At 37.4% G+C, this 288,358-nt stretch overlaps 2 protein-coding genes across 3 annotated transcripts; one reads left to right on the forward strand and one right to left on the reverse strand.

The window, feature by feature from the left end:
• Nucleotides 1-6,065: 6,065 nt before the first annotated feature.
• DCUN1D5 (defective in cullin neddylation 1 domain containing 5) lies at nucleotides 6,066-42,644 on the reverse strand. 2 transcript variants are annotated; one of them, XM_088140622.1, is made up of 9 exons: nucleotides 42,202-42,644; nucleotides 41,256-41,323; nucleotides 35,000-35,091; nucleotides 33,094-33,164; nucleotides 29,427-29,518; nucleotides 22,531-22,639; nucleotides 22,344-22,448; nucleotides 21,742-21,844; nucleotides 6,066-16,276 (listed from the first exon to the last, which is right to left on the reverse strand). In XM_088140622.1, the coding sequence occupies exons 2-9, from the start codon at nucleotides 41,315-41,317 to the stop codon at nucleotides 16,221-16,223; spliced, it is 690 nt and encodes a 229-aa protein (XP_087996748.1). In that variant the 5' UTR covers nucleotides 41,318-41,323; nucleotides 42,202-42,644; the 3' UTR covers nucleotides 6,066-16,220. The 2 variants fall into 2 exon arrangements, with proteins under 2 accessions (XP_087996748.1, XP_087996747.1); XM_088140621.1 differs by lacking the exon at nucleotides 41,256-41,323 and having other exon boundaries at nucleotides 6,068-16,276.
• A 1,989-nt stretch (nucleotides 42,645-44,633) lies between these two features.
• On the forward strand, nucleotides 44,634-227,966 carry DYNC2H1 (dynein cytoplasmic 2 heavy chain 1). The gene is made up of 89 exons (XM_088140623.1): nucleotides 44,634-45,774; nucleotides 48,256-48,426; nucleotides 48,856-48,991; nucleotides 49,366-49,484; nucleotides 50,629-50,773; nucleotides 54,035-54,267; nucleotides 55,513-55,647; nucleotides 55,734-55,847; nucleotides 57,430-57,541; nucleotides 57,971-58,095; nucleotides 59,454-59,629; nucleotides 60,136-60,331; nucleotides 61,089-61,184; nucleotides 61,889-62,029; nucleotides 62,117-62,215; nucleotides 63,353-63,492; nucleotides 63,644-63,872; nucleotides 65,993-66,120; nucleotides 70,893-71,008; nucleotides 72,558-72,685; nucleotides 74,912-75,061; nucleotides 79,914-80,119; nucleotides 81,229-81,384; nucleotides 82,134-82,248; nucleotides 83,797-83,967; nucleotides 86,141-86,523; nucleotides 87,080-87,212; nucleotides 90,492-90,609; nucleotides 91,942-92,054; nucleotides 92,145-92,264; nucleotides 93,288-93,438; nucleotides 94,364-94,566; nucleotides 95,880-96,062; nucleotides 97,019-97,201; nucleotides 98,019-98,242; nucleotides 103,065-103,180; nucleotides 103,412-103,611; nucleotides 104,710-104,974; nucleotides 105,555-105,762; nucleotides 106,656-106,785; nucleotides 107,295-107,450; nucleotides 108,298-108,557; nucleotides 112,526-112,772; nucleotides 114,200-114,351; nucleotides 115,040-115,184; nucleotides 117,540-117,642; nucleotides 119,124-119,291; nucleotides 119,386-119,516; nucleotides 120,844-121,092; nucleotides 125,441-125,549; nucleotides 126,329-126,442; nucleotides 127,503-127,645; nucleotides 128,505-128,586; nucleotides 128,961-129,115; nucleotides 130,268-130,405; nucleotides 131,012-131,125; nucleotides 132,075-132,235; nucleotides 132,428-132,551; nucleotides 132,869-132,990; nucleotides 133,789-133,875; nucleotides 134,017-134,143; nucleotides 134,877-135,018; nucleotides 136,885-136,994; nucleotides 137,922-138,020; nucleotides 141,449-141,572; nucleotides 146,503-146,666; nucleotides 148,611-148,730; nucleotides 150,579-150,713; nucleotides 154,008-154,151; nucleotides 159,035-159,124; nucleotides 165,405-165,470; nucleotides 167,839-167,889; nucleotides 169,131-169,208; nucleotides 171,927-172,058; nucleotides 176,098-176,170; nucleotides 177,898-178,058; nucleotides 180,137-180,262; nucleotides 182,290-182,400; nucleotides 182,895-183,050; nucleotides 184,436-184,511; nucleotides 185,937-186,148; nucleotides 186,916-187,020; nucleotides 201,843-201,959; nucleotides 210,411-210,620; nucleotides 210,850-210,939; nucleotides 218,767-218,876; nucleotides 220,626-220,707; nucleotides 223,789-223,905; nucleotides 227,062-227,966. The coding sequence occupies exons 1-89, from the start codon at nucleotides 45,340-45,342 to the stop codon at nucleotides 227,218-227,220; spliced, it is 13,149 nt and encodes a 4,382-aa protein (XP_087996749.1). The 5' UTR covers nucleotides 44,634-45,339; the 3' UTR covers nucleotides 227,221-227,966.
• The last annotated feature ends 60,392 nt before the right edge of the window (nucleotides 227,967-288,358 follow it).

The raw sequence follows: 288,358 nt of genomic DNA on the forward strand, positions 1-288,358 counted from the left end.
TTTAATTATCCCAATGAAATCATCATAAAAGCCACAAGATTTTGAGTCCAACAGTTCTCTTCTTTGAGCATTATGGTTATAAGGCAAGAAAAGGAACAGGAAAAAATCCTTTTCTTTTCTTTTCTTTTCTTTTCTTTTCTTTTCTTTTCTTTTCTTTTTTCTTTTCTTTTCTTTTTGATGTTACAAGCCATCTGATACCAGTTCCATTCTTAAATTGAGTGAGCGAAAGCCTAAAGGAACACAATTCTGATGTTATATGGTACCCCATAATGTTAACGATACTGAACAGTAATCTAAGATTTCTTCTTCCCACCCAAATGCTACTTATCAGTACAGTACTTCAGTTTCAGAAAATTATAGCAACTTAAAATTTGCTGTCCCCAGTAGCATTCCCAAACCTGAACAGACATGATTCTGCAGATATCTTTGTTTAGGCTATAAAGGTCATGTTAAGAATAAAGCGTGTTGGATTTCCCAGGCCGTGTTTTCCTTTTTTCCTATCAAAAGTCACCAGCCAGTGGAAAAACATCCACTAATTACACTAATTGAAATAGGATGGCTATGGAATTTTGGGGAAGAGGTGAGTCTTGATTATCAGCCATCAGCTGATAGTTAGGCTCTTTTTGGACATGGGTTTAGCACTATTCCAGAAGAGCACTAAGCCTGTGTTCAAAAGCAGCCCAAGCAGAGCTGACAGACATGGGGAGAGTTGCTCCAGGAAGCTGCAGAAAGAAAGCCATCATTCTCTTTTCACCACTTCATCATGCAGCCCTCCTTTTCGCTTCCACCAGGCAGGGTGACATAAATGGCCCAGAGATTGGGAGCTCTGGGGTAGAATAAAGGGAGAGGCTGACCTGAAGGTACTGGATTCTCCCACTGGCCATTGCAGAATGGCCCTAAAAGACAGGGATCTGAGGGAAGGGGACATTCTTGCACAAGCCCAGAGTTGCCAGTAGATGCTGATCTGACTCCCTAATCACCTGACTGCACCACCAACAGAATGGTTGGTGAAGCACATCAGATTGTCCTCACACCCAAAAATGTGTTGATATAAGGGGGAAATCACTACTTTAACACTAGCACAGCTAAGGGCAACTTTAGGCCACCTTAGTTATGGACTTAGGATCAGATGAAAGCAGCAACATGAGGAAGGAAGAGGTAGCTATGATATTTTTCTTCCATCATTAAATGCAAGTGAGAAAAGGCTAGTAGGTAGCCTACAGGGAGACACACAGGTCTAGGATATTAAAAATTATAATTTGGTCCTAAGTTATGAATGGCTTTGGGGGGGCTTATCTGTCTGTGTCACAATATATGTGAACTTATTGGAAGAGTTGTGTAGTCTATGTAAATGAATAAGAAGGGTCATACCAACCCAGACGTATCATATTTCTAAGCAAAGCACTGCAGCTTTGATTGTATTCAGCAGGCAAGAGCTGTGCACAGCTCCATTCTCACCGCCCCAATAACTTATTTTTATTTGCCCCATTAAGTTTCCTCTCTCCCGGAAAAGCATTGTAGCCTCAAGGTTTAATTTACTTGTCCCATTGGGGCCATGAGGGTAGGATTTAAGGGCAAAAACCTAGAACTGCCCCCCCCCCCATAAGTCAAATAAGGAAGAATTGCAACAGATCAGGAATTTCATTTTGAAATGAATGAAGACATGCATTTTACTATCAAAAGGAGGGAGGGGGCAGGCACTGTAAAACCTTCAAGGCTGGAGCCTCAAATGATCTAACTTTACCACTGGTTAGCCGTCTCTGGTTTGTGGTAAGGAGAACTGGAAGAATCAGTTGCTTCCCAGCAGAGACGGCTCCTACAGATTTGACAACAGAGTCTTTGCCAAGCCAAGAAGCAGAGGCAGCTTTTTCTCATCAAACCCGGAAAGACAGCAGCCAGTCATGCAGACCAGGATGGTCAAGGAGCAAGGTCATCCTCTCAGCAGAAGTCAAATGCCAAGCCTCAACTATTTCCATTTTGCCCTGACTTGTCTTCTGTTACACCACAGTCTTTAAATAGAGTTCCTACCTGTCTCTCTACTAGTATTTATGGGTCTCTTACCACTCTTGCACTCAGGAAAGGGCAATGTTGCTTTTCCTTCATTCACCACTTCAATAGCATTTATGAAGAATGAGGTGCCCTGATGGTGCCAGGTCTTTGAAGCAGATGTCTAAGGGCCTTCACAGGAAGAACCACAAACACAACAGATTTAGCACATTTTGAAGAAATGTACATTTCCATATAAAGAGCACCCCTCAAGAATATAAAGTCCAGAGACTAATGTTATTTCATTGCGTAATCATCATCATCATCATCATCATCATCACCTTGGGTGCAATCCCAAAACATCTGGAGTACCATTTGAAGACCATCAGCATTGACACAATCACCATCAGTCAATTGCAAAAGGCAGCTTTACTTGGAACAGCCTATATCCTGCGACAATACCTTTAACACCATCAAATAACATCTGTCTATCCCAGGCTCTTGGGAAGGACTCAATAGGTGGATAAAAATGCCAAATCCAGTCTAAACATCTGGCTGACTGTGTGACCAACAATAATAATATGCATCCTGTATGCATGATGTAAATCTAGAAGATTTTTGTTTCTGTTCTTTTATTTTGCACATTTATTCTACAGTGTTTAATACTTTTTTTATTTACATGTGGTTTGATTTTGGCTTATTTTAATCAGTCTCATGAGAATTAGCAGGCTTTGTCTATAATGTAGCAGAGAGGACTAGAAGTATACTCAGTATTTCAAAATAAATTGTTTGCCCAGACCATCTGATGCTGTGCTCCTGTGGAACTGCAGCATAAGCACATCCCTAACCAACTGTGATCAACACAGGCTGTCTTCTGCTTCTCCCAGAACTGCAGCAATAAAACTCTCACCATGTTTACACTTGGCCATGCTTTCATCTTAAAAACCTGTAATCTGAATCCTTTTTCTGTCTCCTGACTTACACAGCTAAATGGCTTGATGTTGTTTATTTATGAAGAGTATGTCTATGCTGCTGCAATCCAAAAGTCTCTAGGAAAGGTGCAAGTTAAAACATTCACAGTAGAAAATAAAAACTCCTAATAAAACAGGGCAAAAGTAAAACTGTACCAGATAAGATGAAGATAAATAGGAGTAGACAAGGCAACTTTCATGTTCAGAGAAAGCTCTCTGGAACAGCTTGGTCTTCAAGAGTTTCTGAAAGACCAGCAAAGAGGAAACATACTGATCTCCACAGAGAGGCTGTTCTACAACATGGGTGTTGCAGGAAAGCAGTTCTTACTTCCCCTCCCCCCCTCCCCACAAACCTCCCAAAAGTGCTGGATTTGCAGCAGTTTTGATCTAATTGGTTGGGCCAGTATTGAATGGAACAGGTGGCCCTGAAGGTATGAAGAAGCTCAAAAGATCATGAATGGAGCCTTTGTTCCACACCATTTTTTTTTTTTTTTTTTGGTGGTCCTCCAAGCTCCCCTCTCCCACAATCACTGAAAATTGGTGGTATAATCTCTTGTTATCTTGAGACAGAAAACGCAGAAAAAAGCTAGGTTTCCATAGCGGGAATGGCTAAGCCATCACCTCCTCCAGTCAATCAATTCACCTTTTAATGACTGAACCATTTTTCTTTCTTTTCTCCAGCCACCAGACACTCCCTTCCACAGGCCCCCAAAATTCTACAATTCTCTTCTTCAAGCCATCAGGCAGTGGAAGGAAGCTGCAACTTTACATTGCAGGAGGTCCAACTTAATAATTGGGGTTATAGCTCTTGCTAAGGCATGCCTTGCTTAACCATAGCCAGTTGAAAAGCCACAACCAGCTGGGTTTATGCAACCATAAATCATGATTTATAAACTGTGATGAGTGGGATGTCACAATAAGCATAGGTGAAACCAAATCAAAGCATTACTTCTTCCACCAGCCAGGAACAAATGTGTAGTTCATTGTTTCTCAACCTTGGCCGCTTTAAGCTGTGTGGACTTCAACTCCCAGAATTCTGGGAATTGAAGTCCACACAGCTTAAAGCGGCCAAGGTTGAGAAACACTAGTGTAATTACTTGCCTCTTTCTGTCTATAGAAGTGACACTCCACAGAGGAGCAAATTTTTACAAGTCACTGTGTAAAAATTTGTCAGCTCTGCCCCACTCAGCAAGCATTTGTCTTTAATGTTGAAAGTGTGTAATCTTTCCTGTCAATTGGAAATTCCCAGCAGGAAATATTCTCTGACTCTGCAATTTTGCATTTGTTATTATTAGTTCTGCCAGACTTATGATATAATCAAATAAAACTCATGTAAAAATCTCCCCTGACTACATTTTCTTTCTGCATAGATGGTTCATCTTTCATCACTGCCCATCTCATAATTCATCATGTTTATGTTCTGAAAACATTATGCCCTCCAATGAAAACAAGGAGTGGATAAAAAAAAAAATCAAACATATATATATTTGACCAACTAATTAACTTTAACATATACTGATATAAATATACTATTAGCATTTTTTTCTAAAACTATCAGAAATTTTCAATTTACAGTGAATGATATAAACATCATTTGCTTACATTAATTATTTGTGAATGTTTGTCTCACATTTCTATTTCACTGCTGTCTTTCCATTGTCCATTTTCGACTTTAAATTCCAGAATCATTGAGCAAAGGATCTTTTGCTGTTACTGTGTAACGAAACACTGACATACTGTCCTTACTATTACCAGGGAACTAATCACAATAATATATAATGGACTCTAGTTTCTTCCCTTAAGGAGACATCCCAAGAAGAAGAAATTGCCCCCTTTTCTCTTTTATTTGAAGTGGTCCAAAGAGGCAAGATAAGGTTTTAAAGGCTTACAGAACAAGAATGATCATTTTGGCAAATTTTCAGGTTCCTGTCCCCTGATTATACTATCTGAGTTCGTGTTTAGTTTAGCTTCTCAATTTTGCTGGAGTGGTAAGATAAACGTATTGCCGCCAGCTCACTCATAACCCTCAAAATGTGGTGTTGGAGATTCCTAAAAACCCTTCCTTGCCAGGAAGGGCAACCACAAAAATTGTCGCTCTCAGGACTTTGTAAGCAGAGGAGACAAACCACAGATTTCTTCCTTCTTGGAATAGGAAGAGCAAAAGGTACACCCGGGTCATCCCAAATGTGATTGGGTGTCTGTGTCATGCTGCAGGTGGGAAAGAAGACATGGCCACAGGAAATAACTGCTTTCCCAAGCAAGAGATGTTCTCTGTTGCAATATTCTGCATTCAAACCCACTGAAATCAATTATTTGTTTTTTATAAACATGCAGGGAATGTATAGCCTTACAGGAGCAACAAGGCCATCACTTTCAGTGATACCTGTACACTGCCATGAAGTCTGTATTACACTTTTATCTGAATGCGTTAGCCAGAAATGGAGAACATGTGTCTTTCAGATGTTGTTGAATTATTGACCAAGGTTGAATTATACGGAGAGTTCTGGTTCAGAGACATTTGAAGTGTTTGCATTAATCTTCTTTTAGATATTTTAATTGCAAAAGCATCTATTGGAAACACTGTAAATCTGAGGGTGCTGTAGCTCCTCTTCCTTCTGACAGTTCAAGGAATTAGGGAGGTGTCTGTCTGAGCCACTTCTGAATGTGATCTGGATATTCTGGACTTAAAAAAATGGTTCAGGCTCTTTTGCCTAGGCAACAGCTTTTGCATACCTCCATCAAGGTTATCTTCCTTACTCTTTACAGGCCCTCAGTGATCTGGATCAGGTCCATGGTTGCCATGGTGGCCATGAACTCCCAAGCCACCTCTGACCTGTGCCCAGGGATGGCAGATTGAAATCCTTCAAGATAATAAGCCTAGGGAACTCCATTGCCAACCCAGCTACAGTATCTAGCAGAAATTCAGGTAGGGAGGCAGCTACATAGCAGGGAAGCTTCAATCCTATTTGATCCCTAGAGCCCAATTTCACTGTGTCGCACATCTGGTTATCTGCGGAGCAGCTCCCCTGAAAGCCACAAGTGTCTCCCAGATAATTGTAGCCTGCGTGTGTTCAGTCATACAATTAAGGTCTTAGGACAACCATTTTCATTGCAAAGATCAAATATATTTATCATTGTTCACAAGTGTCAGAACTGTAACAATAACTGGGCTTAAAAATCTCAAGAAACACATCCTTCTGAATTTTGATTAATCAGGTTTATTAAGAAAAAAATTATTGCATAAGAATTTTAATGAGTGCTTTTGCTTTCCTAATGGAACCTTAAATACCGGCAATTCAATATTGTTAGCTTCTTGCTGGCTTTCTCCTGTCCTTTTGCTTAAGATAGAAAGAGCTTGTCTCTTCTGAGGTGGGCCAGCCTGTACCTGGATATTGTTTACACAAGAGCTGCCAGCCTCTTTGTCAATGTGAGAACCCATACTCACAGCAAATGTCCAAGCACATGAGGCAGATGAAATGAACATACGGTAAATTACTAATAAGCACTTTATTATGAGACGTAACTACAACATTACAGATCTTGAAAGCAACACACAACACATTTTCAGAGATGTCTGTTTAGGTGTCCCTAATGCACAGACCAGGAACATGCAGCCTTCCAGATGCAAATCCTATCATCCTTGATCATGGGTCCTACTAGTTCAGGTGAATGGGAGTTGCAGAACCAAAAGTTCCCCACCTCTGTTCTAAAGGTACATCAGAGTCAGAGGACAATCCATTTCAGAAACTGTTTGCAACACTGATGTATAATTCAGTCATCATTCTCCCCCAAGAGGGCTCAAGACGTCAGTTTAATATTATTTTGGATCCTGACTGTTGTCTCAATATAGTAAGATCTATTACCCAGTAGCCATTCCACCAACCTCTTGGTTAGAAGAAATGCAAAGGTTCTTTCCCCAAAGCTCCCCCCTAGATTTTAAAGCATTACTGCCAGTATCTGTCCTAACCTGACCTTTCATTGCCAAGACATTATTATAAGTAGACATGTTTAAGCTGGTTAACAAATATTTCTACTGAAGTCATTAAAATCCCATTATGCTTTAATTTTATGAATAATGAAAAGAGAAAACTGGAAACATGATGATTCATCTATGAAATGAGCTTTAATTTTAATTTTTTTTTAATAATTGCTTTTCTGTTTCTTGGGTGTCTGTTTTTGGCAGACATCCGTTTCGCCAAACTAAATGAAAAGCCAGATTTGCAATGCTCCTGTTAGCTAAAGGCCTTCAAAATGGGAATGTATAGAAGCATTAACTAGATTAATTCATACCTTGGCATTTGCTTTTGTACCAGAGTTGAATCTGGTAACAATTGCAAAGGTCTCTTTTTTGTACAGACATGTGGAAGTATGATACTAGACAACACTGAAGAAAGTTCCACGCTTTCAGTAGCAGAATGTGGAAAACCTATCTGATCGGTCAGTGTTATTAACAAAAACAGAACATTTCCCACCAGGTTTAAAAAAGAGGGGCCATTCAGAAAGTGAGTAGAGAATTAAGATAGCAAGGTGGTGAGTTTGTTTTTGGCACACTCGTGAAGAGCAAGACAACTGCTGAACATGGGGTTTAACATTTGCCCAATTAAATCCAGAGAGTCCAGTTGGCCATTGAAACTTTGCAACAGACAACAGAAAGTTGATTCTGGAACTAGTAGGACATTAGGTGATTTTCTGCTCCTGTTGATGAGTGCAAAGTGGCAAATATTTAGCCTGGAGGACTTACAAACTGCCTGGCGCTTTGGTAGAAGTTGGACTTGGAAAGCAATCTGATCTAACCCATCTGAGAATATGACACAGCTTTAGGACTATTCATTTTTTTGGCCTGGGGCCCAAACTGTGCCTTAAATTGAGACTATCAAAACAGCTCCTTTCTGTAATTGTTAATAGTAAGAGGAAGGAGGAGAGAAGTTGGTACTGCAAATCCCAGACATGTGCCCAGAGAAGTATTCCATTTTCTTTTGGCTGATTATATGCCAAAGACGAGTGAAAGATCTGTGCTACTTTCAATCCTAACATGCGTCGATTGTGTGCCTGTACAGTGGTTTACAGCATTAAAGGAACCAATTTCTATAAATAAAGGTTTGCAGAAAATATAGTCTAATACTGTGCCAAAATCTGCCTTGCAACTTCTCAAAAATATCTATCTTGACCAGAGGGGCATTTTTTCCTACATTATTCTAGCTATGCTTGAGAATTTCAGTGTTCTTGTGTTAGGGTTTCTGAGCTTATTATAGAGGTGGTGGAAGCTGATACAGCAGATGCTGTTTTCTCTTTCCCATTTTTCCCATTATTCTAAAGCTTCCATGACTGCCCACAATTCTAGTCTGACAAGTCCGTGGGAAGAGGTTCCCCATAACGACTTCCCTTGAGATTTCATGGTGGCGTAGACCACTCACAGAATTGATGGTACAGCACCAGTTTAGATGGCTTAAACCTGCATTCTCCCTTCACCTATAGGAGCATGGGTTTAGCTCTACGCACCGGAAAGGGGGGAGTGGAAAGTGCTAAAGCTTGAGCTTGTAATGGGTAGAAGGAATAACCTTGAGGAACAGGAGGGAGAACCACAACCAAGACAATAGTCACATAAAAGCAATTGGAGTCTGGACCAGAACTATAGCCTGAGAAAACGTCTCACACAAGACCCTCCCTAGTTCTCACAAAGATAAGAGGAGGGTGGGGGGAAGTACATTCAGACTTGCAAGATTCTGTTACTATAACCTTACAATATTAGCATGCATGACTTTGGTTTCCTAGTCTGGTCTACCTCGAAGAGTTGACAGAGCTCTTGAGCAAAACTTTTTTTTTTTAACCTTTGTTCTGGTTTAATTGTTTGAACATATTATAATTCTTTATAAACTTATAATTTAATAAGTTTATATTATAAAGTTATAACTTAATACATTTATAATATTATAAACCTTTGAACAGCCCAGGCCTACTTAGGTCATGGGCTTTCATGATTGAGATATGAATGTCTCTGGAGAAGAAATCAGCCACAGACTGCTACCTACCATTAGAGCAAGGAAATTGCTTCAGGCAACTGATTTTGAGTATCATGAAAAGAGAGCATGTTTAAAGTTATTTAATGTAGATTTATTGTATTATCTGACAAGTTGGGGGAGCAGGTTGTTCAGGAAAGTTGAGGCAAGGCTATTTTTCAACTTCTTTATACCATGCAGATAATGCTGATCTTGTAATATGTATGGTACATTTTAGGTAACATTAGAGCACTGTTTTTCAAATTTGACAACTTTAAGATGTGTGGACTTCAACTCCCAGAATTCCCCAGCCAGCATGGGGAGTTGAAGTCCACAAATCTTAAAGTTGCCAAGTTTGAAAACATTGTATTAGAGCACTAGAAACTTGAAAAAAGACTATTAGTGACCTCGTGTTTGTGCTGTAGTCCTACTAATGTTCTTAAAAAAAAAAAAATCCCACATATTCTTCCTCCTTTATCTTTCAAAAAATATTCCTAGACATTTATCCTTCTTTCATCCCAAGCAGCTAAGAGAGATGTATGCCTCCTTTCCTAATACAGGAAAATGCTAGTGACTTCTCCAGCAAAATATTTTTATTGTGCACATTTTTAAAAATCAATCACAGCCACATTAGTTCATTTGGGGGGCGGGGGGAGAGGACCGACCTAAACCCATAGCAAATAATAACCTTTTTGGGATCATAGTTATTTTGATTTTGGGAAAGCTGGAGTATCATAGGTATTCTATGGTATTACTAGTGGTTAGATGGATCTGGGATTTATGTGTGAGAGATTCCTATTAGATTCATATATGGCATAGGGAAGAGGACAATTTTTCTCGAAATGTATGGCCTAATTTAGGTTTTAGCATATTTTTTACTTTACAGGATTTTTTACTTTAACTCTGACAAGGTATTAGATGACCTCTAGTGGTAACAACTTGCTATATGTCTTATAATACACGTTTTCCCAACAAGCATTTCTTTAAGCATTCAACTGTGCAAAATCCTTTGAAAAAGACGTTTCAGGATGCATGGGAGCACCTACAAAGCATCTCTTTTTAAAATGGTAAAACTGGTGACTTGCTTCCAGGCTGGGCTTCTGAAGCAGTCTCATGAGCCTGGGAAAAGACATGTCTGTCAATTTGAAAAGAGGTGCTGGGTTGGCCCACGTCCTTTACATTATGAAGCATTTCCACAACTCATGAGTAATCTGTGAGAAAGTGGCTGAAATACCTGATCTTTTCCCAGGATTCTTTAAAGTATTCAGAAAGCCAGGCTCCTTCCATAAAAGACTGTTCAGTAAAAGCTAAAACTGAAGCTCTGTTTTGGGTGAATTTTTAGTAAATTACATGCAGGCAATGTTAGATTTTGACATGTTGAAGACAGAAATTGCTGGACTTTGGCACATAAGGAAATGGGAAATGATGGATCAGGGCAGTAGTTGCTATTTAAGACATCGATACTGATCCTGAGTCAAAAGTGTCAATAAGACAAAATCTGAGAGTTGACAACCTTAACAGAAAACAGGAAATGGAAAATAGGAAAAGGAAAAAGAAAAAACAGTTAACTCAGTGACAATTTAGGAATGCCACCACCAGCTTAAAAAAAAAAAAATCATTTTGTAATACTGTATGTTCATATTACAGAATCTTTTGCTCACCTAGAACAAAGTGTTAATAGTATGTCTATGAGACATTCCTAGGAAAAGGCAGTTGTTTTAAGATGTTGCAGATGTTAGATTTGTGTTCTTGCACACGCTGGAGCACTTTTTTGGAGAATGAATGTTGCACAGTCCCAGTTAACAGTGGCCGAAAGATCAGCACATTTTTTAAAAATGGAAACTTACATATTGTTATAATCCTAATCCATATCAGAGGCATAAAGAGGGAGTAAAGAATCCAATCAGGTTATTCCAAATAAATGAATGATACTGATAGACACTAATAGATTTAAATGACAAAACCTATTTTCTAAAAAAGGATTTTTTTTAGAAATTTTAGAAATCATGGAAATCATTCTTACAGCACACTGTAGCCTAGCTTTACGGTCTGCATAAAAGTGATGTTCTTTTAAAAAATGTCTCAAACCACAGATTTTGGGGAGCTGACAAGTGAATGTTGCATCATAACCATCTAATCCAATTATCCTGTGACAAATACAAGAAAACAAAGGTTGGTATGACACATCAATGCCGGTGCTCAATGTAAAGATGTGGTTTACATGCTGACATACAACCTCAGAACAAAGGTTTCTAACAAGCACATTTTCAAGAAACATATGCGAACAACTGGCAGCTGCCAGATTTTTAAAAAAATCTCCAGAGCTGGAGTTTGAACTGAACAAACCCCTGAATTACAGATTTATAAAATACAAATATAGTTTTGTCCACAAGACGTTTTAGACAAGTTGCCATTTCTGATGCTAACAGAATTTTTGTATAAGGATATAAAATCATGTAAGTCTGATTCCAGAAAGCAAAAAGAATAACGCAGAACCTTTTAAAAAATGCTGAATAAAACAATAATTAAATTAGTTGAATCATTAAGATGTTAGAGGTGGTGCCATTGAAAAGAATTACTAAAAGAAGGAGCGATGAAAACAGTTGAGTTCAATTAATATTCTGTTAGACAGTTGAACAGCTTGTGTAAGTTCTTGGCACAGGTATTTGTAGTAGTACATTTAGAGCACAGTGGTACCTCGGGTTACGAACGCCTCTGTTAACAAACTTGTCGGGTTACGACCAGCTTTGGCCGCAAAAATTTACCTCGGTTTGCGAACTCTGCCTCGGATTACGAACCAGATCCGCGGCCATTTTCCCTCCTGTGACACGGTCTGCGGCCATTTTTCCGCCCTTGACATGTGGTCCGTGGTTATTTTCCGCCCCTGACACGTGGTCGTAGGGAGGGGGACTCTCCCTCCAAGCCGCCTCCCTGTCCTCCACGCCAGAATGGATTAACGGTAATTACATTGAACCTTATGGGGAAATTTGCTTCCAGTTGCGACCAATTCGGGGTGCGACCAGAGTCACGGAACGAATTAAGTTCGTAAACCGAGGTTCCACTGTATGTCAGAAATTATTAAGAATTTAATGGGAAGCTGCTTGGCATTATCATTAGCAACATTCTTTTGAAATTCATTTGTTAAATTAACCCATGATTAACCCAGACATACATTTGAAATTTCAGCCCCAAGAAGTACCTGATCTGCACTTAAAACTAGCTGCTTTATAAGGATTTAGCAATACTTCTCATTCTATTGCTAACAATTTTGTGCATATTTTTGGTTAATGGACATCTCAGCTTTTCTGGTTCCCAGTTTTATTGTTTTGCATAATCTGAATTAAAAACCATCAGGATTTTCCATTTTATTCAATTTCTCCACGTTAGTACATTACAGTGGTACCTCGGGTTACGAACGCCTCTGCTTACGAACTTTTCGGGTTATGACCAGTTCTGGCCGCAAAAATTTACCTTGGTTTGCGAACTCCGCCTCAAGGTACGAACCGGATCCGCGGCCATTTTCCGCCGTGACACGTGGTCTGCGGCCATTTTCCGCCCGTGCCACGTGATCCACGGCCATTTCCCGCCTGTGCCACATGGTCCGCAGCCATTTTTCCGCCCATGCCACGTGGTCCGTGGCCATTTTTCCGCCCTGCCGCGCAGTCCGCAGCCGTTTTTCCACCCTGCCGCGTGGTCCGCGGCCGTTTTTCCGCCCGTGACACGCGGCCGTTTTTCCGCCCTGCCGTGTGGTCCACGGCCGTTTTTTCCGCCCTTGATGCGTGGTCCGCGGACGCCGGAACGGATTAACGATAATTACATTGAACCTTATGGGAAAATTTGCTTCGGGTTGCGAACAAATCGGGTTGCGACCAGAGTCACGGAATGGATTAAATTCGTAACCCGAGGTACCACTGTATATACATGTACATAATTGAATCTGGAATCCTGTCTTTATGTCTGTCATTTTTAAAACTTTTCTTATTCTTTTTCAAAATTGCGTTTTGGACAGAAAACTCCTGCCAATTGGTTGTATTTTTTTTTTCTGTGACAAAGTTGCTACATCTTCCCTCTTACACCTATTTAAGAGGACCTATTTAACAGGTTCTATTACCCATTATTTAGTAACAGTAATATTTTTAGTTGCTATGCATTTATACCTACTGCAAATGTTTTTTTGTCTAACACTGCCCACCCCTCATCTGCCTTTTACTCTATATTCCACTTTAATACATTATTTGTTGTCTCTATTCCTACATTAGCTATGTTTAACTGCAATGTATACTGAACATTTCTTTCTTCTCACTAGCTTTAACAATCATACATCGTATTGCCTGATTTTCACATTATTTATTCTTTATTTCTGTTGCAATTTTAACCTTTACTTCCATAATTTTCCTTTATTCCTAATTTGCCATGTGTATTATTATGCTACATTGTTTCAACAGCTTATTTTTTAATAGATACTTTGAACCCTAGTTTTATAAACTTAATACAAAAAATGACCAGAATGTCTTAAAATATTTCACAGAGATGGGACTACAGTACAATAGGAGACAGGTATTTCTCAAAGAAACAAACAATAATATTAGAAATTTCCTGAGCTTCAAGCAATTTCATCTGCTGATTTTGAAAGAGCAGAATGGAATATATTTTCTTAACTGGTTTCCATTTTCCTGTAGAAATGAACGATAAAGTAACGTATCCATTGCATTTTAAATCATATACCACAACTTTAAAAACCAGTCACTAAACAGTTGTCCTAAATCCCTGAAATATGGTTTTATTATAAGAATAGTGATAAAACCTCAGAGAAGCTACACAGCAATCTGATATCTTTGTAATAAAAAGATGGCATAGATGAATACAACACTTTATTGATTACCTTGCTCCTATAGAACTCATAACTTGAATTTTAAAAGGATGTTCTCTACATTATTTGTGTTTTCCTGATTTGTATCTTTCAACTTGAAAACCTGAGAGAAAGATTTTATAAAGCACAGCCTGGGAAATTGGATGCTAGGAATAACTAATCATTCTTATGCATATTTTTCTCAGACATCAGTTCAGTGTACACCCAAGTGGCTATGCCCAGAATTATGCTATAGCCTCATTATGGCCGGAAGGGAGGGTAGGAGGAGGAGTAATAAATACATGGTTCACTCACAAATGTACATCTCTAGATTGAATTTCATACTTTTTATTCCCCATCTACATCAGAGAATGAAAACAAGCACTTATTTCACTTGGGGAAATAACAATATTAGTGCCAAATCTGACTGCAACTCCCATCCAAGATAATATTTGTCCATTTTGAAAAGTTTGGTTGAACATAACTCATCCGAACCATAGCTGTTCCCCAATAAGGCTTATATCAAGTATTCAGGTTGTGAATATTAAATACACCATGCAATCAATCTCTTTGCATGCCTTATCAAGGCATTTGAAACAATTTTCATCTCTGCAATACTCATCTGAACATGGGGGTTTTTTTGCTGCCCACCTGTAAAATATCTAGTGTCTAACCCTTAGAAATCCATGATTTTGGAAATCATGAAATACCTTGTATTGGTCAATTATGTCCTTTGATTAGAAATGCTACATCCTGGAAACTATGCAAACTGGAACCACCATCAACTTCAATTTAACTGACTCCACAACAATTATGTCTAAGTCTACATAGGACTTCCTAAAAAAAGGTTTGGCATCAATCATAAGTGGATCTCAACACATCCACCAAAAAGAACCTGATAAACCAGGTAAGTAGAGAGGGCTATGGAAAACATTTCCTAAATTTCTGAAGTATCATAGGATACTTATTAAGAACAGCAACTGAGTAAGATCAGTGAGTATGAGGTATTAGATATACTTCCTCCCACAACTTCAAACTGCCCTCTTCTTTTGCAGAGAGCCAAAGAACAGCAAACTCCATTATGTAAGATCATCCCTGCTAGACAGCTAAAAAAAATTCTGCAGCTAACACACGATTCCACATGCTCTCTAACATCTCCCAGCACCAGAAAGATTCTTAAGGGCTGTTAGTGACCAATAAAAAAAAAAATTAACAAAAATACCTAGAATGCACCATATAGACAAGAGACTATCTTGTCCTACCTGAATCTGATTATACTGTGCACAACGCATTTTCATTATCCTGAGACAGATACTACCATGTTTTACCTAGTATGGTAATCTCTAAGGACCATATCATATCACAGATGATCTTATGATTCTGCTGTAGAAGGTGAGATCTACATGTTTCCTGAATATTCATCCATTACCTATTACCTGTTCTCCTACATATAATTTGTTTCACAAAACAAAGTAAGTCTTGTAAACATTTATACTTGGCTAACCATATATATTTATTTGATTAGTCCTTGGATGTTAATCCGTTAGTGGTGGCTAGCTATATATCATGTGAATGTAGTGCAACTCTTCCTAATTTTAGAATGACATGCATATACCTGAAAACAGGATAATAAAAACATATATTCTCCACATTTGGAGATGGAGAGGAAGGAGAATCATAATTTGTTCTCAGCATAATGCACATCAGAAGATCTAGCTTAATTTTCCTATTCTTTAAGATTTAGACCCATATATAACAATTAAACACAAGTGATGTTTCAGGTTTTACAACTGTTTTGTCAAAGGCATCTTCCTAGTACCTCTGAGGGGGGGGGGACCCAGGTCACTATGAATGTTCTATTAGGAAAAAACAAAACAAAAGGAGGAAGTAGGATGTGCTGAGAAATTAATAAAGGCTTTATCTCCACATAAAGCTGTTAAGTTATGGCACAAATAATAGAGGTGTTTGCAAAGCACCAGCCAAGGCTTAAGGTTAATCACCCTTCCTAAAGGCATTCATTCCACAAGAACCATCATACCAAACTCATATTCTACTACAATTTTAACATATATCTGGAATTCAGTCACTCAAACTGGACATTTCTGATGCATTCTACAAATTTTTGGTTTTGAGTATAGGACTCAGTCATATTCAAGGGATATCCTTCACGTTTTAAGACTGTTACAAATCTGAATCTTTATTGTTCTGAAATGATAGAAACTTAAGACAAAAACCTCCAATTTTCAGTCTCAGAAGTGTGGTTCAATGCCCTTTTCATGTGTAACAAGGCTTCCTTTAAAAATAAAAGGAAAAAAATGACTAAAGTTCATAAGGATGTGAATGCAATCCTTGGTTTTGAATCAAGTGTTTGTAGATTGGGCATCACAAGATCCAGCATTCTCTTCAAAGCTGCTCTTGCTATGATGCTTGGCGATCCTTTTGCCATTCCACAAATTCATCAAGGAGAACAGGCCCTGGGAGGGAGAAATGGCAATTACAAACTGCAGTATTTCATAGGAATTCAGGCTTTTTGTCAGTGCTAAAGACAACATACTCAAAAATGGATGACCAATCACTTTTAATTAATTCATTAGCTTTTATGCTACTTCATTCATCTGACTCTAAGGCCTAGGAGCCATCTAAACAGACAAGAAAGCAATCTAAAACTATCACAACCTTAGGCAGGGCAGTTTTTTTTCTTAATTTGATGCTGAAAATTCAGAAATTTGACATAATTTTGTGATGTATGGGTTGGCCTAATGAACATATTGTCCTAACATGTAATTTAGACTTTTTTCCCCTCATGGCTAACACATGATCTTTGTGTTTTTGCAGAGCCAAATAATGTAGCTTAAAATATGCTGACATGTAACTATTTTAATTAGTTCTAATTTTTTTTAAAAAAAACAGCTGAAGCAGAAGGCAAAGCAGGCAAAGAGTTCTTGAAACATTGATCTATACTGTACTACTCCTGAGAGAAAAGGTGGAAGGTGGACATTAGTTGTTAGTGACAACTCTAACCAAGCTTCATTGACTGTGCCTCATGTTACTTGCCAATATATGGTACTCTGCAACTACACTGCCAGTCTATTGCTAGCAGATATTTTTTTAATACTAGGATTGGCAAAAGTGTTTAATTTTTTTTTATTTTAAGCCAGAAAAAAAGATGATAATACTTCCATCTATGGGAAAAAAATCAGAAGACAACAAGCCTTTCTTTTTTCAATATTTACTGCTATTGAATGAATCATAGTCCAGTCTATCCACCTCAGAATTAGGCCTTGTCCATGCATTTGCATTGCACCTCCCATTAGTAAATATTCAGAATTGGTGGCAACTATAGATTTTGATTGGCTAGAAAGACAAGCTAACATGTATGGGCTCCTTTGAACAGAGATTATTAAGCCTTCTGGCTTTTTCCCTCCATTTCTATGTGACAAGTAGCAGTAACCAAAAAACATTTTTAAAAATATTCTGTCAGAACCTGCATCACTCAAATGTCAATTTAAAAAGCTATAGCAGTCAATGGGTGTTTGCTTGATTTGATTCTGCCATTTGTAGAACAACCCTGCAAAAAGATTTAGCAGAAAAACAAAATGGAAGGCTGGAAAACAAAGTATATGCTAAGTCAGCTTGCAGAATGAGAACTCATCAGAACTGAGTGGAATTTAGCTCCAGGTAAATATAGACAGGATCAGTCTGTAATAAAGTTTACAAAATGAATGCCCTCTGTGCTGGAAGGCTGTTCTGCTCATTCCTCCAATAAACCCAAGGTAAGATAAAAAATAGCAAGCATTTTGATACTATATTCTTCCATTAAAGATTTAATCCACCTGAAATTTGAGAAGAAATCATTCTTTGATTTTACTATGCTTTTCCTTAGAAAAGTTAAAAGCACCCGATTACTTCTGCCCGTCCCATCAGAGAGAGAGAACAAGGGAGGCATGCCATGGGTCCCGTCAGTCAGGGAACTATACTTGGTGAGCCTGAGGAGGTGGGCCTTCTCTGCCACGGCGCCTGTCTTATGGCACATTCTCCCCCCCAAAGTGAGATCATCTCCATCCCGACTTATTTTCTGGAAGTCCCTCAAGAACTGCCTATGTCATCTGGCCTGGGGATCTCAGGGGACAGGTGAAATCTTGAGATGGCTCCTTTGCTGATATAATTCTAGTGTGTTTTATGCTTTTTTTAAAAAAAAAACTTTTTGACTGCTTTTGACATTTTTATTGTTTTTATATTTTTTTTGCTGTACCCTGTCCAGAGTCACTTCTTGTGAGATGGGCAGCCACATACATGTGATAAATAAATAAATAAAATTTCATAAATAGAGTTATATATATATAGCAACCAAAACTTACAAAAACCATTTTAGGTTATTAAGAAGGTGGTGAGATTTTAATTAGAGTGCCCTAGAAGAAATGGATTATCTAGATCCCTTTCAGTCAATGTTCAGGCTTGGGCATAGAATGGAAGCTGCACTGATTGCTCTGAGGAATGATTTTTGTCAGGATTTGGATAGGAGAATGAGAGGCTGTACTTGACCTCTCAGTGGTGCTCAATACCATCAACCATGGTACCTTTTTCAACTTTCTGCAAGGGTTGGAAGGTCAAGGGCACTGATTTACAATGGTTCTACTCCTTCCTAAGTAGATGTGCTAACTGGGGGGAGGGGTCAGTTCTCAGGTTCCCTAGGATTCAGCTCTCTCTTCCTTCTTCATGAAGATCTGCATGAAAATGCTAAGAGAGATCACCTATGATACTCAGAGTACACTATGATACTCAGTTGCACATCTCTACACTAGACAGGACTACAGCTACCAAGGAAATCTTGATGCCATGTCTGGAGGCTCTGGGGGCCTGGATGGAGGGAAACAGGGTGAATTTGAACTCCACCAAGGTGGAGCTATTTGACCAGAAACGATCTGGTTCTCTATCTGCTCCAGTTTTAACTTTGGATGGGGCAACACTTCCCCTGAAGGAGCAAGCCCATTACTTGGAAGTCCTCCTAGACTTACGTCCACTACTGGATTCTCAAATGAAGGCCATGGCCAGGTGGGTGGGGGGGTCTTTGCCCAGGTATGGTAAGTGCACCAGTTATGGCTCTATCTGGAATGGGAGGACCTGGCAATAGTAACTCATGCCTTTTTCATCACTAGACAACAGCAATACACTTTACATGGAATTGCCTTTGAAGACCGTTAGGAAAATGTAGTTGGCACAAAATGAAGCAGCTTTTGTGCTGGTAGGTGATACCCACTACTGAGATATTGTTTTTTGGGAGGTGCATAGGATTTCAGTAGGTTTGGGGAAGAATTAGAAGTGCTGCTTTAATTTACAAAAGCCCTACGTAGCTTAGTTCCCAGATATCTTCAGGACCATCTCTTTTAGGTAGAACCAGTCTAGTCAGTGTGCTTGTCTGTGGGGATGCTTGCTGTTCCCGACACATATGGGTTAAAAGAAGAGAAGGCCTGGTAACACTATTTCTCAGTGATGCCCTCACCCTGTAGAACAGCCAACTCTGAGGCCTGGCTGGCATCTACCCTGACATCTTTCCAGAAGACTGACAAAACATGGCCTTTTAATTATAACTTACTGCCATATAGACTAGGTTTGTTGTCATGGTTATCATTACTATTATTTTTTATTCCACTAATACAATTGCTTCTTGTTTTATTGATTGGATTTTATTGTGGTTTTGATCTATTTGTACTGTAAACTGTTGAGTTGATTCAATTCAGAAGCATAGAAATATAATAAAAAATAACAGTGCATACACGCATGCACACATGCAGCCACTAAAGACCAAGATATGTGCAAAGTAAAGCACATGTTGTCTATATTTAAAGATTTTTATCATCTGGATAGAAGGCCACAAGGACCTGGAAACATAATATAAACATACTTGAAAAGGCAACTGCAAATCTGGTATAAAAACAGGCCTATCCTTTCTTAACATAAGAAATAACAGCCCAAAATATCAAACCACAGTATTACTTAGGCATGAAGCCCAAGCATGCAATGTCCCATAATAAAACAACATTTAATACACCAACTTAGCATAGTTACTCAATATAGTGTTGGGAATGCCACTGTTTTTTTGACTAATTCATATAGACATGAAAAATCAATTAAACCAGACTTTAAAAGTTCTGTGTATCCTGAAGGCACTACAGAAATGAGTATGTTCAATAACTAAATGTACACAGCTCCAAAAGCAGATTAAAATGAGATGTAACTCAGATTAAATTTACTCTTAAGGCACACTGCAGCACTATATTCTCATATTCTGGAAAACTAAATAAGTTTAAGAATGTCTTTCCCCATAAGTAAAAAATACACCCCTAGACCAAAACATGCTGATCAGCATGTACAAAACATTTTTTTGTACAAAAACAGCATTAATTGGCTTTGAGTGCTGTTATTCTTACATAAGAGCCCAATTTTGTACCCCTCTAGAGAATCTAAATAACATCCAAGTATAATACTGTATGGGTCTGTTAAAATGTTGACTTGTTCCAAGCTCAAAAACAACCATTCTAACTATTCCAAGCATGAAATAAAACTTGGATCTTTGGGGAGGCATCATTTGTATTCTGACTGTTCTGAGTACTGTAATTGGGCTGTTGTTTTGGGGCTTGTGACAGGGCTGCCATATATATATCATACTTTTCCCATAATTTATTGACTTATATTGGACCTGTTGATGAGGGAAGGAAGTGTTGAACGTTGAGAGGACAGAAACAGTAAATCACCCAGCCAAAAAAAAGAAGGTTGATTACAACTGCATCTCTTACCAGTCTGCCTAATAAGTTACTTTTTTGTTGTTGTTGTTTTTGGTGGGTTCCTTCTGTGTTGTGCTATGCTTCATTTTGCATGCAGGTAATGCAATGGTCTATGTGTCAGTGTATTAGTTTCTGTGAAACACAAATGTCACCAATGCTGCTGAGATGACTACATTACTAGTAAAATGTTGGATTGGTTGACTTCATAAAACGTGTGTGCAAGTGCACCTTGTGCACGCTTGTTTTCACGTTCCCATATTGTTATTAATTAAATGTGATTCATTTAATTTAAGCACCAGCAACCATCCCAATTTTTTCTGCAGCCTGCAATCACCCCAAGTGCCAGCAAAAATACCAGGAAAGAACAATCCAGTGGCTTTGCAGAATTGTTCTGGCAAGATGTATTGGTAAAAAACAAACACAAAACCAAACAAACCCCGTAGTGCTCATAGCACTGATCAAGACAATGGCTTCTTTCAAAAAATGAAAATGTTAAGAAAAACTTGTAGGCGACGTATGCTAACTGAAAGAATCATTAAAATATTCAGCTGGGCTTCTTATCCTGTAATCTGTTGGCTAAGTGATTCAGTGAACTTATTTAAGGAAAATTAACCTCTACTGGTTTTTTCTGTTGGGTGGTACTGGTTCTGATAATAGTGTCTAATCTAAACAGTTTTTTCAGTAGGCAAGAACGAAGTTACATTCTCATAGATTATTTTTAAGTTTTCAGAAATTTTAAAAATCATCCTTTTGGCCAAATTTTTTGCAGAGGGCAGCATTCAGCATGGAGTATCAACACTTGTGCGGCCCTGGGGTGAAAAACAAGAGAGCAGCAATTGATCCTGAGTTCCCATTCTTTATTATGGGAAAAACACATTTTAGAGTTGTGTTCTAATGGTACACTGAACAGTCAAGCTGCTACAACTTTTGTTTCCACAAACACAGCTATAGCAAAGTCTTTTGATGGAACATTACAAGCAGGGTTGTTTTGTTCTAAGATTGAAATAAAACATATCCTATGTCACACATACCTCTATAATTACACCCAAACCTCCTACTCATGCTTTTTGTTTGCATATGAATGTTACTGGTTCAATCTCTTTAACATTGTGATGAAAACTGAAACCCTCCCAAAATAATGAATATGGAATACTCACATGCCCCATCTTCATCATAGTTGCTAAGATCTGCATGGACAGTTCTACTGAACTCTAACACATTGTACCACTGATCTTTGTTAATTACTCTGTATTTTGACTGCTACAGAAAAATAAGAGATGATGTCAACATTTGATATACTGTACCATATATGAAAAAAATTATACATTTTTTCAGAAAGATAAAAGAATTTATAGCAGACCAAGAAATGTTTGAAGGGGAAATAGGTTTTCATGTGGATTTAAACAACCCAACTTGACTGTTAGTGTAATAACTTGGTTTTAGTAAGGAACATCAGTGCATACATAGCAGTCTTCAACTTAGTAGTATCCAGATGCTGTAGATTTCAATACCTTAAATTCCCAACCATTATTGCCTTTGTCTTGAAAGAGACACTTGGCAGAGTATAATGTACTAAAAAATATGTAGATTTATTCTGAAATACAAAAGTGTGTATTGGAAATCTGAATACATAAAAATTAAAAAAGCATACAAAAGTACAGAGCACAATTAGTATGTGTTAGACCCTTCTGTGGCCTTATTTAGAAGGTAGATTAAAACATCCAACATAGTTTGATTTTTCTTTCTATTGCATCCCTACCTCCAAGTACTGGTAAAATACTGAAAACAGCGGCCATGTCCTTCCAAGAAGAAGAGCTAACATAGATTTAGCTGTGTCAATATCAAGACTTCTCTGATCTTTATCCTATAGAGGTTCAAAAAAGCATAATTCAGAAAATGTATAAAAGCTCCATTAAATCATTTGTTTTCATAGAAGATGCACTTACCCTTGCAAAGTCAAATGCATATCTGTAGATATTCTTAAATGTTGAAATGTCATTCAGTTGGGATCGCAAAAAATCAAATTTACTTTGCAGTTTTTCTGTACAGTCACATCTTAAATAAAAGATAAATAGTTACATGTCAAATATGTTGGGAAGGGAAATGTGTGTGTGTGTGTGATTGCATACACAAAATTTTAGACTCCAAGGATCTCAAACCCTTGACTCTCCAAGTAATTTTCTGCTGCCTACAACAATGTTTAATTAAGGTGAAAAGCAGGGAATGGGAGAACATTAGATCTCTCTCATTTTTTCTTTCTTTCTCTCACACACACAACTTTTTTTCTCCATCATCACTAGTCCCTTGCCAGTGGACAACTGGTCTTCTTTTGGTTTTTTAGTCTTGAAAGCACAAATTACATCTATTGTCATTGGCTGCTCCTGCAGCATCAACGGGCAGCTATTCAACTGGCGTGTCATTCTCATTCTGCAGTAATAAACAGCAGGAGCTAAATTATCTGGATGTATGAGTGAGCGCCAATCCCTCAGCCATTCCTAAATGATTGAGAAACCATTCACTTATGATGTCTCTTATGCTACCAGTGTCATCCTAGGAAATGTAACACAGAGCCAGCAGGACTTGGGAAGGCCATTCCTTCCTTGGAATACAGTTTACTCCTTCTTTAAGCTTTCCATTGGTATCTTCCAGGAAGAGCTAGGTGTTTTTTTTCCCCCAGGAAGAACAGGTAAAAATATATCTTTTAATATCAGTGCATGCAGCTGACCTGGTTTGGGGTATGGGGCATGTTTCTCTCTAGGTAGAAAGTAAGGAAATCCCTCTGAAATACAAGACTCCTCTTCCAAACAATCTTCCTTAAAACTGGTGATGAAAAATCATGATGGAAGTGCAAAAAGACATAGCAAAATTTATTTATGTTTAAGATATATTCTTAATTTGCCTAATCTTATATTTGTTTTACATTAAATCGGAAGGTCTCCATCATTAGTACATTGGAACATACTGTTGCTAAATTTGAGCACTTCTCAAAAGACAAAATGAAAATGAATGGAGTGAAACCCTTATTTAATTATGATCTGGATTTTATGTAATAGATGTGTGGCTAACTTGGAACAGGGCTAAGGTTTTTTTTTTAATTTAATAAATTTATGTTTAATGGTACCCTGTGGTACTCTTCATTTTCTACATTTTTTATTCAATAGACCCTTTGTATTAGTGAACGAAAAGGCTTCAGCATTGAGGCTATCAGGCTATGAACTAACTCTCATGTGGAACCCATTACTATTTGAGTTTGAGACCCCTGCTTTCTGCCTTTTATATTAATTTAATCAAATACAGAAAATGTTACATTTTCCTATATAAGTAATCATTCTCCTGTTTCATTAAAAATTGCAATTTAATGGCAGCTTTTGGAGGAGCTCTGAAGGCTACATCCAAGACTTGGGGGAGGGGGGAATACATAATTTTAGATTGCTAATATTAACGTTGTTTCAAAAGTTCAGATGCTTGCATTGTATAAATGGACACCCTGAGAACAACGCTGGGAAGCTGGATTCTTTCTCTATTGAGAAGAATACCATAACAATTACAAGAGCTGCATGATCCAGTATCTAGCCAGAAATGACTAATGGATGCCAGCCCTGTAGCCTTCAGTACCATAAGTTAACACCAACAATGAAAGATCAATCTTGTCTCAACTAGATATGAATATCTATTCATAGCTCATCACTTTGTTCTACAATTTTAAAGCCCATTTTTTTCTCTATTCTTCTATTCCTGTCTCTTCTTTCCTTTTAGCTTTCAAGCCTAAACATATAACCTGTCTCTTGTTTTATGACTGATTTTGTGCGTGCACTTCTCTGGAAAGCATAATATAAACAGACACTGTCACTCAAATTCTGGTTGCTACATGGATAGTATCTTTGAGCCTCATTTCTGATAGCTAAAAAGCTTTTGTGCAAGTTCATATTCTTGTTTAAGAGTACGAGTTGATTTTTTAAGTTCTAGCTGGCTTCTTAATACCACAGAGTATAATATTTGACTTACAAAGAGCCAATTATAGGGAAATATATTCATGTTATGAAAAGGGGGAACCTCTGCACTGCCTGTCAAAATAAGGCATACATACATGTACAACTAGAAATTTTTTATGTATATTAGAAATGGAGGATCAGAATTATATGGATAATTCTACTCATATACTAATAACACTACATTTGTATTTCTTTTGAAAAGATTAGATAACCTGAAGTTTCAATTGTCATTTACTTATGTATTTATCAGATTTAGAATTATAAACTGCCTCACTCCAGGGGTTCTAGCACTTTAATCTGGAAGAAGGATAAAGTGGCAGGGTCATCTTGGACAAGAACTGAATGACCTCCTATTTCTAAAGTGAGAGAATAGACAGCTTGCAAGATAATGCTACCAGTGCTAACTGCTTGCACTGGGGCAAAACAAAGAAAGCTAAGAACAAGAATATGTTGACTGAATAGAGGTCACTTCTCAATGGCACTTTGGGACTCTTGCTGAATGAAGCAAATGTGTTCCAACCTGCAACATAGCTGAAAAAGACAGAGAAACCGGTTTCTGGCTTCCAACAGTGAAAACGAGGCTGGTATATAATTGTATTTCCCACTCTGTGAATCTGATCCTTGAGGTCCTATCCACTCAGAACAGACTAGGCATTTCATGGTAAGACAACCACCTATCAACAGGATCTCTGTCCTATCTAGATTCTGTTATTTGACTCTCATCTACCTCATTACTGTTCCTAAACAATTATTTCATTTATTTATCTATCATACACCCACTGGAATAATTTTATTTTTAAAAACTTCTGGAAGGCCTTTGGATTTGGGCCGGATTTTTTTCTGGGAGGAAGGTATTCCATATAGTAGGCACTGGTACTGAAAAGCAGTATCAACTGGCCTCCACCCCCATCTTCCTGCCTCTGTACCTCACAGAAATTAGTGACTACCAACAGTTTTTCCAGGGATTTACAATACAGATGTTTTAAGTTGCTAAGCAGAAACGAAGCACTATTCTTGTAAGGGAATCATCAAGGATATTATGGAAAAATGTATTTAAAGACAGATTCTAAAATATTGGAGGCTGGAACCTGAAGGATCCAGCTTCAAGAGAAGTGAGGCAGCAATTATGAACCAATTTTGTAAGTAGTACTTTTGACTTGGGAAAACATCTGGAAAATGCAACTTCTTCAGAGTTGAGTGTCACATGATTTTTGAATGGTATGTTGGAGCTCACAGTCCCAAAAGCTGTGGTTTTCAGTTACGCCAGGAAGAAATTAAATGTTATTTCACTTAACATTAAATTTAAAGTAAATATAGATGATACCATCTAGTTTTCTGTTTGGTGCTTTTCCTTGTCAATTTAAAATTACAATTTGGTAACAACAACTTTAAGAAATCTCTATGGCCAGGACTTCCAGGTGAGGAAAAATGACAAACTAGATGCCTCTGAAAGAGTGGAGATGTCACTGCAATGACAACTGACAGTAAGCTCTGTCCAGTGGAACCCCTCCGGATAAGGAGAGGATGAGAGATTGCCCATGTGTGCTCTGGATGGCTGCTCCTCATGAGCAAACCACAGGATAGCAGTCATCCTGCAGGTCTGAGCGCTGGGAGACGAAGGAAGGCATCAAGCTCTCAACCATGGCGGAGCCTTTAAGGACACTGGGTTCGACCACCTCACTTTCTAATCACCTTTGGATTTACAATTATTTTACAGTTTAAAGAGGTCTTCCAAACACTAGTTTGAAAAACTATCTGGTGACTAAAACTTCCTCCCAAAATAGAAGAAAAGCTAACTAGCAGTTTAAAGAACTTAAATGTAAAACAAATGGCAAAAAGCTAAATAAAAATGTAATCTTATGTTGTATTTTAATGAATGTTTATCTTGTTGTAAACTGCCCAGAGTCATTTCACGAGATGGGTGGTGACAAATTTGATAGATAAATAAATAAATAAATAAAATCTGAGAACGTTACAAACAGATTAAGGGACCAGATGAATTTGGAATATTAGGACATTTGCTAAGATTTTTGAAAAATTTAGTAAATAAAATAATATTTCTGTGGCAACATTAATTGCTTAATCTATCAAGAGAAGGATCATTGGTCGAAAGTTGAAAACAAAGCAACAAAGAAACCTGAGACTTCATGAATATAGATATGGGCCACTAGAGGGGACTAAAGTTCCAGGCAGAAAAAAGAAAAGTGAAATTTGCAAAATGACAGATAAAGGTATAACACTTCAGACATTTCAAAGGGTTTTTGAAGAAGGGGAGAGAAACGTATAACTAAACTGACAGCAATAATCTCTGCACTGTAAATGTATCTTTTGAAGAATGTCAATCTCTTCATTTCTCTTCTTTTTCTTTTTTGCAATTTGTATTTCTTTTCTTTCTATTCTTTTCTTTTTTTCCTGATTTCAGTTTGTATTATCTTTTAGTATTGTAAAACTCTTTAATAAAAAGTGTTTTTTTTTAATGAAATCTTGATGGCCACATGTGGTCCTGGGGCCTATAGTTGTTCACTTTAAAAAAAGCAAACTACACATATGAAGGCTATATAAGAAGTCTACTTTGGATGTCTGTTTTCATACTGTTAAATGGATTTATTAATTTTGATATCTACTATTAATATAGTTCTATCCTCTACTATTAATATAGTTCTATCTATACATCAACATGAAGTTTTGTATTCCATAGTTATCTTCCCCACTCTCGTCACTTTCCAGATGTCTGGACTTCAAAATCCCAAATTCTTAACTGCTAAAAATTCTGGGCGTTGCAGTCCATGCATTGGGAAGACAGCCTGTTGGAAGTCTGCCTTTGGAGATGGCCTGAGGTTTATTTATATATTTATTTATGCATTTATATGACTAACTCAAACTGTATGACTCTGAGTGGGGTACAAAGAGGCAAAAAAGAAAACCATAATTAATGAATATAAAATAACATTGCTCATTAAAACATACTAAGCAATAAAATGGTGAACATACTGAAAACCTCTGCAATTCACCCATTGGGCACTCAGGTCAACCTGAACTCAGAACCCAGTGGAAAAGCCAGGTCATAAATGCCTTCCTAAAGGTGTATATGCCTGGGGGAAGACATTCCAAAGAAGCCAGCACATAGAAGGGGCAAACCTTCTAGGTCCCATAAAATGGCATTCACTGAAGAGATCAAAATGTACCTTCCCTGATGGAACATGTGGGATGGGCGGATGCCTTTGGGTGCAGGCAGTCCCACAGACAACCCAGTCCTATGCCATGTAGGGCTTTACAGGTTATAACCAGGACCTTGCATTGTACCTGGAAGGTTACTGGGAGCCAGTGTAGCTTGTGGAGTAGAGGTATTACATGGGCATAACAAGAGACCCTCATAACTGCTGATGCCACCACATTCTGGACCAACGGAAGCTTTCAAATAGTCTTCAAGGGCAGCCCCATGTTGAGCACATTGCAATAATCTGATCAGGAGGTGGTTAAGGTGTGAATGATTGTGAGCAGGGCTCTTGAATTCAGGAATGAATGCAACTGCTGCACAAGATAAGCTGTGTGAAGTTCCCCCATCTCACAGCCACAGCAGCCACCTACTCTACCAGCAGGAACTGTGAGTCTAGGAGGGCCTCCAGATTGTGCACAGCACCTGAACAAGGAAGTACAACCCTGCCCAGGTTCAGAAAAGAAATCTCTTCAGTTCTAGGATCCATGGGACCCCAAACCCACAGCCATTTAGTCTTGGAAGGGTTGAGCCAAAGCCTTTTCTTCCCCATCTAGACTCTTAGAGCCTTCAGACACTGGGACAGAACCCTGAGAGTTTCACTTGGACAGTCAGGGGCAGAGATGTATAATTCAGTATTATTAGCATCAGTTTAAAAGGAGAGGGGAGAGAGTGGAGGCTTGAGGCACCTCCCAAAGTAGGGTCTCAGAACTAGACTGCTCTCCCACTACAATACTGAAGAACTGAGCTTAGAGGAAGGAGAAACTCTGTAAAACAATGCCCTCCACATCCAACCCCTTAAACTGGCCTATAAGGGTACCATGGTCAATGGTATCAGCCACAGAGAGATCAAGGAGGGCTAAGATGGATGCACTACCCCCATCCCGTAGCTGCCAAAGGTCATCAACAAGCATGACCAAAGCTGTTTCAGTACTATATCCTGGCTTGAAACCTAACTGGAAGGGATTCAGATAATCTGTTTCCTCTAGACCCTCTGGAGCTGCAGACCAACCACTTTCTTAACAACCTTACCCCCAAAAGGAAAAAAAAATGTCTAGTTTTTAAAATTAGAAATATTACTCAAATCTAATTAGATGACAAGTAGGTCTAAATTATGCAGTTATATGCGAACTGCCTTTTTTTAAAAAACAAACCTTTTTAATGGAAAGACAGTGACAGAAAGGCTAATCATTTACACAAAACACATTTGAACTTGTGGGATTATGACATTCAGTAGAAGTAAATCAATTCTGACGCACAGGGAAACACCTGACAGGGCTGTGCAGATTCGAACACAAAATGTGCTTTGGAGTACACAAAGATGCTCACGTAGCCTCTGTCTATAAGTCTTTAAATAAATTGTATGCTTTCCTGAGATAATATAATTTTCTGCCTTTAGAAGTTGCGCAAAGGTGCAACTTGAGCACCTCCGCACATTCTGAAGCACCTTTCTGTGCTCAAATCTGAAGCACTGCACAGCTCAAGCACACGAGCCATCACAAACTAGTATCTTCAGATTAATTTGAAGAAGCCAACTTATAGGCAAAGCTAATCATATTTTCAGCATTTTGCTAAATGAAAATGTGTATCCAAATGTTTAGACATATCAAAGAGGACTTAAAATAGAAGCTCTTACTGTAATGAGGTCATCCCTTTTAGCCATTCTTCTTTTGTAAAAAATCCCATGCTTTCAGCCTCCAATTTCCAGGCTAAAACTAGCATAATAATCTGCAAAGGAATAAAAGAATGAATGTGGACTCAGAGAGAGAGAGAAAAAATCAAATTTACAAGAAACTATTTTTTTTAAAGAATGCTTAGCTGCAAAGGTAGCTCATCAGTCCAAATCTCTGCTCTTTTCAGATGTGTGGGGACTGCAACTCTCAGGATTTGCAACCACAGCTGACACTAAATTTCCATTCTTATAACCCTGCCCAGGTGTTTATTTAATTCAATTTGTATCTCACCTGACTCCCAATGACTCTGGGCGGTTCACAAAAAACATGAAAAACTACCAAAAAAATAATAATACAGAAATAAAAATAGAAGCAAAGGTGGCAAAGCCAGGCAGCAACAAATACACACTCATCCTTGAAGGGGACTGCACCCATCCTAGCCAAAGGCCTGGGCAAGAGCCAGGGCTTCAAGGCCTTCCAAGATGCAAGAAGATGACAGCCTCTTCTGAAGCCTCTATGTGAAACTCTACCAAAACCTTTCCTGCTCTGTCCTCCGTAGCATTAGAATTTTCTCCCTATTTACTTGTTGCAGCAAAGCCATCACTGCAGGAAGCGTCTGATCCTCCCTACCTTTCAAAAGCCTTCTTTGTAGTATTCAAATTTCTTTAGAACACCCCACCCGCAGAGAGGCGCCAGGCACCCCCGCTTGTGGAGCCATCGAAACAATCCATCAAATAAAATCAATCAGGAAATCGATGCTGATGGGTATTAGGCTTTGGGTGCCCACCATTTTTTATTCCTGATGGTGTATTACATATAATTATTTTTATCCGGAGCCTGGAGAACTATTAAAGATCTTTTCCTGCAATCTAAGGAAAGCCTCCACTTACCATGCAAAGTTAAAGCGACGAACTGCTTATTGCCTCTGAAACTAAAGGTGCAAATGACCGAACACCCGCAAGAGGAGAGACATGGTTCTGAAAGCTTTATAAACAGGATAGGTTTTACAACAGGACTTAATAACAGAGCTGTGCATTGTTTTGGATCTGAAGGCAAAAAGGTGCTTTGGAACACGCAGGGGCACTTACGTAGTTGCAACTCCTTAAAATACCTGCGTTTTTCCTAGGGCCATGTGGCTGCTCGCTGCAGCGGGATCCCAAGAAAAGGGATGCCTGATTTAAGAGGTTGCAGACAGGTGTTTCGTGCAAGTCCCCAAGCAATTTTTTTTTTTTTGCCTTTGAATACAAAATACTGCACAGTCCTACTTGGTAACACTGTGGGTGTGTGTACAGGATATGCATTACACAAGCTCCTTTGGCTGTCTCAAATCCAAAGGTGCAGAACTGTCGTCATATTGTTTTGGGAATTATGCAGCAATACATGACGCTGCCTCCTTAGCTTCAGGACTAAGGGAAAGTCTGGGATTGTTGGATCATGTCATCACTGTATTACCCGGTGAAATTGAGGTGCTGTACAATGGCCTTTCCAACAGGAAATGGAGTGCTTCCTTGGAGGGACCAGGAACTTTGTAGCCTCAACTTTAAGTTTGGCTGTCAAGGATACTGCTAAATGTGAGGTGTCTGGTTCTATCATAAATGTAATAGTGCACTGCTATTTCTGTACTGATGGTTTCCTTTGCACTGGTTACTGTGAACCACTGTAAGTATAATACTGTGGGGCAAAAAAGTATTTAGTCAGCCACCAATTGTGCAAGTTCTCCCACTTAAAAAGATGAGAGAGGCCTGCAATTTCCATCATAGGTATACCTCAACTATGAGAGACAAAATGGGGGGGAAAATCCAGAAAATCATAATGTCTGATTTTTAAAGAATTTATTTGCAAATCGTGGTGGAAAATAAGTATTTGGTCACCTACAAACAAGCAAGATGTCTGGCTCTCACAGACCTGTAACTACTTCTTTAAGAGGCTCCTCTGTCCTCCACTCGTTACCTGTAGTAATGGCACCTGTTTGACCTTGTTATCAGTATAAAAGACACCTGTCCACAACCTCAAACAGTCACACTCCAAACTCCACCATGGTCAAGACCAAAGAGCTGTTGAAGGACACCAGAAACAAAATTGTAGACCTGCACCAGGCTGGGAAGACTGAATCTGCAATAGGCAAGCAGCTTGGTGTGAAGAAATCAACTGTGGGAGCAATAATTAGAAAATGGAAGACATACAAGACCACTGATAATCTCCCTTGATCTGGGGCTCCATGCAAGATCTCACCCCGTGGGGTCAAAATGATCACAAGAACGGTGAGCAAAAATCCCAGAACCACATGGGGGGACCTAGTGAATGACCTGCAGAGAGCTGGGACCAAAGTAACAAAGGCTACCATCAGTAACACACTATGCCGCCAGGGACTCAAATCCTGCAGTGCCGGATGTGTCCCCCCGGTTAAGCCAGTACATGTCCGGGCCCGTCTGAAGTTTGCTAGAGAGCATTTGGATGATCCAGAAGAGGATTGGGAGAATGTCATATGGTCAGATGAAACCAAAGTAGAACGTTTTGGTCTAAACTCAACTTGTCGTGTTTGGAGGAGAGAGAATGCTGAGTTGCATCCAAAGAACACCATACCTACTGTGAAGCATGGAGGTGGAAACATCATGCTTTGGGGCTGTTTTTCTGCAAAGGGACCAGGATGACTGATCCGTGTAAAGGAAAGAATGAATGGGGCCATGTATCGTGAGATTTTGAGGGAACACCTCCTTCCATCAGCAAGGGCATTGAAGATGAAATGTGGCTGGGTCTTTCAGCATGACAATGATCCCAAACACACCGCCCGGGCAACAAAGGAGTGGCTTCGTAAGAAGCATTTCAAGGTCCTGGAGTGGCCTAGCCAGTCTCCAGATCTCAACCCCATGGAAAACCTTTGGAGGGAGTTGAAAGTCCGTGTTGCCCAGCGACAGTCCCAAAACATCACTGCTCTAGAGGAGATCTGCATGGAGGAATGGGCCAAAATACCAGCAACAGTGTGTGAAAACCTTGTGAAGACTTACAGAAAACGTTTGACCTCTGTCATTGCCAACAAAGGATATATAACAAAGTATTGAGATGAACTTTTGATATTGACCAAATACTTATTTTCCACCATGATTTGCAAATAAATTCTTTAAAAATCAGACAATGCGATTTTCTGGATTTTTTTCCCCATTTTGTCTCTCATAGTTGAGGTATACCTATGATGAAAATTACAGGCCCCTCTCATCTTTTTAAGTGGGAGAACTTGCACAATTGGTGGCTGACTAAATACTTTTTTGCCCCACTGTATGTATGGGAGAATGTGTGAGGAGGAGGAGGAGGTGGTTAAGCCTTCTTATGCATTCCAACGTCTCTGCTTATTTTTGACTTTGGAAGAAAATAAAAAAAGATAGGGTACTGTATAGGAAATACAGCAGGGAAGTTTCAGCCCTTTAATTCTAAGATCTCCCCATGCCCAAATGTCTTAAGAAATTACAGGATTCCCAATTGTACAACTGAAATATTTTTTAAAAGGATTTGTTAAATTTCATACTTTGCTCATTTGTGAGAGTAAAATTAAGGAGCAGGAAAACACAACGTAACCAAAGAATGGACAACACTTGAAGGTTTGATATTCGCCATTTTGTCGGTAGTAAAGCTTACATTTTCAGGTTCAACACCAATGTCCTCACAGAATTTCTCCATTCCTTCAGGTCCTACAACTTCATCATCACCTTCAAAGAAAAAAAAAAAAAGGCAAATCAAAGGCATACCATATAAATTTGTAGCTGCCTCATTCAAGAGACTAGTACAGCCATAGCTAGAGGAGGCTGAGATAAGAGCAGAGGGAAGCAGCAGACTCTGCACTCATGAGTCACTTATAGTTTCCTGATCGCATCATATTTCAGATGTTCCACAGCCTTAGATCAGTTTCTGCCGTCCTATGTATAGTTCCAGCTTTGAATGATTAATTTGCATTACCAAAGAACACATTCATATATATGTATGTGAGTCTGAAGTGGAATCTGAATTTGCCCATCTCTGTATACCAGGAGACATATTGTGTTTATACAATCACAAGCGAAGACAGACAAATATTATTTTATATTGTTATAGCAGTATACCTGTTTATGTAACAAGTATTCATTCATTTGCAAACAAAAACATATTTTCAAAAAATCTGCAATTCCTAGTGAAATTGAATATATCCTGATCTGTGCTCTTCGTCAACAAATTCAGGCTCCTGTACCTTTAAATTTTCTAACATAAACAATCAACTTTTTCCTGCTATGAATTTGTGTTCCTGCTGTCCCATGCAATTCTGAAAAGTATTTTTGCTGTGGTCATGCTTTAGCTTATAATTTTAGAGCTGAATGATTCTATATTGTAGTTTTAATCTTGAAAACAAATATAAGTACAGAGCACTTGCTTCACCTCATTTATATGAAATATATAAGTGGAATAAACAAATCATAAGGAAAAACACTGGATTTATTTATATAGTTTGTTATGCAGATAGAATTAATGCTGAATATTTCAATATCATGAGTACATTGATCTAGCTCATTTTTTTTCAGTATTCTATAACAACTTTGTTTCCTGCTTAATACAAGTAATCTAATGACCTAGCACAAGTATCCAAATAGCAAATTTTGCAGCTTCCATTTGTATTGTCAGCATAAGGGAGACAAGACTAATCAATGAAATATTGCTCTGTATTTATCAGGGGGCAGTAGTCAGTCCACTGTTTATGCCACTCCAGAGACAGCTGACTGCTTCCTCAACTGGTGGTTAAGGTTCTAGGGCCCGGGAGACTCAAACATCCTGAAGTCGGCAGCACCTAAATCTAATAAATAAATAAATACACAGCATTGGAACCTTAATGGGTTTAATTTTGACCATTCACTATTTCTCATCCCAACCTGCTTTTCTGGGAGGAGGGAATGCTTTGTATGCTATGGATCCATTTTTATATAAAAATAAAAATAGATGAGTAAAGGAAAACATAAAAAAGGAAGAAATGGACTTTTGACTTGATAAAAATATATCAAAGTATTCCTCTGTTTCAGCTGGTAGGCATACTTGGACCAATCAGGGTGGTCCTGTGCACTAAACTATAGTTTGCTTAAATGTGGCTTGCTGAATAAGCAACAATTGGTGTGTATCATATATTTTGTTAAGCCATAAATCTTAAGTTTGCAAATTTCTATGGGTAGGTTTACACCATTCACCTACCCCAAACCAAACAAATTACATTAGATATATTTTCAAACAGATGTGGTATGTTCAACAAACTAGGTTAAAAAAAATTGCAGCATAGCTCAATATGGGAGACAGGGACCTTCACATCTAAGACACTCCTGTGTGTGTTCCCCCTTCCCCCAGTAGTGTCTGTTCACACTTTTTATTTTAAAGTACACTCTGCTAACTGCAGTCTCCACATTAAATATTTAAATATTTTTAAACAAATGGTTAGTTTCACATTAAAGAGGAAACATGCAAAGCACAGTTCTAGTATTACTAAGTAATTGTAACAAAAAATTGAATTAAGTATGCATCAGTTTCATACCTGCATATTCATAAAACCAAGCCAGGCACTTCTTGCTTGAAAAATGCTCCTCACCGCTTATAACTTTATTAGAAGCTTGTGACCTGCAATAACTTAAATACATGTTTAAAAAGATGTTGGCAAACTTGCTATCACTTTTTTTTGAAAAATATTCCTAATTATGGCTTATTAAAAGATAATACTTAAATTTGCACTGCTTTAGTTTACTACTTTTTACATATTTTCTAGAGAGCAAACGATCCTTTAAAAGAAAGGACAGTCAAAAGTGATGACATCAGCATCTTTTGCTTTCCTTTTTTGGATATTCTCACAACCCATTCTACAGGTTAAAGAATCAAAAAGCCATGCAACAGACCAAGATTTATTTTATTCTGTCACTGAGTTTTTAAATCACTGTTTCGGTAGACTTAAAACATCTTGGCATTGTAATGTGCATTTGTAATTCAGAAATTAAGCCCCCTCACAGAGCACTTAACAAAAGTTTCAATAACTTTTGCAAGAGCACACGTAGAACAAGCAGATTCCACTTGGAGCAGATGATCCCAAAGGTAACAATGGCCCAAGACAAGCCACATAGGCTTTTATAGATATCTACCAGCCACCTGAACTGGGCCAAGAAACCTATCAGCAATGCAGCTCCTGCAAGACAAACCTATTTTGCTAAATGGGGTGAAGCTGTAGATAAGCAGCTGCATTCTGTGACAGAGCTGCAGCTTCTGGGTCATTCCTGTGCAGAGTGAGTTGCAATAGTTTAACCAAGAGATGATAAGGATGTGAATCACAGTCTTAGCACCTCCAGACCAGGCAAGGATGCAACTGGAATACCAAACAAAGCTTCTGAAAGATGTTCAGGTCACAGTCTCTATCTGCTGCTCCAACAGGAACCATGAGTCCAAGATAACCTCAGATTACATACCTGCTACTTTAGGGAAAATCAACCTGCTATAGAAGAACACATGGAAGTGTTCATGGAACCAACAGCTCTGTCTTGCTGCAATTCACTCTAAACCTGCCACCTCATCCAGTCCCTCACAGTCTCCAGGATAGAGATCTAAAGCTGGATGTCATCAGCATATTGATGAAACCTAACTGCAAACTGATGAATAAGCTCTCCAGTGGCTCGGTTTAGACAAAATGGGGCTGAGCCTTCAGGCAGCCCCCACTGGAAGCCAAGGGCTTGGACTCTCCTTCATCAATACTGATTGGAACCACACACTCAGGAATGAGTAAAACCACTATAGAACAGTGGCTTTGATCCCCAAACCACACAGGTGACCCAGAATTATACCAAGATTGATGGTACTGAATGCACTGAGAGATCTAACAGGTTATCTATAAGAGTAGCTGATGCAGTTTCCCTCCCATCCCCAGGCTTGAACCCCCAACTGGAAGGGTTCCAGATAATCCATTTCATCTAGGAACCTGTGTAGTTAAGTCCAACCACCTCCTCAACAAACCTTATTAAAAAGGATAGGTTGGAGATCTGTCAGTAATTATCTAGGACAGCCAAGGTGAGTAATGGCTTCTCGAGAGGGTGTACCACCACCTTCTTCAAGGCTGGTATCATCTCCTTCCTCAAGAACACATTCACCTCATCCTGTATCAATACTTCAATTCCTTTTCTGGCCATGCGGATCAGGCAGGAGGGGCATGAATCTAATTTACAGGCAGCAGAGCTCATCTCACAGAGGAACTAGTCTACTTCCTCAGGAGTCAGAGGCTTGAAGAAATCCCAAATGACCTTGCAAGATGTAAGGCCTGACATCTCATGAGATTTGGCCATAATAAAATGTTTTGCATAATTATTCCATTCCTTGTATAACTATAAAAGTAAATCCTACCAAATTCAAGAGGCCCTACTTGTTAATAAGCAATCTTAAAATTTCAATTTTAGAACATATTCCTTATTGTAGGTGATAGATGAGTCATATTTTTAAAGGCCATGTGATAATGAAACATGTGCCTGTCTAGTGAAAGTAAAGTTTTATTATAGCTATATTTTATAAATATATTTTTTAAATATTTTTTAAATATATAAATATATTTTATAAATATATATTTTATAAAGTTTTTACTTATTTTAGTACAATAATTTAGTGACAAATTCGATAAATAAATAACCAAAAGCCTATTTTAGATGACATTCAAGGTTCATACGCAGTAGAGTTAAAAAGATAGTGTAAGCCAAAATTGTACTGTACTGAACTGTTGCAGCTGGGAAACGTCCAAACAGCTGATCTATTATATGTTCTGGGCCTCAGAAGGATTCAGACAAATTGGAATTGATTCAGAGAAGAGCAACAAAGACAATTGCTAAGAAACTATGTGCTAAGTCCTATGAGGAGAGACTGAGAAAAATGGGCATGTTTACCTCTCAGAAAAATGAGGGGGTGATGCAATTTGTTCTTTATTGTCACAGAATGCAATACCACAATAAGGATCTTAAGTAATAGGAAGCAGATTCCAGTTAAGAAAAACATCCTACAGTAAGAGAAGTGGAGTGAATTGACTAGTGAAGTTTCATTAGATGTGTTCAACCTGAGGGTGGACTGGAGAAATCTTATCTATCTGTCAGAACTCTTTAATTTGTATTCCTACACAAAGTAGGGATTGAATGCAATCTTCCAAATGGCACTTAACAACAATAAAGGCAAGCAATTAGAAAGATAATTGAATGTATTAATTCACTCCATTTTATCTGCCCTTGAGTGATTCAGTATTTACTACACTTGTAATACAGAAGAGCTGAGGGCAAGTGTTATTACTATTGAAAAAGCCTGGAAATGCTCACATATGCATATATACTGTAGTCTTCACAGTATGTTAAGTAAGTTACTTACAAAATGGCTGCTATGATGAATGACAAAACACCTCATTTATTAGAAAGCAAACTGGGAAATGTTGCTTCCTGCCATCTCTTCTGTTTCTCCAGGATGTTCTTTACTATCTTATGTTTTGGGGCACATTTCCAACAAATGCACTGAGCACCACTTTCATTTCTTAAAGAACATCTAGATACCTGAAATAACCTGTGCTACTGTTTCTCTTTATGCAGTTGCCTCCTATAATGAATTTTAGGCAGTAAGGTGCAGGAAGCTAATTTCTTCTACTTTAAAGCACCACTTACACAAATTGTGCTATTATAAATAACATCAATGCTACAGATACCCATCTATCTCACTTTTGTTTTGGTTCCATTCCATCCCGTTTTGGAGAAATCTATCTAACAGTAAGCTAAAATGAAGTGCAACTGATTCTGGAGAAAGTCATAGTTGCATCTGCAATCTCAGGTGTTACTATTTCAAGGCATCCTTTTCCATCAGATCTTGATCTGAAAGATCTGTCACACTATTACATATAGTGTTCTATATTACATACAGGTTCTATTACGCTGGTTCAATAGCTAATATTATCTATAGTACATATATACACTTTTATTACAGGTAGTCCTCGCTTAACGACCACAATTGGGACCAGAATTTAGGTTGCTAAATGATGTGGTCGCTAAGCGAATTATCATGTGACCGCTTCGCTTAGCAACCACAATTCTGGCAGTCCTGGTTGCCATCGTTAAGTGAATGCCCCGGTCATTAGGCAAGGCAACTTCCTGCCGGCTTTCTACAATCAAGTCAGCGGGGAAGCTGGCAGGAAGTTGTAAGCCCCAGATGCTGCTGGGTGGGGGAGGGAGCAAGGGGGTGTATGGGGGTGTGTGGGAGGGTCTGTGAGGGTACGCAGGGGTGCGGTGTGCATCGGGTACGTGAGGGCCTCAGAACTGCTTGCATTTTCAGCCCCAGAGTTAAGAGGCTTCTGAAGCCTCTCTGCTCTGGGGCTAAAAATCCTGCTTGTAATTGCCAAGTGCCCCGCGATCATGTGATTGCCATTTTCAATCTTCCCTTCTGGCTTCCCCAGAAAGTCAATGGGGAAGCCGGCAGGGAAGGTCACAAGCTGCTGCTGCCTGCCAAGAAGACTTCCTCTCAACTCTGGGGGCTGGCTGAAAAAGCTCAGTGCCAAAATCCTGCTTGGATTTCGGCATGGAGCTTTTTCAGCCAGTCTCCAGGGATGAGAGGGAGTGCTGCGAGGAATGGAAACAAAGCTGCTTTCAGCTCTTTTCCCTTTCTTCGCAGCATGAAGCCAGCCCCATAGGGCTCAGCAGTTAGGCCGGGAGCAGTGGGAGCAAGAAGACAGTGGCGAAGGTCAGCTGGAGTGACAGAGTGCAGGGCGGCAGGTGACCAAAACAACAGAGATGGGGGGGAGATAGGCAGGTGGGGGGAGTTGAAGTGCCCCTCCAATCGTAAGTGTGGTTGGGCTGCCAAGCGCCCAAATTCTGATCACGACTGTGGGGGCACTGCAACGGTCATAATTTCGTGTACAGGTTGTAAGTCCATCTTTTCAGCACTGTCATAATTTTGAACGGTCACTGAACGAATGGTTATTAAGCGAGGACTACCTGAACTGATTGCAGCAAGTTTTAACTGTACAATTCTAGAGCAATGGTCTACATAACAGTTTAGTTGGTATTTGTGATGGAATGGAATTATGAAGGCCAGGCTCAGGGAGAGAAACATTTTCTTAGCTCACCACAGGAGTGTGGGAGATACAAGAGGATGAGACTGGCACCTCCCTGAGGAATTCGCAATGTTGTGGCTGGCTGGCTTGGGAGCTGGGGTTTCAGTCTGGGAAGATTCTTGCTAGAGGTTGTAGCTAATAAACATAGCTGAACTGAATTTGCATTGTCTCTTGGAGTTCCTTGGGCTAGGCCTGACAGTATTCAGGAAACAGAGGTAAAACATGTTTGAGATTATAACAGCATAATTCTATGCATGCATACTTAGAAGCCTGCCATGCCAAATTCCACAGTATTTGAACTCCTAAATAAATAGCAGCTTTAGGAGGACAGAGAGAGAGAGAATGTTGCAAATACCTTGCCTTTTTTGTAACAGATTTAAAAAGTGTGGTTAGACTTGGGCCATTGTTCTGGTTCTGAACAGAATTCAAGTTTTACATTATCAATTTTGTATACTGGAAAACATTTTTGCAAATATATGCAATAAATTATATTCTTTTTTAAAAGATTAAATACTGTAAAACAATAATCAACAACACTGACTCATTGCCACACAATATACAAGCATAGAGACTACCAAAGGTACATTAATGTATTCCTTTCTAGTATAAACCTTAAGCTGTTATATCAAAGCCTACACTTTAGCTATCTTATTTTATAATTTGTATCTGACTGACAAACTGAGGTGTTAAAAGACGAAAAGACTGTAAGAGCCTATCCAGATTTGATGGAAAGTAATCTTAAGAGCACTTTCCTTACAGCTTGACTTTTACTGGAAAAATAACAGGTACATAATAACTTGGGTAGGTATACATGTTGACTACAGTGAAAGTCAAATAAGAAGATCATGAGAAGTAGATTTACTTGGTAGACTGAGAGTTCCCACTCTTGGGTATAAAACAAAATTTAATTGGAGATGAAATTTATAGTATCCAAATAAGAATGTACAGTATAACTGATGTAGGAAGATGGCCCTCACAGGAGGATTGAACACATGCATCATGAACACAAAGGTTACTGCTCAGGAAATATGGAAAGATACTCCTCCAATTCACCTTCTTTAGTGCAGCTGGATAATTTGATACTATGGACAGGTAACATATTAGCCAAATTCAATCCTCAGCATTATTTAGTAAGGTGGGAAAGATCCCTGCCTAGAATTATGCAATTGATGTAGTTACTAGTTTTGTAATTCACCCTGATCTGCAGACACTAGGCAGCATACAACAGAGTAAAACCCCCAAAAAGGCACATAAGATTAATAAACCCTCCCCAAGATGGATGCCACTAAGCAACTGACTAGGGTTAAAAACCCAGTGAAATATAATTGCTTTAACAGTGTTATGCAGGGGAGGGTGCTTCATGAACTTGGGGGGTGGCAAAGAATTCCAAAGCACTGGGGTGCTTTGTGCCCAATATTAAATTATCCTCCCTGAAAGGTCTGTACTCATCAAGACAGAAAATTTCCAGTCAAGAGACAGTGAATTCTGTCTAGACTTTATTTATTCAGTTTTTGTCCAACCAGCTAGCAAAAATTAAAATACAATGTACACAATTTTAAATACACACACACACACACGTACGTATGTGTGTGTATGTATGTGTGTGTGTGTGTGTATATATACGTACGTATGTATGTATAAAAAAGCTAAAGCTAAAATTACACTAGTGTTTCCCAACTAGGCTCCTTACAGACATGTTGGGCTGCAACTCCCAGCATCACAAGCCAGCATGTTATATTTCATTCTGTCCATGGGCACCTGGAGGGAGGGTAAGCGGGGGAGGGGCAAATAACACATGCATCATGATGTCAGCAAGCAAATTACAGAATTGGCTCAGATGTCATTTCATCCTTTGTATAATGATATCATAACACATGTGCTGTTATTTTGACACCATTATTATTTTAAATGCCACAGTAGGGTCTGGTTGGGGGAGGCGCCTTTACTATTCTCCAGTACAAATCCTTCAAGGATTTTGAAATCACTGCAGAACAAGCGCACTGGAGCTGATGGAGGCCTCTTGAAAGATTACACAGTCATTGCGCAGAGCAGCTTTCCCCTCCGTGGTGCTCACAAGATGTGCAGGATTCCAGCTCCCAAACAACGCAGCCAGCAAGGTTGTGGTCCTGCTAATAGGGGAGCCTAGTCCAACACACCTGGAAGGCAGCAGGTAGGAGAAAGTTGCTACAGAATCATGAGGGTACCTACTAGCCCTTCAGGCAGGAGCAGTAAAAAGAAAAAAAAAATCTCCCTAAGAAATGTGCAGTTTTGGCCAAAGAAGCATGAAAAGCAGTAAGAGACTAGGAGGAAAATGAAAGACTGGATAACAGGCAGCGATTATTTAAAGGTAGACTGGGGGGGGGGCGGGGGCAGTGCCTGATGGCAACACCTGACATCTCCATCCTTCCATCCGTGTGTCAGAAGAGGTGACGCGTAATTGCGGGGGTGGGGTGGGGTGGGACGGAAGGACCCCCTCCTCAAATCGGAGGGGCCCCTTCGGGGATCCAAATGGAAAAGAATGGCGCTCGTCGCCGGCTCGCCCAGGGGCTCAAGCCGCGTCACCCACGAGGGAAACCCCCCGACTGACCCGCTCGGGAGCTCCCAGGGCTAGGCCTGCCCCGCCGCAGATCCGATACCTGCTGATTTTACATTTCTTGAGGCCCGATTCGTCGCCCGCCTGCCCCGAAGATTTGCGCTTCTTTTTCACGGGCATCTCCTCGATTCACCGCACAGCGCACCGAGCAGAAGACGAGGGGAGCCAGGCCCTCCAGCGTGCCCCCCTCTCCCGGGTGATGAGAGCGCCCGCCGCCGCCTCTTCCGTCCTCGGCTGTTGCGAAGAAGCGGCGGCTCCGGGTGCCGCCGCGTCTGGTTCGTTCTCCGGGCGTTCCCGGCCTCTTCCCTTCCTCACCTCGCCGCTACCGCCGGGCCTGCCAGGGCAAGCGCGGAGGGGCACCGACCGTCCCACGCTGAGGTAGAAGCAGCCGCGGCGGCGGGGAAGCCGGCAAGGCACAGAGGAGACGCGAGCGCGCCGCGCCACCCTGACGCGGAGAGGCGGGAGCAGGAAGTGACAGCGACGCGCCTCCGCCACCCCCTCGCCTGGCACCCCCCTTGCCCCGCCTCCTCTCGGGCGGAGCTAAGAGACGGGGAGGGAGCCGACACGCTAGCCCCGCCTTTCGGGAGTGCGTGGTGCGTCACGAGAGAGGGGTTGTGACGTAGATTGAGGGGGGCCGGGGCGGGCGTGAATTTCGCAATAGGGCAGCTTGTGAGCTTATAATGGGGGTTTGCCCGAGGCATCCGTTTTCAGGCAACCCCCCCCCTCTACAATGCAGCACAGGCCTACAGATATCCCTTCAGAAGTCAAAGAGAGCTATTCCCAGTCACTGGTTGGATTTCCATCTCATGCTAAGCCATGGTCTGCTTGTCTGTGGTTTATTTCTAGTTAAACCATAGTTTGCTGGGCGTGCACAAACTCTGAAGTCATAAGTTATGGTTTATATAATTGGGGTCAAACTTTGCTAACACTCAGCAAACTATATGATGAGGATGAAGCTGAAACTGCATTGATTGCTTTTGATATGCCTAACATTTTAGATAATGCTTGATTTATCCTTATGTGTCAAATGTACTGTTGGGCTAGTCATTTTCTCTCAACCCTAGAAAGAAGGCAAGGGTAAACCACTTCTGAAAATGTTGCCTAGAAAACTGTAGGGACTTGTCTATGTAGTTGCCAGGAGTCAAAACTGACCTGAAGGCAAAATAAATAATTGTTATACTGTAAGTGTAAAGGAATTTAGAGATGCCGTTGGGGAAGGAATGAAGGAATCGTTAAGGAGGGACCTGCAGAAAAGATTACGCAGTTCACTGAAGACTGAAGTAAACTTGAGGTAAAAAAAATTATCACCTCACCTTTATTTTGTTTAGTATAAGACAGAACAGAGAAAAACTTGGACAGGTTTTCAAGATTCTGTTACTGTATCCTACAACAATAAAGTACACAGCATTCCTGGAATCCGTGCAATGTCTGTTCTTGACCTGGCCTACCTTGAAGGGCTAACATCAGTGTTAAAAGCCTGAACAATGCTAAACAAAATCAAGGGATGCTTGCTTCAATTTCTCAACTGGGCAATCTTTATTATAAGTCCCTCCTTACATGTTTTTTCATACCTTTCCCAAGGTCATCTTAAAATTCATTTATGGTAAGGCAGTCAGTTATATGAATGAAGAAGCCCAGAAGTATCTGTAAGATGCTATATCATCTGGAGTGGTTTATCTGACAGGTCTCCCCAATTTGTTACCCTCCAGATGTATTAAAGGGCAGTTTCCATAATAATGTGCCTTGGAAAGCTGGAGTATGACACTTGAAGACCTATGATTCTAAACAGCATCATGTTGGGGAGGACAGCTGTACAGGATCAGCAGTGAGAAAAAGATCCTGGTTAATCAATGATTGTTTGGATTTAGTTTAAAAGATAGAGGAAAACATCGATCTTTTCCTTGATGGTAAAACTGTACAAACATTAAATATAAGCATATCTGGTATTCAAAAAAATCCAGTGCATAGTCAAAGCATGGTTAAACTGTGTGTGGTGGTTAAAGTGCAGGGCTGTAGCCAGTGAGGCTCAGGTTTTGTTCACCACTTGAAAATAGAACCTATGATGATTTGGGGATTGGCATAACCCTTCAGCTCCATTTACCTCACAGAGTTGTGAAGATTGAATTTGAGGAGGATTCCATGTGCACTGCTGTGAGCTGCTGTCGGAAAGATTGGAAATAGTAATAATTAATCCTCATGTGCTCTCAGAAATGAGTTACAGTGTTGTTGTGGGTTTGTGTGCATGTGTGTCTTGTGTGTTATTTGTTACATGGCTTGGCAGTCTTCAGATCAGAATGCGATAAAACACATTCAGAATAAAGGTAGTTGTGGCTTTATCTTCTAATGAAGCAATGTAGCAAAACAGAAGTACAGGTTTTTTTGGTCAAGTCTCGGTTCAGTGGAGCTTATGCCTAGTTTCAGGGAAGTGAAGCTTTTATGAGATGAGTGGGCCAAGCATAATATTTATTACCCGTTCCCTGAAAGTCTAGCATAACACATTTAGTAAGTCAATATTAGTGATGGAGAAAATGGAAGAAAACTGGAGATTCATTTGTGATACAGGACACCAGCAAGCTATTTCTACCCAGGTTATAGTCCAGATATTTTTTGAACTACAACACCCAGAGTCCTTCACCACTGGCTGGAGGCTGCTGGGATTCGTAGTTCAACTATTTGTAGACTCAACAGATTCTCCATGCAGTGCAGTATAGCAACCCCTTTCAGACTGTTGTCCTCCAGACAACAACTCTCATCACCTCCACCCAACAATGCTTTTCTTCAGCGTGAATGATGGTACTTGCAATGCAACATCTCTGTAGGATCAATCTATGCAATCCTGCACGTTCGCTGCCGCTCCCGCAGCATCCAGTCAAAGCAGCATGATAGATACGCGCCTGGCGATTACCTATCACACCGATTGGGGTAATTCCAGGGATCCGGAGAAGTGGACGTGGATCGCTTGATATACCCTTAAGGCGCGCGGCTTAGCGTTAGGCAACGTCGGCCATTTTGCGTTACCATAGTGACCGGGCCTAGCAACGCCGCCCGCCGGTATCTGTGAGGAATCAAACTGGCGTTTACTCCTTACCTTTAGCGGCAGCCCAGAGTCCGTCACAGCCGGTATAAAATAGCAATCCTTTAAACAAAAGAGAACTGAATATGGAAGTCCTTGTTCCTTTTTATGGGAAGCGGGCAGCCTTCCGTTTCCTACGCGTTACCGCTTTATCTCGTGTCCTTTTCTTCGTCTCGGTTCATTCCATTTTCTCTTCTCTTTGTTCTCTACAACTTTTTTCTTAAACTCTTCTGTTTTTTCCGGGGAGGGGGAGAAGGATCGGCGGCCTGGTTAAAAAGTGGCTCTCGGTTTCCAAGACTCGTCTTCGTTCTCCTAGGCGGGGGCTCCAGAGTCGCGACTGTCATGCCTCTCGATGGGGATGGCGATGGCGACAAGAGGAAGATTTTCATTGCGGCCACTGCAGGCAACTACTTTGGGCTGTCGTCGTTCGGGAGCCTGGCGCCTCTCTCTGCCAGTGCCAAATTGGCCAACTTTTTGGATGATGGGAACGAGTTTCTTCTTTGTGTGCAGCATTCAGATGACGAGATCGTTGTCTCCAATCAGGTATCGTGACGTTATTTTTAATTATATTGTTATTATTACTAGATTTTTATCCCACCTCATATTTATATATGTATCTCTCTGTGTGTGTGTGCGCGCGTGTATAATGTGTGTGTGTGCAGCAAACATACTTCATACCCTGCCTCCTATTTTCCCCACAACAACAACCCTGTGAGGTGGGTTGGGCTGAGAGAGAGGGATTGGCCCAAGGTCACCCAGTCAGCTTTCATGCTTAAGGGTGGCCTAGAACTCACATAGTTAATTTCCTTGCTTCGTTTCTGCCATTATGGGAAAGGGGGGAAGGAAGGGCCGTTAGGCGCAGGTGGACCCTTATCTGGTTCCCAAGAATGCCAAGGTTGTACCAGCTTGAGACCCGGGAAGAACTTAGATAATGTGTGAGACGGATGATAGACTGGGAAGAGGGAGGTGCAAGTGATTGGGGAGAAAAAGGGGGTTTGGTGTGCGTGGGCTTTTAGTCTTGGTAATAACTTAGAACTGTAGACTGCTTCTCAATAAAGAACTTCTTTGAATCCACTTATGGTTCCAATGAGATTTACTTTAATTGGGCATTGAGTTTGGCAGATTCTTACACTCTAGGCCAGCACAGTCACCACTCCACCAAACTGGCTCTCACATTCTTGGGAGTGCTCTCTCTTAAACTCAGCCCGATTGATGGTTTTCCTGGAAAGACTGTAGCCTGCCATACCTCAAGGGCTCAGGGTTTGGTTGAGAGGCATTCCCTCTCTGTGGCGTGTTTGAATGTTTGCCCTTGGGCCTTGGAGTCCTGGTAAGGGAATGCTCAGATCTGGCATTTATGCCCTTTTCCTTTGAAGGCCAGCCTTTTGCAACTGAAAGTCTTCAGGTGTCCACACTTTCACTGCCAGCTGGAATTGGATGGAATTTGGGTCTCCAAATATCTGAAAAACTCAGCTTGGTAACAGCTGTTTTATGTGTTGTGGTATCATGCACTTTGTGATACCAGTTTGTGAAGGATTCTTTTTGATTTTAGAAAGAATTCTGTTACTGAATTTTTACTTATTGGGCAGTAATGCATAGGATCCTGCAGGAGAAAACTGGTAAGCTTATAATAGGTAGAATGGGTGATAAAAGAGCATACAAGTGTTGCATCTGTTTGGAAATTGGCAATTTCATTACCCTGCCTTAAAGACCAAGTTCTCATTGGGATTTTTGTCTTCCTCAACTGTCTCTATAACAACAGCTATTTAACTTTAATTGCATATTTTTCTTCCTAATTTTTAAAAACTTTTTTCTGGTGCTCTTTCATGTGCAAGCCTAAGGGCAGAGTCTGATTTTGTTTACTGATTGGAAGTCCCCCTGGGAGGTTTTTTATTAGGCAAGTGGGGAGAGTACTGTGGTGGGAGACTAGTGGGCTTCCTTGTGCAGTTGGTTAGCCACTGTGAGAAGAGACTGCAGGACTAGATGGGCCAGGGATCTGATCCAGCAGGGCACTGCTTATGTTCTTATGGGGCAAAAATGCAATTAAAAAACAAATCTATGTCCACTAACTACTGTATTAGTTCTTATTTATAAATGCATTCCCCCAAATATCACAGTGTCTGATATATTAGGGAAATGGGCATGAGAAAAGTGTCTCAGTGGATTATCATCCTTTCTGTGTAGATTCAAGCTGTGCCCTTAGGTTTTATAGGGTATATACATATCCTATTGATATAAATAGCGAGTGCATTGTAGTGATATTTCTTAGTTGGATTATGGGTTGTACTTTTGATACAAATATTCTAAGATAGATTGAAATACTGTAAGGTAGGAAAAGTTCTTGCCCCTAACCCTGAATAGTTGTTTCCAGGTAGTGTTTATAATGGGCTAGATGGACTGGTGCTCTGATTCAATAATCTGGTTTATGTATACATTGTGCTGTTGAATAACCCACAGGAGTTGGATTCATGCAAATTGGTAAGCCAGAACCAGCCACATCTTGACTTAGAACAGTGTGTAAGCCTGGTCTTTGTAAGGCAGTTTTGTAATTGTATGCTTAAGGTATCAACCCACAGAACATTGAATGCTGTCTACAAACCTGTTATAGGTAGGTCATTCATTTCTTATTAGTTGCTATGATTTTTGAGTACAATATACAAACAATCCTTTCATTAGAGAGAGGAACACATATATTGCTTTCTCTATATTTTGCACTATTGCTTTATCTTACCAAAATGCATATTTCTGTCACTTTTCTTCCTTTAGATAAAAAAGTAACATTCTACTGTAGTATTTTTAAAGTAAATCCTGCTTTTCTTATTTGCTTTTCTTTTTATGTGATATTGCAATATTATATTGAAATAGAGCCCATCTTTTCTTTTTTCTATTTTTCCTCTCTGAGATAGGAAAGTTTAATATTTGTAGAGTGCCTACTATAATTTTAAGAATTTACAAATATTGTCAAAGTGCTGAATTAGTTTTCTGCTTTATAGTTCCCATGAATTTCTGTCTTTCATACTTATGCAGGTTGAAGCTGGCAATTCAGAAGACAAAATGCTGGTATTCTTCAAGCTACGACCAGATGTTATTACAGAAGATAATCTTCACACTAATATTCTTGTATCATCTATGTTAGATTCTCCAGTTAATATGCTTTATCAAGCAGTGCGACAGGTATTTGCACCAGTGCTACTGAAAGTAAGTATGCAGAATCCAGGTTATTTCAATGGATCATAGGATTTTTTTCATATATTGACAACTTAATATTTTCTTATAGTTCTTTCATTGTAGAATTCCCTTCATTGATTTGACATGATGTTAGTTTTAATTTATGGAATGTAGCTTTCTTTTTTCATGAGCATTCAAAGTTATTTGTTAACAGTTAATTACGTACAAACCTAGTATTGCTGAAGATTTAAGCACAGATTCCAGGCAGTTATATTCCTTATAATTAATGGAACTTAATTCACTGTTAAGAACCATGCCAGCTATATTTCAGCACTAAGGAAACAACAAAGGAATGAGAAAATAACAAACACAGAATTAAATAAAGACTATGTATTAAGATGATAATGGAGATGTGCAGTTTAGATGGAAAAGTTATATAATCTGAAATCTTTATTTTAGGATGAAAAATGGAGTAAAGATTTTGATCCCAAACTACAAAATCTTTTGCGGGAGTTAGAAGCTGGCTTAGGTTCTGTTCTAAGGAAAACAGATACTACTTATACAGGAACAAAATATCGGGAGGATGATGTTCAAGGTATAAAATGCTTATTATTTACAAACTGTGAAATTTAAATTAGATATAATGAGAAGTAGTTTATCATTTAGGGTCCAGTGAGTAGACATAGAAAGTGTTATAATAAATAAAACATTTTATTTATTTCGAATAAGAATGTTAGAATTACGATATCCAGAAGTATAGGTATGTTAGTATTTTGCAAAAAAATATATTTTTGTGTAGTATGGCATAATGTATTTGAGGTGCAATGAGTCTGTTGAAATTAAAATATAGACACTAATGCTTGTTTATGTGGAGTAAGGAAAATTACTAAAATATATACTGTAGCTTTTGAAGTTTTTAACTTGATTGCTAGGCAAACAACTGAACGTTTGTTTTTGGTTTTTTTACAGCAATACTTTGCCCAAATGATGAATTTCAATTCTGGACAGAGCGTGCTCAACATGGAAGTAAATCATGTAGCAAGGACAGAGCTTCTCATTTTAAAGAGCTGTTTGAAGCCATTGCATATGTGTGTAACTTTATCAAACAAAGCTGAAGATTTAATTCACACATAGAAGTTATACATGGACCAGCTCTCAGAATTTTTCACCATAACCATACTGGCTGAAGAATTCTAGAAGTTGATGTCCACAAATCTGAAGGGCTTCTTTGTTGGGGGAGGCTATATTAGGATATCAAAACAATATACTCCTGCATTGCTTCTGTTTTTATGCACACTGTTAATCATAAAGCAGTCCATAGCTTTATATATGTGCTGGATTCATACAATCAGTATAATAGAACTGAGTTGTGCGCAGATGAACCTTCCTTCATATACAAGCATTGGCTTTCACAAAATTGTAGTGTTTGCTTGAAAACATATTTTCATGAAATTCTAGAGAAAGCTAAAAATTTCTATGTTCTAGCTAATGAACATTTAAAGAAATATTTGAGTAATGCTTTTAACTCTTCATAGAAATCAGGAGGTTTTCAGCTATCTGAACATATGATTTGGCTCTTATTCAGATATTGATGAATAGTTCATGGTAGCTTTTGTTATGCTTAGCTCCCAGTTAGATTAACAATAATGTGTACTTCCTCAAATTAGCATAAATCAGGTTTGTGTGACTACTATTGCCCTAAAGGTCTACAAATCTTTCTACAGCATAGGTGTATTGAGGAGCAGACACTGAAAGTTGGCAGGCAGAGCTCAAATGTGGGTGGGGGCATTTTTTATTTTAACATTTATATTTATTTTATTATTATTAATAAGAAATTTCTTCCTCATACCCCCATAAGCTGCAGCTTTCTTATTTATCAACAGAGGGCACAGGGCACAGACTCTTTTTCCTAGTGTTACAGGACACTTTTCAACCAACAGCCTTATTTATTTTGGAATGGACCAAGGAAACAACTGCTCTTTTACCTTTTCTAGGTTTGGTGAGGTGAATGTGCAGGTTTGTCACAAGGTGGTTTGAGACACTGAGGTAGATGAGAATGATCTGGGAAGGACTGTAGGAAGTTGGGGGAAGTAGTGCTAAGCAGCTGGAGGTATTTGGAGGAATGGGTGACAGACAGTACATACAACATTTTCATAGAAATATTTCTGAAACATTTCAGCCCTAATATATCCACTGGAAATTATATTTTTAAATTATGCATCATGATTCTAGGATTATTACAATTTGGACAGCCTGTCTTTATTTGAGGTTGTGGATTTAGTGGAGACTACGCGGGACACTGTGGATGATGTCTGGAGACAATCTGATCATGAACCTTTTCCACAACCACGCATGAAAAATCTTTTGGATGTCATAGGTAAAGTTCTGGACAAAAAGCCTTCTGTTATGATAAACAGTTGGCTAAACTTGTCTCTTGTATATATGTGCTGAAGAAGGTACTTCCGGCATTGTTATCATAGTGCTTGAATGTGAGAACTGTGTGACAAGGAAAAGTTACAGGGAATAAATTATCTTAAGTATTATTGTTTGTTAACTTCCTTACAATATACAATCTCCCTTTGTTTCTAATGGCAGTGGATTGGCATCTGACTAGACCAACAGCAGATAGTGTAAGGTTTACAGGAAATGATATCAGGAGTTGTTACCTAATAGCTCTGCTTTGTGAATATCCCTGTCATTTACACTATAAATTCTACCATCTACTTGTTTGTTAAGGGAATTGCATTACAGTATTTTGTAGGAATCTGGTGGTACTGCTATTCCTCATACCTCATAAGATGAAAGGCTACAATGGATACTGCTCAGAAATTTTATTTGGATTGCATTAGCTATCCTGAAGGACTTCTTGAATAAGAGAAAGACATTTTCCTATCAAGGGTCTTAAAATAACATCTAGATACATTTAAAGAGACTAAAGATCATTCTGTAGAGCTGAACATACTGCATATGCTAAACATGAACATACTGCCTATACTATTTGCCTCTTCATCCAAGGCCATTTTAAAATATGGAAGACTGTTTCTACCTTTTCATGTTAAATCAGTATCCAATGAAGACCAATCCTTTGCTCTAAGAGTAATTTGGGATTATTGGCTTTGTCGCCATTGTAATATACAGTCTATCTTACTTATTTTAATTTTATTAGTTTCCTGTATTGTGTCTCTTGAGTAGGGAAATACTCAGAAAGCATTAAAAGAAAAAAGAAATGGAAAACACTAGCAACAATGTTTTGTTTCCTATTTGGTAATGCTGTCTCCTTTATACATTTTAAAGTCATTCTTTGAACATTATACAACAGTCCTTTATAGTTCTCACACATGTATCCCTGTGGTATATTAATAAAGCAGCAAATATGAATTACAAGCAGTCCCCAGATTAAGAGTGTCCAACTTAGGGACTACTCATACTTACGAACAGGCTGCCTATTACTAGAAATGGCGGAAGGCGTTCTCCTTCCTCGGGCTGACGAACCACTGAAGCCACACAATGTTTTCATGAACCACTGAAGCTGCACGTTTTTAATGTACAGCCTGTTTACTAACATGTTGCAAAGGTATTCATTGTATTATTACAGGGGTGGGGAACTTATAATTCCCTAGATGTCACTGAATTTCCAGTAATCCCCAGCCAATTTGGACAATAGGAAGTGATGCTTACCATCATCTTCTGTTGAAAAAAAATACTCGTCAGTCCTTTTAATTTTCATGTAGTTTCTCTCCTTCCATTCCTTTCCAAAACCATTGAGAAAGCAGCTCTTTGTCAATTTTCTTCTGTTGGTCAACAATTCACAGACCCATTTCAATAGGGCTTTCACGTGCGACTTTCTGCAGGTTGGCATTGGCTTGTGCTGTTAACCTACTGGTGGCTAAGGTGAACCATCATCTCTTTGTTGTGTTGAGGTCACTAGATCTCTTTTCTGCATTTGATATTTTGAGCCATCAAATATTATTGTCCTGCCTAATTTCCCTTGGTGCCACTTGCATCACATTCCATGGTTTTACTTACCTCACAAACCTTTTCTGTTAGGTAGAATACTTTTGTCTCCTAACATTTTTCATCATCGGTGGTATTCCTGAGTTCAAATTTGAGGCTTTTTATTTACTTTACAAATGCTTCCTTTGGGTCCTTTCATTTATTTTTTTTTTCAGGTTAATTATTACGCATATGGTGAAAACTCTAAATAGATTCCTCTGTCTTTCTTCCGAATGGCACAGTGTGGTCATCCCTTTCTAAGTCCTCTCTCAAACCGAACATGGAGAAGCCTGAGTTTGCTGTATTTCATCTGATTCTTCCCCCCATCCTCCTTTTGTTTTCAAGGCTGGCAGCTGTGGGCCTCCTTGGTGGAGAGAAACTTAGGAATCCGAATCAATGAGGGACTTTCTTTAAAACCATTTATAGGCTCTGTCAGTTCCTCACCACCAAATGGCCAAACAGCTGGTTCATGCTTTGATTGTCTTGTGTTTGGATTATAACAGCAATCTGGTGGCCCAGTTACTTAATACCTATTTTTGCTCCACGATCTGGGTCCAGAATAGTCCTGTTTGTGTTGTTCTAGACTTCTCCCAAATAACCCCTATTTCTTTCTATTGTGAATCCCTATTTTGGCTGAGTATTCATAAGAGTTACCAATATAAGTTGCCGTGCTTACTCACTGGGCCTTACACATAGACACCTCCATTTATTTGGAAAATTTGTTTGTGGCTTGTGTCTGTGTGCCTGACCCTATCTTTTAGCCGTGGTGTCTGGTACCCCCAATACTAACATAACTACATAACTGGTAGAGAGGTTTTCTCATCTTGTGCCAGTCCTCTGGAACAAATCTCCATGAGGACTATGCCTGAAGTCTGATTTGTCAAAACGTTAAAAGGAACTAAAAACATTCCTCTTTTATGAGCCCTTATAAAGGTGGTTTAAGTATCACCTTTTTGTGTATTATTCTTACTGTTATTTAGGTATAGGTGCCAATGATTGCATTAAGCACTATGAGCCATTCAGGTCATTGAGGTTCTACATATTCATTTGCAGTGTCAGATTCAAATGTATGTTACCATATCAAGTTGTTGATGTTGTATATTATCATTTTGTGCTCTGCCTGGTTTAAAGAAAAGCAAAGCTGCTACTACTATGGTAAAAATTGTAATTTGATAACATTTGGAGGCCCTACCCCTGATCTCTTTCAATGAGATCAAGATGCATTTGTTTGGCTAGCATGAGTGCAGGGGTTGAAAGAAAAACCAATTTCTTTATATCCTCCAGATTAAAAAAGCCCTGCCATTAAAAACCCATTTTAAAGTAGGAGGTAACTTGGGGCAGTTTCTACATAAATAGGAAACAAGTATTATATTCAGGATCTGAAGTTGAATTATTTATGAGAATGGGAGTTAGTGCTATTAGATGTAATTGCCATTGACGTGATATATGTATGTGTTGTATGTGTGTGCGCGCACACAAATGCCTTGTGATTTGGGTGTAGTGATTACATCTGTACAATGGGTATAGGTATATTAAGAGGCAAGTTTTGATACAAATGTAGTCATGAAAATCTGCTCTTTGCCAAACAAAGTACAAATAATTGAAAATACAGTTAATTTTCGTGATTTGTTTGTGTGATTTTTAGCTGGCTCTCTTGGAAGATTTGTTCAGAAGAAGTTAGGTACTTTAAATCTATGGGAGGATTCGTTTCACATTGTAAAAGAAAATCTGAAGGCTGGCATCATAATTTGTGAACAGTGGGTTGCAGCCTGTGATCATCTTACCGGGCAGTTATGGCAGCGTTACACCCCACATATATGGCAAGCAGAGAAATATATTCCTGAAACACTAGGAAAACTTGGCAAACGCCTTGAAGAGGTATCTAATTGTTTTGTTTTGCTCTTTTGGGGATGTGAGGTGTAGGGAAGAGAATTAACTGAAGGCTTTTGAATGTGATGTTTTCTAATAGAAGGGGCTATAGTCCAGTAATAGGGCATGTGCTTTTTAGATACAAAGCCATAAAATTGAGGCTCTTGCACCTTCAGCTAAAGGCACTCTGATGATAGCTATAAAGAAGAGTACTTAAGGTAAAAGTAGATGGAGTGATGGTGCTCTCTGGTTGGTTTTCTTGCTTGTTTTCAAAACAAACAGGCTGTGATGCTGGTACAGCATTTTTAACATCCCTTTCCCAAAGCTGTTTACTTTTAAAATATATATCAATTCCCGAAGTTGCTATTTGTCCCCAAAGAGAAAACAGCAGCTCTGGGTAAGGTGATTTTCAGTACAGTAAAAAAATATTATATTTCCCATAGCCTGCAGCTAGAGATTAAAAAAAAAAAAGGTGGGGGGAGTGTCAGAATGAAGGGGAAAGAAAAATAAATATCAGGGAAAAAGAAACACAGTCTTTATTTCAGTTCTACCATCATGTTACTAGAAAAAAGGTTGCCCACTTCTGATATAAAGAGAGATTTCTGAAGCTATGGATAAAAGAACAATATTAGATTAAATGGATAAATAGTTTGGTACAGTATAAGGCAGCTTCATGAATTTCAGATGAATTAGATTAATAATTATGGATACTGTCAAAATTTTAGGAAAGGACTATAAGTAAAATATTTCCTCTTTTTCAAATCAGAGGTCTGAAATTACTGAATAGCATCTCTCTCTGAAAAAAGAATCCAAGGTAATTTAAAGAGAAGACTTCTGACAATGAGAATAGACAGCATCTGGGCTATGCCCAGGAACTTCTGTAGCAGAAATCTTACTGGAGTTATTAGAAACATAGTTATTAGTGGAATATGAATTTGGAAGATCTGTTTTTACAATATCATAATGTGTAGTTCAAATACATTAAATTTCAGTTTTCCCACTGTCCTCAGTGGTATGTTAATATATTTAGTTATTTTCAATTGAGTAATGTTGTATTATCATGTGATGTAATTACATAAATTAACATTTCCATGCATAAATATATTTCATAATTAATACTGTATTCTATTCTGTGCTTCATTTGTCAAAAGCACTTAGATATAATTTTGGCATAGATTACTCTTTATAGGATTTCTAGCTTTTGTTATAGTTAGTAGACAAACTATGGGTCAACTTTTATTCCTTTTATTTTAGGTATTAAGTATTCGATCACTTCATGAGAAACTTACATATTTTCTGCCAACTGGTGAGCAGCAAGCATTGCATCTTGCCCAAGTGTTTGAACCTTTTGCTGGGTTGAATCCTGTGCATTACAATCCCTATACTGAGGTAGAATATTTTATATGTAATTTGAATTTAAGTTAGATGAAGTGTAGCTCAATCTACTAGAATAAAAATATGTTTTCCTCTTCTAGCCTTTATGGAAAGCAGCAGTACGTCAATATGAAAGAATTATTGCTCCAGCAGAACAAAAAATAGCAAGCAAATTGAAAAGCTTTATTTCAGAAATCCAAGATAGTCCACAACAGGTATTTTAAAAAATTTATTATTGGCCACAAAACTAGATGCTGAAAGACATGCTTACTAAAAATAATATGTACATCCAACTTGTATATTAAATTTTTGTGGGTTTCATTTTTTTCTGTTGCAAGAGAAGTTGAAGCGTGCCTTAACATGACAAACTACATGTCTTATGCTTCTTCATTGTGCCTCATTCAAAATTGGGAGTCTTTGTTCAGTACTTTTCTTTTTTTTTTTTCAACATGTGGATAATGGATGGCATCATCTAGAGTGAGAGAGAGAAAGTAATCTAGCACTCTTGATGCAGCCCAGACTACCATTTTTGGGCATGAAAGAACCTCAGAATCATCATCACAGTTTTTGATGTATCTGTGCAGAGCAATTCTCTTTAATGTAATTAATTATTGCTCCAGCAGAACAAAAAATAGCAAGCAAGTTGAAAAGCTTTATTTCAGAAATCCAAGATAGTCCACAACAGGTATTTTAAAATATCTTTGAATCATGTGCAATCATTTCTGGTGTTATTTTCAGGTCTGTCTACCCAACCTCAGGTTTTGCTGTTTTTTGGAATGAAATAAATTCTTGTGGCAAGATGTAAGCACAATATCAACAAAAATACAAAACATAAGCATATGTATACATTTTGTTACTATTTTTTAATTTTCATGATTTCTATTGCCAATTGTAATTACTTATTTTGTATCAGTTTTCTTGTTGTGAATTGGCTTTTTTCATGTCAATATCGAAACATGGAAGAAATATATTTATTTTGCTGCCTGAAGTCTGGTAATATGGTTAGTATAAAAATACATTAATAAAGAAAACAAATTTATGGGATTATTTGCGGTAATTTTAATCAAAATAGCAGCCTGGCATTCTCATACATCTGGCATTTACGTAGTCATGGCAGGTACCTAAACATTCAGTTAAATACAGGTAGTCCTCACTTCAGCCATTCACTCAACCACCGTTTGACATTACGATGGCACTGAATGAATGGTAGTTACAATTGGTCCTCAGAGTTACAGCCATTGCAGTGCCCCGGCAGTCACATGATCAAAATTTGGGTGCTTGGCAACCGGCCTGCATTTACGACTGCAGTGTGTGCTTCAACTACCCCATCAGCTGACCTTTGTAATCTTCTTCCCCTCTCTGCTTGCCCAGGATCCAGATGCTGGGCAAAGGCACAGCCCTGGGATGTGTGCAGCAAATGCAGCAGGGTGGAAGAGTTTCATCTGCCAAAGGAAGCTTCCCACTGCCCTGCCTCCTTCGCTGGCTTGGTCCTGCTGCCTCCTCCTCACTGGGCCCGGCGGGACAAAGCCAGCAGTTTGCACAGGGCAGGAGAAACATGAGGTCCTTGCCTAATGACAGTTTGGCCCTTGCCTAATGACTGCAGCCGGGACTACCAGAACTGCTGTCACCCAGTGGCGCGGTCACATGATGTATTGCCTAGCAACCGCTTCACTTAGTGATATAAATTCTGGTCAATTAGGGTCGTTAAGCAAGGACTACCTGTAGATTAATGTTACAAACACTAACCCATGGGAATCTGTTACATTTTATGTATTTGTACATGTTTTATATTTCCAGCTTCTTCAGGCTTTTCAGAAATACAAGGAATTAGTACGACGTCCAAGCATTAGCAAAGAATTGCTTTTAGAAAGAGAAACTTTGCTGGCAAAACTTCAAGGCGCAGTTAAAGGTATATATACGTGTATATATGAAAAATATTTTATGAGTGCTTCCGCCATCTCTTGTTTTTTTGAAAGTATGAAATTATTGGTACTTAAATATAGTATTCATCTGGTATGTTATTTGTATGTTATTTACTACAGAAAGTATTATGACCTGTTATATCTTTAGTTTGGCTATTTATCACACTCAATTTGTAGGGATGCGTCTGATTACAGAGTAGTTCAAATTCTTGCTTAAAACAGAGTTTTTCCAATCATGTTCATTTTCCTTCTTGAAATAAAATGTTCTGCCCAATACAGAATTGTGATACTGATACTGTAGAACTTTTTGCAGCTAATCAAACATAAGGTCTCTTAGGCTACATATTAGGAAACAGATTTCAGTGCTTAGTGCTATTGCAGTACTCACTAATATTTTCCTTAATGCTGTTATACAGATTATCAGACAGATTTTGAGACACGATGTCATGGCACTCCAGGGGATGCATCAGGGCCACTGTCAGGCAAAAACCTCTCTGAGGTTGTGAATAATATTGTCTGGGTACGCCAGCTAGAATTGAAGGTATCAATTTAAATCCATAATGTGATGTTTTATGTTAACATATAGGAAATAATATGTGTTTTTAGATTGAAATAGGGATAATTTTTCAAACTACTTTTCAAGGACTGTCTTAAAGCTGATACACATCTGATCCCCAATATAATTCTTTAAATAACCCTTAAATAATTTATGGAGTGAAACATGAAGATTAGTTCTCCTAACTCAATGAAAACCTTTTCAGCTTCATTAGCTACTTCTAAATGTGCTCTTCTGATGCTTCTATGACCAAGTGAGGCTGTTCAATTGCATTCCCAGATCTCTGTGCCTTATTGGTAATACAGGTAATCCTTGCTTAATGACCATTCATTTAATGACGATTCAAAGTTACGATAGCCTTGGAAAAAGTGGTTTACAACACTTATGACTGTTGCAAACCATTGCACCACTCCCCCATGGTCACATGATCGTGATTTGCAACTTTCTTTATGACAGTCATTAAGCAAATCACCACGGCCGTTAAGCGAATTCTGGCCAAAATCCATTGGAGAAGCTGGATTCATTTAACGACCATGTGATTCACTTAACAGCCATTGTAAAAATGGTTGTAAAATCGGGTCTGGTCATATGGTGACTTGCTTAACGACCGCCCTGCTTCACAACCAATTTTCCGGTCCCTATTATGGTCATTAAGTGAGGACCACCTGTATTGTCTTGTTGGATTTTCCTGAAGCCCTATATGCAGACTTGTTTCTATTTCTACTGGAGCTAGTTGCATGCCAAGGTCCTAGAGAATTGCTGATAAGGTGCTGCTAATTAGAAGCAGGAAACCTTCATTTGCTATCAAATGAATCTAGTAGGCTTAATGTGTGCTTGGAGGAATAGGCTTGCTTATTGCCCTTTGCAGCTACTGTGCAACCTTGGAAAAATACATGCTTGGTTTAAGGTGGTGTTTCCAATAAGTTATATGGTATATGAATTATGCATTATATTTTTCCCTTTGAAAATAGATCTTTGCATAGCTATAATAGGTAATAGAGATTATCATACACTCCTGTGGACCACTCTGCATCTAATGATTATACAGTACAGGAGAATTGAATGGGTTACCATTAGACAGAATTTTATATTTTATATCTAAAGCCTGGATTGTGTGCTATGCATGGACAACTCTTGGTTTATCAATTACAAGTATGCAATAATATTTAGTTGCTACTGCAACTAAATTGTTTAAACTTTGTTAAGCAACCAATCCTGTGGTTATATAAACTCCAAAGTGTAAGATGCTGAGATTTTAAATATCCTAGATGTATTTTTTATGTGTTAGCTAGTATAAAACATACCAAGTGCAATTAAACTTTTCAATTATTTCGATGTCTAAGGTGGATGATGCCATTAAGATTGCAGAGGCCCTTCTTTCAGACCTATCTGGATTTCAAAATTTCCGACAAACTGCAGATGACCTCCTAGAACAATTCAAAATGTACGAACAAGAACAATTTGATGATTGGTCCAGGGACATTCAAACAGGTCTCTCAAACCCAAAGTCTGGTCTTTGGTAAGTATAAAATATTTGACTTTGTACAAACAATCAGAATTAGGCACACATAAAACCAGTCCGGGGTGAACTGTTTTGAAGAACTCCAGCACATTCTGGGGTTGGTCCAGCAGGTTTCCACAAGCCAATCCTTTGAACTGGAAATATTTTGGGTTCTGAAGTTCAGGGTGAAATGGGCCAAATCATGTCAGAACATCACAAACTGCTTCTGATTCAGAGGATTAACTTCTGCAAAACTGCTGGAGTACACATAAAATAATAGATTGGTATGGTCCAAAAGAGGAATTATATTGTTTTATTTATTTATTTAAGTTGATTGTATATTTCGTACTCCATAGATTCAAGGAAGTTTACCACATCTGTTGTTGTGCATAACCCTGCTTAAAATCTACTTATGCAAATTAATAGCTAGTCTCTAGAACACAGAAGAAGACTCTAGGTCTTATGCAGAAAAAAAAGCAGATCATATTTTCTAATATAAAGACTAATATTAAAAATTATTTTAGTATACAGGCCAATAGTCCTGTAATGGAACTTGATCATTCCGATGGAGCCTTAAAAATACATTATTCAGATCGCTTGGTAACTCTCCTGAGAGAAGTACGTCAGCTTTCTGCACTTGGGTTTCTCATTCCTGCCAAAATACAACAGGCTTCAAACACTGCTCAAAAATTTTGCAAACAAGCAGTGATTCTCAAACAGGTATGATAACTTCTTAAATGCTATTAAATTCATGGATTGATTCTTAGATATAACTTAAAGAGAGTCACTATGTGAGATGGGAGGTTATGTAAATGTGATAGACAGAAAGACAGATAGATAGATAATAGTTTTATTATAAGTTTTTACTACCGCTGTAGTTCATTACATGTGTGAGCACTGCTAAAGAGTGAATTCTACCTGATCTCCAAAAGTGGAAAATTCATGTAGAATTCTAACTAATTTTTAAATTAAATTGAAAGGGTACAGTTAAATTTGCAGTAAAATTTGCACTAAAACATTGAGCTTCATTATATCTGTGCAGCTTTAATTCATGGAGCAAGACATTAGAAGAAATGTAAAATACCTTGCAGTCGTTAGGCATTCATTTCAGTTGCTTTCGATTTGTCACAGTTTTAATCCACAGTTTAGAATGTTTTTGTACATGTCAAAAGGTTCCAGTATGTCTCTATATCATTAGTTTCAAAATACGATTTCCCCCCATTTAGTGTAAAACAAACAACACAGAGGATTGTTAATATGGCTATATAGAGGGAAAAAATACCTTTAAAGGGTTTAGTGTGACTGGAATTGCAAACCAATGCTAGGTAGGACTAGGTAGAATCTTCTAAAGCTGAAATTTAAAACTGTACATTAAATGGAAAGCTAAATGATGAATAAAAATAATTTAAAAAATGAATTATTTTAAATATGAATGTGGCATTTATATCTCATGGATTTTATATATATTTTTTAATAGGTGGCCCACTTTTATAACAGTATTGATCAGCAAATGATTCCAAGTCAGAAGCCAATGATGCTGCAGTCGGCTTTAGCATTTGAACAGATAATTAAAGTAATTGCATGATTATTACTTTCACTTTTATCACTCTTCTGTCTTCTAAAAACTTGAAGTTTTTACTACTTGAATAGATTTTCTGATTGATCACGGGATTTGATTCTGGATCCTTGAGACCTGATGTTTTGAATGAATTTTTTGGGAGACCCAGAGGTGCAAATTGTTGGGGACTAGTGTTTACAGTAATCCTGCTTTTGAGACAGAAATGTGCATGCCCCTTTTTCTCCAAAATGCATGCCTATGGGTGACTCCAACTTTGCTCTAGAGGCAGGACCAAAATCAGATGAAAATACTAAATCCCCTGTCATTTAATCTTACTTGTTTGTTGTTTTGGAATTGAGCACCACTCAAGTTGATTCTGGTGCAGCCTGTACCACTTTACAGGAACAGAGGTAGAGTGAGGAAAGTTTTTTTTTTTTAGAATAATTATTGCTGTAACACTTGTTTCTCTGAGGGATACAACAGTATTGAATCAGATTGACCTGTATAGAATTATCATACGTTGTGAACTACCCCCCCCCCAAAAAAAGTCATATTCATTTGCAATTGAATATATACTTTCTCTTTCTCTGGTCTCCTTCCCTTTACCCCTTGCCTTTTCGTTCATTTCAGGCTCTGTAAACATGCTCAGAGAGAACTTCTTCATCTTATAAACTTCATTAGAATCCAATTATTTACTTACTTAATTATTTCTTTGGCAGCACTCAAAAGCAGAAGGACAAATAACATGGGACAATCCTAAAGAACTAGAAATATATATCAAGAAACTCCAAAGTGCAGCAGAACGGCTTGCCACAGAAAACAGAAAGTTAAGAAAATGGCACACCAATTTTGTAGAAAAAGTATGTTTGATCATCTCAACCTGTTTCATTTTTTTTTCTTTTTATTTCAGTAACAAAGTTTAGCATGCTTATAATTTTTCTTGATAGGTTGTTGCCCTGATGAACATTGATCTGCTTCGTCAACAGCAACGTTGGAAAGATGGCTTACAGGAGCTTCGGGGAGGATTCTCCAGCCTTGAATCACAGGCATGAATTAACTGCTACTTAATATTTAAGTGAAATAGGATGGGAAACTAAGTTTTATATATGTAAGGCTAACCTTACAAAACATTTGTGGGAAAATACTTATCATGGAATTATCAGTTCATCAAATAACTGAAAATACTTGAAATCTTAGGTAAATCATGGAATTATCTAGGTTCATAGCAGAAAATGCTACTGTCTATATAATTCACTGATGTGACTGAGTCAAGATAATATTCTAATTTTTCATGGCAGGATACCTAACAAAGTAAAGGATGAAATAGAAGCATATGTTATAATTTTGTGTGCTACAGGGATTTGTTGGAAACAACTTAAAATCACTTATCGCAAATTTCTATATTTTCCTAGCCAGCAGTGTTCTGTAGTAGAGTAAATGCAGCTGTATGCTATATAATAATTACTGGAAGCACATCAAAGCAGTGTCATTGTAAATCATAAGGAAGTATTTAGTGCTGTAAAAATTGAAACTTACTTACATCTACATTTAAATCAAATCACTCAGAACAAAGTTTTGAGGCAATGGTATGCATGAAGCACATAACTTAGCCTTGTGAGGTAGTCCAGACAAGAAGCACATACAGATGAACTAATTCTACTTTATTGTAAGGTTACATTAAGGGAATCTTGCAAGTCTGAAAGTACATTTCTCCCTTATCACCTTTACAGCCCAAGAAATTAGGGAGGGCCTCTTCTGAGATGTTGGCCATGTCTACATTCCTGCTGCGGGCTAAGTTGCCTCTTATTCGACCGTTGCCCTGGCTGCAGCTCTTCCCCCTGTCTTCCATGGTCATCTCACATACCATTACAATAACCCAGTAATGATCCTAATGAACTGTAACATTGGGAAAAGTCTACATTCACACTGGAGTGCTTTGTTAACCAAGGGCATGCAAATCTATTATCTTCCTGCAAGAAATTGGATTGAGTTGATTTAGTTGAAAATTATTGATCAGTATTTTGTTTAATTAGTTGTTTGCCAAGCTGTGAGATATTCCATAGCTACACAGTTCTCTGAGTTGCCTAAATAATATTTTCTTGAAAGTAGTTCCTACATAGTCTCCCTGTACATTTTTCCATGATTAATTGCAATTTTTTAACCTGAATACTATCAAATTATAGGGTTTCCTTTCAAATGATATGAAAGCATGGAGGCTTCATTGGAACCACCAACTGTACAAAGCTCTGGAGCATCAGTATCAAATGGGCTTGGAGGCACTCAATGAAAATCTGCCAGAAATAAACATTGATTTAACTTACAAGTAAGATGTTCTTGCAGTTGATAAAACTAATGAAAAATGCATGTTTTTTAAATATATTTTAATAGAGTAATTGTAACCAGATTACTCCAAGGCATTAGAGGACTGGGTTCTTGATATGGTAATTAATAATATTTTAAAAACATTTTTTCAGACAAGGAAGATTGCAATTCAAACCCCCTTTTGAAGAAGTACGAGCAAGGTATTACAGAGAGATGAAGAGATTCATTTCTATTCCTAACCAATTTAAGGGAGTAAGTGAGACAGATGAAGAGTGCATTTTTTCTGTCATGACTGAAAGAAATGCAAGTGGATTTCTGACCACATTTAGTAAAGCAGAAGACTTGTTCCGAAGATTGGCAGAAGTTTTAGATCAATTTAAGGTTTGTAAATATTTGCTTGTAAATATTTGTTTGTAAATATTTGCTTTTGTTTGAAAACTTTTTTAGGATAGGTGTTTTAGAAATGCTTCAGTATTCACTATATCACTGTGTCTGTTATACTTTATGTCAAGCACTGGCGTTCTCTCCACACTGCGTGGGTCAGTCATTTCTTTCCTGTGTTACAACTTGGTGATATACCAACAGTTTCTATAAAACATACAAAGTGTGAAAGTCAGACATGCATTTGGGATATTTATAAAACAGTTCAGATTGGTTATATCTCTAAAGTAATATTTGCCATGTGATCAGAGGTATGCATCCTGTGGCTGCAGGAACACTTAGCACAATGCTTCAGATTGAGTCTAAAAGAGCTGTTTTGGAATGCATAGGAGTGTGAACCCAGCACCTGGGTTGGCAACTCATTAAAGGAATTATATCTATTTCTGGGATTGTGTGACTGCTGCAGTTCTGCTGGAAATCGCCAACAGGTGCTACATTCATACTTTCATATTCTCTGAAGAAGTTTTTTGGAATCAAATCCCAAGTGTTATTATATAGCCCTAATGATAATTCTTATTCTAATTTTGGGATTTTGAAATACAGACTGCACTCAAATATTAAAAGAATGTTTGATAATATTGTTTTGTAAGTGTACTTAGGTACACTTATAAAACAATACACTACTAACCAACAGTATTTTGCTCAAATAGTGCAAGGATGGAAGTCTTCAGATATTGGTTGCAATTCTACCAGATACTTATAGTGAGTTTGAACATAGATGAATGTGCATTAGAATTTTACTAAGTATATTTTCTGGAGTGGTTTGCCTGAGCCACAGCTGGGGAAGAATTACAGACTAAATTGGGAGAGCATGGACATTCAAGAAAAGATCAGCTACAAAAGAAGCAGCTGGGAGAATCCTGGAGAGAAGAGACCTGTGCATGGAGATCACAGTCAACTTATTTAAAGTTATTAATCTGAAAAATTTTGAAAGTATTGGGAAGAAGCTACAGTATTGTATATAGATTACAGCATCCATGAAATATGTAAATGAGCTCTAAGAACCAGGTATATACTACATCCATAGTTTCTCCCTCTGTTGCATCAATGCCTATCTGTACATTTGAAGGAAAAACATCCATAGTGGGCCCTTCATGCTTTCAAAAGGACATCATGTGCCCTAAGTTGAACCACATAGACAAGTTGCTCTTGCTAGAGATCCCAAAGAGTTCTCCTGGATACAAACTGTATTTATAATGAAATATGGTGTTGGCTGCCAGCTTGGCTGGCTTCAAAAAAGGATTGGACTAATTCATGGAAGTCATAGGAATCAGTGGCCATTAGCCTTTACTGCCTCTGAAGACTATCTGCTGGGCTTCATTGTGCATTTGGTTGGCCACTGTGAGAACAGACTGCTCGATTAGGTGGGCCCGGGGACTGATCCAGCAGGGCATTGCGTATGTTCTTAAGTAATTCATGGAAGGGTAAATTGTAATGGAGGCCTCCTGTCCTTGGTATTTTATAGCCTTTCTCAGCTATGACACATCCTACATGAAGTGAGATTGATGAAATAATCAGATGGATGAAGTAATCTTTGGTGACAACTTGCAATTACAATGTTGCAGTGTCCCGTGGTCACGTGATTGTCATTTGCGACCTTCACTGCCACTTCCGACAAGCAAAGTCAATGGGGAAGCTGGCAGGAGGTTGCAAATGGTGATCACATGGCCGCGGAAGGCTGTGACCATGCAGGATTCTCTTAACAACAGCAACTGGGACTTCTGGTACTGCTGTTGTAAGTAAGTGCAGTCACATGAGGTCACACCTTATGACCGCATCACTTAGCAACAGAGTTCCTGGTCCCAATTACCATCGGTAAGTGAGGACTACCTGTAGTAGTGAATGATATAAGCAGTGGTGATTAGCTGCATGCCTAAACTTTCAAGCCAAAAGTATTGGGTTAATGTAGGCAAGAATCAACTTCTTTAAATGCATTTGAGGCATTTTTCTTTTTCTGTTTATATATCTAAATGGTCAGGATTTACACACACACACACACACACACAGATAAATAATGTATCTTTTTAATAAAAATATGAATTCCTTTCTCCATGTTGAAGGAATGGGTGATAATTGGACAAGTTGATATGGAAGCTTTGGTGGAGATTCATCTTTTCAAAGAACAGGATTGGGAGAAAAATTTCAAAGCCCTAAAAGTGAAAGGAAAAGAAGTGGAACGTCTTCCAAGGTACTGTATAATAGAAGAGTTACAAACATAGGTCTCTTTTGGGTAGCTTTTTTTTTTTTAACACAGTGGTTAGTCCTGAGTTTGAAAAATTGTTATAAAGGGAAAATCTCAGCCATAGGGTTCCAGCAATTTCTTTTCTAATTTCTGTCCAAACTGCTTTGACCAAGTCTGCTACTAACTAACCCATTAGCAGGGATCCTAAGGGACACTTCCTTCCTCCCTGATCTAGTAAGTCTCAAGATACTTCTATTAAGAGCAGACAACATAGCTTCATCTGGTTGCTTGAATTCAGGATCAGAGTTAAGAACAGCTTGTTTTACTGTTTGCATTAAAACAGTAACCACAGAGCTCTACAACCAGATTTAGTTATCTTGCAAAAGTCTCACATAGCAGTTTCCTGTGCCTTCTTGGCTCTGCTTGATTGCTCTTGAACTTTCCCCTTGCTGACCCCAACCTCAATCCATTATTTCTCAGGTTGCTTTCCTAAGCGAACCACTTCCTTTTATTTTTCCTAGCCATTTCTTCAAGGATTGGTCTCTTGGGATTAAGCCTGTCTGCATTAAACAGACAAGTCTGCTCCTTGCTCTGCGGTCTGCATGCTTTCCTTGCCCCTAGGTCTGTATACATGTTTTTGCAACCATGACACATTTTATATTTTTTTCCCAAAGTGTAATCCAAAATGTGATTTGTTTCTTCTTCTCATCTCTTCACGGTTACTTTCCCCTCCCTTTGGAAAGGTCCCAAATTAATTTCCCTGCAGGGTCCAGTCTGTTTTTTAGAAGTCTATTACCTTCTTTTGATCCAATTGCCCTATTTTTCCTCATGCCAAGCTTCCAGGATGAAACAAAAAAGACCAGAATATATCCTCTCCAGCAGTCAACACCCAGATAAGCAGGGATTAACACCAGACAAACAATCAAGCAGAAAACAATACCCTAATCAAGGAACTACCAGGGAGAAAACCACACCCCCACCTATACTGGCAGGCAAGCTGCTGTATATAAACAAGGAGTAAACCCCACAATCACTAGCACTGATGAGGTTACCTAATTGGGTAATGAAATGTCTGCCATCAATAGACATATACAGATAAACCACATTTACACACCATTCAAAAGAGGCAATAAAAATGTGATTTGGGGCACACAAGTAGCATTTAAAACTAAATGTATCTGTTCCTGAGATTATGTGGTAGCTATGGAGGGCAGCTGCTTGATCCTGGAAAAAGGCACAACTGCTTAAGGTGTTCCCAACAGGTGTTACTTCCAAAACATATTTTGCTTTTCAAATGTGAATCTTTTCACAGCCCTGTATAATAATAATAAAAAGCTATAAGTGTCAGGATTGTTAGCATAAACTTGCTTTATACATTACTAACTACGTAGTCATTAAGATGTTGGCCTAGAAACCAGAAGACTGTGAGTTCTAGGCCTCTCTTAGGCAAGAGTGACTTTGGGATAGTCACTCTCTCACAGCCCAACCCAACTCACGAGGTTGTTGTGGCGAAAAGAGAAGGCAGGAGTATTAGGTATGTTCACTGCCTTGAGTTTGTTTATAGATATATGAGCACAGCCTGGATTGGTTACAGGAAAGCCTATGACTCAATGCCACACACATGGATCCATGACCATCTGATGCTATACAAAGTCAACAGGACATTAAAGACCTTCCTCAAGAACTCAGTTGGAGTGTGGAAGACAACACTAGAAGTCAACTCAAGACTGCTCGCACAATTGGCCGTCAAGTGTGGCATAGACCAAGGTCCCTGCTGCTACTCTGCATAGCCTTGAACCCCCTTAGCCAGATAATCACAAGGACTGGACATGGATACAAATTCAAGAGTGGAACTACCATTAGCCACCTCTTCTTTGTGGATGGCATCAAGCTGTATGGTAAGAGTGAACGAGACATCGACTCACTGATCCACCTGACACGGATCTACAGTGAGGACATTGCGATATCATTCGGACTGGAGAAGTATGGCCGAATGGTAGTAAAGAGAGAGAAGGTAGTTAAGACTGATGGGGTGGAACTACCAGCGAGTCACATAGCAGACATACAGACCAGCTATGAGTGCCTTGGTATCCCACAGTCACATGGTAACCACGATGATGAGGCAAGGAAGACAGCAATATCCAAATATCACCAAAGGATAAGACAGGTCCTGAAGAGACAGCTCAATGGGAAGAACAGGATCCACGTCATCAACACATACACCCTGCCAGTCAACAGATACCTTGCCAGTATAGTGAGCTGGCCAAAGAAGAACATGGAGGCTGCTGATGTGAAGACCCAGAAGCTCCTCACAATGTACAGAGGTTTCCACCCCAAGTCCAGCACCCAGAGACTGTACACCAACTGGAAAGAGGGTGGGCAGGGTCTGGTGAGTGTCAAAGCCACTGTCCTGCATGAAACCCAGAGCATCCAGGAGTACATCACTAAGATGGCACCCAAAGATGAGCTGCTGAGAGAATGCCTGAGGCAGCAGCAGACATGGGAGGAAGTTCAAGCAGAGGAAGTGCCATGCCAAGGCAAGTCCCTGCATGGGATGTACTGTCGACAGATAGCTGAGGTGGCTGACATTGGGAAATCCTACCAGTGGCTGGAAAGGGTTGGACTAAAAGACAGCACTGAGGCACTGATCATAGCAACACAAGAGCAGGCACTAAGAACCAATCTATAGAAGCAGGGGTCTGCCACATTAGACAGGACTAATGTGCTGCACAAGGTGCAGACTATGCAGAGAGGCCTCAGAGACAGTCCAACACATAGTGACAGGATATAAGATGCAGGCAGGAGTAGCATATACTGAACAGCACAACCAAGTAGCTGGCATTGTGTACAGAAACATCTGTACAGTGTATGGGCTAGACACTCCCAAGTCCAGATGGAAGATTCCACAGAAGGTCATGAAAAATAACAGGGCTAAGATCCTGTGGGACTTCTGGATCCAGATGGACAAGCAGGTACACTGGCCAATCAATCAGGCATCATGGTAGTAGACAAGGATCAGAAGACAGCGATGGTGGTAGATGTAGCGATGCCAAATGACGGCAACATCAGGAAGAAGGAGTATGAGAAGCTGGAGAAGTACCAGGGCCTGAAGGAGGAACTAGAGAAGATGTAGAAAGTAAAGGCCAAAATGGCCCCAGCAGTAGGAGCACTTGGGGCTGTGTCTCCTAAGCTGAGAGAGTGGCTCCAGCAGATACCAGGAATAACATCTGAGCTCTCTGTCCAGAAGAGTGCAGTGCTAGGAACAGCTCAGATACTGCGCAGAACCCTCAAACTCCCAGGCCTCTGGTAGAGAACCTGAGATTGAGGAAGACATGTACCACCCATAGGGTTTTACATAAATAAAAATAAAGGCAGGATAAAAATATAATAATAAATAATAATAATAACTTTTAGTGGAATTTCAAAGGTTTTTTCCAAGTTAACTTCCTTTTTCTTTTCTCTCAAAATGTTCAGTATTATGTACAAACTCCTTCCTTTTATCTGAAAAAACTTGTTGCTTTGGTTAAGCTGAAATGACCTTGGGATGTTCAGTTAATCTCATGGCTATCATTGCACACGCTCTTGAAAGAATTTGTGATAAATATATACAACTTCAATAGTTCTATAAATAAGAGTGAAGGATAAGATTATTGAAGACCATCTATTCCAATATAGTGTTTTTGAAGGTACAAAACTCAGGGAACATCTGGCGGGTCTTGTATTCCCAAAAATCTTGTCCATATCCTCAGTCTCTATTAATTAAAAAAAAGTGTTATTTGAGACCTAACAGTTTGCTGTGTGAAACGTTAGCAGATTAGATAGACTTATTCATCATCTGTGGCAGTCCAAAATGGAAAATGGGAGTTACTAGAATATAGACAGATCTATAAGCTATAAGCAAATGATCAGCCTTCAGTCACCTTTATTTTGCAGAAAGCCGTTGGATTACGCAGAGGCTTTATAAGTGGTTTTAAAAAATAAAAATAGTAATGTGCTGCCCCCAGTGCTTCATTTGTAATCATGCCCAGCTGCTCAGAGAAAAAAGAAAAAAAAATGGGGATTGAGAATTAGTCTACATGGAGCCCCTGACTCCAAAAGTTGGGACTGGTAATATATCTCATTACATCTGAAAATAGGAAAATATGGTTGATCTTAACTCTGGTTACTTATAAACCAAGTTATCAAACCAGAATTTGAATATAAAGGACTTTCTGCAGAAGCAGTGGCAAAACATTTAATCATTACTTTTTATGCATTGAGCTGGAGCAGAAGGAAGGTAACTTGTATTAGCCAGAGGCTTGTCTTGGGGAAGTTTAGATTTGCTATAACAAACAGTTATGATTTGATGTTATTTCTCAACCAGGCCAATGAATAGTATATTTTTTATAGTTACTGACCAGCATTTTATACAATTTTTGTAAGAGATTAAACGCTCAAATTAAAAAAATAAACATTTCCTGGAAGATTAATTGAAGTAAAGAAAATGAATCAGATTACTGAACACTTTAAATACAAAAAGTGAAATAAAAAAAATCTTAATACTTAAAACTGATTGATTAAATTATAAAGCTATTTTGTATGCATATATGGATGAGCTTATTATGTGTGTATGCACACACACACACACACACATATATATACATATATATATAAAAGTTTATTATGCACAGTGATAAGAGAGATGATGATGAATAACACTTCAAATTTTTACAATTTAGGTTTATTTTAAATGTTATATAATAATATGAAATATAATTAATTTGTTCTAATCCTTGAAGCATTGTGAAAGTAGATTGCATCATAGTGAATTGCAATCCTGTGAAGTCTGTGATCGATGATCTTATCCAGAAGTTATATGATGTTCTAGTGATGTCTTTGAGAAAATCTATACAAGGTAATGCTCAGAACAAAAGCTATTTAAAAGATAATGATAATTTATTCCTGCTTTTTTCTTAAAGAACATTTATTATTTTGCCTAGAGTATTATTTTAATTACTTGAAATGCTGTGAATTTATGACATTTAAGTATATTAAATAAGTAAAAAATCACATAAAATGGAATAGAAAAGGTTTAAAAATAAGTATACATTTATATCCTATTTTATTTCAAATATTGTAAATTGTTCCTATAGCAGCAGTTGCTTCTAATCATAGCCTTGTTTTGTATGTAAGAAGCCATACTTATATTTGCAGCTCCAAAATTACTGTTAATATCAATGAGACTAAATATTCTGAAATTTTAATTCACCAAATAAATTGTGTTAGATTTTACTGTCGTTAATATTTTAGAAAACTAGTCTTTTTGTATAGTTGCAACCCTAAATGAAAACTTGTTAAGCCTGTAGCAAGGAGTCCTGGGGAAGAGAGAAAAACTGATTTTCACCTTGTTCTGGCAGACAGAGGGAGGTAATTTAGCTTTATCATTTTATTCAGCTATTTTCTGTGATTTTCTTCCTTGTCATTTTTATTTACAATGAATGGGAGGAAAACCAAACGTAAAGGATTGGCATAATTTCTAACTTCACTGCTGTGTTTAGGTTTTAGGAATCTGCAGGAGATAAATAAAAATAAATATATATAAATAAGCTTTTTGGTGTTGGAAAGTGTTTGGATTCCCCCTCCCCCCATGCCCTAAGAGGGGGTCCTCCCCCAAATCCTGTAACAGCTGGGGTATCCTCTCAGAAGCCAAATGATTGTAAGGTTCTGTTTTAGTCTGTTTTATTGTTGTTTGTTGTTTATATTGCTTTACTTTGTTTCTGTATTGCTTTCCTTTTGGGGTAGGGGCTGAGTTAGACAGGTAGATATCCTTTTTTGCCTTTCTGCTTGTTTTGTATCCTGATCGGCCGATAATTCAATTTTATGGCCTGAATATTTCAGTTCAGTCTAAAATGTTTAAGTATAAGATTTCCCCCCCAAAGAAACATTTATTTATTTACTTATTTAACAATTTATATGGCCACCCATCTTAGAACGGTGCCTCTTGATGGGGAACAGAAAATTAAAATTAATAATTAAAATAAAGAACAACAAAGCAATATGATTTGTAAAAAATGGCAACTAGAAACAATCAGTGCCAGAAGTCTAGAATAATTCAGTTTTACAATCAGTAAGAAGACAGTGACCAAACACACTAACCAAAAGAGCTCACCTATCATCCTGGCCCAAACGCCTGAGGGGAGATAATGGGAGCTGTAATCCTAAATATTTGATGGAATCCTGGTTACAAATTGGTCAATAGGGATTTATTATTATTATTGTTGATTGCACAGTCAGCCAGTTGTTTAGACTGGATTTGGCATTTTTATCCACCTACTGAGTCCTTCCCAAGGACCTGAGTTAGGCAGCTGTTGTTTGATGGTGTTAAAGGTATCATCATAGGATGATGATGATGATGATGATGATGATGATTGGATCACTTGTGTTTTCTCTTGATGTTTATGTAGGTCATCTGCATGATATTTCTTCATTTCTCAATGATGCTATGAATGCCTTAGTAATTAGGCCTCAGACAGTGGAAGAAATAACAGAAGATAGTTTAAAATATAAAAACTTAAAAGAAAAAAAAGAAGAGGTAATGTTTTTCTGTACTATCAAGAAATGAACTGAAATTTGATCACTAAATGTTTCTAGAGTCAGAACTTTAATATAAATATTATCTAAAAAATTGTTAAATATTTCTTCATAGCCTTTCGTGAATTTCATTATTGGCATAATTTTCCATATTGCAATAAGTATTGACTATTCAAGATTACAGTGGTACCTCGGGTCACGAACGCTTCTGTTCACGACCAATTCAGGTCACGAACAGTACCGTTTGCAAAATTTTGCTTCTGTTCGTGAACTCCACATCGGGTGACGAACAGGATCCGCGGCCATTTTCCCTGCTCTGACACGTGGTCGTGGCTTCCTGTAGGGAGGGGGATTCTCCCTCCAAACAATAACCGCCTCCCCACCCGCCTTCCTGTCCTCCACGCCTCAAGCAAAGTTAGTGTTCTCTCTCTTCATGGTATACTGTACTGTACTTTGTGTCATATTTTTGTGGTTTAAAAAAAAACAAACATATGGTTCAGAACGGATTAACCGTATTTACATTGAACCTTATGGGAAAATTTGATTCAGGTCATGACCAAAATCAGTTGGCGACCAAATTCGTAGGGGTCAGAACGGATTAACCGTATTTACATTGAGCCTTATGGGAAAACTTGATTTGGGTCGCGGAACGAATTAAGTTTGTGACCCGAGGTACCACTGTACATTGTAATGTTTCTAATTCTTACCATTAGATAGGTTGCTTTCCTTCTGTGTGTCTAAACAGGAGACAGCAGTTCACTGATCTTGTTTGGACCTATTTGTTAAGTGGGGTTGTTGTTGTTGTTGTTATTATTATTACTATTTTAAATTTATAATAGCCACTCACTCTCATAGACTGTGATTAGGCTGATTAATCCTTGGAATGGAGATCATCAAGGTATTCCAGGACTGTAGGCAATTTAATAATATTTCAGGACAAGGCAATAGCAAACCATCTCTACACTGATAGCAACCCCCCCCCACTTGATATGTACACATTGTTATCAACAATCAGACTCAACTCTTTTTGTATAGTTTGATTTTAAACTAAATCAATGTTGATATTTATATTTTTATCTGTTTTTGAGGTTTGATTTTAATTGTGAACCGCCCAGAGTCATCCTCTGGGGGAGATGGGAGGAATATAAATTTAATAAATAAATAATAAATAAACTTGAGGAATCTTTACCTTTTCCTTCTTTGTCACCTTAACTAATTAATATATGCCACCTCTGGCTTCTGTGAAGATACTCAGTTTAACATGTAATCCAAGCTCTATATGCACATACATGACTGCCATGCAAATACCTGTGCAGCAGTCTTTGAAACCTTCCAAAGCATGTTCTCATTTAAACACTTCAACGAGGGGTACTTAATTTGCATGAATGTGCTTGGTGAAGCATCTCTTTTGAATGCTTTGCATTCTGTTACTTTTTACTGAAGTATTTTTTTGATATCAAAAATACTTTCATTACAAATAAATAATAGGGCCACTTTAGCTTCAAAGGAAACTTTGTATTTGCGGGAAAATGGGACATTGATGTAACAACTGTCAGCAGCTCCTTAGAGTATTTAGGAATACAGGTAGTACTTGCTTAATGACCTTTTGTTTAATGATGGTTTGAAGTTACAATGGCCTCGGAAAAAGTGCTTTATGACCTGAACTCACACTTACAACCATCACAACACATTGCACTCCCCCACAGTAATGATTTACAACCTTTTTTACATTGGTTGTAAAGCGAATCATCACAGTTGTTAAGTGAATCATGTGGCCATTAAGCGAATCATGTGGTCATTAGACGAATTCTGGAAAAAAAAAGTCCATTGGGGAATCTGGATTCACTTAACAACCATGTGCTTCACTTAACAACCACATGATTCACTTTACAGCCATCATAAGAATGGTCGTAAAATTTGGTCCAGTCACATGGTGACTCGGTTAATGACCGTCCTGCCTAACTACCAATTTTATGGTCCCTATTGTGGTCATCAAGCAAGGACTACCTGTATCTGACTTCCATCTGCAGCTTCAACTCAATCCCAAGAAAAGAAGTGTTTGTTTGAGGGATTGCCTACATGCTATATAAACATCCAGATGTTTGGAAGCATCTTTTCCACTCTAAATACTGCATAATCATAAAAGGTAATGTTAATTCATTTATTGACCCAGACAAATATATTTATGCATTTGAGCTTTATGCACTTATCAAATCTCTTTGCTTAGGTCTTTATCCTTTTCCAAGAAGCAGAAAGTAAAAACAAGCTTCTCCGAACTGTGGCCGGTGGGGGCATTGAAACAATTGGCAGCCTGAGAGCGACATGGGATAAATTTGAGTTAATGATTGAGAGTCATCAACTGATGATTAAAGAACAGGTAACTGAGAGTCATTTCAAATATATCTTCTTTGGGATTACCTTTTTTAATTTTAATGGAGTTAATGTAGAAGATGTAGAGACGGCAAAGGTTTGTAAACAAGTCTGAGGTCAGAACAGCTATTTTGAGTATTCAGAACTTGAAACAAAATGTCCAGTTTTCTAGAGTTTGGTTTCAAAAATTCAGTTTTTTTAATTTTTGAAACCAAATGGCATTTTATTCAAAATTTTGAGTTTTTTGATGTTCTGCAATTGACTTTTTAAACAAATTCCTCTGAGCCATAAAGGTTTGGAGAGTGCAGTAGGTAACAGAACAGGAGGCACAGCTTCTTCTCTAGTGGTAGAGAAAAAATAAAGTTAATTAAACACAAGTTCAGAAATTATGAACTATTTCTGACCTCAGAAAAAGATACTACTGATCTGGAAGATAATTTATATCAGTTTTATATCCTTTTCTATAGGAAACATAGAGTAAGTTGTGATGTAGTACTGTCCATTAGTGGTTTCTGTGATTGTTTTCTTTTGTTTTTGAGGCAAAAAAGCAAATACAAATGTGTGCTTGGGCTGTTAAGAATTGCTTTCTCTGAAGGCAGGTTGAAGATGCAAAAGTCACTAACATTGTATAGTAGGAAGAAACGAAATTATAACCAATGAAGTATATTTTTGCAGTTGTTTATATGCTGTGTTGAAGTGAATACATTGTTTTGCTTCTTTGGGGGGATCAGTTTGTATTTGTTTTGGCAGAGAAGTTTGCAAAAAGCATGCTTGACTGTTGTTGCCATTATCTGCTATGAAATTTTATTTTTTAAAATCAGTTATTTGATCATTCTTTCTATTGGATGTGTGGTAGTAGCACTTAGCATGGCTCCCAGTCTATTTCTATATATCTATATATGAAAATTGAGGAATACAGATATTTGCTTAAAGTTCCCATTGTTTCCAGTGGCAGAATTCCTGTAGCATTTTTATTTATTGATTGATCGATTATTTGGAACATGGAACATATAAAAATGTTCACATTTTGTTTGTCAGAATACAGAACACTCAAAATGCCCCAGTATATTCTGATTTGGCTGTTTTATTTCAAGATTTTGAATAGAGAGAATTTGATTGGTTCCCTCTTTGTTTAATTTATCAGTAAATACAATTAGCCATGTGCTGCAATCTTTCAGTGGCATGATGTCTGAGAAGAATTGAAAATGCATTATGTGTAAAACACTACAAATGTGATTTGTAATTAAATGTGAATTTATAGGAAGTTGCAGTATAGGTGACATTTCTGGAAAGTGTATCAACACAATGTACATATTTTCAGATATCGGTTTGTCATCCTCACTGCCTTATTTATTCATTTAATCAAATTTATATGGCTGCCCATTTCACACAAGGTGACTCTGGGTGGTGTACAACAAAACCAACAATTTGCGCATATTATAAAACCAATTAAAACAATTTAATTAATTATTAAAACCAAGATCATGAGAGGGTCAAAATCAGAATCTTCCATGTGATATAGCCACTGTGCGCGCGCCCTGCTGTCAGAGAATCCCCAGGCCTGATGAAAAAAACATGTTTTGAGAGTTATCCAGGAGGCCATAAGGATTGGGGCTAACCTCACCTCGGGGGATGATGATCCAAAGGGCGGATGCTGTGCCAGAAAAGGCTTGTCTCCTAGGTCCCGTCAGAGAGAATTCTTTAGCGGATGGGACTTGCAGCATGCCTCTCCTGCTGGACCTGATGGGACAGGTAGATATAATCAGGGAGAGGTGGTCCCTCAGATAACCTGGCCCCATGCTATGTAGGGCTTTATAGGTTAAAACCAGCACTTTGATTTGGACCCGGAAACAAACTGGTAACCAATGCAGCTCACTGAGCAGAGGTATAACATGTGTCCTTCTAGAGGAACAGATAACTGCCCGTGCCGCTGCATTTTGCATCAGCTGGAACTTCCAGATACTCTTCAAGGGTAGCCCCATGTAGAGTGCATTGCAGTAGTCCTTTGGGAGATGAGCAGGGCATGAGTAACTGTGAGCAGAGCTTCACAATCCAGGAATGGGCACAACTGGTGCAGAACACAAAGTTGTGGAAAGGTCCTTCTGGCCATGACTGCCACCTGCTCCTTGAGCAGGAGTCATGAGTCCAGGAGGACTTCCATGTTGCACACTGGGTCTGTTTGGTGCCACCCCATCCAGTACCAAAGAATGTAAAGTCCCAGATTTGGGAGGCCCTAAAACCCAAAGCCACTTAGTCTTGCCAGGGTTCAACAGAAGCCTGTTGTTCCCCATTTGGACCTTTCAGCCTCCAGGCACTTGGACAGGACATCGACGGCAACATCACTGAAGGCGGGGGTAAGAGATGCCACCTAGAGGATGATCAGATAAAAAAGAAAGGAGTCTGCAACAGGGTAATGGTCAAAGAAAGAAACTTAGAAAGGACCCACCCTAACTACTCAGGTGGTAAATAAGGAAGATGGGAGATTTGTGTTTTCAGACTTGCAAGATTCTGTTAATGTAGCCTTACAATAAAATAGAATTAGTTCATCTAGTCTTGTTTCCTGTCCAGTTTACCTGGGAGGACTGACAATCACTTAGGTTACTAGGAGGGGAGAGGTATAGTTGAGTATCATCAGCATGATACCTCACCCAGTGGCTATGCATGATCTCCCCAAGAGGTTTCATGTAGATGTTAAGCAGGAATGGAAAAAGCACCGAACGCTGTAGCACACCACATAGTAGGGGCCATGGCGGGACCTCTCACTCTTGATCAACACCAACTGGTATCAGCCCCAAAGGAAGAAAGAGAACCAGCACAATATAGTGCTGCCCACTCCCAATTCCTGGAGTCAATCCAGAAGGATACATGGTCGATGGTATCGAAAGCTGCTGAGAGGTCAAGAAGAACCAGGGTGGATGCACTACCCCAATCCCGCTCCCGCCAGAGATCATCCAAAAGCATGACCAATGCCATTTCTGTCCCATGTCCAGGCCTGAATCCTGACTGAAACGGGTCCAGATAATTCGCTTCATCCAGGGCCCACTGAAGCTGCTGCATGACCACCTTCTCCACAACCTTCCCCAAAAAAGGGAGGTTGGACACTGGATGGAAATTGTCCAGCATGGTGGGATCCAGCGATGGCTTCTTGAGGAGGGGGCGAACCGTCCTTAAGAGGCAAAGAAACAACCCTCTCTCCCAAGGATGAATTCACCACTTCTAGAACCCACTCACATGTTTCCCACCAGGTAGCCTTAGCCAACCAGGAGGAGCATGGATCTAATGAGCAGGTGGTCATGCTCACTGTCATAAGGACCCTATCCACTTCCTCAGGCCTAACAGGTTCCCAGATAACAGAGCAAGATTGTCCCCCAGACATCTCAGCAGGCCCTACACTAAAGCTGGTGTCTGGGAATGAATTCAAGTGATTTTGCCCGACAGATGCTCTGAAAATTCTCCACATGGCCTTGCAGATGAATCTCCAGGTCCCCCTTGCCCAGAAGGACTTGGGTTACCTAGAACAAGGCCAGCAGGTGGCAATCCACAGATGCAATAAGGGGGGAGAAGTATTGTTGCTTTGCTGCCCTTCCTGCCACAAGGTAGGCCTTACCTGTGAGAGATGTTAGCCTCTCACCGGTGTTCGGCTGAGTTCATCTTTCGTTGACCTCCAGCATGCTCTAGATATCTCTTCTGTTTCATCTCCCTCAGCTCTTCTGTAAACCACAGAGAGTGACGGGATTGATGGGAAGGGAGAGGTTGCATGGGCGCAATCTGATCTAAGGCCACAGCTGCCTTCTTATTCCAAGTGGCAACTAAGGGCTCTGTCAGACTGTGCAGCAGACCATCAGGAACAACCCCTAGCTTCCTCTTTTCTTTCTCCCCTTTCTCCCTCCCTTTTTAAGTGTTTACTTTAAAATATACCAAAACCCTTAACGTTTTTCTTCTAAGCAATATCCATTTAGAGATCAGTATAGTTACAGCAGTTCCCAGCCTTTTGTAAGGTGGTAAAGATCTGGCTTTTCCTTAAATATTGGGCCTGGTATTGGATAAGCCCATTTGTCTTATGATGATCATTGTCTGTTGGGCTTTCCTCCACGTGCGTATGTTTGTTATTTTTAATAGTTTTAATTAATAACTTTAATAGTTTTTAATTATTGCTATATTATTTTATGATAGTTAGCCGCCAAAATTATGTGTTGATTGGGTGGTGATACAGATCTATTTAATAAATATATAAATTTGTGAGGAGCTTGCTCTTGAATATGAAGTTGCATTACCTTTTTAATGATCATGCTTTCACTGGATCCAAGTTTCTGTGGAATCAAACTTGGGAATATAAAAGCTTGATATTGTCTATGTTCCAAAGAGGAGAATGATTTCCCTGTGCCATTATTATACCTTTTCAAACCTAGGATACAGTTTGGTAAATAAAATGTTCCATAGGAAGTTATGAGTTTCCAACATGCACTCCCATATGTAAAGAACTCCCTATTGTGATTAATTCCAAAGTCAAGACATGGTTGTTACTGGCACTGCTTTCCAGAATCTGGGATTTGTTTGAATCTGTAAGGCCTCCACTTTGAAGTGGTGATGGCAAGATTTGGATTGTATCTTCAGTTTCAAGGTTCCTTTCATTCTTTTTAAGGAAAGTATTAAATACAACATTGCTAATTTGAAACAAGAGCATAAAAACTAATAGTATGAAATATTAGGTAAACCACAGTTGGAACAATGTTAATCATTATTACTTTTTGTAGTATTCCTGTTAATACACAGCTGCTTCTAGAATAAACTAAGAAAAGTAATACAGTAATCTTTTTTTTATTATTATTTTTCTGTTTTACATACACTTTGGTCTTCAGATCGATGTGATGAAAGGCAATGTGAAATCCCGTGTTAATAACTACCTTCAAGAACTGGAAAAATTTAAAGCTCGATGGGACCAGTTGAAACCTAGTGATGACATCATTGAAACAGGACATCATGATTTGCTACAGAAAAGTGCTGAGAGCATAAAGGAAAAAAAAATTGAGTTTGATGAACTCGAGGACATAAAGCAAAAACTTATGTATGTTTATTTTTGTATAAGTATGCGCAAATATCAACATGTTAGGGATATTTTTGTAAATACAGTTTTTGAAAGCAAAGTAACAGTTACTAGAATAAAATAAATAAAATGAAATAAAAATAAAATAACAAAATGAAAGTTTTAGCAGCTTTCAGTTTCCTATCTGATTTCCCAAAATTTACATGACATGGTATGCTTTAGTTTAATTTTCAAGTGAAAGCTGTAAAAAATAATATTTTTTTTCTGTAAAAAGGATAGGTATAAAAAATTGTAAAATGGGTCATTTTGAATATATAATTAATACACAATTATATTTACCACATTAACAGAACTTGATGTTTTAAAATGATAATAGATTATTAAGGATAAAATTTTCAAGTCACAGTTGACTCTTGGTGATTTCATGGACAGGTGCTTGTAATCATTTTTGTGACCATATAGTAGTGGTTTGCCATGGCCTTTTTCCAGGATGTTTGATATTTCCTGATGGTCTCCCATCAAGTACTAAGAAGGTCTAATCCAACTTAGATTTTTAAGAATAGCCAAAGTCAAATATATTCTATCATCTAGCTGGGCAAAGGAATAGTCAAATTAGTAAAATAATCAGAACTTACTGAAAGGCTGGATGCAATTGTAGTGGTTTTTTATTGTTCTGTTACCATGCAAGATATATACAAAGCATCAGCTGTGGAAAATACACCTTTTCATTCTGTTGACCTACAGTTGGAAGATTCAGCATTAGGAATATTGTTTTAACATTGGGTAACACATTCCAAATTACATTATTTTATAAATGTCTTTACTTTCAGTTTCTCGCTTTTTCTATTATTCCTGAGATATTCCATGGTTGTTCTCCAGTAACTATGTTAATGTATCTATTAATGTATCTATTGAAAGAAAATAGAAGAAAAAGATAAGAAAATAACATTTTCATATACAGAAGGTATATTTTCTCACTCTTCCTGTGATTCCAGGATGTTGCTGATTGATCTATATCAATACTTATTTTATTTTACTTTATTTTATTAAATTTATATACCTGGATAGGGAGCTCCATATAAACTTTTATTTGGCATACAATGTAACATTACTGTGTTCTTTTTCTTCAGTAATGACTGCTGTCACTTTGAATTAGAAGAGCCTGATTTCTCTTTAGCCAATGAAATACGCAAAGACATTGAATGCTGTGCTGAGGTTTGGTCATTATATGAACAATTTTATGAAGGTTTTCAAGAAAAAGCCAATGAAGATTGGATTACATTTAGGTACATTTAAGATTACAGGTAGTCCTTACTTACCAGCTACTCATTCAGCGACCATTAGAAGTTGCAAAGGTGCTGAAAAAGTGGTGCTTACGACCAGTCCTTGAAGTTCTGGCCGTTGCACCATCCCCACGGTCACACGATTGCAATTAGGGCATTTGGCAACTGGCTTGCACTTGCAGCAGTTGCAGTCCCCTATGGTCACATGATCGCCATTTGTGACCTTCCCTACAAGCTTCCCACAAGCAAAGTCAAGGGGGAAGCTGGCAGGGAAGGTCACAAGTTGCTCTGGTAAGTCTCCTGGCCTCCCTGCACTCATGTGGTGCCATGCCATCCATTTCCCTGGCCTCCCTGCACTTTTGCAGCACTGTACCATCCAACCCCTGGCCTCCCTGCACTTGTGTGGTGCTGCATCACCCCTCCACCAGCCTCCACCAGCTTGCATGCGGCCTGCTTTGGGCCTTCCCTCCACCCTGCAGCATTCACCCATGACACCGCTCTGCTCCCTGGGACTTCTGCTGCTTCCCGCTTAATGATCCTTGCGTCTTGGAGTTATGACAACAACTGGGACTACTGAGGTAGTTGTTGCTAAGTGATGCAGGCATGTGATGTCGTGCTTTACAACCACATCGCTCAACGATGGCAATTCCGGTCCCAATTGCTGTCATTACCTGAGGACTATCTATACATAGTTCTTAATTATAATATTGGTTGGCCAACAATGAATTTCTTTTAATATATATTCTATCCAGGAGTAAGACCTACCTATTTGAAGAATTTTTGTTGAACTGGCATGAAAAACTGAGAAAGGTTGAAGAACACACAATAATGACTGTGAAGTTGCAAAAAGAGGTGGATAAATACAAGGTAAAGTGATAGTGTGAGAGAAATAAGACAAATGGAAAATATTGGAAGGTTTAGAATATTCTTAAGGTTTTGATACAGGCATCTTTATAAAGTATACAATATTTAATTCATTAAGTTATGTATTTTTTGAAAACCCTACCAGGTTTTGCATTTGATTACAGCAATTAATTTTAGCACATAACCTTTCAAAATGTTCAAGGCGTTTCACATTGTCATTTCTCCAGTTGTTGGAATTGCTCTGTAAAATGGTCTAATATTATTATTCCTATATAGGTAGTCCTCACTTAACAACCCTAATTGGGACTGGCATCTCTGTCGCTAAGCAATGTGGTCGTTAAACAAAATGTCTTGTGACTGCTTTGCTTAGTGACAGCAGTTCTGGCAATCCCAGTTGCTGTTGTTGAATGAATCCCATGTGGTCATTAGGTGAGGACCCACCCGGATCTAAGCCATTCTTGGAAAAAGGTAAGGGACTGCCTCCACTTCAACTCCCCCCATCCACCTATTTACCCCCCATATCTGTCCTTTTGGCCACCTGCCTACCCACTGCCACCAGCTGCCCCTGCCGCCCAGCCCTGCCTGCCACCATGTGCCCCTCATCATGTGCCACTACTGTACTGGCTGGTGTCTTCTTTTGCACTGGGGTGCAGCCGGGGCCTTCTCTTACACACCAGCCGGGGCTTTTCTCGTGCCGGCCAGGACCTCTATTCGTGCGCCACCCAGGGTTTTCTTTTGTGAAAGAAGGAGCCAAAAGACCAGCTCGGCACATGAAAGAAGGCTGGTGTGCAAAAGAAGGCCCCTGCTAGCATTGTCCTTCTTTTGTGCCAGCGTAGGCGGGGGCTTCTTTCATGTGCTGGCTGGGTCTTTCTTTCATGAGTGGAGGCCCTAGCTGGCGCATGAACAGAGGCCCTGGCCGGTGTGTGAAAGGAGGCCCTGGCCAGCATGCAAGAGAAGCCCTGGCCACCACATGAGAGAAGGCCCCAGGTGCACTGCCATGAAAGAAGGCCCTGATGTGGCAGCGGGTAGGGCCTGGCCTCAAGGGCAGCTGGTGGGAGCAGGTAGGTGGCTAGCCAAAAGGTGGTCATAAATGAGGGTGGGCCTGAATGGGCCTGAATTTTGTTCACATGATCGTGGGGGCGCTGTAATAGCCAGAACTTCGAGGGCCAGTTGTAAGTCCATTTGTTCAGCGCCATTGTAACTTCAAACAGTCGCTGAATGAATGGATGTTAAGTGAAGACTACTTGTATTATTAAATGGGGACTGAGGAGAAAACTGTAATGATGAATGTATGGCTGTCTCTAATGTGAGATTTGAATGATGGATTCAGTGTTAAATATGGGAATTTAATTTGGCATTTAGCTGTTTTCGAAATACATTTAAAAATACCCTTTAAATTCAATATACTACTGAATGCAACTACAAGAATGTAGCTATTCCAAATGGTTGTTACTTGTGATACTTTCATAATCCTTTATTGTTTAAACATAAAATACATTTATAGTTACAAAAGAAAAAAAAACTGCTAATGTGTGCTCTTTTTTGTTACAGATGATCCTTCCTATATTGAAATATGTTAAAGGAGAACACTTATCACCAGATCATTGGCTGGATCTCTTTCGCATTCTTGGTCTCCCTAGGGGTACTAGTTTAGGTAATCTGATGTTTCGAGACCTCCTAAAAGTGGCAGATGTCATTGTGGAAAAAGCAGCAGAACTTAAGGTGCAAATTATTTTTCAGTATGCATAAAATCATTTGAAGAAATTATCGGGCATATTTCTAGCTTCTGTTTAGAACAAGGAATACCCCAAAGTTATTGACTAAGTTAAATAAAGTTATTAAAATCAGTTCTTTTTCCATAAAGAAAGAAGTTATAATCTTCATCATATTGTCCTGAATACTGTTTGTGGCACTGAAATTTCATTACACTCTTGTAGTGAACGTTCTCACACTGCTCATTTGTATTAGGGAACAAGTCATATGACAAAGTAATTTGGCTGGTTGGTGTACAAAGATTAATTATCCAATATAACTTTGTTAGAAATTTGCTTTTTTTCCTTCTGTTTCTCCTTACTCAGAATTCTTTGTATAAGCTGGCCTGCATATAACCCAAAGGCAGCAAAGATACCAGGGAAAACCTATATAGATTTAGTATTTCATTTATGGATCCATTATCATATTAATTGAAATGAAAAATCTCGACCAAGTCAGCAGACAACGTGTGGCCTAAGGGCAGCATGTGTCCGTTTAATTCCCTTTTTGCAACATTTGGAGTCTCTACTACTTGGGTTGCTGAAAAGTGATGGTAGAATTTCTTCCTATTTTGAGGTGGGAAAAAAAGATGAGACAATTTGAACCCTAAAATATTCAGATTGCATTTAATAAAGAAAGAGCCTCTCCCAAATTCCTGTCCAATTTCTCTCTCTCATACACACTTTGAGGCCTTCATCCCTCAAAATTGTTAAGTGTCTAGGCCACCAGAAGCTTGACCACTAGGTAAATAAAGTGAAATCAACCTACCCCTAGACAGAAATTAATAATAAAAAATTAAAGGTAATAATTCAAGTTCAAGGTTCTATTCTTGTTAAATCTGCCTTCAGAAAAAGAACTACATTATATTGTTCCACCTGAAACAACTGCCTCAAGAATTCATACTGACTAATTTTCAATATTGTGACGGGTTAAGTTTATTTATTTAACAGTATGTTAAACCTGCCCCAATTCAAAGTACTCCTTACAAGAAACTAAAATTGTATGTGGTGTAAAAGTTGAGATGATGTTTTGGTTTTAGATGCAGGAATATAGTGAGCTTCTTTTGTGAAGAAAAAAGACTTTAAGTTAGATAATTGCAGTGTGCAGTTTGCCTACCTATAGCTTACAAAATTTGCAGATACTTGGTTGACAAAGCTTTTTAGTCTTTTTCATAAAGACCAGTATCTATATAATTCCCTATATAATTTTGCAGAGGTTTTTTGCAGAAAACAGTCAATGTTTTCAGCACTCTCTTAACCTAAATAAATCACTGGAGTAAGATTACTGCTTTATCCACATGAAATAGTATTGCAGGGTAGTTGGATGTACATCCGGAGTAATGTTCCAAATCACTTAAAGATTTTTATAAAATGTATAGACTTGGGGCAAGGATACATCCTTTTTTAACCATCCTCCAAGGGGGAATTGCCTCATTTAAATTGTCTGTTGTAGTGCATCTGTTTTTCAAACTAGTATGATTATACAATTAATTTTTTTTTTTTCCTGTACCTTCAAGTCACTGTTGACTCCTGGTGACTACCTGGACAAGTTCCTGCAGTTTTCTTGGCAAAATTTTGGATGTGGTTTGCCATTGCCTTCATGCATGAGGATAAATAGGCATTGATCAATTGATACATCCTTTAGTTTGTTTCAAAGCTTCGCCCTAGAAATAAGAACAGCTTTGCTTTTTTTAAAATCAACAAAAGTTCCATACGAGGACCATTTGAGTATCTGAATAGATTTTTTGGCTAGTAGTGCAACATGAAATCCACATTCAGTGCAGAATGGCTGGTTTAAAAGTCAAAAGGCCCACTCCAGGTCATCCAATAGATTTTTACTTTGGAATTACCTGGAGTTATATTATATTATATTATTTATACAATTAATAGTAATAACGAATACTTATAGGAATTATATTCCTGTTTTGATGAAAAGTTATGTTTTGTTACTCATTTAATTCAGAGCCCTGAAAATATATCACAAATAGGTATAGCAATATATGAGTAATACCCTAATGTTTAATTAAGAAGGAAATGCAGTGCTTTATAAATCAGTGTCTGAAATTACTTCATTCTTTGGATTTATCTCTGTTAGTATTTAAATCATTAACTTAAATAAAATGTTAATTTATATTTGGTAACAGGATTTGAACAGCAGGGCTCATGGTGAGGTCACCATCAGAGAAGCCTTGCGTGAGCTTGAGCTTTGGGGAGCTGGAGCTGTCTTTACATTAACAGATTATGAAGATAGCCAGAGTCGGATGATCAAATTGATTAAGGATTGGAAAGACATAGTCAATCAAGTTGGTGACAATCGTTGTCTACTTCAGTCATTAAAAGACTCTCCATACTACAAAGGTTTCCAAGATAAAGTTTCTGTTTGGGAGAGGAAACTTGCTGAACTGGATGAGTATCTACAGAATTTAAATCAAATTCAGAGGAAATGGGTATATCTGGAACCCATTTTTGGTCGTGGAGCTTTGCCTAGAGAGCAAGCACGCTTCAACAGAGTAGATGAAGACTTTAGGTCAGTTAATTTTACATCATTTTATTTTTTTAAAATTAATTAATTAATTAATTTATATATCAAATTTGTCACTGCCCATCTCATTGAAATGACTCTGGGTGGTTTACACAACAGTTAAAATCAACTAAAATTACAAAATTACAATATATTATTAATAAATAGAAAATAAATAAATCCAAGAATAATTGGTAATCACTCAGGGAGCATCAATCAAGGTGCCAGCCACCTGCAGGATTGGGTAAGATTGTTGTCACCCCATGCAGGCTGGCAGAGCTCGTTCTTTAATCCTTTCCAGAAGACCAGGAGGATAGGGGCTTGCCGCACCTCTGGGGGGAGAATATTCATTATGTCTCTTAATCCAACTGCCTCATACATTTCTCAGAAGAAAATGCATGCATTGTGTGTAAAACTTAAATTAATTTCTTGCATTTTCATATTTTGGGTCATCATTAATAGTTTTAATTGTTTGTCATTAGTTATTTGTTAATATTTGTCCATTATTAAACTAAAGAACAGAAAACAGCCTACCTTCACACCATGTTGTTTCCTTTTAAAGATCAATACTGGCAGATATCAAACAAGATAACCGTGTAATTTCTTTGAATACTCGAGCAGGAATAAGGACTGCCTTAATTACTATCCTTGACCAGCTTCAGAGATGTCAAAAATCTTTAAACGAATTCTTGGAGGTAAATATTTCTTATCACTCCATTTAATAGTGAACTCAGATGATAAACTTTGATAGAAGGGGAGTTTTCAGTGCCACAAAGATTGCAGCAGTACAGAAAGGCCTGTAGAAGAAAAACAACAACCAACTCCAAAGGGGAAAGGGATAGTCCGGTTATCACTTCTCACTTCACAATTGCTGAAGTATGTTGAATATTAGAAAACAAAGGAAGATTTCTGCTGGAAGGAATGAAATGGTGTAGTGAAAGAGGGCACAGCTGGCTAGAATCTTCAATAGAAAAACTAATTTATACATTGGAATGTGTTGCCACATTCTATATTATGTACATTCCAACTGACTGCTTACTGGGAACATGCTCTTTTTTCAGGTAGTTCTCTCTGGTGAAACAGCATAAGATTTGTGGACAAGGTTAAAATAGGTTGAAGTTCTCTGTTTTATCTGAACTCAGGAATCCTGGTTAATTCGAACTGTGGTTTGTTGAGATAAGATTATATCATAGTTTCCAATTTTGCTTGGTTTCTAACCATAGCTTAAATTAAAATGAATTTCCCTGAATACAGATGTCATTGGGAGTTCTTTACTTTGAAAAATGGAAAAAGATCCTTATATTATCATGACAATGCTAGAGAGGAAGGGAGAATGAATAAGGACAAGGCCTGTGCAAGTTTGTGCAGTGTTGGTTAAATATAGTTTAATGTTCTATCCTATTTAACCTGGTATCTGTTTGTTCCATACTTTTGTGGATAACTATGAACTTTGATGTCAGTAGATTTTATTCCAGAATCACTGTTCACTTGTGATTATTTGCTCAGGGAGACAAGCCAACACCTGTTTCATCGAAGTGTATAATTATGTGATAAGTAATTATATATCCCCTAATGAATATGTGTTTGTTCACTCCAAAAATGCAAGTAAATCAATCAATATAAACACATTAAAAGTCCACTTACTTTGCTATCTTTGAAAAATCCAAAATATTTGATAGAGCGGTATGCAAGTTTCTTAAAAGATTCTAGTGGAAATGGGATTTAGACAAACATTTATAAATATAATCCATCAGTTATGTTCACCAGCACAAACAGTAATTATTATTGATAGGACAAATGCAAATTGTTTTTAAACAAAAATTACTATTTTTCCCTGATTAATCTAATTGCAAAAATATTTCCATAGAATGTTAGGAGGAATAACTATGTTCAAGGTCTTAATATAAAATCAACATACCATGTAATAAATCATTTGCAGATTTTTTATTTTTCTTCAAAATTCTAATGGAGCTACAATTTGGTTACACTTTTAATTGAATAAATTTAATAGAATAGCAGGAATAGAAATCAACTTTGATGAATTGTATGCAGCAATCAGTACTGATAGAGTCACAAAAATGCTTTCAAGACACTTCTGGCCATCGTATTAGTCCTTGTGGATTCTGATATTATAGAGGAATTATTTCACAAGATTGGCACCAATTAAATGAAATTTAATTATAGTCCTGTTCTAAAAGGTTAAATTTTACTTACTATTGTTTAGGATAATATTCTTTTTAATACTTCTATTTCCGCTTCAGAAACCTCTATTTCTGTTAACAGTTATTTGCTTTCATACATGAGAAAGAGTTATTTATACATAATTATAAAAAAACTGAGAATAGGGAGATCATATTGTATACATTTCATTTAAAACATTCCTGTAATTTTGAAAGAGGTACCCTGCATACAAGTTGCTGGTTTCTCAGTGTGTTACAGCAATGTGATTCTTCCTTGATAGTGAGACTTTTTTTTCCCCATAAATCCATATTTTAAACTTATATTCCAAGTCTGGAAAAGGAGAATAGTTTTCAACCCATCCTGTGCACATTCTACCATTCTTCAATCACCTAAATTTTAAATATATGTGCTTCACGCAGGTGTGTTCATGCATCTTTATGCAACTTCCTATTATTAGACACTTGATAGTGATAAAAAATCTGTTTCTCCTGAAAATATTCTATAGAAAATTTGGTCATAAATTTCAACTTGGTTTCAAATGAGACAGATGTAATTGCTTACATTCATGAGAATTTACCAATCAAGAACATTAATAATGTTTGAATGATATATATACACATCATTTAAAAATCAGATGAACCTCTTTAATAAGATAAAACTCTTATGTCAAAGATATTAACCTTTCGAGAAATTCTCTAAAAAGTATGTAAACAGGACTTGGGATTTAAACTTGTAAAATCATCTTGGAACACTTTATAGTGTAACGTTCATTTTAAATCTGTTGCAGCAAGTCATGAACAATGGATTAAAAATAATTATAAATGGTACTAAACACCCCCCCCTTAAATTTCATTGTATTAATCAAAGTCCTTCTAGATTGTTGGAGGCTTTGTAATCAAACTGATTGATATTGCCATTTGTAGTGGCAGTATTCATATTTAGTTATTAATTTTGACAGTAACAGTCTTTAATAGAAATGCTAGCATGTCTTTGTTGTCAGTTTTTCTCTAAGACATATAAAATGGTGCAACACAAGTATTTAATTCAGTTTTCTTGCTAGCTGATAAATTTACCACAGCAAAATACAAGAACATTCTAAGCACATCTTTCTTTAGATTAATGTTATTTAAAATGTGAGAAATAGCATTGCTAAATGTTAATACAGCAACAAAGGATCTTAAATAATACTTTAGAGATATTCACATTTGGTTTCTATTTTTGGAGACATTCGTGAAATAATTCCTAATAGATTCTCTTTCTCCATACAATTGAGTTTTGGGATAAAATTTTCAATATGGATGTTTAAAATTCTGTATCTCTCCTTAAGATAACAAACATTTGTGTTTATGCATATGCATACATTCATGTGGGAGTGCAAATATAGCATCTGTCTGCAACATCTTAAAGCAGGTGTGTCATTACCCAGGATTATAACCACTCTGAAGCGGAAGTGCTACACAATCCTAACATCCAGGAGCTTTCAAGTTATATTGTTTTCTTATTTTTTATGTTTGTTTTTCATTTCCAAAGTTCTTTGACCATTAAATGTCTATTTTATTTCATTTCATTTCATTTCATTTCATTTCATTTCATTTCATTTTTGAAAAATAAGCAAGGGATAGAGGAAGACTTAGTTAATCTTTTTTGGTGCGAAGCTTAGAGATGTTTCAGTTCACAGCTATTCCTGATTTCATTTTTGGAAAGATATGAGTTATATCATTAGTGTAGCAGGTTCAAAAATTATCACTATACTCTCTTGAAGAGGCAGACTGAATTTATTTATTTTTAAACAGGAAAAGCGTTCTGCATTCCCTAGATTTTATTTCATTGGAGATGATGATCTTCTGGAAATCTTGGGTCAGTCTACTAATCCATTAGTCATCCAGTCTCATCTGAAGAAGCTATTTGCTGGTAAGAATTGTAAAGAAGAATTGTACAGTTGGAATGGACCACAAGCACCATCTAGTCCAACCCTCTGCAAAGTGGTTTCTGACAATGAAAGATTTTGGTTATAATAGATTTCCCTTGAAAGAGTAACAAAAATGTTCCTATATTCTTTTTTAGTAATACATATGGCAATGGGAAAAATGTAAATTGAAATCTTTTTACAGATAAGCTAAAATAATTTTTTATGAGTCCAGCTTTAAAAAATCCTGTTTTCATTTCTTTATACATGTAATTATTATGTCATTTCCAATGGATGATGAGTTGTGGCCAATACTTTAATTTCATTGGCAGATAATGTTCTGCAGTCCTCTCCCATAACAATTCTGGATGATGGCAGGGATCTCCATAACAGATCTGAAACATACATGGCGGAACAGTAATGTGTGCAAAATTGGCTTCTGTTATGTTGGATGCAAACCTATGAATGCATAGGCTTCCAAAAACAAATTGTACCAAAAACAATGCTTTAATTTGACTTCAAATGAATTTCCACTTTTAAACTAGCATATTGTAATCCAACTTTGTACTTGTGTAAAAAAGTGATATAACTATATTAGGGATGTGCATAAAACAGAATATAGGTATTATCACATTGCAGAACTTCTGCTAAACTGTTTCAGATTAGCATCTGTATAACAGACATAAAATTTGAATATTTAATTGTTCCTTGTTTCAGTCAAACCAAAACCCTGATTTACAGGACAAATAGGGAAATTATATCACTCAGTAATTGTGCTTTTATTTATTATGTGCTTATAGGTAAGCACAATACAGCAACAATACAAATCACAATGCAATATAATCAAATAAATTATGTAACAATCAAATACTACAACCATAATTCTTTAAACCTCATAAAGGTGTGGAAAAAAGAAGCATTTTAATTCCTTTTTTAAACTTCAGGAGGTCAGTCCCTAGGCATTATTCCAAGGGAAGTTGATTCCAAAGAATAGGTGCTAATAGATGAATTGGTCTACATGCCTGTTCCTTATTGTGGACTCAGAAGTATAGATCAGGTTCCCATTGTAATATCCCATGAGACTTCCCACCTCTGATCTTCTCGGTGCCTTCCCTTCTCTCTTTTCAGCTGCTGCAACTGATGTCTTCAGCCTTTTTGCACTCTCATCCTCACCTCAAATCTCTTCTGTCCAGAACTACTTAATTTCAGCCCATATCCAGAACAGTTTTGTTCTATATAGGAACAGGTTCAGACATGGACCACCCATCTGTACAGAGAAGGTTTTACACATTCCTACATTAAACTAATCAATGTTATCTTATTCCATTACCTAACAGGAATTCACAGTGTAAGCTTTGATGAAGATTTTAAAAACATTATTGCAATGAAATCTTTAGAAGGTGAAACTGTACCTTTCAAAAATAAAATTCTACTATCCAATGATGTTGAGGTAAGAAAGTAAGCTTCCCCAATTTCCCACCTGTAGAAATTAAGTGTGTTAACATGGTTTATTATGTTTCCTTGATATATTATTTGCTAGGTATGGCTGAACAAATTATCTTTAGAGATGAAGGAGACATTAAAACAACTGTTGATTGACTGTGTAACCACTGGGAAAAGATTACAGGGTTCAATTGATCCATCACTTTTCCCGTCACAGGTAAGTTGATTTCTTTCTATGCAAAAACAATATTACAGTTTTGCAAGCAAGAAGGATTTTGTGTATATGGTAGTATTTGCTTATTAATTTTTAGCTCAACTATTCGGTAGAATTAAATTTGAATCCAGAATAAATCATACTTTGAATATATCTATCGAATAGTTGATCTGAAAAGAAATAAAGTTTGTTTGCAGTTTGGACTACATGAAACATCACACAAATGTGCTTTCCTTTGCACTTATCCCCATTTCTCAAGCCATTTGCATTGCTGCAACCGCCACTAAATCTTTGGGATATACTGTATGCTGAAGATTGTGGTAAAGAGGAGAATCCTTTCTCTGAGGGAACTTTGTTCTAGTGACTAACAGACCATCTTGCATGCAATCCTTTGAATTAAATTTGGATCCAAAATAAATCAGAGTATACCCATTGAAATCAATAGATTTATGTTAATCTTGACTAACTGAAATCACATTGATTTTAATGGTTTTAATTCAGTCTGGAACCATCCCAATAGTTAAACTGAGCTATCCATGAAATAATATTGTAGAGTGCTCAACAACTACAATACCTTTTAGCCAAGTACTACAAGTCTGGGCTATTCTGTTTCAGGATAAAAATATTGCATTTGCTCTAGCCAGTTCCTTGCAGTGCAAGCTGTAGATCTTCATGTCGTAGATATATCTTGTATTTGTATGTCATTTGGAAGGTACAGCATAATGTGGCCATTTGTTGATTGTGCTTAACCTATTCTGTCAGAGGCACAAATCATTAGCAGCTTAATCTATGCTCTGAACTCTTGGATCATCATTGCTTTTAAACATTCAGATTATTATAGCTTTCTGTATTCATATAGTATAGATGATTTATCAGCTGCTTGATGACCTGTTTCCTATTACAGTTTCAGCAGGACAGTATTGTGGATTTGCTGTTAGGTTAAAACTAAATGAGATAGTATGATTTCTTTAAATAGCCATCATGGAGTACTATTGTTCTTGTTTATGCATACTGTTTTCCCAATAGATTCTGTGTTTGGCTGAACAAATTCAATTCACAGAAGATGTTGAGTATGCAATCAAAGAATGTAATTTGCAACAGATAGAATTAGAACTAATGGCTAAATTGGAACATTATACCAGTATAGATACTAATATAGAAGACCCAGGCAATGCAGGTATGGAAGAAGATAACAGGTATAATTTATCAAAATAATTTCACATGCTTGATACTGACTTTTTAAATCATCCTAATAGCATACTCAGTGTGACCTCTTGCTGTTTGGAACAATCTTCCTCCTGACGTACAGTTGGCTCCAATCCTGCAGGTGTTTAGGAAGGCAGTTAAGACCTGGCTCTTCCCCTGGACCTTTAGGCCAGAATGAATAGAGTCCCCATGTTCAGGAGTTACAGTATACCCCAGTTATGTTTGCCATTTATTTCTACTTGGTTTTAATGATATGAACTGTTTTTTGTATTTGTTGGTTTTGATTTTCTTTCTTTTTTTCCTTTCTTTTATATGCCACCCAAAGTCACCTTGTCTGAGTTGGGTAGTCTGTCAATGCTTTAACTAACTAACTAAATATTGTGATTTATTTTATTGACTACAAGAGAATTTACATATTATGTTAATCCACAGTTTTGTTCACCATGGTTTGTTTACTGACCCACAGTAGCCAGTTTCAGACATGATATAAAACTGTAAAGCATAATTTGGAAACTAAAGGGTAAAACCTTCTACCTCACATGGTTGGAAAAATGGTAAAATAATATACCCCTGGAGTTCTGGTTGAGCCTCCAATTCATTTGAATTGAGTATTTCTCATATCTTTGTTTTTATTTAATTATTCAATTTTTATCCTGCCCTTCTGTGCAAATGATACATTACAAACTTCACTCTATAATATCTTTCAATTTTAAATTCTCAGAAAACTATGTGTGCTAGTTGTCTTTTATACTGTTAGAATTACCGCTGGATAACTATCAACATATGCTAGTGTTATCCTTTTTGTTATTACTTTTCATTTCTAAGCTTATGGTAAAACTATAATGGGTGAAACCATATAAATGAAGCTTATTTTAAACTGTAATATATTTTTTCAGAATCTGGAATCCTTGAGTTAAAGCTTAAAGCCCTAATTTTGGATGTTATTCATAATATTGATATTGTACAACAGTTGAATGAGGCTCAGGTCCGTAGTACTGATGACTGGGCCTGGAAGAAGCAACTCAGATTTTATCTTAAGGATAAAAAATGTTATATTCAAATGGTGGATGCTGAACTACAGTACACTTATGAATATCAGGTATTCTAATTTTAGTACAAATTATGCCTTATTCTTTCATTCTACTGCTCATATTAGTATCCACTAAATATACAAAAGCACACAAATTGTTTTAATCAGCAGTAGTTTAAAATTGCAGTCCTACAAGCAATTGCCTGAAGTAAGTCCATTTTCCATTGTAGAGTTTATTTCTGAGTAGACATGTAAAATTATACTGTAGGTGTAACAGGCAAAAAGAAGAGGGAAAAACTGCCTGGTTTTCTATTATTGAAACTTCTTGGTTGTGGTAAACATTTTTTTTTCCTTCTAAAGTATGACTTGATAAAATATAGCTCCCATCAACTCGAATTATAAATAAATGAATATATAGCTGAGATAATTGATCAAGATTCTAAGAACATTTTTATTGCTATAATGGGATTTTTTATGTTTTCTTCAATAACAGACTTCAGATTGATCTTGATATTCCCCTTGGTTTCAGAATCTGTTTTCCATGTGGCATGGTGGTTCTTGCTTTATAGAAACAATTCAAAACCTTCTTAATATCTGGAATTTGTAGTCTTAGCATTAATAAAATGAATGCATTTCCATTCCATGTGATTCTCTTGGAATTCTGTGTATCAGATATTGTCCTTTTTTAGAGTTCTAATTTTTTAGTTCTTTCACATGCTTGTGTCTGTATTGTAACGTTGTTTTGAAGATTATAGAACAAATAATATGATTTATCTTTTTGTGGCTAATTTTAATAGGAAAAAAAATCCCTAGAGCTTGGGGCCTGGGCTAGATATGAACTTTGGTTTGCTGGAAACTAACCGTCTGATCTTAAATCACTTTCACAATTCTAATAGGAATCCCCTCTTCTCACAAAGCATCCATTAGTAGGTCCTTGCATTGCAAATAGTGGGCTTAAGGAAGAAAGGAGCAATTGTGATGAAGGCCAAGGATGAAAGCCTCTCCTGTATTACTCTCTTGATCTGGCACACACTATCTCTGCAGGCAGTTTTAAACAAACAAACAGACAAGCTTGCAAGTTATTCAATTTTGTAACCTTTGAGGCAAATGTTTTTTAACAGACAAATGTATACATGTTGTATTTAGTTTGGCCCCAAAGTCTCTTTTAATAACATATTTCCTGTATGTTCCACATAATGCTTTTGTAGGTAATTCAAGAAAGTTGCAAAAGTTTGAGTTTTTGAATATTTGCATGGTTTTTAGCATTCTTGAAATATATAGCTATTTACTAATTTGGAGTTCACTTTTATTGCTAGTGTAAATTTGGACAATTAGGTTGACTTCATAAATTTCATCATGTTTTATTGGTTTTAAATTTTTAGGGGAATTCACCAAAGCTTGTTTATACACCATTAACTGACAAGTGTTACTTTACGCTTACTCAAGCTATGAAGATGGGCCTTGGAGGAAATCCTTATGGCCCAGCTGGAACTGGCAAGACAGAATCTGTAAAGGCTCTAGGAGGATTACTTGGGAGACAAGTTTTGGTGTTTAACTGTGATGAGGTGAAGTAAAGTATATCAACACAATTCTAAGTGTCATATGAAGAAGATTAATATGCTTTGTTGATCGATTATGTGCCATCAAGTTGTTGACTCTTAACAACTTCCCAGCATTAGAGCCTTCTCCAGAGAGCTGGATCTTCACATAATGTGTCTGAAGTAGGATAATCTGAACCTGGTCATTGTGCCTTGACTGAGAACTCTGGGTTGATTTGTTCTATTTGTTTTCCTGGCTGTCCATGGTATTCTGAAGAGTCTTCTCCAACACCAAAGTTCAAAAGCATTAGTACTCTTCCTATCCTGCTTCTTCAAAGTCCACATATGCTTTCTTAGCTGCCCAGAATTATTTGATTAAGATGAATGGCCATATAAATTTGCAAAATGAATGAATGATTGAGTGAATGAGTGAATGAGTCCTGGTTTAAGTTATATACTGGTGTGGCCAGAGCTTTTTTGGCTGAAATTGGATATAAATCAGCACATTGAGCATGTTAAGGGAAGAGATGATGATGAAGATGGTGATTGTTCTCCTTGTAATCCCGTTAAAGTTATGAGGCAGAAAGCAAAAAACATATCCTGAATAAATAAATAGAAATATTTATCAAATTGTTAAGTTTATTCAGATTTCATTTCTCTTTCCACCTCAACATCTGTAATGGATGAGATCAGGAGTGAATGCTTTCAATGTGAAGTATTTCCTTTTTTTAATTCCTTTTCTAATTTTCTTTATAAATTATTTTTTAAAAAGAATCCAAGACTTCAGTGTTCATATTGTAAAAAAAGCAGAAACTGCAAGCCCAAAAATCTGCTCCCTGCAATGTTTAAATAAGCCCCATTTCACCTCCCTAAGGCATTGTTACTTTTGTTACAAAATTTTATAGATCATTACATTTTTTTTATTTAGGAAAAGGAATGTTATATATCATGTATCTGAAGTAACATTCCTTGCTTATTTTAAGGGCATTGATGTGAAATCAATGGGGCGAATATTTGTTGGTTTGGTGAAATGTGGAGCCTGGGGCTGTTTTGATGAGTTCAATCGTCTGGAGGAAGCTGTACTCTCTGCTGTATCTATGCAGATTCAGACAATTCAACATGCTTTGAAGAAACACCAACCTGTTTGTGAATTACTTGGAAAAGAGGTACAAAATCTTAAACTCTTATGATATTTCTTTCTTTCTTTGTTTGTTTGCTGCAGTGTAACCTCAGGATCAGGAAAACCTATCCAGTAGGGTGAGGTGAATCAGAGACTTCCCCCAAATAATTTCTCAGACAGGGCCCAAGAGAAATGCAACCAAGCTCTCGCTGGGCACGGGGATTTGAAGATGAGTGTGGGAGATGGAGTATGACTTTCAGAAACTTAGGTTGAACACCTTCTAAAGTAACTGGACACCTTAGGTTGAACACCTTCTTAATAACTGGAAAACATCTGTCTTAGCTTCATGTGTGAAGGAGTTAGCCTCAAGATCCACCTGTCTTTTAAACTTGTGGATCCTTGCTATGCATTAGAAATAAAAAGTGTTTAAACATCTGTTCTAACTTCAGATAAGTTATAATTCTAAGGATTTTATTAATTGGAATTTTTTTGATATATTTTTTGTAAATGCAAGTTTGCTGGAATTACATAAAGTAATAAAAGAGTTTAAAGTCTGTCATCAGTCTCTTTAGATCAAAGCAGTTGTCCCCTTAGTATTTGGCTTGAGTTAGGGACTGATACCTCACAGGACAAAGCCAAGAAATGACTTAAGATTGGAGTGCTCTGTATCGTCATATTGGCAAAAGGTGAATGAGAATATATGGAAAAATGCCAGCCATTTGAATGTCTTTCAGATGCTTATAATGTAATATAATAAAATATTTAGCATGCTTCAGGGTTTACATAGAATGTTAGGTTCCTATTTCATGGTTTGTATAGGCTATTGAGTTTATACTGAAGATTTATATATATTTAAATATCAGGTAGAAATGGATCATAATTCTGGAATTTTTATCACCATGAATCCTGCTGGGAAAGGCTATGGAGGCAGACAGAAATTGCCTGACAATCTCAAACAGCTTTTTAGACCAGTTGCTATGACTCGTCCTGATAATGAGCTAATTGCAGAAGTGATATTATATTCGGAAGGTTTTAAAGATGCTAAACCTCTGGGAAGAAAACTGGTAGATATTTTTAATTTAGCACGGTAAGTGTTTGGGAATTTTTTTCATTCCCCTACCCCCCAAGCAGTTTAGGTCCCCCCTGCCTCCTCCTGTTTCTTCATCTTTAGGGAATAAGAATTTTGACTCTCTTTGTTCTATTTAGATACTCTTCAATATTACCATATAAGGGTTTTGTTTTTCCTGAATATTATAGAATTTAGGAGATGCAATACCTCTGCAGCATTCTTGAAATCATGTTATTTTGATTTAATATAGCAGACAACATGACATTTGAACTAGGACCCAGTTCAGATGTCAGTCAAGACAGTAATTTGTCTGATGGCCTTAGGCAAGCTTTGCTACTCAGTTTTAAGTCATCGTGTCTGAGTAGGTTAGGCAGAAGATAGAAGTTTCTGAAAGTTGTCAGTATGAAGAAATCAGAGGAGATTTTATTATGAAAACATAGGCTATTATCCTGATAATATACAGATACATGTAATTTTAATTAATGGAAAATAAAATTATCTAGTGCTGTTTTATAATGTATAATAGATAAAAATTTGATAGAAAAATGTGTAATCAATGATAACAGTAAAATGTGTATAATATAATTTTTAATAGCTGGAAAAGGAGAAATACAGTACTGTTTTTCTCAGGTTGAAAAACATTTGGACATTCTGATCCAAATCAGATAGGGATATTTTAATTTGAAAATAGATTATGGATTCAGATTCTTATTTTCTTGTGTTCTGAAATTTAATTGGACAAGTGAGGAGTGCAGATGATTTTAAAGCTGATGCCAAATGCTGTGGTTAAATTAAATTAGGTTGTTGATAAAAATTGGTGGAAAAATGAGGCTAATAACATCCCCACAAATGAGGAAGAAATACAACAAATTTTTTCAAGTGAAAAAAAAATCTAAGAGGGGATATGGTCTAGACAGGCTTCACAATTTGAAATTTAAGAACTGGGTTATATTTAGTGAGATGAGTTAATCCTGAAAGGCCTTTATTTGAAATGCTTTTTCCACTGACGTTGATAGCATCAAACTTTCAGCAAATAATCTGTCCCTCTGAGCTTTTTTATGACAAAATCAAGATTTCTGATATGTCTCCTTATCCAAACATCACAATGTTGCTCTTTAGTCGCCTTAGTCACATTGGGACATAATACCAATTTATAACTTATTTTTATCATGTTTGTTAAATGGTTTGTTAAACCATTCCTCAACATTTCAACAAAAGACAAGCTGTTTTCCCATAGTTTTCTCATAATTTGATGTTCGTTGTTGTTGTTGTTTAGTCGTTAAGTCGTGTCCGACTCTTCGTGACCCCATGAACCATATTGCGCCAGGCCTTCCTGTCCTTCACTGCCTCCCTGAGTTTGCTCAGTTTCATGCTCATTGCTTCAGTGATGCTATCTAACCATCTCATCCTCTGCCGTCCTCTTCTCCTTTTGCCTTCAATCTTTCCCAGCATCAGGGTCTTCTCCAAAGAGATCTCTCTTCTCATTAGGTGACCAAAATATCTGAGCTTGAGCTTCATTATCGATCCTTCCAATGAGCAATCAGGGTTGATTTCCTTTAAGATTGACTGGTTTGACCTCCTAGCAGTCCAGGGGACTCTCAAGAGTCTTCTCCAGCACCACAGTTCAAAGGCATCAATTCTTCAGCGCTCGGCCTTTTTATGGTCCAGCTCTCACAGCCATACATTACTACTGGAAAAACCATAGCTTTGACTATGCGGATCTTTGTCGGCAAGGTGACGTCTCTGCTTTTTAATATGCTATCTAGGTTTGCCATAGCTTTCCTCCCAAGGAGCAAGCGTCTTTTAATTTCATGGCTGCAGTCTCCGTCTGCGATGATCTTGGAGCCCAAATAAATGAAGTCTGTTACTGCTTCCATTTCTACCCCTTCTATTTGCCAGGAATTGATGGGTCCAGATGCCATGATCTTAGTTTTTTAAATGTTGAGTTTCAAGCCAGCTTTTGCACTCTCCTCTTTCACCCTCATCAAGAGGCTCCTTAGTTCTTCTTCACTTTCTGCCATTAGGGTGGTATCATCCGCATATCTGAGGTTGTTGATGATTGTCCCTGCAATCTTAATTCCGCCTTGTGATTCTTCCAGCCTGGCATTTCTCATGATGTACTCTGCATATAGGTTAAATAAGCAGGGTGACAGTATACAGCCTTGTCGTACACCTTTCCCTATTTTGAACCAATCGGTTGTTCCATGACCGGTTCTAACTGTTGCTTCTTGGCCCGCATACAGATTTCTCAGGAGACAGGTAAGGTGGTCTGGTACTCCCATCACTTTAAGAATTTGCCACAGTTTGTTGTGATCCACACAATCAAAGGCTTTTGCATAGTCAATGAAGCAGAAGTAGATATTTTTCTGGAACTCTCGTGCTTTCTCCATGATCCAGCGAATGTTGGCGATTTGATCTCTAGTTCCTCTGCCTCTTCGAAACCCAGCTTGTACATCCGGTAGTTCTCGGTTCATGTATTGCTGAAGCCTAGCTTGTAGGATTTTGAGCATAACCTTGCTAGCATGTGAAATGAGTGCAATTGTGCGATAGTTTGAGCATTCTTTGGCGTTGCCCTTCTTTGGAATTGGAACATAAACTGACCTTTTCCAATCCCGTGGCCACTGTTGCGTTTTCCAAACTTGCTGGCATATTGAGTGCAGCACTTTAACACCATCATCTTTTAGTATTTTAAATAACTCAGCTGGAATACTGTCATCTCCACTAGCTTTGTTGTTAGCAATGCTTCCTAAGGCCCACTTGACTTCACTCTTTAGGATGTCTGGCTCAAGGTCAGTGATCACACCAGCATGGACATCAGGGACATTAAGATCTTTCTTGTATAGTTCTTCTGTGTATTCTTGCCACCTCTTCTTAATCTCTTCTGCTTCTGTTAGGTCCCTGCCTTTTTTGTCCTTTATCATGCCCATCTTTGCCCTAAACGTTCCTTTCATATCCCCAATCTTCTTGTAGAGATCTCTAGTCTTCCCCATTCTATTGTTTTCCTCAATTTCTTTGCATTGTTCATTTAAGAAGGCCTTCTTATCTCTCCTTGCTATTCTCTGGAAATCTGCATTCAGTTGCTTATATCTTTCCCTTTCACCCTTGCTTTTCGCATTCCTTCTTTCCACAGCTATTTGTAAAGCCTCATCAGACAGCCATTTTGCTTTCTTGCATTTCTTTTTCTTTGGGATGGTTTTAGTTGCTGCCTCCTGTACAATGTTACGGACCTCCGTCCATAGTTCTTCAGGCACTCTGTCTACCAAATCTAATCCTCTAAATCTATTCATCACCTTCACTGTGTACTCACAAGGAATATGATCTAAGTCATACCTGAGTGGTCTAGTGGTTTTCCCTACATTCTTCAATTTAAGCCTAAATTTTGCAGTAAGAAGCTCATGATCTGAGCCACAGTCAGCTCCTGGTCTTGTTTTTGCTGTCTTTATAGAGCTTCTCCATCTTTGGCTGTAAAGTATATAATCAATCTGGTTTCGGTATTGACCATCTGGTGATGTCCATGTGTAGAGTCGTCTCTTGTGTTGTTGGAAAAGAGTGTTTGCTATGACTAGCTTGTTCTCTTGACAGAACTCTATTAGCCTTTGCCCTGCTTCATTTTGTACTCCAAGGCCAAACTTGCCTGTTATTCCGATTACTCCTTGACTTCCTACTTTAGCATTCCAATCCCCTATGATGAAAAGGACATCTTTTTTTGGTGCTAGTTCTAGAAGGTGTTGTAGGTCTTCATAGAAGTGGTCAACTTCAGCTTCTTCAGCATCAGTGGTTGGGGCATAGACTTGGATGACTGTGATGTTGAATGGTTTGCCTTGGATACGCACTGAGATCATTCTGTCGTTTTTGAGGTTGTACCCCATTACTGCCTTTCCCATTCTCTTATTGACTATGAGTGCAACTCCATTTCTTCTAAGAGTTTCTTGCCCACAGTAGTAGATATAATGGTCACCCGAATTAAATTCACCCATTCCCATCCATTTCAGTTCGCTGATTCCCAAGATGTCGATGTTCAATCTTGTCATCTCATGTTTGACCACATCCAGCTTGCCTTAGTTCATAGTTCTTACATTCCAGGTACCTATACAATATTGTTCTTTACAGCATCGGACCTTCTTTTCGCTTCCAGATACATCCACAGCTGAACGTCCTTTTGGCTTTGGCCCAGCCGCTTCACTCTTTCTGGAGCTACTTGGAATTGCCCTCCGCTCTTCCCCAGTAGCATATTGGACACCTTCCGACCTGAGGGGCTCATCTTCCGGCGTCATATCTTTTAGCCTTTTAACATTGTCCATGGGGTTTTCTTGGCAAGGATACTGGAGTGGGTTGCCATTTCCTTCTCCAGTGGACCACATTTTGTCAGAACTCTCTGTCATGACCTGTCCGTCTTGGGTGGCCCTGCACGGTATAGCTCATGGCTTCACTGAGTTACGCAAGCCCCTTCGCCACGACAAGGCAGTGATCCATGAAGGGGAATTTGATGTTCACCTGTGAATAAATGCCCAGCTGCTATATGCAATACCCAAAGACAAGGAAATTTCATTGTACCACTGATACAACATTTCTTAACATTGTAGTTATAGAAATTGGTCATAGAATGTGAACACTTTCCTCAAGGATTTTGGCCGTTTTCTGTAAGACTATGATAAAAAGGGGGGGGGGGCGGGAACCTATTTCCTTATACATCCTGTCTATGAAAACTTGTTAACATTCTTAACCAGTTTTTCCTCTTTCTTGCACCAAAGTCCTTCCATGTGTGAGCATTCTTTTCAACAAGGATATACATTAATACGTGATACGAAAAACATTAACATTCATTTTTTTCACCATTTAGAGAGCTCTTGACACCTCAGCAGCACTATGATTGGGGCTTGCGAGCATTGAAGACTGTTCTGAGGGGATGTGGAAATCTTCTTCGACAGCTGAAAAAGAATGGAATGAAAAAGAAAGGTAAAGAACATTACAAAAATTTATTCAAAGATTTGCATTCTGACCACGTTTTTATTTTCATTTGTATAATATGCTTGTTAAAACTTCACTGAATTTGATTTAAAACTTACAGCATTAAAACCCTATTACCTGAAAGATACGTGTTGTGGTTCTAGAAGGTAAGCTAGTTTGCTTATATTGCAGCTTCAAACAAAAATAAATTGTATTATGTTTCTTTTTTTTTTCACGCAGTTAATGAAAGCCATATTGTGGTCCAAGCTTTGCGTCTTAATACCATGTCAAAGCTTACCTTTGCAGATTGTGCACGGTTTGATGCATTAGTTAAGGATGTCTTTCCTGGTATTGCCTTTAACGATGTAGATTATGCTGAATTAAATAGTGCTTTGCAAAAAGCCTTTGAAGAGGCCAATCTGGAAATCATATCTACCCAGGTAAATATCCACGGCTACTCTAGAAAATAGTGGTTATTTTAACCTTCGTCTTTCTTTATATGTAATCTGTGATTTCAAGCAGACTTTTAAGCAATCTGTATCCATCCATCCATCCATCCATCCATCCATCCATCCATCCATCCATCCATCCACTCAGTTTGTTTGGCCACCTACCTACCATGCAACTCTGGGTGCTTAACAACTAGTTAAAAAACAACTGTGAAATAATAATAAAAGAACAAACAGTTAAACAGTTAAAACAACACATCACACTTGGGATGACTCAAAATTTGTATACTCACTTCCTCAAAGATAGGCTCACCTAGCATCCTGACAGGTGCCTGAGGGAAAGAGCAGGCTTTCAACACTTTATGAAAGGCTGCCAGGGCCAGGGCCAGGGCCAGGGCCATCAAGATATTGGCTGATACGCTGTTTACAAAAAAAAAAAAAAAAAAAGGAAAAAATTCTTAATTACATTGTGACTGAAAGCACACACATAGTTATATGAATAAATTTATGCAAAAAATAAAATGAAAGAGGGCAAAACTGAAACCTTTGCTTGATTTATACCTTACTAAATCCTGTTAATTATTATGGTACTCATTCTTGCAAATTGGAAGGCAGTCATACATTTGAATGATTAATTTGTAGAATAAAACACATTTGCTTTAAATGTGATATTTAAGGATACCCTAAGTGTTAGCCTCATATGCCTTCTCAGTGGTGCCACTACTTTTTGGAATAATCTGCCCCCCAATATATGCTTGGCCCCAACCCTGTCTGCCTGGCTCTTTCCCCAGGCCTTTAGGTCCAGATAAGGGGAGTCCCAATTGTTAGTTGCAGTACATTTTAGTCTGATCTCTATTTCATGGTGTTAGTTTTTAAGGTTATTCATTTTTATTTATTTATTGGATTGGCATATGTATATTTGATTTTTATATGCCACCCAGAGTCACTCTGCTGAGTTGGGCAGCCATAGAAACCTTATAAATAAATAGTCTTCTTTCCTAATAAGTGAAATTCTGAAAATAACTGTGGTCTGTGGTTATTAAGATGAAGGGAGTATCAACATATATTATCTTTTTACTTTCTGTGAAGATAAAGAAGGTTTTGGAATTGTATGAGCAGCTTCGCCAAAGAATGGGTGTGGTTATTGTAGGCCCAAGTGGTGCAGGCAAATCAACCCTTTGGCGGATGTTAAGAGCAGCACTTGGAAAAGTTGGCAAAGTAGTGAAGCAATATACTATGAATCCCAAAGCTATGCCTCGCCATCAGTTACTTGGTCATATTGATATGGACACAAGAGAGTGGTCAGATGGTGTGCTTACAAACAGTGCTCGGCAAGTGGTACGAGAACCTCCAGGTAGGTTTTCTTTAAATTTGCAGGTATTAAATTTTATTTAAAAAGGAGTCTTACTTTTTGATTATATGTGAATTTATGCAGAAATAGATCGAATTAGAATTTTTTTTCCCAGTTAAACATGCACAGCATTTCAGATTTAGTTTGATCAGATTTATATCATAATAAAAAATACCAAGCTAATTGTTTCAGCACATGCACACTTTTTGCCTTTATTATAACACATTTATTTGCACAAAGTTGTCAGATTAAAACCACTAATAATACTACTGTTTGGTAAATTACTAGTGTTATGTTGTAAAAAAGCATCTCATTGTAGTTGGTTAACAAGGAAAACCTAATGACTAATAAAGAATTTATTTGAATTTTAGGTACTTGTGTAGAACATAGCAATCTGATTTTATGTACTATTTATTTATTAAATGAGTTCCATACATATGAATTAAAAATCCTTGTAAGAAACAGAGATTGTTCCCTCCTTACTGATACGCATCCAGTGAGAGTACAGGGAATCTGAATTCATTCTAAAAAACTGCTAGCAATTTTAATAAACCTGGAATGTTTTATTATTCATTGTAAACAGATATTACTTCATGGATAATCTGTGATGGTGACATAGACCCTGAATGGATTGAATCTCTGAATTCTGTCCTTGATGATAATCGACTACTCACTATGCCTAGTGGAGAAAGAATTCAGTTTGGTCCAAATGTTAACTTTGTTTTTGAAACTCATGACTTGAGCTGTGCTTCTCCTGCCACAATATCTCGTATGGGAATGATTTTCCTTAGGTAATTTGAAATAGTTTAACATAAGACTTCGTTACTATTATTATACTGTTGAAATTGGATTCTTATTTATTTCTATTTTTTCTTTAAAAATATTTATAAGATGCCCTAATCCATACAGACTCTGGACAGCATACAATAATTCAAAATGTAATACAATAAACAAAACAATTAAAATAATAAGAATTAACTAAGTATAATGGCTGCCCAAAAAAACTATGAGCCAAAAGCATTTCCAATTTAACTTGCTTGCTAAAATCAAGGAGTATTGGGGCTGCCAAAATTTCCAGAAATAAGGTGGGGGCCATCACAAGAAGGCCTATCAGCAGGTCCACATACCATGAACTTCTTAACAGAGGGACTCCCAACAGGCCCTCCATAGGTATTTGAAGTAGAACCTTTAACCACTGATTTATATCTACTGAATAGTGTCTATATATTTAAACACATTTAATTCAACAAACCATGGAATTAGACAAATTATAAAGCCCAATTTCTTATATTAGTCTATAGATATTTTAAATCCAAAAGGAAGCATTGTCTATTACTGTATAACCTATAGAAGTAGATTTCCTGACAGGAAATCTGTCCAAAAGCCTGGGAGAATGGGTGCAGTAGGCAGAGAAGTCGATAGAAGTGCTGTGAATATTCTGTTCCTTTTTCACTTTGTTTTGCTCAGTTGTGTAGTTTTACCTTTGCTTATATTTTCCATCTATTTCTTGTTCATTTGTTTGCTAGCTGTTGTATCTGGGAATAAGCTTTGTTGAATGTACTTCTCAGTAAGGGTGCATATATTTTTGTTGTAATATTCATGAATGAGAGCCATTTACTACAAGATACTTATATCCCAATTGTTCCAAAATGTGTTGCTTTAATTGAGGTATATCTCATTCTAGTGATGAAGATACTGATCTTAATTCACTGATCAGATCTTGGTTAAGAAACCAACCTGAAGAATGCAGACACAATCTTGAAAATTGGATTGGAGATTATTTTGAGAAAGCTTTAAGTTGGGTACTAAAGCAGGTGAGTAGTACATTTTCTACTATTTATATTAATATGTTCTATTCTACTATTTTTTTCTAACTGAACTAGATTTCTTTCCCATTCGCTTTTGTTTATCATAATATTTAAAAGAGTTTAGGTACAAATTCTCAAAATATTAAAAAAAATTAAAATATTGCAGCATCTTTGCAATAGTTTATCTGTACTTGCCAAATGCAAGCTTATTGATGATGCTTCATTATCAGCAGGTGGCAGCAGGTGGCTGATCTTGTCTGTGTTCAGAAACTAAGCAGGGTTGGGCCTTCGAAAACGAAGAGAATGAATGTTATGCATATAACAAACCAAACATATAACAAAAATAGTATATCATTTATCATCATAGTATAAGATCATTGTTCTAATAATTATCATAGTAAAGATAATAAATAATAAAAAAATAAGATTTCATATTTTATTTCTGCTAAAAGCTCTGTGCTAAAATCCTCCTGTTGGAATTTTTAATCTTCTTTACTGCATTATCTATTTTACAGAATGACTATGTGATAGAAACAAGTTTGGTTGGAACTGTGATGAATGGTTTGTCCCATCTTCATGGATGCACTGAACGTGGACAGTTTATAATTAGCCTGATAAGGGGACTTGGGGGAAATCTCAACATGAAATCACGGCAGGAATTTACCAAAGAGGTAATTATTGATAGAACAAAGCAGATCATTAGCAATTTCATTGATTAGCTGCAAAAAGGATCCTTTTGTAAGAAATTGCATTAGCATTCAATTATAAAATATGTAATTGTCCAACCTAAATATTAAATGAAATAGGGATTATTTCAAAACAAAAATGGGGGAATGCATTATTGTATAATAACTTTTAGATGACAAATCAGCCTTCTCTCGCCTAGTGACTTCAAGTAAGTTGGTTTTCCTTTATTATAATTCCCAGTCAATGAGATACTAATGAAGATGTCAGTGAAGATCTTCACATGCAGTATGTAGATATTATGTGCCTTTTATTTTTTTAATCCAATTTCAGGAAGACTTTTGGAGAAAAGGTTTGCATAAACTGAAAACAGTTTTCTTGTGTCCTCCTCATGCCTAGGTAAAAAAAAAAAAAAGAGTTTTTTCTTGAACTAAGAATGCGTTTTATTTATTTTAATTAAAGGTAGAAATTTGGGATGTTACAGAAGCTTTGGTGAGATGAGGCCACAATCAGTGGGGAAGCCATTTTGCCAGATAGGAGTATTAAAGTGTGGTAAAGACTGGAGAATCAGGTGGTTGAATTTAAGTAAATAAATTATACTTCTGTTGAATCAAAGTCAATAGACCAAGTTAATAGTCACAACTAACTTACAGTATATACTCTGGATTTTATGTTTTATGTATGCTTAGCAATTAAGTTGAGAGAGAATTTGCCTTATGCGTGGACAAATTGTTACTCAAGTACCTATTGACAAATACCACATGAATAGATATAGATAATAAATATGCTTATTTGAAAAACATTTTAACTTTAGTCTTTTAAAAATGTGTTTAGGTTTTTTCTTGGGCCCGAGAATCCCCACCAAATCCCAACAAACCAATGGATACCTATTTTGATCCTGATACTGAACACCTTGTATCCTACCAACTGAAAAAGCCTGAAAACCTTACTGCAGATGATTTCAGCAATATTCAGACTCTTCCAGTAATTCAAACACCTGATATGCAAAGAGGTTTAGATTACTTTAAGCCTTGGTTAGGCTTTGATAGTAAGCAACCGTTTCTTCTTGTTGGACCTGAAGGATGTGGTAAAGGGTAAGAATTTGTATTTTCACATTAACTAAAATACAAATGTGGTGCTGTTAGAAACTACATTGATGGCAGTGTTCTTTGAAATCAAAATTTGCCATGGGTCTATTCTACAGCTTAAAATTATGGTACTGTAATCATGATATCTCCTTCATGGATCACAGCCTTGTCGTGGCGAAGGGGCTTGCGTAACTCAGTGAAGCCATGAGCTATACCGTGCAGGGCCACCCAAGACGGACAGGTCATGACAGAGAGTTCTGACAAAATGTGGTCCACTGGAGAAGGAAATGGCAACCCACTCCAGTATCCTTGCCAAGAAAACCCCATGGACAATGTTAAAAGGCTAAAAGATATGACGCCGGAAGATGAGCCCCTCAGGTCGGAAGGTGTCCAATATGCTACTGGGGAAGAGCGGAGGGCAATTCCAAGTAGCTCCAGAAAGAGTGAAGCGGCTGGGCCAAAGCCGAAAGGACGTTCAGCTGTGGATGTATCTGGAAGCGAAAAGAAGGTCCGATGCTGTAAAGAACAATACTGTATAGGTACCTGGAATGTAAGAACTATGAACCAAGGCAAGCTGGATGTGGTCAAACATGAGATGACAAGATTGAACATCGACATCTTGGGAATCAGCGAACTGAAATGGACGGGAATGGGTGAATTTAATTCGGGTGACCATTATATCTACTACTGTGGGCAAGAAACTCTTAGAAGAAATGGAGTTGCACTCATAGTCAATAAGAGAGTGGGAAAGGCAGTAATGGGGTACAACCTCAAAAACGACAGAATGATCTCAGTGCGTATCCAAGGCAAACCATTCAACATCACAGTCATCCAAGTCTATGCCCCAACCACTGATGCTGAAGAAGCTGAAGTTGACCGCTTCTATGAAGACCTACAACACCTTCTAGAACTAGCACCAAAAAAAGATGTCCTTTTCATCATAGGGGATTGGAATGCTAAAGTAGGAAGTCAAGGAGTAATCGGAATAACAGGCAAGTTTGGCCTTGGAGTACAAAATGAAGCAGGGCAAAGGCTAATAGAGTTCTGTCAAGAGAACAAGCTAGTCATAGCAAACACTCTTTTCCAACAACACAAGAGACGACTCTACACATGGACATCACCAGATGGTCAATACCGAAACCAGATTGATTATATACTTTGCAGCCAAAGATGGAGAAGCTCTATAAAGACAGCAAAAACAAGACCAGGAGCTGACTGTGGCTCAGATCATGAGCTTCTTACTGCAAAATTTAGGCTTAAATTGAAGAATGTAGGGAAAACCACTAGACCACTCAGGTATGACTTAGATCATATTCCTTGTGAGTACACAGTGAAGGTGATGAATAGATTTAGAGGATTAGATTTGGTAGACAGAGTGCCTGAAGAACTATGGACGGAGGTCCGTAACATTGTACAGGAGGCAGCAACTAAAACCATCCCAAAGAAAAAGAAATGCAAGAAAGCAAAATGGCTGTCTGATGAGGCTTTACAAATAGCTGTGGAAAGAAGGAATGCGAAAAGCAAGGGTGAAAGGGAAAGATATAAGCAACTGAATGCAGATTTCCAGAGAATAGCAAGGAGAGATAAGAAGGCCTTCTTAAATGAACAATGCAAAGAAATTGAGGAAAACAATAGAATGGGGAAGACTAGAGATCTCTACAAGAAAATTGGAGATATGAAAGGAACGTTTAGGGCAAAGATGGGCATGATAAAGGACAAAAAAGGCAGGGACCTAACAGAAGCAGAAGAGATTAAGAAGAGGTGGCAAGAATACACAGAAGAACTATACAAGAAAGATCTTAATGTCCCTGATGTCCACGCTGGTGTGATCACTGACCTTGAGCCAGACATCCTAGAGAGTGAAGTCAAGTGGGCCTTAGGAAGCATTGCTAACAACAAAGCTAGTGGAGATGACAGTATTCCAGCTGAGTTATTTAAAATACTAAAAGATGATGGTGTTAAAGTGCTGCACTCAATATGCCAGCAAGTTTGGAAAACGCAACAGTGGCCACGGGATTGGAAAAGGTCAGTTTATGTTCCAATTCCAAAGAAGGGCAACGCCAAAGAATGCTCAAACTATCGCACAATTGCACTCATTTCACATGCTAGCAAGGTTATGCTCAAAATCCTACAAGCTAGGCTTCAGCAATACATGAACCGAGAACTACCGGATGTACAAGCTGGGTTTTGAAGAGGCAGAGGAACTAGAGATCAAATCGCCAACATTCGCTGGATCATGGAGAAAGCACGAGAGTTCCAGAAAAATATCTACTTCTGCTTCATTGACTATGCAAAAGCCTTTGATTGTGTGGATCACAACAAACTGTGGCAAATTCTTAAAGTGATGGGAGTACCAGACCACCTTACCTGTCTCCTGAGAAATCTGTATGCGGGCCAAGAAGCAACAGTTAGAACCGGTCATGGAACAACCGATTGGTTCAAAATAGGGAAAGGTGTACGACAAGGCTGTATACTGTCACCCTGCTTATTTAACCTATATGCAGAGTACATCATGAGAAATGCCAGGCTGGAAGAATCACAAGGCGGAATTAAGATTGCAGGGACAATCATCAACAACCTCAGATATGCGGATGATACCACCCTAATGGCAGAAAGTGAAGAAGAACTAAGGAGCCTCTTGATGAGGGTGAAAGAGGAGAGTGCAAAAGCTGGCTTGAAACTCAACATTAAAAAAACTAAGATCATGGCATCTGGACCCATCAATTCCTGGCAAATAGAAGGGGTAGAAATGGAAGCAGTAACAGACTTCATTTATTTGGGCTCCAAGATCACTGCAGACGGAGACTGCAGCCATGAAATTAAAAGACGCTTGCTCCTTGGGAGGAAAGCTATGGCAAGCCTAGATAGCATATTAAAAAGCAGAGACGTCACCTTGCCGACAAAGATCCGCATAGTCAAAGCTATGGTTTTTCCAGTAGTAATGTATGGCTGTGAGAGCTGGACCATAAAAAAGGCTGAGCGCCGAAGAATTGATGCCTTTGAACTGTGGTGCTGGAGAAGACTCTTGAGAGTCCCCTGGACTGCTAGGAGGTCAAACCAGTCAATCTTAAAGGAAATCAACCCTGATTGCTCATTGGAAGGATCGATAATGAAGCTCAAGCTCAGATACTTTGGTCACCTAATGCGAAGAGAGATCTCTTTGGAGAAGACCCTGATGCTGGGAAAGATTGAAGGCAAAAGGAGAAGAGGACGGCAGAGGATGAGATGGTTAGATAGCATCACTGAAGCAATGAGCATGAAACTGAGCAAACTCAGGGAGGCAGTGAAGGACAGGAAGGCCTGGCGCAATATGGTTCATGGGGTCACGAAGAGTCAGACACAACTTAACGACTAAACAACAAAATCATGATATCCTGCCTTTCCTCTGGATGCTTAGTGTGCATGAGGATCTATTTTATTTTATAACCACAACTTTGCATATCAGATATGCTTATTCATTTCACTGGTCTACAGCAATAACAAACCTTACATAATTAATGTTATAAAGTAGATTGGACAGAGAGATTATGCCTGGCTCAGAGTCACACAGTAAATTCTGTAATTGAGTGAGGTTTAAAACCAGTAATATATAGGACTGGGAAGAAGGATGCTGGTATTTAGACTAGGAGGGAGCTAATTGAATGACAGAAAAATTCCCAAAAGGAGTTAAGTAAAAGAGCAATTAATACAAGGCAATAAAGCAAAAGCAATAAAGCAAAATGTAATATTGAACAGCCCCTGTGTTTTAGAACCACAATTGGCTCTTCATTTTGGGAACTATATAGAGTGAAGCATCTCTCTTACATAATTAAAAAATATATAAAGGAATAGTACACATTTGTCCTTTTCCAGTTTTGAGGGGGGGGAAGTACATATTCATGAATACAAGATTTTATAGTAAATGTATAGAGTTCACAAGCTTTTTCCAAATTTCTGTAAATGTTTTAAAATTTTGAATCTTTTCTTTTTTATAGAATGCTACTCCGTTATGCCTTTTCCCAGCTTCGGTCTACTCAGATTGCTACAGTTCATTGCAGTGCACAGACTACATCTCGGCATCTTCTGCAGAAATTAAGTCAGACATGCTTAGTAATTAGCACCAATACCGGACGAGTATATAGGCCAAAGGATTGTGAAAGGCTGGTTTTATACCTAAAAGATATAAATTTGCCTAAGCCTGATAAATGGGGAACAAGCACACTTGTGGCGTTCCTACAGCAGGTGAGTAGAATAAGGTTTTTCATTTCTCAATAGTTTTATAGAATAGAACAGAATTTTGTATCTCTTTTTGGTTTCCTTATACTTGTATGTATTAATGTTTTTCCCCCCAAATCGCAGTATTTCATCTGGCATTTTCTCTGCCATTAAAACTCTGTGTCTTATTTTTAAAGACCTTAACCATGTTTGTTGAAGATAATTAAAAAAAATAAGATTGTTTAATTGTTTCCTCATGTAGATATTTTCCATGTTTCTGATATTAAATGTTAGGTTCAGAACATGACAGGAGGTATAAAGTTTATTTTATTTTAAATGATTTTTTCCTTTCTTCTTAATGCCAGGAAGAGAGGTTGCTTAAATAAGCTAAATCTTCCTGAGTGGTTTTTCTCTGCAGCACATTGCTTGCTTAACAAATGCAAACCCAAACTAACAATCTCCCTGCTCTGACCTTAATAAGTTTTTTTTAATTTATATTTATTAAGAGTTTTTATAAAATAAAAGGCAAATCAAAAAAGAGAAAAAAAGAAAAGAAAGAAAAGCAAAAAGTTCAAGAAAAAAAAGAAAACTAAAGAAATATATGAATGACTTCTACCTTCTTTTCAACACATAATTACAATCTTATTGCCCCTCCTCCCTCTTAAATATTTTGCAAATCCCCTCATTTAATTCACATCTTTCTAAATCTTCAAATCCATAAATCATCAATTCATTTTTTTCTTCTTTCAGCAAAAAGTCCATAGAGGGTTTCTAGTCTTTTAAAAAAAATTTCTGACCTTAATGATTTAATTGATTACTGCATTCACCTCTGGAGCAGCTTGTGCCTTGCCTCACCGCTGCTGGTTATTAACATGCTCTCTGCTCTGACCCTAATAAGTTAATTGCTTACTGCATTCGCCTCTGGCATGGCTCACATCTTACCACTGCTAGCTGGCAAGGCAAACAGCCTGCACTATTGTATTCCTTTCAGTGGGATTTACCCATTGCCTACTTTTGTATTCCTTTCCTCTTTGTCCTTTACTGGAATTTGATCAATGTAAATAGTAATCCTTTTTATTAATCTCCTGGGTTGGAATGCACATTCCTAAGGGTGGGGGAGTGAATTAAGAAAAATGGACTATAGGAACTACCCCAGATGGTGACCCTGTTTATAAGTCACGTCCATTGACTACCTACCTTGCTGCAATCCAGACTCAATGCGGTGCGCTGAGGGGTGACTCTGTGATTCTGTAAGTATTGGGACTATTTAATAAATCTTTATTAATTATAAGCATCCTGGCATCTTCCTTGGTGTTCAATTTTTTTTTGTAATCCGACCCGTAGCGGCCATAGCAAGCAACAATGTATTATACTATTGCTATTTGCATAATCCAAATAGTGCATCTTAGATACTAAACAATATTCATATTTGTTTTTTTTTTTAATTTTCCAAGGTGCTTACATATCAAGGATTTTATGATGAAAATCTTGAATGGGTTGGGTTGGAAAACATCCAAATTGTGGCATCCATGTCTGCTGGAGGAACAGTAGGAAGGCATAAGCTTACTTCCAGGTTTACTTCTATAGTCCGTCTTTGTGCAATTGAGTAAGCATCTACTTCCAAATCTTAAGTTTGATTTGGTTGACTTTGATGATTTCTGCCGTAGTCATTTACCCTAGTTCCTGCATGTACACCTATATAGCCATCTCTCTCTCTCCAGTCTAAAAATTAGCTTCAATACTTAATCTAACTGCATTGTCATTTCTCTCTATGTGTAGTGGATCTATTTCTGTGTATGTCTTAATATGTGAATCATAATTGAAAAAGTTCAACAAGTTTGGAAATACGTTATCTCCCAACATTTCGGTATTAAGGAAGAAAATGCCCAGAGAAACCAGCCTTGTCTTATTAACTTATATATACTTATATATACAGTTATTTATGGACTGCTAACTTTCACAGAAGACTCAAGAAAGTTTGCAATCAGAAAATAAAGAGCCAGTAGAACCAATATCTCATCTAAGCTAATCTAGTTAACTCAAGACAAGTCTTGTATCATGAGTGCCCCTCATCTCTTGGGGGGTGAGGACCTGCACTATTCCCTCAAAGTTCATATGGGACAGGCCAAATCTGGCCAGGTATTCAGGCACCAGGTTTTGTTATAGAATGCTTTCTAGTCATCATCCTTTCTTAGACAAATAACATCTTAACTGCTCTGCTCTTAAACTTGCATTTTCAAATGAGATTTTAATAAACTGAAGTTGTAACTGAGTTTTAAACTTGCATTTTCTAGTTATCCAGAAAGAGATCAGCTACAGACAATTTACGGTGCATACTTAGAACCAGTTTTACACAAGAATCTAAAAAATCATCCTGCTTGGGGATCCTTAGCAAAGATATACCAGCTAGCAGGATCTATGGTTCAAGTATATGAGCAGGTATAAAATAATTTAAGTTCTGATAACCTAAAATGAACTGTACTGTAACTTTGATGTCCTTTGTCATGGTGTTGTTGCATTCTGTTGATGCTAGCTGTTCCTCTTGTTACAGAAGGAGGAGATGGGCAAGCCAGCTTTGTATCTCAGCTGTTTCAAACATTTAGAAGTTAAAATATTTGACATTTTTTAAAAAGTGTACACAGTACATTGTGAAAGCAAACAGAGCTAAATTGTAATATCTTTGTAAGATTAGAAGGTGTGATTCAGTACAGTGTATTAAGTTGTAGATTCAAGATGCAAAAGAAAATATTTCTTCACTGAATATGTACTTGGTTAATGAAATGTCTTGTCAGGAGATTGGGATAGTTTCTGGCATGGATGGTTTTATGAGATGATTGTGCAAATTAATAGAAATCAAGACTGCCTGAAGATCAGAGCAATAGGATTCTTAACGCTAACTTTGGTAGAAATTGAAGGACATTTTTGTTGCCCTTATGCCTGACTTAGGTGATTTGTTTGTTTGTTTGGTAAATTTCTCCCATCTTTCCTTCAGGAGCTCATGCCTTCAGCAATAAAACATACACCACTTAACAATTTGCTTCAGCTGATCTGATGTGTTTTGTAGAATAAATTATAGTTTACAGATTGTATCAAAGTTTTGTTTTACCTTTACTGAATGTTTACATTACAGGTTAATTGTTGCATATTTCTTAGTCAAGAATAGTGACAGAGGAAGGGAATGAAGGGCAAGGCATACCAACCTTGCCCTACCTGCTGTCTAACCATTCTGGGTGGGCTGCGGTTTGGCAGAACCAAATGAGGCTCTTCCAGATTTTGTTCTGTCTGAAACTTGGAGCAATCATGTTCCAGGATTTGGTTCTGCCAAACCGCAGCCCACCCAGAATGGTTAGATAGGATTTCTAAAATATAGTCTGTCTGTTTTAGGTGTGAAAATACATTAACACTTATTTATATCAAGGCTTATAAAGTAGATGTCAATCATGCGCAAGAAAGAATTCTCATCAGTCCATTTAATTGAAGTGGCTTTAGCGTATGTTTCCCTTTTATATCCTTTATGATATAGCATTTACTTAATAATTTATTTCTCACATTTGAGAGATTTTATGAGGATATAAGCTAATAGCACTTTCTTTTCCAAATTGTACAGTATTTAGGGGCCAAATATCTTTATCACTGTATAATTTCCTGAGATAGATTTACATAGATAAAATCATACTTTCAAATCTCTATGCCGTATTTTCTGTTACATCTTTCTATCACTTTTTCAGAGATCTGCCAATCTAAGTCTCTAACAATGAATGTAAAATTCTAAAGCCCCTCATTTTTTGATCTTCTCTTGTCCATGTACCACTGCTTGGGTGTCAGTAGATACCCAGGTTAGAGTAACTCTGTTAGATTTTTCTTTCCAGAATCTTTTCATTTCATTGGCCTTGACCATGTGATTTTTCTTGGAGTTCTTGTACATTCAGATTCACTAATCTAATCCAAATTGTTTAGGCAGTGCTTTTTCAGTCATATTCAAATAAAATATAGGGATCTGATTTCCTTGAAATATAAGTTACCGAATAGGAGAATGTGTAGTGGCTAATGCATAGTTCATATGAAATGTTTTCTTATGCTTCATAAACCACATCAGTTCTCTGATGTATAATCATTAACATTTTTAGCTCAATGTTACCCAGACATTTTCTCCCAAGTAACTCATATATATTGTTTTGAATATTTAGTTGTAACTGTGCTTTCTCATTTCTCTAAAAGGCACTTTGTAACTGAATTCACACCTGTTAAACCCCAGTGCTTTTTGTTTGGTTTTATTCTATCATGCTTTGGGAACAAAGTTGTTATGGTTTGTATCTTTCGGTATATGTCTTAGTGGGTTGCACAGACTCTCCCAATTGTGATTTATTTTGTAAGTTATGCTTAAATAATCCATGACAATAATGTATTTATTTGCTTGCTTGCTTGTTTGTTTATTTATCAACTAATATAACCACCCATCTCATTAATGTGACTCTGGATGGTATACAATAAAACAAAACAATAAAAACACATCTTAAATAACCATTAAAACATTAAAACACGCTTGTAGTAAGGCCACGAGAGAGTGTTGTAAAAAACTCACACGCCATAAATAACACAATATGGATTTATTGGATGTCTACTTATATTTGAGACCTCCGCAGGGCTTCTTATAAATATATTTAGAATATGATTCTTTTACATGAAGATTTGTACATAAAAATGTTTTGAGCAAATGTAGAAAACTATTACAATGTATTGCAAAAAATAACGCCAGGATTAAAACCATAGAATTGACGTCATCTGTATTTCTAGGTTCGAGCCAAATTCACAGTTGATGACTACAGCCACTACCTTTTTACACCCTGTATTCTTACTCAGTGGGTTCTAGGTTTATTCAGATATGATTTAACAGGAGGTGAGTAATCCTGGCTTATTTGGCATGTTAGAATGTCTAATTATGATTTTTGCCAGTTTCTGTTTCTGACTTTGTCAGCTTATCTGCTCATATTATAATGATACTTATAAAGGAATCTGGAGATAAGATTAAGAAGTGACAAATGTTTCAGTACATTTTACTCTTTTTCATTAATCCAGTCAATGAAACTGCCCTTCATTATATACTTCATTTTATTGCCCCCCCCCCCAGTTTTTAATTCTCTCTTCTTGTCCACGGCTTCCTGCAATAACTAGTCAACATTCCATGGCCATTAGCTCACTTAGCACTTTTTTGAGGGTTCCTCTAATGGGGGGGGGGAGTGCACAAACATGTTTGTGTATCTCATCACACAAATGCTGTGACTTAATATACTTGTTAGACTCCAGGACTCAAATACATAATTGCAGCATTTTCTTGACATCACTGCATTTATATCTTCATGTTAGTGTCACTGCAGTTTGCTGCAGAACTGCTGATTCCTATTATTAGTGGGGGCTCAACCTGAAGATAATTTGTAGTTGTCCAAACTAAGGTTGCATCCCAGTTCTGAGAGGCAGTGTGGGGTCATGGTGAAGGTGTTGGACTAGGATCAGGGAGACCAAGTTCTAATCCTGCCTCAGGTGTGGATGCTCCCTGGGTGACTTTGGGCCAGTCTGTCGTCTCTCAGCCCAACCTACCGCACAGGATTGGTGTTGTGTGGAAAATAAGAGCATTATGTATGCTGCTTTGAACTCCTGAAGAAAAAGCAGGATATAAATCTAATAAATACCTCCCTGTCGCACTACTTTTGAGTGATGCTGTCTTTGCAATGTAGGCAGCAGCAGTCATGCCTGATTACAGGAAACAGGTAGAATTATTAATTCACAAATAACATTTTAATGTATTCCATAATAGCTATGTTTGTAGTTACAATAATAAGCTTTCTCTAGTGTTTTAAAGATTAGCACATTAGATTAACCATAACCTGCAGTATGTTTTTTTCTTTCCCTCTCACTTTCTAAATATAGTTCCATGTTTGTGGCACTTTGGACTCTAAACAGTTTGTCAGGATTGGTTGGGGATGAGCAGACATAATAGATTTAACTGGTATGATCTAAGATGGTCTAGCAACAAATGTACCTTGAATCCATTCTGAACACAGAGGTTCTTCATGTTAAATTGTTTTGCATTGCTGCTTACTGAAAGACTAAGTGGCAATCTTTCTTAAATAAGTAACCAGCACTGAGCTAAATAAAAATACATTTGTCTTGGGTTTTGCATGAATTATTCAGTTGTATATTCTTAAAAGTAACATGGCTTTGAAACTTCATTCTTGGTTTTTTTTTTTTTTCTCTGCTGCCTTTTGATGGCTCTCTTCTGGTATGTGACATCCTTTTTTTTAATCTTTAAATTGAAGTACAGAATTTCAGATTTTGAATACTATAATTTATAATGGCATATTGTTAATGTGTGCTTCACAGGGGGGTTAACACACTCGGTAGATACCGTCTTGGAAATTGTTGCGTATGAAGCAAAACGGCTTTTCCGTGACAAAATTGTTGGTGCTAAAGAAGTTCATCTATTTGATAATATTTTAATGAAAGTCTTTCAAGGAGATTGGGGATCTGATATTTTGGACAACATGGCAGGTAAAATAAAATATTCTAGATTTGTTTTCCTCTTTTCCAATCATAGTTATTTCAGAATGTGAACTATAATTCCACTTACATTGTATTTACACAGATAGCTTTTATGTGACATGGGGAGCTCACTATGAACTAGGAACCCTTATGGCTCCAGGACAGACCCTGCCACCTCACGGGAGGCCACTTGGCAAACTTAACTCAACAGATTTAAAAGATATTATCAGGAAGGTATGTTAAAACATGCACACATGCACATATATACATAGAGAGGGGATTTTCAGAAGTTTATATTTCAGATTTAGGATAGTTGACCCAGTAGAATTCTGATCACTGGGAATTCAGACCAGCCCATCTGGTTTTCACATTTGTCTGCATATTTCAAAAGTGCCTTCATGACAGCAAGGGCAATAACCTTCTTTCAAAATGTGACTTTCAGAATGACAGGTTATGGTCTGCATATTAAGATTATACTGCTGTGAGGAGACTTTGAAGATTCATGGAATATATAGAATATATGCATACAAGACTACTAATTCTGAGTCCCTTCCATTACACTTTCAGGTGCATGTGTTAAGTTGAGAACAGGGTAATCCATTTCAGAGGTTTGCACTCTCTAGGACAACTGTCAACTAACCCATTTAAAAACAGCAAAAACAGCACTGCAGAATAGGCAGTGAACTTAGGGACTGGACCAAAGGGAACAGTCTCATAGTAGACCTGCAAGGCCAATTGTAGTGAAGGAGATTGCAAGCCTTGATTATATCAATGCAAGCCACCTCCTCCATGCACCATCAGTTGTTCAGATGGGGATGATCTTCTGTTTTCCGAGGAAAAATGCTATTTTCATGCCAGTACATCCTGCACCAGCTTTAGCCTGCCTCAGCAGTTGACTGTCTATGAGACAGAATCTGTTTTGGGAGAATGTGTCCTCGGCAAGCAGTAAGTAGAGTGTCTTCATGGTACAGTAAGCAGGCTGTGTGGAAGAGCCCCAAGGGAGCACCAGAAATAACACTAGTGTTAAAATAGCACTGTAATCAATGTCCTTTTTTGATAGCATCTCTAGAGCCACCAAATCTCATTACTTATCATATTCTAGCTTTTAAAACATTGCTTCCTGAATAAAGATTGTGGGAATTCTCAAAAGAATGAATTAATGAGTACTAGAATGTGAACAGATTTAGGTAATTTCCCATTTGGACAAGTTTGTCTCAAGATTTAGCAAGCCAAGCAGGAATATAAACATTTTAAAACACAATCATTTCTACACTGCTTCATTTTATTATCTCAAAAAATGAATTAATGAGCTGTAGGATATGAAAACTGCAGGGACTAGACCAGGCAGTTGCCAGGAGTCAACACTGACTCAAAAGCACAAAAACAAACAAAAAAAGGACATGAAGGATTTTCGTAATGTTCCATTTTGACTAGATTGTCTCAACATTTTACATAGCCCACAGAAATACAGTTCTAAATACAATATTTTCTGAAGTGTTCTATATTGCTTCATTTCATTATTTCACTTCCATATATTGACTAACTTTTTTTTTCTCCTTAGGGTATTATTCATTATGGACGCGATAACCATGAAATAGAGATTTTACTTTTCACAGAAGTTCTTGATTATGTGTCTAGAATTGATAGAGTATTGAGTTTTCCTGGAGGGTCACTTCTATTAGCAGGCCGAAGTGGAGTGGGTCGTCGAACCATTACATCTCTAGTTAGTCACATGCATGGAGCCATTCTGATTACACCCAAGATTTCCAGAGGCTATGAAATGAAACAATTTAAAAATGATTTGAAACATGTAAGTTGTATAAGTTATTTGTATCATTTAAGTTTGCCTCTTGAGGAAGTAAATAAAAGAGTGCACTGTTGGAAGATTCCAGCACCATAAGATGTTAGCAGTATCAGATATTGGATGTGTGTATCTCTATGCAAACTGAATTTAACTGAATCACATTTTTAAGGATAAAATTATTAAGTGGTCTTTTTAATTATTTGGAATTCAGAGATGTTTATTTTGGTTATTTGTTAGGTTCTTCGGAATGGAATAGATTCTAAGTTAATAACTCACATTTTTCAAATTATTTGTTAATCCCATTACTCTTCTTTGAAGTTTTTTTACTTCTTCCATCCTATCTATCTGTCTTTCTATGGCTGTTCTTTTTTGAGACCGATACCTATATAAAGCAGTAGGGATAATAGCTGATGTATTTGTGGTAATGTTATTCACTATTTTCACATAGTAAAATTATTTGTCCTAAATATATTTTTAATTCAACTATAATTTATCAGATAAACTTCCAGCGCTTAAATGCTTAAAATAAACACATGAAATAATGCCAAAGCTGCAATGAAATAGTTTAAGATCAAACATACTAATAAAACCTCCCAGTTATTATTAATTATTAGGGCTGTGCAGCACTTAGAATTCATAAGCCAAAAGAGTCTCCTGATCATGCAGGAGCATGCATATAAAACCTGTAGGCAACGTCTTAAACCAAACATGTTTTTTTTTTTTCCTGAGATTGTGCTGCAGCTGGCAAAGCAGCCATAATATCTGAGAAAGTACATAGTTGTACTGAGAGAGTCAATCTAGTTATCTGTGAATTATTTATATACCACCCATTTCTGCAAAGGACTTGAGGCAGTTTACATTCAGAAAAGAATAAACCAATATAAATAATAATTCATCTAAACTCATTTAACTAACCTGAGGTGGCCTTTTACCATCAGTGCCTATAGATCCTGCAGAGCAATAGAGTTTTCAAGGCCAAGAGATTGGGGTCATTTCTTATTTCAGTGATGGCCAACACCGAGAAGGTGAGTCGTCAGACCTCTGCCCCCTCACCCTGCACACTCCAAATCACCTTTTAGCCTTGGAATCCGAAGCACTGCGTTGTCATAGTAATTATTGTTCTGAGTATTGCATAGGTGGAGATGTACTGCTTGCCATTAAGCCTATCATAAACATGTTAAGGTCTTTCAATCTTAGCTAAAAACTTAACTGCTTGCTTCCCACTTTACCACTTAGGTATGTGGCATTCTTTGTGCAGATTTTTAAATTGATTTTTCAGCTTATAATTGGGAAATAATCACATTAATTTTCTCTCACATAATAAGCAGTATACTTCAAAATATAAAAATAAGCTATCCTTTGCAGTTGTCTGAGAAGGTCTATAGTTAGGATATCAAGCCTTATTTCCCCTGTTACCGATGCCCTGCCTCAGCGCTTATCATTGCATGTAGATATATTTGCATAGAGACTTTGCCTGCATTCTCCTGAGCAGACTTGTCACGTGTCTCAGAAAGAAACCTCCCAGAAGTGCAGTGTGGCTTTTGGCAGAATAAGCCTCTTTACTCTGTCTTCATTGATCTGACAAAGGCATTTGGCACTGTAAACAGGAGGCTCTCTGGATCACTCTGAGACATTATGGATGGCCAAGGAAATTCATGAAGTTGATTCAGCTACTCCACGATGGAATGACAGGACAGGTTCTTTACAACTGTGATATATCAGCTGCATTTGCCATTTCCGGTAGGGAAAAACAGGGTTGTGTGCTAGCACGTGCTGTCCAGGGTCTGAAGGAGGGAATGTACATCAGGTACTGATTGGACAGTTCTCTTCTTGACCTTTGCTGCTTGAACACATGGATGAAGTGCCTCCACACCATGATCCAAGAAACCCTCTTTGCTGATGACTCCTGGCTCACAAAGACAGTGACCTACAGTTGATGCTGAACAAATTCTCAGACGCTGCTATGCTTTTTGGCCTGACAATCAGCCTGAACAAGACTGAAGTAGTCTTTGACAATACAAAGACTGAAGTACTTTACCAGCCCGCGCCAAATACCAACTTCATAGAACCAAAAATCAATGTTGACAACACCCAGCTGACAAATGTAAACAGCTTCAAATACTTGAGAAGCATCTTCTTGAGTGATGGGTCTTTGGACAAAGAAATTGACTCCAGGATCAGTAAGGCCAGCCAGGAACTGAGGCAGTTGTGTACTAGAGTGCTCAATCAACACAACATCCATATCTCCACAAAGCTGAAAGTCTACAGAGTTGAGGTTATCCCTTCTCTCATATATGGATGTGAGTCCTGGACTCTGTACTGAAGGCACATCAAACAACGGGAGAAATTTCACATGCATGCTCTCCACTCCATCCTTGTCATTTGTCGGCAAGACTGTGTCTCCCACCTGGAGGTCTTGGATTGCACTGAATCCACCAGCATTAAGTCCCTGATTATCAGAACCCAGATGCAGTGGGTGGGACATGTCATCAGAATGAATGACCACATTATGCCTCTCTAGTTGCTCTGTAGTGTACTGGAGTCTGGGAAGAGACCTCAAGGTCGACCCCGCAAGCCCTACAAAGATTATGTGAAAGAAACCCTACACCACTGTGACATCCAACCAAGGGAACTAGGAGCTGCTGCTGCTGCTGCTGCTGCTGCTGCTGCTGCTGCTGCTGCTAGATCCCACTGGCAAGCCCTTCGAAGACAGATGCTGCCAAAAATTGGTAGAAAACTGTGAGCAGTGTCACAGAATAACACCCACAGTTACTACAACAATGGACTTCCAGTGCACCCATTGTGCTAGACTCTGCACTTCCAGACAGGGACTTCAGAGCCACCTCTTCATGTAGAGCCTGAGGTTGTCAGCAGACAATTTGGCAGAGAATTAGCTACCTGAGGCTGACTAAGCAGAAAATCAGCAGCAGCAGGGGATGAGGGACCAGATCCTGGCAGGGTGCCCAGGCCTAGGATTCAGCAGCAGCTTTGGAGAGCTGAGCACAGATGCTCTGCTTGTCTCCTTGAGAAACAAAAATAGCAGCACCTGTAACTAATCACACCTGCATCTAGCCTATTTAACAGCCACCTGTAGCTGGCTGTTCACTGTAAACAACTTGCCAACTTTGGATCTGTGTTCTTGCTTCTGATTGTGCTCCTTGATTCTCAGCTCTTTGACTGGTGGATTAGCTTATCTAATGTTGGATGGCTGTGCTGGAAACAGTTATAAATCATACTGTGGAAACCTGCCTTCTGTGATAGAAAATCAGGCCCAGTTCAAATGTTGGGATGGGGGTGACACTGGAGGCCTGCTGGAGAGTTGGGGTGGTTTGGGCAGCTGGTGGGCAAGCCTGCATGATCCAGAAAGACTACAATGGACCATGTGGTTTGAAATGTAGAAGCTGTTGCACACCAATGATACTGTCAACAGTGAAGCAGGTGAAAAGGCTTGGATTCTGGAGTGGTTTCAGAAGCTATAAAGGAGATGATAAGAAGTTGTAGCTCTGGAGACAAAAATTGTGCCTGTGTGAACTCCAAAAGAATGCCAGGATGGAGTGCCCCGAGGATCAGTTCTTTCCCCTATCCTATTCAGCTTCTAAATGAAACCACTGAGAGAGGTTGTTTTGGAGGAGGATGTTTATATTTTTATCCCACCCTTTTTTTTATATATAATTCAAAGCAGCAAAGATACCTAATACTCCTGCTTCCTATTTAAGTAAGGTATCATCAATATGCAGATACTACCCAGTTATACATCTCTACAGGACTGTTGGGAGATGTGATGGAAGTCATGACCTGGTATCTGGAGGCTGTCAGGGTCTGGATGGGGAAAAAACAGCCCCAGATTCAGTCTAAACAAGATGAAATGGCTGTTGATCTGGAGGTCATCTGATTCCAGGTTTGCACCATCTTTCAGGAGCTATGGCTAGAGGGGGCCTCGGCAGCAGGTATTCCCTGTAAGCCCCTCCTTTGGAATAGCTTGCACCCTGATGGCCCCCAACCTTATGGCTTCTGGAAGCAGGTGAAAACATGGCTCTTCCAGAAGATATTCAAGGATTTATTATAACCAGCAGCACCATATTCAATAAATTTATTATTATTAGCATTAATATGAATAAAAACTTAGATTACTATTTTAATTAATTTTACATTGTCTTCTACTGCTTTTTATATGTAAGTTTTGTAAGCTGCCTAGAGCCCTTCTGGTTTAGGGGGTAGACCAATCCCACAAATAAATAATCTTTGTCATCTGTCTTAAAATTTAGGTTTTATATTATATAATATTAACTCTGAATTCTTTTTCTGGTGTGGTCTCAGACCATAAAGCTATAAAGAAAGAATTCTTTTTCTCCAGGTCATGCAGCTTGCAGGAATTGAAGCTCAGCATGTTGTACTCTTATTGGAAGATTATCAATTTGTCCAGCCCACTTTTCTTGAGATGATCAACAGCTTATTATCATCAGGTCAGAAAAGTATAATTGGTTAACAACTTGTAATAAAATAATTATAGATATATTGTTTAAAGTGATAACTGCTGCAGATTTGAATAGACATTGGGTCTGTTGTGTAAAATAAAATATATTGGATGTTATGAATTACATTAGGTCTGATTCTATTGTTAGATGATCAATATTAACACTGTTGCAAAATTAGATTATAGTTTAGAGATGATATTCCGCAAAGCACATCCTTTCAAATTTTCACTGAAGTATTGTAGGAAAGAATCTACTATAGAGAATGCAAACATAAATTGATTGAGTATAGGTTGTTCACAACTCCTCAGTGTTGTTAATATTAACTGTGTAATTGGACACTGTATTCTGTTATATGCAGATATCTTTAATTTTAAGATTTGGAAACAAATGCTTTGCAAAGTCAGATTAGGACAATGGGCATTTTCCTGATATACTGTAAGTTAAAACACAATTTAGTGTTATGAGAGCAAACTCCTGCAAATCTTGGGCTTGCACTCTTTTTCCCTTTCCACACTCCACAATTTAAATGTTGAATTATGCTAAACTGTGGTTAGCCTAAAATGAAAATGGAAAATCTGATATATTCTGAAAATTAATGTAATAACAGCTTATATTTAGTTATATATTTCCTTCTTTTAGAATCAACATTTTTTTTAAAATTAATAACATTTCCCTCAACTTCTTACAAAATAGAATGTTCAGAGATACTGTAGTAATTTGATTTTAATTTGGCACATATAAAACAGTGTGAAAACTATCTGAAATAGGTGAGGTGTCTGGATTGTACACAATAGAAGAATTAGAGCCACTCCTATCCCCTTTGAAAGATCAAGCATCACAGGATGGATTTACAGGACCAGTTTTCAACTATTTTACTTACAGTAAGTGAATGAGTCCATATAGTAATGTGAGCTATTACTGAAACAGTGAAAAAAGATATATTCAAATAAATGGGAAAGGAGGTCGTAAATAATGTTAACTGTTCTGATGGGATTTTTCTAACTGAATATATTTAGTTTGAAATTGAATTTTAAGATTGATTTCATTGTGTTAGAATCTTTGATTCAAAAAAACCTTTAACATATCTATCGGTTAGAAGTTGTTACACATTGCTTGGCACTCAGCACTGCCCCATCAAACTTCTTAACATTAAAAAAAAAAATGAGGAAGCTGGCATGCTACAAAGAGAAGTACTAGCCTTTAGTATCATATTTATTTCCATTAATGTCACTGGTCTCCATATACTGTAGTTTCTCACAAAATAGGAATGGAAGGTTGTTGCAGTTAAGTACTTTGTTTGGAATTGTGCCCATTTTCCCAGAAAAAGGGCAAGTTTAAGCTAGGGAAGAAGGGAGTATTCTGCTAGGGTGATGGGGTGGTAAAGGGGTTGGCAGTGAGCATTCTGGTATGTTGGTGCTTTATAATTGCTTATGTCTGCCATGGTATCCTTTTTGCGAATGGGCAAGAATCCCACTTTTTAACAGCTATGTGTGATGAAGCCTACTCTTAAAATTTCAAATAGCCCCAAAAGTTTCTGGCAATAATGCAGAATAAATTCTACCATTGCTTTCCCATCAGTCTTTTTTACTGAATTTATGGCTAAATATAAATCCTTCAAGTTCCTGACACCAAGACATCTAAGATATTGATTAAAACACAGTGAAGCACGTAGAGTAGTTGTAGCTATTGTAGACTACATTTCTAAGAGGCAAGATGGCACGATAGATAGATAGATAGATAGATAGATAGATAGATAGATAGATAGATAGATAGATAGATAGATAGATAGATAGATAGATAGATAGATTTACTGGGAAATATATTGTTTTTTAGCTTTCTGATCCAAATATTGAAAGTAATTTGAAGTAGTTGAAAGTAATTTGAACTAGGTATAGTTTTATATAATATTTATTTTGTTACATTATTTTTATAACTTTTTAGGAATTCAGCAGAATCTTCATGTTGTATTGATTATGGATTCTACTAATTTGAATTTCACAATAAATTGTGAAAGTAACCCTGCACTTCATAAGAAGTGTCAGGTGCTCTGGATGGAAGGCTGGTCTGAAAGCAGTATGAAAAAGGTAATTGCAAGAATAAGAAATAAGGACACACTCATCATATACTTTTGTATAAGTTCTGTCCTTACATACATATTATTTAATGTGGTTCTAAAATTTAATTTAGTTTACAAAATAGAGGTGACATAACATTTGGAGTGGATAACAATATATCCTTGGAATGTATGAGATGAATAATTTATGTAGCTATATCTTTTTCTATCTTAGAGGACTCTAGATTCGTAGTGTCAGAGCTTCATCCTGGACACAACAGTAAATCTCTCTCTAGGAACACAAATGCACAGTCATGAGTTTAACAGTGGAAGTTTCAGGGACAAGGGTCAGATAGATGAGTTACTTTTACTGAAGATGAGAAAGAAGCTCTTATAATTAAAGTCAGCTACTGTGGAATCTACCCATGTTTATATAGTATATTAGGTCCAGGGTTTAAATTCTGCATTTCTCTCTTCTGCTGTTATGTGGTAGCAGATTTTTGCCACCTGTTTCTTGGCCATGGATGTTGAAGGCACCTGAGTAGTATCTTGATAATGGTTCTGTTTGGTCTCAGACTGTTTGCTTCTGACCTTGCCAGCTTCTGTCCTCACAGTATTCATTGCTTGTTTCCGGATCTGTGAAAGCTGTGTCTTAAAGTATGGAAGGCATGTAATTTCTTTTTAGTTGAATCTAGGGAAAAAGGTACTTCTATATCTTTTGTTGAGCTCTATCTTTTCAATGTGTATAATTTTAACTGAGCCAGTCACACAGGACAGCATTATTTCTTAAGCCGAAGAAGAGTGGTAGCCTTGAAGCAATTAGCCAGTTTTGGGGGGAAGAAATGATTCTAATAATATTGCTTGTTCTTAGCCTACACTTTACATTCTAGATACCTGAGATGTTATTTGCCAAAGCGGATGAAAAGGAAAAAGCAGCTAAAACATCAAAAGAATGCAAAAAAAGGAACTCTGGTAAGTTGCTGTTCTATAATACAGTTATTTAGTGCATTTTATTTAACAACAGCATAAAAAATATGGAGTAAATCTAAGATTCCCCTTTCTCTCCATAAATATATTCCAAATTTGCTTTTGAGAAATAAAATATTATTTATAATATTACAGTCATTCCTCAGGAAATGTTTGAGAAGTCAAATTGGTTTTTATTATATATGTTGAACATAGCCACATGGAAAATGAAACAAAAAAGCTACAAAAGGGTAAAATTAATGTTAAGAATAATGGATTATACTTGAATCATAATTCCTTTCTGTTTATACAATATCAGCTTTGTCTTTAGCAGTACTTATATTGTGTATTCTTGGCCCATTTACAACTTTGTAATTTAGGTGACTCTGAATTTATGAAGTCTTTTTTGACAATTCATGACTCATGTAAACCTTATGGAGCAACACCCAGAAGATACATGACTTTCCTGCATACATATCTTGCCATCCATAACAGTAAAAGGACAGAGTTGATAAAAAGGCAAAGTCATTTGCAGGTATGCTTGATTCTTTGGATTTGTATTATATTTTCAAAATGATGCATTTGGATGGAGGATTGGGAGGAAGTATTTATTCAGCATGAACATCTCCTTGTACAAACTGAAAAAAAATGTGGTTATTAATCAGCATCATAGAAATCCCTTAATTAATTATTTTGTTCAATTTCTTTCTTCACTGTGTTACTTTTATTAGTGTAAATGTACTTGAAAAATATTCCTAATTAGCTGAACATTGCAGTATCGTACTGGTGGTTTACTTCTGGTCATATTGTAGTCTGGGATTAGGCAATCCGCATCTCCAGGTCAACTTTTTGCATTTCTCATATGACTAAGAGTAGTGTAAACCCTAAAATAGGTCCAACATAGTTAAAACACAAATAACCTCACTACTCCCCAGTCCTGCTTGCATGTGTTGTGTGGCTTCCTTTACTTCGTAGTCTCAGTCTCCCCAAAATGTTAACCAAGGTCTTTGACTTTCAGAAGGTAGTCTCAGAGTTAAATATATTTAATTTCTTCTCTTATCCTATCAATCTGGCTGATTGGATTTTCCCACCAGCCTTTGTTGCTGGATCTTTCCAAGATAGGAACATCTGACCTCAGAAAGTCAGACAAGGCAACGTTGCCAGGATTGGTCAGGAAGGAGGCTCAGAGGGACTGAGGAGCTGAGGAGTTCCAAGCCCTCTGCTCCTCCCTCAGACAAGAATATAATTGAGTCTTTAATTCCCCCCATTACTTGCAGTCACAGAATAATATATACATTTTTTTTCAAACAAAAGAACCAGGATAAGATGAAACCTTTTCATTTTGGTTTAGTTTGGGAGAAATTGGAGTTCTCCAAGGTTGGAGCCCTCTAATAATAGGTTTGATCTTTTACATTGAACTATATCCAAAATAAAAAGTTTTTCTAATTTTTCAAATATTTTCTTGAATAAGTGAATTCTTTTCTATTAAATTAGCATTTGGTGTATTGTTCCAAAAGCAAACACTTCATTTTTAACTGATCATATTTTTTCTGTTTTGCATTATGTTTGGCCTGATTTTTAAACATTATTTTAAAATAGCCTTTACTAACCATATGAAGGAATGGTTTGTTTATGGATCTGACTCTCTGCAAATGAGTTTCTACCAACCCCTCTTTATAAATTGTAGGCTGGAGTAGCTAAATTAAATGAAGCCAAAGCGCTTGTTGATGAATTAAACAGGAAAGCTGAAGAACAAAGCATATTACTCAAAACAAAGCAAGATGAAGCCGATGCTGCTCTCCAAGAAATCACTGTTTCTATGCAGGTAAAAGTACAGGAAGTTGCAAAAGTACAAAGAGAACATGGGCCTTGAGAGAATAAAGACTTTCTAAAGACTCTCTGCAAAGCCCTTTGAGTATGGTTAGCAAGAAAGATTAGTAGTATGTTGTTGGTAGCATAAAGTCTAGTCTAAAGTCTAAGAAATTCCTGGAAGATTTCTAAGAATTTCTACGGAATTTCTACGGAATTTAACTTTGGAAAGAAAAAAGATAAGGGAAAATGTTTTACATTGTCAGCTTTGCAAAATTATTGTTAGATCTTAGGCAGAATTGCTTATATCTCATTATACTGAAATCAGTATGAGACAACCTTAAGTAATTTGGACCCATTGATAAGTTACTGGCATAAATTTTCCTTACAGAGGAAGAAAATAGTTTCATCTTTATTAGTCAAAAATGTCCAATTGTCAGTGTCATATGATCTCTATATAGGTGGGCAGAAACTGCAGATGTTCAGTTTCAAAGAGTGTATAATAATAGTATAATACTACTATGAAGGATAAAAAATATCATGTTGCAAAGAAAAATGGCTACACCATTCAGTCTTAAGATATGTGTGTGAACTAATTGTTTGACTAATGCCTGTCTTGTAGGATGCAAGTGAGCAAAAATCAGAAATGGAAAAAATAAAACAGAAAATAGCACAAGAAGTAGTAAAAATTGAAGAAAGAAAAAAAATAATTGAGGATGAATTGAAAGAGGTTCAGGTAATCAAAGCGAAAAAAAATGATATTGCTATATTCTATTACAGAGTAGAATTTTGTTTATTACTATTATTTTTCTTTTGATATAATAAAGAGCGCTTAAGGTTTTAAGAGGGGAAATACTAATAAAATACGTTTGAGTGATAATTAGCCTTGAGTTACATTGAGAAAACATTGCATTAAAATCTGAGAATATCCATATCATTTCACATAAGCTTCTGAAACAACTTCTGTCTTTATAGTACTCAGACAAGCTGGAATAATTATTAAGATAAATGTAGTGCACTTTCTAGGACAACTTCCCCAACAATGTTTACTTCTTTTTATCAGTAAACATCAGCTATGGGTATTTCAAGAAATTAAGAGTAGTTTCCTTCATCTCATCATTGCTATATCTCTGTTTTCTTTTGGTATACCTCTGGCAATTTTCCTAATAATTTTGTTTGGTAATCATTCTTCGTGTATCTCTTTATTACATGTATTGCTCTTTTGGCTCTTTATTGATTTTCTGATTGCCTCTTCTTGACTGATGTACTTCCTTTCTTAATTTTTTAATGTTCTAATTTCTCACGTCTTCCTCGTTTTCTATTTTAGACTTTAATTATTGTTGTTTTTGTGATTAGACCTTTAACTGAATACTGAAACTGTATGGTTTCTATGTTTTGGCCCCAACATAGGCAAGAAAACCCACGGCTTTCTGTCCTACTGGAAATAGAAAAGCTTCTGTGAAAGAAATGAATTGGGGAGCAGAAATGGCTTTGGAGAGTAAGAAAGAGACTATAGTTAGGAACAAAGTAGGAATATGGGGAGGAAAGGGTTAAGTACTGATTCACCAGCATTCTAGTGAAATTTCCACTTTTATGTCATCTATTTAAGTTTTGATTATGAAGACATTGCTCAGTTCTGTAGTTAAAAGCTAAGCAGCTTTAACCCTTTCCCTATTTTTTTTTAGCCACTGGTTAATGAAGCTAAATTAGCAGTTGGAAATATCAAACCGGAATCTCTGTCTGAAATCCGCTCCTTACGTATGCCACCTGATATCATTAGAGACATACTAGAAGGTGTCTTACGGTTGATGGGTATCTTTGATACATCGTGGGTGAGCATGAAGAGGTAATAGAAGATTATAATCCTAGAAAACAGTGTTATAATTCTTTTTAAATCCTAATTTATTTTCTTCTGAATGCCAGAAAAAGCCCATAATAATAACCATAAATTATTTATGGACTGTACACTAAGACAGTGTTTTCACTAAACCGTTTTCCCACATTGGAATGGTTATTTAATATACTGTATATTCTGCAGTTTCCTTGCCAAAAGAGGTGTGAGAGAAGACATCGCAACTTTTGATGCTAGAAATATTCCAAAGGAAATTCGTGAGAGTGTAGAAGAACTTCTAGCTAAAAATAAGGCATCCTTTGAGCCAAAGGTAATTTGACATGCTTAACAAATATTAATTAACCGAGTCATAGATTACAGTAGTTCATTGTCGAAATGTCAGGTATTTTACCCAGTACATAATAATTTGCATAGGAATGCTACATAGCAGATGGAAAAAGAAAATGTTTTAATATTAATTTTTGTACAACAGAACTGTGTTCTATTATTGGTTTTAAATTTCCAAAACAGATACCCTGGTTGTTCAATGAGTGTTGATGGCGGTGTATTATTTCTATGAGTGTATTTTAGATGTTACCTCTGGTGCACATTTTCTTCAGATCAAATACATATGTTTGAATGTTTCAGAATGCTAAAAGGGCCAGTACTGCAGCTGCACCCTTAGCAGCATGGGTTAAGGCCAACGTTCAATACTCCTATGTCCTAGAACGAATTCAGCCTCTGGAAACTGAACAAGCTGGCCTAGAAGCGTAAGTAGTGTATGAAGCATAAATAGCTATGTATGTATTTATATCATTTTCATTATAATTCTGAACTGCAAGAGAACTGTTACATTTAAAAGAGGAAAACTGTTTCCTTTCATTGCCTGATTTGGTAGAAGAAAGTTTGGCTCAAATCTTTAAAATGAATATAACATCTTCAGGAAAGAAAGCTATACCATGTTCAAGTTTGCTTCCAAAATGCTGCTCTTTAAGTATCTTTCCTCAGAAAAAGTGTTGCTATTTCTAAATCCTATTTTGTGCTTTGTCTGCTCACCCATTTTGTTTAGAAGTATTGTTTAAAGCAGTTTGGGATAGACTCAAAATTGTTCAGAGAATGTTCTTTGTCTAAGGAAGGGGTTTTCAAACTTGTTTAGGTCACTAAGTTTTTATTAGTTAAAATAAAATCCCAGAAACTCCAGTCAGGACACAAAACTCTAGTGATAGAAAATGGCTGTATTTGAGAGGTTTTGTTGCCTTTAGTGTCTCTCAGAACCCCATCATGGTATAGACCAGGGTTCCTCAACCTTGGCAATGTTAAGACGGGTGGACTTCAACTCCCAGAATTCCCCAGCCAGCAAGGCTGGCTGGGGAATTCTGGAAGTTGAAGTCCACCCGTCTTAAAGTTGCCAGGGTTGCGGAACCCTGGTATAGACCACAAATTTAGCATTATTATGATCTCTGAAAGAGGCGGATAAAGATGTTAATTTATGGCAATTGATAATTTTTGTTTTAATGTTATTGGTTGTTTTTGTAAACATTTCAATTAGTATTCTTAATACATTTTAGTAATCTCAGAAAAACAGAAGACAGAAAACAGAAGTTAGAAGATTTGGTTAATTCTGTTGGTCAGAAAGTGGCAGAATTAAAAGATAAGTATGTTTTTTTAAGACTTGTTAATACTATTCTAATACTATTTTTATTTTAAAGTAACACTTCCTTGTTGAAATGGGAATTATAATTGATTTCAAATTGCTTTTATTAGTTGTACATCTTAAAAATGCAATTGGTATGCAGGTTCCAGGCCAGAACAAGTGAAGCTGCTAAACTGGAAACAGAAGTCGTGAAAGCTCAAGAGACAGTGAAAGCTGCAGAGATACTGATTAAACAGCTTGATAGGGAGCATAAAAGATGGAATGCACAGGTTGGTTATTAAACCTTCAGTAGATCCATATTTTTGCCATTTCTCTTCAAGATAAGTGTTTTATTTCCAAAAAGCATTCTTAACCTCTTTCAATTCTTGTGAATCTTGTTTATTTGTGATGAATACTCCTTGCTGATTAATTAGGAAATAATTTTCTCTCATCCTCTCCAGTCAAAGGCTCTAATTTTGATGTTGCAGCCTATGAATCACTTGTGGGCAGTGTGATCTTTTGCCACCTTAAGAGTTATTCTGTTAGTTTTATAGTCTAAACCTTAAAATAGGCTGAACTTTTAAAAAAAAAATACCCAATGATGTAGAATTCTTTCCCAAACCCAGGAAATTTTTAAAAAAACCTCAGAAATTCCAGCCTTGTCTATTTACATCATCATACTAACCACTCTTGGATTCCTCTAAAATGTTAAATGCAACCCTTAGCCATTAAAATGTTGCCCATACCTGATTTAAATAATGCCCTTCTGCTTATACATAGGAAAGAGGTAAATTAAAAAGTGAGGTCTTCATGCTAGCCCATTAAAACTTTGGTACATAAGAATAATGGTGTTTTCACAATTTGTGGTCATTAAAATCCATTGTGTTCTTGGAGAGGAAGAAGCAAATTACACAAACAGAAATTATCTCTCTGGACAACTTCCCATCTGTGCGAAAGACCTATTATTTAGCATATTGATATATTGACTAGATAAATCAATAATCATACTGGAAATTGTTTCAGGTTTCAGAAATAGCAGATGAATTAAGTACACTGCCAAGGAGAGCTCAACTGTCTGCAGCATTTATTACTTACCTCTCAGCTGCACCTGAAGACCAGAGAAAAGCAAGCTTGGATTCATGGACGAAATCTGCTGGTCTAGAAAGTGAGAATTGTTCTCATGTTCTGCTTTTAAATTACAGCTGATTCAGTGATACACAGAATCTCAACATCAACATAAGTCTGTGTTAAGTGCATAATGGGGTGGGAAAAGAATACTTAGCAGCTAAGGCTGACTCTCTTCCTAAACCAGAAAAAGCAATAACAAATCAACTTTGAACACTTAGGACTTACTCCAATGACTTGGTGGAAGAGCAGTTTAGAGGCCAGTAATTGCTTTACCAGTGATGCACACCTTTCACTTTCTCTTTCATTCTATGGTATGAACCCCATGTCAGCCTCCAGTGCACTAAAAGATCCAGCTCTAGCATCTGAAGGGGAAGAGAGCCAGGCAAAGGCTCTGAAGCCCAAACACAGCATTAGTGCCAAACCTGAAAGAAAAAGGGAAGGGAGATTGAGGATAGGCCAGCCACCTTTGGGCTTCCAGAGAACTGGTCCTGTTCCTTTGCAGGTCCAAAGCAGTGGTTTCCCAAGAAATCAAAGAATCATTACTTTGAGGGTAAGTTCTAGACTGCCTTAAACACCATATCTTATCAACTCCAAGAAAATAACCACTGGAGAATTACAATAAAACCTTTTCTGTGCAATTCCTGCTCTTCAGGAAACTTACTGTAACATTGTGTGTATGACTCTTTATATCAAACTGAGCATAGATGGGAAGAAAGCATACATAGCCTTTCATCTTAAGATATGCAAAGGCTAATGGTATAAGAATATTGAGTTCTTTTTAAGCTTTTGTTTGCTGTGTCCCAAGACAAGGAATATCCTCTTTGAATCTCAGAAAAATATTTCTTAGCAAAATATTAGTTCTCTGAATGACAAGGAAAATATTCTGTCTAATTTTGTTCAGTTTTAAAGGCTTCATAAGTGGCAGGCAGGGGAGAGAGATCTCATTGTTCTAACCTGAGAGGTTTACTTCTTCCTTCTTTGTAAGTATCTTATACAGTAGTTTGGTCAAGTTCAGTTTTGAGGTTCAGTTGCAATAGCGGCAAAAAGTTGCAATCAGGGAAGGATTGAAACGTAGTGTTAATCAAGATTGTTCTTCCTTATTGACAGGTGTAATGGTATGTGGGAAAGACCTTGGGAGATGGGGGGAAGAGATACTACCAAGGGAACGGTCAAATAAGAGACAGCATAGCCCGCAGCTGCATAGCAGTGGAGCAGGAGGCTCAGGAGAGACCCTCCCTAAGTTTTTGGGCTGTAAAGGTGACAGTGAGAGAATTATATTTTGAGACTTGCAAGATTGATGTCAGCCTTACCAGATGGACTAGACAGGAAACATGACCAGATCAACTAATTCTACTTTATTGTAAAGCTACATTAATAGAATCTTGCAAGTCTGAAAGTAATATTCTCATAAAACATACATTAAGTATAATAAAATATATTTCTTTCTGACAATATAATTATATGTTTGTTGTGGGTGGGTTCAGTAATCAAAACGTTTTTTCTTCCTCTCCTTGTCTTTCTTTTTTCTTTTGAGATAACATATGTTATATCTATACCAGTTTAAGGAGTATGTGATCTTAGAACTTATTTCAAACTGAAGCTAATGTTTGAATAAATAGTTCCTTTTTGATTTTAGGTATCTGTTCTATAGATCCAGACAGATTTTCTCTTCTAATTGTATTTTATATATGTTTTATAATCTCTCTAATCTGGGGTTTTGTCATTATCAATAATTCCTAAGGAAGTAGCAGATACACAGTATCATGAAGCAAACATGGCATATGGTACAATATAATTTATTTGCAGTGTTGTATAAAATTCTTAGGTACTTATCAGAAATGTATAATGCCCAAGCTAACTCAGGAAAATTAAGAGAAAAACTTTTTTTCTTTTTTTTTTTTAGAATTTGATCTTAGGCGGTTCCTATGCACAGAGAGTAAGCAGTTGATTTGGAAAACTGAAGGTTTGCCCTCTGATGATCTGTCAATAGAAAATGCTCTTGTGATACTTCAGGTAAATTGTATTTTTTATTGTTATATTTTGGAAATGGCACTCAAGCAGCATGCATTCAGGCTGTATTTACTAAGGCTTAAATCAAGACTTTGTGAGTTGGTTCTGTTCCCAGTCTGCCTGACTGATATCAGTGCCTTCCAATCTCAAAAAATTCTGGGTTGAATGATAAAGTCTGAAGCAATGTTTGACTCACATTTATTTGACCATAAATAGAACTGTCAGAAAAGCACTAGGTTACTTAATTCTGGTCTTTGGATTGATGACAGAGGAACAGCTTCTTGTTCCCTTCTCTCTTTGATGAAATATTTCCAGATACTCCTTTTCTGATATTTACAGAGAGATGGAAGTCAAGAAAATCTATTAATGTTAGGATTGCATTATCTGAGGATGGTTTGGGAGTTTTTTCCCCTTACAAATCTAAGTGCGCCATTAGGTAATTAAAAATCTGAAAGGTTAAATATCTAAGAAGTGCAAAGGATTTTCATTTCTAAGAAGTAGGATGAGTCATACATCAAATTACATTACTACTTCTTATTTTATCTTTCTTGCTGTATGTATTATCTAAATAGTTGCCAGTACCAATGTTTCAATTTCTTTCTTTCTTTCTTTCTTTCTTTCTTTCTTTCTTTCTTTCTTTCTTTCTTTCTTTCTTTCTTTCTTTCTTTCTTTCTTTCTTTCTTTCTTTCTTTCTTTCTTCCTTCCTTCCTTCCTTCCTTCCTTCCTTCCTTCCTTCCTTCCTTCCTTCCTTCCTTCCTTCCTTCCTTCCTTCCTTCCTTCCTTCCTTCCTTCCTTTCTTTCTTTCTTTCTTTCTTTCTTTCTTTCTTTCTTTCTTTCTTTCGAAAAGGACAGGAGAGATAATTAAATGTAGTTTTATTCCTGAATTGTTTCCTTGTAGAATAAAATACAACTCTTTCTTTCTTTCAACAGAGTAAAGTTTGCCCGTTTTTGATAGACCCTTCTTCTAGAGCTACAGAATGGCTAAAAACACATTTGAAAGAATCACGCTTGGAAATTATCAACCAGCAGGTAATATTTGAACCTTATAAATTGTTCTGGATTACAGTAGGAAGTATCTTTTAGTCATTCCTTCATTTAAAATGAATGACCAAGAAAAGGGGAATTCTTACATTGTTAACTATATTAATTATATTACGTATCAACTTTAGAAGCTAATCACTTTCTCAGTGGAGCAAAGTAAGAAATGGAGTCCTTTAGGAATTTTTGTTGAGACCAGTGTATTTTAATTCATTCATAAACAGTCCTGACTTAGGAGAAGACAGTGAGCTAGCTATTTCTGTGGGTGGTAAAAAAACAAAAATGACTGTAAAGAACTCCAAAAGAATCTCTTTAAACTAGGTGAAGCCAAATAGTAAATGCAATTCATCATAAACAAATGAAAAGAAATGCACATTGGATGAAAAATTTCTGACTCCACATACATATTGAGGGGGGCTGAGAATTTAACCAGGAAAAGATCATGGGATCATAGTGGATAGATAGAGTAGTTCTGTAAAAATGTCAACTCAGTGTGTAGCAGTGGTGAAAAAGTTATATTCCATGCTAGAATCATTAGGAAAGGAGCTGAAAAAATCTGCTAATGTTGTAATGCTATTTTACAAATCAGAAACATATGGTATACAAGTGGTCCTCGCTTAGCAAACATTTATTCAGCGACCGTTCAAAATTATGACGGTGCTAAAAAAATGGACTTACGACCCATGCCCAAAGATATGGCCATTGCAGTGCCCCCAAAGTCACATGATCAAAATTTGGGCACTTGGCAGCCCCCCCACACTTAAACTGCAGGGGCGCTGCAACTCCCCCCACCCATCTATCTCCCCCCATCTATGCCCTTTTGGCCGCCCTGTACAGTGGCACTCATCAGCGACAGAACTGGGGCTGAAGTAGAGGCTGGGGCCTTCAGCAGTCTCAGCAAGCTGCCGCTGCCCCCAGGCCTTGACTTCAACCCCAGCACCACCACTGCCACTGAGAAATGCCACCTCATGCCCCACACCACTGGCCTTCTCTGCCTTGCATTGTTCCCCAAGCCATGCTTCTCAGTCCTTCCTGAAGTTGCTCATCCCATACCTTCTGCAACCCACGCCTCTCATTCCTTCCCTAAAGCCGGCATCCCATTCTCGTGAGACCTGGGGAAGACCAGAAGGCTTCTGAAGGATCGTGAGAATGGGCCGCTGGCTTGCAGAAGTTATGGGACGCTTTGGGAAGGAACCAGACGATGGGATGATGGCATTAGTAAAGGAATGAGAGACATGGCTTGCAGAAGGTATGGGACATGTGGCTTCGGGAAGGAATGGGACAACGGGCCTCCAGCTTTAGGGAAGGAATGAGAGGCATGGCTTGGGGAATGGCGCAAGGTAGTGAAGGCCAGCAGTGTGGGATGTGAGGTAGCATTTCTCAGTGGCAGTGGCGGCGGTGCTGGGGCTGAAGTCAAGACCTGGGGGTAGTGGCAGCTGGCTGAGACTGCTGAAGGCCTCAGGCCTCTACTTTAGCCCCAGCCTCGGCACTGCTGCCACTGAGTGCTGCTGTGCAGGGCAGTCAAAAGGGCATAGATGCGGGGGAGATAGGCGGGTGGGGGAGTTGCAGTGGCCCTGCAGTCATAAGTGCTGCTGGGGCAGCTGAGGCTTCCAGGGGTGGCTGCAGCTTTGTGCCACACTGCAGCATCCCCCAAACTCGCACATGGCCTGCGCTGGGCCTCCTAGGGCCTCCCCCACCCCCCGAAGCATCCCCACACTCCTTACCGGAGACTTCATCCCCTTAACCACCTGCGATCCTTGCTTAATGACAGCAACTGGGACTGCTGGGATTAGGGTTGCTAAGTGAAGTGGTCATGTGATAATTTGCTTAATCACCACATTGACCTAAATTCCAGTCCTAATTGTGGTTAAGTGAGGACTACCTGTATCCATTAATAGAATATTGTATACAGATCTGGTGGTCATATTTGAAAAATCATATAATAGGACTGGAAAAACTGCAGAAGAGAGCCAACTCAATGAAGAGGGGCTCAAAAATGTCCTGACGAAGAAACTCTACAAAGTTTTGGGGACTCCTAGCTGGAAAAACGGTGACAGACAGGGGACATGAAAGAGATGTAGAAAATCATGCATGGCATGGGGAAAGTGCAAAAGAAAGGGTCTCTCTCTAAGAACACTAATAACAGGGGATCATCCAATAAAGCCAATTGGAAGGAGATTTATAACAGACAAAAGAAGCAATTTTTTACCAGTGCTTCATTGCCCTGTGAAAGTCATTATCACAGGAGATGGTAAATTCTATAACTTGGACAGTTTTAAAAAAAGATTGACTAAAATCATAAAGGACAGGATTATCAAAGAGGTATTAGTCTTGAAGGGTCAGTGTTAACTTCAGGTTGGAGACACTATCCCTCGAAATACCAGTTAAAGGGGATCATTGGTGAGAGAGGAGTATGTCTTTGTCTCCTGCTTTCGACCATCCCAAAGGCATCTGACTGGCCACTGAGAAACAAAATGCTGGATTTAAGAGGAACCTTGATGATCCAGCAGGGCAGAATTTATAATCAGTTTTCCTTCACTGGATTTGCATAGATTATTTTCTTTCACATGTTTCTGAATGACTGAATTGCCTATACTAGATTCTGATTCACAGTTATGTATAGTCTTCCCCACCATAAGGAACAATTTCACCTACAGTATTTCTTAGAGTAGAGTTTATAGATGTTTGGTAGAAACCATGATGATGTCACATGTATCATGGCATCATGATGCAAATGTTGCACAGAATATAATCACTTCTTATGCATAATAATGTCATGACAGACCTGACATTAGTTGCCCCTCTTTGCCATCTCTACAGATGTGCATGGTAAGGTTGCACCAATTCAGCTTTATTCTCTTTAATAATTTTTCAAAATATTTAAATAACAAAGGGAATCATTCCTCTTATTCCGTTGTTAGCTCATTTTAATACTGGCCATATTGCAACATTCATCTAGCAAGTGAGAGAATTCAGGTAGTGGAGGATTAGATGTGCTGACTTCCACCTTTTCCACAGAAGCCTCTCTGAAATATATAGGTAGCTGAAATTATTTATTTAGCTAAGTCATCTACATATAATCTTTGATTAGTTTATCTTAGAGAAACAATATCAGACATTAACAACCATCCAGATTGTTACATGTAAAATATTCATGGAGTTCCTTCTTTCGCTCCTGTGATCAATGTAGTAGAGGGCATCTACTCTACACTGTAATTTCTCCTTCCTTGTTATGATAGCTTCAATTCCAGTTTGGTCCAGTTTATTTTTTCCAACAAATTAGAGATTTTGGAGTGAAAATTCTACGGTTATATCCAAAATGGCAAAATGAGCGAGGAACATGTGTGCAAGCATAATTCTGACACTATACTTTCCTTGTGTATTTTATGTATAATCAATAGGAAATTTTATTTCTGCAGGATACAAACTTTATTAATGCCCTTGAATTGGCTGTGCGATTTGGAAAAACTCTTATTATACAGGAAATGGATGGGGTTGAGCCTGTGCTTTATCCACTGCTTAGAAAGGACCTTGTTGCACAAGGTAAATTTCCAACTTAGCGTGTGGTTGGTATATGTAACTATTGTTTTGACTCTCAGGTAAAACAGTGAATTAAAAAGCTATTTATTTGTAAATCTGCTACCCATGTTTACAATTATATTCTATCTAATATATATTATACGTATTGTGTCAATATGTTGACCTAAATGGCATCTGTCAGCAAAATAGATTCCTCTTCTTCTATCAACCCCATGTATCCCCAAAGGAATGACCAGGGACTATCTGGAACATATATGCAGATGAGAGAAATGCATAACAAAAGGAGAAGGCATTAGGTGGGAGCAGAAATCTGCTCACAGAATTATAGGCAATAGAGTTCAACCTTCTGCTCAGGACAGGGATCTGAACTAGAGTATTCCCTAGTGATGGTTGCCTACCATCTATGTAACTGGCTCCATTACCAACTGGCTTCTATTAAGATTTTTTTTTTTCTCTACTGAACTCTCCTGGCAAGAACTTGAATGTGAATATGAATTTCAGCATGAATATACAGCTTCAATGGGAACAGAGATAGCAGAGGAAAAATAACCCTTTGTGGAAAGATTGAAAGAGTACTTATATAGGTGGGAAGTAATTTGCTGAGGACAAATGCCTATGTTAAAGGAAAAAAATAAGAGGTCAGCTATGTCCACATTGGCAAAGAGATCAAGCGGGGTGAGTAGAGATATTTGGATTTGGTAATTGGGAAAGTGTGACTTTCATAATCACTATTTCAGTGGAACACAAAAGGGCAAAATACAGATCGAAAAAAGCCACAACAAAAGAAACTACAAGAGAAAGAAATCAGTAAGTGGGAATTAGCAATGTGCCCCAGGAGTTTGGAGGCAAATGACAGAAGGGAAATTGGCAGTAGTTGGAGAACTGGTATGGGTCAGGAAATTTTGGGTGTGTGTGTTTTAAGGGAAACAGTATCATGTCAGTTACGTTTGCCTCTAGAACGGCACACATTACACCACTGCTCCACAACTGCATTGATTCTTGATTGCTTCTGGGTCCAATTCAAGGTGCTAGTTTTGACCTTTAAAGCCCTTCATGACATGGGTCCGGGTTATCTGAGGGGCCACCTCTTCCCAACTGCATCTGCCCATCCCATCAGATCCGGCAGAAGAGGTAAGCCGCAGGTCCCATCTGTTAAGGAGTTATATCAGGTGGGACCCAGGAGACAGGCCTTTTCTGCTGTGGCACCTGCCCTGTGGAACATCATTCCCCCAAGGTGAGACTGGCCCATCCTTGGTAACCTACTGGAAGTCCCTCAAAATGTGACTATGTGAGCAGGCTTCGGGATCTCAGGGGAATGGAGAATTGGTGAAATGGCTACATTTCCTGTAACACCGAAGATGCTCTCTTCTGGTCTTTTTCATAATATTGATTTTTTTTTGGTATTATGGAATGATTTTTAATGTTTGTTTCTCTTTATGGTTGGTTTTTATTGTACGCTGCCCAGAGTTACATTTGTGAGATGAGCAGCTATATAAATGTGATGGATGGATGGATGGATGGATGGATGGATGGATGGATGGATGGATGGATGGATGGATGGATGGATGTCTAAATGCAGTGGAACAGGAGCCAACGAAAACTTTATGAGGGGATATATGGTGGGTGGGAATAGATCTTAAATACAATATCTGCATTGTTGTGGCCCAGAACTAGAAGTCATACTATAAAATATGTTTTTACATTGAAGTGACGTTTTTCATTTAGAAAAAAAAAATACTTAATTGTGATCCATTTAACTCCATTAACAGATTAGCGAGGCTTTTTATAGTATCTGCGCAAATGAAAATCATCTAAATCAATAATTTAAATTTATATGAGTGTGTGTTTGTGTGTATTTTGCGCCACACAAATGTAAGGGCAGCAGATTAAATTGGTTTCAACACTATTTCTTTGCCCCCATTTGGATTATGGATAGTGAATGTATTGTTAATGCTCCTGCAACCTTTCTTTCACTCAGTGTTGATCTGTGGGACTTCAGACTCTGAAGTGATTTAACTGAGGAAATAGGAACAATTTTGCTGTGCAGAATTTCCCTCTGACCTTCACTTACAGATGCACTTTCCTGTGATATGTAATCATGGATATTGAACACAGGTTTTTCCTTATCTTGCTTCTGACAGTCATATGATTGTTTCACGGTGCTATATGAAAAATATATTTTATATTTTTGGTGAATTGGTAGCTATCCTAATCAGTATTCTACATTTTACAATGTGCAGGTGAAATTTATGTCATAATGAAGTAAATCAAAGCACAGCCTTTACCCCAAACAATCTGCAGCTGATTGGTTTTCCTAGGGCTGCATGGAGCCCCTTTGCTCTTGGTAAAAGGATTAAAATAATTCCTGATCATAAAGATTTTTCACTGTTCTTCCTATAATTCAGAGAAAAATGTTCTGCATTCTCATATATGTTGTTTACTTGATTGTATGTTTCAGTGCTTTGATATGTTTTTGTAGGACACTATTTATTTGCCATAATTTAGCAGGAAATTACCTTAGTTTAATTCATGATTTCATTCCATGTGTATCTAATAAAGGAGCTAGGGAAGCTCAGTGTTGTTCCTGTGGACATTATCTGTGCTTGCAGATAATCTCACTTCAGTTTGAATTTTAAAAATATATTTTTAATTAATTAAAAAGGAAGCAGGCATATTGCGCAGCAAAGTACAAGCTCCCAGATTTATCTTTATTCGCAAGAATGCCCTTGGATTCCACATGGGCTCCAAGGATTTTCTTAGAAAATGAATGGCAGCAGCCCAATGCTTTGTTCGTAAAGATGCTTACTTGCCTGGGAAAAAAGAGAAAAAAGTATGCTGGGGGTTCCTAGTAAGCATTTTGGGAGACTAGACAGATTGGTAGAGAGCAGTTTCTGGTAAATTGGTGTTTTGTGACTAGCTACACTCCTTGTAACAGCCAGTTAGTGAATGAGCAAACTTCCTATGGTAGCTGCTTTTTTGTGAATGACCATAGCATGCTTTCAAAATATAAAGTATGACCTAAAATGTTTGTGGACCCATAAGGAAAGCAGAAGATTATAACTGGCACTCTTGAAGAGTATTCAGAAGCTGTAGCTGGTCTAAAATGTTTGAACAGTTACAGGTACTTCCCAGTGTGCCCATATCTACAGCTGAGAGAGCTGCACTGGTTATCACTTGGTTTCCCGATGCAATTCAAGATACTAGATGTCACCTTTAAAACCCTTCATGGCTCAGGTCTGGATATCTGCAGGAATGCCTTCTCCCAATAGCATCTCCTCAGCTGATTACATCGAGTAGGGTGAGCTCTGTGTTCCCTTGCTCAGGGATTGCCCCCTACAGGGGCCACAGCAGCATGTCTTTTCAATCACTTTCCCCCTTCTTGCTTTGCAGTAGCATTCCCCCGGACATCCCAATTGCTCTTTCGCCTTTAGTATTCAGAAGTCCATTAAGGCCCTGAGGATTGGCATAATACTACGGGTCCATCTAGCAATGAAAGATGTTTTCATTTTGGTTGTGATGATTGCTGTGTATTTCTGCTCCTATATGTGGGACTTTGTACTTCAATTTTAATTTCAATTTTCAGTTTTGATCTGAGTAATGGAGACTAATTGTACATCATTCAGAGTTGGCTCTGATTGGAATGGCTTATATGCCCTGTTAAATGAAATAATGAATAAATGAATGAGTGAGTGAGTGAGTGAGTGAGTGAGTGATGAATTTTCTCCTGGATTTTAAATGCAGTATCCACCAGGATTTAATTCTGAGGTTGCTGTGGTATTATTACATATACTATAATGGCCTGCAAGTATTTTGAACTAAGAATTTTTATCATTTAACATTTCTTTTTTTTTCCTTTGCTCTCCACTTTTCAAATTCAAATCTTTATTTTGGTCATAGACCAACATAGCTCTCCAGTTTAATAAAAGATGAAATGCAAAGAACATATTAGTGACTGTATCATTTAAAATTATATGAGGCCTTAACCCATAGTCATCATTGCTGCTATACATTTTTTTGGTCTCAATTGGATAGATTAAGAATGGGTGTTGTGTAATGGTTAGATTATTCAATTTATTGCACTATCCTAGGCTTGGATAGTGCAATAGAAAGATGGAAGAAGACAGATGACAGCATCCACAAAATCTGGCTTAGCTGGACTGTTCTCTTGCTGCTCCCAGTGGGACTTTACCATCAACTGCTTAGTATGAGAAGTAACAGATCCTAGAAGTTTGTTATCTGTTTTTAATAATTATTATTTATACATCTATTATCATTTATGTAGTTTGCTATACACTTTTTATCTTGAAAGACAGGATATAAATAATTGCAAAAAATGCAATAATTGCAGTTTGCAATAATTGCAATAAAGTATTTATTAATCCCTAATAAATAAACTGAATTCTTATGTCTTTTGGACATCATTTCTTACTTTTAGTTGTGCTGACTGGGGCTTGTAGAATTTGTAGCGTAGAACTTTTAAAGGCCACCACGTTGCCTTTTCTGTACTAAGAAAAGTTAGATTCACTTAGTCCTGTTTAGAATAGGTTCATTGAAATTAATGGCTAAGAATGCGTCTTCTCTAAACATGAAATCTGAATAATTAAGATATCAGAATTAAAGTGATTAAGGATGGATAATGAATGGTTCATGTGCCCATTTTTTCACAGTTTTCTTCAGCTTTTCCACCCTGATGCTGACCTAGCTATGCTGGGCTAACTCCTGTAATTTCCAGCCAGCATGGTGTTTGCTTCTGAATACATAGAAAGTTATGTTAATGATTGTTTTATTATTATTGGTTTTGATTTAATAGAACTTTTAGCTTTTGCTTTTCAAAAAAATACTCTCATCTGGGTAAACTTTAACATTAGGATTTAGAAGATTTCTGTTCTAGATACATTATTTTCAAGAAGTGTATTTTTCCCTTTTCCTATAGGACCCCGATATGTTGTACAGATAGGTGACAAAATAATAGACTATAATGAGGAATTCTGCCTATTTCTGTCAACAAGAAACCCAAATCCATATATCCCACCCGATGCAGCTTCTATTGTTACAGAGGTTAACTTTACAATAACCCGCAGTGGCTTAAGAGGGCAGGTAAGCATCCAATAATATACTCTTCATTTTAATCAAATGAGAAAAGGATTTATATAATTTATCAAAAAAACATATATGTATGTGTGTGTGTGTGTGTGTATGTATGTGTGTATGTATGTGTACATGTGTATGTATGTGTACATGTGTGTGTGTGTGTATGTGTGTGTGTGTATGTATGTGTGTGTGTGTATGTATGTATGTATGTATATATATATATATATATATATATATATATATATATAGAGCAATATAATTCCAGTTTCTTCTATTATCCACCTTGTGCTTGCTGATATTAGTTAAGCTGAGATACTAGCACCTTCTAATTCGCTTGTCCAGATTTTTCCACTGCATTGAGAATTATTTGCAAAAATGGGTGAAAGTTCTTTTGTGCTCCTAAATGTTTCCAGTCTTCACAGATTAAGACTTCCAGCTAAGAATGTCCAGCTATTTGTATAGCAGCATCCATTCCCTTGCTTTCTGTCTCTCATTCTTCCTTTTGTTGTGCTGAAGATCTGTTATTAGAGCAAATATTGGAGTGAATGCTTATGCAGGAGTCTTACATGAATGTGAAAAACGTTATTTATTGTATTTATACAATGGCCATTTACAATGATCATAGTATTTTCAGTTTTAGATGAATGGCAGAATGCTAACTAACTATAATGCTTCTCAGATTGTTTTATTGATATTAGGTGTATACACTAATTTACTTATTTCCATATTTAAATAATTAATGGATGTTTTGGGGAGAACTTTTCAACGATTAATACATGAAATATAGAGTAAAGAAAAATACATTTCTCACTGTGTCTTTTTGTTTTTGTTTTTTGTTTTGTTCTTTTGCTTACACTATGTTTACTGATATAAGTTTACAACATTATTATATTTCATGCTTTTAAATTTTACTGAAATCTACAGGAAAATAAGTTAGCTTGAGAGTAGTGGGAGTAAAAGTGGTCTTCAGCAAAGGAGCTTCCTTGCCTTCCCTGCACTGTATTATATTCCCCTGCCAGTTTCCTCCAAATCTGCCTATGAGTCAGGAGCTTCTCTAGAATAGCATGAATGAAGAATAAGGGAATGCAAGAAAGGAGAATTGATGGGATTCACTGGGAATGACCTGTGTGAAGGAAACTGTCTTTCTACTCACAAAAGGCATCTTTGGATACAAAACATGTCAAAAAGGAAGTATTAAGTTATGTAAAACAACAGCAGTAACAAGAATTTCCAGGTTATTTATGGGACTGCCTCTCTCTGAGAGTATCTTCCTGCTCCATGGGTCCAATAAGGTGGGCATACTCCTCTTAAATGTTGCCATCTAGTGGGACCTAGGCAGCATATGTTCTTGGTAGCCCCTCCTTTCCCTTTGGAACACTTTTCCCCCTGAGATCCAGCTGGCCCTACCCTTCTGGCCTTCTGAAAGGCTTAGAAGACCTGGCTTTTCCTATAGGCGTTGGGGTAGTGTGTTAGCTGGAATCCAGGAAAATTGTCTGTTGGACATGAGGGTTTTGTTGTCTTTGGGTGTGCTGGGAGATTTAATATTGGTTTTATGATTTTTATTGTTTTATTATTGTTTGTAAGTTGCCCAGGGTTATGATATATAAGATGGAAGGATATATAAATATTTTAAGTAAACTTAAATATTTTAAGTAGACTTTTAAGTAAACTTACCTCAAGCATGGGGATGGCTAGCCCCATAGAGGCCTCCTGTCTTCAGCCTCAGATTTTTCATCTTCTTGGACTCTCCTTCCCCTTTTTAGTAATGCTTTTAACTGATGTTTTATATATTTATATATATTTATGTTTTTAATGTTTGTTGTGAGTCGCCCAGAGTTCCCCCATTGGGGGGAGATGGGTGGGTGAAAAATTTAATAAATAAATAAATAATTTAAAAAACCCAATGCTTATGTACTCTTCTGTCTTCTCAAAAATATCTTGCCCTTCCAGCTTTTAGCTTTGACTATCCAACATGAAAAGCCAGATTTGGAAGAACAAAAGACAAAATTATTACAGCAAGAAGAAGAAAAGAAAATACAGCTGGCAAAACTTGAAGAATCCCTTTTGGAGGTAACAGACCTCTATCTCATATGAACGTTTTTATGTAACTTGTTTATTGCAAAGAGCCATCCAGGAGTGGTTTGCAGTTTTTCTGAGATACCTCATCCACTGGTAGACTGGTTGTTACTGAGCAGATTAAAACTGCAGTAGTCTCTGAACTTCCTGATTTTTTTTTCTGGATACTTCAGATTAGTGCTGTACTTGTGAAAGAATCAAGGAATTTTCTCCTTTTCTGAAAATCCCACCAAGGCATAAATATGACCTCATCAGTTGGTGTCCTCCCATTTTTCTGAGGATTCAGGAAAGGGTTCTCCTCTTCCAATTTACTTCCCAGAGGTATATTCACCCAAGCTTGAAATCTCTTCGCATCAGAGAGGATACATACCATTCATTAAAACAGCTATGACTTTCTAGGCCTGTGTAGCTGATTTGGAAACTACTCCCAACTACTTTTACATGTGTGCAGAGCCATCTCACTTCCTTTTTTCCCAGCAAAGTGAATTGGCTGCATGCACAGACATGTGAAAACAGCTGAAGGTAACTTCCAAGAAATTGTATGAACCTAGAAAGACACAACTGCTGTAACAATTTTTTTTAAAAAGTAGTTTGTATACAGTCCTGCACATTTTGAAATAACTATTTCAAAGGGTTTAAACAGCCCTGACATTTTATGTGAAAAAGTACTGTAAATTTTTTTTTTTACTATGTGAAAATATTTAAATGCTTGAGATTATACTATTATTAGTTTGAGAAGCAAAATCTAGCAATCATCAGCTTTTAGGATGAAGTGCTGTTGTACTTGAAAATTATTCTTTGAAAAAGTAATTGGAATGGGAAACACTTTTAAAGGTTCTAATATTTTTTCATTCTGCAGTAAATTCTTTTGTAACTGCTACAGTTGTAAATGCATTTTAAACTCTGCAAGATGAAAAGCGGTACTTTATTATTCTTTCCAAGCCAGCAAAGTATTGGAAAGAAATTATGTAAATAAGTGTCACAATTTGTCTGTCAATAGGATAAGTCTCTGGAAACTTAACAGAATAGGACCAAATTTGGTGTGAGAAGAAATTGGCAAAACAAAGATCAAGTTCAAAATTAGGCTGGATCTGGATAGGGATGTGAAGAAAAAAAATATTCCCAAATTCCCACAATGCAACCCTATGGGAGAGGCAGTTGGGAAGTGGTTTGGAATGCTGGTGACTGCACCATTCTAAGCCCTCTTCCCTCTTCCTTCCCAGTCAAATGAACTAGAGCAGAGCACACGGCCAGTCCTGTGTTTCCACACTGCACCTGAACATACAGTATAGCTACTGCCTATAAAGAGGCTAGATGAATTCCAAAAGCCATGTTGTGCATGCACTCACCATCTTGCTATAGGGGTATGTAAAATTTCTTTGGCATATCTCATGGCCAAGACATTCCACATAAACAAGACATTCTATATATGATGACTTTTAAAAATGGCCTGGTTGATTGAAATGATTACATAGCATGATATTTTAAAAACTCTGTAGATACTGTGAGCTTCTTGGGTTCTTTCATTAATTTCAAGCCAGGACTCATGAGAAAGTAGTAGAATGCCTAGGATTAACATAAATTCAGAAATATAACCAATGTTGTTTTAAGATAGACACATGCAATGCTGAATTTTGGAAGATAGCAGGAAGAATTCTTGCATTTAGTATACACTCTAATATTTCACCACTAATCCCTGGTTAAGGAATCTGGAGCATTTGAAAGATATGATGTATTAACCAACCACATTCACACAATGTGGATTTGAATAACGTTGTTATTTTTCCAAGATTTAAAGTATTACAAACAATTAAAAGAAATCTGAACATTTTTTTCCTGCAGACTCTTGCAACTTGTAAGGGAAATATACTTGAAAATAAGGATCTGATTGAATCTTTAAATCAAACTAAAGCAAGTAGTGCCCTCATCCAAGAATCACTTGTTGAGTTTCATAGACTTCAGATTTCCCTTGATCAGGTAGGTAATTGGGGTTTCTTTAGTTTGCTTTATTAGAAGATATATTTGTTAAGCAACATGTTTTATTGTAGCTCCCAATGGATTAATTAATCCCAGAACTGGATTGTGTAGTCTGCTAGTATGTCTTCTGTGGTCTCCTGAGGTTATTTTCATCCTAAGTAGTTTTATCTCTTATTCTGGAAACACATAACATCAGTAAAGATATTATTTTGTTATTTCACAATGAAAAACATAAAATAAAGTCTATTTTAGAATAATGCCTTATATTTGTATGACACATCCAAAAATAGGCACTTCTAAGTTATGGTGATTTCAGTGGAGAAAATGTTGCAAGATGACTCATTAGATCCCATATAGAACCGAACAGTTTCTATGTTCTCTGTTTTCTTAATAACTTTCAGTGATGAGGGAGGTAATATACTGTAACTGAAGTTCCGCTCCAGAGGAACATGTCTTCTTCTTTTTTATTACATTTGGTATATATCTGGAGATTTGAAAGGCAGTTTAAAGGATAACGGTATTCTGATTAGCTTCCCTCACATATCAAATGACATATAGTAATTGGAAGAACCTATCACAAACATCTGTGAGTAAAAAAAACTCCGGCTAAATTATCTTTCAGAGCATAGTTTCTGCTTAATTAGATTAGCAATAAGCTTTAGTAGGTAAAAAAGACCTAAGGACAATAGACTAAAACATATAGTTGGGTCAAGACATCTACAGTAAGCAGGTGCCATATCTGCTGCAACAGGAAACTAATATCCTCCAAGGTGGGAAAGTTAGGAAAATTTTCTGTTCTAGATACACATGCCTGCAGTGTCTTGTATTAAGTATTTCTGTTTCTATTTCTCATATCAGAGTAAAACCTCAAACTATTGTCTTTTTTTCCAATATTATTCCCAAATAAGGAAAATGAGAAGTAGTGGATGGTTCTTGTCCATCCTATAATAATCCAAATAAGACTCTGATATGAAAATAGGCATATCTTACAGCAGCATAGAATATAAGTGCTTTCAAGTTGGATAGAGGTCCAACATGATTAATCCATCTTGATGGTGTATCTAATCTTGGTTGAAATTTAGTTAAGAGCTATCAAGTCAAGCTTGATTCTTGGTGACACTCACTATATCTACTTCTCTGTAATAATAACTTGTGTCGATTCTAATAATCCTTTTGATTCTGTCCATCCATCTTATCAATTGTCTTTTTATTCTACTTCCCTCATCTTTATCAAACAAAATAATCCATTGTCCCATTTTTATCACAAATCCAAGATATATATGATTCTCCTTGCTGACTGTGACTTGGTTGTGACATCTGCAAGGGGACAAGGGAACCATTAATAGTATTATCTCCTTTCTTGATGTTGCACTTGGCATTTCTTACAATAGTGTGAACAATTATTATAAACAATTAAAACTTTGCTAACCTGCTAGGAACACTTAGCATAGGATGTAAGTTATTTCGCTTTAAAGAATTATATCAAGAAAGTTCTTCATTTATGCTTATATAAAAAATGATTAATTTGTCACAAAGGTATCAATGTCTCTTTTTTCCTTTTATATATAAGTATCACCTTTTTCTTTCTCTGTTTTTATTTTGCCCAACTGTCAAATGCCTATTTTTCTCTTTACACCTGTCTCACTGTATTTCCTATCAGGAAGTGATCAATTAAGCCTTTACTTGGTCCAGTGTAATACAACTTATCTACTGTTTCATCACAGTAGGAACCTGCAGGTTAATGGGAATGTGGGAATAGATCTTAAAAGTACTTTTTCTATAGTTCTTGCACTGAAATGATTTAGTTCTGAAATTTCAGAGTACAGTGAAAGTACAGTAGATTAATACACAAATAATTGCTGAATACAAAACCAGCAAGAGCAGTGCAAAGTTTCTCTGAGGGTTTGGGGTACTTCTAGTTATATTTTAGACTTGGTTACTGTAGAAAATAAACCCATATGCCAAATCACAGATGGCATTTGAAGCTATTTGGAATTTAAAGTGGTTTGCCATAAATAGCCCAACACTGAATTACCAGTTCATACCCGTGTTATGCATTCCCATCTGTTTTCTTTCCTGGTTGCTTAACTGGTTGTTAAGCAGTTATATTTTAAGTCTGGAAACTTTATGAAACATTATTAGAACAAGAACCTATGGGAAGGGGCAAATAATGTGTGTGATAATATCATCGTGCAAATGCCGTGATTTAAATACTTGTGCAGTTGTTGAGGCAGTTGTACACATAATGCCAGCATTTGCATCATGACTATTTAACAAAATTTATAGCCCATCTCAATCCCAAAAGAGTCTGGTGGTGAACAGCAGAAAGAAATAAACATTATATAAGCAAAGTACTGTATATCTAAATAAACTAGTACAATTTCATATGATAACCTGTCATGACATTGACAGCTCAGGATCAAGGGATAATGGAATAGGACTGTTCCAACATACTTACAAAATTCAAGGAGGTTTAGGGCTGTGCATACCACCAATGGGAAAAAGTTCCAACAGGTTGGGACTACCGTAGAAAAGGTTTTTCCACACCCAACTTTTCCATACCCCATGCACCTCTCGGGAGGTAAGGACTGTCAGCAACCCCTCTCTAGATATCTGGACCAGATGGGCAGATTCAGTTTAGGCAGGGTGTTGCCTGATATATCCCAGTGCTGCACTGAGTAGGGCACTGAAGGTAATGACTAGTACTTTGATTTGGGCCCAGAAGCCTACTAGTAATCAGTGTAGGAACTTTAAATGAAGTATTATTCTACATGGGCAGGGGTGTCCTGCCAGCAATTTAGCTGCTGCAGTTTTGTACTAGCTGCCCTTCCAGGTTGTTTTCAAAGGTGGCTGCACATAGAGCACATTATAGTAGTCCAACCAAGAGGTGATCTGTTACAGATACTAGTTACTAGGACTCATATGTACCTGTCTGTGTGTCTGTCTTGCTGTCTTTTTATCCATGGGGGATTGTAGCCAATATTGGCCATTGCACATGATGTAGAAATATAATCGATTCCCTGTGCATCCCCTCACCTCTCCCCGCCCCAACACCTGGGATACTATAGACAACATTGGGGGAAACATGTATGCCCATTTGGCTAATATTGGCTGACTAACAAAGCATAAATATTTCACTTTGTCTTGTGTGCGTATGAGTGTATGTAGACATTGATAAAGTGCCTTCCATTCTATTGAATTGTTGTATATTATTTGTATTTGTAATTTCATTTTCTGTATACATCTCCAGTAGGTGGCAATAGAGCTCTAACATTTAATCTTTTTTATTCTCAGGAAAGGGATGCATATCTCACTCTGGCTGAAAGTGGCAGCAAGATGTACTTTATTATTTCTGACTTGTCCAAAATTAATAACATGTATCGTTTTAGTTTGGCATCTTTCCTAAGACTTTTTCAAAGGGCTCTACATAGTGAACTGGTATGTGCCAATAGTTCAAAGCAGATAATGTATTATTTATTTTTTAGAATGTGTGTGTATGAGTGTGTGTGTCTGTCTGTCTGACTATCTGTCTGCACATATACACATGCTTACTGCATTTAACTTTTTTGCCTCAAGTACTAGAAATAAGGCTGGCTGAAATAAAATTTAAAGAAAAGAAATAAGGGAACTCCTTCCATTAGTGATTGCACACCATTGATACTGAGAATATTGCACCTTAATCAGTATATGTGAAGGAACTTTGTTATAAATTTGTAGATAATTACCTGACAGAAGTCCTAAATAAAACATTATAATCTTTCCTGGGCTAAAGAATGCATAGTTCCATAGTCAAGAAAAGGCAAATGAGATGCCATTTATGTAAATACAGGTTCTTCACTTATTTCTTAATTTTCAAGTTAAGCACTTTTTAAATGTGTCAAAATAAGGAAGATTTTATATCAGTTACTGATATAAGAATTTATAGTTATATCAATAACTATAAATAGTTCTTGATATTAAAAAAAAGCCTTTATTTTTATGAGAGTATTCATGAAAGCTTGGAATTGAGATTGGTTTGCAAGAAAACAGCCAAGCTCAGAGAACCCCAAGGACTCCACAGTTCAACCCTGAGCTACACATATTCACTTCTATTGGTAATTGGGATTGGGTTATAGGCTATCTCTGCTATTGGTTTTAGAGTGAAGAAATGTTTGGAGATCTACAACAAGGTGATACTTATGCCTCCACAATCATAATACCTTGGTTCACTAATCAATATTAAATTGCCTGGGAGAGGTATGACAGAAATCTGTTTTACTTCTAAAGAAGTAAATAGTGGGGAAAAAGTTACTATTGTAAAGAGGGAATATAGAAGAAGGCAGTACATAATTCCATAAAATCTTAATAAAAGATAATTAAAACTAGATTTCAAATTACCCTGAAATCACTGACCTTTAATTATTTTAAAGACAGATCTGCTCCCCATTTTCAGGAAAGCAGAGTACCAAAAGTCATCATTCTCCAGAAGGTCACATGGGATGTTCTTTGACCTTGGAATGGCCCCTCTATCTGGCAGGATTAGTTGTTTCATTTAAATGGGAGCAATCACCTTGCCCTTCCTGGTCGAATGAGCTGTAAATATTACCTAAACTAGTATTCTTGTGAGTCCAATTCCTGTTATTTCTTGGCCCTATGTTTACTCTCCATTTTCTTTACATCCTGCAGTTATGCTTCTGTTGGCCTCTTTACCATCCTAGGGAGAAGTATAAAACCCATACAGCTTCGGACCCAAAGTAGGAGACGGTGGTTTCAAAAAGTCCCATCAACAGAATTGGGTCTGGGCAGATCACAGCATTTCACATAAAGCGTAATGGAAGGGTGTGGGGGGGGGGGAGAAAACTTTAAATCTCTCTTTCAGAAATATGCGATAAAGAAGGAAAACTCTAAGGAAGAGAAGGTTCTGTCAGCCAAAGAAGTTCTTTTATTTTTACCATTTTTCCTTTCTAGCTATGTTAGGAAAGATGTGCCACCTAATCCCCTTTCCTAAAGAGATACCCCAAAAGGATGAAAAAGCTGAAATTCTTACTGAAGGAAGAAAACTCAGTCTTTTTATAGAGTTTTTGTTTATCTATTTGTTTTTAAATTAGAGGCAGGTAGTCTGCAGCCTGAAGGCCACATGCACTCCTAAGCCCATATTTTAAAGATACCACAGCTTCCTCTGGCTATAATTATTGAAACTGGTGGTCATGTTTTCGGTAGTTTTCAGCAGGAAACACATGAAAACATCAGCACAAGTCCTAAAATGAACTAAATATAGGTTGGAAAACAAAGAAAGACCTGAAAATTTATTTTAAAAACAGCAAGAAAAAAATCCTCAACATTGTTCATTTGTATCATCATCCCTCTCACCATTGCTCTTAGACTCCTCTAAAAAATTAACAGTGGCCCTCACATTAAAAGCTTACTCATCATATGGATTTTCAATCCCAGAATCTTTTGTAAGGGTGTGTAACTTTGGGCCAATTTAACACAAAGCAAGTATATGAATTAGTCAAAGAATTCTGTATTCTTCTAAGGTACAGAAATGCTCAAATCTCTGTTGATACTTTAATGACAGCCCTCTCTATCATGATAATCTGAACTGGTGCAAAAGATAGTCCCAAGGTCACAAGTGATAAATGGATGGAGGCAAATGTGTGTAAGGATTTGAAATCTCAGCTGTAGTCTATAGAGATTTTACCACAGGTGTAATCTTTTTCCCAAGCTTTCTACCTAATTTCACACATAAATTGTCTAAGAATACCTTGAAAAATATTGTTTTCTCAGCAACCTTGATAGCAGAGTCTTCTCTAGATGCTCTTCTGTTCAATGCTAGAGACAAAGTACAAATCCTCTGGTAAGAAGATACATCTGGTGCAACATTCTGAGATGCAAACTCAGAATCATAATACAAATTGGCAGATACCACTTTCAGAAGAGCCAAATTAGCAATCATTTAGCAGGCTGCAAAAGAAAAGTGATTTTCAATGGCTAAGAAGGAGAATTATAAATCAAACTTTTTTTTTTTCAGAATATCAAAAATACACCCACATTTCACCTGATAGTTGGGTACTGATCAGGTAATGATGAAGAATGCCATTGGTATCAAACAGACCATTCTTACTTCTCTTTTGTTTGCTAAAGAAGTATGGTTGGATGAATGATTAGAATATTTCTTCTATTGATTTGGAAAAGCAAATCCATATAGATTTCTATCTAACACTAGGGTATAAGCAATTATCTTCTCTGAACAAACTCCCAAAGGAAATGCTAAATTGACTGGAACTTCCGAGTGATTAGATAGAACATTTTACAGGGATTTCCAAACCAAAGGAAAATTGGTTGAGCTAGACTGAGCTACTGTATGCGTTTCCTCCAATTCACTGTTTCTCAATTCGACCACAAGATTAAGGGGGAAAAAATCAGTCAAAGTTGCGGATAGTTCCCCACTAAGATATCCATAATGTGGGTAGCTGCTTACTGTTTCAATATATGAATCAGACTGGCTGGCCAGCAGGAGGGACACTTTACTCTTAGGGTCAGTATCCCATTGCCAACAGAGCTTTTTCACTTAATGACCAGTACAATTATTTTCAGATTTGAAGCACAGTTTTCAAATCCTCAGTTATGTGTATTCCTGAAGGTGAGATGGGATTAATGTTCCTTTGGGCCTAAAAATTAATTCCCATTCCACAGACCATAGGAGGGTTTATCATGTTTCTCCAGTTCAGTTGATCCAAAGAAACAGTTGGAAGTGTGATGACCCTTATGGTTCTGCGTAGACAGAATAGCAGAGCAAAGGGATTTGAATTTGTAGTTATTTCTTCTCTGTTTCAGTCACTTGAAGGTACATTATCAAAGTTTGCCATTTCCAGGCACTGAAGAAGTAAGTATATAGCATTAGCCTCTGAAACATTAGGAAAGAAATAATCAGTGGGGAAGGGAGAACACATCACATTTCCCAAGAACGCAGCAATAGTTTTAAAAAGCAGATTTCCAGTTCTAGATATAGCAATACAGCAACATCTGGATCTCACTGCTAAATCAGAGGGATGAAACCAGCATCACAGTGTTGCATCACAAGTCCCACCCTTTGGGGCAGGTAGGTCACATGGCAATGCACACAGAAAAGGGATGGAGCTTGCATCACAATGTATGATACAGTTGATGTCACCGTGTCGCCTCATGCTACTATAACCATTGTAGTATATGGGCCTTCATTCACACATTTGCGATACATTATAAAATAGATGCTTCTTCCTCTTCAAATACCTCTTGAATGTAAAATTTTGTATAAGGCACTAGTACCTTAGAATACAAATCCATTTTGTAATCAGGGAATGCCCTCTGTGTGCCTTTCGAACAAAACCTTTCTTATAGTGAACTTCTGATTCTTGTGAAAGTAACTAATTCCACAATTAATTAATTTAATTAATAAGCAATTAATTAAACCTCCATTTGGGAGGTATAGATCCTGGGTTCTGCTAGTTTTGGAACAGTAGGGAGAAATTCCTGGTTTAAAAATAGAAATGTCTCCTAATTGAGCTTGACTCCTGGTGACTCCTGATGGATATAAACAGGCTTCTTGACAATCCTACTGCCTTTTTTTAATGTTAAGTTACTCAGTTTAGTGCTTATATATGATGGTATATAACTGCCTTGTTTCTTCTAAACATGGGTAAGGTCAGTTATCAGCCTGAGAAGGTAGGGTAATTCCTCCCTTGAGAGAAGAATTTATTCTCTCAAGTGTACTAGAGGGAGGTGTCACTTTAAGATTAAGGGGTACTCAATTTGAGATTCTAATTTGTGGCATAGAAGATCCTGTTTTTCCTTGAATGTTTTTTCTCCTCATGGGTCAAGTGAATTAGCATAATTAAACAATTAATTATTTATAATTAAATAACAATATAATATATAATATACAATATAAAAATATAAATAATTAAAAATCAATAAATAATTAAATAAGTAATTAAGATTTGTAAACAGAAAAAAGTTTTTAAGCTGGGTAGCTACCTCAGACTATATTTAAAGGAGTTAAAATAAAGCTTTCTGATATTACATTGTAATGCTTCTTATTACAACATTTGAAAGGCTAATATTCATCTGCAAGACAACTATACACAGTAGACTGTCTCTCAGGCTCAGATTTCTTTTAGTGTCCACGCTGCAGTTATATTTAGATTACTACTTTGAATTAAATTGTTGATTGTAGATAAAACCCATTCTTTGAAATGAATATGCATTCCAATAAAGCTGTTCAATCTTAACGTTGTATTTAAGTATTTTTGATCCATAAAGTATTACTTAATATTTTTAAAAATTTGAACATTCTTTTTCAGGATTTGGGAAATACTGAGGAAAGAATAAAATCTCTTATCGGCTCATTGAAACACTTGGTATATGAATATGTCTGTCGTTGTTTGTTTAAGGTAAGATTTTATTTTCCTTTGCACTGCACTGAATGTGAAATTATATTTACAGAGTAGCCATAAATTGGCTCACTTGAATATATGGATCAGTAGTACCAAATTTTGCTTTTTTGTTGGTAAATGGTATTCTTTTTTTTTTTTTAAAGAACCTCATGTGAATGGTATACAGCATCTTTTTGTCTTGTTTGGCAGAACAAATTAGTTTTTCTTGCTTTATGAACAGTCTTTTTGCTCACCATGAGACCATTGCCTTATTACAGCACTGAGGCAATAATAACTTCAGAAGCACAAGAGTTCAAACTAAGAAGGAAATGAAGCTTGTCTGAAACAAGAAACATTCTTTCTGGGATCTCTTAACTGGTTTCTTCATAAAACGTTCTCCTGAAATATAGAGTGTTTTACTCATAAGGTTATCAGTTTTTGAGCTACATTTGTTTTATATGCTATGGAACAACATATTCTTGCACTAAACACCAGAGTAGCCACTTCTGCCTTTCCCAGAGGTATTGTAACCCTTCATTCCTATTCTCTCCAAGTGGATGGCTCTGGCTAACATGGATAGCATTTAGAAGAAAAGAATAGGCACAAGTATATCCTCAGGTGGAAGGAAGATAGACATTTCAGTTGGGCTCTTCAGTTTCACTCTGTGTCTGCCTACTCACATGATATGTGCATGTTCATTATTGCTTCCCATTTCTGTATATGTTGAAGGTGCCTCCATTCTCAAAGCAGGTACCCAGAAGAGGACCTTCTGCTTCCCAGGTTATGACATTCATTCCCTTGGAAGCTTAATGTTGTTATACTAGAAAATTATAGTTTCTATGATATTGGTAAATCCATTGTTTATTCATTTACATCTGATCTTTTTATTTTTCTTTTGTTCATTTTCCCTTCCCATTTTGATATTTTCTCTAAAATGTTCTCTCTCTCTCTCACACACACACACACACACGTGTACACACATATGCATACACGTGGAAGACTACTATAAAGACTTGTCCTGTTTGCCAAGCCATTAGAATTCCATTTCGTTATTCAAACTTTAATTTCTTCTTTTTATCTTTGCGTTTTGCATTTTTCTATCTTGTTTTAATTTGTAGGCTGCCTTGAATGTTGTTGATCAAAAAAGTGCCATATAATCTATTTTAATTAAATAAAGTATACCTGAAGAAAATATAGTAAGTTCAAATTAAGATAGGAAGAAATAAAAAGAGTAAGGACTGTTGTGAGATTTGTGGATAAGCATAAACACTGGAATGATAACTGTCCAGAATGTAACTATGAAGCTATTTTATCATCCCAAAATGAATACACAATGGACTTTTAGTAGCCTAAATATTAGATAGCAGCTTACTGTTCTCTTTTAAATGATTGACCTTTGTCCCAGATTTTTTTTTATTTCTTAGTTTTCCTAGCTTGCATCACTTTAGGCTCATTAGCTTAATTCTAGATAAACCTTGCTAGACAAAGAGTACCTTTCACTGGAGATCTTCAGACAGAGGTTTTAGTTGGGGGGGGGGGTTGGGCGGGGATTGAACTTGATGACCTCAGATTCCATCAAACTCAATGATTCCATGATAGTGCAAGGATAAAGTTTGAACAGGTCTCAACAGCCTTCTAGCTCCTATAATGATCAATAATTATCTAGAAACTTGTTCTTCTTGGATTATTTTTTGCTTGGTATGAGTGGCTATTTTGACATTGCAACTAGTGACTAAGTATTTTAATCTTTTCTGAATAAGATTTGTAAACCAATTTGAGTGATATTAAAATATAACATTTGTAAAATTTATAAAATTAAATAGGTTTTTGTTTTTACAAAATGCTTGACATAAGTTGTTTCTCTGATAAATTATGCTAAAGATTTCAAAGTTTTAATTGTACATATAACTGTGTAAGTTACAGGTACAGGTACCCCTTGACTTATGACCACTTGTTCAGTGATTGTTCAAACAGTCCTCCGAACAGTCACTCATGCCCTTGTTATCTCCCAGATAGACTACTGCAGTGCTCTCTACATGGGGCTACCCTTGAAAAGTATCCAGAAGCTACAGCTGGTCCAGAATGTAGCCTTGTGGGCTATTTTTGTAGCCCCAAGAAGGACCCATATAACACTGTTGCTCTGCGAGCTGCATTGGGTGCCAGTTTGCTTCCAGGTCCAATTCAAGGTGTTAGTTATCACCTTTAAAGCCCTACATGGCATGGGACCAGGTTACCTGAGGGACCGCCTCTTCCCCATGATTTCAACCTGATCACACAGAAAATGCATACTCCAGACCCCCTTGGTAAAAGACCTCCGACTAGCGGGGTCCAGAAAGCGGGCCTTCTCTGCTATAGCCCCCGCTCTTTGGAATATCTTGCCCCTGGAGGTGAGATTGGCCCCCTCACTCCTGGCCTTCTGGAGGGATTTGAAGACCTGGCTCTGCCATCTGGCCTGGGGTGGGGAGGGAAGACATCAGGTGTGGGGTTGGCTAGCCCCTTAGAGCCCTGGCATTTGCTGCTCTGAACCATCGGCCTCCTGGACTCTTTCTTTTTTAGTAATTGTTTTATATAGCTTTTAGGTTTTATGTAATTGTATTTTTATTTATTGTTTTAATGAGTTGTAAGCTGCCCAGAGTCCCCCATTAGAGGAAGATGGGTGGGGATAAAATAAATAAATAAATAAAGTTATGAACATGCTGAAAAAAGTGAGTTATGACCAGTGCCAGAAGTTATAGTCGTTGCTGCGCCCCTACCATCACATGATCAAAATTCGACCACTTGGGCAGCTCACCTGCACTTACGACTTCAGGGGTACTTCAACTCCCCCACCCACCTATCTCCCTCCATCTATGCCCTCTTGGCTCCCTGCCTCCCTGTACTCTGCCACCTCAGCTGACCTTCGCTGTCTTCTTGCTCCAAAAAGCCCCTTGGAAAAAGCTCTTGGAGTGCAGCATACCAAAATGCCCCTTTGCAAAAAGCTCCTGGATGGGACTGGGCTGGGCTTTTGGTTTGTGCTGTGGGGGGAAAAATGGCCAAATGCCCAGCCCAGCCCCACCTAGCCCCGTCCAGGAGCTTTTCGCAAAGGGGCGTTTTGGCACACTGCACTCCAGGAGGTTTTTCCAAAGGGGCTTTTGGAGCAAGAAGATGGTGAGGGTCAGCTGGGTCAGCAAAGCACAGGGTGGTAGGGGTCTCAGAGTGCAGGGTGGTAAGGGCGGTTGCAGCTGGGACAGGGCTGGGGCAGCTGCAGCTTCCCAGGGTGTGGCAAGCAGCCCCAGAACTGCGGGGTTCTGGAGCTGCTTGCCACCCCACAAGGCAGGGTGTAGGGCAACCAGAAGAGCAGAAATGGGGGGGAGATAGGCAAGTGGGGAGAGTTGGAGGCAGTCCCTTACCTTACTGAGGCTTGGGGCTGGGAGGGACCAAACTTGGAATGGCTTGGATTGGGGAGGGTACTCGCTTAACAACCCATGACTCTTGATTACCAATGGCAACTGGGACTGCTGGGATTGCAGTCGCTAAGTGATGCAGTCACATGACTTCTTGCTTTACGACAGTATTACTTAGCGACAGAAATCCTGATTGTGGTCATAAGTCGAGGACTACCTGTAATAACCATTATAAGAGAGACAGTTCCATCTGCTCCAAAACCTAATGTTCCAGAAGGATACTTACTATGACATAAAATGTTTAAACCATTATTTCATACAAGTACATGTATTCTATTTTAATCCATCTTTTAACTAATTCACAAAAATTATAGAATTGGCTATCTAATAAGCAATTCTAACAACCTCTTGTTTAAGAAAATTAGTTCTACAATATTTATCATTGTCTGTTATATTTCATTCTGTGAAAATATAGACTGTTCATCCCTAACAAATTTTCCTGCTGTTAGTATACTCAGAATTGTATATTCAGAATTATTTTAAATGAAAGCTCAAGATGGTCAGATCCTCAGATGTACCTATCTACAGTGGTACCTCGGGTTACGAACGCCTCTGTTAACGAACTTTTCGGGTTACGACCAGCTCCAGCCGCAAAAATTTACCTCAGTTTGTGAACTCCGCCTCGGGGTACGAACAGGATACACGGCCATTTTCCCTCCCGTGACACGGTCCGCGGCCATTTTTCCGCCCCTGACATGTGGTCCGTGGCCATTTTCCGCCCCTGACACGTGGTCCGCAGCCATTTTTGCGCCCCTGACACGTGGTCCGTGGCCATTTTCCGCCCCTGACATGTGGTCCACGGCCATTTTTCCGCCCCTGACACGTGGTCCACGGCCATTTTCCACCCCTGACACGTGGTCGTAGGGAGGGGGACTCTCCCTCCAAGCAATAGCCGCCTCCCTGTCCTCCACGCCAGAACAGATTAATGGTAATTACATTGAACCTTATGGGGAAATTTGCTTCGGGTTGCGACCAATTCGGGATGCGACCAGAGTCACGGAACGAATTAAGGTTGTAAACCAAGGTTCCACTGTACTAATATTTCTTCCATTATGATTCTTGCATAAAAATGTAGGTTTTTGTAGAACATAGAAAAACAGGGTGTTGCAATGTTTGTATGTAGCAATAAGTCAAGGGGGTAAGATGAAACAGGAAAAATATTAGTTTTTTAACACTTATATTTAGCTTCGTCAATATTTTTCTAGTGGATTAATCAGCTAGTTTGAAAAGCATAAGGGATTATTTCTCTTAATTTTACAATAAGCATATATTGTATTTAGGTTGGCTTCATAATATACAAATATAGGTAGAGATGTGAGATCATATTGGGTATAATTAGAGTTTTATCAATTTTTTTAAAAAAATTCATAGGTAGCAAAGTGTACAAATCAACTATTAATTTGTTATTTATGTGGATATATTGGGAACTAGCATTAAAATCAGGACATCTCTGATTCAAATGTATTTTATTTGTGTGAGCTTACTGAATTATTTTAGGCAAGTCACTCTTCAGTTCCAAATCAGAAATTTTGGGATTAGATTATTCATACATTTTCAATCAGGTGCCAAAAAAAAAGTTAAGGTTGACCCTCGTTGCAGTGTGAATGGAAGATAATTAGGAAAACCCAGGACTGTATGTTAGACTAAAAAGTAACAAAAACCTTGGAAGAATGCAATAGCAACACATCATATTGTTGTCAAGAAAACTACATGGACTTGACCATGAAGTCACCAGAGGTGAGCTCAACAGCCTTTACCTTTGGCTTTAATTGCATTAAAATAATGTAAATGAAATGTTTCTAGATCTTTTATATGATTTGCTTTCATATGAAAGCAGAAGATCGGCAGTTTAATAGAACAATTAAACAATTACAATTAAAACAGGGAGGTTTTATTAGTTGTTCCCATCTTTAGAGCACATTCACTATTCGCTATTTTAAAACTTTTGGAAGTAAATTATGTTTCTTCTGTTCTTGGAAGATCTACTATCCTAAACACTTAAATGTATGTCTCCTATGTTATACTTCTTCAGTGTCAGCATGTTAAACTGTGTGTATGCATGTTTACATATATGGAAAGAGAGAATTCTTTTTAAATCCCCAGAATAATAGAAGATGAATTGAGGTAAAAGATAATTTTGAAATATCAAAATGAATAATTACCATTTGCTTTTGTTACAATGGAGCTTTATATCATAAACATTCTGTGTGTGACTCTTTATTTGAGTTAGATACTACAGATGATTTTAAAATGCTGCTGGTTAGCTCAGAAAGTGAATTCATTGGAAAAACTATAAATTAGTAGTTAGGGATTTATGTAGTTGCTTTGTTCAGAAATGAGCTAGTTCAATTACCCTTTCCTTTCAGATGAAATATAGATGAAATATAGCACTGCTTCCTGTATTGACAATGTAGCCATTCAATATTAAAAGATTTCCAAAAGTTATATTACCTTTACTGTTGAACAGTCAGTTCAATTTTGTGTTGTTTCTGTCGCTTAAAAGAATCATTGCACGTTACATTAAAAAAATGAGGATGCCCCAAGCTTTTTAGAAATTATTGTTTTGGAGAATAACATAATAAGAATAAGAATGTAGGATCACATTTAAAAAAATCAGAGATAGGAATGCAGTCACAGAAAATACAGTAGCAGACAGTATTGAAATAAAACGATTATATTCCATCACATCTATACTTTAGTTTAGAATTTTCCTTAGCAAAATCTGAGGATATATAACCAGTTCCTTGAAAACATTGGTTTGTCTTCTGTTTCTATGAAAAATTAGTTTCTAGGGTATTATTTTCCAAGGAGGATGTTGCATAAGATATTATTAATCTTTTGTCTTGTGATTGTAGGCTGATCAGCTAATGTTTGCATTACATTTTGTGAAAGGAATGCATCCTGAACTTTTTCAAAACAATGTAAGTGATAGAAAAATGCTTACCCTTTAATTTTAATTGGCTATTAGTACAGAAAAATATGCACAGCTTTTCGTACTTGAATTTCTGATTTGTGTGTGTGTGTGGTGTCATTCAGCCTTTTTTGTATGCTTCCAAATGTAAACTGTACTTACACAGACTTTACATAAACTTCAGTGAGACTGTTAACAGTTTAAGGCAGTTTATTGAGATGTTTCACAGATCTGTCGTTTTCAATGTGATCCTAGAGTTAGTGATTAATATAAGATGAGGACTACAATTTTTAAAAAGTTACTGTTATTACAGTTACTGTTAATGTTGGTGCCAATGTAATGTTTTTCTGTAATCAAGGCTAATTGAACAAGAGGATGGGATAGAAAATAATGGATATGGATGCATGCCATTACTGCACCACTGAGCTATATATGATGTGTATATTTTACTTTCAGATTGAGGTCTAATATTTACCTATTTGTTTGTTTAATTGATTTAAACAATTTATATGACTGCCCATTTTGCTTCTGTGAATCTGAGCAGCTAACATTAACTTAAAACTATAACAATAATAAAACTTAAAAAATAAAGACTATAATGCACATTTATACAGTGCAGCCAAGGTCCCCAGAAAGATTTTAATTCAACAACCATACAGTCAGGCTCACCTAACATCCCATCTGAGTGCCTGAGGAAATAGTCAACTTTTTCAAGCTTTGGAGATCACCAATGGGATTGGAGCCATCTTAATCTTGGAGAGAACAGTTATGTGAATGTCTTATTGCAAAATGAGTCTCACTGTACCCAAAAAGATATTACAGGTAGTCCTCGACTTATGACCATTCATTGAGTGACTGTTTGAAGTTACAGCGGCGCTGAATGAAGGGACTTACAATCAGTGCCTGAAGTTACTGCTATTGCAGTGCCCCTGTGGTCACACGATAAAAATTTGGGTGCTTGGCAGCCCGCTACTTATAACTGCAGGGGTGCTTCAACTCTCCCTACCCCCATCTATGCCATTTTGGCCCCCTGCACTCCGTGGCCCCTGCCGCCTCAGCTGACCTTCACTGTCTTCTTGCTCTTGCTGCTGACCATGTATCCCGACCCTGGCACTTCACGAGCAGCTACTGGCTGCCCGAGGCTTTTTTCCCTAGATCACCCGTGGCAATTTCCTCATGAGACCTGGGGAAGATGGCCTCACATGGCCAGCAGCTGCCTTGTGAAGGGCCAGGGTGGGCACACCTCATCAGCAGTGGGAGCAAGAAGACAGCAAAGGTCAGCTGGGGTGGCAAAGTGCAGGATGGCAGGGGTCACGGAGTGCAGAGCAGCAAGGGTGGCTGGGCTGGGGCTTCCTGGGGTAGCAGCTTCACGCTGTGGTGCTAGACAATGGCTTCATGCCACAGTGCTGGGGCTTCCTGGGCAGCTGGGGCTTCCTGGGGCAGTGGCTTTGCACTGCGATGCCAGGCGGCAGCTTTGTGCCTTAGTGCTGGGGCTTCCTGGAGTAGCGGCTTCATGCTGTGGTGCTGGGCAGCAGCTTCATGCTGCGCTGCTGGGTGGCAGCTTCACACCATGGTGCTGGGACTTCCTGGGGTGGCTGAGGCTTCCTGGGGCAGCTGCTTTGCACTGCACTGCAGGGCTGGGCTGGGCTGGGCTGGGCTGGGCTGGGCTGGGCTGGGGCTGAGCTTCATGCTGTGAAGGACTTTGCACTGCAGCTCAGGGATTTCTTGCAGCCCCAGAGCCATGGTACGCCAGGAAGCCCCTAAGCTACAGTGTGGCAAACAGCACCAGAGCTGCACTGTTCTTGGGCTGCTTGCTGCCCTGCAAGGCAGGGTGCAGGACAGCCAAAAGGGCAGAAATGGAAGGGGGAGATAGGTGGAGGGAGTTGAAGAGGAGGCAGTCCCTTACCTTACCGACACTCAGAGCTGGGAAGGACTAAGCCTGGAATGGCTGGGATTGGGGTGGATGCTCACTTAACAACCCACGATTCTCGGTTAATGATGGCAATAGGGAGTGTCAGGATTGCTGTCGCTAAGCGATCCAGTCATGTGACCTCGCAATTTATGACTGCATCGCTTAGCAATGGAAATTCCAGTCCCAATTATAGTTGTAAGTCGACTACCTGTATTAACTGAAATAAATGCTGCTGTTGGTGAGGGGCAATTTGAAGTGGAACAATTGTAGGAGAGGAGATCAAAATTGGCACTTGTGCAGAACTCCAGAGTTTCAAGGCCCTTCCCACTTTTGCAGAATTCTAAGCATGTACACTTAGTCATATGTCCGTTTTCTCTTTGAAAAGAAAAACCTTTAGTTGTATTTTCAGAATTTCCATGTATACACATTATGCTTTAGCATTTTAAAATTTTTATTGTTTTCATAGGAGTGGGACACATTTACTGGTGTGATCATTGGAGATATGTTAAGAAAATCAGTAAGTCTCACTTAACACCTTTTCCTTCTCAGCACAAAGTACTATGTGGCAGTTTTCAGAGACAATGACAGAAAATTATACTCTACCATCATTATAACTCTTCAACAGAAACGTCTATATTTAATGTAATAGTCAGGATATATTTTACAAAAACCTGTGTAGTTTTAACTATTAATTAGAAGTTGTGTCAACAAAGCAGTGAAAATCAATGTTTGAATATTAATGTTTATTGGTTGATTTTATTTATTTATCAGTTTTGTTTAGAGCAAACCCCAGTATATTGTGGGAAATGTTGTCAGACAGCCACCTTTTTCTAGTGAAACAGAATGGTATTTGTCAACACATGCTCAGTATTTAAATGCCACATTATCTGCTCTGCCTGTGATATTTGACCCACAACAGTTCTTTCAGTCATAATAATCTGCTTGTGGTATCAGGAGAAGTTACATGAGACCTCTCATGGTTTTGTTCTTAGAGATAGGTGTTTATATTTACTGGGGGAGGGGGGCTTGGGGGAAAAAACTCACCACATTAGGCAAAACATGCAGGGCATGGCTTCTGGAATTCTTTACAACCCTTCAAAAATAGCTCTGTTCTAGGTTAATTAACAGGGAAGGGGGGTTAAAATGGAGAAATCAGGAACCTTCCAGGCTACTGTCCTTGCTTCTTCCATAGGGACATGTTGGGGGAGGTTTTGTCGTTTGTTTTTTTCCTCGGTTGCTTTTCTCCATAGTCTGCAGCCAAATCTGGTTGATTTTCAGCTTGATCTTTCTTTTGCTGGCTTCTCACCATCCCTTACCACCCCTCAAACAAATTTGGTCTTGCAAAAGAAATTTTCATGGTGAATGCTTAAGAGAGTCTTGGCATTTAAAATTTAATTATTGGGGCGGGGTTGGGGATGGGATGGGGTGGGTCTAGTTAAGAGAAGCTTAGACTTAAAAAAACAAAACAAAAGAATTATGAATAATGTATATTTGTTAGTATTGTCACTTTCTTAGCAACCAGAGTTTTGGCCTTAATGTTTACTGACAAATGTTAAGCCTGATAGATATATTTAGCAGAGATGTGACAACCTCCTTTGTGACAGCTGAGAGAACTTAAAAATGCCTGCTACATGACTGACCAGGTCATTTGTGATTGCCCTGGGGATGATAGTTGTCTCAACCAAATAATAATTTTTGCATCCTTATATTTATATGTCCTGTAACATTTGCAATAAAATTTATTTTTGTACTATTCAGGATTCCCCCAAAAACATCAGAGACCAGATTCCCCCTTGGATAGAACAGGAAAGAAGCTGGGCAGTGGCAACTCTTAAGGTATATTTTTAACTGAGTTTTTCTATAGAAAAATAATTTAGCTCTAATAAAAAAGACTTCTGTCTCCAAACTTCTGTGCACTGAAACTACATCCATGTAATAGTTTTGCCTTCTATAGTATCATCTTCTTTTTCAAGTGAATGATGCAGAAATTGATCATTTGGTAGGGTCAGTAACATGTTGGTGTGTAACAAGTAATTAGCTAATATTAAAAAATACCTCTATTCATAGTACTTCTCCTTGTTTCCCCAATATACAAATTATGTGAATTAAAAATATTATTTAAAATGTGACTTTAGGCCATATTTATAACCTTCATGTCATACTTCACTATGGTTATTTCACAGTTATTTCTACTTGAATTTTAAAACATTTGTCTGTTTTTTTCCCTGATCATATTAGTTTCCTTTTTAATTTTCCTTTTACCATGCTGAGCTAGATTCAAAACCAAAATCAACACTTTAAGCTTAGCCCAGATAGTAGGCAGCTAGAACAACTGATATATTATGTTATATCTCTGAATTCCTGGCCTCCACTAGTGTCCTAAATCTGTTCCTTATTGTTGACGTTTCAGAATGGTCTTTAAACAGTCTAATATAGACCAAATAATTTAGTTAGTAGAAATATTTCTCAAGACAACATTTTTGACCCACCTATAATTCCAGTATTCCAGGTTCTATACTGTTTTATGATGTTGATATTCTGGAAAATGTTGATGCCCTAAATGCACTTAAATGTTATGTTTCAATGAATTTAGAGTATTACTTGCAAATATTTTAATTATTTTATGCATTTAATATCTAATTCAGTAATGGAAACAAAATGAATACCCTGAAAATTAGCACACATGTTACAAGCTTAAGTAAATGTGCATTACACATTAATGCATTTGTGAAAATGTGACATTCCCAGGACTAGTCACATGGAAGAAACAATCATAATAATTATTTGACTTGTACCCATTTTAAGAATAGAATGAGGAATAACCCCTTGTACCCAACCTTTTTCTCCTTAGCTATTAGAAATAAATATGAGGAGCTTTTAGTGTTCCCTGAGCTTGGTTGTCTGCTTGTAGATGTTTCATTACCCAACTAGATAACATCACAGTGCTGCAGTGATGTCAAGTGGTTGTAATCGTCTGTTGGAATGCCAGAAAGAAGAAAGAGACCATCTATGCAACATCTTCCAACAAAATGGATACCCACACAACTTTATCAAAAAGTGCCTTATCACACAACTGGCTACAGCACAATCTGCAAAACCTATGAAAAGGATAACACTGCCATTTATCAAAAATATATCAGAGATAACCAATACACTGCTAAAACTATTTGGCATCACTGTAGCACACAAACCAATTAAGGCCCTCTGAAACATCTTAAGTAAACCAAAAGACTCAGTAGCCCAAGAAGAAAAAAACAGGAGTCATCTACAACATGTAGTGCAAGGACTGCGACAGCCACTATGTAAGACAGACAGGCAGAAGACTAGCAGAGCACCAACTAGCAGTCAGAAGACATGACAAAGACTCCTTAATTTCACAACACATGGACAGATTCAACCACAATTTCAACTGCAGAACTATTAGCATTTTAGATCAAGCCAAATCCAAAAACTCTAGGAAATTCCTGGAAGCTCGGCATTCAGACAGATCAGCCATCAGTAGACACATAGAGATAAATCACATTTACACACCATTCAAAAGAGACAATAAAAAAGCTAAGAAGGAAACAAAAAGAAGAGAACACATCTTCCCCAGCAACCAACTACCAGGTAAGCAGGCATTAACTTCAGACAAACCATGAAGTAGAAAACAATACCCTAGTCAAGGAACTACCAAGGAGAAAACAACACCCCCACCAACATTGGCAGGGCAAGCTACTGTATATAAACAGGGAGCAAACCCCATACTCACTAGCACTGATGATGTTATCTAGTTGGGTAATGAAACATCTGCAAGCAAAAACCAAGGTCAGAGAGCACCAAGGACTCTACAGTTCATCCCTGGCCTATGTATATTCTCTTCTATTCGAGATAATAAAAAACCTAGGAAAGAAACAAAAAGACCAGAACACATCCTCTCCAGCAGCCAACATTCAGATAAGAAAAGATCAACATCAGACAATCAGGCAGAAAATAATACCCTAATTAAGGAACTGCCAAGGAGAAAACCACACCTCCACCAACACTGGCAGAGTAAGCTACTGTATATAAACAGGGTGCAAACCCCACACTCACTCTCACTGAAGATGTTACATAGTTGGGTAATGAAACGTCTGCAAGCAAACAGCCAAGCTCAGAGAGAACCGAGAATTCCATATATAAATATACAATATGTAACCTCTTTTGAGATTAGATATAAAGACAGGGTGTAAATGTAATAGTTTAGTTTTATGAAAATGAGCTAGTTTGGCTTCCTCCAGGCTCCCACTGAGGTTTTGATTGGAATCCTACTTTCAACCCAAGAAACCCTTCTTCTGTATTCATGGCTTTACAATTGTTATGTTATCTCAACACATCAGGTACATTTATTAAGCCACATAAGAACCATTTCTTGAAAATTAATGAAAACAATTATTCCGGCATGGTTTACAGAATTGTGACAAATACATCGTGTGAGAATTACAGCTATATGACAGTTTATTCAAATTATTCCATATTCAGCTGTAAAAAATAGTTTTTTCCTCTTATATTAAAATCTGTACATTTGTTTTATAGATCTCTCTCCCAGCTTTGTATCAAATGGTTTGCTTTCAAGATGCACCATTGTGGCAGCCTTTCTCACGGAGTTCAGTGTGTGAACAAGATTTTCCATCTATTATTGGAAATAGAATCTCTCTATTTCAGCAGGTATTTCTGGATCTACAATTTTAGACAAGTATAAAATCATAGGCAAATTTTATGGGGGGAGATAAAAGAATATTTCCCCATTCTTTTTCTCGTACACTGCTGGATTTCATGTTTATTCAAAGCATGCATTTGCAGTTTTTATAGGATAATAAATCTTATAAAATACCAAAGGAAATGTGACTCAATTTGTTAAATGTGAGGCTACTGGAGTTGTAGATTCAAATCTTTCATTCTGCTGAGCCAAGGCAAGCAGTTTTAGATTCTTTTTTCTTTTGTGGAGGATCTATAACTCACCAATTGAATGTACAAGCCTTCCATATTAACATCCCTTATTCAGTCACTGGAATTCCCAGTTAAAACATTGAATGAGCCAGAGCTGAAAATGTGAATATTTTAAGTACTTGGCTTAACTGAGAACTGAAAGAGTAGGCTGATTTTTGCAACAAGCTCTGATCTCTGCAGTGCCATCCTGGCTGAAATGACATCAAGAGAGTTGTAAGGTTGGCCTTGTAAATTGCTGACTCTGGTTGTTGTTTAGTCGTTAAGTCGTGTCCGACTCTTCGTGACCCCATGAACCATATTGCGCCAGGCCTTCCTGTCATTCACTGCCTCCCGGAGTTTGCTCAGTTTCATGCTCATTGCTTCAGTAATGCTATCTAACCATCTCATCCTTTGCCGTCCTCTTCTCCTTTTGCCTTCAATCTTTCCCAGCATCAGGGTCTTCTCCAAAGAGATCTCTCTTCGCATTAGGTGACCAAAATATCTGAGCTTGAGCTTCATTATCGATCCTTCCAATGAGCAATCAGGGTTGATTTCCTTTAAGATTGACTGGTTTGACCTCCTAGCAGTCCAGGGGACTCTCAAGAGTCTTCTCCAGCACCACAGTTCAAAGGCATCAATTCTTCGGCGCTCGGCCTTTTTTATGGTCCAGCTCTCACAGCCATACATTACTACTGGAAAAACCATAGCTTTGACTATGCGGATCTTTGTCGGCAAGGTGACGTCTCTGCTTTTTAATATGCTTTTTAATATGCTATCTAGGCTTGCCATAGCTTTCCTCCCAAGGAGCAAGCGTCTTTTAATTTCATGGCTGCAGTCTCCGTCTGCGGTGATCTTGGAGCCCAAATAAATGAAGTCTGTTACTGCTTCCATTTCTACCCCTTCTATTTGCCAGGAATTGATGGGTCCAGATGCCATGATCTTAGTTTTTTTAATGTTGAGTTTCAAGCCAGCTTTTGCACTCTCCTCTTTCACCCTCATCAAGAGGCTCTTTAGTTCTTCTTCACTTTCTGCCATTAGGGTGGTATCGTCCGCATATCTGAGGTTGTTGATGATTCTCCCTGCAATCTTAATTCATTCCAGGTACCTATACAATATTGTTCTTTACAGCATCGGACCTTCTTTTCGCTTCCAGATACATCCACAGCTGAACGTCCTTTCGGCTTTGGCCCAGCCGCTTCACTCTTTCTGGAGCTACTTGGAAATGCCCTCCGCTCTTCCCCAGTAGCATAGTGGACACCTTCCGACCTGAGGGGCTCATCTTCCGGCGTCATATCTTTTAGCCTTTTAACATTGTCCATGGGGTTTTCTTGGCAAGGATACTGGAGTGGGTTGCCATTTCCTTCTCCAGTGGACCACATTTTGTCAGAACTCTCTGTCATGACCTGTCCGTCTTGGGTGGCCCTGCACGGTATAGCTCATGGCTTCACTGAGTTACGCAAGCCCCTTCGCCACGACAAGGCAGTGATCCATGAAGGGGTATTGACTTGAAGCTGACTCTGGACTGGCTACTAAATTTGAATTGCAGATAAGGTTGCCTTCTGTTTAACCATTAGTCAGCTTCTTAGCCAGCTGCCTTAACGTATCCTGCAAGAACAGGTGAACAGAAACAAGCAGAGTACAAAAGATCATGCAGTGGCATATTTGTTTAGACCTAAGGCAGATAGCCTTCCTGCAGCCAGAGGCTTCACCATTTTGACCTATTATTGGTTTTCTTTCTTCTTTTTTTTTAAAGTATTGCTTCAATATACCCCTCCCAAAAAAAGGTCAGGAAAAAAAAAACAAAAATAATATCAATCAGTCTTCCCATGATAGAACCAGCTCATAAACATAAAACAGATACAAATTGATGATCTAAAGTTGTAAATCTGAGCTGACATTGTCTTTCCAGCATTGAAGGGTGATCTTTTCTGTTGCCTCCATACTCAATAAATCCATATTCTTCATATAATTTCAGAAGTTTGGTATGTAATTCAATAGTATTTTCACATATTTCAGTTATACTGATCTTTGTAATACCAGATTAACAAATTTATGGATATCAAAGTAAAATGAGGCAAAGTATGAATAAGTGTCGCCTCATCCAGTTTAAACTTCCAACACAATTACTTTATTAGCCAGTGGTTTTTAAGGATTCTTTTGGGCACCCAGTAAACATGAAAAATAATATTTTGTTAAATTTATCTCATTTTTTGCAGCAATCTTTCTCTTACATTCATTTTTTTCTCATCTACAATCTCTTCATTTCATCATTCCACTAAGCATCTTTTTTTCATAATTCCCATTAGTGCAACTTCACAGACCTGTGGTACTTTTCTAATGAAATTCTTTTCACTCTGCTCCAAGCAACTACCACATTTGCTTTCTTTATGTCAGCTTTCCATTTCGAAGAATAATCTGTTATAGTATTTCTTCTTGAATTTCCTTTTCCTCCTGTCATTTCACTTGTTTCTTTAACTTCTTTCCTTTCTCCCTTGCCCATTTTTTCCCAAGATCCATTTATGACAGTATCAAAAAATGGTCTGTCCCACATTCAGAATCTCTCATCTTTGTACTCTTCACTATTTTTTAAAAATCTTTAATCACAAACAATCTGATTAATCATGCATTTAAGTTTATATTCCTTCCTTGCTCTTTGTACCTCAGAATAGATCTGTGCTTGAACCATGTATTCAAAAGAGATCTTTGCCTAAGCATATACTCACCAAATAGTCATGCCTACTTTTTATACCTACTTACATATGTCAACAGAATGTTTATTGTATGACTACTGAAAATGCTGCTATCCTTTTGAATGTTATTCCTATATGTTAGCTTATTTTCCCTGAATTTAGCTGCCTGGCTAGCTTTTACAAGCTCACTCAAGTTGCCATTTAATAAAGTGTTGAGAGTAAAATATTGTCTGATTGAACAGTGGAATTAATATATTCATTTAATAGCCATAGATTCAAAACTGCCAATTTTAATCAGATTTTAATTGGAGTTGTCTCTGTTAAGAGGCTGATTAATGCTGATGGCACTATTTAAATAGTTTATATACTTTCTCATTCATGCCCTGCACTTAAGAGACTTCTCTAAAGAATATATCATGTATTCATATTATTTAAGGAATGTGCTATTCTCATTAAATATCTACTGTACCTTCAGATCTCATCTATGAAACATAACAAAAATGTTTCTTTTAACTGCTTAATGCCTAGAGTAAATCAACCAGAAAACTTTCTTAAATGAAAGACAAGTGCTAGAAACATTGCAGTATTTTTTTGGAATTGAGTTGATGCTACAAATGTCTGCTATATCAAAACTGAGATCAGTCTTGTTATAAGAGATTGTAGGAAGGCTGAGAAAAGGATGAAAGAGATAGCAGTGGGTGAGTCAGTTGTCTCATAAATGGCAATTCAGCCCAGATGAGGAGGAATCTGGGAACAATTGTCTAAAACAATTACCATAAAGTTCATTGCATGATTCTAAGTTCTAGGAACTCTTTATTCTATGCACTTTCTATATGCCATGCAGAATTGTACAAGGGGCATTATTTTCCATTACTTATCTCTCCTACTAATTAAACAGTGGATTAATTTATTTCTTAAGTAGTATTAAAAGCAACTTTATCAAGTGTTTTTGGAAAGCCTATAATTTTGAAAATCATAATCTTTATGTTACATTTCACTTGTCCAACTCTTTGTGTCAAATGTGTGGAAGTGTTACGTGATGTTTGCTAATGTGCTGAGAATCCTGATGTGAACTTTTTTACTTGCAGGTCCTTGTGGTCCAGGCTGTCAGACCAGATAGGCTACAGAGTGCAATGGCCCTTTTTGCTTGTAAAGCTTTGGGTGAGTTGCTATTTTTTTCAGAATACATGCAGTATAATATGTATTTCTATTTTGATTCATCTAAAAAGTAATAAATAAGGCAGGCTTCCACATGCACATGTATATACCTAAGTACTGTATGTATGTATGTATGTATGTATGTATGTATGTATGTAGAAAGTGCCATCCATCTCATTGTCATAACTCTGGGCAGCTAACGACAGTTAAAAATACAGCAAAACAGCAACATAACAATAAATATACGATTGGCATCAAACAACGATCAACATAACCACCTCATTGGCTTTACCATACATTGCAATCCCCATGCCCAGAGTCATAGCTAAGTCTTCAAGGCTTTATGAAAGGCCAGTAGGGTTGGAGCTAATCTAGTCTCCCAGTCCTAGATGATGTTCCAAGGAGTCGGTGCCACAATACAAAAGGCTCTTTTCCTGGATCCAGTCAGATGACACTCCTTAATAGACACGAGCCACAGCATGCCTCTCCTGCCAGGTCTGATGGGTGAGGTAGGGACAGGTAGGTGCAGGTAGGTGAGGCACTCCCTTAAATAAACTGGCCCCATGTCATGAAGGGCTTTATAGGTAACTACCAACACCTTGAATTGAATCAGGAAGGATACTGGCAGCCAAAGCAGCCTATAAGCACTCAAGATAAAGAAGAAAGGAAAAGATAGGCTGAGACATGTTCATTTTTGTTGTCCATTCCCCCAAATTGTTTAACTGCCTGGCACTGATAGAAGGTTATGCAGTGTGTGGGTTTGCATCAGAGCTGAGCACACCCTGGAAGAAGTGATTTGTAAAGACAGCAATTTTCTGCTATTCAATTAAAGTAGATAACACTTTTTTTTGAAGCTCACATAGCTTGAAAAAAAGATTTGGATGCTTTAATGAATAGCAGAGGGGTGCTATGCTTGCACACGTGTGAGTTCTGAAGCACATAATTTACAAAGCATTCATAGCACTAGTTTGTAACTCCTTTTTTTTTTTTTACTTCATAGTCTCAGGACTAGTATTTTATTTGTCATGCTGGTGGATGTTATCTATGGATGCTTATCTTAAATTAGAACTTAGGGCAATAACCTGTGCTTTCCCAAAGTAGTTTGAAAAATGTGGAGTCCTTGGTGCTCTCTCAACATGATGTTACCTAGCTGGGTAATGAAATGTCTGCAAGCAAACAGCCAAGCTCAGAGAGCACCAAGGACTGCACAGTTCAACCCTGAGCTTCAATTTGAGATTGAAAAATATTCAACAGATACTCTGGAATTTGTACTACAGTGGTTCTACCAGGAAGTTATTATTAGGAGAAAACTTTTTAAGGGATGTGTATTTTACCAGTACAGATAGCATGATTGTTAACATGGAGGTTTCCAAAATGGATCTGTCTTGCATTTCTGAAACTTGTATGAGCACATACCTGAATTACAGTATTGTTATCTAAAGTTTTCAGCATAAGCTTTTTTTAGTTAACAGCTTCAACATCAGCAAAAAGAAGGGTCTGTAGATGTGACTGAATCCAATCTATCATAGGTTACTCTCTGATTTTATACTATGACTTTATAAAATATCCATATCAAAGATTTATGCTATGTTGGAGGGGTAAGGAATTTGAGAAAATTAAGGACATTATTCTGTGGACAATTCAGCTAAGAATAGCAATTCAAAATGCATTTGTAGCTTTACTGGAATTTTATGTTACTTTATTTTATTGTAAATACTTGCTATTTCTAGGGATTAAAGAGCTGTCTCCACCACCACTCAATCTGAAACGCCTGTACAAAGAAACATTAGAAATTGAACCAATCTTAATTATTATTTCCCCTGGTGCTGACCCTTCTCAGGAATTACAGGAACTTGCAAGCATTGAAAGAAATGGAGAATGCTACCACCAGGTGAGTCACTTACATGCACCAGTCCGAGGAAAAACACACAATTTACCATCTTACCTTATCTTACCTTACCTTATTATATTGATTCATAGCTGAATCTACACTTGCTCCTTGGTGTGTGTATGACATAAAGTACATATTAAGGTTATATATAAAGCCTCTTTGCAGGTTTTCTCTTAACCTATAACGTGGCTTGAATAAGTGGATAAAAAGTTTTATGAAGACAAAGAATCAATATGTTTACTTCTTTCATTCATCTTTTAAAGGGGTTTGCAACATAAAAATATTAATAAAAATAATTAATAGAAAAAAATCAGGCATTTGTTCAATAAAGTAATAAAAGTTCTAAATTCTCAACAATTCATCTGTTAATATGATATATCAAGCCAAATTTGTATTACATGTAGTCCTCACTTAACAACAGTAATTGGGACCAGAATTTCCATTGCTAAGCGATGTGGTCATAAAGTGCAACATCACATGACCACATCATTTAGTGACGGCAATCCTGGCAGTCCTCATTGCCATCCTTAAACAAAAATTGTGGGTTCTTAAGTGAGGAGCTCACACGACTGTGACTTGTGACTTCCTGCCAGCTTTCCACAAGCAGAGTCAATGGGGAAGCTGGGTGGAAGTTGCAACTCCCGGGCAGCTTGCAAGCAGGCCAGAGGGTGGGTGAGTACTGTGGAGCGAGGCAGGGAGGGTGCTGCAGTGAGCTGTGGGCTGGGGAAGGGAGGGGTTGCTGTGGAGCCACACAAGTGCAGACTGGGGAGGGGTTGCTGCAGAGCCACATGGGTGTGTGGCCTGGGGAGGGCGTGCTGTGGTGCAAGCATGCTATGGAGTACAAGATCCATGGGAGCCTGGGAGAGAAAGCAGTGGGAGTGACTTGCAACCTTCCCTGCCGGGAAGCCATCAGGGAAGGTCGCAAATGGCAATCGCATGACCGCGGGACACTGCAGCCCTCGTGTCAGCCGGTTGCCAAGAGCTTGGATCACAATCACGGGACCTCAGGGGTAATGTGACAGCCGGAACTTCAAGGACCAGTCATAAGTACCACTTGTTCAGTGCCATCGCAACTTCAAACAGTCACTGAATGAGTGGTCATTAACTGAGGACTACCTGTATATGACATAGCGTTATTGTGTGTGTTAACTTTAGCAAATAGAATCTCATGCCAACTTTTGATCATTTCTGAAAGACCTTCAAATCAGAATAGAAAATGAATATTTTTTTTAATGAACTTTTGTATTTACACGGAAGGGATGTATTCTGTAATCTGTAAAACAAGCAGCATACTATGTGGCGTTTGAATTTGTCCTGGATATGGTTCTTTTAAAAATAATGTTTCTTTTTTGTCCTTGAAAGAAGACATAAATCTGAGCTTAACAAGACACATTGAGGATGGCATTCCACAACAGTTGATGAGGGTATTGATGAGAGAAGAAATTTCCTGAAATAGTCCAGTCTACTCCATTTACTGAATTACAGTTAAAAAAAATAGAGCCTTGCACCCTTAAATTCAGATATTCAGATGAATAGATAAGTGAAAAAAAAACCAAATTCATGCTTTCCTCCTTGTCACATTGTCCTCTGAAAGACAATTAAATATGTCTAGCTACTAAGAAAGCCACAAATAAATAAATGAACCATGCAGGGAAGCAAAATAATATAATATGTATTATAATGTATTATATTATATTCAGTTATCTAAAAAATAAAAGACCTTTCTCCTCTTTATAAGCTGTACTGAAACAATTCTGATGATAATAAAGATACAGGATAAATGGAAATGATACTTTAATTGATATGTTGCTTCCATTATATTTTATGTATGAGATAACTCATCTTCTCTGAGACTACCAGTTAATGATTTCCATTAATTACAAATATGATCCAGAATTATCTATAAATAAACAGCAGTAATTTCACACTTGACATTTTGTGCCATTATTACAATTTCAATGTCATAATATTAGCCACAGTGTTAGAATTCAGTTCTTCGGTGCTTCATCTGCAAGACTCCTACAGATATATACATTTTTTCATATGGGAAAAGTACAACATTCCACCATCTTTTGTAGGTGGCTATGGGCCAGGGTCAAGCTGATCTAGCTATTCAGATGGTAAAAGATTGTGCCCGGAATGGAGAATGGCTGTGCTTGAAGAATTTGCACCTTGTTGTATCATGGCTTCCCATACTGGAAAAGGTAAGATATTATGCATAATTCAGAAGCCTTTGGGCTGTTTTCCATGGCAGATGAAAAGAGTGTGATTCGTACTACTGTACTGCCCAGGACAATTCATCTGTCAACCTTCTTAATAAAATTAAAAAAAGAATAGATTGCAATCCTCTTACACTTTACAGAAAGAAAGTTACATTGCACTCAGTGGGAATTTAAAATAAATCTTTCAAGGATTTTGTAGTAAATTTCTTGTGTGCCAAATAATCCCAGTTATTAGTTTACCTTAGAATAAAGGATTCTTAGGGATTGGTTGGATTGGGAGAGTCCAGATTTATTTCGAAGCATAACAGATTAATTAAAAAACCATGGTTATCTTGGTGATTTGTGATTCTGTTGGCTCCTAACTATTAAATAAATGGAAACCAAGAATATGATTCTCAAGTCCCTAATAGCTGCTTGCCACTGAGAAAACTAAATTCTCAAAGAATCCAACCCAATTTTATTGGAAAAAGGGGGGTAAGTCACAGAATCTTGGAAATTGTATATATATTTAGCATCCCATTCATCAGTACATTAAAGAAGGGCCTCTTTGATCCTCTGATCCTCTTTTTTTACTGCTTGACCCAGGGGAGAAATTGCTACCCATTTGCTTGATAAGAAAGGAATGCACAGATGTTCCAACCTTGCAGTAATTTGGAAACCATCATTTCTAAGGTTTCTATTACAGGGATTCCATTATAACCACACTTTATCAGTATCCTTCTTTACTTTCCTCTTACTGGTTTGATCACTTACTTCATGGGCATTCTCTCTACTATATACTCATGTATCCACATTCTTTCTACTATATAGTAACCTTGTTTGGATCTGGCTTCCTCCTAAATTATTTCCCAGCTCTGGTTGCTCTGCATTTCCAGTTATATTTCTTCTAGGAAGGAAGGAAGGAAGGAAGGCTGTCAGTATACTCCACCCACTCTCATTTATAGCCCAGTTCCCCAGTCTCACAAAAACTAAAGAAGATTTACTTAATTTGGGGGTTCCTCTGACTTTTCTGCCCTGGAAAGGTAGTCAACAATGACTCCTTAATGGGCAGCTCCACCATAGTTTGCAGTGTATAGTGCATGTCAAATTAGCATTTGTGACATTTTAAATTCTGAACAGATTAAAGGTGTAGTAACTTATTCAGGTGTAGTACTTCTAAGACCTCAGATCCAAGTATGCTTTAGCAAGAGTTATATCACTTTTGCTAACTGCTCCCAAGTGTATTTGATACGATTAATATTGTAAAAGTTACAGCAATTTAAATATATGTACAAACAGTATCATGATGACATAGAAAATGGAGTGTACTATGTTAAACAAATTATTTGTTGTTATGACAAATTGTCAGACTCCCCTAAATTATTCTCCTAGAAATGTGTGTATAGCAAATATGAACTCCATCATTACAGTGATATTTGTAATAAAGACAGAGAGGGGGGAAAGGATGTTACATACTGCTGAAATATTTAAAAAAGCCACAGATAATTTATTCAGGAAGTCACCTGTAGTTCATATTAAACAAATATATTTATAGTTCAAAAATTAACTGGCAGAAAAATATAATTACAGTTGGCATAAATTATTCCTTCCATTCATGGTATTCAAACAACAAAAGCAAAAATGCTTTTGGAAGACCAGTTCAGACATTGTTTCTCATTTTGACTATATATGAAATTTTGATTTGCATATATGTCTTCTCCTCCTTTCTTCCCTTTGACATCCAGACTCAGAAAATAATTAGTCAAAATAAGCCAAAGACAAAACATGGTCTCAACTCCTGGCTTTTCTCAAACTATCACTTATAAAGAACATAATCATCTCATATCAGGGGTAAAAACAAGATTGTTCTCAAACTATTTATGAAGAAATAGTACTTGTGTTTCAGTCTGTTTTTAGTACCGTTTTTCAGTCTGTTAAATGTAATTGTTGTCCATATTTTTCAGAGAGCAATTCAACATTAGAATGTAAAGCATTGCTTTAAATTTTGAACATAAATTCTTTTACAATAGGAACTGAATAACCTACAGCCCCAGCCTGGGTTTCGTCTTTGGCTGACAGCTGAAGTCCATCCCAGTTTTTCTCCCATTTTACTCCAATCAAGTCTGAAGATAACATATGAAGTAAGATATGAAACTCTTAAGTAACTCCAGCCTTATTGGCAAGACTTAGCAACATAATTACAATGCCAAACAGAGTGTCACTTAAGACAAGGTTCCTCAACCTTGGCAACTTTAAGACGGGTGGACTTCAACTCCCAGAATTCCCCAGCCAGCTGGGGAATTCTGGAACTTGAAGTCCACCCGTCTTAAAGTTGCCAAGGTTGAGGAACCCTGACTTAAGATAATATCTAGGATTGCATCCCAAATTACAGAGAGATGCCATGTGTCCTTTTCTCCACTATAACCTTGTGTATCCTTTGAAAAGCATGTTCTACATGTGGTGCCATTTGACTTCTCAGTCCCATCGCAGCTTCCTGCAACTTCTCTTTTGAGGGCATCTAATAAACTAAAATAAAAAGAAAGGGGCAGAAGGCTATATTGTACAGACATTTGCTTGCATTCTTCATGATACCAATCACCAAACTTTAACACCAAGTCATTATTTTCTCTTCCAGGCACCTCCAGGCCTCAAAAAGAACCTAATGCGAACATATGAATCTTGGACGCCAGAACAAATTAGTAAAAAGGGCAATTTAGCTCGAGCTCATGCTCTTTTTAGCCTGGCTTGGTTTCATGCGGCTTGTCAAGAACGAAGGAATTATATCCCTCAGGTAAAGAGGTGTTTTTTTTAATTGCTACTATTTCTTCCTTCACATTTAATGTACTGTTGTGCTATTCATGTTTCTTCCCTATATTAACAATTATTGTGTATAGTAATTGCTTTCTTGATTGCCAAGATCATATAAAACAGTACTGAAAATAAAGGCTATTATAGTACAGACACCTTAAGGGGGTAGGCTAATTTAATTTGTTTTTTTCTTCTGTTTAAACTAAATATTTCTGCTAAGTAAATAAATTATTTACATTATACCTATTGTCATATATCATTATAACTCCAGATCCTATGATGTAATCTCAACTTCATTTAATCTGAACTTCAACTATTTACTTGGACTAAAATGAGCTGTTAAATAATTGTAATTGATGCTTGTTTTTCCAAACTTCCTTCTTAGTTGAAGGAAATTGTTTTAAATCTCTACAGCCCATGTAGATGTCTTAAATGGTTACTGTTTGTTTGCTTTGGATAAATGCCTTAAGAAAACTGGCTGCGGGGAGGGATCATTTTGCAAAATTGATGCTTCGAGACCATGATCGCTTAAATAAGGTTTTTTTTTAATCTTATTTTCCTAAAGATGGGTTTGTCTTATGTTGTGCCTCTTTGAGTAATTATGTCCTGTATGTTTGGTATTTATGTCCATCTTGAATTTTAAAGACATTTAAAAGAACACATTTTTTCCCCACCAAAACAGAAATCCATGGTTAAAACCTTCTAAAATTAATTTAGCGTTCTTGGACTCTATAGCATTTATGTAAGTACTGCAAGAGTACCTTTGAAGACAGAGACTCTGCAGTTCACCAGCCACGGGCTAAAAAATGTCTTCCCCCAACCCTTTTTTTTTTTTTTGCCTAACATGTACTGTTGGTATGATTAACTGGCCTGGGAGTAATAGATGATAGGCTTTCCACTGTTAATGGTAATAATGGAAAATCAAGAATGTTGAGCTGATTCACCGGAAAGGAAGAAGTTGGGATGCAGCTTACACATGCATATACATCCCACCAGCAGCCTGATTCAGATTTTTGGTTACTTCAGTGAGAAGTCATTGATTTGAAAGCATGATAACTGAAAGGAGGGCTGGAGGCCTGTCTTCCAGTAGCCAACCTTATGAACCAAAGCGTTTGCCTTCCCAAATATATATTGAGTCCATGGAAATCTATGTTGTTTGATACTATATAGGGAAATAAACCAATAGTTCACTGGAGAATTTACTTTCTTTAAGTTGCTTGGCATTTAGTTCTTTTACTTTGCTTTGCTTTTAAGTTTTTCATATGAAATTTGGCAGAGTTGCTTTTAATTTTTTTTTTGGTGATATGTGATATGTGATATGTGACATGTATATTTAATATTTACTATTTGCTAATGCTTTTTTTAAAGGGCTGGACCAAATTTTATGAATTTTCTTTATCTGATCTTCGTGCAGGATATGATATTATTGACAGACTCTTTGATGGTGAGTCATCATATCCTTAAGGGACCTTCATTTCATTGTCTGGCCTAGCTTTTTGAAACCATTAAATACTTTATTCATTATGCTGTTTATTGTCCAAATTCAAAATAAGATTGCCTTTAAAGTTGGTTTAAAATCAATTATTAAAAAATGCATGAGTGTAAACACATTAATGATTCATGAATTTATTCTATATAGGAAAATCTTTGTACAACAATATGAAGCTCAGAGCTAAAAGTTATATGAACAATTATATAGAACTGATGGGTCTGAATAAATAAATAAATAAATATTAATATAATTGTTCTCATAACAATGACTGTTGTCCAGTTGTAGATTCATATATTCAGCCACACTGAAAAACATGAGTTTAACCATATCACTGCAAAATCTAATACAGGAATTAACTCTTAAAGACCTGTGAGATTTTACTTTGTGTATTGAACATTTAATAGTCCTCCAACTTAAGTTAACTCACTGTAAGTGAATCAGATATGAGGATTTTGATTGTTCCAATTTGTATCCAAGAAGATATTATGCTATAGCATCTTTGAGTATAACTCATTGGGAAGTCAGGATACAAATTTAACAACTAAACACACATATAAATTAGTTCTTAATGATTTACATTGATTTAATGTGTAAATAATGTGCATTCCGGCACTTTCAAAATCAAATAATTTTAACAGGAATTTTGAGAACTATTATTATAAATTGTTCAAGATTTTTAAATGGGAAGCAGTGTATGAAAGTTTTAAATAAAGAACATAAATTAACTTTATTCCATTGAAATAAATTAGGTCAAACATTGGGTGAATTATGCCCATTGTTTTCAAAAGTTCATCTGTTGTACCCTCACCAAGAATATTTACTTTCAAAATGTAAATTGTTCAGATTTTGATATGAACCCTAGCATAAAGATTCTGTATGAGGATTACCTATTCTAAGTGTTGCAGACAGCCCTAGGTGCATTATTAAAATCCTTGGATAAGCTTTCCCAACACTCATGTTAATTGGCTAATGCTTGTTCAGATAAGAGTTCCTGTGTGTGTAAGAAGTTGCTGGATCATGGTATCATGTTTGAAATTTTTCTAACTTGAAGAGAATTCTAACTATTTGGAATTTGTCTTCACATTCCTGTTCCACTCAGTTTTGATAAATAGGGTTCACTTTCAAGAGTGTATCCATAGCGGTTTTGAGGGATTATAACTGTCTAGAATCTGTTAGTTAAAGTTGTTAGGTCTCTATAGGGATGTGTAATGCAGGGAATCTCACAATTAAATGAAACCATTAGGTCATCTGCATAGACGAGTCATATGGCAGCAGAGTTAATTGCTCTGCTACATTAAGGTGAGGTTTAATGATAAAATAATCTGTAATCAAGTCATTGTGCTACATTTTAATGTGTTTTATATTTACTCATTTCAGGTGCCAAAGATTTTCAATGGGAATTTGTGCATGGCTTATTGGAAAATGCTATTTATGGAGGTCATATAGATAATTACTTTGATATGAGGGTCCTGCGATCTTACCTAGAACAGTTTTTTAATTCCAGAGTCATTGCTGACTCAAATTTCCGGGGCAAGAAGATGAGCAGATTTCCATATTCCATTTCTCTACCTAGCTCCTGTAATATATTGGTAAGTATGTTTCCCTACTTATCAGATGTTCAAGCTAAAATTAATTCTGTTTGAGTTTATTAAATTGGCGGATTATTATTGTTTTTGATTTCCAAAGTAGTTTTGATGCTACTGAAGACATGTTGTATTATATCTATTGACTTGTTGAAAATTATTGTCCTATAAGCTGGACATGTCTGACTAAAACAGGAACTTTTTGGTATCTACCACATCAGGAGCTCTGTCAGCACTCCTAAGCACAACCTTCTGCTGAGTTCAGGTTTCCTGGGGATAAGAAAGAATGAATGAATGAATGAATGAATGAATGAATGAGTGAGTGAGTGAGTGAGTGAGTGAGTGAGTGAGTGAGTGAATCTCTCATATATATATATATATATGAGAGAGATTCACTCACTCACTCACTCACTCATATATATATGAATGATTATATACGTATGTGTACACACACAGTTTGAATACAAGGGGTCACACAATTTTAAGCAGCCCTTTAACTTTGTTGTTAACCAAGAAGCAAAACTTAAAAGCACAAATTTTAAAGTAGTGTTAATGAATTCTTTCAATTATACTTTATTATTAAGTTTCAGTTTTTTCCTAATTAAAGATGTATCAATCATTGTCCAGCACCCTGTTAGATTTAGGTATTACCTTAACAATTACTAATTTAATAATCTAAAATTTATTTTCAAAATATATAAGCCACATATTTACCCATGTTTAGCTGAATTATGGTTACTGCAATATGCTTAGCATTACTACTTTCTACATAGGATTACCGCCATGTTATTGAAAGTCTTCCAGAAGATGATAAGCCTGATTTTTTTGGCTTGCCTGCCAATATTGCACGTTCATCTCAACGAATGATCAGTTCTTTGGTAAGATTTGGGATTTTATTTATTTGTAGGGTTTTGTGAGAAAGGGGTTTGTTATTGTTTTGCTGAATATTATCAAGATTGCACATATCATTTATAAAGAGGTTGTATCTTTTTATTGTAATTTAAATAAGTTTTCCAAGATTTATTGCATGCATCCTGTTCTACTGAAACTTAGTTCACTTTAAAATATGGTAAGGAAATAGTTCACTAGCAAAATAACTTGTTAAAGGGGCTGAGTTTCAAATGGAGGATGTGATAACTCTCTGCACATATTGAATGGTTATGAGCTTGTGTTGTGTCAACCATACTGATTCCTTAAATATGAGAAATCCTTTTTCTTAGGCAGGCCTTTAAAAATAAAATAGACTGGTACTATGAATTCTTACTCTGCTATAGATTTGAAATACACAGTTTCTCAAGCATGATGAAGAGTTCTTTATGAAAAAAAAAGTCTAGTGATTGATACTATAATATATTCATGAAAATGTAAGCAATGTTTCTCAGTATATACTGATCTACAAGTATTTCCTTACTGGGACAATGATTATTATGATTACCAGTCCCATTATCCCATTGTTCTGATGGATAGCAAGGGAGAAGAGCTATGAAGTTTTTATAACATAAAACACCCTTTTGTAGAGATTTCTGAAAGATGTCTTTGTTCACAAATTTGTAACATCTCACTGTTTAGAATCATATAATATACTTTATTAGATTCCTTAGGGGTTTCTAATAAGCATTCCTACCTTCATTTTTAAAAAGATAGGAAAAAATCAATTAAATTAGCAGGCCAGTTGTCATATGAATTTTGTCAGCATAATTATTTTCAAAATGGAAATGTAATGCCAATTAGAGCTGGAACCAAGTCCAGAGAAAATCAGTCTTAGATCAGTGCACAGAGGGTCCTCTGTGTAGTCTTTGTAGACTTGAAATTAGCTTTTGATTCTATCCCTGTAGAAGAATTCGGGACAGACTTATACTGAATGGCAGCTCAGTACTGGTTACCAAGAATATAGGTAAAATGTCAAATCAGAGCTCTTTCTCAAAAGAAGCTAAGCAAGGCTGTATATTGGTTTTCCTTCTGTTTAAATTCTATGTAAATGGCATGGTTGTTCCTCTGATGAGAAGATAATTCCATTTCCCTAACTAAGCTGATACTCATGTACAGTATGCAGATGATGTGGCAGTTATTTCAACAACCTCAGTAGGCATAAGAGAGGAGATTAGAACTTACTGTGAGAAGGAAAATGTCACAGTAAAGTTTTAAATGGGAGTATTGTAAGCCCCAGGAAGTGCAGGTACATATTTATTCACTAGGGCTTATATGCCATGACAGTCCAAAAAGACTCTGAATGGCTTAAATAAATATCACAGTTTTAAAAAGTAAACAAAATTATGACCTTTACAAGAGATTTTGGAGGCCTAAACATAGTTGCCAAATAACTGGAATTCCAACTGAACAGGCCAGGTCCTTCAAACGTCTTGGAGTTCTGTTTCATTCTTCTGGCTCTTAGAGTACACAAATACAGTCTATCATAGAAAATTCACTAAAACCTTCTAGGGTAATCCTGAAATTCTTTTGTAGGATAGTTGACAAGTATATTCTGGCTATTACTGAAGTCTTCAAATCCAAGGTAATTCTGCAGAGGTACAGCTATTCAGTACACTTATAAGCCTCTGTATACTTGTTCAGTACAAATCTGTAGGAGAAGGGCATCATATTGTGTTTTCCCTATATGTTAAATTAAAGATTAGAAGACAGAATTGAGATATTTCATTTAAATTACTGGCGTTAAGTAATCTTTTCCAATGAGCCTTGGCTTTTTTAATCACCCAGGACTGTTTTTAAGCAGGAGATACTTACAAATCTGAGTTCTCTTCTCATTTCTTCATCTCACTGGAGGTAGACAGGATTGAAGTACCTGCTAAATAACAGGTTTCAGATATTGATTTCCAGAAAGATGAGAACTTGGGTCCTTGTGTTCTTGGGAAAAAGAACGGTTATTTTAGTGAAGCTCAGTGTCTTTCCCACAGCTCTGCTGGAGAGGAAAATGTGTATTATAGTATTCATACTAATCAGTATGCTTTTCCACATTTACCTGAAGTAGTATTGTTTGATCATATACTGTTTTAATATCTGTAATACAGGGTATTTCAGTCAGTTTGTTCCTTTTTTAGAGAATGCAAAAGAAGTGATAAAGGAAGCACATATTACATCAGATCAATGTGTCGAATATTACTTAGAGATTTGCTAAGTTATATGTACTGAATGTGCTCATATGACATAGGCTACTCAAAATGCATTATTAGTATTAATATTGTATAATGTATATAAAAGTATATTATTTTATTGTGGATTACCCTCTGTAACTTTCCTTTTCTCCCTCACTTTGATTTTTTTTTTAATTTCTATCTGATCTTGGATCATAGTAAGTTTTATCAATTTATCTAACATTAGGACTTCAGATTAAAAAAAAAAGTTTCAGCATGTACTTTCTTAGCCTACTGTATGTCTTAAATGCCTCTTAATTTCTCCTAAACTGCAACACTATTATGATGGGTAATTAACTAATGCATTGTGATGATATATAGAAGTGGTGATGGTACAAATATTCAAAGAATGCCCATTGTTAATGACTGGAATGAAATATATGCTCAAGTCAATTATTTAATGTATTTCTATTAGTCAGACAATTAGGGTGCTTCTTTGGATCAAATGCATTCACTCCTCCAGCAGCTAATTGGAAGTCTAGGATCTGTGTTTTTGCAGCAAATGTTCAATTAACCAAACAATAAAAATGGTCAAAAATGAGTTTTACATCAATATGCCTATGTGCTGTTAAAATGTGATGGTTTATTATTTTTAATTTCCGATAAATAAAGTAATAAATATTTCTTTTATAAAGTACTATAGAAATTTGTGGAGAAGATGAAAGGTTCTGTGGAGTTTGTGGGAAAAATGAAAGGGACCTACGGAGTTACTTTTTATATATTCTTACATAATAAAAGCGTTAAAATGATTTTTTGAGGAAAACCGTAATCTTCTATATTGATACTACTTTCGTTTTAATCAGTTCAAGCCACTATACTTTCATATTTCATATTTCACTATATAGTGAAATATATATTTCAGATAACTTCTTATCAGGAATATCTGATGTTAAATGGGTGCACTCTGTATATTGCCTGGGTGGTTTGCCGTGACTGTTCTGTTTCTTCCTTGTACTTCTCTGCTAAAATGTAAAAATCACATGGGCGATCTCCCTGGTGTCACTATCTCATGCAACTTTAAAAACTTTTATTTTGATGCTTCTATCATTTCAGTTTAGATATCCCATCCTTCCACAGTAGGATGATAAAAACAAGAAATATTTAAACAGTTACTTTAAATATTGTTTTAACATAATCAGACTTTTAGTTTGGAATGGAACAGGTAGCATTTTTGCAGTAGCATTTGTTTAAATCTTCTAGAATAGTTCGGTTTTTGGTACAGTATGCAAAGTTTTTCTGTAGCACAATGTAGCATACTGCAGTTATAAAATCTCCTATGAAGCACACCATCACAAGTGTATTTGAGCTGAGTGGAATTGTCATTAGAAAGAAAAAAAAAACAAAGTTAAGAGTACAACATCATGTCTAAGAGGTATTTGTGACATGCTGTAGTGTTCTTTGTATTGCAGTCAGCATTGTACGGAGTGATCACTGTGAAATTTGTTTCATAAACATGACATGAACATTTATATTGGGTTTAAAATATTACTTGAAATATTAATAGTTATCCTAAATGCTACTTCACATTGTTATATTTATTTGTTAAGCAAATTTATTTAGCCGCCCATCTCACCAAAATGACTCTGGGCGGCGTACAACAGTTAGATAAAAAGACAGATATAAAAACAACAGAAAAAAATATAAAATCACATTAATAAATATTACAGTTTATATATATCACAGATTATATACCACAGTTATAATAGTTATACCTATATATACCACAGTTATAATTAATACCACAGTTCATATACCACAGTTTATAACCATAGTTATAAGATGTCTGATAGGCTTCCAGGGCCAATTCAAGTCCTGGTTGTTACCTATAAAGGCTTTTTTTTACTTGAATACTCACTCCTGATCCAGATAGAAACTGCCCTCAGTACATGCCTGTTGGGACAGAACTGTTTAGGTACCCATTTCTGAAATTATGACGCAGTCAGGTGCCTTGGGAATAGTCTTATCAGCACTCTCAACTCTGTAACACCTTGCTCCACAAGTTCAGGATGGCCCCCACTTTGTTAACATTTAGAAGGGCTGTGAAAACTATGCTGTCTCATGGAGCTTTGGTGAACAGCAGTGGTGGGATTTTAATTGTGCTTTAACTGATTATTGTCTTTATGTTTTTATAGTTATAAGCCACTCAGAGTCTTGCAAGTAGGCAGTATACTATGATCATAGGAAACAAATACCGCAAGCTGACTTCTCTAAAAATGGAAAGACCAAAGAGTATAAAAGAATGGAGAAGTGGAGATGATGGAATAGTTCTGGTCAATGTGGAGGGCTCTGTATATAAGTGTAAAGGATCGGTGTGGAGTAAATAGAAAGGAAAAGTCATTCCTATAGATCTGATGATTTTCTGATAAATGTTCCTTATATTGAATAAACTCAACTCAAGCAGCAGACTGTAGAAGAGACCTCATTCCCTGTTGGAAATATTTTAATAAAGTTCCTATGCTTGAGAGGATGGCAGGCAAGTACACATAATGCAAATGATGCAACCAAGAACTGTAAGGTGTGGTGCTTAATGAGGCTCATTATGATAACTGCTTTAGCTTTAAGATGCTGAAAGGAACATGTCTGAAAGTGCAGAATCTTCAGATTAGTAAAAGTTGTGATACTTGCATTTAAATTTTTTTTGACAGTTCATTATAGCTTCTATTGCTGCTGCAAATATTTAGCAATGTGGGCATTTCTTTGAAGATGCTCCATTCTTCTATATATGGTTAAAGTGCCTATCTAATACTACTCCAAGTCTTGGAGCCAAAGACTTCAGTGTTCCAGAAACAAAGGTTAATGTAAATAGTGAAAGTACTTGAAAAAATAACCATTTTGTTATCAGCTGCTATGAAGAAAGTAGGGGAAACCCACATTAACTCTCCCACAAGATATCTGATGGAATAAATTAATGGACTCTGTGGAGCATTATCTTGACCTATTCTGATGGCCGATTTGAGAAAAAATTCATGGAGAAATATGTAAAAGAAAGGTTAAAGAGAAATATTGAACTATCCTAAAGTCTATTTCTTGAGCAAAGGATAGAAAAACAACTTATATTTTTTGTGCTATCAATGTTTGGAAGGAACTGTGTGATGTCTTCAAAAGAGAAATAGGCCAGCTACAGTACTAGTTCATTTTCTTGCCAGTGCTCAATACTTAGCAGCAGAACAATCTTTAACTGCTAAAGAGGAGGAGCTGGCTATGATTTGTACTTCAAGAAATCATCCTTTCATCAGTACAATAAATTTCATACTAAGAATGATCCATTCAAGAAATATATTTGCTGATCAGGTTTTAAAGAAAAGCATATCTGTGAATGGGTAGAAACTGTTTCAGTATTTGGATTCAAGGATCACTGAAACTGATCCCTCCTTTAATAGCAGCAGTTTCTTCTGATGGCATAGAAAGAATCTTTTCTTTTGGAATAATTGATTTGATATGGAGAAATAATTTTGGAATGTTTTTTCTTTGTTCTGGCTGGCCTGAAAGTGCCTATTTTTTAAAGAAAAAATTATAAATGCTTAAGAAAAAATGCATGTGCTTGTTTGTTAAAATAATCTATTTTTATTGCTTGTTGAGGAAAGCTAGCCAGAACAAACAAGATTATTAATAAAATTTAAAAGTTAAATGAGAAGTTTGTGATGGTAATCCTGATGCATCAAGGCAAAAATATCTTTCAAACATCCAAAATAATTAATTGAATTGGAACTGGTTCTACTCCTGATGACTTCACAAACTGCTTGTCCTAAGAACATAATTCCAGTTGTAATGAAAATTAATCTGAAAAAAAATCTGACTAAATAATTGTTTTATATAATATATACCATCTGAAAATGAAATTAGTCTCTCTGAATACTGAAGAATATATATTCAGGTTACACCAAACAACAAGATTGGTTCATTTTACTATAATTTTCCTGACAGGTGAATAAATAGTGATTTTAAATAATTAAATCAAGTCTTCCTGACTAGTGACTTAAACATCATTTAAATCAATTTGATATAAACCTAATCCACCTTGATATAGAAAGATTAATATAAACAAATATATTGACCTTTAGTGCATACTGAGCTGTGAACGCTGTCTATAGATTTGCAAATGCTGTCGTGAAATTTTAACTTTCTCTCATGGGTTTTTAGGACAGAAGTAACCCCAGGCAGGATACAAACAACTTTTTATTGTGAAGAATTGTATATATTAGCAAGGTATACTACAAAAAATAAATCCCTTTATATACAGTTATGCAAATATATATCATATAAAGTTATGCAAATTAGAATACTGTATACATACGATGGACCAATATGATTGAGTTAAGCATACATGTGATTGAGCGTACACGTGATTGATACATCTGGTTTGTGAAATCAGTAGATTCTACAGGTGGTCCTCAGGTTATGACCACTTGTTCAGTGACTGTTCAAAGTTACGATGGTGCTGAACAAGAGGGACTTACGACCAGTCCTCAAAGTTGCAGCTGTTTCAGTGTTCCCTCAGTCATGTGATTATGATTTGGGCGCTTGGCAAGCAGCTCATAATTACAACAGTTGCAATGTCCCATGGTCATGTGATGGCCATTTGCGACCCTCCCTGCCAGCTTCCCCCAAGCAAAGTCAATGGGGAAACTGGCAGGAGGTTACAAGTCGCTTCCACAAGTTGTCCCTGCTCCCGCCACTTTTTCTTCCACCCGCCCATGCTCCATAGCATCCTCTAGCAGCACCTGCATACCTGTAGCTCCTGCCTACCCATAGCTCTTGCCTGCCAGCCTGCTTGCCTGGGATTCCTGCCTCTTCCTATGTCGTCATGCAAGGTCCTTGCTTAATGACTCGTGTGGTCCTGGGATTTCGACAGCAACTGGGCCTGCTAAAATTGCTGTTGCTATGTGATGTGGTCATGCGACATCACACTTCATGACTGCATTGCTTAGCAACAGAAATTCCAGTCCCAATTGCCATCATAACCCGAGGACTGCCTGTATAAGGTAATGGGATGGAACTCAAAAAATAATGGTGCATGGAAAAAAAACAGTTTTCATGAACATAGTTACTTTCTAGGGAGTTTTTATGGGTTTCTCTTATTCTGGCCTTTTTTTCACAGAGTTATCTTGCCTTTTACTTATTTGCCTGTTAGCATTTACCGTCTTCATTAAATAACTGATACATAGCTATTTAATAGATTTTTTTTCTAAATTTTGAACTTAATGATGTTTTTGTTTTTGTTTCTGTACTTCACTAAGTTTTTTGGGGTGCCACATTGGAAACTTCAGTTTTCCTCAATTTTCCTTCCTTCCTTCCTTCCTTCCTTCCTTCCTTCCTTCCTTCCTTCCTTCCTTCCTTCCTTCCTTCCTTCCTTCCTTCCTTCCTTCCTTCCATGACATTGTTATCAATCTTTAATTTAGAAGAATACAAAATTTAGGTAAAATATCAAGTTACGCTAAAATAACAAAATTGAACTGAACAATCCTTAAACTTAAAAAAAAAAATTAAAACAAGAAAAAGGGGAAGATAAGGAGAAAAAAAGCAGACATATATAAAAAAATCTACCTTATGCATTAAATTACCACATGTGGCGGACATACAAAAAAACCTGAGAAGTTCTGGAAAGAAATACAGAGCACTATTCGGAGGATTTTAGTGATCAAATCTGAAATGAAACCACAATTCTTTTTACTAGGCATAATTCCAAAACATATCAACAAAAACAACTTACTAAGATACATGTTTATGGCAGCAAGGATAAATTTAGCACAACATTGGAAAAGAGATATGTTACCAAAGATGTCAAACTGGGAACTTAAACTTGTAGAATATGCAGTAATGGCAAAATTAACAGCGGGGTCCTTGGGGTTCTCTGAGCTTGGTTGTTCTCTTGCAATCATTTCAGAACTCTAACCAAATTTATGGCTACTATATATGCAGCAAGGCATTTTCCATAAATGGCTTCCATGCATTCTACATATGCAGCAAGACAAATATAAGTATTTGGAATATGGTTTTTAAGGAGAAAAAGAACTGACTAAAGAATTGAAATCGGATACACACAAAAAAATTCAAATGTCTATAAATATTGAATATTAGTCAGAGTATGATAAAGGCGAAATTAGAAGCTAATATTTTTCTATAATGTTTTAGTAGTTTTTTTTTTCTTTTTCCCCCTTTTTATTTTTAAAAAACAGTGGAAATTTTGGCACTTACTCAAAGATTTCAATTCTTACAGCAGTGTTAAAACAATTTAATGTACTTAAATGTAATTTAATGTTTTCCATGGTTAATTTATAATCAAAGATATACAAAGATAGTATATTTAGAATACTAACTGTACAATCTTGGTAATTCCTTTGGCCACTTATAGATATTATATTTCTGTACCAATTAATTTTTTTTCTCTTTTTCATTTTTGTTCACTCTTTTTCTTTTTTTTTTTTGAAAATGATTACTAAATTAAAAAGAAAAATGTTGCTTTTTCCAGGACAAATAAGTTACACATTTCCAAAAGCCTTTCCTTAACATGTGGAATAATATCACTTTTCCAATTTCTCAGTATTTTTCTTTTAGCCTTCCCCCATGTACGATGCAACCATAATTCATGATAGACAAATTCCAAGCTTTGGCATATAATTCAACATAACATTAAAATCCTTAACATTTAAAGATTTCTCCATAAATCTACTTACACACATTAAAATACCATTCCAAAATAGTGACAAATGATTCCAGGGCCATATCATGGGTCAATGAATTCTCCCATTCTTTACATCTCCAATAAAGAAAATCTGATGTCCATCCTTTGAAGTACATTCCCTGGGGAGTCCAATACATTCTAAATATAATTTTTTGATAAATCAATTTTAATCCCAAATCCATTGATATCATTTTAATATTTTTAACAACATGAAGGCATTATCATAGATTCCAATTCTTTAGTCCATGTTTGAAATACTCCAGAAATGTCCACAGCTCAAGAGCTAATCCTCCATTTTATTTCTGATTAGAATTGTTGACAGTTGTGCTTTTAGTAGCTTCTTCTTTTAAGAACTCCAACACATCTTAAGTTCTTTTTCCTATTAGTGTCTCCTACTATGGAATCTTGTCATTCTCTGATTTTATCAAAATAGCTTTTCTTGAAGCAATAGCATTTTCTTTGCTGATGTTTTTACTTATACATAGAGGTGACCATGGACAAAAAAAAAAAAAGTTTACTTTTTTTTAACAGCATGAATAATGTTAATATTAAAGGCATAAGATTATGCTCATCCCCTACCCTCCCCAAATCTGGCAAAACTCTGTACTAGTAATATTTACATTTACATAATCTCAGTAGCATTAAGAATACTCCTATGTAAAACACATAAACACATTTACATTATAAGTCAAGTGCACACAATATATATGCCACCCTCCCATCTACCCACATTAATTCTGGCTTCCCCACTGCAAAGATTTTTTTTTTTAAAGCAATTTCTTAGCAGGCAGATTGGCAAATGTTTTCTGCCTACGTGCTATACTTCTGTTTTTCCCTCAATATTACACATACACATAGGGTGGCAAAAAATCAGAAGTCTGGTGGAACATTTTCAGACTAACAAGCTCACTTCATCAATTGGAGTTAGGTGGGGGGAAGCAAGGAGAAGACAGGTTGGTTATACAGATTACATGTGAGACAGCTTACAAGTACCTTTTCAGTTAACAATTGTGGTTTGATTGTGTTGAGATCTTGTGAGATTGCCTGAAACCTTTTGATGTATGTGAAAGCCAGTGACATCTCTCTTCCTCAGTATAAATTGATTGGCCGTGGGTGGGTTTTTTTGTTTTGGTACAGACTGATCTATCAGTCTTTTGAAAGACTCTGTTTACATGTTTAAAAGCAAGTCTACCAGTCTTCCAGAGGACTGGTAGGCATATCACTCAGAATGCCTCACCATGCTTTCAGAAGCGGTGGTTAGACATTACACAAGCAGATGCTTCTGTTTAACCCAGGTATCTAGTCTCTCTTGCAGCCCCAGCCAAAATATCTATAGAGGGCTAGGAGCCAGATGGCAAAGCAACTTGCCTAACTGAGCAATAAGATCTGGGCAGATTCCAGACTTTGACCATGCCATCATCAATATTCTCACCAAGGTGTTATAGATTGTCAGTAGCATAAGATTTGTGGGTGGGAGAAGAGGAAAAACATCATTTAACAGTGGGACAACTGAAGACAACTTTAGGGACTAGGGATGACATGGAAACGATATTGTGAGAACACATTCTTTAAAAACAATTATTGAGAAATATTTCTTTCATGGTAAACAAGGCTGAATCCTTAGTCTTAACTCTCTCACGCACTTTCTCTTTCTCACACAAGCAACTGGAGCAGTAGAAATGTACATGTTCAACTGGGCTGTTTATGCCCAGTATGTCCTCTGTTGCTTGCTAGATCCTTGATAGCAGGAGGTGGACGACAGAGTCTTCTTCATAATGACATAGCTTTATATAAAATGAAGACTGACCATATTTTCATAACATGCCATGCATGGCCTCTTCAAAGAAACAAGTGACACCTAAGTTTGGATATTTGATCAAATTCACAGCTGACAGCATGAATGTAGTTTTTCCTTTACTGTGATTTGCTCTTAGTTTGCTTAAGTTAAAAATTGCATAAGCTAGCATGTCTCCTGTGATTTGTATTCAAGCTTTTAAGACCTAATTCCCTTGAAAAATATGCTGATACAGTTCTTTGACACAATAAAAAGCCTACACATTTAACTTCTGATACTTAGTATAAACCTCATCTTGCAAATAACAGTAATAAATTATAGTTCAGAGATGTGAAAGACTAGAATGCATATTTTAGAAGGTTACTAAAACAACCTATGGTCTCTTGATATTCACTATTTTATAACAGAGATGACAATGAATCCTATTGCAAATAGAATAGATTCAGTCATTTTTTTTGTGTGGATGGTGTACATAACCAATAGATTAGATTGCCCCCAACTTCCTAATGATTCATACCTAGCATATCTTTTATTTTTGTTACATTTGTGTCCTACCTTTCTTCCAGAGTTCATGTATAAAATTCTCCTCACAATAACCATCCTGTGAAATAGGTTGGACTGAGAAAGAGATTACTTAAAAGTACCCAGTGATCTTCTGCTGCTAAGTTGGTGTCACCAATCCTATTGCAACTCTTTAACCACCATACCATACTTCTTTTCTTTGAATGGTGCTTAACCTTTGGGTCTTTCAGTTGTTTCCTTGATCTGTTTTACCTGTGTCACTGCCTAGACTGCCCAGAGTGATCTGTTTCCTCACAATCATTTTATTGCCTGATAAAGCACATGCTGAGCCTAAATCCCGATTCCATCTGTCAGGCAAATATCCCAGAATAAGGCAGTGTCAAACCACGTCCTTTTCACTGTCCTTCATGTGAGGTTTTAGCATGGAGTACAGTGTTTATAAAGGGAATGTAAGGTAAATTGAAGGTAATTTCAAATTAGATGAGTCTGGCTAATTTCAGTGTAATAGATTAAACTGACCTGAGAAGAGTTTTTTAGCCCTGGTTATGCTGGAAAAGAAAAGAGCATCTAATTTGGAGGTCCTATACTATTATAACTATAATTTAGTTTATTGTTCAGCAAAAGATCATTTTCTTTTCAATTTCTGTTAAGGAGAAAATATTTTCAGTATACTAAGAGATTCATTTTCATTAATATTCAAAACTTTTGTGCCTAACTTATAAAAGGAAATATTAACAGTTTTCTCCACTTTCTTCTTACACTGAAATTGTTCTTTTTTTAAGGACTAATTTTCCAAAATGTTCGGCAAATGAATTAATAGCAACAATTATATAACTTAAAATAATACTTCCACAGATTACAAATGAGTGAGGCTTCATGTTCTAGCAAGTCTAATAAATTATTTTAATTCGTTGGTGGTACACTAAACAACATTATCTAATTTATCAAGCAAAATGAAACATTGCATCACTGCACATTTTTTAAGTTAGAAAATCCATCAAAAATACAGAAACAAGTGGACTTTATGTGTACAATTCAGAGTACTGAATAGTGCAGCCTCATGGAAGGATGTGTGTGTGAGAGAGAAAATGTCAATGCGGCCAAACAAAACACATTTTTTTGTGTGGGCTGCCTTTATGGCAGTCTGTAAATATTGAACTGGATCCACAGTTGTGCTTAGAGTAGACTCACTGAAATCAGTGGGACTTAACTTAGGCATGACCAGTCCATTGTTAAAAATATAAATAATGATTTTAAGATATATTTCCTGACTGGCTGATTGTACCTATCTAGCTTTGGCTGATTTCAGAAAGCTAGGCAGGGTCAGTCCTGGTTAGAATGTGGGTGAAACACTACCAGAAAAATCCAGAGCAGTGGACTAGACTGGGAAGTCAGGCAAATATCCCAGAATAAGGCAATGTCAAACCATGTTCCTACTATTTCCAAGCGAAATACAGGATATCCATGAAGTCATAAGAAGTGAAACCTGACTCAAGGGGGTCTTCTTATTTAAGGGATATTATCATATTTTTTTAAAAAAAGACAAAAGAGATGTTTAAGCATTTCAACAATGGTAAATTGTTTCAGAGTGTTCCGGGTGTTCTGAAGGGCACTCAGATGTAGATACAGATAGAAACTCAATTATTTAGAATAAAATACTGTACTGTATTTTCTACCACATTATACCTTATACAAAGAATTTATTTTAATATTCCTTTATAGAAGCTTGAAAAGCTGACTTGAGCATATCTCTTTTATCAAATCCTCAAATAAACATAAAAAGGATATGGATACGGAATGCTTGTCTTTACAGGTAGTCCTTGCTTAACAACAGTAATTGAGACTGGAATTTCCATTGCTAAGCAATGCGGTCATAAAGTGTGATGTCACATGACTGCATCGCTTAGTGACAGCAATCCCAGCAGTCCCCACTGCTGTTGTTAAGCAAGGATTAAGGTCGTTAAGCGAGGACCTCATGTGGCCGTGACTTCCCGCTAGCTTCCCCATTGATTTTCCTTGTTGGAAAGTCCCGGGAAGTTCACAACCAGGCTGGTGGGTGGATGAGTGCTACAGAGTGCAGCCAGGTGGTGGTGGGTGCTGCGGAGAGCAGGAGGGCATGCAGGTGGCTGCTGCAACCTGGTGCAAGCATGGCCAGGCATGGGGTGGGTGCTCCAAAGGGCACTCAGGTGACTGTTGCAGCCTGGCATGAGCACGGTCAAGTGCAGGGTAGGTTGGGTGCTCTGGAGGATGAGAGGGCGCTCTGGTGACTGCTGCAACCCAGCACGGGTGGGGGCTGGGTGCTCTGGAGAGTGGGAGGAGACTCAGGAAAGTGGCATGAGTGGTAGCGAGTTACAGGAGTGACTTGTAACCTTCCCTGCTGGCTTCCCCATTGACTTTGCTTGTGGGAAGCTGGCAGGGAAGGTTGCAAATGCGATCATATGATCATAGGATGCTACAACCATCATAAGTGCAAACTGGTTGCCAAGTGCCCTGATCACAATCACGTGACCACAAGGGTGCTGGGATGGCCGTAACTCTGAGGACTGGTCATAAGTATCACTTGTTCAGCACTGCTATAACTTTGGTCACTGAATGAATGGTCATTAACCAGGGACTACCTGTAGTATAGATTCCTTCAGGTTTTTTTTACAGACTCAGGCAAGCCCAGTACTTCTGGTCCAGTAGTACCATTAAACTAATATGTACTTGTACCCTTGCTTTACTCACTACATCACTATGCAGATGCAGCAAGCATATATAATGTTGAGCACCAGTTGCCAAACAAATAAATATATACAGCATGCAAAATACCACAAAATGTTTTTGTATATTTTGTAGTGATCTCTATATACATAAATGTGTTATATTTGAATATTTTAAAAACATGTTTTCATTAGTGATAAATTCAAAGAGTTTTCTCAATGTGACTTCATCTGTCCTAGATTAGCATGTTTACAACTGCTATGTAAAATATATCATATATTCAAACTCTGCAATTTAAAATTCCATAGTCTTTCTTAATTAGCATTTGTTTATCATACCTCCATGACTTACAACTTATAAATGTTTACATGGCTTCAAGAACAAATATGACACAGAGACACCATGTAAATTCTCAAATGATTATTCAAACAGATTTGATCTCAAACCTTTTACAAATCATAATATAATTCTATATTCCAAGATAACCAGCTTTATCTCATATGAATTCCTGTGATCAACATTTCTCTTTTATACTCAAACAGAAGTGTAAAGTTAATCCTTTGTAATCAACTAAACTGTCTCTGGTGATGTAATTATTAATACAAATAATTCATACAATATGAAGACACCTTGTTGCATTTTGTATGTTGAATATACTTGCAAGCAATAATTGCTCTTTTTTTTTTCTGTAAGTTTTCTCATCACAGGATTTGTGGGTAAATCTTTATTTGCAGTGATGATCTCTGTCACAGCCTTCAGAAGCATATCTATCAAAATATATAGGCATGGACCTCTTCTGTAACTTTATTGGGAATTGTCTCCATATTCTCGTATTTTTTTCTCTTACAGGTAATTTCACAACTTCGGATCTTGAGTAGGTCTGTAAGTGCTGGCTGCAAATTTGACAGAGAAATCTGGTCAAATGAGCTTTCTCCAGTCCTCAATCTGTGGAAAAAGCTTAATCAGGTAAGAAGGTCAGTTGCAGGGTGAAGAAAAAAAAACTGTTTTAGGTTGATGTCCATATTTTTCATACATATTGAAGATTATATATGCATCAGGCTAATTCCTCTCAGGATATAACAACGTTATGCAAAATGCAGGAAAGGAATAAGATACGGTACGCCAAAGAAATTAAAAGCATGAAATGAGTTAAAAGAGAAGGAAATATAGCTAATCCTGTTAACACTAATACCATTTACTCTTCCTCTCTATATCCTCTGTTCTTGCAAACTGTCTTTGCTTCAACAATGTCTGTATGCTACTTCATGCATTTGTCTTTTGTCCTTTGGACTTTTCATCTTGTTTTGAGGATGACATTAACTCCATCCAACCATGGCTTCCTTAGTCTTCCCACTCCTTTCAACCCATTCATTCTTCCATATATTTCGTTTTGATTTTATCTTTATTCACTGTCTCTAATAGAGCAAATCATCAGAACATATTTCTTTCATATTGTCACTTACTTTTCTGTTCAGTCCACTTTCTTTCAGCATCATATTTCATATTTCATATCTCTGCATTTCATATTTGATTGTTTCTCTTCTTGCTTTAGTACATAAACACAAACTTTTTAAAAGCCCTATTTCCACTGCATTTAATTTATTTTTATGATTCTCCTGACATAATTTTTGTTTTTTATTTATTTATATTTCACATTTGTCACCACCCATCTCACTACAGATTCACTTCCATTTAACAAACTAGGAGGGTTGCATGCACTTGATACTTATACATTTTTTCTTTCTTTTCACAAATACTCATTCATCACAACAAAACATGTATTGTCCACTGGCTTTCTAACAGTATTGCACAACTTAAAATTTTTGCATCCATCTTTAGGAAACAATACATTAATTTTCATAAATGTATCTACTTGCTCTAATTTATATATAACATGAAATTGTTTGCTCCATTTTCCCTGTCAAACTTATCTACTTTGATCTTTGATGCATTAATTTTCTGATCCCTACTCCACATTGCATCATACATTCTATTGAATATTCGCTGCAAATCTACTGCTCAGATTGTTGGTTATCATCCAACAACATAGCATTATCTGCATACAAAAGAATCCCAGTGTTCATAACTCTACTTATTTATCTCTAATGTCACAATTGTTTTTCAAACAGGACTCATACTTTCGCTTTCTGCAAAACTCATCATTTGTTCTTTTGTTATCACCAGATAACTAGTATAAAATGCGACTTTTACCAATCTTTGAAAATTACTTTGTGAGTTGGAGGCCTTATCAGTCAATCAATCAATTCTACTTTCATATATACTTACACCAATACACCTATCTTTCATGGGGGTCAGCAGTAGAGAGAAGGGGGGGCAAATAATGTCACATGCAGGATGACATTATGCAAATGCTGCAATTTGCATACCCATGTCAGATGTTGTGATGTAAGTACATAATTGCAGCATTTGCATGAGTATGTCATTAGGCATATTTCATAATTTTGACATCATCATGGTGAGTTATGGATGCTGTTACTATCTTTGCTAAAATGTTATTGGAATAAGTTATTGAATACAACTGTTGATATGAAATGAATTGATTTTCATGATCTGTAATATATGCTTTACCCTATTTACTGATCAGTGAATATTTGAATGGAACGTCTGAAAAATAAACAGTTTGCATTGGTAGCACAACTTTTATATGTTCTTTTCGTTGAAAGTACCAAAAGTGTTTTAATCAGCAATTAAGATGTTGTCTGTCAGATTTTCTCTCATATGTGTATTCTCTGTCTCACTCTCTCCCATATACAGACACGCACACTCTTACTCACTGAAAGTGTCTAAGTTAACATCAATATTTCCTGGAAATCTGCCAAACAGATTGGCACAGTGCAAATTATTTGTTCTGTGTATACAGATATGTAGCTATCTTGGCATGAGGATCCTTCCACCCACACCCTCACATCTATATGCTGTAGATTTGATTCCCTAGAGCAATTAGGTGTGTATTGTGGGGACAATTGCCAGAGCAGAGTAAAGGAAGAAACTAATCAGTATCCAGAAGAAGTTATAAGTAAAGCCTGACTGAAAGAATAAAGTTAGATTTAGTTGCTAAACTTATTCATTCATTTATTTATTTATTTGTTTATTTATTTATATTTCAAATTTGGTCCCCATCCATTTCACTAGGAACTGACTCTGGGTGGTTTACAGTAAAAACAAAAATAAATATTAATTAAAATACAATAAAATACAATAAAAATACAATAAAAACCATATTCATACATAAATAATATCTTCCAAGGTGCTGCCAGTAGAAAGGATATTAACATACAGGAACATCTTCAAGGTGCTAGCCATCCCCAGGGTTGGTTGTCCCTTTTTTCACCCCATGCAAGTTGGCAGAGCCAGGTCTTAACCGCTTTCTGGAAGGTTGAGAGAATAGGGGGCTGCCTCACCTCTGGGGGGAGGGTATTCCATAGGGTGGGGGCCATGGCAGAGAAGGCTCTCCTCCTGAGCCCCACCAGTCAACATTCTTCAATCAATGGGGTCCGCAGCATACCCTCTCTGCTTGACCGGGTAGGATGGGATAACATAATGGGGGTGATATAATGGGGGTGAGATGGTATAGTAAATCTGTAAACTAAATTCCTAAAAGTATAGAGTGATAAGACTGAAAAATGTAGGAAATCAGAATTATCAACCTAGCTTATGTGAGTGCCAAGTTTATTTTCTGTACAGGTGTATAACATAGTACACTTTTATAATAAATCCATGTGTCCTGCCTTATTGCCACCATTTTTAAAGAAAGTTACCCACAATTGACTGGTACCTATCATAAGAGCTCCAGATAGTACTTCATGTTCTAACTTAAGCCCTACTGAAGCCCTTCTGTGAAGTAAATACAGAACATTTGACATGGAAGGTGGCATTCATTAAAGCCAGGCAAATTTTAGGAATAGATGTACTGTCAACTATAAAGGAGTTTTGCAGCATCCAGCCAGACATTCTCACTTTAAGCCTAAATCCAACTTTTATGCCCAGCGGTTTCTTCAGTCTCACCAGGGCCAGGATGTAATCCTCTTTTCCTTCTGTCTCAGCCCCACAACCCAGCTAGCTAAGGATGAACTATCAAGATCTACTTGAAACAAATAAAGGAGTTCAGTGTGTCTGCCGGTCTTCTAATAACCTTTTGATTGTTCCATCTGGGCCACAAGGCCTTGTCAACCATGATATCTAGGTGGATCAAATCTGCATCATGCTGATCTGTGAAGCACAGAATAGACTGACCCCAGAAAGAATTGTGGCCCACTCCACTAGGAGCACAATCTCTTTGACTGCCTTTGACATGGCCTCTGATGCCCCCAGGGAGATAAATGGAGGACTGGTAAATGGTCCTCCTTCATTAAATAGTATGCCTCAGCTAAAGCTTCTTTTTGCATAATGATCTTACAGAAAGTTGGTCCTAGCAAGTAAGTTCTCATCTTTAAGGATAGCTCTGGTATGTCCCACTGTGGAATGTTCTGACTTTGCCGTAGAAAATGGATCCTTGTGGTAAATTCACAATACTATTTTCAGTTAGACATTTTATTTTATTTAGTGAATTAATTAGACATTAGACATTTTATTTTATTTAGTGAATTAAAGTTCTAGACAAGTCAGTTTGGGGTTCAAATTCGTATGGTTTTATTTGTACGTTCATGTCTGTATAGCTAGAATTAGCACTACAGTAATTTGCGTGTTCATCTCTCTTTCTCCCAAAAAAGGTGTGTGGTTATAATTAATGCAGTATATATATGCAAATATAAATATATATGTAAAAATGAATATGCATAATTTTTTCTGATTAAAATTTGAGAAGAGCTTGTTTTACATAATGGATAACTATTTATTTTTTATTATAGAAATGATGTTCTATGCTATTAGTTTCTTTAGTAGTGAGGATGAAGAATGTGGACTATGTACTTGGACTGAAGACAGATTCCCAATCATGTCATTTTCTATTGCTAAAACACAGCATCTTTATACCTTTCTAACAAATCAATTCAATTTAATTTATTTATTGTTTTGACCACAGATCGTAACAAATAAGGTAAAACCTGCACAAAAGTGGCCATACATTAATAAAATTCATTAAAATATACTAAAATCAGTAAAAATATTATTACAACTGATAAAATATTAGAAAACATTAGGAACATTTGATAAAATATTATCTCTGTTTAGCAGCAGCCCATGCAAAGCTTGCTAATTTCCATACCACTGTCACCTAGTCTAAATTCATTAGATATTCAGTTTTAAATGAATCATGCCAAAATGATTTTCTTATCAAAAGAGGCTCCAGAAATTTTCCATGTGCTGAAGCAGAAATAGGGCAATACAATAAATAATGGGTAAAATCTTCTATACTTTCCTTGCAACAAGGGCAGAATCGCATATTATATGGAATATTGTAAAATCGGCCCTTTCTAATTGCTAATGCCATTCGCTGGAACCATAGTCTTGTAAGTGCCTCTTGGAGGGATAGCACTGTAAAACACCTCAGATAATGTTCGCATTTGATTTTGGTTTCATTGAATGCATACCAAGGGGCAATTTTATTTTGTGATAATTTAAACAAATTTCTCTGGGCAAAGACATCCAGCACCCTGTTTTTAGATAATAAACTATTATTGCTGTTATTTGAGTTCAGAAAGAATTCCAGGGAAAAACCAAAGGTATGCATATGATTGGATAAAAATGTAAACCAATTGGTGCGAGAAGGAGTGGAGAAATTCATTTGCTCTAGGAGGCACTGCTTAACAAGGCAGGGATCATCAGGTAGTTCGAAGTCTAGCCCAATAATTAAAGGCCTTACAATTATTCTAGCTTTAATTGGGTAAGTACCAGTTTCTGCATAGAGAAAGGGGATAGAAGTACCACTGGGTACACCTAAAACTGTTCTGAGGAGTTCATTTTGAAAGAATTCCATATCATAAGGGGTAGAAATCCCCCATAACTCTACTGCATAGGAAAAGTAAGGAACTAACTTGGTTTTTAAAAGAGTTAGGATTGGATAAATTTGTCGACCACCACTTGTACGCCAAAACTTTATTATTCCTACCAAAGCTTTCTCGGTTTTTATTTTTTGGGCCTGATAGTGAGAACGCCAACTGCCTGAAGCATTAAAAAGGATGCCCAAGTATCTGTAAGAGAGAACTTGTTCTATATTATATTCTCCAATTCTCCATTTGTGTCTTTTCCTTTTCTCTCCAAATACCACCACCTTTGATTTTTCCGCATTAATAGCTATCCAAAGCTCTTAACTGTCTGCATAAGCCTATCTGAGAATGGGATATTAGCAATAAATTATCTACATAAAGCAATATGGACAAGTTCCTATTTCCTGCCTTTACTGGAAAAAAAAAATTCTCCACTCAGGGCTGGGACAATATTGTCAATAAATAGATTAAATAATAATGGTGCAAGCACACTTCCTTGTTTTACTCCTTTAAAAGTCTTGATATTATCTGTCAGATGCCCTACGGGGGTGAACCTAACTTGAATTTGAGTATTTGTATATAAAACATGATCAAAATTAATAATCTTCTATCCAGATTCAACTGATCTAGTTTAATCCACAGTTTGTTTCTATCAATAAAATCAAAAGCTGCACGAAAATCCACGAAGGCAACATACAGTTTCCTGTGGGCATGTTTTACATACTTATTTACCAGATGATCCAGTACAAAACATGATCAGTTGTTGAATAACCTGCTCTGAACCCTGCCTGTTCCTCTGCAAGGATATTGTTATCAATGACCCAGTCCTCTAATTTATTAGCTAGATGTTTTGCATAAATTTTAGCTGTAATATTAATTAGACTAATTGGTCTATAGTTCTCTGGGTGGCTACGATCACCTTTTTTGTATATTGGGATCATTATGCTTGTTTTCCAACCCTGGGGAAGTTGGCCAGAGGAATTAATGTTATTAAAGTGTTTAGCCAAAATAGGCTTCCACCAGACAATATTAGCTTTTAATAAATCACCAGGAATATAGTCTTCTCCAGGGGCTTTGGCTAATGGCAACGCCAGGTTCAGATATTCCATTTTTTTTTAAAGTGGCAGAGAGCCAGGTTGTAGTGTCACAGAGTTTTAGATTAATTGGGGAATTAACTGAAGTGGGATGGGGAGCAAACAATCTAGTATAATGGTTCTCCCATTCCTCTTTGGACACTCTAGCCTCTAAGATGTTCTTATTTTCACCCAAATTGGCATTTACCTGTTTCCAGAATAATGTTGTATCTTTAGAATCTATGGCAGTCAGGAGTGAGTGCCAGAGTCATTTGATATAACATCTTCTTGTGCTTTAGGAGAAGTTTATATTCCTTTTTCTTCCTAAGCAGTTCCATAATTACCCATGGGGAACAACTATTTTTTGCTCTCCTTGCCAAATTTCCAATCATACAATGTGCTGTTCTGCATTCTATATCAAACCAGCAGCTATGTTGTTGGTGAACTGAACTTAATTTAGAGGTGTCCTGCCTAAATTCTGGTTTTAAGTTGTCAACTATTTGTTGATAGTGGCTCAGGATAACTGGAGAACTTGAATCAGCATTAATCAGTTTAAGTTGAATATCTGCCAAATTGTTTGAGTGAAGTATTGCAGTGATTTTATCGGCTAAATTAACAGACCATTTAATTTTTTTTTTTGGCCTGAAAATTTTAGTGCAGGCATGTCATCATTATGTATTTTCAACATTCCACTATCTTCAGAGCCAGTATATATTGGAATGTGATAGGTTGATGATCACTACAGCCTCCATGTTTTGAAATTTTCCTATTTTGGCAGAGGGGATACGTACATAGTCAATTGTTGTTCCATTTGTTGATAAGTATGTAAAATTACCAGGAGAATCTCTGGGGCAAGAACCTTTCAAAATTTGAAAATTCCATTTGTAAAGTAAATTTAGAAGTTTAAGCCCTGCCAGGTTTACTTTAGAGTCCTTCGAAGTATAAGGGAAAGTAAGGGAAAGTTCATCAATGTCAAGTTTCAACTGTTTTGTGTTTATCATCCCCTATTCTTGCATTAAAATCACCCACTGTGATAATAGCATCTAGTGGGGAATTTATCCTCTAGAGCATCAATTGTATTTTCAAGTGTAGCCCAGTGGTCCTGCTTTTAAGATTTAGCACCTCTAGGAGGCATATAAACATTTAACGTTATTAGGGCAATCTTATTTATCATAAATCTGACTATAAGAAAAGAGGGATTACAGTCCAGATTTATTTGCACTGCCTCCAGATTCCACTTTCTATTTAACAAAATAGCCAAACTCCCAAAAGAGTAGCCCATAGAACATAATTTCCTTGCTGCAATGACCCATGATCTGAAACCAGCTAAATAAATTGTATCAGATTGGTTTTCTGGGATCCAAGTTTCTTGCAAACATACTATATCATATAATTTTAGTAACTTTATGGAATCCTTGTCAGTAGTTTGAGCCTTCTATTCTGCTACATTCCACACTAGGATGGGTAAGCTACTTACAGATCCCTGACTTAGTTGTCATTTACAAAACCAAGAGGACATGCCTCATTTATAATTTGTGCATTATTAGTATCAGTTTGATTTAACCCGTAGGCAGGTTACTACCAGTAATTTTGTATCTTAGGGTAGGATTAGTCATTGGATCTGGGCATGGTGTTATTTCATCTGTGATATTTAGTCTGACCACATTTGTTTATTAAATCCAAGGGATAATTTGGATCTCCTGCTTCGTAGATACTATTGTAATTGGATCTTGGAAAAATGGATGCAGGGGTCCTAGATCTCTATGGCAAGAGGCTATATTATTTGCTGTATATTGTTTTCATATAGGGGGTTAATCTCCGCAATTACCTGAACCTGTTTCCCTGTTGAGATTGTAAGATCTATATTATCTTTCTGAAGAGGATGTTCATTATGCTTTTGGTTGCATTGTCCCATGTTACAGGTCTTACCTTTGTTCTCCTCCCCTTCTTCCCCTTCTTTTACATTTGCCACTGTTTCATGAATTGATCCCTCCTTTTCAGAGGTTTTAAAGTTAGGAGCGAATGGTGACTGTACCTATTTATTAATCAACTCTTCTCTTAACCAGGACAATTTAACTAAGACACAATTTTGTTCCATAGGGGGCTTGGAAATAAACATGTTAATTCTAAGGTGTATTGTAAAATAACTGCCTCTTTTTGCTAAAATTGTTTTCTGCTTGTTTCAAGTTCCTGTGCCTTCTGTCCTGGTACATTCAATACAGATATCTTCAATTCTGAGAAAGATATTTTTCCAGGATACTTAGACCTGTACTATGGAAGATAAGGGTTATGGAAACTATATGTCCCCCTCTTCTGGAATCAGTATCTGTTTATGTATACTTTCAAGGATGTTCTCATTTAGCCTATTAACTGAATGTTTGGGGATTTTTGTCTTTTAGAATTCCAATCTGATTCATCAGAAAGTGTCTCCTCCTTCTGAACGGCAAGGATCTCCAATCCTTTCATTCATTATCTTAGAACAATTTAATGCCATTCGCTTAGTTCAGAGTATTCATCAGTCTCTTGCTGCTCTCAGTAAAGTAATTCGAGGAACCTCACTTTTGAGCTCAGAAGTTCAAAAATTAGCCAGTGCTTTATTAAACCAGAAGGTAAGATTTTTCAATTCTTTGTGTACAAGACACATCATTCTTGAATAAATAAAATAAACTTGAACCACAGCTAACTGAGGAAGTATTAATATTAATCACAGCTAATTGAGGAAGTATTCTATATTAATCACAGAGGTAAAAAAGCCTTCCTGTCCAGTGTGGAAATGCAGACAAGATGTGTGAATCACAACACTTAGCAACAACCCTAATGATTATTCATTTTTTTCAGTGCCCTTTAACATGGCAGAGCAAATGGGAAGGTCCAGAAGATCCTTTACAGTATCTGAGAGCTGTTGTAGCACGAGCACATGCTATTCAGGTAGTATTCCATTGCAGCATAATATATTCTTTTAGTTCAGCATGTTCATAATCTATATACTACTAAAACTCTTGTGTCTGTTTGATTGTTTGTAACCTTCAATTAGGTGAAATGATTCATCATAGGGCAGCAATTTTTCAACCAAGGCACCTCAAAATTGGGCTAATTTACAGAATGCATCCAAAATCCAGGACCCATTACTCCCATGGGATTGAAATTTGGGAAAGTTGTTGCCACTTCACTCTCACTGCCGCGCTGTAGCGGTGAGCTGTGGTCAGGTGATCCTCCTTTCCAGCACTCCCTGACAGCTTCCCACAAGTCAATGGAGAAGCTGGCAGGAAGTCTAAACTCAATTGTCAGAGGGTGCGTGGGTGGGGGAGATTAGGGAGGGAGAGAGGGAGGGAGGGAGGGAGGAAGATTTCTGATTCTCCCTGCCAGCTTCCCATAAGGAAAATCAATGGGGAACCTGGCAGGAAGTTGGAAGTCCAGAAGTCACTCCTGCTCCCACTGCTTTTTTGCCCGCTCATGGTCATTCTGTTTCTCTGTTTAGGTAAGGAAATACATCTGAGTTGTCTAGTAGGTAACAAAATTCACATATACAATATCCTTATTGCTTTTCATCTTGCACCACTTCATTTATAAAGCCATGCTGTAGAAGGAATTGGCTCTTTTAAAACATCATACAGAATGGTATTTTCCCTGGGGTGCAAGATTTTATACTTGAATATTAATTCTTTTGATATATTATGAATAATAGTGTAAAATGCATTTAGGCTTCATATGGGATCAGTGAGATCAGGCACTTTTGTAGAAAAAGTGAGCTGGAAAATTTGAAAGCCTTCTGATCGTGGTGCAGGCCTGATCTAGTCTGTTTATAGAAGGTGTCATTGGGGAACTATCCATAGAAAATAAAAGAGACATACAGAGTAACAAACAATACCAGCAGCCACAGCACATAATTCTATGCCTTTTCTTCTATTTTTTTTTTAATATTTCTGGCCCTGGATATACAGTGGATATTCATAAAAAGGAAACAAGTGCAAATGGGAGCACACTTCTGGAGTTATTGTTCATGTATTTGCCCTATGTTTGGAAAGAGGCACTAGTAACAAATCAATATATACTCCTTTCTCTTGGGTGCTGCACTACTATGATTCTATACATGTATTGAATATTATGTCAAATGTGGCTGACTCTGATCCTTCAAGAGGAAAGTGCTCATGAGCGTTTGGCTGCTGATGGCATTGTTTGGAGTAGAGTGCTAGGTATCTGTTTGGGGGATACAGTTCCCAGCTATAAATGGGAGGAGGATTGTTTTTCTTATAAAGTTTATTCTTTTTTTTAAAAAAAACACAAAACTTCAGAGACAAAAGGGGATAGAGGGAGATAAGAAAGATATTTGCAGCAGATTGATTTGTGCAATAAATTGTCCATTCTTTTCTTATCCTTGATGTACAGAGGATGTTGGACAGTTGTGGGGATACAGTTTGAAGATTACTAAGAAGAGGCAAATGTTAGCCGTATACTGTTTATCTATGTATTCAGAGGCAACTATGTAAAGTGCCCCATTTTGCAGAACCTCTTTTCTCTACTGTTTTCTATCATCAGATCACTCTTATATGATCTAAGTTTACTCAACATGGGGCTGGAGAGATAATTTCATGCCACATTGCCTCCCATTTGATGGTCTTTCTCTCATGGATTATGTTGTGCTGTCACTGTGTACAAAATTAACTTGAATCATAGGAATCAATTGCTGTGTGTATAGTTGATATTAACAGCTTATTTAGTCTCTCTTTGGTTATCATATGTTTCCTGGGAAGAAAGGAGTGTACCTTCCCAGTGGCCCCAGTCACCTACCATTGAATAAAGATAGAGTGGGTTATGTCTCTTGCTCATTTTAACGATTTATAGCAGTGGAACTGCACCAGCAATGCAAATACACTAGCATGGAGCTGGATTGGCACTTCTATAATGTTAAATTGGTAGATCTTCTCTAGAATGTATGTATCTGAGATTTGATGGCATAATAAGGTTTCTGACTGATCCTAAATCCCTTCCAACAGTGAGTCTAGGGGATAGCAACTCTTTAAAAAATCTAAAGTGAACTAGAGAATATGCCATGTGATGCGATGTGCATTAAAAATGTCTTACAGTTATCAACATGGATTGCTAATATATTTCATATAACAGTATTGTGGCTATTGTGCTTAGATTACAGATGGCTAGGCCAATATATCTTTAACAATATAGTAATGCTTCATAATACATTCAGCAACATTAAGAAAACAAAAATAATTTCCTGATTTATCTTCTGCTACTGACTTTAAAATTGATTATATCAGTTGCACAATTGTGTCAATTTTAAATATACCTTTGCTTAATTTATGAATAATTAGCAGGCTTTTGATATTTCCTTTCAGCATCCTTGTAAAAAAGACTAAGGCATTAGCAAATCTCTTGATGATACCTCTGTCATGATATTTTGCCTTGCACAATTTTCCCAATCTACCATATATTTTTATTGAATATTTCATAGGTAATTAAGTTCTAGGAAGTCATCAGACCCATATATTTTCTTCAGGACTTTTATAGATTTTTTTAAAAGATAAATTATATCTGGAATATATGTATAGTTTGTATAGAAATACAAATTCTAACAATCTGTTCAAAGTTTCACAAAGTCAAATAACATTTGCCATGCTTACTGAAAAAAATGGTAACAGTTACTCGTTTTCAAAACCATAAGTGAAGGTAGTTGTTTAAAAACAATGTTTTTAATAAATAGCTTGATAGAGTCTCTGAAATCTGATTTAAAGGCCTATTAACAGCACGTCCCTGGACAAATATTGCAGTTAAAAGGTTATTATTGCCTGCTCCCAAATTCATTCACATAATAAACTCCATACAATTATCTGTAGCTGATGGATATTGCATTAGGAAGTTCTATAATGAAGAGTATTTTAATTTTATTCTTTCATGTAAAATTGCTTTACCCTTGGGAACACACAATGAGATGAGAAATGCACTAGCAAATTAGCATTTCAGGCTGTCATTGCTAAGGATTATTAGATATATTAGACCACTATATGGACATGAAAATGTATTAAACCTTAGAGAAGTTGTGTGACATTAGTACTTTGTTTGTATTAAACATTCTGATACTTGATATATCGCTACAACACTTGCACTATTGTCTTCAGGTAGTCCTCACTTAATGACAGTACTTAAACTATATGGTCATAAAGTGCAGCGTCACATGACCACATTGCTTAGCAACAGCAATTCCAGCAGTCCCTGTTGCCATCGTTAAGTGAGGATCACAGGTCATTAAGTGAAGGCCTTCCCATGACTTCCTGCTGCAAAGTCAGTCGGGAAGCTGGCAGGAAGTCGCAAGTCCTGGGCATCTCACAAATAGGCCAGTGGCTGCTGCATCATGAGCATGGCCAGACTGGGGGTGGCTGCTGCCTGATACAGGAGGGTGCGCAGGTGACTGCTGCCAGTGGACAGGCATGCACTATGGAGTGAGGATGTGGAGGGTGCTACAGGCAGGTACAAGGTCCCTGGGATCTTGTACTATGTAGCTGAGTTCCTTGGGAGAAAAAGTGGTGGGAGTGACTTACAGAAATGACTTGTGACCTTCCCTGCTGGCTTCCCCATTGACTTTGCTTGTGGGAAGCTGGCAAGGAAGGTTGCAAATGGTGATCATGTGACTGTTGGATGCTGTAATTATAAGTGCAAGCCAGTTGCTAAGCACCCAGATTGCGATCTCATGACTGCGGGGGTGCTGGGAAGGCTGGAACTTCAAGAACCAGTTGTAAATACCACTCGTTCAGTGCCATTGTAACTTAAAATAGTCACTGAATGAGTGGTCATTAACTGAGGACTACCTGAATTTTTTATTCCAGTACTTCGTTTGGAGAATCCTGTCCCTTGATGGTTAAAGATAACATTCTGATGTCATGGGATAGTAGGAGCTTCCCATCTTGTCCCTTCCTGCCTCTTCAACAGGAAGCACTTTTTAAAAGAATTTCTGAGACATTTTGAAAATAGTTTTGTACTATATTCCTTTTTCTTGCTTTAATTGTAAATTGCACACTCCATCCATCTAATTAGGGAAATTGTTTGTTTAAGAGGGAAACAGGAGGAAGCCTATCTTACTGACAGCTAGGCTCTGCTACAATGGTTGCTATAGCTTCGTACAGGCCACTGTACTGAGGCCCTTTCCCCTCAGCAGCAGGAACACATGTACCACCCCCACAGAAAGAAAGAGAGAGAGAGAGAGCTCCAACAGAAAGAAAAGCAGCAGTGGCAATTTGTCAGTAATTGCAGTGTCTCTTTGCATGTAGAAAAACCTTATAGAGACTTCTGCTCTCATTTTGAATTCAAACAGTTAATACAGCACCACATAAAGCAAAGGTCTCATTTATGAAATGAACTTTCTGGAAAGATATGAAAATGCTCCTGGAGATGCTGGATATTCCAGTTCTAATTTCCTCAATTTTTTTATACCCTCTGTTTCATTTTATTCTTCCCTACCTTCTTCATTCCCTTCCATCACCAGCTTGTAACCATCACACCAAACTTCCTATTACTACATTGCATCCTTCCCTTCACGTCCTTGCAGAAAAAATTATTTTACACTAGCAAGCACCATGGCTTTGTCTGAATTGTTTTCAATCATCAGCATTCACCTCTCTTGCACAAATCTGTAATACAAGGGCTTCCATTGAGGCTGTAATGTTTCATGGATACACAGTGATATTGTGGCTGAAGTTGTATGAACTGTACGAATGTACATACCAGTACATTACATGTGTGTGTTGTTATGTGTCAGAAGAGGCTAACTTTCTCCTTCATCCCAATGCCTTTGAATTATATACAGTTATATCATAAAATAGATTATTATCACTGGCCTTGCAAAGACTGGGGGCTGCCATCTTTTTGGGTCTAATATTTTTCATTCAGAAATCTCATTTGAAGCTCCATTACCTTTGAGGCTTTCTTGGATGGAGAACTGGCACTGCTATCTTATATGATGCATTGAATGAAATCCCAGAGGCACTGAGTGTATTGGAGAAGGCCTTATAGAAACTAAACCAACAATGTATTACTACCATAAATTTAAACATTTCACAGAAATAAATAGCAATAATATACAAGACATTTGGAATAGAGAACTGGAGTATCCATACTGCCCAACCAACAGCTTCAGATTCTAGGGTGTAGAAAATTACAGAGATGACCTTGGAAAAGGAATGCAACTACTGACAAAACATAATTTAAGTCCGGGAAAAGAAGAGAATTTTAGACAGAATCTTAAACTCGCTCTACTTTAACTCTCTCTCTGGTATAAGAGAGGAGGGAAAACACAGTGAGGCTCAAGATTGATGTCAACCCTTCATGGTAGAACAGATCAGAAACAGATTCCATAAGAAATACTGGAATCCTACTTTACTGATACAGGTGATAGTAACAGAATCTTTAAAGCCTGACTTTCTCTTAAATTCAGGTTTTGCTAACTATTGCATTCCTTTTCAAGATCATCTCTGTGATTTTCTATACTTTTATACAAAGTTAATAAAATTATATTGTCACATATAAAATATATCAATATGTAATACCTTTTGTAAAATGTTACTTGCAACAATTTTAAAGTTCAATAAAACTATTTTAGATACATAGAATGATGTTTGGACTGAATACATGCATCTTTTGCACCTGATTACTTTGCCTTCTGAGTCAGGGAAAAGGCCTATATAGTAAGCCAAATTTCTTTCGGTTCTTAAGATACTTTAAAAAGTGGTGCAGTTTATTGCTTCAGAAATTAAGTTAACCCCTGTGCTCAGCTAAATATTTTCCCTTAAATTTAATCATCCAATAATGTGATACTAAAATTGAGCTATTAGAAGATAGATAGATAGATAGATAGATAGATAGATAGATAGATAGATAGATAGATAGGGTTTTAAAATATTAGCCTGCAATCCAACTCAGACTTTATTAAACAAACAAACGAATTGCAAAACAGTTACTTGAGATTTGAAAACAAAATGCAGTTGCCAACCGTTGCAATCTCTTAGAATGTTATTGAATATAATTGCTTGCCCGTAAGTGTCTGGAAGACCTGAATTCAATGTTTGTTTGAATACGCTGGTAAAATGAATCTATTAAGTCCAAATTACAAATGACTCTAATGACTACTTTGACACTGAACAATTTACTTCATGCTATCTTTCTAGTGGAAGAACTGCAATTACTGCCATAGTATAACAGGAACTGTTAAATCATTGAAAGAATCATGCAGCTATGACCAACCTCACTAGTGTAAATAGAATGGGGGGGGGGACACACTCAAATCATTCTTAATTATCTGGGAGGAACATTTGTAATCTGTGTTGTGACAAATTTAAAGGGCATTTGATTAAATTGCTATGTCTCAGGAAAAAAAACAGCAATATATGGGGATACTGTGATAGAACAACAAATTACAGTTCATTTAGTGATATTATCACTTCAGTGGCCTTTCTCACCATGGTTCAGTATGATGGCAGCAATGTTTTTAATAAGAGTATTTTTATTAATTTATCATAGCCTCTTTTTCCAATTTTGTCATTTGCAACAGACATCCAACACTAGAAAGAGATTTGCAGAATGAGTGAGACTTGCAGATTTTCTGGTGTTATTAGGCTAAAAGGTTCTACCTGAAATCAAATGTGACAAGGAATATTTAAATAGAAGTGACATGTTTGCCTTCATCTGGAAAAATGAACTTTTTTTAGCAGGGAATAATATGCTTGTCTCAATATAAATAGTGTCATACAAACTTAAGAAAGAAATAGTTAGAATGTATGACTGATTGGAAAATTATCTGGTTTTCAGCAAAACTATTTTAAAGGAAGACAGTAAATTGTTGGAAAAGAAGCCACTTGAAACTTCTGAGGACTTTTTTTATTTTCCATTATGTTCTTATGACATACAATGTGTGTCTATAGTATACATATAGCTGAATTTACTCATTATCCTTAATTTCATACATAAAATTTTAGTGAGCTATTTGCTTTATGTCATATAGTGTCATGTGCATTATGTAGTCAAATGATCATTATTTATAAAGTTGAATATACAATTGCATGCAGTAAGACTTACGCAGAGGCAGCCACAGTAAAGCAGTATCCATTTAAGAACAGCTGAATATATATTTATGTATTTAACTAAGAAATTATGTATATGCCCAATGCAGATAAGTCCAGGTGGTCATTTTAAATTTGTGAGCAACTTACAGTTCTGACTAGCTGGCTTATGTTCCATACAGTATGTCAAATCCATGTGTTTTTTTTCTATAAAGCTGTGTGTGTTGACATGCATACTGGCATGTGTTTGACTGGTATTTATCCGGTATGTAGATATTCCATCATGACATGAGGCAGAAGGCTCTTATGTATGATACATTTCCTTTCTGATATTTCCAGATTGGGATTTATGAGTAAAAGGTGTCTGTCCCCTCAAATATCACCAGTGTATAAGATATATTTTTTTTTGAGCTGCAAGTTGCCATATTGACAAAAACAAAACAAAGAAAGCTTAGCAACACTGTGCATCATGTTCCTCAGTATCATTTTTTGTCACATTCTTGACTTGCAAGGTAATTTATCAAATCACTTTTGAAATATGTTGTCTCTAAGGCCACAGTCCTATGTGTCTTTCCACACTAAATTCCACTGAATTCATTAGAAAAAGTGTATCTAAGGGTATGCTGGATAGGCACCTGAATCTGTTAAGTTAGCTAGATTATAGCATTAATATACAATGCTGTTATCTTTCTAGAATTGGGTGAGTAAAGCAGAAAAGCAGACCTTACTTTCAGATACTCTTGACCTCTCAGAACTCTTCCGTCCAGATACATTTTTGAATGCCTTAAGGCAAGAGACTGCAAGGTAGGTGAATTGGTTGTTGTTGCATGTCATTTATGAATCTCTTAGTACTGCTGATTCATTTTATTATTATTTTTCCTCTCATTTTCCCACCTTCAGTGTCCAAATGAAGACCATACTATAGAATTGTCTTCTGTAGGAAATCCAGTTGGTCTTCTCTCATGCCTTCTATCCTTTTGTAAAGAACATTTTTGGTGGCAAAGCTTTTCATCTGCCTCCATAAAAAATGTGTATTGCTGCTAATGCTGTTTGCTTTTACTATCTGCTCTAATCTGTTCCACTGATTTATCTTAACATTATTTGATAGTTTCTGTTTTAAATCTATTGAGCGCTCACTAGTGGGGGAAAAAAATAGTCATTTCCTAAAATAAATCAGGTCTACTTAACTAGTTAACCTGATGACAAATATGATGCTTTACCATCACTGTCTTATCTTTCTCTGGCTTTCTGAGATTACAAAAATTATATCTGTGTGTGAGATGCATGTGGGAACAATAGACTAAGAAAAGGTATCATGCTCCATTAGACCACAACCAAATGCTAATGGGCTACATTTTACATGTTAGGAAAGAAGTTATGCAGGTCTGCAGCTCAGCATTCATTCCCAATAACATGGTGGTGTTTCTAGAAGTAGATTTAGTGTCACAAAGTATTGTGTTCAAACAGAATTCTTTATTGTAATCATTGGGGGGGGGGAACTGTTAAGGAAAAAAATGCAAAAATTTACCAGTAAGAATTCCATCATTATTGACATGAGCACTGTTGTGTTAAAAAAATGTGGGTTCAATATTCATTATCATAAGGACCTACTGTATTTATCTAATGTCATAAAGAAATGTGTACAGATATTTAGGGGCTTTAAACGTGTAGCAGGTATTGTTTTCTTTGATTTAAAAATAGCTTTTTTGGAAGAAAGTGATTTAAAGTGATGAAACATTGTAAAAAGAACACTAATCTAGTACTGATCTATTAGGTATTGACCACAGCATTGTAAAATCAAAAAACTGAAATAGAGACAGGCGCAAAGACAGATGATAAAATTTATATGGAAAAGACATTAAATTTCATAGGATAACTTTGAGTAATTAAAAATGTTTAGGATTGTTAGATATGCAAGTAGTTCCTGGCCATTGAAGAGCAAATTATTATTTATTAGTAATAAATTAAAATGGAAACTTATAGAGAGTTTAGTGCCTCTGGCTTCAGTGCCTGTGGCCACCGTTTCCAAAGCAACAGTTGTTCTGATGCAACATAAATCAGGCTTCTACTTTCTCTGCTAGAAGATCCTGATTTCTAACATTTAGAGCAAAAATAAAAGAACTGAGAATAGCTTCCAGAGAATCATTAAGAGAATGATTTAGGTGATGCCAAATATAAGAAACACTCTTAGCGGAATGTAAGAGCAACCATTTGGCTTGGAGGTTAAAAGGTTGTCTTAAACATGCAAATATAATTTAGCTGTTCAAATTAAAAAGGTCACTCTAGAAAATAACTTCTACTTATTTGGAAAACAGTGTCACATTCTTACTTAGCATAAAATAATATTGAAGACAATGCAGCATCTTATTTTCATTGTCCCAAATTTTGCATTATTTTATGGAATGCTGCATTTACTTTTAGCAGTGGGGGGTGGGGGTTAATTGTTTTAGCAAATCTGATTCACTTAATCAGCAGATGTGTCTAATCTTTTAATGTATGAAGATTTCAAGTGAAATAAGCAATTCATACTTCCATTTTATTTTTCTGTTCCAGAGTTATGAGCTGTTCTGTGGATAGTCTAAAATTTACAGCATCCTGGAAAGGTCAGATAAGAGAAGCAAAACTCCAAGTTCAGGTACTCAACCCATTGAAATTATACCTGCTGAACCTTCTGTGAGCTAGTACTTCTATAAGAGAAAAGATAACCAAATACTTATTCTTTTGTTTCATTGAATGCATAGCTGACCTCATTGCAACCTCAAAGACAATCTAACAGAATATTAACTTGTTCTTTCCTATTCTATCCCACCCTACTACTCTTCCCTGAGAATCAAGAATCTCCTAAAATAAAGTTGTCATGTACACCTTTTGAAGACAAATGGTCAATGGTTTAGTGAAGGAATCCTCTGTAACATATCACAAACATCTTTGTTTTTTCCAAGTCACACTATGCTTTTTAAAAAAATGTCTGACCAAGGAAATGACTGGAGAGTGGGGAGTTTGCTAAAAAGTGAGCAACTCCCCTTAGCAACTTTTTCAGGTTTGGTAGCAGGGATAAAGTTATTTAAAAGGTGTTTAAAGAGAGGAATTTTTTCTCTTTATCTCTGGCTGGTAATAAGAGAGGAGAAATTGATGAAGCTTGCACTTTATTGTACAACTATTTAATTTGTCCTGCTGAAAACAGTGAACAAATAGATCAAAATAGATTTGGCCTACATTTTGCAAATCAGTTCTTCAGTTAAAAATGCAGGCAAAAATATGTGTGCCCTGGACATATATTAAGAAAAGGTGCACATAAGAATACGTGCATATTCTTGTGCATATATTAGGAAAATATGCACAAGAATATGCACATATTTGGAGAAAATGTGTTAATTGCACACTGATATGGAAATAGGAAACTACAAACTTGAAAGTTGAATTGATAGATTTGTCCATTCCTAGAGTTCACAAGGAACATTACTTCATATATTAGCAGGAAGATATTAGAAGAATCAAATTCATAAAAATAATCTAGCAGCTGAAAAAGAAGAAATGTATTTCACTTCATTGAAGATTGAACCTTAGGTACCAAAAAAAGCTTGTAAAAGGTTTGCAGAAATATAGAAGTTAGTGTTTCAGTCATTTAGATTTTAAATACAACATTACTGTTTGACCTCTAAAGGGCCACTGTCGTTTCTGGAAGAAAATTTGAAATGCATGTGCATATTAAAGTAGGCACACTGAACCAAGTTTACAACTTGGCCCAGAGATATTATCATCCCTGAAATGGTTGATTAATTCAACCAATAGCCTCAAGACCTGATTATGAGAACAGTTTCTTCCTGAAATGGCAGTGATGAATTTTTGATTCAGAATCAATTTGTATATAATTAAATCTTGTTTAATGACATTTAGAATTGCTTGTAGAGAAACTGTTACCTGACAATCTCCATGTGGAAAAGCACTGACTGATTTATTAACATAAGCTCATGCCTCCTGTGATATCTTAAGCCATTTGAAAATTGAGGAAAAAATGCTTTGAAGAATATTTTGAAAATATTATGTATTCAGGGTTTAGGGACCAAGTAGAAAGAAATAGAATCTGGACACTCTATTTGGTCAAGCTTTCATAAAATATTCTGCTTAGAAACAATGTTTAATTGTGGATTTAAATATACATAATATTTAAAACCTGGATCTGTGCATCCTAAGAAAAAACATGTGAGGGCCTAGTCTGTGTGTGCGTGTGTGTGTGTGTATTATAATATATATCACATTTGTTTGAAGTCTTATATACATGATTTAAATTATTTAATAAGAGCTGCATTCCTACTTATAATATAGCAATAGTTTATTCTTTCTATAGTACCATGGTGATAATTCAGTAATCAAGTACTGTCTAAGTTATGGAAATAAATTGCTAGATAGTAATTAAATTATAGGATGTATTCTTTTCTCCTTCTTTTGTTACAACTGATTAGATAGCAGCATGGGTCAGCATCTGTATTCACTTCTGTTATTCCATGTTGATATCTCCCATTAGCCCAGGAAAATCTGCCCATCACTTTTCCCAGCAAAAGGCAGAAGACAAATAACATATTAAGGTTCGAGTTAAAGCCAAAATAACAATGAATTTGCCGCTACAATTGCGAGAAAAAAATTAAAACGCTGATGTTCAGAATGTGTGTTTGGGATTAGTGCAGATGTTGTAATCAGTGTTATCATTAAATCTGCAGAGCGTTTTCACTAAAACTAGAAGTAAAGCAATTTGCTTTGAAATATGTGGCTGTTGAGATTAGTTACTAAAATCAAGGTTTCAAAACATGTTTCTCATTGTACTATTATCCCAACTGAAGAAATAAAATGGGCAGTATTTCTCGTAAGGCTTTGCTTTTTCATGGAGTTAAAAATCCCTTTATTTAGCCTCTTTGTACTTGCTTTTGACAAAAAAACTGAAGGAAAAACTTCACTGACCTACACAAACTATTCTTTGAAAGGTAATGTCAGACTTTTCCATAGGATGCCATATCTGTTCTAGATTTATTTCTTCTCTTTCTCAGGCATTGTTAATATTGTAAATGTTTATGTGAATCTTACTGCTCTGTTCTGTAACTCTAATGTCTTGGCACCTGCTGCTGACTTAAGTATTGATGTAACTAGTACATTTCTCTACCGTAATAAAAAATACAATTGCAAACTATAGGAAATGTGTTAAAAAGCATGGTTTTCAAACAACAGCCTCCTTGCTTCTTCTGTAATACCTTTTGTAGACATTGTTGAGTCCTTGGGGTTCTCTGAGCTTGGCTGTTTTCTTACAGACATTTCATTAGCCGGCTTCTTCAGTGCTAGAATGGAATGGGGTTTGCTCTCTGTTTATATACAGTGGCATGCCCTGCCAGTTTGGGTGTGGGTGTGGGTTTTGTTTTGTTTTATTTTTTTTCCTCTGATAGTTAACTACCAGAGGGGGAAAAAATAAAACCCCGTTCCATTCTAGCACTGAAGATGTTACCTAGCTGGGTAATGAAACGTTTGCAAGAAAACAACCAAGCTCAGAGAACCCCAAGGACTCCACAGTTCAACCCTGAACTATACATATTCTCTTCTATTGGTAGATATTGTTATTTACAGAAGCCATTCAGAGAACTGGATTTTAACTTATGTTAAAATACAATACAGTCACTGCTCACATTTCAGCCTGCAACATATCATTGAATATTTTGTGTTTCCATGACAGATCAGTGGCCTTCAACTAGAAGGCTGTAGTTTTGATGGAAATCGACTTTCTGAAAATCGACATGACTCACCTAGTGTTTCTACTGTTCTTGCTTGTTATATGGCCTGGATTCCTCAGGTACTTCATTATTAATTAGCCCACTCTAAATGATAAGCCTTGTAATTGCATTCCTTTTCAATAATAGGTTTTCAGTAGATGCCTAATGCTTTCTTCTTCCTCTTTTTTGAAAAGATCAAGTGCCTTGCAGTTTAATAACCTCATTCCTTGTAGTTTTATAAGTGAATTTCCCATTTCTCAGAAAGCTAAATATTTGAAGAAAAAAAAAGGGTTACAATTGGAACAATACAAGCGAATTAGTGGACCTGTAAAAGACGTGTATGAAATGTTTATATTTTCCTAAAATAAATCTAGATAAATAATTTAAGCCCAATTCATAATCAACTGATTTAGTTAATACAGGGCTTTCAAGAATATAGCCAGTTTTAAGGTACTTTGTGTAAATGTTTTCTTTGTATTCAAATTATAATATTACCTTTTCTGGTGGATTTGCACCTGCTGAACTAGCCTGAAATAAATTTATGCATGTCCAGATCATTCTGGTATGCATGTCCATACCAGTCCTGGTAATGTTAATGATATTCCCTGCTGCTGTATGGGTTGCAAATAGTCTTTCTTGGAATAACCTCATGTACATATAATCCACAAAATAGAAACATTTCAACTTTGAAACATGAAGAGGCCCTTAAAAGCAATTCAAACCAGATTATTTTTTCTGTCAGCTACCAAAAGGGCATGAGTGCACATGCACACGGGATAAGGTGGGTTGGGTCCCACTAGCTTCCATGAGGGGGATCTTTGAACTCTTCCCTCATAAACCTACTGTACCCTCACTGAAACCTTTGGGAAGAGCTGACTCAACAATGCTGCCACCAGCCATTTTTTTCCAGAAAAATCCTTCTCTGCCCTTGTTTACTCAGAAGGAGACAAGTGGCAATCCTCCTTCATTCAGAAGCTGATGAAATGGAAAGAGGTATGTTAAAGGCTGGCCCCTTTCCTCAGAATGAATGTCATTGACTCCTTAAGAATGCAAATCATTCATAAAGAGAGAAGAGAAGAGAGCACACACTACAACAGTGTTTCTCAACCTCAGCAACTTTAAGACATGTGGACTTCCAACTCCCAGAATTTCCCAGCTAGCATGGCTGGCTAGAGAATTCAGGGAGTTGGAGTCCACACATCTTAAAGTTGCTGAGGTTGAGAAACACTGCACTAGAAGGTAGTTGAAAGGGACAAAAAGGAAAAGAAAGAAAGGATGAATAATTGCTTCCGAAAAGATAGATCTTGGTCATTTTTGTCACACAAACGTATAGAACAAATTCTCACAGATGTCAAGCCCCACATACCTGGGCAAGATCAAGGAAGCAAGAACTACACAGATTTCAGGAAGTTATCCTTAATACATGTCTGGGGTAACTACAGAATCCTGGAAACTTGTAGCAGGAATTTCCCAGCCCAATTTATACTGAATTAATTAAGGCCAAGTCTCTTTGAAAGAGTTTTTCCCTTTATGTTTACTCTTAAAACAGAACTAAGAAAAAATAAAGGAATAACAAAAATAGGAAAAAAGCTGAAACTGAAAAAAAAGAAAAGAAAGGAAGCAATACAATAATGAATATTGATTTATTTAAAATACTTTTTTTTTCAGATTTCTGGCCACTTAAGCTAAGTTGCTGTATATGGGATAAGCTGTCAACTGACTCACCTTCTGTCTCTTGATACAGTATTTATCTCTACTTGCATTCCTTTCCCATAGTCTCTCACAACATGTCATTTTGTAGTCATAAAAGGAAACTAAATCTATACTGCGTCTAGCTCCATTGGTCCCCTGCCCTTCAGCCTGGGTTTCTGGGGGTTAAGGCTTCTTTTCTAATCTGGCTTTCACCAGCCCTGGCAAAGAGCTATCCAACAAGAATAGAGAAAAATGGCAAGTGCAAAATGGAGCCAGCCCCTTCCTTTATAAAAAAAAAAATCACTCACACATACACACACACACACACACACTTGAAAATTGTAAAACTCTTGTTCCTGATTGGCTCTTTTTGCAGGCTTTGGATGTCTCAGCCCAAGTCCCTGAATTGACAAGTCAGGCTTTCCTGTATCTGAAGCCCTTGGAATGGACTCCCACCTCCAGCTCAGTTATTACTGATAGTGAACTTGTTAAAACTTTCTATAAGATGGCTTTAGAATCAAGATGGGTTGCATGTAGCTCATTAAGCAACTTCATTTCATAAGTTGGTACAGTTCTGTTCTGTGAGGGTACAGAAACAATTACATGAATAGGAGCAGGTTAAGATCAATACTGTGCAGAGAATAGCTGTCAGCACATTATACACAAAGGTACACTGTTATTTATTGTAATATTGTCTCTACATTGCACATTTATAGTTAAGCACATTTATACACTAACATTTCTACTTCAGCAAAATACTTGAAAAACGTATGAAGAATTCCATACAGTTAATTTAGCAAAGATAATTGTCTATACAATAGAAATCGTTTATGATATACAACGGCAGAATAAAAGTAAAAAGTGGCAGAAGAAAAAAAACTTGTTTATACATGACACTGACACAGGAAAGGTTCATTAAAGAGATCAGTCTTCAGCAGGTCCTAAAGCATTTCATAGTTGGCACCAACCAGATCTCTTGAGGGAAAGCATGACAATATTTTAGGGGAGATTTTGAGAGTGAGTGTGGCAGTAGGGAAGCCTTGCCTGCAAGTAATTTCAAGATAGCATTCTGTAAGTCATAGTACAAGCAGCAGGATATTCTGCACTGTGGTTTGAAGTTATTTGGGGCCTGACATGATGGAAGCAAAATGTTGATGTTTAATAGGCAGCTGTGCTGTTTCTTCCATGCAGTGAGTATCAGGTAGTCTGACCCCCAGTTCGGCACCAGCTGCAGGTTCAGGATCATTCCCCTACTCCAAGTTAATTTTAAAAACCTGACATGAGATTATAGACAAGAGTTGTATGTTATTTCAGAAACTGTGTTTGTCTACTGAGCCTATTTATACAGAATTGAAGTGATCACAATTGATTTCTAGCCCTACTTCATTAGGACCATGTACGGCAAAGCTATTACATTTTCTCAGAAGTAAATTTCATGAAGTTAGGAAGAGAGGCTGGAAATTCTATATATTTGTGTGTGTGTTTGTGTGTGTATGCATGGTAGCCATATCTTCTAATTCAAGTGGTTGGTTCTTTGTTGACAGAATACTTATGGGCCCTATTCCCCTGAAGAGTGCATCTCTTTGCCTGTTTATACCAGTGCTGAAAGGGATTGTGTGGTAACCAATATCGATGTCCCATGTGGAGGGAATCAAGATCAATGGATCCAATGTGGAGCTGCTTTATTTCTGAAAAACCAGTAAAAAGAAGCTACTGCTAGCCATCAGGTTTGATTACTGCTGCCTAAAAAGAGGTCATGTTTTCAATGATAATTTAAAACTAAAATGTGAGAAATCTTAGACTTTATAAGGAACAGTACTTAGTACACTGTAGATTTACAGCAGAATTACAAGATTAACATTTGTTTTATTTTCAATAGACAAGCTAAGAAAACTAGCTGAAAATTTACATAGTTACCTGTTGTTTTTTTCAGTAGAGCTTGAATTTTTCAGTGAATTATTCCCACCATGTGCAATCCATTGAATTGCTGTATTGTGCAATCTTCACTCATTTTGTGTGTGCATTCACTATTAAAATGAATAGACATTGCACAGCCCTAGTAGAGTAGATTCCTCCCATCAACTTCGCTAATTTATTCTGTCCTTTATGTATGTAATGTAAACATTATTCAGACACCTGTATAAAATCTGAAAATTGTAGCACTTTGTATTTCTAGGTACATGTTTTTATAATCTTTATTTCAGCTGTTAGTGTCTAGTATTTTTTCATTTTGTTGTTTTTTGATGACCTCTTCATTTTTTTCCCCTAACTTCCAGATTTTCATTCTGCTTCAGGTTATACTTTTAAATGGCATAATAATTTTTAGAATTGGAAAGAGAAGTTCCTGCTATTAAATATTCTTAGTTACAAACTAAAAGCAAATTATATTGAAATGTATTTATAGAATATATATAATTATTTTCACTGCTTTCATTAAATAATTTTTAGTTTTTCCAAAGTCATTTTGCCTGTGTGTTATTTGTGAATAAGCTGAATCAGTGTTCTGTGTATCAAAATTGTATTGGTCTCCTGCATAAGAGCAACATAATGAGAGATTAAAGAATGATAGCTGGATTATACTGAATTCCAAGAAAAGTTTAAATAGATAGGTAACAAAATTAATGATAATGAGTTACATATTAAAATAAGCATCTGTTTCTTTGGGGAATCAGAGCAGTAATGAAAGATCTGCAACTGGTTACAGTATCTAATCTGCCTTCCAAATTGTGGAAATAAGCATTGGATGAAAAGCAGCAGTTTGGAGCCAAAATAATGAGACTACCATAGTAGCATGCTGCTATTCCTATACCAAAAAGTGCATTTTTTGTAGTTCTCACATACTCTCAAACATACATGTACAATACAGTGAACCAACAGAAGTGATTTAAAATGTGGCATGTAGCAGTGCAACTGGAGAGCTAATATTAGTTACATAATAAATGTGTTGATCTTTAAAGTACTATAAGAGTCTTTGTTATTTCTGATGAAAAGGACTAACATGGCTATCTCCTCTTGACACAGTTACAAACCTACACATCTCCAAAGTGATCCAAAGCAAGTGGGTCTGAAACATGGTAAAATAAATCTGTTTTTACAGAATATACAGAAGATGAGTTCTCCTGGTCACATACAGATTTGCTTTACCATTAATTATATATAATTGAATAAACATATGGACTTGTGCACTTGGAATTGCAGGAGCACGGAATGAAAAAATGATGAAACCAAAAAGTATATGTAAACAAAACCAACAGTACTCTAAAACAAGGGTGGAGGAGCCTGTGGCTGTCCAAATGTTGCTGAAATGAAATATCTAACACTTCCTACCTAGGGTACCCAAGGATCATAATATAGCAAAATCTGGAGAGCAACAGATTCCCCATTATGTGAAGACCTAGCTTCTATAGAGAAACAAATACATACAGAGGGATTGTTACATATCAGTCTGCAACCATAAGGGAAAGAAAAATCCTTTGAAAAATAATGCAGTCTATATATCACAATTTATACCTATACGTCTAATCAGACAAAACCATTCTGATCAAAATTTGAAAATGTACAGAGTTTATATGATGGAATACATAGGATTCAAGCAGAATATGTGTACCTTGGTATAATATTACAGTATATTATTTTAAAAAGTTAAATGTTTCAGAGCTCTTTGAATTAAAATATTTGGAGTAACACATTCAGACTCAAGCACACAAATAAAGTATATTGAAGCATATTAACAAAGCATTTTGGAATGGCACTTTGGCCGATATGTTAGTCATTCCCAGAGCTGTACTTTTCTAGGTGTTATATAGTTTTGTTTTGAATCTGTTTAGCTCTTGCTAAAGGTGGTTTTAATGTTAGCAGCAGCTCTGACTTGACTGAAAGTACCTTAATTATGGAAAAGCATTTTGTGCCCTCTAGAGCTCCCTCTGACGCTGCCAAAAATTGACAGCACAATTACGCTATGTTGAGATTAAAATCACAGTGCCATCAAAGCCTTAGAAGGAGCAATAGCGTTTAGAGGCAAAACCCACTGCTCAAGAAAAAATGAAAAATTGTGTTCCCACCCCTGCACTAAAGGAAACCTACATCAGAGTCCCAATTTGTCTTGTAGAATTTTGAATGAAAAATCCTACAGTATATATATATAATTAGGATTTTACTGAATGTATTCTGCAATTGTATTTTTTTAAAAATGACAATTAAACATAATTTTGCCATCCAATAACAGTACACACATATAAATTTTAAAATACCAAATAATACAGACATGTAAGCTAACAGCATTTGGAAAATATGTATTTTAGAAAAGGAATATTAATTCATGCATTTATTGTAATAAAAAGTATTCTACATTATGGGATTCTTTCCTATTATGCTGTTGTATGACCCAGCAAAAATCACTATATCTTTGGATGTTGACATCTCTATTGTACAGAATTTTAGTATACTTCTTCCATCTTTGTTTAATCTTTTTTGAATCTGTTACTGTTTGTCCATTGACATCCTTTAGCACACGAATCCAAAGTTGGAACCTCCTTCTGAGTTCAGAGATTTTTTGGAAGACTTTCCTTGTTTTTTAGTGTCTTTACAGATGTTGTAATACTGCTTCTTGTCTCTTTTAACAGCTCTGAAATTCTTTGTTAAGTTTCTTTCTGAGATTTTTGTCTTTCTTGGCTTTGGCTTCTTTTCTCTTGGCAAATTCCAGTTTGCTCTGACATCCAGTTTGCTTTGTTTTGTTTCTTGATCTTTGGTACTCTCTTTTCATACTCATGCTTCAAACCTCTTTAAGTTCATTCCATAGTTCCTCTGGTTCCCTATCAATGAAGGACTGCAAAGCAATTCCTGATGTTCTTCTTGAAAATGGGTCTATAGATGGTCAAGATCATATTGTGGAAACTAGTTGGCTTTCTTCTTCTGTTCCATGGGCAGCACCTGGCCATGTCGTTGATGCTGTAACTGAGCTTCTCAACCTCCTTTTAGCAATAATACAATATAGTTAATTTGATTTCTTTGTACTCTGTCTGGTGATATCCATATATACAGGCATTCTTTTGATTGTTTGAGTCTGTGTTAGCAATGAGGAAATCATAGGATTGGCAGAAATCAATAAGTTATTCTCCTGCTTCTTTTCAGTTTCCTAGGCCTCACAGTCTAGCTACATTTTCCTTGATATTTCCAACTTCAGCATTCCCGTCTCCACCACAAGTAGCATATCTTATTGCATGTTCTGTCAATTTCAAATTGGGCTTGATCATAAAACTCATCAACCTCCTCTTCTGCATCAGTGGGTGGAACATAAATTTGGATAATCATATTAAAAGAATATTCATAAAGTCTAATTGATATTATTCAGTCATTGATTGCATTGTATATATCATCCTGACTAGGATGGCAGCACCATTCCTTCTTTGCTGTTCTTGTGCTGAGTAGTGATCTTCTGACTGAAAATGTCCAATTCCCGTCCATCTCAATTCACTGATGCCTAAGATATCAATGTGTGGTCAATTCATTTCATCTTTCACTATGCTGAGCTTTCCCATGTTCATGATTCTTACCTTCCATGTTCCATTATAAGTCTGGCTTTCCAACTTCAGATTTTCTTTTCCTGAATGGCAACATCAGCAACTAGACAGACAGACAGAAACTTTGTTTTGGTCATTGACCGATAAAAACACATTTAGTAAAACAAACAAAGCAAAGTTAATCCCTAACATCAATGACTACTGGCAACCATTTGTGGGTGAAGCTTACACATAATATAGCAAAATTTTGCTACTTTTAGAGAAATAGATTTATCCTGGTTATCTAACAAATAGTGCAAATAAAAATAATTGGAGGGCCCTGGAGATAAAAAAGGGGTAATCAGCTGGTGGCAAATATCTCTGTAGAACTGGCAGTATAAAAGAACATGGGCTGTGGTTTCTATAGCACATGTGTCACAGGGACAGTGTCAAGTTTCATAAGGAGTTTTCCTATATTTCCCTTCCAAAACAGCTGTGGGGAGAGCATTAAATCAAGCTAAAGATAAAGCTCTCCTGAATTTGGGAACTGTGATGTGATATAAATATAAGGCTGGTATAAGAGATAAAATTTGGTTATTTACAAATATGTTGTGAGAGAAAACAGCAATTTCTGTTTGGCCTTCTCTGTCTAAGATAATTTCTCTTAATATTGATCTAGCCCTAAAGTTAAGATGGCATCATTGGAAAAGCCATAGTGGCTCAGTTTCTTTTGGATAGCTATTTCCCAAGATGATTTGAAGCTGTCTGCCAATATTAGATGGGTCAGTCCACCAGGATTGTGGTGTAGCTTTAGCCAGTAGGTAAAAATATATATCCAGAGATTGGATTCAAGTTTACTGACCCCTCCTTCCTGTTGAAGTACTGCATTTGGGACGCAGCGGTTAACCTGAAAGATGCTTCTCAAAAATTTTGTTTGAATTCTTTCTAAGGTAGTCATGCTGTTCTATGGTCCTAATTGAACCCCATATAGCAGTTGTGCTTGGGCTTTAGCTGCAAGCTGTCAGGTTCAGCCGGCACTGCACGCCTAGGAACTTGCCCAGCCGCGCTTTAGTCAATTTCACCGCTCGAGCGCTAGCGCAGAAAGAGGAAATGCGAAACCGCAAGCTAATGAATGGGCCACCTGGCGCCACTTCACTAATCTGGAGCGGATGCGTTGTGTTAACCCAGAGGGCTGCGGGCGCTATAGACAAAGGAGAGAGCCGCGGAATTGAGGAAGAGATCAGCGCGCGAGGGGATGCCCCGGCTGTGTGCGCGACAGAAGCCCCAACGAAGGCAACAACCACGCCATAGGCATCAACAATCAAGGAAACAAGAGAACTGGGCTGAACCTGCCATTCCAGTAGAAGGGGGGGATTACAGGGGGCAATCTGTAATCTAATTTGTAATATGTAACCTAGCAACGGGGCCCGCAGGGGGATTGAGACAACTATAAAGGAGTAATGTAAATGTACCAAGCCAGTCCTGGCTTTGCTTGTAACCGCTACGTTATGCATGAGTAAACCTCTTTTGTGAACCCCACGTGTCACGGGAGTTTCTCTGTCGAACGGGGCAAACCTTACACAAGCAACTAGACATCCTGAAGGCTTCAGTCTACCTGTGTGATAAACAACATTTGTACTCCAAAAGATCCTTAGCTGTTCCTCAGTAGTATGTTGGGTGCCGTCCAATCTGAGGGCCCCATCATCCAGCACTTTAAATTGTCTATCCATGTGGTTTTCTTGGTAAAACACAGGGTTGGTTTACCATTACCTTCTCCACAGTATGGAATGGTATCTTTTCTGTTGCCACCAAAATGATCATACATATTTAGCATCTTCCTATATCACTACTGGGTATAGGTGGCCAGATGCTGCTTGATTGCTACTCTCATAGCTGCTTATCATTTATCATGCTAGGTACAAACAAGAGATACTGGACTTCAACAGTATCTGAAGAGCCACACATTACTCATCTTGGATCTAAACCAGCATTCTCATCTTGGATCTTGGATCTATACCATAGCATACAAAATGTCTAGCAAATTCAATTATTTAATTCCACTTAATGTCTAGTTTATGCATGCCAATTGGTATAAATTGGCACACAATAACCAAAATCTAGCATACAAAACAGCTATATTGACTTTTGAGGTCAGCCTATGTAATTATGTACTGCCTCTGTTATGAACAGTGGATTCCTTTTATAGATATTTGGGAATATGGAGTGCTTTTTCCAGGAGTTAAACACAGCCAGAACATGATGCTGCCCTGAACTAAGTTGGATCACTTACCTATATAACCCAGAATTTTGTATTCTTACCATTACTGCTCACCAACTTAATGTAGAGCTATTAATGGTGCCTTGCTGAATGCAGTTAGGTAACCAGTTATGGATCATGTTTTACTGTGGTGCCATCCAAACTACATTGCAACAGCTTGTCAATGAGAATGTCAGGTGAAACCATATTAAAAGCTTTGCTGTATTTGAAGTAGATTGCATCATCTTGTCCTCCAAAGTTGTTTCCTTGTCAAAGCAGGATATCTGTCTCACATTACCAATTTGTGACAAAACTATGCTTACTCATTGCAATTACAGCATTATTTTCAAGATGCTTACAAAATGGTCTGCATTCAAATTAGCTAGAAGATCCTTTATCATATCTTTACTCAGCTGTACCTTCCTGTTAAGTTTGTTACCCGTCTATGCTACTCAAATCACTGTTTCCTTTAGATGGAAAGACAGAGGCAAAATAGGAGCTGAGTTTCTATGCTTTTTCTTGGTCATCTGATTGGAGTAAGCATTTGATGGAAGCAATGGACCCATTGCTTCCTTTGTCATCCTCTTGTTGCTGACATGTTTGAATAATTCCTTCTTGCTGGATTTTACCTCTCCTGCTAGCCCTAACTCTTTGCCTTCACAGGTTCATTCCTACATTTCTGAGCTGAAGCTTTGTAGACTTCCTTGGTTGTTGCCCATGCGTTCCACTTTCAATAAGCATCATTCTTTAGTCTCAGCTCCTTCATAAGCTGCTGGTTCAATCACATTGACCCCTTTAGATATCTTCTAGGGTCCCCCCCCCCATCGGTACTGTTTGAGACTGTACTTTCTTTAATTATTTTTTCAAGAAGCCCCAGCCAGCTAAACACCTTTACATTTAAGGGTTCTTCCTATGGCATCATCCTTGCTACTTTTATTAAAATCAAAAATTTTAAAATCCATGATTTGTGTTTGACTGCTTTTTTAATCAATGTTTTTGCTAAATTAAGAACTCTAAGAATGTGTAGTCCCTTGGATCCAAAGTTCCCATCACTGTAACATGCTCATTCAACTCCTTTCTGTTAGTAAGGACCAAATCCAAGGTAGAAGATCCCCTTGTGCTCCCCTCAGTCTTTTGAAAGAGAAAATTAACACCAATATATGTTAATAATTTTTCTGACTTGTGTGTTTTGAATTCAACTATTTCAAAGTTGAACTGCTCCATTTTGAATACGCAATGCCCCATATTTGTTTCTTTATTTATTGGAAGTACTTTTGATGTTTGTGAATTTAGATTTTGAGGGCAAAAAGGCTTTTGAATACTCAAAATGGGATTTTACAATCTTTCTGGGTGTGTTTTGAGCCAAGTGCACAATTGAAACAGATTTGCTTTCAATCAAAAATTTCCAAGTTGATTCAAACAGAATGACTCATGCTCAAAGCAGGTACCTCAACTTAAGAAAAGAATAATAATGAGAAAGATAGACCATATCTGGTAAAAGAATTTAAACATGGGTGCCATTTTGTAAGATGAGTTTCAAGTTGGGTTCTGAATCTAAATGTTTAAAGGGCACATGGTGTTTTCCATATTTAATCTGAAGCTTGACTTCTTAGAATTGCAGATCTTCCAGAGAAAGTGCATATTAGCATCAGTGATAAGAGGAAATAAGATAAAAGTTATTAAAAGCAAATTTAGATTACCAAATAAATTAAAATCCAAGATTTCCAAGGTAGCTTTTATCATTAATATCTCCTGTTCCTACTCTGGACCAGCTAGACAGGTGGAACTGAAGTGTCTCAAAAGTGACAGGTTTCACTTGAAGTGAACAGCAATCAGATTACTTATGCTTAGTATCTAAAAGGTGTCAGAGAAGACCTTGGAAGAAAATTGTGACATGAACGGAAGAGTACTAGTTCATAATTAATTATCCTTTGGAGATGAGGCTGAAAATGTTACTGAAAGCAGCTGAAAAACCACCTGAGCATGATTTCACACTCCTCTTTGGTAGAAAGGAAAAGAAATGTTGGGCAAATGATACTCATTCTCCAAATGCAACCTGTAGCTCACCATCATTTCTTTCTTACATGTGTTATCCCAAAGCTCTAAGCTGTGTAAAAAGCTCTCATTTTATCCTCACAACAACAAAGGTTGGGCTGAGAAAAAGTCATGGGTGAACAATTTGACTAAATTAAGATGTGAACTTGGGTTTCTCCAGTCCCAGTCAAATACCATGACCACTATTACAATGGCTTAGTGATCAAGCTATTCAGGGCAAGGCAGGTTGGATTGCTGGAAGTTAGGAGAATTAAAGAAGTACAGAAAAGAAAGGTGATTGCAAAGAAGCTGAATCTACTCTCTTTTTTTTTCCTGCTCTAAACTGAGGTCCAAGATCTACACCAGACTTTCAGGAAGACATAAAGTCAGATAAAGGTAACAAGAGGATATAAATTAATATATCCATGTTGAAGAATCCTTAGAAAATTCCAATATGAAACTGCTGATTTTTTTACTTTTACATTGGCTATTTTAATACCAGTATTTTCAAAGGACACTGGGAACTTACTTAATGACTATTCAAGGTAAATAGATGGAAAGCATCTATTGAGTATAAAATAGATGGAAAGCATTTATTGAATATAAAATTATCAGTAATCTATAAGAATATGTTTGAAAAAGAATTAATTTAGGAAGGAATTGTCTTCTTTCATTAAGATTTTAGAGTATCATGTTCTGTGTCTAAAAGCTCAGTAACTGCTTTGAGGAAGATTTGGACCCAGGACTTCATATTTCACATTTTCACATTTTCTTTTATGCCTTTCTTATGATACTACTGCTATCACCATATAAGAGTCTGAGAATGATTCTCACAACTTCTCCTATCTCTGGAGGAACAAGAAACTATAGAAACATCAGTCTGAGGCCAGTTAAAAAAATCAGAATCCAGCAACAGGACAGCCATGAGAATGCTAGGGTCTATCATCCTTGCTAAGATCTCAAAGCTGGCAAATTGTTGCTGAAAGAATAGCTTCTCTTTTGAGAGAATACTGTAGCCAGTCTTTCTGCTATTTGAGAACCTCCAGGCACCTCCATGAGCCCTAACCTTACCTAATGGGACTTTTTGATAATTGCTAAGTTCAGTTCTACATTCATAGCAGAGGCTGAAACTTGCTGAATGTTTTTCACAATTTAGCCAATTGTCACTTTCTCACTGCTAGGTTTGTGTTCCTCAGGACAAAATGGCACCTTCTTCTCTCCATCCCAAGTGAAAATGCATCACACTCTAGGCTGATCAAATTAAAACATGAGCCTTCCTTGCATTTCCATGCACATGGCCAGAATAAAGCCAATAATAATAAACAAAAAAGAAGACATGAAGGGGCAAAAGATAGAACCTAGGGATGAGAAATGTTTTCCAGTATCGTTCCTCAAAATATTAAATATTTTAAACAAATGAAATGTTATTCAGTTACCAAATTTCACAAAATATCAGTAATAACACCCTGCGATTTCATATATCTTGGTGTTTTCACCTGAAACCTCATGAGATTTTGGATGAGAAAAGGAACAATCCCAAAGGATGTGATAACTTCATGAATTTTTAATTATTTTTTTGTCTTTTTTTTTTTCTTCTCACTTAATTGGGTGGCGATGGTGTTGAGGATGCCAACTGGAAGCATTTGTTCCTTGGTATTTACAAGTACCATGTTGCCAATCCATAATTCTTAGGCAAAAATTTCAAGAGTTTTGAGAAAGAGACTTATAACAATAAAAAGTGATGCCATGAATGTTGCCACAAATCTTCACATATTCAAGTGTAATTTGTGGTAGTCTGAAATAAGAGGACACTATTACCAGTTTCCAAAAGGGAAAGGAGCTTCTTTGGCTGGGGTGAAAATAAACCATTAGTCACAGACAATACCTGTAATATGGATTGTACAAAACAAATCTTTTCTTTACAGAGAACCCTTTGGCACAGAAACATTTTCATTTTATTAATGGAAATAATGAATTCAAGAAATGATCAACATTAAAGCTAATTTGATTTCAAAGCTACTTGGAGACACACACACACAAAGAGAGAAGGGGGGGGGGGAATATTGCTTGGTTCAAGCTCCTTTAAAACTTCAATATGAAAGACAAACCTAGAATTTCAAATAGATATATATATATTTTAGTGTTTTGTCTTGAAGTGCTTTCACTGAGAATTCAGCACACAAGGGACAGGCAGGCTGTCAATATACAACTGCACTGACGTTTAAGTATGCTCAGGCTGGAAGAGTTAATCAAAACCTTCGCTCATCCATCAGATTATTATACATTCATCAAAACCCAGTAGAGAGTTATCAGCATAGACAATTCATACATCAATGCATTAGCCCAAGGTTCCTTGCCATTCCAAGCAGATTAGCCTGTGGCAGATTTTTTACAGCATGGCAAAACATCCCAAACACTGAATCTAGTATCAGAATGACACGTGAATTTGGTGGCAGATCTACTTATTTCATCAGAATCAAAAAGGACTTTTTGTGCATATGCAGAATAAGAAAAAAAGGATGAACTTCAAGGCGGGTTAAGAATTTACCTGCATAATCTGACTACTCTAAATTATAAGGAAAGTCCATGTGCAAAAAGCATGTTCAGGCCATTGCAGGAACTATTGAGAACAAGATGGCATCAGTAGAGAGAAAAAAAAGCAAAGCTCCAAAATGTGTGGGGGGTGGGGGGCAGTAAGCATATTTGGAATTTTGAAAGCTTATTGTGAGCACTTTCACAAAATGGCTACCATGACCTGTCCTAAAACAACATTTATCACCATCTTTATTGTTGTTGCTGTTTGGGGGGAAAGGTAGTAACACTCCATTCCAAACTCTGGGCTGCTGCCACTCATTCTTTTTTATTTTCTCAGAATGCCAATGGGGTCTAATCCTCATTGGCCCCAAATGCTTTTCTGAAGAGCTTTGTCTTCAAAGCTCTTTGGAAGCCCAACAACAATGCGGCAGTCTGGATATCAGAGGCAAGCCGTTTCACAAAAGGGGGTCCATCGCTGAGAAGACTCGAATATAGGTTCCTGCAGAGCACATTCAGTCAGTGATGGGGCCCTCAATAAACCTTCTTTCCCAGCAGACTTATCTCCTGTCCCAAATCTTCTTTGGCAACTAATTCTGCTTTTTTTCTACCATCCTGCAAAAGAGAAAAGCAAACTAACTTCAATAGCACTATGAGCAATGTTAGTAATTCATTTCAGCATGGAGCATTTGTCACAGAGGTGGTACTACTTGCCCCATGTTTTTAAAATGAATCTTTAATTGGTTTTCTTAATAAGACAAGTAGAAATAGAACAAAAAAGCAAACATTGTTAATAATGTTCTAACAGTGTAACCAATTATGTATATCAGAAAAAGACTACAAACTAACAAAAAACAAAGATACAAAAATGGGATGGGGTTTCCTTTGAAAATAGAACTATCAGGTTGGATTATTCTTTCATATTTTCTGGCAATATTATAAAGCTCAACAGTTCTGGAAGATGATTATAGAATGAACCAAATCTTCCTACAAAGTAAATGGAGTTGTTTCTGTACATGATAACATTCTAATAAGATACTTTATGCCTCTTAATAGGAATTACATATAATTCCCCCTACAGAATAATGGCTAACTAAACTTTGGGAGTATCCATTGAAGTAAACAACTTCAAATTTGAAAAATAAGTCCAAAGCTGAATTTAATTCAACTTGGAAGCCATTCATGAATTATTATTCTGCATTGCAACTCATACTGCATCTGCAGTTTGAGTTTCTCTTATCATAAAGCTTTAACTCTTGCTTGACCTGTTAAATAAGAATAGACCTTTTATAATCAAACTATTGTAAATAGTTTATTGCAATTTATGATTCTTATTACAATGTCTACTTCTGTTATTTATTGAATATTGACATGACTTTAATAATGGTGTTGGTCACTTTTATATGCAGCACTAGTGTAATGTCAATTCAAAAGTTTACTCAATTTTATATAGCTTGTAATTCTATTTCCTCTTTTTTCTAAGCTTTTTTGGGGGGGCTGGGATGTGCTTCTAAATATCAATTAAATATTAAAAAGAAGAAAAAAATAGAAGAAAAAAATAAAATCTAAAGATAAAAAATATAGGAAATAAAGTAAAATGTTAAAAATACACTAGTGATAATTTTTTCTACAATACACAACTATTAGAACTAACTGTATCTTAATGCAAAATGCTACAACTCAGTTTGTAAATGTGTTGAATCTAAATTGCATGAAATCATACTGTCTGATCTTTCCTGCCCATCCATATAAGGCCAATTCAAAGCTAAGAGATAACAAATTTCATTAAGCCAAACCTTAGAGTATGGAACAGAAACTTTCTTCTGGAACTCCACAATAGACTTTTTACAGCTATTCACCTCCTTGAGCTACCACACAGATGCATTTTACTGTATCAAGATGTAATGCAACCCTGATTTACTGCACCAACTGGGGGAGAGGGTAGCCATTATTACCAAATGCCTGTTAAAATGGAGAATATGTCATCTGCAGCAATGTCATCATGCATCTATTTCATGCAGCTGATGCAAGTTATGGCACTTGTGCTGTCGCACATCATTTGTGTAATGATACCATCATGCAAATTGACACAAATGATCATTTGTGCTATTTGCATAATAATGTCATTAGGCCAATGCCATAAATACCATAAATACAAGTGGAATTCAGCCTGATCTTCCAAAATCTGCTGTCCTGAGATCTGCTAAACTGAAGTCTCGGTGACATTGCATTGCTCTGAGGGCCTCCTCCTATAATTCTCTAGCAGCTGTAAGAGATTTCAGTGAAAGTGCAGAGAAAGCTGTTGGAGCGATACAAAGTGAAACAATTCAGCAGCTACTGTGTGCTCTTCATAAGTGCAGGAAGGGGGTACACACTGCTCAGGAAGCAGTTTTGAAAGAGGGTTTAGCTGGAAACATCACTGAAGTGAAGCACTCCTTAAGTTTTCCACAGCTCTTACTGTTAGTGTGGAAAAATTGCAGGGACTGAGGAGAGGAGCAGCTATTTTATTCCCCATAAATTGCATCCTCTGAGAAAATGCCTTTTACTACTCCTCCCAGATTTCTATCTACTGACATCCTTCTATAAAAATAGCTAAGCTGTTTTAAAATTCTATTAAGCAGTCTCTTTCCTTTGCCCCTGCCCACTGCTACCCACATCCATGATGGGAGCATTTACCCCTATAAGTTATCAATTGATTTTATGAGAGGGCAATTTATCTTGGTGATATATAGATGCTTGAAACCCACCTTTCCTGTTCCACTTCTTTTAGCCTTTGGGTTACATTTGCTAATCCGCCAAAGGTTAGTGGAGGGTTGTAAAAATTAGCAATCCTCTTATCTGTGAAAAGGCAGGTTGCTTCTCTTTAACTACCGTAACATATATCACATTTTGTGAGAAAGATATTTCATTAGCAGAGAGAGTGAAGAAGGCAGTCAAGGGTGGGGAGAAATAATCTCAGCTTCTCCACCTAATCGTTCGCCTGTGTTTTAAAGTGGGATGAAACAGAAAAGACATCTGTGTTCATACCATATGTTTAACTACTCAGGTAGATGCATATAACGTGCTACGTTTGGTTAGTATTAACTTTGATTCAGTCTTTTATAGCCTCAGTATATTACAGAAAACCAACCTGTTTGGTTACTGTAATATACTGTTTGGTTCAATACATTGTGTGAATACATTGAACCAAACAGTATATTCAATACTGTTTGGTTCAATGTATTGTGTGAACTAAAAAACTTGGTTAATTTGTTAATCAGTTTAAATGAAAGTCTGAATGCAGCCAGAGAGAGACCTACAATCATCAGATTTGTTATCTGCTATTTTATGTAAAGACATCCACTCCGTGGAAATCAGTAACAATTTCAGGCCATCTACAATACCACAGACTCCAAAATACATATGTTTTTAAATGGGCTGAAATCCCACAGGACACTCCAACTTCAAGGCCTTCTTCTCAAGATCCTGCAAAATGTCATGCAAGTGTCCTGAACTCTCACAAGATTTGTCTGTCTCACAAGATCTCAAGCATTTTAATTACAGCAAGAAATGTGAATGTTCCGTGACCTATACGTTATGATCATATGTAAAACATCCTTCTCCAAGATATATTGGACCTGAATATGCTGGAAGAACTTCCAAAGGGGAGTGGACATGGGGATGGAGGAGACCAAACTAGCGCCCTCATTTCCATGTGTGTTGTTGCATCCAAGTTTGCATCTAAGAATGTCTGAGAAGGGCTGAAGATTGACAGTATTTCTTATGTGGAGCTAGGAAGAGAATTACCACAACAGTGGCTTCCATCCAAATAATGCATGAGCCGCTACCATGGCTCTATTTTAGTTTTACATTCAGAGCTCCATCCCTGAGTCTGTCACTGTTACAGCTGACAGAAATAATCCGAATCCACTGCTTTCCTTTCAATATTGTCTCCTGTGTTTTAAATTCCTGTCAGCTAAAGCAACCACAGGCAATGAAAGACAGCCCTCTGCTACCTTTTCTAGTTGCCTCAGAGGGGAAGTGCAATTTGACATGGCCTTTAAAAAGGTTGTACTTGCAAAAACAAAAAACAACAACAAAACATTTTCTATATGTACACCTACGCTGCTTAAAGTTGCCAGAGTAGGCACATATACCTTTGAATCATGGATAAGGAAAACTCTAGTTGCCAAGTACCAATTTTGGGGGAAGAGGGGGTGAGGAAATGAAATGGGCAGGGCCATATCTGATATTTGGATAGGGTAGCTTTTTAGTGTGAAGGTTGGAAAGTTTGTTTTGCAATTGTGATATGCTTGTTTGGGGGCATACACTACATCTCCCATGTGCTTTCCCATCTGAAATGGCAGGAAACGCCTCTTAGTTTTCAACAGTCATATTTAGAGGGGGCTTCAGCAGTCAAAAAAATTAATAAGAGGGGGGATCAGAAGATACTTGAAACCCCAAGGCCGTATGTTCCCTGCTTTAAATTCTCTGAAGTGTTGAGATAGAACGCAACTACTGTGATTTTTGTAATATTAGTCTTTATGCACTTTCAACCAAATTTCTCCATGTTAGAGAACAAGATTCCAGTGTTGTTGACTGATGCCATCTGAGGGGGGAAGATTAACCTGCTAGGCCAGTAGATGAACAAAAATGGAGTCTTGGCGGCCTCAGCCCTAAGGAAACCTAAGGCAGCCATTTTGGAAGCAGAGCACAGGCAGGGTGGGATGGGATGGGATGGGATGGGATGGGATGGGATGGGGGATAAGTTGGTGAAAAACAGAGGTGTGTGTTGGTGTGTGTTGGTGTGTGTTATGTAGTTTGCTCTGTTCCCCTGTCCTGTCCAGGATGTGACTCCATCAGGTTAGCCAGAGACCTACTCAGGAGTAAATTAAAAGAGAAATAATGTCAGAAGTGACTTGCTTTGCAAATGTCTGAGGAGGGTTATGACCTTTCTCAATTGTAATAGAAATTATATTTCAATTTTGGCTCCAAAATGTAGAGCTGAGTTAAAGACAGTGATTTTCTGTAAGAGCCATTTCTCCTGTGGTTATGCTGAAGCGTAGCTGTCTGTAGCAGAAAGCAACACAAAGGAAGGTTTTGTATGCATTTACTTTTAAAGATAGGCTGTAGTCAGAGGAGTTTAAATCATTATTGTCATGAAATCCCTGTTCACTTAAAAAACCAAAAAACAAAACAAGAACTCTTCTACCTTCTTGTTTGTGCATTTCATGAAAATTTATCACAGTTTGTAGGATCAGGTAATTGTTCTCAAGGGGAATGAGAAACTGTTGGCCAAAGAATATATTCAGAAAAAAAAAATTTACAGCACAGTATTTTCCACATCTAATTGGTGGTGTCAAAACTTGGACATTTCAGAATAAGAATCTGGAAATGTGTCCTATATGTATGTAAGAAATCTCACATTACACGGCTAATTCTGATTTAAGGCTTGGGATATTTGTTGCTGTTCATCTATTTTTTTGAGTGGAGGAAGGATAACATTCCCATTATCCACAAAGACTTGTTACACAATAAAGAAATATTTAATGCACTTTGTTGTTATAGAGAAGTTATATGCTTCCACCTTATAATTTTGTTGGCATCATCCAAATGCCTTCAGTAAAGCACTGGTTTTGTTCCAGAAAGGCTGCCAGGAACAAAAATCCAGCTTGGTAACTAAGATGTTACTGCCCAATTGACCAGTAAGTGATGTTTGCTAATTAAATTAAAAGTTGCTGATCTGCTACCCCAGGAGCAGTGAGCCTACCGCTCTGTCTCAGTTTCACAGCACCTGAAGCACCCTTGGCTTACTATTGTTGAAAATTGGGGGCGCACTTACATGTCATTTAGAAGCGTAATGTAAGCCTATCGTAAACTTAATATAGTTTAAACAGTGTTATGCAATGCTATACAAACCAAGATTTCTAGAGACTATTTTGCACTGTATTGACGAACACAGGATCCTGGGCTTTGGTTCAGCTTGTGGCATGAACCAACAGCCAAGAATGACCAAAAAAAAAAAACCTGACCAGCTGATGCCTTTCAAGGTAGGGCAAGTCAAGAAACAGACACTACTGGGATTCCAGGAATGTGACTTCATTGTTGCAGGGTCTAATCACAGAATCTTGAAAGCCTGTCCAAGTTTTTCGTTGTCCATCTTATACTAAGTAAAATCAAGGCAGGGTTATTTTGAGTGTCTTTCTCAAGCTTGCTATCTCTGGGCTGTGTCATCCCTTCTTCAAGATCCCTCCTTAATGTCTTGTTCCTTGCTTCCCCCTTTAGTGGCTCTCTCTGACCTTCCCCAAGGTTGTCTCTACATTCCTTTACGCCAGTATTCAGGTTTTATCATTAACAAGGATTGCTGCCTGTTGCAGTGGTATGATTGAAGGTGGTTACCTGGTCTGCTCTTTCGTTCTCTTGAAAGCGTCATGTTAAATCCTCCCCATTAACAAATCTTCCTGATGCCACAATAAACTAGAAACAAACTCGGAGACTATTTCCTAGCCATGCACCTCAGGTGGATAAGGCAATGAGCACAAGTCTGGGGATCTTCAGGATCATAGGAAGCATTTATACTGGTATCCTCCTTTCAGTTTAGGGATCTAAAATATTATGTATATCCAGGTATCCCATCTTTTTGAGCCAGGGCACATTTGGAATATGGGGACCTCACAATATGGCTGCCGCGGCCAGATGGTCTCTGTCTCTCTGTCTGTCTGTCTGTCTGTCTGTCTCTCTCTCTCTCTCTCTTTCTCTCTCTCTAGCCACCCAGCCAGCCAGCCAGCCACCTGCCACTGCTGCAAGTGAATAAGATACTCAAAGTTGATACTATAATTTTCAGCATACCAGTTTTTATTAAAATAATCTTTTAAAATAATATATTAGATGGGGCAGGGAGCCTGATGGGCACCAATGGAGTTGTGTAGGCAGAGTGGAGTCTGTGGGCAAAATGTTGCCTATCCCGGATATATGTTGACAGTTTAGAAGAAATATTGCCCTGTTTAGTTGAGGAAGAACTTGGGTGGAGATTGCAAAGTGAATTTCTGTAAACAAGGCCACCTTTGCTGCAGCAGCCAAATGATGGTCACGACTGGCAATTGAAGCCCCCCCCCTTTTTTTTTTCTCTTTTTGTACATGTGTTGATGTGGCATGCATGGAGAAAAAGGTGGGCTTAGAAGTACTTTCAAGCAAATGATTCTCACTGAGATCTTTTTATGCTAAAGGTGGTTTTCTGAAGGTCAGAGAGGAATCAATGCAAACCAGCCAGCAAACATTTTGCTTTTAGCACAGGCTATTTCATACACATCACGTATACAGCCGGACAGACAATTGCAGGTGCCAAAGCCGCTCGACTGAGAGCTTTCCTTACGGCTGTAGCAAAGCAGTATATTTGACATGAGTGAAAAGACTTAACATATGCCACAATAAACCCCCGATTATTTCATGCAGTTGCTGCGGGGGAGAGGGGAGCCCAATTAGCTCTTGCCATTTTTACATCTCGCCCATCTGTTTTTGCTAATGCAGCCCCAGGTGTGCATTTGAGTATTGTAAACCATGGGTCAGGGTTGTTTTGTCAATGCCAGTGGCATCTGCTTCCAGCTAAGCCAAAAGCACTTAAAAGGCTGCTCCAAGAATGCCGCTGTGATCAGCGCTGCGTTTTTACCGGGCCAAAGAGCAGGCTCAGCATTTACTCTGCTAGGTGTATGCGGCATTCTCCCAGCCTTCTAGAAAGGACCAGCGAAACCACCTTGCTCATCAACTCACTGCAAGGAAGAGCAAAGAGAGGGTCAAACGCCCTTTGTCCTCTGCATCTGAAATGGTCTTATGCAGCGGTGGGGAAACAGACAGAATGTTGAAACCAATTCCTTCCCTGACCTTTTTAATAATTTTCCCAAGCTGTTAAAGAGGGGTTGATTTTCACAGTATGTTGTAAAGTGACAGAAGTGTTGGAAAGCAAGACAGGATTTATATTTTATTAAGCCAGAAAACTATCAGTGCATGGATACATACTTAGTTTAATAATAAGATACGTTCTTTTCAAGATATTTTTCTGCCCCAGGTTAAGGGCAAAATGATGCCTCTTCTCATTCAACCAGACGCCAACTAAAGGGGTTCCTGATTTTTATGTCCATATTGGCAAGGAAAGCAAATCTCCGTTGGGGGAGATGGGTGGCATACAAATTTAATAATAAATAAAACATAAATAAAAATAAAGCAAAGCCTGTGCTGTACCAGAAGGTGGCAGCTAGGGGTGTGTAAAGTTGTTATACAGCTCACACAGCCCACTTCTACACTATATTGCCCCCACTCCTTGACTGCTCTCTCCGGCTCTTTCCTGATCCTGCTAAATGCTGGAACTTAGTCTTGCTTGAAGGAAAAGCGCAGGAGAAAAGAGACTTTGCTTTGAGAGTGCTGCAGCACATTACAATAATGAAATAGGAATCAATTAAGCTTTAGTAGAAGGTCAGATAAAACATCAGCCTTTATTTTCCACTGACAATAGAATAATAAGCAGTGTCCAGATCTTTGTCTATGATAACAGCACCATTTATACACAATAATTAAGATAATGAATCAGTCCTGCATGTTGGGCATTATTAGTGGAAGATAGGAAAGAAAAGTGAGATAAATGATACCTCCACCTCTGCGTCATGTAATCATATATTTTTTAAAATCTTGCAATACCTTGCTTTTGTGGATGTCACTCCTAGTAATCTTGCATCTAAACAGTAAGAGATCCCCTCCTGAAATTCTGGGACCACAACTCCCCAACGTCTAAGCCAGCATTGATCATGTTTCTTGAGAATTCTAGGAATCTTCTTCAGGCCAGGTTTCAAGGGCACCATCAGATCTTGACTCTCAAATGTTGATCAGTCATCAGATTTCAACTTTAAAACATTAGCTCTGTCAATAATGGACCACCATGCTAAAAATGAAGTTCTTTTTTTTAAAAAAAAACTTAAATGATTCCATGCTTTACCAAGTAAATACAATGATACATTAAAAATAAATAGATAGATAGATAGATAGATAGATAGATAGATAGATAGATAGATAGATAGATAGATAGATAGATAGATAGATAGATCTCCAACCATAGGTGTTCATTCCTAACCAAGAAGATGCCACAATGACAAAAACCTGTGTTGCATGTCACATTGCAAGCACTGCCATTTTGTATTTGGATCACAATGCCACAGATATGTACAGGGTGAAGTTTGGCTTGTGATGTTGGAATGCACATTTTGTCACTTGCCTCACCTTGCTCTCCTCCTCCAGGTGCCCATGACTACAATGAAGCTTCTGGTGTAGGAACTGAGGATTAACACAAGATGCACAAGTCATCTAAGTTTCATGGTATTGAGAAGAGCAGAACACATAGCTACTAAAATCTGCAGTGCAGCTGAACTGAATAGCATTTTAGAATATTAAAAGGTTATTTGGGGGATTAAAGAGGACTTTTACATTCCTACTTTGAAGATGCCCAATTAGATCATTATTCCTTCCTATATCCTATCTATATGAAAAAGGTTTTGATTGATCCATGCTGTGTTTTCTGCATGCACAAATCAGGAAAGCAATATAGAAGAACTTTCTCCAAGCTCAACACCCTCCAGAATATTGGGACTACACTCCCCAGACTCCTTGGCAGCACACCTTGTGCGTTGGATCATAACCCACTATTTGTGTCACTCCCACACACTATTGGCTTGTAGTTGCCATGCACACAACTCCTAGGGAAATATGGCCTATGACATGAGAAGAAAATGTCCTCCACCCCCTCCAGGACCTACTCAACAATCCTGTCTATTGCATCCTTTGGAAGAAGACAACTCCTCCTGAATCCCAGCATCAGTCTCTCTATGCTCCATTTCTAACTGAATGAAGACTACTCTGGGATTTGTGTACAGTTTGCTTTCATATTTATGTAAGAAAACAATAGTTTATATTGCAAATTGCCTGTGGTTATACTGTGGCTATATTATATATAACAGGGTAGTATATAAATATTTCTAGGAAGATAGATAGACTATCTACCCAGGCTCTCTGAACTTGTTATTTCCAAAGTTTCTTATCATTTCATTGTGTCTAAACTTCCAAATTCTGTTTGTGGAGAAATGTTAGAACAGAACCATTAGTCCTGCAGAAATGGTCACTTGCTCCATTTGAAAAATGTAAGATTTAATACATCATCTTGTAATAATGATTGTTCTCTCAGAGACAACATTCTTGTCCTAACAGATTTCTTTCTCAATTCTTCCCAGGCTGAATTAATTTTCAGTTTTTCATTGGGTTTTTGTATTATCGGGTATTATAAATGTAGTTGCCTAATAGGGAGGTTATTTTTTTTAAAAAAGACCTAGTCTAACCACATCCATGCAACTTACTGCATTCAACAACTATAGCATGGGGCGCATTGCAGCTCCTTAGCATAACAATCAATTGAAAAAATATTCTTGGCATGATAATGACCAAAATGCAGACAGTGCAAGGACTAGAAAAAAGAATGCAGTGAATTTTAATCTACCAAATGTCCTTTAGATAAATTGGGGAGGACAAAAATAATGACGAGTTTGGAAGAAACAGAAAAATAACTTGCTTGGGCTTTTTGGCAGAACACAGAAGCAAACCCAGAGAGTTAACCTGTTTGGTCACTAGCCTAATTTTTGCTTCTGAAAATTACCATAATACAGTAAGAAGTTTAGATATGTACAGTGGTATACATGTTCCAGGACTGTAACACTTCAGAGTAATGGTATAATGAAAATTCCATCAATGTGGCAAAACAATTGGACTTTTGGATAAAAGTAGAGAGACTTACTTTCAAACTACCAATGCCACTTTCTTCTGGCTGAAGTAGTCTCCATCTTCTAGCAAGATTCTTTCTCAACACCCAGTCTCCATCAATTTTGCCAGAGATGCCCAGGACTGGGCTTGGAATTCTTGCAAGTACCGGGAATATCTCTCTGATTGAACTCCTTTCTCTAAACAGGACTGTTGTTGTAATTGCATACACAACAACATGAATTCACAGCTGCCAGTTCTTTAGCTGGTAGTTGGCCTTCATTCACATCAAGTTCTTCCCAAGAACTTAGGATGTTGTAATGTATTGGCATGGTATATGTGAGGATCCAAGCAATGTAGCCTTTTGCAATTGACAGATGGACATTTTGTTAATGTGCAGATTTTCTAAGTGCCATCCAAAGTTTTTTGGTATGGCTTCCAAGGTTGTTATCATCATCATCATCATCATCATCATCATCATCATCACCACCACCACCACCACCACCACCACCACCACCACCATCTAATAGGAAGAATTCAAAGGGAGAAGTAATGTCAAATGGCAGTTGGGTAAAGAGCAGGAAAACTCACAAAATGGTGCCATCCCTGAATGATGGGATGGCAACTATCACAGGCTGTTCAAATGTAGGGCAGGATAGAGGGCAGTCAAGCCTCCTCTATTTCTTTAACTCTAGAGAGGAAATTGACAAAATCAGTCTAGGAGAAAGGCTGTGGAAAATCCAAAATCCAGTTCTGGATATCTTCAGGAAGCAGTCAAAAAACTCCTTGTACTGGATAACTGCTGCTGGCCAGCCCAGAAGATACTGGGCTAAATGAATCAAAGTTCTGTTTTGGTAGAAATAGGTTTCTTGTCTCAGCAGATAAGCAGTGCCTGGTTGACCTTGTCCAAGCTCAGATGCTAAGCAGGATCCAGCCTGGTTGGTATTTGGATGAGAGACCTCCAGGAAACACCCAGATGAAAGGCTTGTCTGGGAAGTCCAAAATATCCAGAAGACAGCAAGGGCAAACTACTTCCATACTATTGCCAAGAAAGCCCCCTGGCTATGTTGATGAAGTTGCCTGGAGTTGAAGCCGAGTCAAAGGAGTCTTTATATAGGTCAGGTTTTCTATGTTCTTAAGCAGCTGCTCCCCTGAAAATAGTCCTGACAAATCTTACGTGCAGATTTCACACATTCAGTTTGTGCAGTCTGAACCTAGTATAACCTGGCCACTTCCTGAATAATCTACAGAACAATCAGTGGTACCTTTCTTCTTCTCTCATCTTTGCGGAGATAGAAAGAGACAGAAAGAAAGAGAGATATGCTTGAAATTTTAATATTACTTTCCTTTCCTTTAATAATGGATAAGGAATGAGAACACATGGCGGTTCTGTGTCCTGGATACAGGGAGGTACAGAAACACTGCCATCTATTTCTCACCTTTGTTAAATTTCCTCCCTTTCCTGGAATTAAATACAATTGATTTTACATTATCCAGGTCTCCGTTTCCTGAAAGGACTGAACCTAATGACGTAAAACTGTCCCCCCCCCCCCCCGGGTTTTGTACTAGAGAGTGAAAGTGACTGGAGAAAGTCTTTAAAATTCAGTACCTGTTTCGACAACTGATGCACCATTTAAACAGTGGCAGAAGGATGTATCTACATTTGTGTGGCAAGGGGAAAAAAACCACAAGTTAAATATAAGGTGTTATAAGATTCAGATGAAAGAGGAGGATTGGGTTTACCTGATTTGAAATTGTATTTTGCAGCTTGCTGTTTGGTTCGGATGAGAGTGGGTGTTGCTGAGAAACAGAAGGCTTTTGGAGTTAGAAGGACATGACCTGAGATTTAGGTGGCGTGGATATTTGTGGTACGACAAAGTCAAGGTTAATGTGGATTTTAAAAATCATTATGTTAGACATGTCATATTGAGAATATGAAATAGATACAAATCCAGGTTGTGCCAGAAAACATCTTTCTGGCTCTCAGCAGAAGAAGCCTTGATTTGACTCACTTTGCTAGATAACCCGATAGTTGAAGAAAAGAACGATTTCCAGCCAACTGTTAGATACAATCTTAGCAGCAGAACCTACAAGAAGTACAACACACCCCACAAGTCAGGCAGGAGAAGGAGGAGGATTTCTTTTCCTATGAGAAATAACAGTCGGAGCTCATGAGCTTTTGAGATGTGAAACAAAATGGCAAGATAAGGGCAGGGCAAGGCAAGGCAAGGGCTAATCTGTCTGATTTATATGACTAATTAACAATTGGCCTGTATACTTTGATTCAGTTTGGGCTGTAAATGCCTATAACAAAATAAGATAATGACACCCCCCCCCCTTTCGCAAAGAAGCAAATATATGCAATTCCATTTTAAAACATTCATCTTTTGTGTCAGAAGTTCGAATAAGAATTATCTTGATTTCTGCTGTTCAACTGAGCTCTGCAGCCCCAGGGAGAATTTCATTTGCCATTGGGTGTTAGGCTCTGGTTTTCAAGGGCCTTCTAATCCGCCCCTTGGGGAGAAAGGGGTGGAGAGAAGCTCCTTCTTTAAACTCCCCTTTCCTCTCCATCATGGCTTGGAAGAGAAGAGCAAAACATGTTTTGGTGAGGTGGGCTACAGTGAGGTTAGCTAGAGTGGGCACACCCTGGATCCCATTGATTAAGCAGTGTCACTGTGCAGGAGCCAAGAAGTATGCCTTTTGGTGATGGTTCCTGCAGAATGAGTCCCCCCAAGATCTGTACTCTTCCTACCCTTCTGACTTTCTGCAAATTAAAAACAAGGTTAAAGACCTGGCTATTCTCCCAGGACTTGGGCTAAGATTATGATTTGGGGTTTTTGGTTCTGTCTTCCAGTCAATTGCATTCTTTTCTCCATTTAAATTTTTAATTGTAAGCTGCCTAGAGTCTCTATGAAGTCAGGCAGCCTTGAAATCAAAATAAATAAATATGATGCACCATCACTGCCACCGTCTTTACTTTTTGACCGTACCCTGTCCTAGGAGAATGAATGGGAAAGTGAATCTTTTATTACTATATTGTTTAAAACATACATAATACATTATATTATTTTGATGTGGTGGTATTTGTACAGTATTGACTAAAGATTATTAACACTGTTTATATAACCATTAAAGATAGAATAAAGAAGAGGTATTATTTCAGTATTAACTATGATTTAAAATGTCAACATTAATAGGCATAAGATTATTTAGCTTTTTCATCTAGAACCGAATAAAACATTGCAGTAAAAAAACCACTGGAAATTACATCAAAGTATTTGTTGTACAATAAGCGTTTCTGTCTTAAGCTGATTACTTAGTATGAAGATCTTAACTGTGTTGTTACTTATCATCATTGGTGCATGCTGAAAAAAAATAGACAAAGCAAATTAGACACAACTAAAAAGAAAAAGAGAGAAAGAGAAAGGCTATTTGGTTTCTGACTTCCCCTTTTTTGTGCTTCTGCTAATTTACAATATTTATAAACATTTGGGCCCCCTTAGAAGCCAAACTGTAAATGTTTATATCTGTCATGTTGCATGATATATTGTATATGTGGGAACCATTCTTGCTTCCATTTGGTTAAACTTCTGTAGTGAATAGACTGTTGGGAAAGTCAATCTTAAGTGCCGTTCTCTTCTTGAGCAGAAGATCAGTTGGGAGCTTGCTCAGTCTGCCATCATCTTTAGGTGACATGCTCTGGCCTTCCACCATTTTGTCACCATCACTTGAAATGCTTTAAGCAAGCTTTGTGGCTTGCCACATCACCTGAATGCAAAGCAGCCATCGTTCTGAATTCCCAGAAATGGGGATTGCATCCAAGGGTCTTGCAGGCAACCACTCTCATCTTTAACAGCTCAACTCTCACTCTGTTCTGATGACACAGTAAATTACAAGCTTGCTTAAAGAGCTGTTGGGGAAGAGGATTAAAATGCAGTACAAATGCTCATTTAATATTTAACAAAATCTTTGAGTTCAATGTTTCATTCAATCACAGCCTGCCCCTCCTTTCTAAGGACTGTTTACCAGCCTGAGTCAGTTGAAGTTTGCTCAGGCTCTCTAGCTAGAAGAGGGATGTTCATATGAAGTAAAGCAGTGCATTGCTACAGAATTGACATGTGATGGGGAGTTCTGTTGATGGAAGTGTCTGCAATCAGAATCTAATAGCAAAACTCTCTTAACACAGCAGTCATTAGCACAAAGATTATTAGCACAGAACAGTACCATACGATTTTCACCTTTATTATAGAAAAAACAAGTGAAGATAGCAACAAACCACAGCAGGACCAGATGCTCTGTAATGTCACGGCAGCAAGGTAGTTTAACAGATCATGATAAATGACTAGATGGCCTCCACCTTCTGTTTCTCAATTTCCAAGGGAAAGTTTTAAGCATGATAAATATTTAGCTAGGCTGTTCAGCTGAGCCATAAGTAAATTTGCATAATAGTCATCAAGGTGATGGGCATGTCTTGTAGCAACTTGTAACTGGATGGACCTGGATATATGAGGAGTCTATGGGTGAAAATGTATGGACAATGCTGGTTAGCAAAAGCAACTAGCACCACCTTCTTGTTCCAAAAATAACAAACAGCTGCCATTAGAAGCAAGGCTGCCTTCCATTTTTAAAAACTGAGTTTATCTAGCTTTAATTCACTCATTCATCCAAAGTAATCTGAAACCACTATGCAGAATTTTGCTCGACATATAATGGGCCAAGGAGTTGGCATTAGCATGAATACAGTTTGGGCTAAACATTATTTGTTTCTGCACATTTATTGAGATTCTTCTATCTGAGGTTGGCTTGCTAAGATTTATAGGTATATTCTCTTTTAATTACTTTCAGTGACAAGCCACAATAATTTATAATGCAATGACGGGGTGGGGGGAGGGACAAACTCTTTAGGCTAGTGAGCACCTTTCAAATGTTGAGAAACTGTACTCTCCCCAGATAGCTGTCATTGGATGGTTTGCCTAGTCACAAAGTTGCCGACACGGACTGAACAGTAGAGTAGCGAAATTGTTCTTATCCTCTAGCTTTTCAATTTCTCTCTGCAATCTTGTTTGCCTTTGTTTCCAACAGATGGGTGCACTTCAACACATATAACAGAGCTAGCCACACACCATTTTTATTTCTTAAGAATTTCTGTGGGATCCACATGGTTTTGGGGTAACTTCAAAATAAAGATTTACAGTAGGCCTGCTTCTTGTTCAGCTGTGTTTAATTAAAGTAATCTATCTGTCCTGACCTCATGAATGGCAGTTTACAGGTTTGTATTTGCCTTGTGGTTGCAATAAATCCATCCAGTTTATCTTGTATCCTAATTCAATCCAGGTTCACTACAGGTAAGGGAAGATAGCTTCAGAAGGATTGAAATTGGAAGCCAATCCAGCAAGGGTTTTGCAGCTTTATACCATGCATAAAGTGTTTTTATGGACTTACATTTCTTCAATAATTTTGCAGAACACAAGTTTATCCCTAAATACCAACAGTCTCTGACCTGCCTCAGCACCACTGTCTCCAATCAGGTCTGGCTTCCCCCAACAAATTACACCCGCCAGATTCAGTTGTCTTTTATAATTGAGTATTTCTATCCTTCTACACTTTTATCTTCAGATGGAAGCATTCTCAAGAGCTAGATGGAGGAAGCCTTGGTCTGCACCAGGGCCCAGACAAGGAGTGAGTGGCTGGTTGCTGGACCTTGTAGCCCAGGATTATATTCTTAAGGTATTTCTTCCTATTTCTGGTTCTCTTCCTTTCTTGAGCATAACTCTTGAACCAGGATCCTGAAACTATCTATATATCTAGCTAATCAAGGGAATTGCTAAAAAGCTGTTCAGACGTATCAAGTTGATTATTCTTACTACAGTTACACACGGTACTCTCAAGGCCCATACTTGTATTTCATAGACTATAGACACCTATAGGGAATTCCTTTCTCAGTCAAAGAGCTTTGCTACCATATGACACTTAACATTAATTTTTACAGCTTCTTGAAAGATTTAAGAACCTCTAAGTAGTATAAATGCAAAACTGTCATTAAATATGCCAGTTTTCTCTAACAAAAAATTATTGGAGATCTTTCCCAGCACATTTGGAACACACAGGTTTGGGAATGACTGCTGACATATAGTGTTTTGAGATCAAATTTTGCATGTCAATTAAAATATGATCTGAAGCTTCTGAATACGATCAGCATTATGTACAAAGGATGGGTGTAGTAACTTTACTTGAGCGAAGTAGATTATAACCTACCCACAATAGATTTGCCCTAGACTGAGTTTTTGATATATGTATTCTGCTTCCAATCAAACATTTAAAAGAACAAAAATAGCAGAATAAAGCATTTGAAAATGAAGACATATTTTGAGAGGTCTGAATATATCATGAGGGGAGGGAGGAATTCCATATTTTGTCAGGTGTGAAAATTGCAGCCTTTTGTTTGCAAACGCTGCATGTAATTAGAAATCATTCTTACACTGACTGCCTTCTCCTGTGTGAGTAATCAAATACTTCTTTTCTCCAAGAGATTTTGGAAGGGTTCACACATTCCCAACCTGTCTTTTAATCCAGAGCATATTCCAGTAATATTCATCCTGCACAGATGTTGCTCCATCAAAAACCAAAATCAGCTTCTGAGGTGCAAGAGCACAGTTGATGGTGTTGATGTCCCTCCAGCACCCATTATTTCACAACTGCTATCCAGCTGGTAGCCACACTTCATTTGCACCCTCCCCCAATGGCTAGAAAAGCAAATTTTGCTTTGCTCAGAAAATGCAAATTGCTTCCAGACCTAGTAGTACGTGAAAAGGGTGGACATTTAAGGGACAATGAGCACACTGTGCATGCAAATTTTAAAATATATATATACAAATACATTTATAATGATCCCCTTCCTTACAAAAGAAGCATCAATTAAACTTTTGGACCATGACCTGGAAATATATACTTGAATAAAACTGATAGCAGCATCCAGTTAACCTTATCTCAGAAAAGTTAAGCAGGGCCAGACCTGGTTAGTACATGGATGGATGGAGATTCCCAAGACATCCTAGAGCTGTAAACTAGTGGGAAGTTAAAAAAATAATATTGGAAAAAGGCAACGGTAAACCATTTCTGTATTGTCACTTTGAGGCTGGTGAGAAAGGAATCAGTAGTTCTGAGGCTAAAGCTGGCTGTTTCATAAACTTACCACAGCTGCCTGGTGTCAAGGCCACCAAGACTGTGTATTGATTATGGACCATTAAGTTGGTGCAAAGATAAGCCTTCTCCAAGATGATCTGTCCTCAGCCTTGCCCTTCAGGTCTTCCTTTTAAAAAAATAAATAAAATAATTTTATTAAATTTTAAAATAGAAACAGTAAAAACTAACAAAAACTAATATTAAAGGAAGAAAGTAAGAAAAAGAAAGGAAAGTTAGAATGACCAAAGTCAAAAGTGTGAAAAAACAAAGAAAGAAAAAGATAAAGAATTGACTTCCAACCCTCCTCACAACAGATGCAAGTAACAGTATACATCAATCTCTTGCTTTAAGTTTACAACATAACTTCCATTATCACTATAAACCCATATTATTTCTAATAATCAAATCCATACAACATAATTTCATTTTTTTCTGTTTCCTGCAGAAAGTCCAAAACAAAGTTTCCAATTTACATTAACATTACACAATGTCTTTTCTCAAATCAGAGCCATCAATTTCACCATCTCAGCTAACTCCATCAGCTTCGCCATCCATTCTTCCATTGTAGGTAATATCATATCCTTCCACCTTTGTACATATAAAAAAACTGCTGTTATCATATATAAGAACAAAATTCCATAAATTTAATAACAAATGTATTTTAACCTTAGTCAAAAAATAAATCCATTTTATAATTCAACATCATTTACCTGAAAAAAAAAGCAAATAAAATCTCTACCCCTTCCCCCCCGTTTATACACAGATCCTTAAAACCACTTCATTCGGTCCTGGTCACAAAATAATCCCATTAGTAACTACCAAAAACCTCAACATATGTATCAACCATAATCAAATAAATTCACTTTATAAACCTTCTGTTTACTTTTTAAAAGCTTAATCTTTAATCCTTTCAAATAGTGTCCCAAAAGTTGATTCATTCTCTCCTTGTCTTCTCCCAGAAACAGCCCCAGAAATTTCTCTTTGTCTCTTCCCAGGAACAGCCTCACTGGTTCAACTCATTCCTTTTGCAAATCCAAGATAAATAGTCTTTCCAAGTCACTCTTCTTTTCTATTATTTGTATGTCCCCTTTGGTCATTGTGACGTCAATTGGTTTCATTTGTAAATCCATTCTGGAATCCTTTTCCATATCACTCTTATCCTTTGGCATTTTTAAATCCATTTTTGAATCCACATCTTTGGTAATACCACCTTCATAATCCAGCATTTTTTAAAACTCCAAATCCACATTCAAATCAGTCTCTACCTCCATTTCAAAATTAATCACCTTATCCAATTTTTCCTTTATTTTTTTTTTTCAAGGGACTTGAATTTAGCTTCTAATTCATCAAACATTGATTGGAGTAAACTTTAAAAAGTCATTTTATCTTCTAATAGCTGCTTCAAAGGGCCTCTCCTCGCCACCCCCCCCCCCAAAACAAGCAACCACAGGTATAGTATAAGTGAAAATAAGCAGACACTTCATGACTTCTGTTGCCTTTCATGCTGTAATTCAGGCACATGCCAGCAAAAAAATACACAGAGGGCTCAAATTACTGTCTTCTTCTGTTTTGAAAATCCAGCCAATCATCAAGCATATCACAGAAAAACAAAACATTTTCCCATAGAAAAATCAAATCCAATGAATACAGATGAGTTTCATAAAATTAAACTTTTAACAAATAGATCTTCCCCTTTCATCATAACCAACATTTATATCTTTTTTGTATTCTCCTTATCTTCCAGCTTTTTGTGAATTGTTAAATTACAATAAAACTCTGATTCTTCTTTTAAAGTTATAGTCCCAGAAATAATGAAAAAACATCAAGAGAATTACTTATCTGTTGCAGAGGAAGGTCTCTCTTATGTTGAAAAATAGTTATATTCCAAAGTGATTTAGAAATGGGGTTTGGCCAGCTATAGTGTCCATATTTAGGCTGCACCACAGCTGTGAATGAAGATGGATTCCTTGCCTCTCAGCTGCTCGCTCACTCACCGTTCACAGAAGCTTCCATTTCTGCAATTAGCTTATGAGGAATGGCCATCCTGGAGATAGAATGGGTTGATTTTTTGCTTCCTCCTGAATCAGGAGCAAGCTGGGTGACTGGCACTTGCTGCCAGCCACTGATCCAGCTGCAATGCCATCTCCCCTCTCACGGAGATGACTAAGCCACCATTGTCCCCACTGGAAGTCTCTGCCCTTCAGGTCTTCCAACAGTGTACCCATTGCTACTGTAACTGAGTCTACCTACCTTGCTGGACTCCTCTTTCCTTCCACCTTTCCTAGCATCCTAGATTTCTCAAGAGAACTAAGCCTTTGCAGAATTCATACACCATAAGACTGAATAAACATTCCTTTATTCATTCAGAAGGGCAGGAGAAAGAAACCTGGACTCTGAGATTATATACATGTTCCTGCCATCTTTGCACTGCAGTGGACAGCCAATGTGTAGATATTTGTGAATCAAATTTGTGAATAATCTGTATAGTCAAGCTGAGGAACTGACTTAAGAGTGAAGCCTCAAGAGGTTGCTAATTTACTGCCAAACCCAGCTGTGAAGCTTGACAGTTGCCAATAAAACAATATGGATATTCCATGTAGCCATCAAGAGTTGAATGCAATTCAAGGGAGATTTTAAATTCTATTTAACAATCCTCAGATCTAGGTCCTCTTTTGCATTTGAATATCTGTTTTCCAAAGGAACAAAGAAGCGTGTATGCTAAATATTTCTTCCTTAGGGGAAAATAATTGCATTTTTCCCCTTTTGGAGGTTCAAAGAGACAAATGGGTGTTTTTGAACTGGGCATTGGCTTCTGGTAAAAAAGACGTTAAAGTCAGGCTAATGGATAAAATGAATTAAAATGTGCCTCTTTGTGAACTCTGGGTTTATAGAAATCTTATTATCTGATTTTTTTTCAACTGACTAATGTATTACCTTCTGTAGGTACCACAGCAGAATCCAGAAGCTCAGGAAGATCAAATACATTACTTCCATTTTTGCAATTTGCTATAAGTTCAAGGCAGGTTATATTTCAGAGACTGGATGTGAATCAGAAAAGAGTAAGGAAATGGACATTCTGAGCTCATTTTGCCTCTTTTTGTAAAGCTGGAATGTTTCAGCTGGTTCTCTTTTGAAGCCCAACAGCTTCTCTTCTGTCTTAAACAAGCCAAGGCCCCATGTGAAGCGTGGTCATAACAAGCCTCTCTGCTGGAAAATGCCATTGCTTGCTGATCCGGTAACTGAATGATGACAGGAAATGTCTGGACATGGATGTTAAATTATATCCACCAAGAGGGATACCTTGCCTTGCCAGCACAGCTGCTGTGTATATTTCAACAAACAATCACTTTTCTCAGCTCAGAACTAATGACATGTTGTTCCATTTTCCCAGCATGGGCATTTTCAGGCACCATAAGAAGAATGGGGTTAGAGGTTTACTCTAGAATCCAAGGTGTGATGGAATATGAAACTTACTCTGCTTTCCCCAGCTTTCTTTTCATAAAAGCCATGTACAAAAATAGTTTGACAGTAAAATGCATAGCATGGAACCTTGTGAACAACCTAAGCTGAGAACAGACTCTCTTCCCCTTTCTGAAACAACTGTAGAGACTCAATAAGGGAAATACATTTTTGGAACAGTGGAAGCATGATTCAAGACAGGGGAAGCTCAATGGCGTAAGCTACAGCAGAGCAAGTGGAGAACAGAAAATGAAGCAATCCCCTTTTCCTTCTCCCATCTACCTTCTGTAAATTATTCCCTCCTAAAGCAGCTTTTCATTCTAAAGTCACATGTAGTGTTTTATTTTTTTTGTACATTCACTTGAAGTAAATAGACTCTCAGTACAATTTCCCATGTGTCAGCTTAAGCTGTAGTAGCTTCTGGGCAAAATTTAAAGTGCTGGTTTTGACCTAGAGAGAGAGAAAGAGAGAGAGAGCAGTCCCTACATATCTCCTGTACTGAGTCCTACATGGGTAGGAAGAGACATATTATTCAAGTTTGGTTTGACTCCCCCTCTCATTTCAAGGTACTTACATTGGTGGGCAAAACCAGATGTTGCTTCAGTCCTCCTGCTCCTGTACAATCCAACTTTCATCTGGGCAACTGTTATAGGTTCTGTTATGGAGTTATCTAACATCAAAAGTAAATTCCTTTTTTTTCTTCTTCGCTAATAGGATGTTCACTGGAGTACAAACTGCAAATGAGGCAGGCCTCTTCCTTCTTACAGCAGTTTAGTAGAGGACTTTAGATTTATCTGTTTATCCAGGCCTCTATTTTTAAAGAATTTTTATGTTGCTGCTTGTATGATCTATTTGTCCCAATCTTAAATCTGCCCTTTTGTGTTGCATTTATTTGTTTATTTATGTGTATTATGTGTATTATTGTTTATTTATTTATGTAGGAAAAGTCTACACATTCACTTTCAATAATATATCTGCATGTTTGTCATGCCCAGTTTCCTTGGTACATTTCTGCTGTTAATTTGGAAAAGGGTAAGTTTCTTCATCTAATTGTGACCTGGTTTATATATATGTTCAGCAAGATAAAATGAGGTAAGTTTGTATGAAAATGCAAACTGAATAATTATCTCTCCTATCACTATCACAAATGCCTCATTCACACGGAGTGCATTCTTGTGGTTCCTTCCAGCTACAGAACTGCCTGCATTATATAGTTTTCCAAAACTTAAGATTAAACAAATTTAAATGAGCATCTAGATGCTATTGCAGAGTTGCATCATGGGTAGGAAGCTGTGTTTAGGTGAGAAACAGAAGCCATGGAATAAAGCTTTAGCGTGGAGGGCTATGCCTGTTTCCACATGGTGTAGAACTAGAAGAAAGCCATGCAGCTAGAAGGGGCCAATCAGGGGTGTCATTGAGGAGGGTCAAAAAGTCAAGATGCTGCTTGTGACTGTGAAATTGAAGCCCCATCTCTGTTGTGCAAATGACATATGCATCTATAGGGCATTGATTATGCATTCGCAATTGTCATCTTGGGCTAGAAACTGGAGTCGCTTCCAGAATTAGGACAAGCACGGACCCCTATTTTAAACTTTCCATTACAAAGAAGTGTAATGAAATTAACACGGGAAGCTGACATGCCAGACCCATGCCAAAATCCAGCCCTAAAAACTTTAGGTGGCCCACTGACCAATTCATTTTGAATACCCGGGATAGTGTGGTTGCATAATTGAAATAGGACAGCAATCTTCAACCAGTACTGATTAATAGATTAAATACGTCTAAATTACATTAAGAAGCAACATTGTCATAATGGACTTTTGTTTTGCCTTCTTTTGATTCTATTAGGATTCAGTTCAGAAAACTATGAGAAAAAAATGTATAAGGGGCTCCCTGGCCCAGTCTCCATAGCTTGAGAGGATCCCCCCAAATATGGTTCAGTTTTTGGAATTGATTGATTCTTTTAATTAATGAGAGGAAAACTAATGTTATAATATATCTGGGGGAGATGGGCGGCATCCAAATTAAATAAATAAATATCCAGGTTATTCTGTCCACGGGTCTCTTAAAAGCTTTAAAAAGGCTTGATGATGGTCACTTAATCGATGTCTTTGTAGCAGCTCACTTAACCTAGTTATGCTAAATCATACAGAAAATCTACTCAAATCAGCACTAATCAACATATTGTGCAAATATATCTGCTAGGTCTTCAGCTAACCTGATTAAGTATGTTCTATGAACACTACCCTCCCCCCCGCCCCATAAAATATAAATCAGTCAGATTAAAAGAAGCAGAAAGCAGGGTTTCCTGTTAAATGAGAAAGTCAAAGAATGTCAGAATTTACTGAAACCCCAGCTGAGTTTTTTTATTCATATGGTACTAGAGGTTAAAATTATTTTCTGGACTTGCTTAAGAATTCTTATAGAATTCATTGTCTGCTAGTTATAAAAAGACTTTAAAGAAACAGTGACTGTAATGACCAGATGACTTGCAACATTCTTTAGCAAAGCTAAATGGGGGTGGGAGGGGATGGGGGACAGATTGTGAGTTAGTTTTATGGAAAGTATTTGTAATAACCTGCCAGGTGTCTTTTTGCTTATGGAAAATATAGTTTCTGAAGATCTTTTTGTCTGTCTTTGAAATCAGAATCCGGTGATTAAGAGGAATTGAGAAACAATTGCTTATGGAAATACTTTCCAAGAAACAGTTGCTCTTATACTGCAGCCAAACTCCAGGTGAATTACTCTGAGCGATGGAAGTACGGCTCAGCTCCAGTCAGTGAATATAGAGCAAAGTCAAATGACCGGGGGGGGGGGGGGGGAAGCATATAATAGAAATACTGTAGTTAGATTGCATTACTGTGATGACATGATCAGCAGTAGCTTGGTTTACTTACTTAACCAAATGCTTGACACTCTCATTTGTGGATTAGCCATACTGATGGTTGGGCATGCAAAAGAGGTTGAGATGATGATGATGATGATGTTGATGATGATGATGATGATGATGATTTTAAATTTATTGGCCACCCAACTCTAATGGACTCTAGGTGGCATACTAGGAAGAAAATATAAAAAACAGCTAAAAACATTCAATCTGTCAGACAGCCCAGACTAAAATAATCTAATAAACAACAAAATCAACAAAACAAAACAGGGGCCTTAAAGAAATCATAAACATCAACCCCAGACCAAAACCAGGTTTTCAAAGCTCTCCAGAACCCTAGAAAAGAGAGTGCTGTCCTTATATCTGGGGGATGCTGTTCCAGAGGATGGGGGCCGCAACAGATAAGGCATGCTTCCTAGGTCCCACAAGATGGCAATGTCTAATGAAGCACACCCACTCTGCTAGAACATACTGGGTGGGCAGAGACAATTGGAGACAAGCGGTCTTTCATATGCTCCAAGCCCAACAATTAGTTTCTACAGATCAGGATTACTTCAGAAAATAGGGGCGAAATTTCATTGACTTTGAATGAAACTGAATTCTGCTTTGTTAGTGTGATTGACAAGTCATTTTTCATACTCACCTGAAGGTTTGAAATGAGGCTGGACTATTAAAATATATCTAACAAAATTAGAATGAATGGAGTCAAATATCCAGCCATTGTTTCTTCTCCATCAGATTGATCTTTGGAATCAAAGACTGAAGTTTACTGGAAAGAATCTATTATAAGTGAACATTTGTGCAGATTTTTCTTCTCCCTGTTATAATTATCATCAACATGAGTTCAGATTTATTTTAAATACCCAAAATGGCAAATTTAATCATTTTCCTAATTATGATTAAACCAACAGAGTGAGTAATCAGTCTTTATTCCTATGCAGGTTAATTATTACTACTAATAATTCTCATTCTAGAAATTCCTGCTAGGGCTAATTGTTCTCATAAATCTCTGTAGATAAGTGTAAAATTCCCATTACTTAAATGATTAGGAAAGTCATCCACACACATTTTCTCCAGAAAGGTTTTACATAATTTGAATGAAGGCTTATTACAGTATGTCCACACTAAGTTTTCTGGGGATAGTACCTTTAAATTGTTTAAGGATTGGAAGCTATTTCCTTATCTGATGCTTGTTTAACAAGACAAAAAGGATTAGTCTCAGAGTCTCAGAGTAAAATTGAATAAAGAAAATACTCAAGTATTGAAATTCTGATTTATATTTATTAGCAGACTATGTTTTCACTGCAACCTGAGTGTATTATTCAAATTACTGAGGAAAAGAATTGGCATTTTAGAAATAACAGAATAAAAGGCAAAAATGGTTAAGTAACTGGCTGTGTTTGCACAATATGCTTAACCACGTCAAGCAGATGCATTCACACAACGTGTTAGGCTTGGTTAGGGTTTTTTTTTTTTTTTTTGGCTTAAAGTATTAGAATCTAGAATGGAGGTTAATTTGGTGACAAGGTTAAGCATGTTGTAAGAATGCAACCTGTAATGGCTAAACTTGCAAGTTATGTATAAAACATGAGGAAAAAGGAAGACAAGCACTTAATAGAGTTGCACAGATTTGCAGTCTATAAACTCACTGTAGCTAGAACAGGGAACTGATGGGCTGAGACAATTGATGGACATGCAGCCCATGCTCATCCTTTAAGCCTTTAGAACCAATATTTGATATTTTCAGTAAATGCCGCTCCAACATAAGGCATAAAGCTTCTATGTTTCTTGCTATTTTGAGTAACTTCCACACTTTAAAAAAAAACTGAAAAAATGATCTGAAAATTTAAGCCTCATTTCCATTAGTAACATTATCCTCTTACCACCTTGCCCCTTGCAGCCCTTGGAAACCAAAAATTACAAATGTGCAGCACCCCTGACCAGACCGTAGTTATTAAGGGACAGTGAAGCTAAGTTCTGAAATGCTCTTTTTTTTTCACTTTTCAAAGACTGTATATATTCCACCAGTCCCATCACAATAGTTTTGTCTCTTTTCAGAGTTCTTCTAGATTTTCATTAATTTATTTGCTTCAGTGGAATCAAACAGGATTTAAAGGAAGCTCCCATAGGCATCTTATGATCAATACATGGTCATCCCCTTGCAATATCTGGGACGCATTTGGCCAGTCCAGGCAGCAACCATAATATGTGTTTGATTAATTAAACTTGACTAGAATTCATGATGATGTGTCATCTGGTACAAGCTGAGGATAAGGAAACACCCTCCTCTCTCTTCTCTCCTCTCTACAGTGCTGAAATTCTTCTTTAGAGTGCATACAAGATTCCTAAAAAGATATTGACACAGTGCCTAGTCTGTGTTCCTTTATTCAGGAGATTGTTTGTCCCTGGCCTGGAAATACTTCCACTAACTAATAGCTTAGGAAAAGATGGACCCTTTGACAGGGAGGTCTTTCAAGTTTTGAATAGTGACAGGCTTCCTTCCCTTCTCACCCCTTATCCAATTAAAAGAAGGGAAATTGAAGAAGTAGAAGAAATAGCATTTGGTAATGATGAGGAGCAAAGAGAAACAAGAAGTTAGAGCTATGAACTGAATTTATTTTGTGGAAACAGAAATCTCTTTGGGAATGTGATGAAGGTAGTCAATGTCTCACCTGATACAACTACATAGATTCCTTGCCTATACTGGGCTGATCTTTAAGGAAATAATTTTCTGATACATTTTGAAATGTTCTCTTTTTCTTTCCCCTCATAACTGTTGGAAAATCATAATTTTTCCCTCCTTCATATCCTTTAAAGTGATATTGCAAATTACCTTGGCATCTTCTCCTCAATCTCTACAATTGTGTAAATCCACTAGCTTCCCAGATTTTTTTTTTTACCCCTTCCTCCTCTTCAACTCATTATATTTAAAGTCCTGTATTGGCAAAACCTCTCTATGTATCTGATGACCAAAGCTCACCAAAGCTTATGGCTTAATAAAATTGGTTAGTCCTGAAGATGCTACCAGACTCCATGCCTGCTCTGTTGCCATACACTAACAGAGCTCTTTCCCCCAAGATCCTGCATATGGTAATTGAGGAGTAGCAATATATGTTAAAGTATCTCTTCCTGCTCAGAAATCTAAATGAATGAACTTGATACTGGTATATCTGAATTAAAATAAACAAAGAAAGAACAGATATAAGCAATATTATCACCTGTCTAACCAACTAGAAGATAGGGATGTGCTTTCTAAAAATTGGAGGCATGAAATCGTAGTGATGACTTTAATTACCTTGACATCTGCTAATGGACAAAATCTGCCAAGCATGGTCATTCCACATTTCCTGACTCAGAATCTGTATACCAGATGCTTGATGAAGATGGCAAAATGTAACAAATAAAATACAGAGCTACCTAATTCCTATCTTGGTTTGGTTTTCTTCAATAAAAAAGGTACGTGTTCCTTTGTAAAGAGAAAGGAAAGGAAAGGGCAGGACTGAAACTTGAATCTGGTAGAAATATGGTCAGGAAATACATTATTTACTTTGAATGACTCAATCTCCAGGACCAGATGAATTACATCTTAAACTACTGAAGAAACTAACTGGCTGAACCCTTACATTTTATCTTTGAGAAATCCTAGAGAACCATTCAAGTGCCAGATGTCTGGAGGAGAGCAAATTTACCCCTTTCTTAGAAAGGGAGTGGGGTGAGAAGATTCAGCAAACTTTAGATCAACCAGTCTGACACTGATTAGTGGAAGATTCTGGAGCAGTTCATAATGTAATCTATAAACACCTTAAAAACAATGCAGTAATTTCCAGAAATCAGCACTGATTTGTCAAGAATTTGCCAGGTTAACTTTATTTCATGTTCTGATCAAGTAACTTCCTTTACAAAGAGTGGGGATGCTGTAGGCATAGTATATCTTGATTTCAGCAAAGCATTTGACAAATTATCTCATGACATAATGATCAGTAAGCAACTGTGGTGTGAGATAGATGACACGGACACATGATTGGCTCAAAAATTATACTCAGAGTTTATCAACAATTCTTCCTCAAACTAAAGAGAAATGTTGAGCGGTGTGTAAAAAGGATAAATCCTGGGTCTTCTATTATGCAACATTCTTATTAATGGCTTGGATGAAGAGGTAGAGGGAATGCTTATAATATTTGCAGATGAAACAAAATTGGGTGGGATAGTTAATACCCTATAAGATAGAAATACAATTCATAGCTAACTTAATACATTAGAGAAATGTGCTAAGAGTAAAAGAGTAAATTTTAACAGATAAAGGTCCAAACGTTTGTGTGTGTGTGTGTTTTTTTACTTAGGAAGCTAAAATCAGATGGACATATAGGATGGGAATATCTGGGTTTGTAATAGTACTTGTGAAGAATTATTGAATAGTAGCTGATTGCAAACTAAACATGAGCCAGCAGTAGGAAGTATGGCTTTAATAGGAGTATGACTTCCAAATCACAAGACACAATCATTCCACTTTATTCTGCTTTGGTCAGACCCCACCTTAATTTTTGTGTTCAGTTCTGGGCATCATATTTTTAAAAAACATTCAGAAAACATAAAACATATTTGGAGAAAGACAGCAAGAATAATCAGATTAGATTCTAAATCTTATGAAGAAAGATTGTTGGCGATGGGTATGTTTAGCCTTGAAAAAAGATGACTGAGGTACTGTATATGGTAGCTCTCTTCAATTATCTGAAAGGATGATACAGAGATTAGGTCAAGACCTATTGTCTCTTGTTCCAGTCTGCAGGACTTGGAATAATGGATTTAAGTTACCAGAAGGCAGATCTGATTGAATTTTAGAAAAAATGTCAACACTGGAACCAATTACCCGGAGAGGTGATGGGAAATGTTTATGCACAGGCTAGATAGCCATCTGTCTGTGGTGTTTTAATTTGGATTCTTGCATTGAGCAAGGTGGGGAGGGGGGATTCAGTGACCCCTTCCAGTGTATGATGAAATGAAAGTCAGATGAGCTTTGCTGTAGATTTGCATTTCACGTATCAACAAAGTAAGCAATATTTGGAAAGTATGAAATGCAAACTAATTCAATTTGGTTTCCTAATTGCCTTTCTGTTTTTCAGGCTCTGCTTTTTCATTTTCATTTCTCCTGCAGGAGGATTTTGTCCATTGTTTCTTCCATTTACCCCAAATAAAAGCATATTTCAGTTTTTCTGGATTTCTCAAAAAGCAATGAATGGCAAGGGTACACCATCAAAGAATCTTGATATGAAGTTTAAAGAAATAAATAAAGAAAAAGGAGAAGTGTTATACTAAGTATAAGGAGTACATAAAAATGATAGAATCTTAGAGTTGGAATGGTCAATTAGTCCAATCCCCTGCTTGGTGGAAGATTAAGCATCTTTGCCAGATGCTTCTGTTTGAAGATTGCTAGTGAAGGAGAACTTAGCACTTCATGTAGCAGTCTGACAGCTCATACAGTTAGATAGTTCCTCTTGATGTACCTACTTAGTTTCAATTCATTGGCTCTGGTCTACCCTATTGGGCCATACAAAATAAGTCCACCCCCTCCTTCCCTCCCTCCCTCCCTATTTGAAGTCCAACTCTTAAAATATCTGAAGACTGCTATCATGTGTCTTCTTAGTAATCTTTTTTGCAAGCTAGACATAGCTAGATCCTTCATTTGTTTGTCAGAAGATTTCTATCCAGAGCTCTCACCACTCTGATAGCCCTCTTTTCAATTTGCTGTAATTTATTACAGTCCTTTTTGAACTGTGGTGCCCAGAACTGGACACAGTACTTAAAGAAGAGTGGAAAAATTACTTTCCATAATATAATTAAACTGGGTAGAGCCTAACCAATTACATGTATTTTGGCAAGTTAACAAATATTCCTGCTGCAGAGGCAGAACATCTTCTGAAAAACTACACTGTAATGCTTCAAGCAAGCCTCACATCATTGCAAGACCCATACAGTAGTATCTGAGAAAATAAAATAGAAATATGATTTCAAAAGCCATGAAAAATTACCTAAAACAAATGTGCTTCCATAGCCTAGGGTGTTTCAGCTTTCTGTGATACGTTTGAGATGTGGAAGTTTCCTAGAATGACCTCATATTAAATAAAACAGTGAATATCCAATAACATTGGAGGTTGGCTTCCTCAACAGCTCCCGCAAGGGGCAGAAGAAATATATTTACACTGTTATTTATTTAGAACAGTGGAGGGAGACATGTGGTCTTCTTAGATCTCCATCATCAGCTCCATCCAGCGTAGTCAGTCATGGATGATAGAAATTGGATAGTAAAACCTGGAGGATAAGTTTCCCTGCCCTGATTTAGAACATCTCATAAATGAGTACCTATATAAATAAATAAATTCCCACAATAGATATTTTTTCCAGAAAGTTCAAGATTCTGGCATAAGTCTCTGATGGAAAGAGGGTCCATTCAGATATCTTAAGTTCAAGTCCATATCGGTTTTATAAGTAATAATCACACCATGAGCTGGTACTGAGTCAGTGCAGATAAAACAAGACCAGTGAAATATTATCCAAAAAGCAGATATCTGAAGCCATCCTGGCTTCTTGACTTTGTAAGGTATTTTGCAGTAATTTAATCTGAAGGCAGTTGAAGCATGAATAATAGTGGACAGAACCATACTTCTCCAGGAATATATATTTCAAAGGGTATCCACAGGTTATGGTTAAAATAGTTAAGATGGCAGCCGTGGCAGTGCAGTCAAAGCTCTGCCTGTTTTTTTTTTTATATGCACCATGTGGACATCCCAGATGCAGTTGTGCAGAGGTCAAAGTAGCCTGAGACAGGAACACTCCAAACAGTTGTGAATTCCATGGTTGCAACAGCTCCAAGGTGCAAACTAGCATTTGAAAGCAGGTTTTTAAAAAAATGTAAATGGAATTTGTTCCTAATCCCCCATGGTCTTTACTCTGAAAAATGTTTAAGCTCCATAAGGGAGGGAGGAGCAGTGGGGAGGGAAGCTTGAAATCAGCTTATTTTTAACCATTTGTTTAAATCCCAAACTGAAGGTAATACTGTCTGAGACATATTTGAGTGAGAAAACTGTTTACCCCATGCTCTAATCTCCTCAATTGAAATGGGATTTATGAATAATTGCATTTAGCTTTATTGGACTCGGCCTTTATCAAGCACATTTCAAAGGTTCCACGACATTCATGTACATCACTTGAGAGAGTCCCTCTTCTTAAAGTTAAGCTAGGCTTCTTATCCCCATATAGTAGATTAAGGATTGAAGGGAAGGTGGACTTTCAGTCATTATGCTATGCCAAACTCACAAATTACTGATTTATCAAATATAATAAATATAAAGCTAATTAGATACTGAGACAGATGATCTGTCTCTTTTTGTCTTGTCAAAGATAACTTTTGCAGTACTGATGAACCTACCCAGAATTTTGAATGCATGCCTTCAAGATCATGACAGAAGATTGAATATCCACAACAGGGTTGCCCAGGTGGGTATGGCCAGGCATAAAACAGCCATTTACCAGAAGTCCCCCAGTAAAATTGTTCCTCCAGTCTTCTTTAACTCTCTAGGGTGTTCTTTGCTGACAGTGTTTCTTCTTTTGGAAAGGTGGGAACCCTTCAAATGAAGCCTGGAACTATAATCAGTTGCCATTTATTTTAGTGAGAATGCCTGTAGGATACCAGAGGCATTCCTGCAAATAAATAAATGTTTCTTAATGAAAAGAATCTTAAAAGGTTGTACTTTAATCATAACTCCTTAGGATTTCGGAAAAAAATCAGGAGGATGTCTTCAGATACAGAGTGAGTTGCAGCTCATGAAAGTTTATGGCTTTTAATAAAAATTTGTTAGTATGAAAAGATGCCACCAGACTCCTGATTTTTATTGCCATAGACTAACATGGATCTCTTCCTACAATATCAGGATCGGGGTAGGCTATAAATATTGTACAATAAAACAAATAAATAAAATAAGGGATATTGAAGGTTCCAAGGAAAGTGTCTATGGGCACATCAACACTCATGGGTAACATGCTACCTGCTTTTGGTTTACAAAGAATGACAAAAATTCTCTGGGATTTCAGGCAAGGCATCTTTTTCAGCTCAATCTGGGTAAATCAGGGATTGAAGGTGAACCTGGAGCTTTGGCACTCCAAGCATATGCTCTTATCCCTGAGCCACAATTCTTCCCCAAATCCTCCATGCATTTCTGAGATGTGATAGGCTGTGTTTCCATCCAGAGTCACTCAAGATACAATGATTAAGCATCTCCTTCAGCAACTGAAGTGCAATCATGTGTGGGAGCTTGGAGTTTTGCATCGGAATCCACTATGGTGAATGGGAAGGATTAAAAAAAAAAAAAGAATTTAGCAAGAGTACTAGAGAGAAGATAAATTATCTTGTAATGACTCATGTTTCAAGAAGTGTAAATGTTCAGTTAATTGTACTTGTAACTGTTTTTCTCAACTATGGGAAAAACACAGGTGTTCTTTTCTCCCCAAAAATAAAAATCAGTGGGAGAAAGTCAAATATCAATCTGCCAAAGGCTTTCTGGATGCCTTAGTATACCAGCTTTATAATTCCATTTTTGTTTGCAATCCTAGAATTGCTTGCCTGGGGGTAAGCCCACTGAACTTCTTGCTATGCTCATATAGGTTTGCACTGCTGGAATCTCACCTACATAAACCAAGATGGTCTTTTAGCAATTTTTATGACCAAACTGTCCATTGTATTAGAACACCTATATATTTTTGTTCCCTTACAAATACCCACAGGTTAGGACCAGAGTGCAAGAGAACTCCTATGTCCTGATTCTCCAGCCTAAAATCTTCTCCCACTTCCAAAACTACAGTTAAATAGAAAGAAATTTTGAATCAGTATGTTCACATGTTTCAGTCTGTGTGGCTAATTGATCGAGCAATTAAATTCCATTAAGTTGACTCTTATCCACCCACATGGATAGATTCTCTCCAGAATGATCTGTCTTCCATGTGGCTTTTTAGGTCTCCCAGTGGTCCATTCACTGTTGTCACTGGCCATCCTCTTCTACCTCCTTCAGATATTCCAAGCATGATGGACTACTCAAGGGCAAGGGATCTCTACATGATGTGACCAAAATATGATAGTTGGAGCCTGGTTGTTACTGCTTCAAGTGAGAGTTCTGACTTGATGTGTTCTATAATCCATTTGTCTGTTTTGTTGGCTGTCCATGGTATCTGCAAGTTCCAATATATACTATCCTGCTTCTTCCCAGTTGCATCCATAGAGCAACACGTGAAGCACCATTACCTGAACAGCTAGAAATGTGTAGAACAGCTGGAAACACACACACACACACACACACACACACACAAAACCTATATGTCTGTTTGTTCCTCTGCCTTTCATCTCCTTCATACATACACTACTCCAATGGCCTAAGGAAAGAAAAAAACACAGACTTAGGGATTGCAAAAGCTGGTAGATAGCTATGTTCTAATCCATGTGGTTATCTGGGAAGTGCAGATCATATAAAGTCATATTGCAATTCATAGAGATGAAATTCATCAAATGGTTCATCTGCTAGCCGTGGGCAATGTGCTTGTTCTAAAGGTGAACTTCCATGCACTGTTTGAAAGAACCCTGGCTGTGAAAGTGTGGAGTCTTATACCCCTGTTGCTCTTGCACTTTTGATGCTATGAGGCCTCGGGGAACAATTCTTCAAGGTGTAATCATCCTTAACATTTTATGGATTATTTTAATGGGCTATCAAATACCAGGCTCCAAGACTTTTTACAGAACTTGAGCACCTTCACCAAGCATGGCTGCTTTTTCCTATTACCGATTAGCCAGGCTCATAAGAACATTGTTCTAACATGGGACTGCCTGTCTGATTACTTTATCAAGAGTTGTTTCAATAATTATCTCACAGTCAGTGAGGAAAGAGTGAATGTGTTACCCTTTTGAATTAAAGGGACAGCAATGGAATATTAGAGTGTCAAATAAACACAACAGAAGGATCCAACACCTACGCCCCAGAATGTTTGGAAATTCTTCAGTGAACACTCTAATTATTTGCATTGTTATTAATAAGAGCTGTATCTCATCCTTTATCCCCATATCTCAGTCCTGGATTCTTTGTCCTCATGAGAATCCCTTGAAATTAGGCTCCACAGAGTAGGAAAGCTTTTTACAACTGGAACTCATATAGATGTAGATGTAGATGATGTAGATGCTCATGTAGATATATGTAGCTGAAGGCACTGGGGTGGTTAGTAAAATAAAAGAGCCACCACATTGTGTGGAATTGAGATTTTCTACTTTCCCCTCCATTTTTGGAATAAGTGCAGAATTTGTAAGAGATCTGTTAAGCCAATTAAAAGCTGAATATCTGCTTTCCTTATTTTCCCTTTTAAAATCAGATAGAAATAACACTGCCATTATATCATAATTTTCTGCAAAATTTCAGAAGACAGATGCTTAGAAAGCACAAAAAGAAGTTTGCTAATATAGGACATGAATTGTCCAATCTTAGGGTAACGCTATATCTACTCTGTTGTGTTCTTGGGAAAAAACAGACTTTGAAAAATTCATTCTTTTTGTGTTGTGGGCAACATCAATTCATTATTATTTTACATGTGCCTACTACACCATTCTTCCCAGATAGCGTGAGTGGTCTACACCTCCATTTCATTCCCATAATGGCCTTGTAAAGTAGATCAGCTGAAAAAGAGTAATTTGCTCAACTTCACCCAGTGAACTTCATGGTAGAGTGAGGATTTGAACCCGAGATTTCCAGTATCAACCTGGCACTCTCCTTAGACCAGTGTTTCTCAACCTTGGCAACTTGAAGATGTGTGGTCCAACTCCCAGAATTCCCCAGCCAGCACGGCTGGCTGGAGAATTCTCGGAGTTGAAGTCCACATATCTTCAAGTTGCCAAGGTTGAGAAACACTGCCATAGACTATATTAACACATCCTTCTCCTTGCTCCCCCCAATCATTATTCATGTTGTAAATTTCTGTGTGATTATGCTTTAAAGCACTATATACATTTACAGTGCAACTTAGAAAAAGAAAATCTACACAACTGAAATTAATTGCTTTTCTAAATTTATGTCTGCCAGGATGAGTACAAGCTGACTTGGAAGTATTATATAAGAGAGCAAAAATGAATCAGGAAGGAGCCATTATTTTCATCCTGTGGCACCATGTGGAATATTTATTTCGTTCCTGGTGGTGCTTTCCATGAATTAGGAGAAATATTTCCTTGTACAGTAATAGAGTTGTGAATAATTTCACAATTCCGCCACCAAATAAACAAAGATGATATTGGCAGATATTCATCCAATATCTTATTCCTGTAAAATAAGCACATTCTCCTAATGTTTATGTCAGGAACAGTCCTGCTTATATCTATAATGGGAGCTGTTCATCTCTGTTCTTGGCATGGAAACTCTAGACAGTTTTATTGAAGAAGAGTTACAGTTTTTAGCCGGTTTACCTCAACTCCCATTTAGCTATGTATTGCTGACTCCAGAGCACATGGTTGGGGCTGCACAGATAATGTGTCAGATTTTCATTCAGATAAAACAAGCAGCATTATCTGACCTTCCACATCAGGATGCCCTCCATCTGTGTTGGAGTTTAATTCCACAGTTGTCTTGGATTTTAACTCCTATGTAGGGAAGGAAGCTCTGAGTCCTCTTGAGAACCCTAATTTCAGGCAGGCTGTTGACCGAACATGTTCTTCCTATGATGTTGTCTAATAATTCAACTATCCACTGATACTTTACTTTAAGGATGCTCTCAGAATGAGTTTTACATGGGCTGGCAAAACCTCATATTTTGTGGTTTAAAAGATTAAGTATATGTATGTTACTATGTACAAGTAGTCAGAAATAAACTCTCTATTTAAATTGAGAGGAATGTTTAAAAGAAATTCCCAAGTTGATGGGGGTGATGGAGCAAAATTATGAGTGAAACATGCCAGAGCCATACAGATTGAAAAAAAGAGTTTTGTGCATCCCTATTTCAGTTCATACCATGGGAATTATTTTCCAATCCAAACATGTTCTGTATAAAAGGATAGTAAATGGCTGGGTTTGCACAACATGCTTACTAACTGTTAATCAACCAGGATAATGGTATGTGGCAATGACCTTGGGAAACAGAAGGAAGAGTCCCAGGCTAGGCAATGGTCAGATAAGGAGCAACTGAATCCACAGAAGGAATGAGGATGTGGCAGACATCTCAGAAAGGACCCTCCCTAGTTTCTGTAAAGGTGAGGAGGGAGAGATGTAGTTCCAGACTTGCAAGTTTCTGTTAATGTAGCCTTACAACAAAGATTGAGCTAGTACTCCTGGGTGTGCTTCTTGTCTGAACTACCTTGAAGAGCTAACACCAGTCTTGTAAAGCATCCAGATTTTTGCAGTCCAAATAAGACAATCCTTGTTCAAAGCTCCGTGAGAATTGGAAGCCTTTTATGCTGTTTTCTGAATAGAAACATATCACGGCCACACTGGTAGGCTGAGTCAACCTTGATTGGAAGCATCTTCTCTAAGCCAGCTTTGCCACATGAAGTGGCCACCTAGAGATCTAGCAAATTCTGATATGGCTGTACCTTTCTTCCTTCCTTCCTGCCTACCTGCCTGCATGCCTGTCTTGTGAACACAGTTTAGAGTATGCAGGAATCAGCAAACATACAGAGTCTGTAGGCTGCACCAAACACATTGGGGATGCTCTGGGGCCACAGTGGAAGAATGATCATGCAAACGGAGGCAACCAGATTTTTCTCTCTTTTTTTGGTGCATTTTTCCTTATTTAATTTAGAAGTGCCAAACTCCATAAGACTCTGGCTGGCTTAAAACTTTAAAAAGTAATGAAGCAATAAAATTACAAGAAATAGGAACCATTCACATCTGAAAAACACAGTTCCTCAGGAAAATAAAATCCTATAGAGGCTCAGCACCATTCTAATACAAGAACTGGGGGAACAATTTTGAAAGCCTGTCTGTATTTTCCCCCCATTCCATTTTATACCAAACAAAATCAAAGCAGGGTTATTTTATATTTCTCATGCTTCCTTCTATCTCTGGACTATGTAATTTCTCATTCAAGTCCATTCTTAACAGCTTTTTTATACCTTCCCCAAGGTTAGCTCTAAATTCCTTTACAACTGAAGGTGAAATAACACTATTATTTTTGATTATATGCATAGTTGTCCCTGGGCAAGTGGACAAAAATTGTGCTGAGATGTTGCAACAGAAACTCCACTCCTACATAACAATGCCATGACACAAGCATAAGCTCGTATTGCGATTTCATGACATGTGCTTCATTATTTTGCCACCAACATGGTTAGGAATGGACGCATATCATCATATGAAACAAAGCTTGGTATACACAGGAGGATAAAGCTCCGCCCATGACTATCCTTGGATTCCTAGTTCTGCTGCCCTCTGTACCAGGTTGCTGGCCTCAGAAGTGATGGAATATCAGCCCTTCAAGATAGTCCAGACCAGGAAACCAAGAACACTAATACTAACTTTATTGTAAAGTTACAGAAACAGAATCTTGCATGTCTGAAAGCGCTTCCCCCTCCCCTTCCTTTACGTTCCAGAGAACTAGGGAGGGTCCCTTCTGAGTCGCTTTCTCCACTCCCATTCCTGCTTTGGACTCAGGTGTCGCTTATCAGACTGTTCTCTAGGCTGCAGCTCTTCTCCTGTCTCCCAAGGTTATTCTCACAGCCCGTTCCATGGAGTGGGCAACCCCACCAGCAGCACTGATATTAGACAGGATGATTGATACATCTGGAACATGGGGAGGCATATGTTTCATATTTTATATGAGCTGCCTGATAAAGAAGATTCTTTCAAATGGGGCCTGGAATACTTTTATAAATAAATCTTAACTTCCCATCTCTCTCCCCATCCCAGCAAAATATCTGGTCCATTTGACCACCTTGTTGGCCATATTCTAGGATTTGGCAACATTGGGATGAAGTTTGTTATCCTCTGAAGACCTTGTCAGAATGGGGTATAAAGTCTACCTTCTCTTAAGATCTGGGGGGAGGGGGGGAAGAGATACAGATGTTACATTATGCCAGGCCACTGTATGGAAGACTTTACATGAATTTTACTTCCTCCTCCTTTGAAATTTCTCTATTTTTATAGAGCATGTGTCCTATGTAGTGATGTCAGGTACATTGACCCCCACTCTCTCTCTGAGAACTTAAGGGAAGGTGGACTGCTTATCCCACTCTGATAAATTCTATGTATGCACCTTCTTGCAATACTACTGACCACCAGGACCTGGATAGCTCCTAACTAATGTGCTGTCTACAGTCATCTAAAGTAGAAGGGCCTGTGAGTTCAATTCCCAGTAGAGAAGATGAACCCCAATGAATAAGAACTGGCTATGTATCTCTGAGGATTTCTAATAAAGATGAAGCCAACTCCTGGTGGTCAAGATAACTGAAGACCTTGATGCACCTACCTGATTTCTGACTCAGGAAGTTCTGAGTAGAGCTCTGTGAATCTGTATTTCTGTTTATAGGAAACGCAAGCTGCAGCTTCCATAGTGACACAATTGTATAAGATACAGAATTGTACTGTATAATTTTTGGATGAAATGTGGATGACTGCCCTTTGGTGCAAGAATGTGTGTGGGCGGGCAGATTTTCCTCATTTGTTTTCCTTTTTTTAATTTTATCCATTGTTTGAGCTCATCTAGCTATATACAGATAATGTTTCCCATGAATGTAGGAAACAGTACAGTATGTTGGAAATAATAGAATATGCATAGCTGTCCATTGTCTTAGCTTTCCATATGATTTCCTTGCATTTTTGTTTTCAAATGTGAATTATGTGTTTAATGAATACGAATACTGGATATCAAGACAATAAATTATTTATTTATTTTAAAAGTGTGTTCACTATTTTTCATTTCAATTACAACAATACCATAGTGGAATTAACAAAGCGGAGCGTCCAGCAAAACAACCATCTTCTCTTCCCACTGCAGAAGATGAAACTCTTTTAGCTCTTTCTTCACACTTCCTTTTTTTCTCTGTTCCTAAATGTCAGGAAAATATCCCCAATAAATATACAATAAAGGCCAGTTTCATTGTAAAAGGGGTGATTGAGAGAATATAAAATGTTTTGCTCCTCTGAAAAACGAATAAATAAATTGGCCAAACAAAAAGAATTTGTTGCAACATATTAAATTCCAATTTGAGATGCTGAATGGCTGCAATCAGAGTTTAGCAGAGATAGCTAAAACAAGAAACATGTGAGGAAATGTGTGACTGGTTTGCTAAGCAGTAGGAAAATCAACTGGGAAGTTGAAATACAACTATTGCTTGTTTCCGCTATATACTGTACATGGGCAATCCAAAAGGCTCATTGTACAATTTCTCATGGGAACCTCCCTGCAAAATTGTAATGTTTAGCACCTCCAGCATTTTATGAATCAGAATCTATTCTGATTACAAATGTCTCTTGCTGCTTCAGATGTGTTAGTCTGTTTATTGGAGCGGCATGCGCCAGTAACTCTGGGATGAGCCTAATTAAAAGGAAGTGAGAGAAAACATTAAGTACTTGAGAAGTCTTGGCAAAGAACTGAAATATTAAAGCTGTTCAGTTCAGGTGTTTGCTGGATTTATTTCTTAGCCCTGCTGTTAAGCCATTATCTGTCCAAACAGGTTAACCTATATATTAGTATAGTCTATGTGCATGGAAATGACTGAAGATGATTTTTCACGTGCCTCCTGTAAGAACTCACACATACTGTACATGCACTACCTTATCTTCCCATGTTTGAGAATGTTGGAAAATTACTGTGGATAATTTCCAGTTTAGTTTGCACCCATCACACCGCTAGTCAATCCCTATAGCCAGATCAGAGCAAGCACACAGGCCACTCGGTGTGGCCAGGCTAGCAAAAAATAATGTTTAGTTGTTAACCTTCTGGTGTCAGGAGGCTCTCCTCCTATGCTTCTCTTCCTCCCTCTTCTCCTGCTACCCATGCTGAAGCCATGGGTAGCTTTATGAAGGGATTACTGGCTGCACAGCAGCTTCCCCCTCACCTCTCTTCCCCTGGGCAGGAGCATCTTCAGGGGTCATCACCCACATGGGAATAGCCAGTGCAATTGAGTGAGTGAAGCCCTGACCCCTTTTTATGTGCAGGTAAAGCACATGAAAAGGTGTAGGGCTTCCTTTGCCTGGTTGTGCCCACCACTTTCATGTGGTTGATGGTCCCTGCCCCAGGGAAAGGGGGTCTATAGCTGCCACTCCCTGGGAGGGAAGCAGGTCTTCCTGGGCTATAAGAAGCCAGGGGTAGCATTAGTGCAAGCCTGCCAGTTTGAGAGCTCTGGCCCTTTTGCATCTACCAAGGCTTAGATGTTGTAGCCCCCCAAGCTGTGGGCAGGTGGGCAGGTGTTATCTAAAGAGCTGCTTCTACTTTGTCTCCTTCCTTTGTGGGAATGGAAGTAGAAAGCAAGTCTTTGTGGGGAGAAGTGAGACTTTTTCATGTCAGGGGAATCAAAACTCCATCTCTGCCACTTCTCTTGTCAACCCCAGAGTTGCAGGAAATAAGTGGGGAGAGAAGGAGAGGAGAAGGATTGCCAGGTTTCTGTGCCCATGAAGGAATCATTCAGTGGAACTGGAGAATGGACAGCAATAGCCCTGCTTCCCCCCTTCTTCCTTCTCTGGGGGGAAGTGGGTCTTTTTGGTGCTGTGAGAATTGCCACCCAAAAGCCTTGTTCCCTTCCTTCTCTCCCCGCATCTCCTGCCATCGGTAAGTTAACAAGGGAAGTGGCAGAAATGACTTTTGGGCACAGTCCAGAATCCTGAATCTCCTGCTACCAAAAGGTACCAAAATCAGTGGTCTGGAACCAGAGGGGGGCCAGGCCCAAAGAAGCCTCATGGAGCCCTTATGACAGTGTTGTCCAAACTTGGCCACTTTAAGATGAGTGGACTTCAACTCCCAGAATTCCCCAGCCAGCATGGCTGGCTGGGGAATTCTGGGAGTTGAAGTCCACTCATCTTAAAATGGCCAAGTTTGGACAACACTGCCTTAGGAGCAAGATAGGCCCTATTCCTTACCTTACCTTGGCATGATGTTCTTCAGATGGAACCAGACAGCACAACTTGTACCAGAAGCAGCTGGAAACCCTGATTACTGAAGCAGCAGAAAAAAAGATGAATGAAAACCTTTGTTGGTTTTTGTTTCAGTCAAATTCTCTGCCTCTAGCAAGTACTAGCTTCTAGTGTTTCCTCTTAAATTGCCAAGGACACATCAAATCCAAGGACCACTAAACTAACATACTGTAAGGCAGCCTACAGACAGCCTACGCATCATGCAAAACTATGAGTTATTTAACCCTGTTAATTAAATAAACTGCAAGTGGCTGGGTTCACAACCAGGCTATATCATAAAACATGGGTTACAAACCACAATGCAGTAGACCAGACCAGTCAAACCATAACATGTTGTGTCCCCCAGCTATTGGCTGCATTTGCACATCTTCTACCTGGTTACCATTTTCTGGTTCTCACAATACATTGATGTTTATAGTAGTCAAACAGGGTGAGTCCACATAGTATGTTAAGCCAAAAAAAAAGCAAGCTTAGTTTAATGCTGCCTATAATTAGCATGCTATACAAATGCATCTGTCACGTCTTTACCTGTACTGGTTAAGCATGTTGCATAGAAGTAAAGTAGAGACTATCTTTTTCTTTTTCTCATGGAGTCTCCCCCCACCCCCTCCCCCCAGAAAGGAAAAGTCTGCTTCCATGTCTTCTTCCATATTTCATTTAACCTTGTAATTTGAACAATGGGCTGAAAACAGAGCAGTTCTTTGCTATAAGATATAATTTAGTGATCATGAACATCTGGTAACTGATGGATTGATGATACAAAAGTAAGAAAAATTCGAGAATTGCAAACTGTCTCTGAATGGAATCTCCAAACATTAGTGAATGGGGATCCATGCCCAGTGTTAATGAAAACAGTACACTGTTCTCTAAATGGCTTCTTATATGCGTAATTTGAATGCACAATCACAGCTTCTTATTCATTATAGATGCTATAAAATGGCAGTAAATCCTGAAATTTATAACCAGCTGGATTTTCTATAAATGATGTGTGCTTTATTGTCTGTTAATACACAGTTACTGCAGTCAAATGTTCAGTCCTGCCAGTTTTATAACTTTTTATCATACATACTAGGACACAATGTTCACATTGGCATAGTTAAGGATGAGTTGCAGTTTCCATTAAAAACTTCTGTTTGAAGCCATTATGAAGTTATTCCATGTGCTAATCTGGCACATATGGGCTTTTTTAAAAAAAAGCTCAGAGCTTTATTTTTGTACTGCATAAGAAGCTAGAACAACCCTCTGCAAGCCATTGTTGCTTACAGAGAGTTGTTGAATACTTCGATTTTGATATTCAGGTTTGGCTTTTAATGTAACAACAAAAACAACAAAATGCTTAATTTACACATTGGGGAAAAATGGCGGTACAAAGAGAAAATATGAAGGAATTTGCTTTCAGAAATGCCCAAGTACAAACAATATATATGCGCTATGGTATATATATTTTTTCCGTGATGATCTGTCCCTAACCTGGTCTTTCAAATATCCCAAAGGTGTTCACACCACCACTGTAACTGAGTCCATCTCCCTTGCTGCTGGTCATCCTCTTCTCCTCTTTCCTCCTGCCTTTCCCAGAATTAGAGCCTTCTCCAGAGAGCTGGGTCTTCACACAATGTGTCCGAAGAAGGATAATTTAAGCCTGGTCAATTGTGAGAACTCTGGGTTGATTTGTTCAATGATGTATTGTTTCCGCATAGTTCTGATCCAGCACTGTACAGGGTCAGGATGGTAGGACCTATTGATATGGCATGGCTCAAAGAATGCCAGCTGGTGGCTGTTCTCACCATGAATGATCTACTTCTTCCACAGCACCCAAACTCTTATACTATTAAAATGAGACGTGGAACAGGCCTCATGGAGTAAAATGTCTCTAAAGGAGACAGTACTTTCAAGCCCTGGTGATCAACTCATATTTGGACTTGGATGGAGGAGGGCAAATGGTGTGCAAGAGAGCAAAAAGCAAGACAAAAAAGGCAAAAAACTGGCCAAGTCCTTGAAGCTTGGAGAGAATCTGGCCACATCCTTGAAGCTTGGATAAACAGCCAAAGGGACAGCTTCTAGACTACCCATTCCTTAGCTGTTGCCCTCTAGATATTTTTGACTACAAATCCCATCATCCCTGACCATGAATAATGCAGTCTGGAAAGGATGAATAGTGTGGTAAAATATGTCCAAGCCACTGTATCCATGTTGGGGAAGGCTGCTCTAAACCTTGCAATGGAGAGAATAAAGAGGTAAGTTTAACAGTACTTTTGCTATTCTCTTTTTCATACTTTTTATGAATATCTAGAGCAGTGTTTCTCAACCCTGGCCACTTGAAGATGTGTGGACTTCAACTCCCAGAATTCTTCACATCTTCAAGTGGCCAAGGTTGAGAAACACTGATCTAGAGAGATTAGTTTGTCAAGGCCAAGAGAAAATTGAGATGGGCCTGCTAAAGAGTCCTGCAAAACCTGCTGGTGATCATCTTTTCAGCTTCTCTCTGTTTGCAGAGTCCTGACACCAAATAAAGCACTGAGGTCCCTCCAGGTATTGCTGAACTACAAGTTCCAGAGTCCTTAGCCAACATGACCAATACTGAGGGCTATTGAGAGATACTTCTTGTGACGAGGGCACTTTTATGATAAACTGATATTTTAGAGGAGAGTTATTACTAAAAAAACAAACAAACCCCAAATAGTTATCCTAATATTATATGTAGAATAACCCTACATGCTTGCTTATTCAGAAAGAAATCTTATGGATTCCACAGGGACACACTTCCACCTGTGTATGTGTAGGATTGCATTCTTAGCAATGGCAGGTCCCTCCCAAACATTTTCTCCACACAGATGGCCTTTCTTACATCTTTTAAACAGAAGCAAACACTCAAAACTGCAAAGAATGCCAATACTTCTCCACATGCAAAAAATGTACATATGTAACATTTTCCATTTTATAATCAGAATTTGGCACCTGACTCAGAGAATCTCCACACATTTTCCCACTTGCGCTCATGTTTTCCCAGCTGCCTGCTTCTAAACATCCCTTTCTCCTTCGGAGGAGGTCCAGGCATGCGAGCTGACACTAGATGGTGACCTTTATCCTTCCTGGACTTTTGTGTTATCAGAGTAAATAATTATTTTGAAGGCTAGGGACTGCTTTTTAGCCCTACTGATTGGAAGAAACTGTGCAGGTCAAATACCTTGACGTCTTTTCTTCTGAGAGCTTATAACAAATAGGCAACTACCAGGTAGAAACTCAAATAAAATCTTCATTTTTTCCCCTTTTCTTGCAGGATTGACCTTTTTTTTTTTTTTTAAACAAGTTTTCAGTCAGGATAATATGGAAAGCTGAAAGAAAAGCATGTGTAGGAACTCAGCAATGTTTTTTTTTAAAATAAAGCCAAATCTTGGTTCTAGATTGAAACCATTATTTTCCATTTTGTTCATCTCCATGGCACCTTTGAAGGAAGTGTAAATGTTCTCATATGCTTAATAGATTTCCTGATGACTATTGATTCCAACCAGTTAAATGGAAAATGAAAGAATCCATATACATGCATGCTCCTCATTAAAGCAATGCAGAATATAGAATATGGGTGAATCCAGCAGTACCATCTTGGTGTTGCAGAAAAAAGGTCATTTTTCAACAGGGGCAATTCACATCCCAGTTCACATGGTCACTACATGTACTATTGTAATAAGTCCAAATTTGTACTAAATCCCAATTTTAAGGAATGATAGTTTCTTGAATAAACATCTGGCTGAATTCATACAATATACTCAGCCATAATGATGATAGTTTAGTTTTGGTTTATTCTGCAAATCTACTGCCATTCACAGATTATAGTTTATTTGCATTCTGTGATCCCAGTCAATTATGGCTTTGTCAACAAATAATTGAAAATGTTGGGTATAAGAACCCAGTTACTATATATGGTCTCTCTATATTTTATCATTTGGTGGAGTGAAATGGGACACTATAGGAAGTGGTCAGAGGGAGCTGAAAACAGCTACATAGTGTCAAGGATCAGAATTGTGGGTGGCACATAAATTGCTCTGTACCTCCTCAGCTAGCCTTAGATCCAATGGAGGATGCAGAGGTTTAAAGTCCAACTGCCAATCAAGTCATCTGTTAGATATGAACTGGGAGGAAAACTGTTTCCTTGCTCTATATCTACAATTCTCCCCAGAGGTTCATAATTCCATGGCAAACACCCGTTGGTTGGATGCCCAGGCTTTTCCAATCTGGATGCTCTCCAGATGTGTGGACTTCAAATACTAGAGTTCATCAGCTAGTTGCTACCCAACCTGTTGCTATGAATTGTGGGAATTGAAATCCACAGATCTGGAGAATGCCCAGGTTGGAGAAGGCTAACAAAAGCTCCTCAACAAATTAAAATGTGGCATTCTAGATATAGTTGAACTAAAATTCCCAGTAGATCAAGACAGCATTTCAGTGTTAGGGATGCTGGGAGATGTAGCTAAAAAACCATAAGTTCCACAAACCTGAAACACACATACTTTTGGAGAAAGGATCACTATGATATTCTTCCTCCCTAGTGCATAGACTTCTTTGAATGTTAGTTCTAAAGTCTAAGAATGTAACCTGCAAGTATGTGACAGAGGTATGTTTTGATGCTTCCTACCATAGAAAAGTTACCAATATATATGAAATAGATACAGATTCTTTTCCTGATATAAGATACATGTGGGCCACTTTTATTTTTTTATTGATTGATTGACTGATTATGTGCCATCAAGTTGGCTTTGTAATCCATTATTGCTCGAATCACATCGATAAGTCTTCTCCAGATGATCTGTCCCAAATCTGACTCTTGTTATCACTGTAGTCAAGTCCATCCAGTTGGCTGATGGCTGCCCTCTTCTATTTCCTTCCACTTTTCCCAGCATTATAGATTTCTCAAGAGAACTGGGTCTTCACACAATATGTCCAAAGCATTATAATTTGAACCTGGTAATTTGTGGATTGTTTTGTTCTATTTAGGAAACATTTAAGGCATGTGGTCAAAATTTTATGGGTAGGAGCTTCATTTAACATTTTTGGGAAAGTGTGAGCCACTGTAGATGGGACAATGATGTAATGTAAACAGGCTATGTCACAAACATAGATGAAACCAAGATTTTTAGGAAATGGAAGACAGGATTAAACAAAAAAAACCCCCCTATTATTAGGCTTTGACTAGAGTAATTGTGTGTTGCCTGTCTCAAAATGTGGAAAACGTTTGCAAATTTTCAGCAATTGTGATTGGGGGGTGGTGCATGGCCATAAAAAAGGGGGTTAAGAATATTCATGTGATTCTGAATTTTTGGATTACTTTCCCTGATTTGAAAGAATCCTTTTCCAACATGTATTCTATTATTTTCCAAAATGTTAATATCTCATTCTCTGTAATTATGAATAACATTACATAATAAAATAAGTAAATTCTGGCCACACCATATGGCTGTCCAAAAAACAGCTGAAGATACTTTCTCAGAAATCTTTTTTCCTGATCATTATCACAAAATATTGCAGAACTTCTTGGCAATTTTGTATTAGATACATCAGATATGGGACAGAGGGAAAGAAATACACTATTTAGTTTCTTGGATTTCACACACTTATTTTTTATGCAAAGGTCATTGGATGACATCTAGAAGAACAAACGGTGATGTGATAATACTTTTCTCACTACTAAAACATGTTAATGGAGTTATCTTTCTAAGAATCCACTAAAAGTTTTAGTGAATTTGAGAACAGTTTGTTTCTTCATTCCTACTTTATAAAAATTCCAACATGTCTGAAAGACCTTTGTTTTGAGAAATCTGCTGTAATCCAGTCCTCTGTAACCTGCATCTACCAGATTTTTTTGCACTACAATTGCCATCTTCTTACAACCATGGGCATCTTCTTACAACCAGGGGCATCTTCATACAACCAGGGGCAATCTTCTCTAACACTCTGGTAGCTTCCATATTCCAGAAAATAACCAGGCAGAGGTTGCCAGTAGCAATCAACCTCAAAAGGACCAGAGAGTGATTTGACCATGGCAGACAATTAATTCTAATGTCTTCCAGTTATAGATCACTTTCTGATGACTAGATTAATTTGCACCTCTCTACTAAACCCACCCTCACAATGCAGTTTCAGCTGCTGTTCCAGTTTGCACCCGATGCCAAGCAGCCTCTGGAATTGCAACACCTCCTGTTTGGGTTACTAGCATAAGGGAACAGATGAACTTCACCTCCTTTTTCTGTCCCACTCTAATCCCTCCTTCTGGAAGCTATTCTTCCACCACAGCTGATTGCTGCAGTATATCCTAGTGCTGTCACCTTCCTGGCTCCTTCTCCTCCTCTCACTATTTCATGCTGTTTCCACCACTGATTCTAACTTCCTTAACCACCACCCCCACCACCCCCACCACCCCCACTCCTCCTCCTCCTCCTCCTCCTCCTCCTCCTCCTCCTCCTCCTCCTCCTCCTCTCTCCCTCAACACCATTCATCCAATTTTTCCTCCATACTTTCAACTTTCTTCTCCTCCTGCTGTCCTCCAGCATTCTTGTCTTTCTTCATACAGGAGCCAGCAGAATTGATAGCTGAGCCTTTCTTCAGCACTGCAGAAGGATGGGTTTCTCCTCCATACAACCACTACTTTACAGCTGTTGAGTAAACCATGTGACAGTCACAAGTCTCTCTTTCTTGAGAAAGGAATGACAAGGAAATAGGAGCAAAAGAGGAATGGCTTCAATCTACCCAATGGTAGGGCTGGTCCTGCTTGTCCTGAGATTTTAATATATTTTAATTGTCAAAGATTATAAAGTGTTAGGGAATTTTGTACTTTAGTGAGAATACGAATGTGAATGTGAGGAGAATACCTGAATTCCATGCAGTTTTCTGGTCAAACCAGTAAAATATCAGCCAATTCCATTTGTTTGGCTAAAGCATAAAAAAATGTAGCTATGTGAATGAGTTGGAGAGGAAGAGAAACATGCATTTTAATACTGCAGGAAGGTCCTTATATATCTCCTAACCAGAGGAACTCAACTTCCATAGCTTCATTTATTAAGGCACAATTGTTATATAGGGAAATCATTTCATTCCTCAGTGCCAAGAAACTGTAATCATTAGTAATCAGTCCTTTCTCCCAGCCAAACTGACAGATAGAGTCTCTTTGGTCACCTCCTGCCTTCTAATTGGCACCTTTTATGTTTACTGCACAGAACAAATGAGTTAAACGGGCTATCTTCTGGAGGATACCTAGACATCAAGCCACAAATGTCTGTGCAAATGTGAATGGTGTCATGGTTGGCTATGCAAAAAGTGAATATTTTCCAGGCACTTAGTAAGAAAACAAGACTAGGCAGTTGGTGTTATCACTGTGTTGGTCTCAGTGAACATTAATCTTACAGAAGTGATCAGTCCAAAATCTGTTGAACAGCTTTTCTCAACCTAGCGCCCTCCAAATATGTCTAGGTTGTCTTGAGAATTCAAGGAGTTGCTCTCCCAATGTATCTGGCAGGTACAGGTGACATCTTGAGTTATCTTGGGAATGCTGCCATAAAAATAAGCTCAGAAGTGAATTACAGGTAACATACATAAATTATCAGATTGGCTTACCTTACTTAATGAAAAAGAAAAAAAAAAGTTATCTCCGAAAATGGTTTTCTCCAAACCTATTGCAAAATCTAGGCTCTGCTGTTTTGTATAACTTCATTATATCTATCTACTGAAGTCCTTGGCAATAAAATAAATAAAATAAAATAAATAAAATAAAAAGTGTACCCTTTGGCAACAGAAAAGAATAAAGAAGTTTAGGAAGATTTTGAGGAATAAAAAATAAAAAGTAAAGAATATTTCCCAGCAGTACAGAAGAAGGGATCCATGATTACTTTTTGCTATGATAAGGCAATGAGAACCAGTGTAGTTAATGTGTTGGACTATCCACTGGGAAGACCCAGATGAAAATCCACCTTCAACCAGTCACTGTTTCTCAGTCCAATTTACTCACAACACACTACCTGTTGCTGTGGAGGGGGGGGGGAACACCTGGGTGTGGGGAAGCACTAAGTTCCTTAGTGGAAGGTGGCATATAAATGTAATAAACAAAATAAATTGTTATTTGCAACAAGTAGGACCACAATGTGTGAAGATGCTGCAGATAGTACCCTACCTGTGGAAGAATTTCTGCTATAGAAGAATATAAGAGGATCTCTGTGGATCTAATCAAAGACCTGCTAATCTAGCTTCCTAAATTTCAGTGATGAACCAAATGAATCTTGGGAAGCTTACAAGCAGGATGTGAACAAGAACCAAATATACTGCTATGGTAGCCTTTGTTAATCACTGTTAGAACCCATCCAAGATATAGCCATCACTATATCTTGTAGAACATTTCATAAATTTTATTTATTTAAATAAATTACATTAATTTAAATGTAAAATTAATTACATTAATTACATTAATTTTACACTTTATAAATAAATATGTCCTTTAGTTTCTTCAGCTTCTCACACCACTCATTGGATGACTTCAAATTCGAAAATGGAGAAAAAAATATTTCCAGTCACATTTGCTATGCCTTTTCATCAGCATAGGCCGAGGAAAAGGAGACATCACAACTGGTTTTTGAGAGGCATCTGGGATGTCCTACCTGTCATCTGCATGGATGGATTCAATCAGGTGTAATTGTATAAACTAGAATGCAACCCTACTCATAGAATAGCCATTTGAAAAGCAACTACTACAAATAACTAATTAAATCATTAAAAAAAATTGCTATTAAAGTTGTTATGTGCTGAAATTGTGCATTTGAGAAAAGGAATGATTTATCTTAGTATAATACTTTCCATGAAAAAATGTACAAAACTCCACCTGTATTCCTAATTTAAGCAGAGCTATTTTCAATGCCTTTTAATATTGCTTCAAATTATAGGAAGCCTAATTCTAGAAGTTCATTATTGTCTGGGGCAAACTGAATGCCCTTGTTCCCCTTTAGCACATGGTGCTCAGATCAATCTAAGAAGCTTTCAGGGTGATTTCAGACACATTCATTTACTTCAGAAAGACTACAGCCAAGCTAAAAATCCCATTGTCTATTTCCA

This window comes from Python bivittatus, unplaced genomic scaffold (assembly GCF_059951505.1).
Source record: "Python bivittatus isolate LINGU-HERP-01145 unplaced genomic scaffold, Pbiv_v1 ctg000340_np1212, whole genome shotgun sequence".
Classification (NCBI taxonomy): domain Eukaryota; kingdom Metazoa; phylum Chordata; class Lepidosauria; order Squamata; family Pythonidae; genus Python; species Python bivittatus.

Excerpts from the sequence above, each read along its gene's own strand:
- DCUN1D5 (XM_088140621.1), bottom strand. The coding sequence starts at position 42,278 with ATGCCCGTGAAAAAGAAGCGCAAATCTTCGGGGCAGGCGGGCGACGAA. Across the intron at positions 22,640-29,426 it reads AAAGGGATGACCTCATTACA|ATGTGACTGTACAGAAAAAC; the intron begins GTAAGAGCTTCT and ends CTTTTATTTAAG. Across the intron at positions 16,277-21,741 it reads CTATGATGAAGATGGGGCAT|GGCCTGTTCTCCTTGATGAA; the intron begins GTGAGTATTCCA and ends TCTCCCTCCCAG.
- DYNC2H1 (XM_088140623.1), top strand. The coding sequence starts at position 45,340 with ATGGGAAGCGGGCAGCCTTCCGTTTCCTACGCGTTACCGCTTTATCTC. Across the intron at positions 81,385-82,133 it reads GAAGATTGGATTACATTTAG|GAGTAAGACCTACCTATTTG; the intron begins GTACATTTAAGA and ends TATTCTATCCAG. Across the intron at positions 146,667-148,610 it reads GCAGTGGCTTAAGAGGGCAG|CTTTTAGCTTTGACTATCCA; the intron begins GTAAGCATCCAA and ends TTGCCCTTCCAG.